This window comes from Anomalospiza imberbis, chromosome 3, assembly GCF_031753505.1.
Source record: "Anomalospiza imberbis isolate Cuckoo-Finch-1a 21T00152 chromosome 3, ASM3175350v1, whole genome shotgun sequence".
NCBI classification, from domain to species: Eukaryota; Metazoa; Chordata; class Aves; order Passeriformes; family Viduidae; genus Anomalospiza; species Anomalospiza imberbis.
In genome coordinates, this window is record NC_089683.1 from 80529271 (window position 1) to 80807136 (window position 277866).

At 39.8% G+C, this 277866-nt stretch overlaps 10 protein-coding genes and 3 long non-coding RNA genes across 21 annotated transcripts; 6 read left to right on the plus strand and 7 right to left on the minus strand.

The window, feature by feature from the left end:
• Positions 1-38003: 38003 nt before the first annotated feature.
• On the minus strand, positions 38004-44041 carry SULT6B1 (sulfotransferase family 6B member 1). Its single transcript, XM_068183004.1, is given in 11 exon segments — positions 38004-38363; positions 39201-39256; positions 39258-39352; positions 39639-39834; positions 40389-40509; positions 41495-41562; positions 41791-41860; positions 41863-41936; positions 42524-42634; positions 43018-43107; positions 43896-44041. Coding segments are annotated over 11 exon segments (1158 nt in total). The 3' UTR covers positions 38004-38232.
• A 622-nt stretch (positions 44042-44663) lies between these two features.
• On the plus strand, positions 44664-49657 carry CEBPZOS (CEBPZ opposite strand). Of its 2 annotated transcripts, none has more exons than XM_068185342.1 (4): positions 44664-44844; positions 46417-46461; positions 46723-46806; positions 49470-49657. In XM_068185342.1, exons 1-3 carry the CDS (start codon positions 44676-44678, stop codon positions 46803-46805), a joined length of 297 nt encoding a protein of 98 aa, XP_068041443.1. In that variant the 5' UTR covers positions 44664-44675; the 3' UTR covers position 46806; positions 49470-49657. The 2 variants fall into 2 exon arrangements, with proteins under 2 accessions (XP_068041443.1, XP_068041442.1); XM_068185341.1 differs by lacking the exon at positions 49470-49657 and adding an exon at positions 46923-47159.
• On the minus strand, positions 46707-61314 carry CEBPZ (CCAAT enhancer binding protein zeta). The gene is made up of 16 exons (XM_068185340.1): positions 61140-61314; positions 59236-60752; positions 57882-58113; positions 57411-57585; positions 56970-57058; positions 56456-56509; positions 55673-55775; positions 54726-54794; positions 53496-53562; positions 52102-52202; positions 50694-50751; positions 49488-49696; positions 48421-48504; positions 47905-47966; positions 47737-47818; positions 46707-47023 (listed from the first exon to the last, which is right to left on the minus strand). The coding sequence occupies exons 1-16, from the start codon at positions 61293-61295 to the stop codon at positions 46884-46886; spliced, it is 3198 nt and encodes a 1065-aa protein (XP_068041441.1). The 5' UTR covers positions 61296-61314; the 3' UTR covers positions 46707-46883.
• Positions 61315-61440: 126 nt separating this feature from the next.
• NDUFAF7 (NADH:ubiquinone oxidoreductase complex assembly factor 7) lies at positions 61441-69167 on the plus strand. The gene is made up of 10 exons (XM_068185346.1): positions 61441-61531; positions 61624-61784; positions 61867-61947; positions 63302-63412; positions 64376-64586; positions 65077-65135; positions 65848-65961; positions 66769-66912; positions 67218-67391; positions 67774-69167. The coding sequence occupies exons 1-10, from the start codon at positions 61456-61458 to the stop codon at positions 67984-67986; spliced, it is 1344 nt and encodes a 447-aa protein (XP_068041447.1). The 5' UTR covers positions 61441-61455; the 3' UTR covers positions 67987-69167.
• PRKD3 (protein kinase D3) lies at positions 68457-115540 on the minus strand. Of its 2 annotated transcripts, none has more exons than XM_068185345.1 (19): positions 115272-115540; positions 108400-109419; positions 98592-98730; positions 96802-96933; positions 95968-96125; positions 93612-93801; positions 90785-90862; positions 88642-88825; positions 86947-87070; positions 84104-84181; positions 82172-82448; positions 78861-78913; positions 78411-78483; positions 75374-75480; positions 74641-74802; positions 74077-74175; positions 73007-73274; positions 72024-72109; positions 68457-71382 (listed from the first exon to the last, which is right to left on the minus strand). In XM_068185345.1, exons 2-19 carry the CDS (start codon positions 108688-108690, stop codon positions 71209-71211), a joined length of 2673 nt encoding a protein of 890 aa, XP_068041446.1. In that variant the 5' UTR covers positions 108691-109419; positions 115272-115540; the 3' UTR covers positions 68457-71208. The 2 variants fall into 2 exon arrangements, with proteins under 2 accessions (XP_068041446.1, XP_068041445.1); XM_068185344.1 differs by lacking the exon at positions 115272-115540 and adding an exon at positions 112055-112216 and having other exon boundaries at positions 108400-109425.
• A 3097-nt stretch (positions 115541-118637) lies between these two features.
• On the plus strand, positions 118638-130956 carry QPCT (glutaminyl-peptide cyclotransferase). The gene is made up of 7 exons (XM_068185347.1): positions 118638-118824; positions 122716-122862; positions 125258-125539; positions 128059-128235; positions 129082-129181; positions 129660-129776; positions 130668-130956. The coding sequence occupies exons 1-7, from the start codon at positions 118723-118725 to the stop codon at positions 130811-130813; spliced, it is 1071 nt and encodes a 356-aa protein (XP_068041448.1). The 5' UTR covers positions 118638-118722; the 3' UTR covers positions 130814-130956.
• Positions 130957-137398: 6442 nt separating this feature from the next.
• SLC30A6 (solute carrier family 30 member 6) lies at positions 137399-152199 on the minus strand. Of its 2 annotated transcripts, XM_068185357.1 has the most exons (14): positions 152074-152199; positions 149549-149635; positions 148861-148945; positions 147768-147810; positions 145717-145782; positions 145195-145275; positions 143915-143950; positions 143022-143116; positions 142218-142266; positions 140306-140425; positions 139903-140005; positions 139556-139603; positions 138932-139000; positions 137399-137917 (listed from the first exon to the last, which is right to left on the minus strand). In XM_068185357.1, exons 1-14 carry the CDS (start codon positions 152074-152076, stop codon positions 137420-137422), a joined length of 1383 nt encoding a protein of 460 aa, XP_068041458.1. In that variant the 5' UTR covers positions 152077-152199; the 3' UTR covers positions 137399-137419. The 2 variants fall into 2 exon arrangements, with proteins under 2 accessions (XP_068041458.1, XP_068041459.1); XM_068185358.1 differs by lacking the exon at positions 145717-145782.
• Positions 152200-153215: 1016 nt separating this feature from the next.
• LOC137471221 (uncharacterized) lies at positions 153216-158243 on the plus strand. Its single transcript, XR_010997470.1, has 3 exons — positions 153216-153286; positions 153672-153733; positions 155424-158243. It is a non-coding gene; the product is annotated as an uncharacterized lncRNA (long non-coding RNA).
• Positions 158244-160111: 1868 nt separating this feature from the next.
• On the minus strand, positions 160112-193835 carry SPAST (spastin). 5 transcript variants are annotated; one of them, XM_068185349.1, is made up of 17 exons: positions 193327-193833; positions 189743-189826; positions 188381-188464; positions 182794-182889; positions 176785-176969; positions 175655-175788; positions 175258-175351; positions 171935-172009; positions 170646-170717; positions 170048-170123; positions 169415-169506; positions 167651-167730; positions 166807-166849; positions 166123-166202; positions 164509-164579; positions 162655-162695; positions 160112-161401 (listed from the first exon to the last, which is right to left on the minus strand). In XM_068185349.1, the coding sequence occupies exons 1-17, from the start codon at positions 193730-193732 to the stop codon at positions 161279-161281; spliced, it is 1836 nt and encodes a 611-aa protein (XP_068041450.1). In that variant the 5' UTR covers positions 193733-193833; the 3' UTR covers positions 160112-161278. The 5 variants fall into 5 exon arrangements, with proteins under 5 accessions (XP_068041450.1, XP_068041449.1, XP_068041453.1 ...); XM_068185348.1 differs by having other exon boundaries at positions 189743-189829; positions 193327-193832; XM_068185352.1 differs by lacking the exon at positions 182794-182889 and having other exon boundaries at positions 193327-193835.
• Positions 179621-182787, minus strand: LOC137471220 (uncharacterized). Its single transcript, XR_010997469.1, has 2 exons — positions 182207-182787; positions 179621-182162 (listed from the first exon to the last, which is right to left on the minus strand). It is a non-coding gene; the product is annotated as an uncharacterized lncRNA (long non-coding RNA).
• Positions 193836-198787: 4952 nt separating the features above from the next.
• Positions 198788-204304, plus strand: DPY30 (dpy-30 histone methyltransferase complex regulatory subunit). Of its 2 annotated transcripts, none has more exons than XM_068185355.1 (5): positions 198788-198853; positions 199302-199375; positions 199460-199507; positions 200644-200786; positions 204072-204304. In XM_068185355.1, exons 2-5 carry the CDS (start codon positions 199340-199342, stop codon positions 204142-204144), a joined length of 300 nt encoding a protein of 99 aa, XP_068041456.1. In that variant the 5' UTR covers positions 198788-198853; positions 199302-199339; the 3' UTR covers positions 204145-204304. The 2 variants fall into 2 exon arrangements, with proteins under 2 accessions (XP_068041456.1, XP_068041457.1); XM_068185356.1 differs by lacking the exon at positions 198788-198853 and adding an exon at positions 199118-199201.
• On the minus strand, positions 202074-210304 carry LOC137471224 (uncharacterized). The gene is made up of 3 exons (XR_010997471.1): positions 210242-210304; positions 207554-209509; positions 202074-207518 (listed from the first exon to the last, which is right to left on the minus strand). It is a non-coding gene; the product is annotated as an uncharacterized lncRNA (long non-coding RNA).
• A 228-nt stretch (positions 210305-210532) lies between these two features.
• MEMO1 (mediator of cell motility 1) lies at positions 210533-238186 on the plus strand. Its single transcript, XM_068185354.1, has 9 exons — positions 210533-210864; positions 222847-222928; positions 224900-224968; positions 226810-226922; positions 228224-228335; positions 229259-229401; positions 230544-230620; positions 236022-236126; positions 237490-238186. The coding sequence occupies exons 1-9, from the start codon at positions 210804-210806 to the stop codon at positions 237619-237621; spliced, it is 894 nt and encodes a 297-aa protein (XP_068041455.1). The 5' UTR covers positions 210533-210803; the 3' UTR covers positions 237622-238186.
• Positions 238187-277866: the final 39680 nt, after the last annotated feature.

The window sequence follows — 277866 nt, forward strand, 5'->3', positions numbered from 1 at the left end:
TCCAGAGGCACCACAGGAGGGAATTGCACTGCAGGCGGGTGGTTATTTACTGTAAGCATAGAGGTAAGCTAGCAGTAAATAACTACTCTGTTGCTCAGGTCCAGTAAACATCAATTGTTCTGGCTCATACTCCAGCAGAAAACACAAAGTCAAAGAATTATGCTGTAGCTGTCTTTTCCTGTCCCTGCCTTGCACCCCTGCAGGGAAAGAAAGAGTAAGCACATGCTCATTTAACTTCTCCAGTGTTCTGGGAAAACATGGAAGGCAGCACATAGCAGGGAGCCCCTGCCTTGGCATGAAGCCTTCCTTCATGTCCAGCTCCTGGAGGATACCTGGGGCTTCAATGAACCAGGCATGGGCAGTGCCTGTACTGAAACTAGGCACAAAAACCGACCCAAAAGCCCCACCTACCCCCTAATACAATCTCAGGACCACTGTAGAAAGAGATAGAGAACATTAGCAGTAAGATATCCTCTCTGTTCTTGTACTGATCTGTGAATCAGAAAGAGCAATAAAGCATTAATCTGAATAGCAAGCGTGCATTTGAGTGTCCTTCAGTGCATAGACAGACATCAGCTTTTCATCTGTAAAATATTGTCCTAGTTACCATAAAAACAGTCTCTGCATTCTACAACAGATCAATAGCCTAGTTCATTAATCTGGTCTCGTGTCCCTTCTGAAGGTCACATAAAAATATGGTGTAAGAATGGTCACTGGGCCTAGTGCAGAGCCCCTTTAATTCACCAGGAAATGTCCTTATTAAATTAATTCTCCTTATTGCTAGTACAAAGACTTATAAACTGTTCATTAACAGAGTAATATTTAGTTCCTATTAAACATTCCAACAAAATGGGGTCTGTTGTGTCAAAGCACACTATTTCAGCTCAGTGTCTGAAAGGAATACTCACTCTTAAGAACATGAACTGGCAAGCCCAAGGCAGGGCTGTATTTGGCAGTAGGATGTACCAGTAAAAAGCAAACTGGCAAATATCAAGGGCTTGAGAGGCAGATGTGTTTTGCTCACTTTCCATTGCAAAGTGCTCTCTAATTAACATTTCAGTCCTCCCTGAAAGAATGAACAGAGGGGCTGTACATAGTCCCCTCCTTAGCCAGAGCCTTCCACAAGGGCAGGAAAACCCTGCAGATTCCAGATAGAGCAGTCCAGATACAAAGGTATGCTGGATGGCAGATCAAAAACATCCACTCTTCAGCTAAAACCATAGAAAATATACAGCCATAAGAGAAGTCTGAAGAAGAAATTAAGTCCAAAGAGAATACTTTCAGAAATGGATGCCTGCTCCCAGCCTTTATTATCCATCTTGCCAGTAACTTCATACACACATCTGATTTTCAGACAAACCTTATTACTTTCCCTCTTCCTGCTGTAATTGTTTTATTTGCCAATTTACCTACTTTGGAGGTGCCCTTGCTTGTGCCCTCTATTTCCATGATGGTAACATGAAATGCTTTCCAAGGGTTTTTGTTTGGTGGGGTTTTTTTTGGTGGTTTTTTTTTTTTTTTTTTGGTTTAATTGGCACGCATCCTTTTTTCCACTAGCTTCCTCTCGGTTTCCCTGCAGTCAGTCACACCTGCAGCTCTGCTCAAGACCTGGAATACAGACATGGCTTTGTTATGTGGGCTGCCAGCATCTGCTTTGGAATGAATTATACACAAGCATGCTCCCAGCAACTGCACCTCACACATCCAGCCATAGTTTTCCAGGATGAAGAATTGACTATCGGGCTGGTAAGAGAAGATTCAAGTATATACACAGCTCTGAGGAGGCTCTCACAGCAGCTGGGCTCCAGTAGCCTCTTACAGAAAGTGCAGACAACAGCCATGACCAAGCAGACTAACTGCAGCAGTTCTGCTGGGTGTCAGAGCACCAATACCCAAGGGACAGTGAGAGAGGGTCAGTCAAGAATATTTCAGGGAAAAAAATGTCCAACTAAAAAATAGAAAAGTATGTGTGTGTTCCTGGCAGCTCACAAAAATCACTCCGTATCACCCACACACTGCAGTTCTAGCCCAGTGTTGCAAGCTTAGAAAAAGCTGTGATTCTGGCAGATCCATGCCATCCACAAAGATTAGGCAGTCAGGCATCCCTGCTGAGCATCTAAACAGCCCCCCTGCTATGCTGTAGCACCTGCTGGACAAGTATGGGTCAGCATAAAATAGAGCAAACACAGTAAAACCACTGGCCACAGGCTTCAGCCACATGAACACGATGGTTCACATGCACAGCAGCAGCCTAGCCTCAGCAAGTCATGACGTGCAGTTATCAGATGTTACCCAAGTGGATCTGAATGATGTTAAAATATGCAACCTCACCTTGATGTCCTCTTTCACGGTGCCATTTTTGCCCAAGATTTTAGAAGCTAAACAAAAAATTCTGACACTCACAGTCTGTACAGATTCAAATCCAGGTTGAGCATTCCACATAAACTTCTGCATCTCACTTTAATAGAAAGTGGTTAAAAGGAACATGCTGCTATTTAGTTTCCAATAGGCACAAGCTCTGTTTTTGTTTTTCTTTTTGTACAATGGGAAAAGAATAGATGAACACACACTTTGCTCTGCTCTTTTCCTGGATCCATGCCCAGAAATCAGAAGTGGATATACACACCAGTTCGAATGATTTACAGGAAAAATATAAATTCACATTTTCCAACTGCACAACTTCCTGTGTCTCCAACACATTCAGTTATCAAACCTTTCAGGTGCAAGCTGTGCTCCCAGACTGCATCCCTGGAGTTAACAGAAAGCAGAGTGCAGCACAGCACACTGCTGAACTGACTCCAAAGCTGGGGAGGTCAAGGAAAAAATTCTCCCTGACTTTGGTGAGATTCAAAGAGGCTCTGGAAGGCTGTGTATGAAAATAAATGGTATCACCAAAAACCAATCAAGCCTCAGCAACAGAAAAAGAAAAAGAAACCTTGCAAAAGTATTATGCAGCACACTGAACACTTTTATACTGTTTGGAGGCTGGAGATCAAGTTGCAGGGCAACACCCAGATTGCAATAGTCTCAGCAGAGAGCACCAATCTCAAATCAAATCCATATAAGCTGTTTTTTCAGTAGTTCGCCTATATGTCACCCTGAACATCTGGGAGAAGCACTTGCAAAACACTGGAAAACTCGCTGCTAACAATTGGCATCCATCCTGCACTGGGGTGAAAGGCCAGCAAGTGTCTGGGCACTACAAAACCTGCTCATCTTTTGCACTTTGTACAGTGGTCACCAGAGCTGCTGCAGCTCCCTGCTCTTGTGACCAGGTCATGGTGCTGCTCGAAGCAGAGACCCTGATCTGCTGTGTCCCAGAAGAGTGGCTGTACTACACCCAACTAGAAGTTCAGCACTGCCTGGCATAACTTGTATTCAGCAGCAGCCATAGTTAGAGAAGATCAGGGAACAAATATGCATGGCATTCTTAACTTTGTTCCAATCTCCTGTTGGTTTAGCTCAGGGACATGAACTGCTGTATTTTCTGTGTAGTTAGTAGCCCCCAACACCGACTTTCTCTTATCCAATTTCTATAAAACTAACATAAAGTGTTCAAAACACCATTTAACAAAAAGTTCCATGTCCAATACCCTCTGCAGGAAGATGTAACTTTTTTTCAAGCCTTTCTCCTATTAACTTCATTTGATGCTCAGAAGTTCTTGAATTGAAACACACAGAGAATATTCAACTTTTCATGTGCCTCTTTATCAGAGACTACTCAGCTGTCTCTTTCTAAACTGAGTCCCAGTTCAGTCACAGCCTCCTACAGAAGACTTTTTGTGCCTTTGATCACCCTTGCTGTCCTTCTCCAAAACTTTCCAGTTATATTACATTATTTTTAAATACAGAGATCAAACTTTCACACATTATTCAGAGGCATGAAAACATCATATTTACACACAATGTCATGTTTTGTTCTGTATTCCTTTCCTTATAAACGCCATCATTTGATTTGCATTTTTAACCACAAGTGAGTAAATTGACATTTTCACAGACTTATCCACTAAAGCCCCAGGTTCTCACTCCAGATACCCCAATTCTCAGTGTGAGCTCAGCTCACTACTCATCTTTAATGCAAATAGGATTGTTTGTTCCCCACATGGATCAATTTATCATTACCTAAGCTGAGTTTTAGCTAACATTTTCTTAGCCAGTCAGTCTTATGAGGTCCTTCTGCAATCCTCCAGACAGACTTCATATTTGCCACCCCTACTATGATGGCATGGTATGTCCAGAAGCTTCTCTTCAAGCCACATGTGAGCAGAGCCAAGAACACACACATTCCTGTGTCATCTCCTTCCACTCCAAGGACCCCAGACCCCACAGAGAACCCAGACCCTCCAGAGACCCCAGAGGGACCCTCCAGAGACCCCAGACCCCGTTTTCCAACTTATGGCCAAATTATCTAACCACACCAGAACTGTTCTTCTGATGTCATAACTGCTTAGCTTTCCTAAAGTCCTCTAACAAGGAAGCTGGTTTTCATTAAGGTCTCTGACCAAGGAGACTAAAAGGAGAATCTCAAAGGGAATTCTTCATTTTGCTATAGTTTTTATGCTGTATCAAGTACTTCTGTGAAACTTGCTGATCATATTTATCACTTCCTGGTGCAAAGGCATCTCCAAGCCAGCAGTCACATAGTGCTGTAAGCTGCAGTTCCTCTGAAGCTTTTGGATGAGCACACTCTAGTTGTGGTGATTTGTTACTATTCATTTTGGCTATTTCTTCTACAACCTTTTACAATCACTTCAGTTTCAGAAATACTTTCTCAATGGTACCCCACAGAAAGGTTTGTGGCATGGGAAATTTCCCCAGGTTATTCCATAGAGAACAATTCACAGAATTAATGAAATTTCCTTTCATTTGCCTTAACAAGATGGAGTATCCCTGTTACACCTTAATCACCTACACATATCCAAGCAGGTTTCATGCTCCTGATGCATTTGAAGAAACATATGATAGTTACTATAACAGTCTGGATCTCTTTTGGTAGTTGATAGGTAGAACTGAAAAATTTGAGTACATTTCTGGGCTTTATAGATAACCTAAAAGAGTAGGACTTTTTTTCATTCTTTCTTTCTTTAAACATAATTTCATCTTCTTGGTAGATTCTTCTTACTTCTGATAATCTCTGTTTTGGGCAAAAGAAATAGTAATGTCTTCCTGCAAAATCTTCTAATAGGTGTAGAGTCCTTAAATAGTCTTCATGTCAGCTTATTGATAACACTTCCTCAATTTTATACCATCATCCTTCTCCCCAATGGGGACAGCTGTGATGAATTTTTTGGCTTCCCATGCTCTAACAAGAATACTGAACCAAAGTATATTACAGTTCTTGTAACAGAGTTTGTAGGATTCAGGGCCTACACATCATTTGGCACAAAGCCACCCACCCCCTTGCAGGCCTGCTGCTCAACTGCTCCATGAACCAGTCATCAGCAAGTTCATCAACACTTGGTTTCTTCATCACATCTTACCTCCTTCAACAAGAAGGAAATCAGAAATTCCCATTACTCTTGTTTTCCTCTTGTCCCTCACTGACTTTATATTTTCCAAATGCACTGTGCTGGCTGGTATGTCCTTCACTAAAGTTTCCACCCCAGATAAAAATCTTTTTCCTTGAAGGCATTAGCAGCCACAGCACATTTCCTCTTAGAAGCTGACTAGTTCCCTAGACAATTTATTGTGTTACTGATGCATGTCATGATGGACAATGTAGTGATGGACATCTATTCACACTGTAAACAGAAACAAGGGTTACAGGACTCTATGGTAACAGTGAAAAGGCTGTTAACCAAAATGAAGGCTTTGGAGTGGCAGACACGACTATAATACCAGCCAAAGTGGATAATGGAGAAAGAATAAAGTGGGTAAAACTAATCTAGGACTAGATTTGTCCTGTTATTTGTCCTATTGCTTCATATAGTCTCCCTGTGCTTACAATTCCAGTCAGTGGAGGGATGATAATAGCATTAGGCAGAAAAACCCAAGAATTCATATGCATAGTTCTGAATAAAGGTCAGAGAGAAACCACTCCCTACACTCCATTTTGCTGTAGAGAACAACAACAAAAAACCCCACAGACACTTATTGATAGGAAAAAGACCACACACCACGAAGATCTGATGCAATGGGACACCAGCAAGTTTCAGCTCAGCAGGGTTGCTCTCCTGCTCTCTTAAGACCTTCCTGGCTTTTTCTTTTGAAGGACCAGAGCTTTAGAGAAGGTGCCATTAGGACATTGCCATACCACAAAAAATAGACTTGCCTGGAATATATAAAGAAGATACTGTAAGGTTGTTTCATGTGCTTGAATAATTTGCATCTCATTTCTGGTTTGCATGGTTCCAGGCTGCTTGAACCTGCTGCTTGTTCTTCTACAGCTGTAGTAGTGCAACATCACTTCTCAAATGGAACAAAATTCAGCTGCAAGTCAGTGGGAGCAGGATTGTCTCTAATATTTGTACTTTTTAGCAACACCACTGAAAAACACCCAGTTGTTGTATTTAATAATATAATGAAAAAAGTTCCAATTCATTTTCCTGATGCACTGGAAAGTGTTGTATTAAAATACTTCTTTTTGTACCTTGAAAGTAAGAACTACTCTCAAGTAGTTCATGTGAATTTAGGATGAATTGTAGGAATCTGATGACTCCTCTGGTTCAACCATGCTGTACAAATTCTTCCAGGGAAATCTATAAGCTTCACAGCAGGCAAACACAGGATAAGTAATGCCTTGCACTTTTGATGTCTTTAAAAACAAACTATGTCACGCAGTTCTTTATGATATGCTTCAAAATTTTGTCTCATTAGAGAGCTATGGTTTTCATGAACAGAAATCAGTTCAGAAATGTTGTGACAGTATAGCTGTGCATGCATTCACTTACTCTGTAAATATTTTTTTTATTATTTTTTACTTATTTCTTCATGTGGTTCTTGATAGTTCTTCATCTACAGTCTATTGCAAGAGGGCTAAAGAAAAAGTGAATTTGCTTTTATGCAAGTCCAATTGATGACAAGTTTTGATGTATTTTCTTTGTTTTACTGCTTTTTGAACCCTGTTGAGCAGTTCACCCTCTATGTACCCAGTAAGTATAACATCCCTAACAGACATGCTACAATAACTTCAGATAGCCATGTAGTCAGAGAAAAACAGAAGGAAAGGAAAACTAACTTTGCAGGTAATCTTTAAATAATATTCCTTAGATTCCCTATGACTTGATAATGCAAAACTTCCTCTAGAAGAGGAAAAAAACACCTGACTGCCAAGTGACCAAGACTAAGGCATGTAGCATTTCCCCACCATCTTCACAAGAATCCATGGCAGTTTTTCCAGCTCAGTCTAAAACAGCCTTCATTGTATTCCATCAATATTCTCACTAGAACAGACATGAATAAAAGACACTGTTATTACCCTATAAAATGTCTGTCCCCAAGTCAAAGCACATACACTGTTTCAGAACATGTTTCTTTTATTACTCAAAAGAATTGTTAGTACCCAACAGGTCTTGAGTTATGCCAGCTTGGCTGACCAGGCTTCAGTCACTTTACAGCAGAAAATGCTGTATAAACGAAAACATATCCTCCAACAATTACAATACCAAACTCTGCCATTTTGCAGAATTTCCATTTATCTCTTTTAGACTGAACTGTCCAATTTTACTTACAAATAAAATTAGATTAGAATTAGAGAGATCAAAGAGAACCTTGTTTCTGGACAGATGTAGGCTAATTGGCAATGCCTTGACCCTCACAGGGGTCTGCATTCAGTGCAGTACATAAAGAGCTATTACAGTTAATGGGTTAGTTCTAATTGCACCTTCTTTCCCTGAACACCACACTAAAAATATACCCCACAGAGACAGAATGTGCTGCTTCGTCATTCAGACAAGACTCAGGCACTCAGGAAAACTTACAGAGTGCTTACAGTAGGGACTAAAGCACACAACTGTGACATGACTTGTTAAAACTGAGAGATAAAAAATATAGGGAAGGGAGTACACTACAAAGGAGCTGACTTAGCTGCTTCTTATAAAGTTTCGACTTCACAGATGCTACAGATTTCTGGATGAAATGTGCCTCCATAGAGACAGTCACTTTCCTGTCCTATCTTTACTATGTTTATTAATGTTCCTATAGAATATTAATTTCTAGAAACACTACATTAACAAAGTCACCAATTCATAGGAAGATTTGAAATCCCAACATCCTTGCTTCCTGAAGTCAATCAAAACACAGAGGATGAATTAACCACTAACCACACGGGACATGAAAACCAGTGTCCTTCCCATCACAACAGTCATCACTCTAAGTAGCTCGAAACTTTCTCTGGACCATAAAATACTGATCAGTAGCAGAAACTGGATTTCATGGGATGAACCACTAGATTCCTCTTGAGGACAACTCCTTTACTCCTTATAAAAGGAGCTGAAGCACCCCAAGAGCAGAATTGAGAATCCAGATTTCACACTAACGTAGTGCGAAAGTAATAAGGCCACATCTCATAGAACTTTCAGCCTGATCAGACTACCAGTCTCCTTGCAGATTGCAGAGAAGTCTTATTTCTGTTGTGATTTTTTCTTGTACAACTTTATTTTAAGTTACCACGATCGCTGACTGCATTTCTGCCATTCTAGAGGGTAGAATGCTCTCAAACACTAGGGAATGATCAATTTGGAGTTAGGAACAAGATTTAACCTTAAAAAATGAAAATGTTCAGGTTATTGGGGAGATAGGGAAACACTTTGCACATATTGCAGGTGCTGTAGGTATTTTTGATGGCAATAAAGCAAGATAAGCACATTTTTTAAAAATGAAAATATCTAGAAACACAAAAAAATTCCCTCCACCAAGTGTATATTTTCACCTTTAGAGGATGCATACAAACTACTCAACTGGCAGAGCTGAGAGGGAGGTATTGAGATTCAAACAGATTAGCTTGTCCAGTTTGCACTAAAATACACAGGATAGGGTAGCAAGGCTTGGAGCTTGCTTCTAATCTGCTGAAGATAAAATACCACAGAACAGAGGTGTCCCTAAAAATCTGTTGGCATTCAGACGGTAATAAAAGTCCTCACGTTTGGATACCCAGCAACTGGATTTTTCCATTGACTTGCTTAAGCAAGGAAAAAAGAACTTCTATTTCACACACCCCCTCATACACTTTCAGGAGCAAAAATGCCATATATCCCTACAACCACAATTTTGAACTTCAAGCTAAAACCTGTTGTAAACAGCTCAAACCCAGAGGCAAAAATTCATACTAAACTTAGAATCTGGTGGCTAAGCTCTTGCCATGGGCCCATCAATCTTTCATGATCAAGAAATACTTTCCACCAATTTCTCTGTGGGTGTCTCTAAGATAGTATAAGATAGGGAAAAAACACACTCTTTTTTTTTCCTCAGGCTTATTTCTGTCATGATTCCAAAAGTGGAAAGCAATCAACCTGCAGGACTCTTTATTAGAGGAAAGTTGACATTTATGTCACATTGCAAATGTTTCAGGGTTTTCCCCACCCCCCTACCAAGAAAATAAGAAGAATCCCCTGAAATTCCATAATATGACTTCATAACTTTTTCACCCCATAGAAATTTTAAATGACTAGATTGCCTTCAATGAAAGAAAGGAATGATTTAAGCACATGTTCCTCTGCAGTTTAAACCTACAGGTACACTGTATACCATGGGAAGTCCAGGTTCAAAATTCAGGGCTGTTGAGTGTCTGGGACCAAAAGCGACAAGAAACTGATTCTTAAAGAGGCCACCTAGAACAGAGTCTAGACAGTGTTAAAGGAATAAAGTAGGTATTTATTAAAAAGGCCTTCAAAGGATACACCTTGGGCAGTACAAGAGACTAACCATGGCTCTACCCAAGATGGACTCCTGGTCACGAGTTTTCATGCTTTTATAAATGTTGGTCCATTTACATATCGGGGTTAATTGTCCAATTACAGTGTCAGGTTATGAAGTCCTATCCTCCCAGATTGCTCTCCTCAATTCACCATTGGTTACACTTTTTGGACCTGAAGCTGCTACGGTGTCCTTGGTTCTCAGGCTGGAAAAGGATTGTTTTGTCTAACTAAACTGTGAAAAGAACTTGCTAACACATTATATGAAGGTCATTATCTACTAATGCAGTACAGAGTCTAGAAAATAAGAAAGCTAAAACTTCAGGCATCAAAACCATTCAGGGAAGTCCCTGTGAATTTAGGTGCTATTTGCTAAGAAACATCCCTCGTTACAGTGATACCACAACTCCAGGACTCTCAGAAAACCCAGTTACTGCCCTAAACAGTAGCAAACCCCATGGTGTTTCTCCAGCACTTCTGGGAGAGCTGTGACTAATTCCAAAACCCAAGCACCACCCTTGTATACAGCACATACAAATGTTTCATTAGTACCAGGCTGAATTTGGAGGAAGAGGTCCTAAAAAACACTCTTCCCTACCACTTTATCTTTCCTTGGCTGACATTTAGAATACACTGGTTAAGTTCCTGTGTAAAGCAGACATCTGTTCAAACATCTCCCCAGGGAGGCTGCTTTTTCCCATGTAGTGCCCACTGCTAGAGATGGAAATGTGATGTTGGAATTGCTGCTGCACAGCGAGGTAGCCCCACGTACCCCAGCAGGGTCTGGGCCCTGCTTGCAGCCAACCCACAGCTCTGTGTCCCCCACCACCACACCAGGCTTCTACTGCTTGAGACACCCAACCAGCTCTTGTTCAAGTCTGTGACACTTCACAGATGGGGAAAGCCAGGTCACATGGCCAAACTGTCTGGCATGGTACCTTCAAGAGCAAAAACAACCATTTGTACATGTTACCTTTAAGCATTAAGCTGATTCCAGGCTTAGGCTCAGCATTTAATTAAGATTTTAAAAATTAGCAGTCCTCTGTCACTTTACAACTCCAGAACGAGCTTAACAGATAGGAAACATTTTATATTTAAAAAAGGTCATACATTTAGCCTGACAACCTGTATATTAAGCTTCATCACTGTGGGATTTCAAATGACTGAGGAAAAATCTTCCAAATCAGGCAACAAAGAAGCTGATGCGGCCCATCACTGACAAGCATTTAGTAGCTCCAATCCTTTCTGGAGTATAAGGGCACTGAAAGATGGCATGTTTATTGAACAATCTATTTTCTTACTCAGCATGCAAGGCTTTTCTTAACAGGTAGAAAATGAAACAGAATGAACTTAATCAGCAGAGCATCTTGCCTTCTAAAATATGTGAAATTTATAATAGCATTTGAAGACCAGAGTGCGGCAAATCCTCATGAAAAGTCATTAATTGAACTTTGGTCCTAGGCAGCCTTGCCTACTGATCTGTTAAATACAAACTGTAGTCCTTGTCAACAATATTCTATTTTGTTTACATATTTAAATCATTAATCAAACAAAAAGTGACTGAGGTGATGGTATCTCAGTAGAAAACATTTTGGCATCTTGCTCTAGCTTCTCTCCCATCTCCCTCCTTAGAATAAAAAAAATCCTAAAAGTAGCTTGTCTTTTTCTTACATATCAACTGTAATTAGTCAAAAGGATGTTCAGGGAGCTTGACACAAGACAGCTGAAAAAGCTACCTCTTTTTTATTTATTTCCTGCTTGTGGTTCCTGGGTAAGAGCCATGCATAAAAAACATATGAACTGCTGACCTCCTGGATAGATTTCACCAACATGAAAGATCCAGGGTTTTGAATTGTTTTCTGGTGCCAAACCACCCTTACAGCTGAGCTGGTGTAAGCATTTAGTGAATGTGTATCTCCTATTTAGAGCAGACTACGTGCAAAAAAAACATACAAAGATAATACAGATACACACAAGATCATCCTAACTGGGAACAAAATTCCAGAATAGTAACATCAAGGCTAAATTTAGCCTCAGAGCCTTCACATGCAGTGCAGAATCTTTCTTTCATTAGTAGTTCATTCAAACACTCCAAGGCTCTATTTCACTGCTGGTATTCAGGGTTCTAAAATCAGTTCTGAATAAGTCTTGTGAGTGGGAAGAAGTGATCAATACAAGCAAAATGTTGATCTTGTCTTCAGAGCTACTTGTAGAGGGAACAGGTTGTAGCTGGCCGTGCAGGTATTTCTCTGAGCTGAAGAAAGCCTCTCTGAGTGTCTGACTTAACAACCTTTCTCACCTTGCAGTTTCAAAGGAACTAATTTGGCACACCATAAAATGTTAATTTTCCAGGCGCTTCCTTAGAGGAAAGACATGACTTCTCTTCATTAAAAAAAAATTTCATGCTCCAAATTGTAACCTTTCTTTTTTTAATTTAAAAGCAAGCTGGGGAAGTGGGGTGTCACTTACAATTAGGTAGCAAAGGCAAAGTCACAGATGGGTGACCTTCACTACACTAAAACCCTGACACGAACACCAAGCAATAAATGATAGGGACCTTATGAACTCGGGAAAGGGTAATCAAACTGAAATACAAGAACACTTTTATCTCATAGCACCAAGGGTTACAGCACTTCCTTCTGAGCACATGGCAGCTGCAGGTTGGCAGGGATGAACTGGCTGTAGGACAGCCTGACCCTAGCTCTCTGTCCCATCTCCCTTCCCAAATGAAAAAAAAAAAAAAAATACACCTTCAAAAATTTCTTTGAAATAACCACAGAGGTTTCAAACAAACCTCTCCCAAGTGTACTTCAGTTGCCAAAATCTCACATCCCACTAACATGCTTCATGTCAAATGCCGTCCAAGGCAGAAGAGTCTGCAGAAGTAGCCTGTACTCTCAAAAACTGGAGATGGGACTTTGAGCAGTATGTCCTTGGCATGTGCAAGTCAGTAAGGGTCCTTTGGGTCTGTGCCATTTGCCTCAGTAAACAATAAGTTATGTCCAATTTCTACTGTCAGTCCTTCTCTCTAAAGAAATAATCCCCCCTCAAAAAGCTGGTCTTTAGACTTCAAGGCTGACAGGGCAGGAGATGCATGCAAAAAATTAAGTTGGAGAAAAGACAGAAATATGCAGAAGGGAGGGAAGACAAGTGAAAAAACATAAGAATCACTGCTTGATTATGCCTCTAGAGAAACTGCCCTAGTAAGCACAACAACTCAATGTTACCTATTTGTATCTTATCACATCCATGTCAGCATTACCTAATTTATTGTATACTTTAATAGCCATATTTGTATTCGTTTCTGCTCTACATTGTCAACATTGCTTGCAAAATGCAGACAACAGCATTTCCCCCATACATCAGTACCACCAATAGCCAGAAAACAAATTCTGGTCCTGGAGCATAGAGTAGGGCTAACAATTTATATACACCAGAACAAAGGCAGCTGGAGTTCATTTTTATTACATCTCAAGACAAAACTGCAGATCTGGCTTTGTTATTCACATGGACAAGATGGCAGAGATGTCGCTAAGGAAACATGACAAGAACGCTACGAGGTGCTATCTTAGCCTGTTGAGTTTTTCCAGAGGGAAACAAAATGAATCGTACTCACAAAGAGCACAAGCACTTGAAATTGCTCAAAAGGCTCAGACCCAGAGGAGCTGGTCCCCTGCTCTCTCTGCACATGGCTGGCAGGTGCTACACATGCTATGGCAAATCAGAATCAAGACTTGAAAGTAATCTCAGCACAGGTGAAAGTGAGAGACCAGGGAAGGGACAGTGAAGAGGGAAACTAAATTCATTGCCACATTAGGCATCCAGGTATTAAAGCACAGCACAAATACTATGCCATCATCACTGCTCAGCTGGCTGTGCACCACAGAAGAGGATTGGGGGGATCCTTGCTCTCACAAGGTAACAGTGCCCCAGCAAAAACTGACACCAGTGAAAACAGAAGTCCTTTATTCACCATTAAAAGAGCTAGAGTAGTCTCTGGGTAATTTCTTTTCTGTTTCATTTAGTTACTAAACAGGGATCTCTGAATCACTAATTCAACGTTTAATCCTAGTGGTTAATTTTAAAAGCTTCAATTATTGATGTCAACCATTCCCTCACTTTCTGCACAGGAATAATCTCTGGTTTTACACAGCACTGTCAGAACGAGGATCCAAGATGCACTTAACAAATACCAGGATAGCTTTTGTGACGGGAAAGGTTGCAAGTGGAGACCTGTTTCAGCAGGTCTTGATCAACTTGAGAGATAATCAAATTTTGCAACCTTTAGCAGGCTGTGCTGAGAGGAAACAGGAATGTCCTTTACCCTAAATTTGAGAAACACAAAGTAGGCTACTTCCTCACTCAGAGAAATCCCAGGCCAGCCATTTCTATAAACTTTTGATGCAAAAATCAGTCACCTTCCTTCCTTCCTCTCAAAGCCTTACAGATGTACCTGCACTCTGTTCTTGGGCTTCCAAGCACTCTTCTCTTCTAGGTGTGCAAAGGTGGAGAGCCTTCCAACCCAGTTCTGCATTTCTTAGACACTCAAAAATCTCCATAACACTGAAGCCACGAGCTCCCAAGCCCTATCTCTCTTGAAGAACAGAAAGGGATGTGGTTTTTTTCTACTAAGCTGAAAAATCTGTTTAGTATAATCCCCCCTCCAGAGGTTCACTTGCTGGTGGTCATTATCAGCTTTTACCATCGAGCCTCCTGATGTCCCCAGGCAGCTGCAGAGGCACATTAGCTTAATTCTGTGGATACAGAGCAGAGGAAAAGATGCTTAGCCTAACACAAGCAGGGAGTCCAACTGAAACAGCCAAGCCACAATACCTGTCTCTTGACACGTAGCCTCACACTGCTCCTTTCCATGACCACAACCTAATCCCTCTTCATAACAGAGCCACGGAAGAAACAAAATGTCACAATATATTTAAGCCTCCACAGAGTTAAAGGATGAAGAACCCTGTGGCTCACATTGCAATAGCAATCAGTGCCACCTTCCACGGTCCACTTGCAAGAAACCACTTCTGCAACTAATTTGATGCCTCAAATTTGCCTCTGCATTTAATAAATCACTGAAGCCCCAGATCATGCTGGGACCATCAGATGATGTTATCAATTTCACTGCTAATGAGCACAGAGGAGCAGAACAGTTTTCAGTAAGTACAAATGAAAGTGTTAGATGCTGTATGCACCACACTTAACAGAGAACAGTTGCACCAGTTGCAGAGAACTTCCCTCAGATGCAGATACCTGTGTCCAGAAATGACAACAGGTATCAGCAGGTCTTCTGAATGTTATGATTTCCTGGAGCTAGTTCAGCTGTCCTTCAAATCTAGGAGAAGTACCACTGCTAGCAGGGTAGGCACGCTGGTAGAAAAACTACATAGGCAAGATCCAAATGTGGGTACTAGAGCTGCCCCAGAATAAAAATTCTGTGAGGCGAGATGAAAATTAGGTTTGTAAGTGAAGTCAACTACCTTGGGGCATTTGATTCAGCAATGTGCAACAGCAAGATAAAAGTAAGAATTTAAGAACATGTTGGTATCCTGTTTTTGAAGTGTATTTGTGCATTCAGCTAGCAAAGGTATTGGTAGGTGATTTTTAGAAGGTTGCACTTAAATTCCTACTCACGTTCCAAATGCAATTCATTCTAAAAAAAAAAAAAATGCTGTAAATGCTTGTTCCCAGTCCTGTTGAAGTCTTGGGAAATTTTGCTAACTGTGTCAAAAGGATAGATGAAACGGAGAGGAGAAGGCACAAAGTTAGATGTCTGTAATCCTGCCACCTTCCCATGCGTTACTGCCCAAGGAAGCACACACTGCACAAGGCAACAGGACAGTGTGCTACAATACTCCCCTCACTAGGAAGGGGACTGCATCCATCAGTCAGTGGCAGAGAGCCCCAAAGCCATCACTAATAATTTTGTGACTATAATCTAAACATAATCCCTTCCCAGCTAGAACATTGAAAAAAGGTTAAGGCACCCTAGAAAATTCTCTTAGACAGCCCCTAAGTAACCACACCCTCTCATGTGAGACACTATCTGAGACCTTACCAGAGAAAGGAATCATAAACAGAAAGCAAGGAGAACTGTGCTCCTTCTAGAGAGACCTTGACAGGCTTGAGAAGTGAACCCGTGAAAACCTCATGAAGTTCAACAAGAGCAAGTGCAAGGTCCTGCACCTGGGTCAGGGTAATCCAAGCACAAATACAGGCTGGGTGGAGAATGGATTGAGTGCAGCTCTGAGGAGAAGGACTCAGGACAAGAAGCTTGACTTGAGCCATTGCAGCCCAGAAAGCAAATGGAATCCTGGGCTGCGGCCAAAGCAGTGTGGCCAGCAGGTCCAGGGGAGTGATTCTGCTCTTCTACTCCACTCTGGTGACACCCTACATGGAGTGCTGCATCCAGTTCTGGGGCCCCCAATACAAGGGCTGTTGAATCATTCTATGATTCTCCCAAAAGAAAACAAAGATACAGAGATGAAAAAAATCATCCAGTCACACAGCAAGACTATGGAAGATCACAGAGCTAAAAATATATTTCTTTTGTCCCTCCTAATACCATAACTTAAAAGAAGCTGAGTGGTATTTTTCGGGAAGGAGGGGATACAGAGAAGAAAAACAAGACCTGAAGTCCCTGTCAATTAATGCCCATTACTCTGGTTTCTGATGCTACCAGAAGGAAAATCTTGCTTGTAAGAATCTATACTGTCCACATCCTTCACAGTGTAAAAGGCTATATGCTTTCTTGCTCTAAATATGAAAATTTTCTCTATCCTTGTATGATCCCACAGACTGAAGGGAAATGCACCATTTGATGTAAATCATCAGAAGGAAACACAAATGGTCCCTGTGGAGAGATAACCCCTTCTTCTATCTGCATCTGTCAAGTTTGGCTCATGACAGAATTATGACCCCAAAATAACATTTTAATAAGTGTTTACATGCTACCACTCCCCAAGGACTACGCTGATAAAATTCTGCCTCAGAACTAATTATGCTTCAAGACAAGGCTACCCTCAGTGGATGTGGCAATAAAAAGCGGGACAGGAATAGGTCTGTCCTTGGCAAGCTCCGGGCTCCTCCTTGTGGATGTCTTTGAAAACTGTGTGCTTTGCACATATTCCTTTGAAAGGAAGGAAGAAAGCAGCACAGATCATGTTTCAACATGTCTGAACTTCCAGTGCCTATGTTAGTTATATTAAAAATATGTGAATATATATTAGCATGTGTCCCCTTCTCCTTCCACCCTTCATCCCGATGGGACAAGGAGGGACAGATCAGCTGGCTGTTCACCTTGGAATCTCTCCTTGATGTTGTGTTCAGGATCAGAGCAGTGGAAAGGTAACATCACAGCAGCCATTTGACAGCCCTACTAACCCTACCAATGCTGTGATTCTCATCTTGTGCTATACTGAGTGTGAAGTGGACAAGACTAGACATTATCATTGCAGGTGTAGAGGTGAGAAAACACACAGCAACACACACCTGAAGACCTGAGGGAGATATAACATCTTGGTGTTCCACATTCCCTCCCATACATTTCAGATCAGTTTCTATCTGCCCCAGACCAGGGGAGCATCAAGGAAACAGAACAAAAGTGAATGAAGATTTTAAATCTTCCCTTTTTCATCTTAATGCCAAAAAAAAAAAAAATAGGAGGCTTCTACTGCTAACAAAAGATATTCAGCTCAGCAGAGATAAGAGGATAAATTAAGTCCATTCCAATAACAGCAGAGGAGCAGTTCAGCTTTTGATATCCCTACATCAAGACTCACACTACTGCTACAAGTAAATATTCCCACAGTAGTCCTAAAAACAGTGGGTGTCTCAAGCACATCTTTGAGCTATTCAGCACACAGCCCTTCCCCAAAGCAGGCAGCCTGATTATTCACTGGGATAGCAAACATTTTATATGTGTGTTCAAGGAATGAAAAGAGCTGAGATGATGAGTCCTCCCACAGTCAACCAAGCCATATAATTCATTCAAGAAAAGCATCAGTTGGGTTTATCTTGGCATATTTTCCATCTAGAACTGATACCTAACGTACATACACTTGCTCTTTTGCTACCATGGTTCTTTGGCTTTTTCCTCCCCTTTTTCCCTTGTATTGTCACTCCCAGACAGCTTCTCAACCTTCATTTTGCTGGTCAAATGAGAAAAGTTGTTGAAGTCTCTTCTTCTACTTTATGGCTGAATAGATCTGGGGCTGTGCTAACACCTATCCTACCCCAAGTTTATTTTCCTTGAACATAGTGTGGCCAAAACTATCAAATCTAGGTGATACATATATATAGAGAGAGAGAGAGAGAGAAGGGGAGAGAGAGAGGGAGGGAGAGAGAGAAGATATAGAGGCATCTCAGGATCAGAGATAAACTTCTCCAGAGCACTAATTCTTCCCTGGCTTCAGTGGGAGTACTTTAACAGAAACATCCTACGCTTTTGATACTAGGATGCTATGGCTACACACTCACTGAGGTATACGTGTAGTCTTTCCCCAGACTGCAATCTCCAATATGCAAAAGAAATTCTTGCTGGAAATGGTGAATCTGGAGTCTCTGTCCTCAAGAAAGCTACTATTTTAGATTCATCTGTTACTGTATCAGCAGAAAACTGTTTCTCTTCTGCCATAAGTGAAGTTTGTTATTCTGGTTAACCTTCAATGTTCATATTGTATTTAAAGAAATATATTTCCTTAACCCACAAGTGATGAATATCACTTTAATCTGTTTTAATTAAGAAATAGTATTTCTGACTTCACTAATGATTTCTGAACTCCATCTCTCTAATAGTATATCTGTGCACTCCAAAGATATTCTAAATCTGCATCTCTGGAAACTGAGAAGCTGAAGAAATTTTAGGAAGAGAATTTTGGCCCTTTTTGCACAACCTATGATGTGCACCAGTAGCTCTGACCAAAAGCACCCAGAACTTCACGACAAAGAAATGCCAGTGTGTGCCTGGCCTCTCCCTTCTCCATCTCAACTTTCAGGAAACCCTCTGTCTTGCCTGCTCTCAGCACAAGACCTGTGCTTTAAGATGTTTACTCATTCTGGCACACGCACTATATCGCATTATCAGGTCAGTTTGAGTATCAGCCTGAGGTGCATTGCTGCTCATGCTTTACTTTTTTACCTGTACAGAACCTAGACCACACTTGGCTCTAAAACAGTCACATGAAAAACCACCTATCAGCTACAGAACGGACAAAACTGCAGCAGTGCAAAAGGTCAAATCCTTCAGTTTGGGCTTTTATTCTTTAAGGATCTTTATCCAAAATTCAAGCCACTACACTAAGGAACAGTAAGTATAGAGATGGATTAACAAGAGCTCTAAAAATAGTTATTTTCTGAGATGACTGTGCAATCTGCAATGAATTTATTTCTTCATCCTACAGGCTCATGAGACTCTACCTTGGCTACATATTCGGAACGAAAAAGACCGTTTCATCCAGTGATTAAAATAAATAAATTAAAAGCTTGCTGCAGGAAGACGAGACAGCCCTTCGGCTGTGTAACGTTGCCATCTAGTGATCGTCTCCAGATGCTACACATGAGACATCCCACCGGCTGTGCTTAAATCGTCTGGCCTTATCCTCAATCACCAGGGAATCTCATATCAGACGCTCCGTCCTGGCCGGAAAAAGTCACTTAAACTGATCTGTAACAATGTTCTAGAGCCACCTTTTCTATATATATCATAAAATTATAGAATAGTTTGGATTGGAAAGACCATTAAAGGCCCATAGGTCCAATGCCTCTGCAATGAGCAAGAGTATGTTCAACTAGATCAGTTTGCTCAGAACCCCATGTAACTTGACCTTGAATGTTTCCAGGCATGGATGAGGCATTTACCACCTCTCTGGGCAACCCGTTCCAGTGTTTCACCACTGTACTCATCATAAAAAATTTCTTTAAGCTAAATCAACTTTTAGTTTAAAACCGTTACCCCTTCTTCTATTCCAACAGACCCTGCAAAAACTTTGTCCCCATATATATATTCACTGCATACATATGTGTGTGTATATATATGTATATCTATATATCTATCTTCAGGGTAAATAGATACAAACCAAATGTTGCCTCCTAATCCACCGACCAAAACAGATTTTGTTTACCCTACTTAAGGCTCTAAGTTAATGGTGATCTATAAAGAGAGGAGTAATAGAAGAAATTGCCTGGAAGTCAACAGTGAGGCTAACCACTGGAAAAGAGCAGACTTGCACCAATGCTTATCCCATATTCAGATTTTAAAATTCACTATGATTAACCTTGGCTAGGGTGCAGTTTTCTGACAACAGGAATAATACAGATACCCAAGACATTAAAAAGGGGGACAGGGAGAGCAGTGGGTCACAATAAAAAAAAAAAATAAACACCAAGTGAAGAAATACAACCCAGAAAAAACCTTTAAGATGAAAGCACACCCAAATCCATTCAACATGGAGAGCTCTGAAATACCTGGCAGTGTCTGCAGCAGGCAGTCTGAGAGGCAATATTTTTGTGTACTGGCTGTGTACCAGCATCACAGGATATTTTAAAAGGTGGATTCTCACAATGATTTTTACCCTCAGATCTTCCTATGTCTGGCTCAGGTGGTGGTCAATGGGAAAGATCAATGGAGTTTAAGAGGCTCAAGACAGGGCATTCAAAAAACTTGATGTTAATCTAAAACTTTGCTGTGCCTGTGCAAACAGCAGATCTAAATAGCTTCACAGGAAAAAAAAACAAAAGAAATCACCAACTTACCACCCCAGGCACTGCCCAATGCCAAACCCTGGGTTGCTGGCACCATTGCACTTTCTTTCAATAAAAATAATAATAATTTTAAAATCAGGGGGGAAAAAAAAGTAATTCAAAAACAGAAGTGAAATAAAGCAGCAAGGTTTTACTTTTTTTCTCAAGACATTGTTCAAAATATGCTGGAAGGAGCCAAAATTAGAAAGGTCAAGTTCTCAAAAAAAAAAAAAATAGTTGCAAGTCCAGATCATCAAAATAAAAATTACTCAAGACAGAAAGTCATTAAGTGTACACAATAGTACAATGATAGAGATAAAACAATGAAAAGCTGGTTACCTGGTGTCTCATTCTTCTCAACTATTTGACAAGGCAATCACTGTCACATTTAGCACTCTTCTGTGTATTTCAGGAGACAAGATCTAATTTTTCATCCTTCTGAAGAAGTCTAACACAAAAATGTCATTGATAACTAATGAGTTTTCTGTAAACACTCAGCAGAAAATCCATTTAACAGGTCACTTATGTGTGCATACAGGTCCTTCTAGGAGGCTCCTAATTCACCATCCTCCCCCCTCTCATAATTTGAGCACTTACAGTGAGAGCACAAGTATTCTCAAGAAATAAATCAATACAAATCAAGAGCAAAATAACCTGTGCCAAAAAAACCCCACAACACTATCTTCCTTTTTAACAAAGAGGTACTGAAGAAATCTGTAATTATCACCTGAGAAAATGCACACTGTCCACAAAAGCCAAGTACTCTGAAGAAGACAGCACATCTGCAGATATTTATGGGTTTTTCTCTCCATTTTAAGTATATATTTCCCGGAAAAAAAATTTCCAAACGTGGATCATGAGCAGATGATTGTCCACTTCCTTGAGCTGGGAAAAATGTTTATTTAGTGCAGACTTAATGAATTAGCCTCCCTTCACATATTTTTATGCTTCTCTGATTGAATACGGCTCTGTTGATAGCATTTTTAGTTCAATTTTGATGTTGTAAGAGAAATATTCAGGAAACTAGTAAATGCTATTGGCTGAGGCCCTAAAAATACACCAGATATTGACTACAATGTTTCTTACAGCTTTCTGCTTCTGAACACAGAACTTAGTAAAACTGCTTTTCAATTGCTGTTTTTGAACTGCATTTTAATCATTATTTACTCCCATTTTTATTCTTACAGCTGAGTGGGTTCTTTCTTTCAAGCTGATTTTTCAGACAAACCAAGTCCATATTTTGGATTCAACACTCACTAAAACACAACCAGAAAATAAAGACTCGAACTGAAGCCTGCCTCCTCCCAGCTGCATATCTTAACCACTAAGCCACAAATACAGACACTCCAGACAGAACTTTAAAGCTTACATACCACATTAAGCAGCAAAATTACCCCTTCTCTAAGTGTAATTAGAAATAAATCAGTCATACAAAACTCTGTTTTGTAGGGTATCTCCTATGATAGACCAATTTCATGAACACTTGCAGAATCAAGCAGTCCACAAGCCAGGGGGAGAAGAGGACTTTAATTTCTGTGCCTGCAGACTTCAGACATCATTTAATACCTGAGGTGCTTCACTTGCCAAGAAAATGATAATTCCTAATATGTGCAGAGTGAAGACACTCGGGAACTTCACTCAAGCAAAGATGCCCCTGCATAAATTAGAAACCTCTAGGGTATAAACACTATCTAAACAAAACTGTTTGGGACATAATTTAAGAATCAAGGACCTGAGTTTATCCTAACTCAAATATCAAGCATATAAATTCCAACTTGCACTTGGTCTTGTACCTACCATCATTCCATGCAACGAGCCTTGAGCTGCAAGGGAGGTTACTAAACTCTGTGGGACCAAGAATACAGCAACCACAGTCAGAAGGTTCAGAAGGAACACACAGAGAGAGATTAAACTGGGACAGCCCTGCAGAACCAGGAAAAGAAAACCATTCACATGCATAAGGTATTAATCTACAGCCACATCTGCAAAGATGCATGCCTTGAAATTGCTTCTCTTGCACTAACAAGCCTGCTACGGAGATAGATTGACAGAAAACTTGTGAGCCATCTTATTCTGTACCTGTTGCTGTGCTTTGCAGTTTTATGGCCATCCAACCCTTTTCTTTCTGTAATTGGCTCTGCTCAATACTTCACAACCATTTTTATTCTCTGACTCTGGAAAGTTAAAAGGATTTAGACTTTCACTCAGGAGAGAAATTAAACCTCTAATTAGACCAGGTGTGCCTAGAACTGCATTCCCCAGGAAACCTAAATAATTCTACTTTCATTTCACAAATTTATAAATCGTTAGAATGCAAAACCTGTAAATAGGAATTAGTCAGGAGCTTAAAACTGTACTGAAACACCAGGAATGAGTGTATGCTTCCCACACTGAAAACATCCCATGAAGCATTAAATTCCTGCTCCAAAGCTCACTGGAATTAGTGAAAAGAGACCCACTGGGGTTTGGATCAAACCTGAACTCTGCAGGCATACAGTGTTTAACCAGATAGAGCAGCCCTGGCTTGACAGAAACAGCACAGGAGCTGCAGGTTAGCTCACCCAACGAGTTATATGAGCTTCCCAAGGCCCATGTAGAGGTTTTGCATAAAGGAAGAAAGCACAAGTAAAGCTGGACCTGTGGCGCTAAGTGCCTCTGAACAAGAATCAATCTGCCTGTGGCTCAAAGAAAATTGAAGTGCAAAAGAAACAATTTGCTTAAGGCCACACAGGAGAATCAGAATTTCCATACACATCATCTGAATCCCATTCTTGTGGCTCATCCCCTCACTCTGAGCTCTGCCTGCTGCATTGGAAGGCTGCACTTCAACCAGCCTCCCTGGATAACATTATTAGTGCTGGGAAAAGCAGGTCTTCCTGAGTTAAATAGACATCAAACTCACTCTCTGCAAGGAAGAAAAGGTTATGCTGATAGTTCTGAGCAGACAGATCTGTGGAAGAAAAGGTTATCCTGATAGCTCTTCTGAGCAAACGGATCTGTGGAGAAAGGTTACCCACGTGTATCAAAAAGTGCTCAAAGGGCAGGGCCACTCATATCTCAACGGGCATTTCTATGCTATTTACTGGACTGCCTGACTGTCAATTTTTGACAGATTGCTTGCTGTGTGGACCTTTCTTCCACACAAAGTCCAAGAAAAAACCTTGTGTGGAAATCAAATTAAAAAAAAAAAAAACCAAAAAAAACAACCACAAACCAAAAAACACCTAAAGTTCTCTTCCAAAAGGGAAATGAACTTTTCTAACATTGGTTCTAAGCATATATACTATTTTCCCCAAGACCTCTCTCTCCTCAACTTACTCATAAATCTTCCCCATGGAAAATTAGGCATAACAGCTACCAGGCATTGCAAAATACCAAAGGGAAAAAAAAAAAAAAACCACCCACACTAAAAAAGGTGACTTCAAGAACCACATGACTGTTAAGGACAAAACAAGTATGACTTACAACAACCAAAGAAATACAGTTGATTAAAATGAGACTTGGATCCTAGTATTTTGGACAGACTTCGACATGTACAAGAAAGGAAATACAAGAAAGGAAAAAACAGTTTTCAGAGTCATCCATATTTTACTACTAATTCAAACAAACAGGAAACAAATCTGTCATTGAAAACAGATTCCATATTTCAAGTCTGCAGCAGCCCCTAGCTCTTCTTCTTGCAGTAACTTTAGCTAACAATACCACATTTGCTCAATTTACTTAGTTTTTATTAAATGACACTCAGCACAGAGTCCAAGGCTGTAGCCATGACGCAATTCTGAAATTTCTTTCTTAAAAAATCTATTTCAACTGGAAATAGATTAAGGGTTGTTTATCCAGCTCAATTTAAAAAACTCCTCAAAGCAGATATTTTCATTACTATCCATCATCTTCTGTATTAGTTGCTGAGATTAGTGCAGATGAATTATAACCTCTAGCCCATCTTTCTAGCTTATTACTCACAGGAGTGATCCTATTTATGTGAAAATAATGAATTTTTAAACTTTTCATAAGATAAGAGCAGGAGCCAGGTCTAGTTGTATCTAATGATTTTTCACTCTCCAACTTACAAGATAAGATTCTGCAATTCAAGTCTATCAAGCAGATGGTGAGTGAGTGTTCTATAACATCATACAAGTCTTTGTATGACCCTGCTTTTCATGTGTAAAAGATTCCACATAAAGGGGTTCTCAAGACACTTAAAAAAAATACATATAGATACATGCACATATGTATTAAGATTTTGCTTTCTAGCAAGAATATGGTTAGAATATTCCACTTCAAATACAGATACACACATTTGGAAAGTTAAGATAAGCCGTGGGTTGCTTGGCCCCCTGAGCCAGAGGACCATGAGTGTGGGAACTGTGGCTTTCCATTTATGGAGACTGAAACTGTAAGGGACCAGCTGTATCAGCTGAATGTTCAGAGGTCCTTGGGCCTGATGGAATTCATCCCAGAGTACTGAGGAGCTAGTGAAGTTACGGCAGGACCTCTCTTCATCAGGTACCAAAGGTCTTGGGAGTCTGGGGAGGTCCTTGCTGAGTGAAGCAGGCCAGTGTTATTCCACATCCTCCTACAAAGAAGAATGTGAGGGAAGACCCAGTGAACTAGAGACTTGTTTGTCTAATCTCAGTACCTGCAACCATTATGGAGTACCAGAGTCTACTGGATACTGTTGAAAGGCATTTGAAGAATAATGCACTCATCAGGCACAGTTAGCATGGGTTCACAAAGGAAAGTCTTGTTTAACCCATTTGACACCCTCCTCTGATAAAGTCACCTGCCCAGTGGAGGAAGGGAAAAAGTGGATGCAGTTTTTCTGGATTCTAGGGAGGCTTTTGATACTGCCCCTCACAGCACCTCTCTGGGAAGCCTGTTCCAGAGTTTGGCTACCCTCTTGGTAAAGAAATGCTTTCTAATGTCCAGTCTGAAGCTCCTCTGACACAGCTTTGAATCATTTCCATGTATCCTATCAGTGGATACCAAGGAGAAGACCTCAGAACCTCCCTCTCCCCTTCTCCTCCTCAGGAAGCTGTGGAGAGCAGTGAGGTCACCCCTCAGCCTTCTTTGCTCCAAACAAGACAAGCCCAAAGCCCTCAGCTGCTCCTCATGGGACATTCCTTCTGGTCCTTTCACTGGTTTTGTTGCTGTCCTCTGGATGCACTCAGGACCTTCACGTCCCTCAATTGTGAGGCCCAGAACTGCCAAGTGTTTAAGGTGAGGCTGCACCAACGTTGGTGGGACAATCAACAATCCTGCAGTGGGAAAATCATTTTTCTTGACCAGCTGATGATGCTGTTTGACGCACTCCAGGGTTCAGTTTGCCCTCCGGGCTGCCAGGGCACACCCTGCTGACTCAGCTTGTCCACAGAAAGCTGCCAAAAAGTAAATGTATCCTCAAAATATATTCAAGAAAACATACAGGAAAAAGTGCTGCTGATTACTTGGATCAGGATCACAGCTTAACAAAGTCACAGGGCCTACAGCTTTACAAGGGCCTACTGTGGGTTCTGTGGATCTTCACCTCAGGGCAACTTTAAAAAACCTAAAAAAAACTGTCATTGTGAACTATCTAGAAATACTGGACTTTAATACGAATCCCTAAACCTTGACTATCATTTAAGAAGAAAAATAGTCCAAATTTAACCTCCTACACCTTTTCACTGTATCATAAATAGAGGTGTTACTCATTTTCTTTGAGTCAGGTATCTCTGAGAGCTCAGTCACATAATGCACTGATATAGAAGATACACCACCTGCTGCATCTTGCTCAGCATTGTACACACAGGGAAACAACTCTAAATTTGAGACCCTCCTACTGGAAGCCTTCATTGTCTTCAAATTACAGTTCACACTAGAGATAAACAGAGAGGAGGAAGACAAGGACTGACCCTGCAATCAAAATTAAGTTTACAGCCTGGCATTAGCACTCTGAAAGTTCATCATAACCCACAAAATCAATTTAAATGTATATTCATACATTCCCCATTTTTAAATGCATAATCAAAACACTTTCTAGTGCTCAATACTTCACCTAATGCCAGAAGGCAGGAGTATTTCACAAAGCAATTTGTGGCATTTTGGAGGGTTTTTTGTGCAGATCAATAAACCCTGGAGTTCAGTTACACATAATTTCAAAAGGTCAGCAAGCCTTTCACATTTTTCCAGAAAATCAACTGTTCTTAGGATCTTTATCTTATTCCAAAAAAATGTACCTCACTCCATACCTGTGACAAAACAAGTTTTTAGTAATCCTTGATATTTGGCAGTACACATGAAAGCTACATCAAAGCTACATTTGAACCCCAAGAAACAGCTGACCATTTAAGCCACAGGAACAGCAACTACTTTTACAAACTTCAAAAGCAATTGCATAAGCAATCTGAAGGGAAGAACCACCCATACTTGACTCAAGGAAGAATAATTAGAATTATATCAACTACAGAAAGAAATATAACTGAATCAGAATTTTTTTAGTGCCATACATCTTATTTTTAGATCAATAAACTTTTCAGGGTAAGACTGAAACTTTTATCAGGATGAATGCTCTCCCATGAGTCTTGTAAATTCCCCAAAACATATAGTAACCTGATGCCAGGTGTAACCACACAGGGGCAATTCCTGTATTTCCGAAAGACAACAAGAAATATCTTCTGAAGATAAAAAATAGAAACAGAAGTTTCTGTCACCATAAACATTTAGTCCCATACATTATTAGATTACAAGGAACAGAAAACTTTAAGTACTTTTAAAAAGCTATGCAAGGTCTTCAATAAAAAGATCAGTATAAGTCAAACTTATTTGATGAGTAGCTAATGCAGGGATGACTGAACATAGGGCTTACATTTTTTGTTTCTACTGTGGATATGTATGTAAGTATGAAAACCCTCAAAGAATGTGAGGAATTTTTATACAGCAGACTGGAGGAAAATGTTTTAGAATGATCCATTTGCTGAAGGAGGAGAGAATGAACTGTTTCCTCCTTTTTTAGTAACATTTTAGTTTAACCTAAAGGTCTGAGAAGAAGCCCATAGCTGCTGTGCTAAGCGCTCTGCCATTGTGGATTTACCTCAGCCTGTGGAACTGGGTTCTTCTACCCTCCATTCACCCTCATTAACATTCTGCAATGCTTCATATGAAAGATTCCCGCACTAAATTATTTTACTAAATGTATCTGTGTTTACCAGGTAAGAGAAGTTCTCAGCACTGGCAGAGCGCCTCTCAATCAACTGGTGCCTGAATCTATATCCTAACTACAAACGCGCTTTTTTTAAGTGAGTACGGTTTAAACTCTGCATCTGCATTTCTCAGCTGGTCAAGTTATTGAAAACAGGACAAACCAATCCCAGATATAAGGGTATGTACCCCTGTTTTAAGGCACTGAGCATTTGGACTCTTCCTAACTAGGGATCTGGGGGATTCTATTTCAGGTAACGTAGTGATCACTTCCATCCCGAACCTGTCAGAACAGCCACAGCCCAAAAGGACAAAGGGAGCCCGGAGCAAAGGTGAGAAGGAGAAAAGGCAGTCTCAAGCTTTCAAAGGGCAGTCTGTGCAACAATCTCCTGAAGGACTTTGGGGCTCACCCACCTTAGAACAGTCATTTGTCTGGAGGGAATATTTAACCACCATTTGAGATTAAGGAGGTTGGTAGATGAAGGGTGAGGGGGACCACGACTAATGGACCTAACCCAAACAACCTCATAATAGAAGCATTCTTATGGTGCAGAGAAAACAGCCATCAGGCCTACAGAGGACCTGCAACTAAGCCTGTTTTCACATGTTTTTCAGAATAGGGATTGATTTAAACAAGTGTTTTCCTGAAAGCAGGAGCTTAAGCAGTAGAAAAATCAATAGAAGCATTTATCAGGAAAAGACAAAAATCAGTTAGTTTTGATTCAAAATGAACACCATGGGGAAAACTAGGTTCAGAGTGCCTCCTTCTGTTCAAGCAGAATTAGAATTTTTAGTGGAAAGTCGTGTAAAATAATTGGCTAACTCTTAGCACATCTTTCAACAGCAACCTAAAATCTCCCTACAAGTAAAATGTTATCAAATTTTATTAGCAGCTACACACACACCCAAAAAAAAAAAAAAATCAGCAAACTCTGTGCTGGAGATAAATGTTATTTAGCTGGTCAATAAACAGTAACTACAGCAGTTTCAGCTTTGTTTCGAGATTAATACAGCTGATAATTAGACATTTACAAGACTGCAAAAATTGTTTTTTAACATATGTTTGTGTAAAAATAATAGTAACTACATCAGTACATTATTAGCCTTGAATACCCCATGCAGCCTTGGAACAACATGCAACTTACAGTGAGAGGAAGTCTTCTGTAGTGTGAACAGACTGGTGAAAAAATGCTGATAACCCTGAAGTTTTTTAATACATTTTTAACTCACTGATACCTCTCATTTATTTTCTTTTGCCTGCTCTCTCCTTTTTATTGTCTCCATCTTGCTAATCCCTTCAGCCATCCCTCCTGAAGTAACTGGCGTGAAGTGATTAACAAATATTCAACACCTGCAGGTTGCAGCACTGGGCTCACCTCTTCAGCATGCCTTCCCTAGAGGATCACAGGTGAGCAGGGTTTGTGCTGTGGAATAGATTCCCTGGAAAAAAATGACACTTCAGAAGCTGAGAAATGACAGATGTTCCCAGATTTCTATGTAATGCCAGCAAATCTTGGAGTTCTTTTATCTCTTCTGTCCAGGAGAGTTACAGAGATAGCACACGCTAGAAATGACGCTGAAAATTAGAGGTTAACCCATCCATTCTCCATCTGGGCACCAGTGTCAAAGTGCCATCAAAAACAAACAAACAACTTCTTGTCCACAACACAGGAAGGACATGGATCTGTTAGATAAGTCCAGAGGAGAGCCACCAAGTTCAGATCAGAGGATAGAGCACTTTCCCTATGAGGAAAGGCTGAGAGAATTGGGATTGTTCAGCCTGGAGCAGAGAAGGCTTCAGAGAAACCTAACTGCAGCTTTTTTTTTCCCTGAAGGGAACTTACAGGAAAGATGGAGCATGACTATTTACAAAAGCATGAACTGACAGGACAAGGGGGAATGAGTTCAAATTGAAAGAGAGTAGGTTTAGATTAGATATTAGGGAAAAAAATATTTACTGTGAGGGTGATGAGGCACTGGAACAGTTTCCCCAGTGAAGTTATCAATGCACCATCTCTGGCACCATTCAAGGTCAGACTGGATGGGGCTACCAACAACCTGGTCATGATGGAACTGTCCCCTGCCCATGGCAGGGGGTTTGGAACTAGATGATCTTCAAGGTCCCTTCCAACGCAAACATTCCACAATTATATTTTCATTCTCCTATACCAAAATAAGCAGAAGGACATTTTCCAGTCTCCCTGAGGACCTCTGACCTCACGTGCCTGCCTGACATGCACCCATAGGATTGCTGTCCACACCAGGCACAGCAGCAGCAGTCATTTCCACTCGAGAAATACAGCACAATGCAGAGTTCAGTGATTAATGAATGTACTGCTGCAGAGTGCAAGGGACCAGTAAATTCCTTCCCTCCTCCTCAGGTGCAGTCCTTTAGCTCCCATCTCCCAATAGCACGTATGTTTGCCCAGTCAGTCACAGCCGCTCTGTCTTGCCTGAATAATTTTGATTGTGCAATAGTTCCAACATGACAGTAGCCTCTTTATAGCACAGGAGTCCACCACTTCTATCTTGTTTTGTCTTGGGAGACGCAGGTTAGATCCCTCCATATGCAGAATAAATTAAAGTTAGGAATAAGATCTCACTATAAGGTCATTCCATAAATACAAGAAGGGGACACTGGCATCATCACTTTGGTTAAACAAACAGAGAGAATCAGTCCCTTCTGCTTTTTTGTTTTGTGAGGTGGGGAAGAGCAAAAAAGGGGATGAGTCGATGTCTGACCTCAGGGCATTGAGACACTGAAATCCCCTGGGGGTCTACCTGAAGGAACCTGAGACTGTATTTTAAGGAAAGCAGTGTAAAGAACAAAAGGAAAAGTCCAGTATGTTCCTCATATCCTGTAACCACTGCCAGTACCTAGATGCTGTGGCTTCATTCTAAGGACTATTGCCTTGAGAAAAGTGATGAAATTACATTCAACTAGAGGGACTTTGCTGTCCCTCAGGATTTTCCCCGTAATTCAATATCTCTCTCCTGCAATGCTGCAAAAATATAATGGGTTTTTTTATCTGCACAGAGAAATGGGCTGTCACAATACAAACAGTAATCTGACATTTGCAGGGCAGGATCATGCCATGTTTTGCTGAAGGGCATTTTCATGGATCTTTTCATGTACTACTCTTGACTGAACCTGGTAATCAAACAGACGGAACAAAATGAGCACTTACTGACTAAACTCAACAGTGTTCACATGGCACAAAAAACCAGCACAACATTAATTCCCTCCTGTTCCCCTCAATAGAAAGAGACTTGGAGCATCTTCCAGTATACAGGGGAGAGCACTTAAGAGGTCAAACTCATCCCCAACAGATTGATGCCAGTGCCACAGCAGCACCTGATTCTAAGGAGAGTATTTATCTGAGAAGAGAATGTGGCACTGTTCTTCTATTTAATTTCAAGTAACATTTATGGTCCACAGAAGGAAAAAATAAGGGGTTTTTTTCTGTAACAATCCCCAATATACAGCTATGCTTTCCAAAGATAAATATAGGTCCAAACTTCCTCCCCCACTCCAAATTAGTTCCCAAATAGAGCATTAATTGTATGACACTCTTATGCAAAAATCAGGAAAAGATAGGTCAAAAGATACCAGGCACATATCCCCATAGGATGGTTCACTCATGTTTAAGGGGCCAAAACAAAAATCAATTTTACTGAATACATGGACAATTATTCACAGCACCAGAATTAACATAATTAATATTATAATTGATTTCTTCAAAAAGGAACTAGTATAATAATTATACAAGGCACTCTAAATGGGAAATAAAGCCAACTACACATTTCAGAGGGTATTTTATGCAAATATTGGAGCGGCAGCATTCTGAGAATTCCATTGTAAGCTGAATTGTACACTTCTAATACAATGAATAATTGCCTACCTATTTATTTCTAATAACCTATTATTTATGTGCAATTTCTTTTATCCTTCTAAATGCTACAAACCCATTTAGAGAAACCACCTACATGACAACTTACCAATTATCCTTATAAAATGTTGCCTTGCTTTGGATTAGCTACGCATATAATTAAAGCCCAGCTAACTGTTGTGTTCATATAAGTCAGCAGAAGTCCATGAACCCCAGCAATATAACATTGCATTTAATTCTAAAGAACTATTTCTAAAAGAAGGTGATTTATATATAATCACTCCAGAATACGATAAAATTGCACTCAGTTTGGCATTAAAAAGATAAGTGAGTGCAGGTATCAATATTTAACATGCAAATAACAAGTGCCATTTTCCAGACCCATCCCCAGACAAACTCATTCACTGCTTTACTCTTCCAGAGCATCAATATTGCAGCCACTCTCCCATGTACACCCATGAACAGCTCCATGATGCCATGCATTTACTCACCCTGCTCACCTCAGGTGACACTGACATTTCACAAATTGGCTTAGAGTTGGCAAGTTGGATTGCTTACATCTATTGCATCCAAGCTGTGGAACTCTGCTTTCCTCTGGATCACACTGCTGAGCTCAGAGGGGCTGGCCCTTTTGCTGATGTGGGTCCTCAGAATGATTAGGACTCCCATAATGAAGCTGACTCCTGCCTGGCTAGTTTGCTCATGTCCATGTGCAAACCACCCAGCAAACATTCAGTGTGCTTCTTTTCAAGTTCCTTTTGTCTCTTTGAGCTCACCATAAAACTGCTGTAGCATCTCAGTAACTCCTGTGCCCAAGACACTATGCCTGGCACTGCCTCACGTGACAGCAGGGCAGCTGTGGGGTGCAGTGGGACCTGCCAGAGCAGTGATACACTGCCACAAGTGGGTTACAGAGGAAGCAAGCAGGATTCAATCCTGGAAGCCTCCATGCCTTCTGAAAGACTGCAGCAGAGCTGCACCTGAGCTATGGATTGTCTTTTCCTCCAATCCTCAATGATTTAATGCTGGACTTTGAACAGTTTTCCTTCTGAAGCAAACTCAGGCTACTTCTGTTGTCATTATTCTAGAGGGTCTATACCATGCCAACAAACAGCTTTATATTTACAGGATTTAATAATGATATTTATTCTACTCATTACATAGTCATCTTTTGATATTCATGCATTTTTCTTCTCTTTCAGTGCCCTTGGGCTTCCAGCAAACAATTCATTTGTGGACAAAGCACTTGTACAGCCCTCAAATCGTAAACCATTCAAAACATGGACAGTGAAAAAGGCAACACAAGAGAGACCTGGAGGGCCTGACCAGAAACTGTCCAGAAACTATGAAATCACCCATGTATAAAATACACTGTCTGTCTCTTGTGCTTCAAATGGCTGAGTTAAAATGGCAAGTCAGGGCATGGGGGTTGGAGAGACATAAAATAGCCTGCAAAAGCAATTAAGTGCCACAGAGACATTTGGACTTGATAAGAACAGAAGATTGTTTACAGCCCTGTTTACTCCTGACCATGAATACTGTGCTTTGTGTACAACAAGGACCTCAGCAAACCCCAGCACTCCAATACATTTGTTGCTCTGCTGAGACTCTGGAGGGCACAGACACTTCCCACTGGCACCACTGTGCAAGTGGCTTTCTGCTCCAAATTACGATCTCCAGCCATATAGGAAACACACTCATCAAACACATACAGCCTTGAAAGCTGATCTCCCTCTGTACCCTCTCGTTTTTATACGGTCCTGTTCCCCCATGTCCACAGACCATGTTTTTTCTCTCTCTGGCAAGAACACAGCCAGGCTTTACTGCTAGAAAAACCCTTAGGAATTTGGGATTCAGACAGAATGGGGAATCTACTGTGCTTTTCACACCAGGTGACCACTGCTCACCCCAGGCAGGCTGGCACCCTCAGTCACCAGGAGGGGAACTGACTCCCAGCTGTGTTTGCACCAGCTCCAAGAGCTAAGCTGCATTTTTCAAACATGGAGAACAACTTCTCTCACCTTTAAAAGCAAGCCATGTAGCACTAGACAGCCCAAGAGAGAAAGCTCCCGCAGCAGGAGAGCCCCAAGGCAGCGGGCTCCAGCAGCCATGGAGTTTTCCCACTGCTCCCAAGGCAAGGGGAGAGGGAGTTTCCCACTGCAGCCTCCTCTCAGCGTGGAGAGGGCCCTCGGTTCACACCTGGCACGACACCGCCAGGCATGAACCCACCTGGTGCTCCAGGGATGGAGGTGCACAGAAGGCCCAGCCTTCATGAAGTCTCACCACATCTGCAGAAGTTGTTTCAAAGCTGTTTGTGAGAAATAAGTGAGAAAGACAGAAGATTTTAAGTGCTCTGTTTTTTGGTTGTTAGTTGGAGGGTTTTTTAACATTTATTGGGATGTATGTCTAATGCCTAAGATTAGTATTTCATTTTTTCCTCTGAATATAAATACATTGCCTATGGATATATTAGAAATACACAATAATGCAACTATGAGTTATTTACCTGCTGGGGCAATGCTAATGAGTATTCTAGCAATGAAAATGGCTTCACTGGCTTGTAAAATATAAAACAGCAAGGAACTCACTGGGGACCCCATAAGCATATGTCAATAAACTTAAATTATTCACAAGTACACAAGCCTCCCAAGATACCAGCTTCCCAGCCCCCTTTCATTTCCTGACTGTTCCTGACTGCCTCACATTTTGAGCAAAGTCAACGACTGATTTTCTGCCTTCCTCAAGCCCATGAAGTTTTAGCAGAAGCCAAATAATTATATGAAAATCATTTAGTTCAGATACACACGATATTTTATTGGCTAATACTTCATATATCCAATTGACATGCATTGCAAAGTGCAATAGCAATACAGGACAATTGTATCTAAGACCATAAATACCTGGACATAAATGACATTTTACAGAGTGCTCTAGCAATGAGCTCAGACACAGCACTGATACAGTGCGCTCTCATTCAGAATGTTGCTGTTCTTTGTTTCTCTCCTCTACATCAATCCTGACAATATTAACATCTGCAACAATCACTAACCACTCTCATTTTGACACTTCCAGTGTCAAAGTGCCAAGCTCTGCAGGGTGTTACAAGCAAAACAGAAGGTCCTAATCCCCACCAAAGGTCCTTTAGCCAAAATTCAGATCAATGAATTTAACAAAATTCAGAACAATTCAGATCAATGACTAACCAAAAAAAAAAAAAAACCGAAAAAAAAAAAAAATAAAACACATTAGAATACAAGTCCAGGCATCTGTTGCCATGAAAAGATTGTGATTGTTGTATTTCGTGCTCCTCTTCATTATAAATCCATTTGGAACCCTTTATAACAACCTAGCCTCAGAAAAAATTATTTGATGCTGCTGTATATGTCATATGTGGCCTGTAATTTTACAGCACTTCTATTGTAATTCAACATTAATTATCTTTCCAATTAATGTACTGCATAATGCTGCAATATGAAATGCTCAGATTTTTCAAATGAGAAAATTGAGCTCAGCTCTGTCTGCTTTAATCCCATTTTACTTTTATTATAATTCATTACCAGAATTCTTCTCCTTCTTGGCTGAGTTATTGACACCCTGAACACACACAAAGAGTATGACCTTCTGCATAGAAAAGATACACTTATTATTTTCTTTTCTAAGAAAATATCTCAAATTTCTTTTTCAACACCAGATATACTTTCCTGCCTTATGATCATTACTGAATAGCTCATAAGGAAAACTGAGGTAATAGAAGTACTAATAGAACAGCATTTACCAATTACCATAAATGTAGACATCATAAATATCTACAACTGCTGGAAAATTAAGTGTGAAGCAGATTACAAATACAGAAAGAAGGTGATACCAAAACTGTGGTCGAAGAATGGAAAATACTCTCATTTAGAAGCTAAATGATCCAACATATTCCTTAAATGTTGTGTGTCAAAAATACCATTCAAAGTTTTACTGCTGAGTACCATAATAAAAAACATAACAGCTAAAATATATAGACAGCATAACATATAGAAATGGAAAATACATATACAAAATTGCTTCCTGTATTTATGATGGAAAAAATGTATGGTGAGTTTCCACAATAAGGAGCTTGATTTTACTGCTTGTTTGGTTTAGCTGCTGTCAATAGCTGCAATCTTTGTGAGCTACTGGATTTGACCTGGTGGATAATGCCACCATCTCAAAGCACCTCACTGTTCTTTTTCATCCTGAATGTGCTCAAGTGCTTGAGGAAGGTACAAATTCTGCCTTCCAGTGACATTAGGCCCAGCTTTCTTCCTGGTTACCCCACCACTTCATTTTCAACAGAACCGAACCTGTAACACACAGAAAGCTGGAAAAAAAAAAAATTAGCTGACCCTCACAAATCTTATATTCATTCTTTTATGCCCATTACTAGCTGGCAATTACTGAGTATATGAACATGCCCTGGGAAGAATGTGCAGATCAGACAGAAGGAATTTTAGAACATCACCTATAAAATATTACCCCAGATAACTAAATAGCCTCACTCTAAATAACATTGCTGGTGAAAAGGTTTATTTTTCAGAATATGTTTAAGAGCAGCCTATTTAGCATCTTGAGACAGAATTTCCTCTTGAATTGTTTTGGAATACTTCACTGATTTTAGAGTGCATAGGGTAGCTGTTACTGATCTATCAGTGATTCAGACAACCTATTTTAACAGGAAGTAGTACTCCTGCTTCAACACCATCCTTGACCAAAGCCTTTTGAACTGACTTCTACTAATTGCTTAGCCATGATCTTGACCCACTGCTGCGGCAGGTACAGATGAGGCAAATAGCCATGGAATGTTGCTGCTTTTTCCAGTGCCTACATGAAGGTTATAGGGAACCTCAGATTTATTTAAGATAGCTTTAGTGACCAGAAACTTTCATTTGTTTGGTATTAACCCACTTCATTCTAATACGGTTTGATTTCATTATTTCTATTTAGCTCTTCCATCCTTGCTGGTTCCTCACTTTTGGTTTACTTATTTTAAATTGCCATTACAGCTGTTAATTTTGAAAGAAAATTCACAGCTGCATTGATCCTCTCTTCCCACCACGTGAATGCCAGTCTTCAGGACACTGGCATCCTTTAGTCTAGTCAGCCTAAAGGACCAACAGCTGGAGTGTTTTCCACCATCAATGAGCTGTACACAGGTGACATAGCTGCAATAAACATGGCTAGAACAGGAGAAGAAAAATAAAGAGCAATATGTAAGGAAAGACAGGCAAACAAGATTTTGTGGAGACCGGAACAAAAAATGACAAGATGTTCCTAAGTATGGACTGAAGTTAAGCTGCCTTAATCACTTCCCTGTCACTGGCAGACTTTTAGAAGGGGATTCTTATTAGCATGGAATGGCTGGGAGTTTGCTGTGTTTACCATCAGCTAACAAAGTGTGCAGCAGATGCTCTCACAGAGTTCATTTGTGTCAACACCTCAAGTATCCAAAACTTGAGTTTTCTCTCTGGCCAAGGCACATCTACCACAAGCAATTATTTATCAGACAGAAGCTGAAAAACTATGAGAAAGAAGACTGTAACCTTCTCTACTGGCTAAATTAGCAACTGTGTGTCCATTACCCACATACTCTCTCTGAGCACTTTTTCCCTTGGATTCCTTTTCTTCAGAGGTAAAGAAATGTCTCTGGTGAAAAAAACAACCAGCTGCCAAAGACTGGTACTTAACCAGCCTCTCAAGGGAAAACTGCAGCCTAAAAAAGACACCTTTTTGTGATGCTGTTCAGTGTTGCACCATCTTGTGTATATTGGTCGTCTGGCTCCACCAAAGCACAGTCATTCTGTTCTGGATGGCAACAGCTCAAAGCTCTCAGACAGATATCCAGGAAAGTCCACTTCCTGGCTCTGAGATTGTATGTACTACTCTTAAGCATGAAGTAACCCAAGAAAACCAAGTAAACATAGATAACCCAGGCAAAGGCTCCATTTCCAGTGATTTCAAACTATCAAAGGAAAGAAAAGCAATATTGCTGAAAGGGAGAGAAAATTTTTACCACTGAGCCCTTGACTTTTTCCTTATATTGATCAGAACGGTGCAAATGTGCAAAGGAGCAAAATGTAACTACAAGACTTTCTGAAACTTCATTTTACACCATGAATCTAGAAATTGAAATTATATATGAATCCCATGAACTTAGAAATTAAGAATCAAAATGACACTTCAGATTGCTTTAAAACAACTCTTGGAAAATCACTTCCAACCTACTGAATATATTTCCAATTATTTCAGCAGATTTAATTACTGCATATATATTTCACATGGGATTCTACCAGAAACAAAAGACCAAAGCTAAAAATATGGGAGGCCAAAGCTCTTCAGGCTGTTTGAGAGAGCCCAGTGGCCTTCAATGATACTAAGTGCTCGAGCAAGGACTGCTTGTGTAAATTAAGCCAGCAGAAACAGGTTTGAAAATCACATGGATATTCAAAATTTTAAACTGGATGTTGTCCTGGTTTTTGTTTTATTTTCTCAAAGTGAATGAAAAACAGCCTGAACATTAGTGGGTTTTTGTCTGCAAAGGATGTTCAGGCATTGCAATACACATCATATTTAAGCTTCACTCCCAGCTTAGCTACTTCTAAGCACACTGTGAATTTAGCAGCCAATTTCTGGTTCTGAGCGTCAGCAAAAACATTCTTCCAGTCTCCAAAAACAGCTTGAATATAAAGAAAAGGAAATTATTACCCTTGACTCTAACAACCAAAGAGTATCATTTAAAACAAAATACTAACTTTTCTTTTTTATCATATTTCAGATTTTTTTTCCTGCATGAAAACATATCTGACAGAATACATTTGCTTTATGTTTGGTGTCTTCAATAGAATGTGAACATAAAGCAACCATGGGAAGTAACTGGTCTGCCTTCATAGCTCCAGCATGTACCTTGTACAGCTGCAGAAGACTCGAAAAGGTGACCAGCAGCTGTGACACCAACACAGAAAGCTCAAAAGTGCTTTTAACTGCAATAGCTTTGTTTGTTGCAACCAGACACTCCTCTAAGCTGCAGTCTACCTTTAACCTAGATTTTGGAGAGCCCACAGTTGGGGATTGTCTGAGGTTCTAGCCTGATCCATGGCTAAAAAACACAGATCAATCCATGGAGCACCTGGATTCTGTGAGTTTACTGTGGTCCATAGGCAAACCTGAGGGTTTGAAGAAAGATCTGTGGAGGCAGTCAGTCTATTGGCTAACCCCAGTGGTCACAGAAGCCAAGATAAAATTCTTCTTTGTTTTAGTGCTTAGTGCATACCACAACAGAAGGTGCACGTCTTGCAGGGCACTTCTGCTAATCATATTATATGGGACTTTACTGTATGGTGCTGGCCCTTGGGGTGAAATCAATTGAGATTCCTGAAGCACAATTGGTGTTTCTTAAACAACAGCCAGCCTTAAAAATTATACATAAATATTAACCATCTATTGATCCAAATTCCTGGCTGCCCAAGACAAAAAGCTACCATTCATCCCTCTGGCAAAATACAAACAGATTTACCTTTATGGAAAAGAATCAAGCCAACAGCACCATGAGTCTCCTGAGCTTTTTCCTGGCTGGAAAGTGTGCCTTCCTGCAATGGCCTGGATCTGCTCAGCTGTTGGTGAGAATCCAAAGAATACAGCTATCTGTTTGACACTGGCAGGCAGGTTCTGAAAGCAGTACAGTGAAAGCGAGATGTGCAATATGCTTCCTCTAAAAAAGGGAGTCACCCACTTGGGATGAGCATTGCCATCATCTACTAATTTCATTCACTGCTTTCTGTGCTGCATTTCTGTTTTCTAGAGCTCTGCTTCTGTATAGCCAGGCTCAACTTGTCGCTAAAATCAACTGGATTTTGCTTTTTCAGAAACCTGTGCCATTTCCTCTTAATTTCAGCAGATTTCAAGGAATGGGCTCAGATGTGTTTTGGCTGTCAGTAAACAGCATCTGCTGCACCCCTTTCAGGTCTTCATATATTATTACGATAATATTCTTATCGTCAATGTGTTTGTTCCAGGTGACTGCAGGATCAAAACAGGATCCCCAGCTGACAATAAAGAAGAGGAAAAAAGCATTGGTGTGATCTTTCTTTCTAACTGGGCACGTTTTGGTTTTTGTGCAACTGAAGAACTGCCTTCTGTTGCCTGTTAGTTACATCAATGCAGACAAAAAGAACAGCCTGTCCTTTCCGTGGTACTGTCTGTACAAGAGAATGGCAAGAGGCTTCCTCTGAACTTTTGTAGGTAAACAGTTTCCACACATAAACATGAATCTCACTATGTGCTTCCCTTCTGTGACTATACTGTCCTGTAAATATGTTTTAACAGACAAAGCCTGACATCTAAAATATGGGTTGCTAATGAGGTATTTGGCCTAATATGGAGAAACACTGAAGAAACAAACTGCCATTTTATTAACACTTTGAACCTGCAGCATTTCCTCCAACATTAAGGGGCAGAATGTTGACTCAATGCCGTTGTCCAGCTGCCATGTAATTCTCTCACCCTTTGCTGGAAGAACAAATACCCAGAAGCAAAGCATCTTTTGGACATTTTCCCCTTCTGGCATTCAGCTGCCTCTTTTATTGTGACATACGGCCATCAAGAAATTAATTATGGCACAGCTGTTTTCCCACTGGCCCCATGCAGATGTTTTTAATTTTTTTTCCATTGCATTTTCAGCTACAATCAGTATCTGTAAAAATACAGATCTGTCATGAATCCTGAGAAGAACTCATCCCTGGAGCTGTAATTGGGGACACTGTGCATTCCATTGTTATGGAAATGGAAAAATTAAACAGCTGTGTCTTTAGGGTTTTGAAACAACACTATTATGCAGAGTGGGAGAAAGAGGCCACAATTTTAGATCACTCATCTAACCCTGGCAACCAAAGTGGGAGTATAACCAAACGTTTTGCAACCAATAACATACAGGGAGCTATAAAATATTTTATTAATAAAGGCATGTAGAACAAAATTATAACATAATCATAATAAAGACATTATCACCACTTCTAAGGTTTGTTTATGTCATGAAGCAACTGTAGAAAGACGTAACTGGAAAGACTGTAATATTGTCATTGAATACTATCCCATAACTACCTGGGAAATATTAAGGAACCATCTGCCAACCTCCTGTCAGGAAAAGCTCCTTTAGAAAACCACAGCTTTTACAATAATCTCCCATTTTCAATAATTTTCTTGAAATCCTTAAGAGACTGTAATCCTAAGAGAAGCATAAACACACTTCTGAAAACACATTATACACATTAAATGTTTTTGCCAGACACATTTTATTTTTTCCTACCATGTGTAGGAAAAAATGACAATAATTCATGGAAAAAATCTCTATCCCTTAACTAATTATTTGTTTCCTCTATGGTGCATCTTGGAAGCGCTAAGTATCTGCCAGCATTCAGTGACCAAGTACCAGAAACACGGAAGTTTTAACCTCATGAGTCTTTGCAAGGAGACAGCCAATGTCCCAGAGACACTGCTGCCACATTCATTCCCATCATGACTGTGAACAGAAAAGAGTTGCATTAAAAAGGAAATCGTGACACTCCAGCAATTTCAGAGCACTGCAACAGCTCTACCTACGTCCCTGCTTATGTCAACTCCAACACCCCTGAGGCTACTGTAAATTGTAGGGGATGCTAAGACAGCCCAAGTATCATGAGACTCCCACTGTCTCCAAGTTGTTTTCCCTCAGTGCCACCTGCTTGGGAGCAAAAAAAGGATATGGTCCCAGAATTAGCCCTGTACACTGATACTGTCAGAGAGATTAGACTTGTTCTTGGAAAAATAAAAAACCCACTGTACCTTTTTCCTTGAAAATAGACTTCGGGAGGTGATCATAATTCAGATGTGTTATCAAAATCCTTAGAAATTAAAACTATTTTATCCTCTTCAGAAACGAACAGAAACAGAAGAGAGAACATGTTTTTTACACAGGTGCAGCAATGATTTGTGAGAGTTTCCTGTGTGAAAGAGCTCCCAATCAGAAGGCATTAGTCATCCAAAAATTATCTTTCCTATCTTGGGAGAAATGGCCTTACTTGCTGCATGACTTCATTTTAATAACTTTTGTGCAGGAGAAAGAAAAAAACAGTTTTAAATGATTTGGCAATTTCTTTTCACTATAATTATATTTACCTGGATCGCCACATTTAATAAAATTAGTTCTGTGCTTACATGTACACTCTGGACAGTTGAAAATATCAAATCATTTAAAATCTAGATAAGCCATTTCATACTTGCACCAAGAAAGCCAGAGAACAAAATAAAACATGTCAGAGGCTTAAGTAAGATATCAGAGCCTTCTCATCACAAACTTAATTCAGTATAATAGTCATCAAATGACAACACCAAAACACTCAAACATTTATAAACAAAGTAATGTTTTCCATTCATGAGAACCTCCACAGCTTTCTTACTGTGACCTTCCTGGTTCAATTCTGGAGGCAAAACTGACTCAACAATGCACTAAATGTATTTTAATATATTCATAACATAGTCAGTGGTAGAAAATGACAGGACCTTTCCTGTCTTTTACAGAGAGATACATTGGAAGATTCTGGGTAGGAGAAGGAAGGAATTATCAAGAAACTCTGCTCATTCTGCTGAGAGAAGTGTCTGCCTCTCTCTGCTGCTCTGGGTCAGGGACAAAGCAGTGTCACCTATTCAATGTCACTGTCAGTGCATGCCGTCAGCTGTGCCTGTAGCCGTGTCCGTAAAGCAGGTGCCAGAACAAGTGTGAGAAGAGCTGTTCCCCCAGACACCTGCATCCTTCCCCACCCCTGACCCTTTGGAAGGCATCTTGCGGTACAGCCTCCCCCGTACTGCATCCCGTTCCAGCATGAGCCTGTGGCCAGTTCCCGGAGCTGCGCCGCGGAGCCAGCTTCCCCAAGGCTTCTGCGACTCCCATTTGCCCCACTGCTGCTCTGCCGACTGCTGGCAGGAGAGAGCAAGGGAACAGTGTTTTCACCTTGACCCACAGCACCCTTCCCGTGTCCTTGTCGGGGAGTGCTTGGAAGGCTTCTCAAGGGACACCCCCCTGCGATGGAGCTGTCGAGCTGCCACTGCCTCCCGTGCTGAGTCCCATGTGAATACAGCTGTCAGATGCACTACCATAGAAAACACAGTGCAAACAGCTCGTGCTTTTTGTGGAAAGTAATTCCCAGAAAGGAATAAATTCCAACCTATCTTACATAAAGGGTCTCAGATGCTTGGGTGGAAGCAGCTGATACATGTCATTTATACAGTAATATATATATATATATATAAAACATGTACACATTCTACAATGTCTTATAATACATTTATCATTTACATACCAACTAATATCATTTATATAAGGCATTGTATGATGGCTATCATCTATATCCCTCTCCCATTTACGTACAAATCCACGCTCACATCTGCCACTACATGCACAAAAGCAAATCTTATTTTAACAAAAAGCTACAACTGATAAACCTAAAATTCCCAGTCTCTAAATTCCCTATTGGCTTCTCAACCGTATGAGCCATCCCTGGGAACTACTGATTCCTGAAGACCCACTGTCTTTAATCCCTACTTCATCAATAGTCCTTTGCATCAGTTTCTCTCTCTACTACACACATGTGAGTTGGGAAAAACCTTTAGTATAGTGAGACCTTGCTGTAATTCAACCTTCATATTACTTAACAAGTAAAAGGGATGAGGATAATATTACAGCTTTAAGAAACAAAGCTTTTGAATGGCCTCAATGCAAGTTCGTTCATCACACACATTCATTGCCATCTAAGCACGGCAAATGCCAAAGAGTTTGAGCCCAGCATGGAAAACACCCAAGAAGCTGGAAGAGGAAGCCAGACATCAGGGCCTCTTGGTTCAAGATGGAAAGAGACAGAGACATCCTTATCTTCTTTTGGGTCGGTGGTTTTCTTAGGTCCATGACCATGAGTTGGCGGTCACAGTCTGCCCCTGCCATAAATTACCTTTTACCCAGTCGATCTGAGTTTGCTTTATCAGTTTCTTCCTTATCTTGGGGGTTTTGCTGGATGCCTTTGTGTCCACTATCAGTAGTCCATTCTTCTCGTTTGGCATTATGAACCTCTCCCTAGATCTGAGATTACCGAAGCATATCGCGCCTTAACCTTAACAAGGCAATTCTATGGACATGTCGTTTGTATTTCTAACACCTGGCCATCACTTAGCGCTCGCCTGTTACCTGCGACCTGCCTCACAGATTGGTGTCTTTTCTGGTCGATTAGGCCGGATATCCAACAAAGCCCATCCTTTCTCGAGAAGATTTTTACACAGCTGTCCTAGGGTGACGTTATGGTGCTTGTATCCCCAGTCGTGTGTTCTGTTCATGTCTGATATTATGTTCTGTGCCTTCAGGACTGACTCTGAAAAGTGAAGGATTTTTTTGTCTTGTTATCAGCCGGCTCACCTCACCCCATGGTCTGTGTCTAGGAGAGACTAGGTTTGCTTGCTCACTTGCTGGCTTGCTTGCTTTCGCTTTTGCTTATTAGTTAGTTTAGCTAGGCAGTCCAATTTTTACCCTGGACTGGTTTTTTTCTTCCCTTTCCCTTTCCTGAATATCATCTGAACCTGCTCTGGACCGGGACCTGGGAAACACCAAAAAACACCGAGAGCATTTTGTGATCTTCAGCAGCCATCCCCAGCGCCGGAGACACAGAACTGGGCGACCACTCCCAGGAGAGACTTTCTGAACTTGTCATCTCTTCAGAGCAGTGAAAGAGTTTTGTCATCTGTTGTTTTTTTTTTTTTGTATTGGGGAGTATTTTGCTTGTTGAATAAACAGTTTTTTTCCCACTTCTCTCCACGGAAATTCTTCCCGAACCAGGTGGGGGAAGGGCCGTGAGGGGTTTGCTTTCTGGGGGCTCCTCCCGGAGGTTTTCTCCCAAATTTGCCCTAAACTAGGACAACAGCTCATGTTTTGCACCGCTTGCAGCGGGGAGGCCTCAGCGGCCCGGCCGCGGCCATGACGGGCCCTGCGGCCAAGGAGCGGCGGCGCCTGCGCAGCGCTGCGGGCGGCGGAAGGCGCCGAGCCCCGGCCATGGCGCGGCGCGTCCTGAGGGGGCTGCTGCTGCTGGAGGCGGCGGGGCTGCTCGGCGCCCTCCTGCTCTACCGCGCCATGGACCGCAGCCAAGGTGCGGCGGGGCGGACGGGGGCCGCGCCCCGACGGGGACGGAGGGGTGGGCAGGGGAGGCTCCTCCGCGCGGGGGCCGCCGGCGGTGCCCGCGGCGCAGCGCGCACCGGCCGGGCTGTGTAAGGAAATCCTGCCGGGTGGGGTCAGGAGTCGGGCTTGGGTGAGTGCCGGCGCACGGGGCTGTCTCGTTGGCCCTAGGATTTACCTCTGAAGAACAAGCTGCTGTTGCGCTTTTACAAACCCAAGCCCACGAGCAATTCGGGGGGCAGCACGCCACCACACCAGGAACAAAGAGGAATCCTGCGCGGTTTTATAGTAACAGCATCGGGCCAGATAAGGATTTAAAAGAGAGAGAGGCTGTCCGCCAATGAGGCAGGAATTGATCAGTCCTATTTCGGGCATCTGGTGCTGAGCCCCTGAAGGGATGTCCTGGCTGTGTCTGGGTCTCGCAGCCTCTGCGATTTCACATTCCCAGACTGAGGACAGACCCGGCTGGCAGGAGACGGCCAGCGTTGTCCCCGGATTATTTAGCTTCAGTCCCCTAGGTCTCTTAGACTTACCTGTGCCCAGGTAACACAGAAGGAATAAGCAAAGCAGCGGTTTGGTTACTGCAAGGAGGTTTGCTCTGCAGAGCAGTGGCCTTTGCATGCAGGGCTCTGCAGGGTGCAGCACTGGTTAGACAGATCTGTGTCCCTTCGGGACAAGAGCCTGTCCTGCTACCTGCAGGGTCAGGGCGAGCCAAAAGGCAGCTGCTGCTTTGGCTGGGAGGGCAAGAATCCACTCACTTCAGCAGAGGTGTGGTCTTCATGCCAAGTTCAAGGTGAGCTTCACCTTCAAATCCGTTTGCATTTGTTTTCCAGGATCCAGATGAGGTTGGGCTGTTAAATTTCAGCCATCTTTGTATTTTTTATTAGAAAATACATGTAACAAAAATATGGAGAACAGATGTTTTCAGTCTATTGTAACTTGATGCTGAGCATTCATTGTTGGGATTTTTTCTCCTCTTTTGCAATTCTTATATGCATTTGCATATTTTCTATAATTGCAGTTCCATAAGGCGCAGTGAGCTAATCTGACAGGTCAGTGAACTGAGTGAGGCTTTTACTGCTTTGTGTTAGTACTAGAGTGGTTAACATCCTTTTACGAGATGCTGTAAATAAGTAAAATAGCATAAACCTGTTGTGATTTTATACTGGGTTGTCAGAGCGGCCCATGGAATGATTCAGTGAACATCTAAATCTGTACAAGGACACAAAATTTTCCTGGTTTTATCTGCATGTCAGTCTATGAGAGGCATGCAGCTTCCTGTGAATCTGTAGCTTGGACTTGGTTATCACAATTGTGAGGAAGCTCAGAAAACGCTGTGATGATGGGGCTGCATGTATGAGTAACCTGAATACAGTCTCTGAAATTATTTTTAAAAAACAAATTCCTATCACATTATTTAATGGTAGCTGTAACTAAAGAGTTCGAACAAATTTTGATAAAACAACTCTAGTTATAAAAATAGTGCATTTAATTATTCATCTTAATATATGCTGGGAAAGTAACTGTGATTTATCTTGCTTGTCAGATTTCAGATACACAATGCAGAAGAGGTTTCCATCAATTCTGGAAGGTGAGTTTGTAGTCGTTGGCTTCAGAAGGATGGCTGAAGCTTCTGTTGCATCTTAATATATACAACCGAATTTAGGATGGCTTAAAACTTTGCCCAGGAGACACTGCAGAAGTTTTTATTGTTAAGGCATGGCTGGAGTGTCATAGTGTTGGATAGAGATCTCAGAGCTGGAGGGTTATACACTGAATAAAACCAGCCACAAAGGGGCTGCTCGTCAGATATGTCTCACTTAGAGCTGACACCGATTTTCCTGTTTTTCAGTTTATTACAAATCCAATGAGCGGTCTGGAATTCATGGCATAAGGGAGAATGACCAGATGACATGGTTAAGCAGCAAGAACTGAAGTAAGAAAGATGTGTGATTAAATAAAAAACTATTTAAGAATAATTATTTTTAAAATGTCCACATCAAGATGTCCCATTCATCGTCTTGATTTCTTGCTTTTGTACTTGTTTTTCAGCCCTCTGTGCCTGAACTGTTTCTTCTTTTTGATGATGCTTTTCACATCCCTGTTGTGAAGCCACTTGTCACGCTCTATTTCCCACTGGATCTGTTTGACGTCTGTAGGAGGAAAGGCAAGAAATAAGGATACGTCTGACCATGAAGTGGCATACAGATCAATCATGTAATAGTTAAAACTTGAATACTGTATTTATAAATGTTAATAAAATGCAAACTGCCTTTTTTTTTTGAGAAAGCTGTGGGTTTTTTTATTTCACAAAACAAACCCTACCATCTCAGAATTTTAGACATTGCTTTGTATTTTACTAATGCTAGACACATTTGCGTTGGGAGCGGTGTTTATTCAACCAGCATATACACATGTAATTCATTAGAATTACTTTGGGAAAACTACTTTCTGCTTCACTGATACTGCAAGGAGAGAGTCCAATAGGTAGGTAAAGACAGCAGTACCTTATGCCTTCCCTTCCCAAGGAATCAAGGACACTTTACCTGAGCAGAATTCACACAAATGCTTGACAAAGAGCATCCTGCCTTTCCCTGTTTACAGTGTGAAAGGGCCAACGACAGCTTCTCCCTTTTCTGAAGCCTTATTCACTCCATTACTCCCACTTAATTATTTAGCGCTGGGCATCTCTCGTCACTGGAGAAAACTGTCACGTTTTACTGTTGTTGAGCTACTGTCCCTGCTGTGTGTGGTTTCTGACCCTGTACTCCAGTTAAAGGTGGTTCATGTTTTCATGTACAGAACCTGAAGGGAAAGAAGTGAATTTCAGCATTACAACTGCCTGCTACTTGCAGCATGTACTTACTCGCATTATCTCTGTTGGCCATGGCATTCATTCCTATATTGTCAAACTTGGAGCCAGCATTTTCATCCAGCAGATAGCCAAACTTTAAAGAGAGAAATTTTAGTATTCTGTTACAAAGCAACAGGTGAAATGCTTGATCATTTTTTGTTAAGCACTGATCAAACTCACCTCTTCTGCAGATGCCAGTATACCAGCATCTTGGAATTTTCTCTTCTTTCCTCGGCTGGATCCTTCAAACAAAGAGTATTACTCTTATGAGACACAACTTCAAGTTCCCAAAGACAGTAAAACAAAGTTTTACCGTGTTTTAAATGTTTAGAACTTTTTCTTAATGAGATCATCTGAATTAGCAATTGTTGGAAATCTTTGTTCCCCACCTCCCCTAAAAGTTAAGGGGAAAAAGAGTTTCCAACCAAGAATTAAATAGCACAAATCTGTGCATCAGGTGTAACAGATGCACAAGCCACCAGTAGCCGTCATCCTTCTTCAAAATTCTTCCTTCAACTCTTGTCTCCTCAACAGCAGGAGGATGTTGCAGGCTGGGGACAACCTCCTTTTAATTACAGTTTATTCAAATCTGAATCTAGATCCAAAATGTGATAATCTACTGTAGTAAATCCCTCTATTCCAAAGATTTTTGGACTATTTTATTTCTATTAAGTTTTCATGTCAGTGTTTTCTTACCTTCCAATGATCCCGCAAAATTCATATCTTTCTTTTTCTTGCCCTTTTTGCTGATGGATTTCAGTTGCTTGTTATTGTTTGAGTCTGACAGGAAAAAAACCCAAATACATCAGTCTCCAATTTTTCACACCATGTACATGTATTTAAAGTGCAGCAGAGACTAAAATTCCTTTCTAGGCATACTTGTCATAATGGTCCAAGTCTTTAAAAGGCAGTGCACACAAGCAAATCTAGTATTTCCTCAAGCTGGACCATTAAAAATTGGTCTTTGGTGTGCTGTTCTTTATGTTGTTTCCATAGCACTAGAAGGGAATGATATATGATACATAAAACACAAAAGCTAAAAGCAGGCGTTAGGTAAACCTCGAATGTCTGCATGGTTAGTTTGGTGAAATAATAATCTCATGAAATATTTTGTTAACAACTGTATGAACAGTTTACTTCCTCTACCCTCAGTCATCTTCCTGTGACCTTTAATTATTCATTGAAATACTCCAGAGTATTTATCTCTGCTTTTCCAGCCACATGCACTGTATTCTGTGTAAACTGTATTTCTCAGGTGAAAACATCAAACCATGCAGGTACAAGAATCAGTTACTACTCCAGTGGTATTAAAAACTTGAGTGCATAGCTATATTACAAGAGTAAGCTGTTACTTGTAAGACAGCCATTTCAATAAAAGTTACTTCAGCTTAAAAAAAATCAGCATTAACTATGTCTAAAGCAATACAAAAATTATCAATTACCAGATTTTTTTTTCTCCTTGAGCTCTTTTAATATTTCTGCCTCCTGAAGCCAGTTATTTGTGTATAAATTTTCAGAATGAAAGAAACATGTCTCATTTGGAAGTTTTTGATGTCTAATTCCCCCTCTCATCTAGGTGATTGTGCCTGGAAATGCTTCTCCTAAATACTTCATTGTACAGAGAAGGACTTGTCATTTCTTTGCTTAAAAGCCAAACTTCCCACCTAGATAACTAAATTGGAATTTGCATATGTAGTTACATATTAGGTAACCTGTTTTTAAAGCTTTTTCTTCTTGTTTTTTGGTAACAAATGGCACTTTACCTAGGTCATCATCATCTTCAGACACATCCATAAATACACCTCCCTCTTCATCCATATCCTCTTCAAAGTCTTCCTCCATACTTCCTAAGGAGACTTCCTCATCATCCAGATCGTTGAAGTCATCTTCATCATCAGAATCCTCCCAGTCAGCACCAGATCCCTCACCAGCTTGGCCTTTCTTGCCGCCTTTGGGATTTTTTTTTATATTACTAAAAGAAGATGCAACAAGCTTAGCACTTCATCTGGAAAAATACTGTTTGCATCGAGATGACATCTATCTACTGCCAAACACTGTGTTAGGAAAGTTCAACATCATTGCAAACTACTGCAAATGTAGGCTGTCACCTAAAATATCCGTATTATACACTCAGGTATGTTTTCAACATTAGTAAAGGCAGTTGTGTTATAAAAGTCAACCCTTTTAAGAAGTTCTGGAGAGAATCCTATTCTGAAATTAGCAGAAATGACAGCTTATTTGATCTCCTCTCTGTGTTTGCTCCTTTTCAGAAACTCTTTTATGTAAAACACAAACTGCTCTATTAAACACCAGTCAAGATCACAAAAATGTTTCAGGTTTCACTAGGAGTTCAGACTTTAGTCTGCTCTTGCCTCAAGGGAAGCGTCAGTGCAAATTCAAACGCTGCATTACAGATACTTTGAGTAAAATAGAAGCTGCTTAATCATTTACAATTGGAGTCGATGAACCTAAAGGTCCTTTCCCACCTAAATGATGCTATGATTAATGGAAGTGTTGACTTAGGAGACCTGAGCTCTGTGACTCTGGATCTCACAAAGTTTATTAACTGTGTTAGGTTCAGTTACAGCCAGTACTTATGGCAGCAGTGCCATTATGCCTCATTCTACTTCCTTTTGTGCTTGGTAAATATCAAATAGAAACCTGAGACAATGAAAAACAAGACTTTACACTGCTTACTGGGTCACTCCATTGTATAAAATAAACAATTAATTAATTAATTAAGACAATCCAATACTACAGGTCTCATTTAAGGACTATAAGCATCCCAAAGTCATCATGAACTATTTTGGGACATGCAGAAAATCTGCATTACTCAGTGTAGATCTGATACTGCCTTTTTTGCACGATGATATTCTAAACCATTCTGAAAAAGATCTATCTAGTTTCACAGAGTAAAACTCTATACAGACATTAAAACAAGAGGAGTAAGAAGTAATCTAAAGTCTCACCTAGCAAAATCAAGGTCATCCTGGCCAACAACAGCATTATCAGCAGCTTCAAAAGTATCTAGGGAGAAAAAAAAATGTTATTACTACAAAGAAATTTGCAAGTCATTGCATCCAGCAAGTACATGGAGTTGTTGGAGCAAGTCCAGAGGAGGGATAAAAAGATGACCAGAGAGCTGGAGCACCTGTCCTAGCATTAAGGCTGTTCAGCCTGGAGAAGAGGAGGCTTCAGGGTGACCTTGCTGTGGCCTTCCAGTACCTAAAGGATGCTACAAGAGAGCTGGAGAGGGACTTTTCCCAAGGGCATGTAGTGACAGGACAAGGGGGAATGGCTTCAAACTGAAAGAGTTTAGATTAGGTATGAGGAAAAATTCTTTACTGTGAGGGTAGTAAGGCACTAGACCAGGCTGCCCAGAGAAGCTGTGGTTGTCCCATCCCTGAAAGTGTTCAAGGCCAGGTTGGATGGAGCTCTCAGCAATCTGTGGAAGGTGTCCCTGCCCATGGCAGGAGGGATAGAATGAGATGATGTTTAAGATCCCTTCCAACCCAAGCTATTCTATGATTCTAGCATTGCAAAATATCTAATTTTCAGATATAGGGTCATTATTTTAAGCTTCTGAATTTATGAAGCAAATTCTCATTAGAGATACTAATAATAAAAGACAAATGCTATTAGTAACAGATTCTTGTCGTAACTAAAACCAAATTAATTGAGTCACTAAGAACACTGATAAAAGAATGCAGAATTCTCTCAAAATACTGTACAAAACAGTTATGGAGAGTTAACTGGATTTTTTTTAATACATATAAATAAAATTTGAAATGGACATTGAAATGGACATTTTCTGGTATACTAACAAATTTAAATTCTAGAACAAATCACACACTAATTCTAAAGTAAAGTACATGCTATAGGAAGAGCTAAGACTACTGCAGAATTTTGCAAATGACCTTCCTAAACTCATAACCTCATGAAGGATGTTAGAAACTATGAGAGAAATTGTAAGCAAGACTGAAAAAGGCCCAGCAGTAAAGAAAAAGTAGAGGCAAATGTTACATGCTGTTAGAAAAGGTTACTCAGACTACATTAGGAAAAGAACAAAAGGGCATGAACTGTCACTTGTGAGTGTCAGTTCAAAATCAGACAATTTCCAGCCACTCAAACAAGCTGACTACTGTAGTGGTGGGAGCAAGGCCTTTTCCAAACAGCCACACACGTGGCTCACACAGCACATAGCAGGAACTGCTGTCTGCAGCAGCACAAAGAGCAACTGGAAAGCCAGTTTTCTTGCACTCTCATATTCCTCTATCTGGTTCTTTTACACAATATGAACTATTAAAAGGATAATTTAGTAATTTGAAAAATCTGGGAATACTGGGATAGTTACTACAAGGAAGAACACAGCCTTACCCAATGCTCTTTCAAATTCATCATCATCCACATCTTCCACACTCTCTTCATCATCCAGACGCTTTTGTTTCTCTCTCTTCTTATCAAACTTTGAATAAAATCTGAAATAATATATTGCACTCAGACACAAAATTACAGAGGATCATCTTTATGACTTCTTAATTTAAAAATCTGCAAATTGTTTCCCATGTATGTTACCAGTTGAAAACCATCATGGTTTCAAACATATCTAAAATCAAGAGACTTGTACTTCCTTTGTTTTTCAAAGAATCAGTCACTACTGTATTATTTAAAACAATGAAATTTCACAGGCCAAAGGTGGCAGAAGTTATTTTTAACATAATGAATTTATAAAAGAGCACAACAAAGATGTAAAAATCTGCCTTAGACTGAGAAGGAAGAAAGGATCAAATTCAACTTGAAAGTAATTGGGAAAAAATAAAGAAGACATTTACCCATTAAGTTATACGAAATTTTCTCACATAGCCCTCTTCTTTTGAGTCTTAGTTTTATCTTCTGTCAGCTATTTTCACCTTCGTTTCATGTTAAAGAACCACCAAACACGGAAGGCAATTTTGACCATATACAAAAGAGTACTTTGTACAGAAGACTTTGAATGTGTAATCTCAGTTTCAGCCATCTCCAATGTAACAATACCGTTAACTTTTCAGATGGGCATGTTTTTAAGATGCTTTTCTTTAAGCACAAAACTAACAGCACTATTTTATTTATTTATTAGTAGTATATTCCTCAATATTATAGTATCAATTAATTTAAAATAAATGAAGTTAATTCAAATAATATTTTCCTAAGGAGATACAAGTAATCAGTATTTTGATCCAATAAAAACAAATCTTTGCCAAATGCATATCACTTCAATTTTAGTAGTAGAAGTGCATTTTTATATCATAATCTCAAAGGAAAATCAAAGAAACAGAAAGAACTATAAGCAATACAAACCTAAATACTCTGAAAAGTAGCTCCTCTGACTTTCTTTTGCTTTGTTCCATTCTAATAAGCTTTGATGCTAATAACATAAACAAGCTATAGTCCAGCTTTTATTATATATACCTCTAATGCACAAGAATTACAACTCACAAGATATTCATCATTACCCATTACTTAAGGCTTCTCTATTGGAATGTCAGCTTACTTAATATACTTTAACTACAAGCCCCAATTGCCTTCATTCATAGGTGATACTCTTTCCTAAGCATTTTTGACAAATGTTAAAACTATGTCCAAGAAAAGCACTATTATCTTAAGTCATTCAAATTAATAAAAATTTGCTAATACTTGAAATACCTCAGAATACTTACAAAATTCAGTGGGTTTTAATGGCACTGCATTAAAAAAACAACATTTAAAATGAACATTCATAAGTATTCCATTACCTGTGAAAGAACACTTCATCCACTGGGATTTTGCTTTCATCTTTGGCCCGGAATTCCTTACTGTTGACTGCAAAAAGGAAAAATGAACTGATTTTACCTCAAGTTGAAATGCTGGTTATTCTTTCCAGAGGTTAAGCAGCACACACAGACAGAAGCAGACACACAGTGACATCCATTCATTAAGGGGAGCTTATCTGAAAACCTCTTCAAACTAACACGGAAGGCAATTTTGACCATATACAAAAGAGTACTTTGTACAGAAGACTTTGAATGTGTAATCTCAGTTTCAGCCATCTCCAATGTAACAACACTGTTAACTTTTCAGACAGGGGCAGGTTGTTAAGATGCTTTTCTTTAATCTCGAAACTTACACCACTATTTTATTTATTTATTAGTAGTATATTCCTCAAGACAGAATTGCTCCTAAATTGCTCCTTCAACTGAGAATAAACTAAAAAAATGTGACAAAGTGTACAGGCTAAAATTTCTATTTTCAGCTTTAACAGCCATAAAACCAGCCATAAAAGTACATCAGTACTTACTAATCTGAATAACTAACACCTCTTTGCAACGCAACAGACCCAAAGCTGGTGGAAAAGCACATCCCTGGGAATGCTACAGAGACACTGCCACAGAAGATGGTACATCTTCTGTCCTCAAAGCAGCATGTTTTACTGATAGTTTGCTCTGGTTTTTTAACTGCTGGTTCTTAAACTTAATCCTACTCTCGATTGTTGGAAACAGTGGGACTGGACAAAAGGCAGCTTATTTCTGGAGGCAGGAAGACTCTTCGCAAAATAACAATGCCAAAGACACCTTACACTCATCCTAACAACAGCTGCAGCTGTGGTATTGTATAGAGTAATCCATATCATTTAATTAAGTAACTTAATGTGATTTAAATAATTATAAAGATCATTTTTTCTGGTATCTTAAGCCATTTTTCAATCATAACAAACAGAATAAAAATGGCTATAGAATAACTGACTTTCCCTACATAATTTTTTCTTCAAATGATTCAATATCCAAAGTTCCAACTGTGAAGATTCCATACATCCTTACAAGAAGATAAGGTCTGATCCCAAACTCCAGGCATGACCACTGCACTCCTGATGGATGGCACTTTCTTTTATTGCTAAGAAAAACACTATAGACAGTGCAGATGACACATCTACATCAACCAGCCAGGGATTTTTTAGTCATCATAACTGATTTAAGGGGCTGACTTACCTGCAAGATTTTGCATATCCTTCATAAACTGCTTCTTCTTTGGCTGCATTACCACACTGCTGGTGTTTTCTGTATTAGAATACAAATCAGAGAGAATTTTTATTTTATGACTATGGATACAGAACTGTTAGGAGCAGCTGATAGACCAGTGGGTTGTGCTGCCATCCATATTGACCTCAAGAGACTGGAGAAATGGGCTGACAGAAACCTCTTGTAGTTTAACAAGGGGAAGGGCAAAGTCCTGCTCTGAAGGAGGAACAACCCCAGGTACCAGTATACACTGGGGGCTGCCCAGCTGGAAAGCAGCTTGGCTAAGGACACCCTGGTAGTCCTGTGGACACCCAGTTGACTGTGAGCCAACACTGTGTTCCTGCAGCAAAGAAGGCTGATGGTTTTCCTAGCATTTGTTAGACCACACTTGGAGCGCTGTGCCCAGGTCTGGGCTCTCCAGTATAAGGCAGATATGGCCATGCTGGAGAGAATCAAGTGATGGGTCACTAAGTTGATGAAGGAGACTCCACCTGAACACTTGGAAACAGTTTTTCAATGTGAGCAAAATTGTGCACTGGCACAGGTTGCAGAGAGAGGCAGTGGAGTCTCCACTCTTGGAGACATTCAAAAGCCATCTGGAGAGTCTGCTCTAGGTGTCTCTGCTTGAGCCCATGACTTCGGAGGTCCCTTCTAGTCCCAACCATTCTGCAGTGTTTATATCTCCCTATCCCTTGCTTATTCCTGCTAAGTGAGCAGTTCTGCACTGCGGGTGTGAGGGGCAGCAGGATGTGGCTGTCAGCTGGTTCTGGGCTGCAGACATCTCTCTTGCAGCCCTGAAGACTGATGCCACTCTGTTCCACCACATGCACCCCAAATACTTGACAAGGCCAATGTGAGACAATGACAATTCAGACAGCACCTACAACCAAGATCACATGGTACAGAGAAGTGCCTACCTTTGCCTTTGCTGAGCTTGGGATTTCTGTACACAAAACGATCCAAGAATCTCATTAACGTGAAATCCTGCAAAGGGTCACCAGAGTACTGAATGTGATTTCCCTGAAAGAAGAAAAAAGCCAAAAACCATTAAGGTATTCATTTTTGAAAGACACCATTTAAACACAGAGGACTGCAATCAGTTCAAGAACAACACTGAAACACACTTTAAAAAGATAAAGACTTGGGAATACTATACGACATAACCCTGACCAGGTTCTTCTTTTTGCAATTTCACTATTTGCTTAACTAAACCACACCTCCTTTGTTTTGTTTCAGTGATAAACAACCTTGCAATGGACTGTGTTAACAGCAGGTAATACTTACCATCATTTCAATACCATATATTCAAATGAAAAATAAATATTTTCAATACATATTTGTGAAAGTTGGAGTGGTCTTGGCATGGTACCACAACAGCATTTAAAAAATAATTTGTTCCTGTAGTAGGGTTCCCCATATTAAAAAAACCCCAAAAATATATTAAAAAACTCTAATAAAGCTTTAAGAATCATATAATACCTACATTTCTACAAAACTAAAACTTTAGTAAGCAGTCTCCTTTACACATAGCATTGTAATTCCATGAAAAGCTTGGCATTTGAGAGTATGATAAGAGTTCTGCAGAGCTTCTAGTTACCCATGAAGTGCACGGAGACTTTATAATGTATTTTTTCAAATGGCAAAAGACATCTAACATAAAATATCAAACTTCAAAGCAACAAGCTAGCAAAAGCACTTACTTGTAGAATTGTTTTTGCAAACAGGGCCACAGATGGATGAAAATGTTCAGAAAGCTGAAAAACATGAGTCATTAATTTATTTCTAATTAAAAAAAATATGTTGTAAGACCACTCTGTGACTTACCACACAACAGACATACATATAGTAGTGCAAGGCTGATGAAGTACTTTAACAACTGAAGAACTTCAAGTTCTAATCTTTTAGTTGCATTAAATATATTTTCACTTACAATTTTATTTAAGTCAACATTAAAAAGCTCTGATGATCAAAGCTAATATCCAATAGTCAAAAAATATTATTATTGTCCAAATCTCCACTTAAAAATTTCCTGTTCCCTACTCAACAATATCAGTATTGTATGGAACATATACAAGCTTAAAGCTGAACAATGCGTCAGCTTTAACCTTGCTGTTACTCAAGCAGCTAGTTCAAGAATGACCAAGTTCTTTTTTCTCTCTTCATACAAGGGCCACACTTTTAAACTCAACAACAGCAATTCAAGAAATGCCCTACCTTCTTCAGTTCCCAAAGGCTTGTACTTTCAGCACCACAGTATAAAGGACTTCGGTGCATAGGATCATAGGAAGCTTCACTCTTCCTGCCTGTGGGATGGAGGGGAGCAAAACAAATTTTCTCAGGCAACTTTACAAAAGTATTATTCTCATTTCCCCATAACAGTAATGCTGCCTATCACTCCCAGTTGGACAGGCCAGGGGTTCACCTGGCAGCAGGAAAAAGCTCTATTCAGCTGCCCTTCACAGTGAAATGCACGAGTCAGGAGTTTTTTCATCACTGCTGAGGTAACAGATAAATTGCTCTGACTGGTTGCTTTCAACCAAATTTCAATTAAACTAAAATATTGTTTTAATCACTTAATCTTACAACAACTCTTGACTAACATGTCCCTGTTATGGACTCTTAGCTGTTAAATTATGTATTTTCTTGCTGATTTACCTCTCATATTCAGATGATGCACCCACGAGGCTGATGAATTTGAATTGTTTGTTTTAGCAGAACTTTCCACTGTACTTCTCTTTTCATCTTCTACTTCTTTATCAGCATCCACAAATTTTTCCTCATTCTCTTCAGCCTCTTCTTGATCCTTAAAGCACTCTTCATCATCTGACCCCTAAAAAACAAAAAACATTAGCAAACAGCTTTTCCTTTCTAGATTTACTCTTGATTTTTTAGAAAAACGCACATAAAGTTTTTGAGCTACTTATAAAAATTTAAACAAATGATGGTTGATGTTTAAGATATAGTACTTAAAATTGAACTTTATTGCTTAGAACACATAACTATAATGGTCCCTCCCCATGTCAAGAATCATCTTAGCAAATGGTTACTAATGAACAGGTTAGGAAAAGGTGCTTATGAAAACAGCTCTTATTGAAAAAGCAATGAGATAAAGAAATCATCTTATACCATGTGATCCTGTAACTGGACCCTTAACTCTGGTTTTACTTTCAGAAGCTCAGATAGAAGGTACAGGGTTCCACAAATGAAGGGTGGCATTTGTCCACAAGTGACTTGAAGTAGCCTCTTCACAAAGGCCTTCACACGCCGCAACACGACATCTGCCTTCAGAGACTTATAGACAAGATTTAGAAACATGGATGGCTTTGAGCACGTTGCTAAAGCAGGATCCAGAAGCTTCCTGTAGGACACACAGGAGAAATTTTGCTGATTGTCACAATGCACACAGGAGAACAACTGCTATTAACAAGAATTACCTACATTTTTCTGAGTGCTAGCTAAAAAACTAGTGGCAGCTTGCTCCTCAGTACTCAAAATCATTAAGATCAATCCTGAACTGTCAAGAGCTGTGTAATATTTCTGGATATATTTGAGACACTGAAGATTAAAAAAAAAAAAAACTCCCTTGGTAAACAAAATATTGCAAGAAAATAAAAAGAAACTGAGTTCAACTGAAAACAGTTTCAAATTTTGAGATATACAGTGTTAAGAAACTAATCTGATTTGTTCATTTGTTTAAAAAAAGAAAGCAAATAGTTAAAAATCAGCACACTTCACAATCAGATCAGACATTTGTACTGGCAAGTTAATTTTCTATTCCATTTTTTTTCCAGGCTGCCAAGCAGAGTAAGGCCCTTAAACTGTGCACATTCTCAGGGAACCTGAATTCCCTTTTTAAAAAATCGGTAACTTCCCCTTGGTCATTTAATCAGAAGCCTGTAAGGATCCTCTAAAGAGTCTAAGCAATCAGCTGGGACAAGAAAAAAAGCAATATTTTTATAACAGAAGGCTTTCCAGCTGCACAAATTAAATAATCTAAAAAATTTAAGATAATATTCCTCCTCCTCAAAATCAGGACAAAAAGAAACAAGATTTTAGGCTATTTACAGGCCAAATTTACAGGCTAGTACCTGTAAAAGTGATTTCAGAAGAAAAAGTTATCAATTAGTTTCAAATAACATCTGGAAGTAAAGCAAGCCACCAGAAGAGTGGCAAAGGATGAAATGCACATGTGCTCTCAGGACCTATCACTGTCTTTGTTTTTCTCCTCATGTGAAATCAAAGAAATAACATGCATTTTCTTCCAGCTCCTACAAAACATCAGAAATTTTTAGCCAACGAAACACAAAACCATCAAGATCTTAAAAACAAAGTAAGTGTTTCTACAACTTTAAATTAAAATTTTTTAAATTTTCGATTTATTTTTTTCATTAATTTCAATTTATTTTTTTATTTTCATTTTAAGAAGTTTCTACAACTTCTTAGAATGAAATTTATTTAAAAATGCAAACCTGCCACTTACTTGTACAGCGCTGCATAGTACCTGTCCGATACAGTCTGCTGAGAGTCCATCACTTGAAACAGCAACATCAGGGCCTGGACACTGGTACTGAAGTTCACAAGATGCAGAACTTTGAACAAGGTGTTCATTTGCTCTTTCACTTTCTCATCACCAGTCTCAGCGTAAGGGTAAGCTCTGTTTACCCCGCAAAGAAGAGCACTGAGCATTTTGGATTCAACGTCTTTTTTCTTTATACAGTTCCGGAAAAAGCAGAAGTACAAAGTTATCAGCTTGTTAGCCAGTGCACTTTCTTCATGACTGAGGACTATCTGATTTAGAAAGCAGACAGCATAATACTGAGTTTTCACACTGATGTTTGAGCGGTACAAAAGCCTCTCCACCTCACTGCACACTACTCCCTTCATATTTGGATGCTTGTGAAGTAACGTCTCTAAAAGATAAGAGGCTTTGGTGGCAACCTTGTTCTGAGGATCACCCAGTTTATTCACCAGCAGAACCAGCAGAGCTTTCTCCTGCTCGGGCTTGTTACAGAGCAGCTCATGGGAAACTGCCAGCGCTCGGGATTTCGTGGCTGTCAGACAGTCGTGGCTCAGTGCTTCCAAGGCCTGCACGAACTCTGCTATCTGCAGCTTCAGGTGATGCTCAAAGTACCAAAGTATCAACCGCCTGTCTCTCGAATCCTTGTTGCCACTCGACATCTGCACTATGTTGTTAAGCGGTCGCTGCGAGAAAGACCACAATTTTCGATTGTCTGGTAAGATATCTGTAATGAGAAGCTCCTTGAAAGTATCTAAAGCCATAAGGCTCTGCTGCCTGCTGCCCTTTTTCTTTATGAGGTTTATTAAGTTCTCAACAAATTGGAGACTGTGGACAGCACTGTCCTGGATGAGAAGGGTCATTGCTGCCATCCTGTCAGCCAAGGTACCCGAGGACACCACAGTTTTAATCCATGCCGAAGAGGCCCCCTTCTGATAGTCTGTCTTATTCTTAAACAGGTCTGTCTCATGTTCATACAGCTTTTGGGCCAGGGCCTTATACTTGGACAAAAGTGTCTGATTCTGTGGCTCTGGAGAGAACTCGTTGGTGTATTCCAGATCATACCACTTGCCCCCCGGTTTGATCAGGATTGCTTGCCTAGCATGAAATTCAAAATCTTCTTCCAGCCTTTCTTTCTTTGTGGAAGGCTGCTGGCGCTGATCACCACCAGCCTGCTTCTTTTTGCTGTCTTTCACACTGCTTGCCTTTTCCTTTCCTTTTTTTTCTTTTTTCCCCTCTAGTGAAGAACAATCTGTTTCTTTCTTGGTTTTCTCTTTCTTTGGAGGCTTCTCTTTCTCCCTGCTGCCACCATCATCCTCATCCTCCTCCACCACCAGGCAACTCTTTGCATACTTGTTGAGCCCCAGGGAGCTGACAAACGCCTCCAGCTCCCCTTCCTTCAGGTCATCGATCGTGTCCTTCTTGCCGCCGTCCACCATCTCGCTCTCCTCGTCCACGGCACACAGCATAAGGTAATCTTGCTGCGGAGACAGGGCACAGCTGTCATGGCCAGATCCGGTGCAAGGTTTGCCAAGACTCCCAAGGCTTCCCCACAGAATCCTTAAATGATTTGCGTTGGAAGGGACCCTAAAGTCCATCTAGTTCCAAGCCCCCTGCCATGGGCAGGGACATCTTCCCCTAGACCAGGCTGCTCAGAGTCCCATGCAGCCTGGCCTTAGGCACCTCCAGGGATGGGGCATCCACAAGTTGTCTGGACAACCTGTCCCAGTGCCTCACCAGCCCCTGAGCAAAGAACTTGTTCCCAACATCCGCGTGGGACCCCGCACACCTCGCGCCCCGCAAGGGCCCGTCCCGGGATGGGCGGATCGGCCGCCACGTGCTCCCGCTCCCTCCCCCCGCTCCCTTACCTTGGTGCCGCCGAGGCGCAGCACCTCGTCCAGCGTGAACTCTCCCGCATCTCCCCCTTCTGCTTCTTCATCACCGTCGTCGTCGCCCTCCTCCTCGCTGTCGCCGCCCGCCTTCCTCCGCTCCCCCACGCCGAAGTCCCAGAGCGCGGCCGCCATCGCCGCCCGCCGGAAGCGCTGCCGCGCACACGCGTGACGCGCGTCCGGCCCGTGCCACGGCCGCGCGCTGCCGCCCGGGCGGAGAGCAGGAGGAGGAGGAGGAGCAGGAGCGGGAGCGGGAGGAGCGGGAGGAGCGGGAGGCGCAGCGGGAGCCGCTGCCATGGTGCTGCCGCTCGCGCGCCGCGCGCTGCTGGCGGGCCGCCGGCGGCTCCCCCGTCCCGCCGCCGCTCCCCACGGTGAGCGCCGCCTCTCCCCGCTCTCCTTCCCGCTCGCCGTGGGGCCGTGGACCCGCTGAGCCCCCCTCTCCTCTCCCCTCCTCTCCCCGCAGCTCCGGCGGCGGCGGCGCGGCTCTGCTCGGGCGCGGGGGGCGAGGCGGAGGCGGCCGGCGGGGACGGGGCGATGCTGCGGCACCTGACGCGCAAGCTGCGGGCCAGCGGGCCGGTCACGGTGGCCGAGTACATGCGGGAGGCGCTCACCAACCCCGGCCAGGTGCGGCGGGGCCGGGCCGGGCCGGGGGGGCTGTGCCTCGGGCCCCGCTCACCGCGGCCCCTGTGCCGCTTCCCCCTCGCAGGGTTACTACACACGCCGCGGCGGCGTCGGCGAGAGCGGGGACTTCGTCACCTCGCCTGAAATAAGCCAGGTGTTCGGAGAGGTAACGCAGTTCCTTGTGTTAAGTTACCTGTTGTACTTTAACCACGCGGGCCTGGCTGGAATCCTGGTGGACAACCAGCCATCCATGAGCCAGCAGTGTGTCCTTGTGGCCAAGAAGGCCAATGGAATCCTGGGTGCATGAGGAAGGGCACTGCCAGCAGGTCAAGGGGGGTGAGCCTGCCCCTCTGCCCAGCCCTGGTGAGGCACATCTGGAGTGCTGAGTCCAGTCCTGGCCTCCTCAGGACAAGAGAGACATGGAACCCCTGGAGTGGCTCCAGTGGAGGGTAACAGAGATGATTGAGGCACTGGAGCATCTCTCTAATGAGGAAAGGCTGAGGGAGCTGGGCCTGTTCAGCCTCGAGAAGAGGCACTGAGAGGGGAACTCATCAGTGTCTGTGAGTATCGGGAGGGAGGTGCCAGGAGGATGGAGCCAGGCTCTGCTCAGTGGTGCCAAGCAATAGGACAGGAGGCAATGGGCAGAAACTGATGCATAGAAGTTCCACCTGAACATGAGGAAGAACTTTTCTGTGTACTGGCACTCAGATTGCCCAGAGAGGTTGTGGAGTTTCCCTCACTGGAGACATTCAGGAACTATCTGCACACAATCCTGTGCTATGTGCTCCAGGATGACCCTACTTGAACAGGGAGGGTGGTCCAGATGGCCCAATGTGGTCTCTTCCAATTTCCATCCCAACTGATTTCCAAGCCAGTTTTCCAAGCCACCTTATCTATGTCAAAATACTGGAGTAGCAATGATAAGGTTCAAGTTATTTCCCAAGAGAAAATTTGGTTTTTAGGGAGGAGAGGGGGTTTTGTTTTTCTGAAAGCCCTTTGTCTGAAACACCATCTGTGCTTAGTAACACTTTACTTTCATATAGAACTTGCTTATAAATAAAGAGTTTGGTGATTTTGCAGTGTGAAAACTTTCCTCAAAAATAATCTCCAGAGTTTAGTCTGGCTCACTCTGGTTTGTGTATTGTTTCCAGAAGTGAAGATCGGCTAAATCCTGTTCTCAGTGATGCTTTGGTAAATGCATTGTCAGGAAGAACAGTCCCAAAGGCACCTGGGAACTGACCTGCATTTGAGCCTTAGGTGAAAGTTCTTGTTCTAGCCAGAACAGACTTTCCACATTTACTGATGGAGAGTTGCTTCTGCTGGGCTGACAGCAATCAATGACCAATTTTAATACATAAAGACAAGAATGTGATGCTATGTATCATAAGTCTTCTTAACTTCAAAATATCAAGACAGAATGTTGCCATGTTATCTCAGTTACTATCAGACAAAGGCAGGTATGATTTTCCACAAGTGCTGAAGTTATTACTGTAACCCTTTGTGTTGTTTCTCACTGACAGTTAATAGGAATATGGTACATTAGTGAATGGATGGCCATGGGCAAACCGACTGCCTTCCAGCTGGTGGAGCTGGGCCCAGGGAAGGGCACCCTCACCGAGGATATATTGCGGGTAGGTGAAAACCATTTGTGTTCTTTGTTTCTGGCTGTATTCCATAGCTACAGTGAAATCTGAAGGGAAGATGTTTTGCTGTCAGGGTTTACCCTTCCCTCCAGTCAGTTTGGCAGCTCAGACTCTGATTGGAGTGGATGAGTTTCTGGGACCAGGGCTCTCAGGTGGAAGCAGACTGGGGGCCAGCATGTGCACACTGCACGGACACGCCTGTGACCTTCCAAACACCACTGGAGAGAAGGGGAGGGCAGGAATATTCCATTGTAAATTATTTCTGTGCAGTAAAACATCCAAACTGAAAAACAATCTAGGAAGGTGTTGCTGTGTGTAATTGAGATGGAGACCTTAGTGCAAGGAACAGAATGGGGGATTACAATAACACAGAACAAATTTGTGTTAATTCCTTTGGGCATTTAAAAGCCTTATTTCTTTTGAGTTAGTGCTTTGTGTTCAGTCGTGCCTTCACAGCTGTCTTTATTAAAATGCTGCTGATTCATAAACAGATTGCTAATGGGACTTAGCACCACATAAGAACTTCTGTTCTATTTACATATGTTAATAAAAATAGTGAAATGTGGGATATCAAACACTTGTTTAAAGTGGCAGGGAAAACGGAACCATTTTTCTCCTAATGCTAGACCTTCCACAGGTCTTGGAGGAGCTGCTGCTACTCTTCCAAATTAGCATTTCATATTTTTGTCCTTAAAGCCCTGTAATGTATAGCCAACTTTTCTGAAGTGTAGCAGCTTCTATTAAGATTTATGAAGAAACTCACACTTCCTACTGAGAGAGAAAAAATGCAGTCTCTCTCACTGAGATTGTTTTGTTAGTGAAAGCTAACTAAAATCTTCTACCTTGAATAGTTAATAGTGAACAGTAAATAGTGAGAAGAAAGGTTAATACTTAAACCATTAAGGGACACAGCACAAGACTGCAGCTAATAGAATTCATCTGCCTTTATAGGTCTTCAAGCAGCTCGCCTCTGTTCTTAGTACATGTGATGTCTCTGTTCATCTGGTAGAAGTGAGCCCCAAACTCAGCGAGATCCAAGCAGAGATGCTGGCAGGAGGGAAGGTGCAGCCAAGCCTTGAGGATGAGTCTGCTTACATGAAAGGCATTAGCAAGACTGGAATTCCCATTTTTTGGTACAGAGACATTCAAGATGTGCCACCAGGTAAGAAGTTTGAATGCCTTGTTAAAGGGATGGTGCCCTTCCTTCACTGACAGCTTTTCATAGCAGAGGGCATCTCTGCTAGACTTCACACTGGACAGAAAAGTAGTTATATAAATATTTGTTCTTACTTGTATGACTGAGGCAGAATCTTGGTTCATTTTCATCACTGCTACCTATTCTGTCTACCTTCATTTGGCGACAGCTACCCAATTTTCTATATTCTTTTTCTTTCCATAGGAAAAAAACCCAAAACTTTACTGGCTTTGCCTGAATCTCCTTTCACGAGATAGTGATCTAAAATTCATGGACTGGTACCTAGAACTAACTGTAGAAATAGTATCTTTAATATGTGCAAGCTGGAAGTAATTATAATTTTTTCACAACCACATTACCTAGCTTAATTCATTAAAAATCATAAAACTGTTTTCAACTGGAAGCTGCTCTAGAAGTGTTAATAATTTAATGCATTCTTTTTTTTACCTTCCCACAGGTTACAGCTTTTATCTAGCACATGAGTTCTTTGATGCCCTGCCAATACATAAGTTTCAGGTATAAAAAAATTATTACTTTAATTGTGACCATCTGCTTAAACACTTTTTCTCTTTGAGGAGGAACAGAATTGAAGTGCCAAACTAGTCACGTTTCTCTGGTGATGAAATAATTCTAATTGTATTGGACAAATAAAGCTTAATTCAGCTGAAAACTATAAAATTAGTAATTATTTTTGAATGGATAAACTTGAAGAAAGGTAAGGATTTCTTTCTGCTGAGATAATGCTCAACGTTTTGGGTTTTTTTTTATTTCTTCTGCTACATCAACACAGATTTTAATTTCCACATGATTTTCTGTAATACTACTAACAAAAGACTGAAGGGCTTTCACTTGAATAGTAATGAGAGCAGCCAAATAGAGGCTAGTTACAATTCAGAAGTAGCTAATTGATGAAAATCACCAGTAGAACAAAGTCTTTTATTTTGATAAGTTAAATGTTGCACTGTCAACAGAAGAGGCAGAATGTTTCTTCAGAGCATCATTCATTCCTTTCAAGTATAATTAAACCTGTATTTGTTGGCTCTGCAGATGAGACTCCACCACAAGCTTTTTCTAAGGCAGTTACTGGAATTAAATGAGTAATAGTTGTTAGCAATGTATTGCTCCTAAAACCTTTGTGAAAAGGCTTGACATATTAGTTCAATCAAATGAACAAGATACTGTGGTACCTGTTGGAGTGTAACGTGAGTACTTTGGGATCGTTGAACAGCGAACAGAGAAGGGCTGGCGTGAGGTGTTGGTTGATATTGACCCAGAAGTTCCTGGCCAGCTGCGGTTTGTCCTGTCACCATCCAGGACCCCTGCGACGCAAAACTTTATTCAGGTGAGGTTATGCCTACCAGAGCTCATCCTTACGCCTTTATTGACTCTTTCAAGTACATTTAGTGCTTCTCAGTTACTCTGACTGCAAGAAGAGGGCTCTCAGTCTATAAATGAATAGAGCTTAAAATTTCCACAAGCATTTAGCTTTGTATGCTGTGAAGCTGCAGCACAAAAGTTACCACGTGTATCAAACTTTGCCAAATAGGAGCTTGCACACACAAAATGTCTCAGAGAGCAAACCAAGGCACCAAATGATGGGCAGAGTTTTCCACTGTGTGTGTAGCATCACCATCTCAAGAATGGCCCTGCCCCAGCCAGGCTCTCAGCCTGCTGCAGGGTACTCAGGGCAGCTGCCTGCTCAGTGCCAGGCTGACCTTTAATGGAGAGTGGCTGTGGTTTCTTCCTGAATGCACTGGATACTCAAAGCTACAAAATTAAGTAGTGGAGATTAAATGGAGCTACGAAGTCTCGCACAGGAAGGCCTCTTAGAAGGGTGTGCACAGCTGAAGCACTATTTTCCTCAAGTACTACAGTAAGGAAATTTCACCTGATACAGATACTCTTGGTAGAAAAATTTGCATTTGACTACAAGTTATTGAAGAGAGCACTGAAATCCAGCACTCAGAAAATACTAATTGAGAATGAGTGATAGCAAAAACTAGCTCAAGCCAGTATAGGTAGCCTAGAATGCACCTCCTGTACCTGCATGTCCCAGCAAAGCAGCAGCCCCAAGACACCAAGTGTGAGGGATACTTGCCTTGTGCTTTTCTGCTAATACAGGTGTTCTGGTCTTTGAACTCTGCACTAGCCAGAAGAAACAAGAGACCACGTGGAAGTGTGTCCTGAGGCTGGTGTCATTGTGCAGAGGCTGGCCTCTCGGATAGAGAAGGATGGTGGAGCTGCTCTGGTCGCAGATTACGGCCACGACGGAACCAAAACTGACACTTTCCGGGTAAGGCATTTGCCCTGTAGCAATAAGTCAAAAGACTCTGTTATCCTGTTTGTTAGGTTCTTGTAAGTTAAAGTTCGTAGGTGGGCGTAATAGCAAAAACTGCATAAAACTGAGTAATTCCTGTTTAATCAGTACCCAGAAGGGTTTCTGTCAGTTGGAAAGGGTAATCTGAGCTCTTCCTATGTTTATCTCAAACTTTCCATGTATAATTTGCTATTGTCACCAAAGGCACAGCTTAATTTTTGCCAGCCCCGGCTATGATGGTTGGATTACAGCTGAGTGTAATCTTCCAATTTCATTTTCAGGGTTTTCGGAATCACAGACTTCACGATGTGCTGAGTGCTCCAGGTACAGCAGACCTGACAGCAGATGTTGATTTCAGCTACCTTCGAAAGATGGCACAGGGAAAAACAGCTACATTAGGCCCTATAAAACAGAGGAAGTTTTTAAAGAACATGGGCATTGACCTCCGACTGCAGGTACGAGTGTTCACATCTGCAGAACTCTCCCAGTCCACAGGCAATACTCAAGCAGTACGAGAGCTGTAGTAAAAATCTTTGGTTTTAAAATGAAGTTGTTAAAAATAACATGTAGGTCTGAGATCAGAAAGTTGCTTCTGCTAGATGTAAGTTACTCCAGATCCCTGAAAGTAAGTTGATCATATTATATTTAGGAGCATTTAATGCAAAACTTGCATCAGTGTGTGGGCTGTGGACCACCACGAGTGATCTCACCAGTTCTACCAACCATCACAGTGTTGTGATGGTTCACATTAAGTGAAAAGGATGCAAGAAGGGATTGCAGGTATGCAGGAATTTATACGAATGCAGGAAGGGCTCTAACCTGCATTTTTCTTTCCAGGTGCTCTTGCAGAATTCAGGTGACACAGCAACTCGTGAGCAATTACTTCACAGCTATGATATGCTGATGAATCCTGAGAAGATGGGAGACTGCTTTAATTTTTTTGCCCTGCTGCCTCACCACAGACTTGTACATCCTGACAAGAAAGATAAGCCAGAATCAAAGTCTCCCCTACCACCTGTTGCTGGATTTAATGAACTGTTACTAAAGTAATTTCAAATACTATGGCAAAATGCGTGATGGCTGTTTCAGAATAAGTCTGGTGCAGTACACCAAACCTTTGGACTGACCTATTCAAAGCAGTATGAGTGGAAATAAAACACTGCACATACAGAAACCAGCACACACAGACCAGAGAATTAACAACGTTTTGGGAGTCTTATGAGTGAACAGAGTGAAATATTTACTAACGGAATCCAAACTTGTCAGTGACAAACATGCACTTACGGAGTCTTTAAATGTATTCAAGCTTTGGTACTTGAATAAAATCAAGATGCCTTGACATCTCTGAAGGTATTTTTATAAAGACAATAGTGGCAGGATGCATGTAAAAGGAGTTCCTGCTGGCTGAATTTCCACAGCAGGACATATTTTATAAATCCACAAACAAGAGAGTATAAGACCATTTACTCTAATGAACATTTGATAGGAGAGATAATTCATGTAAATAAAAATAACTAGTCTGATAGGGAAATAAATTTTATTTTCAAGCTTACCAGAGGATATTTACAAACAATGGGGAGTATAAAAATATAAAAGTACTTGACAGTGTCATTTTGAGGCTATAAATTTTACATGAGCTTTTTTCTAGCATCACCATAGCACTATTGCTTGTATGAACGCAACTTAATTCATCTATGGGTAAGGGTATTAAACACTGTAACCTACTGCTGTCAAAGTCTGCAGTAAAAGTAGAAGAAAGGGAATAAAACCCAGCTATTTTTACTACTCTAGGAATTTTACTTATAATGTAAGCCTGATTTTTTGTTTTCTTGACTACTAGCTACTTGTGGCTTCTCTTGTCTGGCTCCATAAGTCTGCATATGATCAGGCAATCTCTTCCAAAGGCCAACAGCATTATTTTTATTTTAATACAACTCGAAGAATAAATAGCTCATATAATATTTTGAAGCAGAGCAGACTTCATGGGGACAGACAAAAGCTAGGCCTTCTACTTCATTATTGTCCCCTCCTTCCTCTATTCCTGTTGTGCTTTTTCAAGTGAGTGAGCTGCTTTATTTCCTCCCTTACAACAACATAAACAACAAACCCACAGGTAAACCGGGAGTAACAGCTCAAGTAAAAAATCTGAAGTTTAAAACCAAACTGTATCTACGTATTACAGTTAGGATGGAATATAGCAATGGCTTCACTGAAATTTGGTCACTTGAGCACTGGAAGTTGACAAACAGCACTGCTTTGCTTTGCCCATAGCGGGCAAATACCAAACTACCAATGTCAGAGGTGATTGCTCTGGTTGCAGAGATATAAAGCAGTGTCTCTTTGAACAATCAGTCCTGAAACCCTCTCTAAACAATGTTAAGCATCCAGAGCTCAGCCTTTGGCAACATAGACACCTACAAAATGCAGTGCCAGATAGATAAAGGACAGTGGGAAAAGAAAGAGTGAGTTAAAGACCCAGACCTACCTGTGGGCACATCCTTCTGCAGCTGCTACTGACCACTGTCAGGTCACTGCTACTGCAAGCAGCTGCCAGCTCTGAACTAACCATGTAACATTTTAGGTATATCTAACAACTTATAAATCTGCTCACCTGTTTCCTTACCTGAATAAAAACAGTATAAAAATACTTATCTACACACAAACAAAAAAAAAAAAGAAAAATCTTTGTAGGAGAGAGGAGATACCCCAAAGCCTCTCACTGCCTTTGCAGTTCAAGTCTGTATCAGTATTTTAGAAAAATTTCCAACTAAGCTCCAGTTAAGCAGCTTGGCACATCAGGGATGCCTGCAGCCATCCAGCACCCTCCAGGAGCACAACACCGTTACCCCACAAAAACAGGATTTCACCCTTCTCATTTTTTAAAATAAGACCAAAAAACCCTCTTCCATTTGCATTTAGCATTATGGCCTCAAACTTCTTTGAAATACCATTAACTTGAACTGTCCAAGGGAATAATTTCCAAAGAACACTACTGTTTCCCCTCTACTGTGCCACAAGTAGAATCAGTGGTTGGGAATCCTTCAGTTGAGGCATGTGCACAGAAAAAACTGAGCAGTTGCTTTTGAACATTCAGCTCAAACAGTTCTGAGCAAAGTAAAGAGGAGAGGAGGGCTGCAGATTAAGGTGGCAAGGCAAAGTCCTTTCTCCTACAATCCAGCTGCCCTGGCAGAAGCAACAACTGATGTAGTATCCACTGTTACTTCTAGGTTTTGAGCAGGGTTAACACAACAAGCTAGCAGGCTACAAACTACTCCTGATGTAAGTCCAGGGAACCTTAAAAAATTAGAAAAATATTAGAAAAATTTAAAAATCTTATTACTCGAAATGACAGAAGAAAGCTGCATGTATTTTTCCCTATTTTTCCACATCCTTCTGCTAGAAGCTGATCTTCCAGAGTGAAAGGATATGCTACATCAAGTCGTGTGCTCTCTGTGCATTATTTGTGTAGTTTTAAGGCAAAATGCCTTTGGTGTGTATCAATGATGTGCCAGCCTTGCAGAGCAGCGCACTGTTGTGGCTTATTGCTTTTTTTAACAGACAAAATAAAAGCGTAGCACAGCTTTGATTGTCATCTCCTTAGACTGTGAGCCAGCATTTCAAGAGGAATGTAAGAAGTTAAGGGATTTTCCTTTTTTTTTTTTTTTTTTGTTTTGGTTGCTATCTGTAAAAAGTTCAATTAGGGCCAAGACACACATATTTAACTGTCTAAACAGCAGCAAATTATTCCTTCATCTATGAAGCTGTATTCAACTAAACCACCATGTTTTCCTTTAGCCAAGGTATTCTGTACTGATTTCTTTATAGAGTCTCTTCACCATCCACAGTTTGAGAAACAGGAGATGTATCTAAGTAGCAGAAAACAGTCCTCTATGGCCTAGTAAATAGGGATTAGAAAACTATTACAAAACTCTTACTGCGTAGGCTATGAAAAAACAAAAAACGTTGAAAAACACAAACCATTCAGTCTGTACACACTACACCTCGGTAATGGCTTTGTAGCCACCCAGCTCAGTGAAATGTTACCCAACAGGGCTTTGTATCCCACTGTCCAGTAACTACTCAGAGTTAAAGTCAGGGATGGAGAAAAGTTTGCAAACGACAGTCTATTCCCATGGCAATGCAGGATCCTCTGGGGCTTTACACGCCAAACTATGTGTACAGCCTTTGGAAAGAGCAATAGCTGTTCCAAAACTTATCTTCAATTTCTGCCTGGAGTATCCTTCTTTGCTGCAATTTAGAATAATGAACAAATCAAGGGTCTTCTTCCATGTCATCTGGATTGGGAGCCATAATGAAGTGCTGGGGGTACTCAAGGTTGTGTTCATAAGCGTGTTCTTTCCAGCGTGCGTCGTCACTCTCATGGGTAATGTAACGCTCTCCAATGCGTGTTTCAAATTCTCTGAGGTCAAGCCAAGTCTGATAATCCTACAGAGTAAAAGAGATTTAAGGAAGCAGTTTTAAGAAACAGCACCACTACATTCCCACAGATAAATCCTGCAGTTTGTGTCCATTTTTAGTGTAAAGAGCCAGAAGATATAACCAACAAGATCTGTTAAAAAAAAACAAAGCCCCAACACTGTCCACAAAGAATAGTTCAAAATTAAATAGGCTAGTATGTAAGGTTGTAAAAGCAGCAGATAAAACATTCCATGCCAAACAAATCTTTTCTAAATGGAGTACAAGTTACAGCACACACCAGGCTATGTGTCCACTTCAGCACTGAACTAACAATGTTTGTCTCCATGCTGATTTCACAAGGCTCCATGCACTCCTCATTCCCCACACTCATGGGGGGAAGCCAGAAGAGTAAACCCATGTTGTTGTCAGACAGAAAGGAAAAGGTGGGAGAGATAGTATGACAAATTTCCCTTGAGGAAAGAAGCCATTCACAAATGGTCAGAACCCTGGAGTGCATCAAATGTAAAGCTAAAACCAGAAATGCTCAAGCCTTCATAAATGCTTGTTAACAGAACAGGACACTTGCAGTTTTCATAAGCCTCTGAAGAATTTCAGTCAAAAAATTATTCACCCATTGTAAACATAGTGAAAAAGGCAGATGGGTTTACCTGTAACCATGGGTGACTAAGGGATTTGTCAACACTGAAACGTTTTCTCATCTTCACTTGAAGTAAATTGTTTATTAAATCAATGGCTGGCAAAGAAGAACAAAAATTATATTGTTTAAATACTAATCACCTCCATCATCATTCACATGCTGCAGTAGAAATTATTTTATGTGTGAGTGCATCCTACAATGAATTCCTTTAAATCTAACCAAACTCTTGAATTTTATATTTAGCTTTGCTTATGTTAAATGTGGCTACAAAAACAAGTATGGGGTAAGTTCCCCCTACTTTTGCTGGAAACACTGAAAGCTTTACTGTGTTATTAATTTATCTTTTTCCCTACTGATTTTAGTGATTTTCAGATATGTCTAAAAAGCTTGAGCATAATCCTGTGTTCCACAATTATACAGGCACTTCCACTAATGTATATGTCCTTCCACATCTACCTGTGTCTTAATCATGCATTAACCAAACATGGTAACATATAACCAAAGCTGGCACTGGAAAGCTCTAGAGACCAGCCTTGTAAACATCTAGGTTGTTCAGACCTCATAAATCCATACTTCCTAATGTACAAACTAAAATTCCAGATTCAACTTTCAGCCGTTTCTGTGATTATAGTTCAGATAAATTATACCATCATTCAGCACATACCCACACATGAATTAACTTTCCTTTTTGACTTTTGGGAAGTATCAGATTACTCATTCCACTCATCATGCAGGAAATTCATTTTTCTTGCTAAATCTCCTGATTCCCCTGCCCTGAAAATTATCTAAAACATATTTTACAATTTATCTTTCACAAATATATTTACCTCATATTTACTTACTTTGGCATAGTCTACTAAACTCAAACTATCAACAATTTTCTCACTCCTTCCTAAATGAACCTTGACATTTAAGCATTTGAATGTGTTACCTACATACACAAATGTGCTTGCCACACACAAACATTCTAATAGAGAAAGTCAATTTCTTTACCTTCACTAGAAATCTCCTTCCAAGGATTTGGTGGGTACATAAATGCTGCATTTTGAATCTGATCATTGATATCCTCATCTTCATTAAATGGGAACGTGCCACTGAGGCTCACATAGACTATAACTCCTACTGACCACATGTCTAGGGAGCGGTTGTAGCCTTTGCTCCTGAGCACTTCAGGGGCGAGGTACGCAGGAGTGCCCACCACAGAGCGCCGGAAAGACTTCTCACCAATGATGCGTGCAAAGCCAAAATCACAGAGCTTCACCTGCAAAAGCAGCACATTTTAAACGGAGAAATCTCTGCTTGACTTCACACCCTTTCTGCCATCACTTAAACATTGTATGCAAACAGAACAAAACCCCATGTAAACCAGTCCATTAAGGTTACTGGGTTTGCAGCACACAGATCCGCCACACTTCAGATCAAGACCTGAACTGGCCCTGCACAGATTCGGGTCTGAGGCAGTTTTGTGTATTACATGGCCACAAGTGTGCAAATAAGGAAGAAGTATCTTGATTCCAAACCCAGCTCATTTTCAGAGGTGAATCCTCACTCTTGAAAGGCACAGAACCAGAGTTAAAAACACACACAACTCCCAGCCAAATCACATTCCTCTTAATCGCATTCCTGAAGCTGGAGGCTTTGGCTACATGGAAATCAAACAATGAGTTTTAACATGAACTCAGAGCCAGACAGCTCTTGACAGAACATCCCAGTAAAATGCACAGCTGGTACATGCACTGATGCTCAAATCTTCATGATCCTGCAACAGTTCCTTAACTTGAACACAGCAGGCACTTGTGAAGATAAAAGGATCCGGATCAAGTTCAACATATAACACCATGTCAATAAGCCCTCCTCAGAGTATAAAAAAGAGCAATGCACTAATGGCACTTAGTGAGACAAGGGAAAAAAAAAAGAGACAACTACAATAACAGGCAGTTCAAGTAATTCTAGAAGTCAGTTGAAAATCCCACAAGAGATTGCTTTTTAAGCAGCAGTGTCGATATTGCTTTTAAAAAAACCCAATGAATAGTAATGAAAAGTATTGTTTAATCTTCACTCACTTGAGGGAATGGTTCTGCTGATGCTAGTAGCACATTTTCTGGTTTTAAATCACAGTGCACAATATTCTTGAAGTGTAAATTCCTCAAAGCAACAAGTATCTACAAAATGAAAGAACACTTTCAGAACATATTCAAGCAGACCACAAGTGTCAAAAGACACAGAGACTAAGCAATACAGCAATTTGTATCAACATAGTCCTCAAGAACTAACCCATATATACTGTGCAAGTACTGTTTTTTCCAGCCTACCAGGACTTGAAAACAAGCGGGTTTATTTTCCCCAACCTTTTTCCCCCCTGCCTCCTCCTGTTTTTTTTGAATGCTTACTGTTTTGACATTCATCTTTAGCTGTCCATAATGTTATGTCTTGGGAAAGAAGGGCTGAAAAAATTAATGCAATTAACATTCAAAGCTCTTTTCTTGTTTATTCAACTTTCATTAGATGTGTAGCTCTCTATGCCCTTTTTTAAATAACAGTACAGAAAACTTCTCCAAATTCTCATCTTATAATTACAAAACCCAAATCTAGCCTTTTCTCTCAAAGCAGAGGAACTGACTGCTCACCTGAGTGACCATGAACTTAGTTATTCGTTCTGGAAGTCGACTTTTCTCACTGGAAAGAATCATCTCTAGCATATCCCCATGCAGCTTTTCCATCACAACAAAGACTCGTTCTGGTGTTTCAAACATACATTCCAGGTTCACTATCCCAGGGTGGTGCAAATTCTGAAACAAAGTAGCATAGGTACATCACTAAAATAAACCAGTATGAAATATCCTTAATTACACAGAAATGCTGACCACAAATAAAAAAAAATCCAGTTAAATAGATACAGGTGAAAAAAATATCTGAGGAAAAAAACTAGTTTGAAACAAATGTCAACCCATGAAACATGCCAACTACTAAGGATAACTTGTTTAATACAATTTAGCTGCAATAATTAATTTTACAGTTGATGCATGTTCTGTATCAAGTTACTGAGTGTAAGAATAATACTCAAAGATTGAGGAGTCAGTTGTGGAAAACAGCAGAAAATAATACTGAGGGAGTCAACATGCAGCCAAAGTACATGGCTTCAGTGGGATCCCTTACAGTGGGGTAGATATCACCCCCAAGTTATCAACTCCACCAAGTACTCAAGAGTTCCTGCTTTTATAAGATTCCATCTTCCAAAAGTACTCAGAAATCACAGATGTAAAATTAAAAATCAATTCAGAACACTTAGACACAATATAAAATCTCATTAATGGTCTATTTAAGACAAAACTCCAACATGATTCCAAAACACTTTTATACCTGAAGAATGGCTACTTCATTACGAAGCTGACTTTCCTGTTTAGTTGGAAACCTCATCTTGTCAATGACTTTGATAGCCACATCTCTTCCAGTCTTCCTATGTTTTCCTAAACAGAAAGTCAGTGTTATCCATCAAGAGGTAGAAGCAATTCATAGCTATTAAACATTACAGCAGAAATCCCTTTTTGGGGAAACAAGTATATTCTGTCAATTGCACAACATTACCATATTTATATTTAGAATTGCAAATGGTATATGAGTAAAAAGAAGTGATCAACCTCCACAGGAATTCTGTAGTTTAAACCTAAACCAGTTACCACTCTGCTGTCAGGTACACACACACTGACATTAGATATATTGGGTGAAGTTTTTGCTTGTGCAAGGGACTTGCACATGAGCAAGTAATACCTACTCCACAGAATATTGCCTCTCCTGTAAAAACAACAACAATTCAAGGCCAAAGTGAAGACAGACCTACAAACCCATTCCAGTGGTTTCATACTTTCATGGGCTCCATGTGCACAGGAAATTACACACCTAATACTCTATGTGAACATGAGAGCAATTAGGTGCACCAAAGAACAGCAACACATTTAACACCCGGGGCAGTCTGCTGTGATCAAAAAGTTCTAAAAGGTTGTGGTAAAAAAAGGTGGTAAGAAAAACACCATGCTGACAGCACAACGTATTATTCCTTGCTGCAACCTGCATCTGCTGCATGAGAAAAATTCTGCAATACACAGGGAGACTGTGTCCAGGGCTAAGTGAGGAGCTGTTCATGCTTCCCCAGCTTCTTCACAGCTGCTGAACTGGTTTCTTTCAGTCACATCAGAGAGGTTAATAGGATCACACACTGCAAGGCCTTGGAAATCTGAGACATTTAATACTAAACTACGACAGAACAAGTCTGCACCAAAGAAAAGTGTCATTATCCACTCAGTGAAGGGTTTGGAAGCTATTTTAGGAGAAGGGACAACACACACAGCTACAGTGTAAGTGCCACAGAAGGTTCTACCAGCACTGCTGTGGGAAGCCCAGCTACGCCTCAGCAGCCACCAGCCAGCCTCCCCTGCTGCTCCCTGGTCAGCACTTGTGGCCAGGGCTTAGGCAGGACACAGAACTGCTTCACAGGCCGCTCTGCCAAGCAACTATTGCACCTGCCTTTAACATGATGAATAAAGGGTTTATCTGCACCAGATAAAAGAAATTATATTGCAATGTAGCACAAATACAATCAAATACAAACTAGATGCAAAACACAGAAGGCAAGTGCTAGATTGCTGAAGAATGTAAAGCAAACCAACTCATCTAATGAAACACCTAACTACATAAACTAGACTACAGCTAAAACTTGCCCTTGAAGAGTAACAGAAAAGCAGCTTGAAAATTCCTTTTGTTAAACAAAACACAACCAGCCAGTTTTCAGTACAAGTTTTACATCAGTAAGAAGATGTCAAGAGTACTTTTTTTCTGTCTCCCTTTTTCAGATCTTTCAAACTAATTGAAGTTTGAAAGGAAAAGCAGAGGGAAACTGTTCTTACTGATGCAGAAATTGGATATCTATACCCTATAACTTTTGATTTGCAATTTTGAAAACATTTGTCAAGATTAGGGGCCACAAAAAATACAACAAAAAATAAAAACTCAATCCAAACCCCACACCAATGAAAACAATTTTTCCATTAATTGTTACCATTATTTCAGTATATACACAGGTGTGGATAAGCCAGTATCAGAAGTTACCAGATCTAGCATCCCCAAATACCAGCAACAATTAAGCAGTGTGTAGAGCCAGCAAAACTATAGTCTTTTATATTGTCTTTTCATACTCTTTCGGCTTGTGATATTAAGAATTAAGGTCATCCTATATATTTTAAGCCTTATTCATTTAAAAAAAAACTTAATGAAAGCTTTTTATAAGTGTTCATTACACTTACAAGCACTTGTAAACACTGAATCATGCAAAACATCAAGCTGAGATTTATCTACAAGGCAATTTAGGAAAAATAAAATCCAATCATTAAAACAAGTGTCTGCATTTGTTAATTTCAATTCATAGGAGAGGGAGGACATTTTGATTCACACTACACTTTAGGAAATACAGAGGGGGCAAAAAACCTAACCTCTTTCAAAAGTGATGTAAAACTAGACAAAACTGTATTTCCACCAAGCAGTTTAGAAGTAGTAAAGTATCTAACTACACAATTGGCACACAGAAAAATCAAAGCCACAATACTTCCTGATTAGAAAGAAAACATGACAGAAGCAGAAAGATTACCACTTGTAAATCTTTACTTATGACTTGTTCTTTCTTTCTTTCCAGATTTATGGTCTGTGGTTTTCTCAATACTTGAGATATAACATGAGATTAAAAAAAAGAGAGAGATAGAAATAGAATTCATATGCACTTCTAGTATTTCTTCTTTTTTTGTGATTACATACTAAAACAAGTTATATGCTGCAACAGAACATTTTAAAAACTAGGTGATAATACTAGACTTGAAACCTAGGACTAACACTCTTGGCAAAGAATACCACTTTCTACTTTACCCTGCTGACAGAAATTTGTTCGCATCAAGTATGTCAATAATATGTTTGCATCCATACTGTCAAACCATAAACGATGGGTTTTTCTAATTGCTTTTGGCCACCTCTCAGGTGTCATTCAAAACAGGTATAACTGCCAGCAAATATATGACTTCTAATACTGTAAAACACAGTGCTAGAATTTGCAATTTAAAAAAATCATTAAACATGGCCAAATTGGATTGCTTTGTATTTAACTGCGGCCAAAATGCAATACATATTCTAAACAGATTAGGATGCCAATGCAAAACTGTAAATGCAGGAATTTAATTGTAAGAAATACTGTACATAAAACTGCAGAGACACGCAGCAAAGTAATCCAAACACAACTTTTAACAAGATTAACTTCACCTAGACATTCTAGATACAGCTAAGTAAGTATGAAAAGGATAATTTTATCAAGCAGACATTCTACCTTAATAAATACATAATGGAACAAAATGCAATTTACCTCCATATACAATACCAAACTGACCAGAACCCAGCACTTCATCAGCAAATATTTGGTACACAGAGCTGATATCCTAATGCATGAAAAAAAGAAATCACAAATACCAGGAGTCATTAAAATGTTCAGAACCACATTAGTTATTACTGGCTAGGCTGTAATTATATTTGACATTAATCAAAATCTGTAAAAAGTACCATCATTACACTGAGGAGTGGGAAAACACAACAAACTTTTCCTGAAGAGGATCCACTGAGCTGCACCAAAAGCAAGGACATACATTCATAAAAACTAACAGCCATGGCAGGTAAGTAGGTTACTTCCTGCATATAACATGGACTTCTTTACCTACAGTGCTCTGGTGTTGCTTTCTCATCCAGACACTGCTACTACCAATTACTTCGTAATACTCAGATAAATAAATATTACTGTAATACAGTGTACATGACTCACCACATTCTCCTGGACCTGGCAATTTGAAACAGAGATGCTTAGAGACAATTCTTCTGCAATAAAGAAGACAAAGCCAAGTAAGTAAATAAAAAGGCAGACTTTTTCTAAAATTAGTGGAAAAATTAAATTCAACAAAAACCCTTGACTGACTTCTAACCCACTATCAGTGAAATGATTTTTAGTGTTGTTTTGCAGAAACTTCATACTCTGGAACTCATTAGATAAAAGTTTTGCTGGGATTATGTCTTTTTTGTCCTATTCCTGATTACAAAAATAGTAGAACAATACAAGTGTGTACACAATAGACAGCTGGAGAACCAAAAGCAATAGCAATTGTTATCATAGTCCATTAAATGAATAATAATTTCTGGCAGCAATAAAGAAAAACACGGGCAAGAGGAGCAGGTAGATCCCACAAGGTCAAATGAATGTGGATTCTTATCTTCTATGGCACAAAGATATACTGAATTAATGCATAAGAAAAGTAAACAAATCAAAGGAACCAAGTAACAGAATAACTGATAATTAAAAAAAGCAATAAAGCCCGTAAGATTAAAAAAAAAAATCTTTGTTTCATGGATAAACTACAAAAGTGTATCAATCCTTGGAACATAAGGGCAAGTTCAGGAAGTGTAATTTCCAAGTAAACGTATCAGTTAAAGAATTCTTTGGTCTGCAGCAGATATTGACAGGAATTTTTCATTACAGGAATAACACTGATGCATGGGCAAGAAGAGATATACCAAGGAAGGCAGGAAATACCCTTATCTTTTGACCTCCACAGCCAAAGTAAAGCATCTCAGACTAACAGACATCTACCACTTGGAGTCTGTCTGTCTGAAGACATTCCAGACCCAACTGGCCGTGTTTGTGTGCAACCTGGACCCTGACTTGTCAGTGGGGTTGGAGTGGATGATCTCCAGAGGTCCCTTCCAACACTAACAATTCTGTGGTATTATGTTAACTTAAAGAAAAAAAAGATTGAATTCATCTACAAGGTAGACAGAAAACACACTATACACTTACTAGCACTTGGAACAGAGCCATTATCATCCTAGAGAGAATTTAGAGAAAAAAGATGTCTGATTTTTGCCACCTGAGCTTTATCTCAAAGAAAAAATTTACAGAGAGAAGACAAGAACAATTACTAATTCTCAAAGACACCCTGAAGTCTGCATCTGAAATACGAACTCCGAGTCTTGCAGATGCCTACCGATTATTGACTATAGTCAAGTCAGTACTGAGGTAACCGTACAGAACACAAGGGAAAACAAAGAATTCAGACAAAAACATTCCTAAGGTCAACAAAAACTGCTTCAAGGTAACTAGAAAATAAAGATACAGTTTTTGAAAGTGTTTAACAGACACACTGGACACTTGTCCATAGATGGCTACAGAATACAAAATAACTCGGAGGTAGAGTGAGTTATTCCTTCCAAATAAATCCATTTTTCTAGTGTCTGAAATGTGCAATAGTAAGGGCTAAGAAGCAGTCACTTCTAAAGAAATTAGTAATGCCACAACTCCACACGTAATCTACAGCAGGTAGTTTCTGTCTACAGCAGGCAGGTTTCTCTCTCATTTTAGCTCAGAATCAGACCACAAAGAAACACTCCACCCCAAAAACAAGGTACGTGGTTACAAAGGATTCTTCGCCGTGGGTCAGACTGGAAGAATATCCTCATTTCTACCTACCTCTGGCCACAATGTGGTATATAATAACTAGATAGTAACTTGTGGACACTTTGATGCTACAAATTCCCTGTTGCTGCAAGTATTTCAAGTGCCAGCAATGTCTCCCTCCTCCTTTTGGTCTTTTCATTAAAAAGCCTGTATTTGAGACTTTTTTTTAATTAATATCTAATTATCTTAAGGGCTCTTGAGATACATTTCATGATTCACAAAGTGTAGGAAGAAGAGGGATGAACAGACATTTTGTGGCCTTCTCAGAGTTTAAAAACCAACCTGAGTTGTCTAAAAATATGTAAATACCACTCCCCAACACACAGTACTTTCTTATATTTCTACAATCCTAAACATATTAAAATACTTCCTCTCAGCATCTACCACTGCAGCTCTATTCCCTACCAATGTCAATGAAATGTACTATTTATATCTGAAAAACTATTTGCTTTGGAAAAATCAAGTGTCTTTGCAAGTCTGTTAGCAACAGTAAGCTTTAGGTGCTAGAAAACAAAGAGAATTTTGGTGTTTATATATAGATATATATATATATGTATGTATGTATGTGTGTATATATATATATATGAGAAACTAAAAATACCATATCAAATATGGTAAAAATACCATATCAAAAGTGGCATTTTATATTTGTATAAAGCCAAGTATGAGGCACCATCTCACAGGCATGTTTCTTCACTGTAATTAAATACCAATGCATTTCATAGTTTACTATTTTAGACCATTGCTGCAATCGCAGGAAGTGCCTTTACCTCAGACTACCATTTACATATTCTTAACTGTTGCTGATGCAGAGTAGCCAGATATCAGAGAAAGAGAAACTGATCTCAATCTACTGCAAAATGAAATTTTACTGCAAAGAGATTAAAGACTAGCTGGAATTCAAAAGGAAAATAAAAAGTGAAAGCATAAATCTCAGTATAGAATGAGAATGAATGTTGTTGCAAGGAACAAGATGTCTTAAAAGAAAGAAACAATATATAAGTTTAGTGGAGCCTTGATAATGAATATAATCCTATGCCAGATGAAAAAGGGGAGGGAAGGTGCATAAAAAGAATAACAGGGTACTTTTTATAACTACCCACACCTCAGAAAGTTTTTTACATCACTGATGGCATTTATGTCACAACACTAACTCCTTTTCTTCTCCTTAGCTACTGACATATCACAGAATTTAAAAACTATACATGTATATAGGTGCTAACATGAAAAAAAAATCCAAAAAAGAAAGAATAAAAAAAATTTAATTCTTTCAAAGTGTACGCATATAATCTGAATATTTTTATTTAGTTATGTATATTAGAAATATCTAATCTGTGCTCCCTTTTTACATCTGTGCGTGTTTTTAGTGGTCCCACAATAAAACTCTGCATTCTGCATTCATATTGTAGATCTGACTCTTTACTACTTTCTGCTACAACAGATTAAAGGATTTGCCCACCCTCCACAAACCTGAGGGTCACTTTTTAGAGACTCGTGGAAAATGATGAACCGAATTCAGCAGATAACCAACAGACAATACTTCGCTCTAAATAAGCACTGTTCCCAAAGGAATTACTACCATCAGCAGCTTCAGCATATGAACAAGAGCGCCTTGTCTGCCTGCTTACTGTGATCTTTTCCTTGTCCTGCAGCAGTGCAAATGCTAGGTTGAGGAGTGACTGGCATCAAGGCCTGGCGAATGGCTTTCTCCCAGCCCTGAGCTACATCAAGTCCAACTCCAGAGGCAGCAAGAACGGGACTGTGATGAGTGCTGCCATTGTTCTCGCCAACAAAGTACACCATCGTGTCAGTGATGATCTCAAAACAGTAGGGGTTGCTGCCCTGCATCACGTGTGAAAAATCTCGAGGCTGAGTCACCTGGAGAATTTCTGAAAGTGGAATCTCCTGAAGAAAGATATTAGAAATTAAAAAATGAAAATGCACATAATATTTAATATACTAATATCCATTAACTGCAAGCATTGCAAAGAAACAAAATCAAATATATCAAAAAAAACCAAAACCTAAACACCAAGTTTCATAAATAAATTCAAATTGCACATGACCATTGAACAGCCGGTGCTCTGAATTCCTATATACAAGCCTAGAGAGACTTTCAGGCCCACCACAGTTCTCGCTATACAACTACTATTTTCTACTCAAACTACATTTATGTTCATCATGAGACACACCCCCACTACATGGGTAAGTGATGCACAACTAGAGAATGACCATTTTCCCCTTCCAGGTTATAAAGCTTAGGCAGAGAAGAGCAGGAGGGGGAAAAAGTGAAACAGTAACATTAAGGAGAGGATGCAGCTATACACACTTAACCAATAGTGTGCATCGGAATCAACTGCTTTGTGCATCGGAATAATTTTGGGTAAAGATTTTCATACAGATATTAGCAGATATAATCTGCATACAGATACTATCCTCTGCCTGGTCAGTTTAAGATCATGGTACAAGAGTATTACAGAACAGGTCTCAAGGAAGAAATAATTTCACATTCACACTAGGTAGAGGAGGACATTCCACATCCATGGGAAGGTGCAGGTACATGTCACTTGCAAGAGTAGTGAACAAGCAGATGAACACCAGGCAGGCATTAGGAGGATAAGAGACAGCAGCTGATCGAGATGAAGATCAAATAAATGTAAAGGCAAAAACTGTGAGTTACTCTAACAGCACACACAAACAATCAGACCTAAGCAGTTAAAACAAGGGGTGCAAAGGGGCAAGTGAAATGACTAAATGCAGTGACGTAATGGAGCAACAAGCAAGGAACATATTTTACCAGCTGTGTTTTGAATGCACAGGGCAATACAAGTATCAGAGAGGTCTGAGAAGAGACTGCTTTGGTCAAGATAGGGATGAAAAGGATCTGGGCAAGTTTAGCTGGGTGTACAGAGAAAAGGCTTGATCTTAGAGATGTTACAAAGGAAGAAGCTGCAAGATTTGGACCCCCACCTAAAGGTATAAGACAAGAAAGGGAAAAGTCCTGTTTACACATTCAAATGCATTTTCTGAATATTCCACCACCAAACACAGTCCTACATTGACAATACACTAAGCTTCATTTACATAAACATAAGGCTATTCAGTAAATTTTCCTGTAAGTCTTGCTTGAAACTTTTAGTTGTACAGTAGGGAATAATTTAATTTGAGGAATGTCGAAATAAAACACATAAGCATGCAAACTTTCAGTCACTACTCAGAGAACACAAAAATCCAAGCCTTCATTCAACTGGTGGCCAAAGAAATTCTCTGCTAATTGAGAGGAAAGCTTAATATGCCAGGTAATTCAGGAGAACAGTACATGCAAAAATGTAAGGAGAGACATACTCAAGGGAATTAGAGCAGGAGCTGCAAGCAACTTCTCAGAGTTAGTCTTGGTCCTTCTCACTTACAGGCTTTGGGCAACAATTAACCTGGTCACAGTTTTGATTCAAAAAGAGATGGGAAATGGAGATAATACATAAACTGCTCACAGTAGACTTCATATCTATAAAGCACTGAATAAATCAAGGGAAACATAATTATTACTCATCATTAATTACCTTGTAATATTTTGTTCCAGATTCATTTTGAAATAATGTGAGGCATTTGCTGTCCAGTCTCCAGTAATGTCTTTTTCTCTACAAAATGCACAGTACAATTACGAATAAACCTATGGCTTTTACTATCACATTATTTAAATAAAGAAATTCTTTAAATTACTGTGATAAACATTCAAAATTAATCTACAGTTTCATCTTGCACTACAGAAATGAAAAAATAAACTTTGGTAATAAATACTTTGTCATAATCAAAGAAGAAGCTCAAAAATTATTTCCAAAATCTAGCAAAAATATCACTTACCTTACAGCAAAAGCAGTGACAACAGGAGTTACCTCATATAGGAAAAAACAGTTACTAGACAGGTTTTATTCCAGGTGCATATTCTCACAAAATCTGAATCATTTAAATTTAGTGACAACTGTGGGAGTCATGCTTTCTCCCTCTATGCCATCATACCAACATTGCAAGGGTTCAAGCACTGAGCAACCCTAACAAGTCCTCAATTCTTCTGCCAATACAGAGACAAAACAGACACATTATGAGATTCAAATGAAAAAAATACTTTATGGGGATTAAAAAAAAACCCCAAGACAGACTAAATAGCCACTTGCTAGAAGTATCCACCAATAAGAAATCTCCCTCACCAAAAAGTAATGTGGATTAACTGTTGTATATAACTGTCTCATAATTTAAACAGACTAATATTCCTCAAAATAAAGAAGCTTTTAGAAAGCTAATATGGTTGTATGAATCTAACATACTTTGCTTGCACAATGCTCATACAGTTAGAAAACCACTTCCATTTTTCTGGGACAAAAACCCAAGACCCTTCACCCTAACTTAGGATGACAAAGTTTGAAATATTATTTTATTATATTTTATAAACTTTTTCCTATTAAAAACAAAGCACTTTTTTTGGCCATATTTAAGCAGAGCTTAAATCACTTCAGTCAAGGAAAAGTTAAGTCAATCTATAGGAGTTTGACAAAGAAAACTATATCAAAAATGGATTTAACTAAAAGGAGTTCCCAGACAGCACCAGGACAATGGGTGAAACCAAAGGTGTAAACCCCTCCTTTTGACATATATGCTCTTTTCTTCAATTGTGAATCAGGAAAGACTTTGGAGGAGAGGAATTAAGAAAAAGGCTGGTAACTTACTCAGGGGTTCAAAATCTGCCCCATACCTTACTCTGAGAAAGATGGGACCAGGGTCAGAAAAAGAGTAAAGATGATGACATAGAAACTTCTCATTTTAAAGAGTGAAACATCTTGTTATCAGGGAGCACAAGAAGCACACAGATCCCACTGTTAAAATGAACCTGTGTGGAACTGATAGGAAGCCCAGTTGTTTCAGGAATAGGAAACAGTCTGACATTGCTGAGAACGGAATGGTCAAGGGAAATAGCCGATGTTGTAATGCCCAATACGGAAGTCTCCTCCCATTAGGAAGCTCTGTGAGATCTTGTTTGGCTGACTATCCTTTGGGTCAGGATACTTCATTTCACTGGCCTTTTTCAGTTGATGTCATCAAGATAGCAGCCAGACTGACAGATGAAGAAAATCAAACTAAACTAAGGTGTTTCATCAGATCATTGTTCTAAGGAGTTGTTAAAAAAAAAAAAAAAAAAAAAAAAAAGTCCATGGGAAAACATACTGGTTGTACTGAAAGTTTAAATCAGAGCTGAATACCAGGTCTGCTCTGAACAGTTCTGCTAGAACAATTCACCTTAGTCTGCTACCTGACCTTATTTTTATCACAGCCAGCTGATGATAATTGTGGCTTTTATGTAGTCTTAGCTGTAACCACATCTAAAATACGCTGGATACTTATTTTGGACTGTGATAAATATGTCTAGGTGTTAGAAAACTGTACCTTAAAGAAATGGTTTTTAAGGTAGTTTCATAAAGATCATTTACAGCAGTTTAGCTGACAATCACAAAAAGTGTAAACATTAAAGTAACCTGAGCTGCCTATTATCAGCCTTCAAATTGATTCCATCAGAACTTAAATAACCTTGCTTCTCTAAATTCTCTAAGCCCCTTTCTATCAAATGCCACAGAGATAAAGAATGCAAAAGTATTTCTGCTGCCTTTCATGAATGGTCTCAATATGCCATAATATTCTCCATGAGGCCTGGGAACTTCTTAAATTCATCCATTTCATTCACCTATCAAAAAACAAGAGGATTGATTCACTTCCTCACATCAGAAAATACTAAGGAACCCTGTTATTTTGCTTTGTCTTCCTCCTCAATACACAAAATCAAGTAGCTTGCCTACTCAATTAAGGTAGCATTATTGGTAGCATTGGCAACAAACAACACAGGCTTTTTGGGGGATGCTTGCATACCCAAGGACATAAAGTCAAGCTACAACTCTTAGAGTGAATTGCTGGAGGAATTAAGGGCTCCTATCTACACATAACTATTTACAAACACCTGGATCATTAGAATAATACTCTCAACCATTTCAGTACACATAATATTCTTATGATTTCCACCTTTTTACACAGTAGAATAGAAAAAGAGACAAGTATTTAGTTCAACTACTAAAAAGAAAGAAGACACAAAATAATTATTCTAAGTTACTTTCTCATGAAAGCTGAAATACTACATATGCAATTCATTTGAGACCATGTAGAGATGCTTCTCCTTCTTAAGGGAAAAGTACTGCTCAGTCACCACATGAAGAATTTTGAATAAATTACAGTTTCTCCCTGGAACCAGATTTCTTTACAATGAACATCACAGCTAAATTCTTTCAACTGATACTCCAGATCAGAAATAAAATACATTAGTTTCGCGAAAAACTTAGTTTAGGAAGAAACTGAAGTAACTGACCAGGTTGTCTCTACTAGTGTAGTGGACCATCCATCCTTCTTTCACCATTGTACTGCTCTTCCTCTTTGTGTGTTTGATTGACTGTACAACTCGCATGAGAGGAATATTATTGCTTGTTGAAGGACTAAAAAGAAGATACAACAGTTTAACATGTAACAAGTTAAAATACAACAGTTCTGCAATTATACTCGTTTTACACATTTAGTCCATAATTTTCAGGAACAGACACCTTTTCTTCCCATACAGATTTAGTTGATGGATGAATTTTAGAAGGCATCTGAGCTTCTACTAGGTCTCCTAGGGCAAGTATTGCAGTACTGAAGGAACAGAGAAGAAACACACTGGAGTCAGGACACCTATAGAAATGATCCTCTTTCAAAACAATCTGCTGACACTGCTGGTCTTTTATGCCATTTTACACCACAGAAATATAATTAACATCAGCATAACTATCCTTTCTTCTTGTCCATGTAAGTTGATTATGCTGCTCCATAACGTTGTTAATGAAGGTCCCTATCAAAGCAAACCTTCAGCTTCTGAAAACATAAACTGGGATGTGTTAACTCATATCACAACTGCACTAGAAAATTCTATCAATGCTAAGGTATATTAACTGTCCTGCAGACAAAGGTTTAATAATCTCTAATATTCTGAGAGAGCCATTAATTAAACATACAAGTTTTAATAGCACTGAAAATGAAGCTAACCACCGAGGTGCCTGCCTAACGCCAGAGCTCTACATGTGGCACTAACAGACACATCTGTAAACACACATCGTGAGGTAGTTTCAAAACAAAAAATATAAGGATACTTTAACACGGCATGGAGGTACACTACAGAATTAGCTACAGGATGCTGTCATACCAAAAACCTGAATTGCTTCAAATCTGATTAGAAATAAATGGAAAAATCCTACTTAGAGGTAGATGTTACCTCCCACTCAGGAGATTTGTGAGCTATAAATCACTGAAAGTTGAGAGGTATCATTATATGCTCTCCCTCACACATTTGCTATTAAGCCCTGAGCTACAGTGACGTTTAGTTTGACCGAATACAACTGCACTCATCTTATTAAGAATGACTAAGAAAATCAGGATGACACTACTCAGAATAATAGAGAAATAAAAAGATCAAATATGATTTAAGGAACTATGTTAACAGTTATTGGATAAAAGACTTCGGAGAAATCACTTTCAAGATAAATAAAGCAAACTATACATAGTCTATGCATAGACTATGATGCCAATATTAAAATATATTAATATATTAAAATAAAATATTAAATATTTTTAAATTAATAAATAAAAATATTAAAATATTCCACATCCCATGTGTTTAAATCCACACATATATAACAGTAATTAATTAGGCTCCAGTCACAGAGACCTTTACCACACATTAGCTTTGTTAAGCCATAAGTTTTATCCTGCTTTAATAATCTAGTTGTATTTCTTCCATAATTGTCATAGCATAACGCTTTTTCCAATTAGAAGAAGCTATAGTCTTTCAGTCTATTTTTGTTTCAGATCTTCTTGATATAGGAGACCTTTACAAAGTATTTTCAAGCTAAAAAAAAGAAATCCCACACAAAGGGAAAATACACTTTCAGCAATAAAACTGGGCTAATTGGAAACACTTTGCTCACAATATTCAGCAACACATATCCTCAGCAAAGAAATCCATCCCATAATTTACCTGATTGTTTTGACAGCTTCCTCATCTTTGTCTGCATCGAGGTCAGATGGATCCATAAAAAAGATTTTGTCCTCTGGAGGAGAGGGCTCCTCAACATCATCTAGAACTCGACTACCATCACTGTTCATTTCACTGCTATCAACTTCCATCGGCATATCCAAGTCCTGGCCTGGGCTAGCAGGTTCTGGAAACAACACAAGTGAGACATTATTTCAAACACACAACTAAAAAAATAATAAAATCCTCCAAAACTCACCTTTTTTTTTCAGTTTACACCTATAGAAATAAACATAAAACTACCATCACAATATACAAAATCTTCACACTTTTGCTGTAAGATGCAGAGTATGCTAATGAACATTATCAATTTCGTTTTGCTAAATGCCACGGCAAGAGAGACCCAACTAAAATACAAACCATACTGAAAGAAACGGAGTGAAAAGCTTAAAGTCTAAACCTACATCTCATTAAATAATTCTGTTCCACAAGTAATGAGGACAAAGTAACTTTTCAGTCGCTAGAGATGACTCAGAGAATTATTCCTGTGCAAATGAAATTCTCCATTAACAGCAACCCAGCTCTGCTCTCCCTGCTCTTGTAGTCCATAATAAGAAAAATAAGAAAGAAAAGGGGGGCTGTGGAATTGCAGGAAAAGAGAAAAGCAGAACAGATCTTATTCACCTCTGATTTTCTGCAGGCAGAAATTTAATGTTTTCAAAAGCTGTACAACTGGTACTGTGGAAAACTAAGAATTAAGACATAAAAATATCTTAATCTGTAGCCTTTTTATGGTTGTTTTTTGTTTGTTTGTTGGTTTGTGGGGAGTTGTTTTTGTGTTTGCTTTTACCTGGAGTGAGTTCAATTAAGAGCGGGAGAAAGAACAAAAAAAAAAAAAAAAATTGCTCTTTACATCTTCAGAAGAATTACATGAAACCGTAGTTCCCAAACTATGGGGCCTTTAGCACCTTAGCATCACAAGGGCAGTAAAACCAGGCTGCAGCAACATTATGTTGCACACTGCTGTTCACAGCCAACCACCTCAAGATCCAGGAAAGAGCCTGGGAGCTGGAGAATTTTGGCATGAATGGATGGGATACATTGCGCAATAGCAACAGACCCACAAGCTAACAGAGCTGTTGCCCAAGCCTCTGAATCAAGTTGTACAGTTTGATGTGACCTGCTCCACGTCACCAATTTTGTTTCACTAAAAAAATGTGTGACAAGGCAACATAGCCACAAAATGGCTGAAGTTGGAGGAGATTTTTAAAGGTCACCTGGTCCAACAACCCCCCGAGTTCATTTCTCCAGTCTGCTGAAGTTCCTCAGGATAGCAGCACAAACCCTCTGTCGTATCAGCCAGTCCTTCCAGTCACCTGCAAACCTGCTGAGGGTATATACTCTGCCCCATCAAGATCCTTAATGAAGATGTTGAATAGGACTGGACCCTTTGTTGGTCCCTGGGGTACACCATGAGTTACGTGCCATTGATAATCTCTCTCTAGGCCCACCCATTCAATCGGTTTTCAATCCCTATCTGCTCATCTATCCTACATTTCATCACCTTAACACTGGTTTAAAACTTACAAAAATACTCTAAACATTCTTCCACAAAGTGTTCCACACGTTCCTCTTTCAATTCTGCAAGGTCTATTCAGAAAGCAGTCCTACTTCATTGAGGTTTCCAGAAATTAGAGGGCAATTCTTTCTTTTGGTTTGGCTTGGGGTTTTTCTCCTTTCTCTTTTATCTCAAACACCTCAGCTAACTCTGGCCAGTAAAAATCATGGATATGAGAAAGTCATAAAAAATGGTATGTGTCTTCAGATATTAACATTTTAAAGCATGTATTTCATGGTGAACAATGAGCAGACTGATCACAACAGATCTTCACATTGCGGTGGCTTCTGGATTTTTCATTTCCATTGAGCAATCCCAAGCACAGCATAGAGAACTTGTCAAGATTGATAAGTAAAATTTAAGTCCCCAGAGTGTAAGTTTTACAGTGAATCTTTTTCATTTTAACTGAAAAAACTGGCAAGATAAATAAAAATGTCAAATATTCAGAGATGAGGGAACTAAATACTAAAGCATCTTATTCAGCCTCAAAAGATCTCTTGCTATTTGAAAGGATGTTTCTCATCTTACCTCCATTGAAAATAACCTCTCCAAGACAGTCTCGAGGTACTTTAGGTGCACAGCGTTTGTGACAGTTGAACCTGCAATCTAAAACAGCAGATAAATAAGCCCATGATATCAGAACTCACTCCCATCCAGACACTAAAATTTCCCATTCACTTCCTCCAACACTAACTTCAGTTCAGATGCATAGATTTGCATGTAACTGAAGACAGCACCAATGAGGTCACCACCAGGAGGAAATTAGCAATCTTGTCCTTATGTCACATGTTGATTTGTCCCACCATTATTTATTATGTCAGTACTTCCCCTTCCAGTACAAAATGGTTTGCTAATTCTGTAGCTTCTTCTGCAGCTATTTTTTCCCTCATGATGTAATTTCTCCCATTCTTTCATTTGTTCCACATCCTTTTTTCTATTGCTATATGATTTAACTGTCTCATCTCTAACATTTTTCCCCACCTGCCAACTAAGAGTTGCAGACATCAGAGGTCTGATCACACAACATCTATGATCACACAACTACATCAGAGCAAATATGTTCTGCAGCAAATCCCCAAGTCCAGTTCCCCTCTCATTCAGGTTACAGATTTGCCTGACTAATCAAGCTCCATTTCTTGCTGACACAGGGCAGACAGAATAACATTATGTCCAGATTTGGCCTGATGTGGAGATGGAATCTCACCTGGATGTGTGCCATTTCTGCACCCGAGGTAACAGACACAGCCTACTGAACCAAGTCCAGCATACAACATTACTGGTAGTAACAGGAATTTCCTTTATTAGTTGCATCCCTGTGATTTTCAACTCCATCAACACCACGAATTTCAAAACTCCCTACTGCCCCCACAACTGTTTTCATATTGATAGTTAAACCTCTTTTTGCTATCCAAAACAAGCTCAGTGTGTTTTTCTTTTAAGCCTAGACAAGAGAAAAACCATTATCTCTCCATTTTTAGTAGCAGAGGAGCCAAATTCTAGAGCCGAATACAATATTGCTCAGCTTCTGAGTGCCTAAAAAGATGCATCCTAGGAGACCCATTAACAGTATTTTACAGCCATGGCTTCAGTCCATATTATGAAATACAATTACTTCACTACTTTAAAGAATGCTGGAAGAAAGAGACATTTCAAATCCTGTCACGAAACTCAAAGACTGAGTCTATCCTAAAAAATTAAACCATATTCAGAAACATTCCTGGATACTGCAATGCAATTCTCTAGTCTAGTAAATAGCTACAAACATCCCCAAGCATGCTTTTGGCCCACAGCATTAGCATAATCTCAAACAGTTCCAAGGTCTAGCTCATAAACCAGAGAATCCTATGAAATTGCTCCAGGCAGTTTGCATAGAGCCACCCAGGCTGGGATGCTAAGAAAACTTGTTCACGAACACGGGTCATTCTGTCCCAGCTGACCTCAGTGTCCAGGAATGTTTCTGGGCACATTTCATTTATCATTACCACAAATACAGCCTTAGCATCCTCACAGTCCAAATAGCAACCTGAATTAAATCAAGAAATCCAGGGCTCTTACAGGTAATCAGAGACATAAAACTACTAAAAGACCCCAAGCTTTTTGAACGTGCACAAGGAAGTTAGTGGGAAATCTTAAAAATCTGTAGGAAAAGTCAGTATGAAAATATTTGAACTGCTTGATATCAATTCCTGATATATTAAAAATAAGTATAGGATCTTACTGCATAAATGGAGGCCTACTAAGACATTTATTTCTGTCCTGCACATATACATGGCATTTCTCTAGGCTCGTTTTCCATGCATAAATGCTTACAACATGCATACAAATAGTATTTTTATCCAGTGCCATTCAATTCCCTGAAACTGATGTGGTAGCGCCATTTGTTCAGCTGGATACAGTCATAGCAATTGTATATGGCCAGCAGCATCTGTATGTTAAAACTACAAGGCATCTTTTTCAAGCTTCATTATTTTTGTATCATGGGTATTTAAGAGACACACTGACTGGAAAAAAAATCAAAACCAGTTCAGGATGCAGACTTCAAATAGACTAGAAAGACTGCAAATAACAACAGAAATTAAAGATAAAACTACATCCATACATGAGACAGCAGCATTACTAGTCCAAAAAATGGTTAAAACAGCTGTAAGCTTACAATTTTTTCTGTCCTCTAATAAAGCAAACTGAAAATGTATTAAGTAACCTCTCTCAAAAAGCTGACCTTTGATACTCCCATTTGACAATCTCACATGAGAGAAATGGAAACTCCTTTCCATATTAATGTTTATGATTCATCACTACACTTTTGTTTCCTGCAATAAAGCCAACAGATCTGCACTAACTTGCAATAAAAAGCCAGAAGGAGATCACATTAGTTATGCTCTAGGAACCACATGGAATAGCCTGAGAACTGAAGCCATGCATGTTAACATATGCTACATAAAAACCATGCAAGTTCAGCACGGGCACCTACCTCCAAAAGGTAACAATCAGTATCCTGTACTAGAATAATACAATGAAAACTCACAGAATAATACAATGAAAACTCACAGCGGTCAGTCTAGATTACAGATACTGAACAAAAGGAAGCATTTCCCATTTTTATTAATTCATAATTATCCTTCTAGAATTACAGTGTTTTTAATCTACACAAGTAAATCTTATTTTTAATAAAAATGTACAATGCATAGCATACTACAAAGAAAATGAGGGCTGCTTGTGATCTTCTGAAAATTATGCAATTTTTCAAAACTCACATGTCCTTATTTTCCAGTATACAGCCACCTAAGTTGCAATCAGTTTTAAATACAAGACCTTTACTGAAATGTACTGCTACAGCAGAAAATTAAACATTTACCTTTACACTGCATTCCTTGGCGGAAAAGGCCCTTAAGCAGCCGTTTGCAATACTGGCAGATGGTGGGACGAGTGTAAGAGTGAACAGCAAAGGTGTGTGGGACCTTCACTCTGCAAAGCACCATCTTATCCATCCAGATGGGGCGGCCACTCCAAGAGGGAATCCTCTTACTAGGTTCTGGGCAGCAACGCTGAAATAAAGGAGGAATACATAATTTGTACCAGAACAGTTCTACTGCCATGACTGCTTTGAAAAGTCACAGCAGTCAGGTGAACTGGAAAAAGGCAAAAACTGCACCCATTTTTAAAAAGGACAGAATGGACAACCCTGGGAACCACTGACCTTTCAGCCTCCCCTCTGTACCTGGGAAGACCACAGAGATCCTACTAGAAGCTGTGCTAAAGCACATGAAAAGCACACAGGGGAGTGATTTGGGACAGCCAGCAGCTTTCCATGATGGAGTGACTCCATCAGTGGGCAAGAAAAGGGCTACAGATGTCATTTCTCTGGAATTCTGTAAAGCCTTTGACATGGTCACCATAACATCCTTCACTCTAAAGTGGAGAGATGGATTCAATGGGCAGACTTTTAGGAGAATAAGGAATTGTCTGGATGGTCACATCCAGAGGGTCAATGGCTCAGTGTCCTGATAGACATCAGTGACAAGTGGTGTCCCTCAGGGTTGATACTGGGACCAGAGCTATTAAATGTCTTTACCAATGACTGACAGCGGGAGCAAGTGCACCCTCAGCAAGTTTGTGGATGTCACCCAGCTGAGTGGTGCAGCTGGCACACTGGAGGGACATGATGCCATCCAGCAGGACCTGGATAAGCTTGAGAAGTGGGTCCATGTGAAACTTCTGCAGCTCAACAAAGCCAAGTGCTGGCGCTGCACTTGGATTGGGGCACTTCCCTGTATCAACACAGGCTGGGGAATTGGTGTCAGCCCTGCTGGGAAGGATTTGGGGGGTCCCGGTGGATAAAAAGAAAAAGCCAGTGGGGCTGTAAGGGAGGTGTTGGCTCCAAAAGTGACCAGACAAGAAAGTAACCTGGCCAAGAAGCTTTAAGAGGACTTTCTGGTATTGTAAAATAAAACCATGAAAATACCAGATGAAAAAGCCTTACAGAAAGCAGGAAGTTATGTATGAACTTTATTTCCACAGAAGATAAAATGCTAGAAATTCACTTATGACATTCATTTTTGAGCAACCTGACAAGGTGCAGACAGCACATACAAACCTCCATATAGAAGGTAAAATGGAAAACACTGGAGAGGCAGGCAAACCAAATTCCAATCACCACCTCAAACTATCAGTTTTTAAAAGCAAGGTATAGCATGCTGGATAGCTTACTAAATTAGGCAAAAATATTTAGAAAAATCAAAAATTATTTAGAAAATTAAACCCCCTCAAAAATTATTTGAAATGAAAAGAAAAACATTAGCAATTAAAATAGAAGAGGCATTGACTAAAATGAAGAGGTATCAAAAAAGTCCTAAACATGCACACAGAAATCATGAAGTTAAATTCTGTGATAAATGCTTACAATTCTGTGTTCACTGAATAAACCTTACCAGTGGTCATAAACATCAAAATAAATATTTTTCATAACTCAAGACTAAGCTTTTATAGCCTCTAGCTAAAAAAATCATGTTCTTGAACTAGACTATATGCTTTGTATTTTAAATTGTGTTAAGAAAAGTTATAGTGTAAAGTAACAGATTATTAGAAAAGCCTAAGGCAGAAACAAATGTATCTAATCCCTGCCTGTCCTGTTTTATGACTCCAGTATAGTTAGGATATACTTGATAATTGATATTTGTTATGTAATTGATAACCTCTCAGCAATCATCACAACAAGGAACTACTATGGATGTCTATTTTTATTGTAAGCCCTTCATCTCCTACACCCTCCTTGATAGGGTTTGGGGTTTTTTGGATTAACTCTGTGAAAAGCTTAACAGCAGATCAGGACCACTTCCCCAGTATTAAAGCTTACAATTTGTACAGCTTTGGCCAAGTAACTAATCTATGCTGATACAATAATTACAGAACTAATCTGTATTACTAAGAAGGCAAGATGTTTTATCATTCTGAAGCCAAAGTTCTCAGGATTTCATATAACCATGAGTGAAAGGCTAATAACAAAATTATATATAAAACTTATATTTATTTCCTGTTGCACCTCTCACAGTAATAATAAGCAGTAAGTGTCCTATTTTAAAATTCATTAAAACCAACCATAATGGAACAGCTTGACTCCCACATACTTATTGTGAGCCACTTAAAACACTATCTAGTTCTCCAGAGGTTAAAGAATTTAAAACAGAAATTGTTTCTCCTTTCACATTACATACTTCTTCAGAGGCAGAGGATGTGTGTTCAGCTTGTGCTGGTCTTGGAACTGAAAGCCCTGCTCCTGGTAAAGACACGTTAGACAGGCGCCTCTTCCTCACTCCACTGCAGTTGTTTGGAATCTTGAAGGCACATCGCTTATGGTAGTTTAACCCACAACCTGAAGAGGAGTTTGTTTATTAAAAAAACCTCCCAAGATTCAAAGTAACAAAAACAGTACCAATATTTTGATAAGACAGTTTTAAAAAGATGACCCAGGAAAATGGTAAAGGCAGAAATAGACTGTTGTGTCAAATTCTCTTATTTTAGTGTTCATGATGCGATTCACAAAAACAGCTTTTTCTCCAGCAAGCCCAGTTCTAGTAACAAGGTCTAACACTTGGAAGCAGCTGATCTCCCACCACCAGGAGGCTTTCATCACTCCCTCACTTTGGAGCACAAGAACCAAGAAGAATTCTGTGAGAAGGCAGTGTTAGTACCTGACAGGCTGCAGAGTGCTCCACAGCCAGCTGGATGAAAGCCATTAGGAAAGGGATTCCCCTTTGGGAGTCTCTCCAAACTATGTGTTCCTTGTGCAAAGAACACAAGGTTGTAAGCTAGCTATTTTTTTTCAAAGTGGGAAACAACAACACTTCTTAAGTCATTAGCCCAAGGTCACGCAGTTTGCATTAATGCCAAGATCAGAACTTCGGTTTTCCAATGCACAAACCCTTCTAGCTAGGAAATACTGTATTTATCACTTGCTAACTTACCAAACACGATACAACTTCTTCTTACTCATCTCATATAGATATACACACACACACAAATACACTAAATATCATAGATTTACTTACCCTCACATTTTAATCCTTGTCGTACCAAACCCCAAAGCATCTCTCCACAGTAGTCACAAAAAGTAGGAGCCTTGTAGGAATGCACATAAAGTGCATGAGGACGAATCTGGAAATCTTCAACTGTAGCCAAAGCTTTTAAAAAATTGCAGTAAGTTATAGCTTCTGCCACAGGATCAACAAGGATTTATGGAAAGAACATGTTTTTAAAATGGCTAATTTAAAGAATGCTGACAAGCTATTTAGAAATCAGCATTTTACTCTATGTCATTTAAATATGCATTTAGGAGACTACATAGTTCTCAGTAAACATTTTTATTGAGGAAAAATCTGCAGACTAATGGTCCCAACTAATCAGCAGAACGAATCACTCTGTTGAAAACCTCACTAAATTGAAGGCAGGTACAAGTTTTGCTAAATGCAACACTAAATGTTTGAAAGAGCAACTTAATTTTCAAGCTGTTTTGTAACCTACGAAATTTTCAAAAAAACACAGTTCTACAAAATAGGACTTTTGCAAAATAGGACTTCTAAAAGCTTATTAAATTAAACTCAGTGTATCAAAACAGAACTGTGGATAAAGTTTCCACAGAACACTGAAATATTCTTTTCCTTAAGCAAGCGTAGATATATTTCAGTTATTTTTGTCCTGTTTCTTTGAGGGAAAGGGAAAAAAAAAGGTATTTTACATCAAGATTGCCTTGCCCTGATGGCTACTGGTTTTTGATCAGATATGTACTAACACTCCCTATTCAGATTCTTATTTTAAAAATTCTACTTAAAGAGATTTATGCGTCTTCAAAAATGCCTCAGTTTTGGGTGGTCGGTCTGTCTGTCTGTAAGGAAACTGTCAGAGATTGCCAAGAGTCCAACAAATTTTCCAAATACGCTATTCACTAGAAGCAATGAAAAGTTCAAAATAAGATGATCGATTACTGAACACCTTAGACATGCCCTGGAATGTGGCCGAGGACTCAGCCTTACACCTATCAAATTCATACTTTATTGACCAGGTTTACAAATCTAAGCTCGTGACAGTCAAGAGGTCTCTCCTCCTAATATATAGTCACAGTTTGTCACTTTATCCTCAAAGACTTTAAGAACTCCTCAATACTACTACAGCTTTTATTTGTAGTTTAACTACAGTTGACTTTTGACTGAATTTGACAAAGTATTGAACAAACATATACAATGACAATAAGGGCTGGGGTTATTTTGTCCTCATTATTGGCTAATAACCACCACTCTAAGGACTATATTGTTCAAAGAACCCATTTTTAAGAACTACAATAACCCATAAGAGTCTGTTTTTATAGGTACGACTCAGCAACATTTATATGAAGTCTTATGACAGCACTTAAGCCATCAATAGCAAAAGCTACAGAAAAAAAAGCCAAATATAAGCAAAAGAAAACCCACAACAGTTGAAAGAACAAATTCTAAATCCTACCTGCAATTCACCTTAAACAATTATAAAAATTAAAAACTGATATTATTATACTTATAAATTTGTATAATTCAGATTTGTAGAATTAAAAAATAATAAATTTGTATAATTCAGATTTATTTATAATAATAAACATGAAGAAAATTAAAACAGAACAATGAAAAAATAACAAAACTAAGTACTAAAGCATCAGTGACACTTGGACTTTCTTGGAAACCTCTACCCCAAAGTATATGAGACTTAAGTGCAAAAGCTCAAGGCAGGCATGAAAATCATGCTCCATGAAGCACTATTTTCTTTTAATCTACTGAACAAAGAGTTGTTCCACTGTTACAATAATACCTACCAGAGAGTACAACCTCAACAAGATCTCCCTCATGTATTTCTTCTGCTGATGTAATTCGTTGCAAAATATTATCTGAGTTCAGGTCATGACGGAACAGGAGAATTTTGTCATACATGCCAAAGAAACCACACTCTGGGAACTGCAACAGAAATCAAACTCTAAATTAATACATGCTCCATGATAATCCTATACATCAATGTTTTTAATAACAGCTACAGAACTTAAGAGTTGTAAATGTTTCATGGTAACAAAAGTAATCTGCTTATTTTTTTGGAAACAAAGCATTTTCTGAAAATTCCTTTTTTTTTTTACCTGGAAAAAAGAAGTGTTAAGGTTTTTGTTTCTTTGGGTTTTTAATCTCTCAGACCTGCATAATCAGTCTGGCAAGTAAAAGCCAATGCAAGCCTTTAACTTGGATATCACCACCTAGAACCCTTTTTTCATGGGTATTCTAGTCAGGCAGGTATTTAGCTTGAGACACTGCAGCAGCACCTGCCACACTTTTCTTGAGAAGTAAGCCAGTAAGAGGCTCCAAATCATTGTACTACAACAGTTTAGATCTACAGATATGAGAAATCTCAAGTAACATGCTCCAGAGAACACTGCTTCAGCAGGAAAGTTGAACTCTATGACCTCAAGTGATCCCTTCCAACATCACCCATTTTCCATGATTCTGTGAAAAGAAAAACTCAAATCGCCACAAGGAGAGAAAAAAAAAAATCCATACAGGAAATAGATACACTAAATAACATGCCACTTTTCCATGACACGTCACTGAAAAAAAGCTTTCTCATTCTCTATTTTCCCTACTCATTGAAGGTTTTCTCATTTGGTATTTTTCCTAATCTTCAAAATACTGTCAAGTGCAAGTAAAATTTCTTAAAATGAAAACTTCTTAAAATGAAAAGCTTAAAAGTAAACAGTTCATGGGGAAAAAGAGCAGGAACAGACCCTGGAGAGGAATGAGCAGCACTCAAGCAGCTCCCTTGACCTTTTGGTTTAAACCAGAATTCAAACTTGAGGTGGGATCACATACACAGAACAAAACAGGAAAAGTGTGGGGAAAAAATATGGAAAAGCTCAGAAGAAACTTTTAATTAACGTGGTAACAATTTAGTAGTTTACATGCCACACAGTCAATAGTATCTAAACTGCATGAAGCTGGTGGTATATTAATTGCTCTTAACTAAAATCAAAGATTTGTTCTACCAAATCAAAAACATAATGAAGGTATCGTATCCATTGTGCCCATTGTTTCCATGCTGTCTCCTCATTCAGAGAAAAAAATAATGTCCTCTTTACAGCAGCAATTTTATCTGAAATTGGTCAGATTAAGTTGGTCTTCTCTGTTTTGGTGTGTACACACTACATAATTACATGACACACAATACTGAAGAAGTCCATGGTCCAGAAAGCATGCTATCTACCTTGGACAGTCACAAAGAGAGGCAGAACTTGTACAACTTACCCCTTGCAAAAGCAAAAGACAGAGCTGACAAATCTATACTGACACATAGGTATTCAGTCCACAACAAGAAGAAACTGATTTACTGGGCTGAGGTCAAAGCAGCCAGCTGCTTCCTCTGTCTCTCAACTCACTCTCAGGTTTCCTACATAAAATAGCAAATATCCAAGAATATTCTGAAAATTACATTTTTCCAATTGCCCAAAGATAATTTGTAATAGGAAAGAAAATGTAAAGCTTAAGAATTAGCTGCGCTACCCTAACATGCATCTCAGTATCTCTGCAAGTATGCAAAGGACTTGACTTTATATTCTGAACATGCAAAGATACAGCCACTAGTAATTCCTCCAAGGGAACTGACATTTCTTCATAACTGAAACCACATCATAAACTTACTTTAAACTCTAACCCAAAATCCCACTGTGCCTTGATTGACAAGAAAACAAGATATATTTACATTATTAAAATAAGTGCTGTGAGGTTTATTCCTTGACACACTGTTAACTTCTGTTAATTGCATTATACTGCTGAGGAACTTAATTTTAACAGAAGGAATATAAAATTAACATTACAACAGTATATATCTGCCTGCAGATACACATGACACTTTTTAAGAACACCAATATTAATTTCAGCTGCCAGGAGGGACAACCCATGACTCAGGGAATCACATGAACTATTGTCTCTTCATAATTAAGTTCACAGAACTACCTAAAACCACAGATTTTAAGGGAGCCTCTAAGATATTTCACAGGTTTGAGTCTCCTTTTAATAAAGATATGTCTTTCTCTTTTATTTTTTTTTTCACTCTTTAAGACCATAACCCTGTCATGCAGCGGCTAGAACATCCCTGCATATAATCCCCCACCTCAGTAACCAGAGGTCACATAATCACCTGCCAAGCAGCACTTATCTTAATTGCTATGACAAAATATATTCTATGCACCATTTACCCATTCCCATATACAAATCTTGGATTTATTAAAATGTTTTAAACATACCACATTAATTTTCATTACTAAAAAGCATTAGCTAGCAAAATAAAGTTACAGTTGAACACTCAAGTCCTCTTTGTGATAGCAACCATAATCGCTAAAAATATGAGACATTACATCCCTTAGAAAGCAGCATCTACATTAATTCAAAAGTTTGCAAATAACATTATAATACCTATAATTAAGATTTTGGTTTTCAAATAAATTCCAGACAAAGGCAAAATTCATTTCTATGGAGTAGAAATATTGTGAAAAAAGCAAAATCATCTATCACAGATTGTCAGAACATTGATATCAACATCCTCATCTGGTTCTCCATTACTTAAATTGACCTTTTAAGCTATGTCTCATGAATGCTTCTCATATCGTCGTGATATGCTTTATTGTCCCGTTCCTCCAAAACAAATATACATAGACATAAAAGAAGTGACAGTGAAAGACTGTCTGGTTTTATAACTAACATTTAACCTCCTTAAAAGGTATTTCTTCCACTTCCAAATTTTATCAGTGGCTTCTAGACTAAGATGCAGAATCACAAGCTCACGACTAACAAGGGAATAATCAATACTAGTATGGAGTACAAGAATTCTCTCACTAAACACAGACTCTGCATACAGTTTCTATAGTATGTGACAAGACTGCATCAGGACACATCTTTCTAGGCATTGTGCATACCTGATCTCCATTTCTGAAATTCCAAAAGCTAAAAGGATGAGAAGAGACTTAGCCTGTTCATTAGCATGGAGAACTTCAGTTGCTAGGAGGTTTTCCTGAATCCTTAAGTGGGACAGGCAGTAGCTGAGGAACGTCACAGCAGCTCCTTTACCTGCTCTGCTTGTGAGGTGCTTGTCTGCACATCCACAAAGCAGCACAGAGGAAAAGTGCAGGTGGGGGAAGCCCATCAACACCCTGCCCAGGACCTCCCAGGCCTTTCACAGGAGCCATCAGGCCACCCAAGGCCCATTTCCAGAAGCCAGGGGAAGCACAGAGAAAGAAGGACAGGTAGGAACCCAAATAAAGAACTCCAGGGAAAAGATACCCCAGCATTCACAGGACATCCTTAGACCCAGTTTCCACACATACACTGATCAGGTAAGTCAACATTAGAACACCTTTTGGCCTGAGAGGGGTTGCAGTCCAATGGTATGGCACAGATTATAAAATGCTGGGAAATTAGGATTGTACAATACCTATGGAATGTTTACGGAAGGCAACAAAGGCAAGGAAAGAGGTGATTCAGGAAGGAATAAACGTGGGAAAAAAATCGAGGGATAAGAAGATAAAAGAGGCTGGTCACCTGTAAACAGGGGTTGGTCAGAACAACTGTCTGATCATGCCCTGTGCATCATCAGCACCACCCATCCTCTGTTCTCATTAAATTCAATTTCTAGCTATTTTCCTGAATGATTTTCTCTCATTCTGAGCCCATGTGTGTGTATTGGGTGGGGGGTTCTAACTGCCAGCAATCAGAGCAAGAGGACCCTGTAATGTCAGTGACTAGAGAGACCAGAGTTAAGTGAAAGCAAGAGCTTGAATATCCAGGCATCAGCAACTGAAAAGACCAAGATCCAGCAGCTGCTTCTGAAGTAGCAGAGAGTGCTTGAAGCCGGCTGCTGGAGATACCCATCTTTTATTGTTGCTATTTTTTTACTGGTGGGTGAGCGGGTACATGTCTGTACATTTTTTTCCCCACTACCAGACCTCCATCCTGAACCACCAGAGACTGATACAGCATGGGACCGCTGGTGCTGTTTGTGCTCATGTGAGTGCTCACAGACAGACACACTGTTGATCTGTTCAGATCTGTGCATATACATGTATGTGTTGCACACTCATATCCAAATGCTAGTGTCTATCAGGAATACGTGGTCAGTCTTGCTGTCCATAGCTGCACATAAGGACAGAGCTACAGCAGCCTCCAAATTCAATCATACCTAATAAAATTTTTCAAGTTAGATGAAATAATCCTGCTCTTTCTTTGCACACTTCTCCCCCACCCGCACAAAAAAAAAATCCCAGTTATAAAAGAACAGACCCTACCGGGAAGATGCCTGCCTCCCAACTCCTTTGCTCACGCTCTGGCTCAGATTCCTCTCCTCTGCCCCCACTCCAGCCTCGTGCACCCAAGCCATGGAAGCACTGGCTGGCTGCCCTCCCCACGGCCGGCTCTGATGAGCTGCAGGTGGCCCAGCAGAGCCCTGTCTAAGGCACTTGGCCGGGCCTCGATGCAGGGAGCAATCAGCTCCAACCAAGCAGCTTGGCTCCTTACAGGCATGCGGCGCCCTGCTCTCTCTTCCGCTCCCCAGTCCATTCGGGAATACAGCATTCCTTGCTAGCACCTTGGCCAGAAGGCTATGTGCAGACTGCTGGCCAAGAATAACCTCATCGATTAACAGGGGTTCTATTTCAAGTGGTATCTTTTAACAGAATTTTTACGCAAAGCCTAAACTATGTTCAATAGTTGAACTATATTCAAGTTGTACACTACCAAATTCTTCTCTCTTGTACTGCAGCAAAGTACAACTTTTATAGCTTTCCTTATGCTCAGTTACACGAAGCTGTTAAGGAAGAACATTATCCAGTTCCTTTGAAGTGTTAAGAGCTCATAATGTAAACTTGAAAACAAAACTCAAAGCAGAATTTTTTAAAGCCTGTTTTATCTTATGGGATTATACAGCTATTACTTTCCTGCATAAAAGCCTAATGTATCTACACAGTTACTCAGAACATATAAACTGCTAATCCCAGTATTACTGAGTTTCCTAAAAGCAAAAACATGACTGTTCCCAGTCTTGACAGTTCCAAAAGAGCATCTAGTGACAGGAAATCACTTGTGGGAAGTCTACATATGCACTAGACTGTGCCAAAATTAATCTCTGGTACAACAATATCATCAACTTATATCAAGAATATATGTAATTCTTAATACTTGGGTAGCAGTAGCACAAATAACACAACTATTGTTGTGTTATAAAATAACACAGCACTATTGCAGTTACACTGAGGAAAAATCATTGGTGTTATCTAGCATGCTCATACTGTAAGTATTACAGCGTAGCTAGCTTTAATTGAGAGTACATTACATGGTCTTTTTTATCCAGAAGAACTCAACCAACATGCAGCAGTCAGTACTGCTGAGTGAAACACAACTGAGGCTTCTTTCTATCTTAGCAGTAACTGAAAAATCCCTTTACTTCAAGTTCCAGGAGTTACTTTACAAAGTTCTGGAGTAGTTGCCAAAAATTCACACTAGGGAAAAGCGTAGGCGGATATTGTTTCAAGGTCCAATATCTCATGACCCGTCATAACTCAAAACAAATGCTTCAAACCACTGAAAGTTAATTCCAAAGTCTAATGGTCCAAAACACCATTGGAAAGTCTCTCCGTTCACTGAAGTCATCCATTCTATTATCCTGCATCCCTACCCCACTCTTTAGAATCATGTGCCAAATCACATTATCACACAGACGATTAGCTTCAAACGTGTTGCAGGAGGTCTTTCCCTCATCAGATGCCTCACTACAGACATACTTAGACAACTGCTTGGCTAGGTTTTCCAGCATACAAACCTATTATCATGCTGGAAATGCTGATCTGCCCCCCATGTAACACTTCTGTACCCTCAGTAACTCCCCCAGCTCCCACCTTCTCACAAGCATGTTTGCTCCTCATGCCTCAATTCTTGCTAAGGCTCTGCATTACTTAGCTCACATGAAGAAAGGAGTTGACAAGTCAAGAAGGCAGAGCAGTAGGAGGAAAACAGATTTGAGCACATCTGGACAGAAGAGATGATTTGCATTCATTTTAGAGCCTTTCAAAAACAAACACCGGGAACTATCACAGGCTTAACCTGGAGAAAAACCCAGAACACTGGTTGCAGTTCTGTTACTTAGTTATTACACTTAAGTTGTAACTGCAAGAGTTGTAGAGATCCATCTGCAATATGGATGCATTATGATCCTTGTAATGCAATGAAAATACAGAAGTGGAATCTTATCAGCAAGACATAAGAAATACCTCTTTGATTTTGCTAAATGGTGACTTTGGGTGGGTTCAGTCAAAAAAACTGTTCTAGAAAAACTAGGCGGGAAGAGTAGGAAACAGATTGCACAGGTAAAGTATCAGTACTCAATCAAAAAGAATGCAACAGTTAAATGATCATGAGAAATTCAGGAGAACATTCTAAGGCAGGAGAGCAATTGGTCTGTTTCAGAGCAAAATATAACAAAGCCATCAGAGGAAATATATACAGAGAAGGAGAATGTTGAGTATGACTGAAAGTGAAAACTATGAAGGACAGGTCTGTGGATCAAAAAAGATAGAGAAGTTGCAGAAACATGAAAGTAAAGACTTATAAATTTACTGAAAAAGTTACAACAAATCTTGCAGGTACTGACACTACACAAGTAATAGTTTAAGTTAAACTTTTAGCTAGAGTAATCAAATGTTTTTCATTTATAGCTCTACCCAGAATAAAATTAGGTAAATTAAAATACAGCATTTAGAGCATGCTGTCCAACACAACTCTCAGTTCGCAGGCAGTGGAACATCACCACAGGCAAGTTTCTACTTTAAAGTCAGTAATCCCTTTGCTCTACTTCATGTGAGGAGACAGTATTCCAACACAGAACAGGATTAAGAACTGCCTCTGTAATATCTGAATATTGTGCAAAGACACACACTGTCTACCTGCTACAAGTTTTTCTGCTTCTAAACACTGTCCCTCTGTTCCAGCAGTCATATGTGTCCAGTTTATGTTCCTCTTCAGACTGCCCCTGAGAACTGTACGTCTGATACTTTAATACACAGCAACCTAGATAAGGAATTAAGACCGTGAATGTACTCGAGACCATAAACGAGAATTTTTTTTAAGCATCCCTATAAAGTCAAAAGTTTGGATTTTCTGAGGACTTCTATTAACCATTCCAGTACACAACAACCCTAACACAGTAAACCCCAAACTTAACTTTATAATTGAAAAAAATTGAAGAAAAACACTTAAAAAGAAAAAAACATCTCCTAATGTTAAGAACATCTGTATGAGAGCTAAGAGACACACCAAATATTTGCATTACTCATCTCACTGTCTTTGTAGACACATGTCTCTTTAGTTTCAGTTCTGCTGATGCTGCTTCTGATTACTCTTCTGCAAAACCTGAACAAGCTACACTGAACACCAGTGTCTGAAGCAGGAAACACAGAAAAGAGAGCCTTAACCAACATTTTTGACACTGTAATTGTAACCTCAAATACAGTAAGGCAGGTGGTTCAAGCTCCCAAGTAAACGAAGAAGGACTCCTCAGAGTTTTAGTTTGTTCCAGATGACATAGAGGAATACTAACTTGAAATGTTACTGTTAAGTAAGGAAACATCTGTTTAACTCTGGTAAAGATAGCACTCAAATAAGAAGAAAAGCTATCAATTATTATTCCAAGTAAAAAAAAGGGATTTCTCCTTATTCATTAAAGAAATGCAACAGTAACTAGATACTGGTAAGCAGAACCATCAAAACAACAAACCACACAGTACCCTGCAGTCAAGACAGTTTAAGCAGGCTGTGGAATACCAGAGGAAAGAGGAGCTTTAACACTGTTGAATCTCAACAGCATACCCAGCAGCTTCAAAGCTTTTAACTGGAAAAAAAAAGCAACCATTCGCATGACTACCGACAAGAACGCAGTTCGTAATTTTCACATTAGGTATCCACTAATCCTAGAACATTCAACAGTCTTGAAATAGTCACCAGATCTAAGAGAAAAAGAGTCAAGGCAGGACATACTGCTGTCAAATTGAGCATCCAGGGAGAATACTGCCACTCATGCACTAGCTGCAAAACTACTTATGAAAGATGAATCCACCACCCATGAGGTTGTTTCCTAATCAGTTTGCTGCCTGCAACATGTTTTCACTGAGCAGTCACTTTCTGGTAGTGTCAGCCGCAGGAGAGCAGAAACTGCAGCAAAGCCAAACAAAAAGGAAAACCGATCATGAAAACCTCATCAGTTTTGCAGTAGATTAGGCTTAGCATGTAAGAACTTGGAGCTACAAGAAGACCTCATGTTACACTTTTAGCTGAGCCTGCCGAAAAAACAGAAAGGAAAAAAGAAAAGTAACTGTGAATGTACTTGTTTTCATCTTTCTTTAAGATACAAGACAGGAAATATACAGATGTAAAGAGAGGGAGCTGATATAGAAAGAAAAAGCAGCCCCTAAAATGGCTGCGTAAAGGTACACCTAACATGCATGGTACATGAAAAAGAAAAAAGTTGACCCAAATAACTCATCTCTTCAGAAAGGAACTAACATGCTGAATTATATTTTGGAAGTTATCATGAAATTGGCTTGTTTGACAACTAGTTTGTAAAAATACAAAAGATATTAAATATCTTATATGAAAAATATGCAGTAAGTTATGAGATGGGGAAAAAAGATACACAAGCATACGCAAATAACATATAATGCGCTTATGTTTTTTCAGGCTATTAGGTGAAAAAGAATTATATAATAAAACTAACCAATTATAAATATCACAATTATTGCAACAATGAAAGACATGGAGAAAATTCCCTGACCTTGACAGAAAATAGCCATTATTTCTTACTTTATGAAATACTGTTAACTTCTTTCAGGCTGCTTCCTGGGATCTAACCTTCCTAACCTAAAGATAAAAACTGGATGCAAAACCAGCATGATCAGTGTTACTTCCTTCCTAGATAGACACCATTTGCAACAGGGCAGCCAAGACACCATGGGGAAGTGTGCAAAGGTTCTCTTATTTCTCAGTCAACCCTCTCCTAACAGAAACTACATTGACATATAGGAGTAACACATGTATTCAGTATACAGAAAAACAGTACTAGGACATTATTAGCTGTTTGGTGGGACCTTTAGTTATTAACTAGAAACAAAAAGAACAGCTAGTATCAAGTCTGTGGCCCTGCAACGCACGTCTGTAGCCGCAATTGGTCCTGTCACTGTGGCTGGCTATACAGATCCAAGAACATTCCTCAACAGTAGTAAGCATAAGCTAGTAAAAACCTAAGGTATCATTGGCAATTGTTGAAAGGAAAAAAAACTGCTTATATTGTGAAAAGTCATTCTTGCAGGAAATTCTACATCTTCTTTTACTAGATTTCACAAGTGAGAAAGTAAGAGGAAGGTTTACTCCTTTTGAATTAAAAGGTTCTCCCTTGAGAGTTACCAAAATTTCTTTCTCCATAATTGCAAATACCTAGCATAGATCCTTGTCACCATACCAAACTCTTGACATATCTCAGGTGCTATTACTAAACAGCCTGTTAGCAAACAACTGTTGCCATCAGCAGAACACGGCAGCATTATACCATACCTTCTGGTAAACTATTGAGCACACGAGGTCTTTAACAGCAGAGAGGGACAGGTCCTGAGCTTCAATGGTGACCGTCTCTCGAGTGAGACCAATCTGCAGAAGGAAGGAGATCCCATGCATAGAGCCTCGGGAGTTGGTGAGGCTCTGGGTACTGAAACTGCCATTGGAGAGTCGACTGGAGAGGCCCGACTGGGGACTTGAAGACAAAGTTGGGGTCTGTGATGCAGCAGCATGAGACGTAGGTGGGGAAAACTTCTGTAAGGATGGGGGAGAAGAGTCGTTTGCTGACATCTGACTTGCTTTACTCTGCCGAGATCTCCCTAGTAGTCAAATTCTAAGTGAAAAATGCTATCAGTTCTTTGTTTGAAATGAAAACAAGGATAATGTAAGTTTCCCTTTCTTAGTTCAGTAAAATGCTCCTGACCAGTAAAACTTAAATTTCCCTTTCATTCGATGCAAGCCAAAGAGTAAAATAATTACAGCTGCAAGTTACTTTAAATTAAAGGTTCTCTTCCTGCAGTTACAATCAGCTGATCAAAAGCAGATTGCCTGTCCTTTAGCACCACATCCAGACACAGAGGCTTACAAAAAGGCCTCACAGAAACACATCAGCTCTCCTGTTTTATACTTGTTCTTCATTTTTTATTAAAAAACAAAAGCTGGAGAAACAGATTGAAATAGATGTTGATAATTCATTAAAAGTATCCTTGTTCACCTAGTTACAAAGATCATATCTCAAATGAAGACTCATCTTCACGCAGATCGCCTTTCACAACGAAAAAAAAAGTGTATCCTTGAGCAACAGAAGTCCATGAATGTGATGAATCTATTCCTCCTTCAGAAAGTCTTCTCTGGATTCACAGGACACGGTGAACTTGAAGATCAATGAAGATACCCAATTCCATTGTTATAAAATATTTTAGCTCATGAAATAGAGGAGCAAAATGTCTGAAGACACAATCATATTAAACGTAATCTCTAGCATCACCCAGATAATCTCCAGCGTTTTGAAACATTGTACTCTGCCTGTAGGGGAAAAGATAAAGTTGTTATTTCACGTGAAAGGCATGAAAGTCACAGACCCATGTCACAACCACTCCACTTTTACGCAGCAGGATACCAATTCCTTTTACTCAAATGTGTTACATTAGAGGCATTTTGTATTTGTAAATTAAACTTAACTGCTTTCCCACTGTATGATACACTAAAAAAATCAGATCTAGCACTCACCAGTCTGCTACTACAACTTCTAATTAATGACAGCTTAGCAGAGCAAAGCCCTTAGCACTTAAGAGGAAAACAACAAAAAAGGTAGGGGAGCAGTAGAACACAGCTCTGCTCTGTACATCTGTATTGAGAAGCTGGTGGGTAGGGAAGGAAATTCATTAAATGCATAGAAATGTCAAAAAAAATACAAGATAAAAACTCAAACTCTATGTGGCAGCATGTACTCAGGGTATCATTTTAATAGCGTTATTCAAGAAAACTGAAGAATGACTTGCACAAACTAACTATACGAAATATGCAGAGCCTACAATTGAGCATCAGTTGGTTCCTTTGGGGAAAAAATTATTCAATAATACTCACACGTCTGATTAAAAAAGCAAGTCTGCTATAACCTTTGAAAATAAATAATTTCATGAGCTTGAGATACTTGTTACAAGATGCTATGCTACTTGATTCAATATTTCAAGCATTTCATGAGCAGCTGAAATGCTTGAAAAGAATAATTTCAAGATTCCCCATGCAACTGCTGCCACAGGAAAAGTTTTCCATGGATGCAAAAGTGGTCCAAATACATAGATACTACATATTGCTAACAGTTTTTAAGGAGCGTTGATCCATACAGGATACCAAAATCAGTAAACTCACACATTTCTTCCTTCCCTTTACTAAAAAACAAAACCAAAACAAACAAACAAAAATCTCAGAAAGTGTATTACTGTTGCAATAAAATTTCAGAAGAGAAATGCCACATCTTATTGCACATAGCAGATGTTGTCCTTCCCAGAAATAAGGCTGAGAATTGCTAACAGTCCAATTAATACACTATGCACTCCTGGTGTTTACCAGTGTAATAACTCAAAACCCCACTGTCATTCCATTCTGAAAGGCAGATAAGGAAACACAGATACACAGTTTGCAGTACTGGAAGGAAAAAGAGCTCGTTACTGTGACAAAAATTCCTAACAGAGGCTCTGTAAGAGAGAACAAATTGATACATTTGGATTTTCAGCAGAGTTATCTAGCAACTCTTGCCTTCAAATACAGAAGACTTGTTGGACATACAGCAACCACATCCGAAAAGAAACTTCAGCCTTAAAGAACAGGCTAAACACGACACAGATGAAAGCAAAAAATAGGAAGAGTAAGGACAGCAGCAGTAACATTTAAGGACCTTTCTCAAGAAATCAGCTTCACAGCGCCTTCAAGTTTGTTTGAAGATGACTTGTTCTTGTTTTCTACTTACTGCTTTCCTCTCCCTCACCTCTCACAGATACCAGAGACAGCAAATACAAAGCCTTAGGGGTGGATTTGAATTACAAAAAACGATGCCTAACCAACATAATAGAGAACAGAAAAGCCTTATGATGTGAAAGAATTAATGAGTCTGCTAGGCAAGTTTAAATTAAATGGTGAAAATACCCTGTGGAAGCTCACCTACAACTGCCTAATTAGAACGTTAATTATATTTATCAAAGGCACGATGCATTTGCATTGACAAAACCTTTTGATATCACGTGTATTTGCATACACGCCTTTGAAGAAGTTTATTTTTGTTACTTGGTAGGAAAGAATGGTATGAAAGGAAAGCCATAGAAACTGTTCGCTTTGTAGTGAGAATATAGTTCTTCCGAACATCAAATCAAATAAGTGTATGCTGAAACTGACATGCAGTCTACAACGCTGCAATTTTATTTATGCAAGGAAAACCCTGTACCTCAAAAAGCAGAGAGGAACAGGGGCAATGAAGGAGTCCCTCTGCCTCCTTCCCCTGCAGCCCAGCTCGCAGCCTGCGCTCGCCCAGAAGCGCTGTCCCTCCCGTTTCCGCTGCCCCCAAACCAAGCGTCTCCCGGGCAGCTTCTCCAACACCTAGCCCTTAACGCGCCCTTCCGTCCCGATGCGAGGCGAGTGGCGGACGTCGAGCCCCGCTCCAGGCGCCTCCATTCGCAGTTCTTACCCCCGCAGGGGCCGTTCCCACCGGGAGGGACGGCAGCTCCCCGCCACGGATGCCGGGCGGGACCGGCGGGTCGCGTCCTGCCTGCCGCGGGTCACGCAGCCCCGTCCGGGCTGGCGCTGGCAGCCGCCCGTCCCTCCCAGGTTTAAATCCCCGCTGCGCGACCCGCCCCCGCCGGCACCATCTCCGGAGATGATGTGGCCTCGGCCCGTCACCCCCACCCCGGGGCTCCCAGGGCGGAGCTGCCGCCGCGGCGCTCTCCCCCCGCGGGGGCCGGCGGGCGCTCCCCCGGGGCACGGCCCGTGCCGGGCTCGGCGGCCGCTCACGCCGCCGCGGCAGGAACTTTTCGAGTCCGCCCCCGCCCTTCCCCGGCGCGGTGGCGGCGGCGGCCCCGACCCTCGAACCCACACACCGCGGCCCCGCGGCGGTTCCCGCCCACAGCGGCGGCGGCGGCGCCCCCGGTCCCGCCGCACTCACCTGCGGCCCCGCTGCCCCGGGCCGGAGCGGCCACTCGCGCATCTCCAGCCCCGCGGCTCCCCACACACACACCAGAGCCGCCCGGGATGGGACGGGACGGGACGGGGCTGCGCCGTGTGGGGGCTGCCGGGAGCTGTAGTCCCGCCAGCGCGTTCTGCCGCGGGCCGCCCCGCCTGTGCGAACCACGAGCCCCGACGTGCTCCGCGCGGGCGGGGGGCTCAGCGCGCGCGGCGGCGCACGCGCAGGGCTCCCTGAAAGAGTTTCCGTTAGTTTTCCTTGGCCGTGGCGGGCGCTGCCCCGAGCCGCTACAGAGGCACGGCACGGCACGGCACGGCCCCGGCTGCGGGGCCCTGCGCTCCGAGCGGCAGCTGCCGCCCCGGCCTCGCCTCTCCAGCCGTGCCAAAGCCTGGCTCCGCGCCAGCTCGCACCCGCGGCTGCGGTGCCAGCGGCGGCCGCGGGTTCGGGCAGCCCCCCGCCCTGCCCGCCGTACCTCGCAGTACCGCGGCTCCTCCCCGCTCCGCCCGGCCGGGGCAAGGCACGGCCCATGTCTCCATCCGCGCCGCTCCCGGTTCACCTTGCCGGGACGGGGGTGGCGCAGCCCCGCGGGGATGTCCCCTGGGCCGGGCAGGCCCTCCATCGCTGCACAGGAAATACTTGACCTAGTGTGTCACAGCACCGCGCTGGTCTTTTCCGTGGCCGCGCTGACCTGGGAGCTGGAAGTGGCTTTCGGCGTCTCCCGCTAGCCCCCACGGATGTGCGTGCAAGAGCTCAGAAGTTCTCCAGGCCCTTTTCTCTGTCCGTCTCCTGCTGCGTTTCAGCCCCCCCGCTTCTAATACTCTGATTCACCCAAATCCCATTTTCTGCCCTGCGTTAATGATGCCATTCTTGGCATCAGCAGCAAATTTCTGCACGCAGGATAGTTGGGAAAAACAGGGAGCTGAAGTACCAAATAAAACTGGTGCAAGGCAAAACTGCCTCTGTAACCTCGCTTCAGCCCGACAGCTCCCTGTTGAGAGACAACCTGTAATCCTCCTTCTTGAATTTGGATTCAATTTCTGGGTACAAGTCTTAAAATAATATCCACTACCATAGGGAGTTGCTGAAGTTTAAGTTATATACCAGACCGAAAACGCCTTGAAAAGGCAAACTGTCAAATTCAAAGGCTTCTAATCCTCAGCTCAGCGAGACACAGATGGAGAAGCAGATTAGTGACTTGTCATTTATAGCTCTGTTTGCAACAGAGCTATAAATGTTTCTCATTTCCTTCACCTTGCGCTCCTGAGGCCTGGCCCAAAACCCACTGAAGCTGAGGGGAGCCTTTCCGCTTTCTGCACCCTATTTTGCATCAGACCTTTACACAGTGCAGCTGATAGAGAGTGTAACCAGCTCTCTGCCCTGACTGGCGCCATTTTATTTGATAAATAATATGCCTGCAGCTTCTTGTCACAATCTGGAAGTACTTTAAACTAAATACATAGCAGTTAATGGTTGATTCTGCTTTTAACTGGTTTTGAATGCCAAAAACCACCCTGGGATTTTTTAATGAAGGCTATTCCATGAATAGAGGATGTTCTTGCCAAAGCTCTGCACCAGATAGCTGAGCAATCTTCGTTTCCTTTTTCCTCTAAAGTGGGACTCCCACACGCCACCACTGTAAACACAGAGCTTGCCTCCATAAACATGATTTCTGATGCTTAGCACAGCGAGGAGTCACACTCTGCTGTATTTAAAGTGCAGCAAGCTTCTCACGTTTTAAGTAGCAGCCCTAAAAATAGCTGTTTATGGACAACACCAGATGGATATTAGGTATTACCGCAGTCACTGGGCAACGATTGTATTTCTTTGTAAAGAAGCTCAGCTTTATTCCATCCAATAGGGTTGGTGCCATTTAATTTGCTGCCCTAAGCTGTAATAGCTGCTTTTTCATAAATCAGAAGATGGATTAGTTAAAATCAATTTATTACAGAACACAGGACAGCATCAGCCAAAATAAACCAAACTGCTGTAAGTACTTTTTTGGTGTTACTTTCTATTAAACAAATACTGCTGAAGCATCCAAACCCTGTTCTGCTTGTAAAGATCTCTGTTGTAAAGATGTGTAAAACACATCTGAAAGCAGCTCTGTATTCAGTATCTGTGTATGGAGCAGCACATCCATCTGTGCACATGCACAGCTGACTCTGTGATTGCAGCATCATGACAGCATTAGCCCTGGCTGCAGTAATTGACAGGGCAAGCATTCTGGTTTGTTATTTTTATGACTACCATAATAAGTGATTTCCTGTGGATTTCATCAGTGTTGTTAATTTCTTTTCTGAGCCTACATCATTCCCTCAGATGGTCAGCTTGCTTTCACAATTCAGCTTTCCCTGCTGAAGCCAGCTGCACTTTACAAATCACTCTCTCTTTCATCTACAAGATACTAGGAAATGGGTAACTTTCATTGTATTTATTTGCTTTTATAAACAAAAAGCTGTTTTTCTGTATGGACCACAAGGGCTATATGAACAAACTTCATTTGGAACAGTTTTGTAACTCTAAAAATGCATCAAGTTTTTCTAGTTTGAAAATAATATGTCTAGCATTTGGAGAGTTCATATCTGAAAATGGATACATATGTATTCATTTCTATTCACCAATCTAATGTTTTTAATATTTTCAAATCCAAGGAAACATCTTGGGAGTGTTTACTGGTGCATTTGCCTGAGAAATTCCATAAGCACATGCTGCCATGATTATTTTTCACTGCTTTTGACCGTGGTGTTGCATAGCAAAGGCCCTCATTTAGGATCTGCAAGATCTGCAACAAATATCTGCAAAAAGAAGAAGTAATATCTCTATAGACAAAATATAGAAATGCTTTTCCTTTTTTTTTCTTTTTTCTGTTCATTGTCTCTTTTCTCTCTCACTCTCTCAACTCAACCTCTCCCATAAGGGAACTGAAAAAAAAAAGAAGTTCAGGTTTGGTTTGGATAAAATCCTGAAACGTGGGTATGTCTATGAATTACCTCATCGTCCTGGTTTGAGCTCTTAGTTGAACTTTGTCCCAAAATCTACCTCCCAACAAACCAGTGAAAAGTTTAGTATAGACTTAAAAAACATAGAATCAAAATTTACCTTGGTATAAACATACATTCTTGACATGTTTTTTTTAAATTAAACAAAATGCATATTCGTATTTAAAATTCTAGCTAATTGAGTTTTGGAATTCACTTACCCCCCCCCCTCCAGCTTAAGGAATGACCTCATAGATCTTCTCATCTGCTAGATGGGTAGCTTCATTCATATTATATATATAATTCTACTGTATTGGCTCCAAAATAAAGTTAATTTCCTAAATAAGTGTTTCGGGTAAACCTAACACATTTCACACTTTCCACTTATTAAAGCTTTGTCTGAGAAGGCATCAGCCCATGGAAACAGGGTCTCTTTAACCTGAATCACCAAGTAGGTTGCTTCCACAGCCTGGTAAAGGCTGCTCCAAACCCCATGGAGACGAGCAGTGGATGAGTTAACCAGGATGAACAGCAGCAGCTCAAGCCCACAAAATGCATGTGAGCACCAGGCACCTGCAGGCCCTTGTGCTCCTCTGTGAGCATCAGCCCCACCATCCTTTTCCTCTGGAAAGGAAGAGCTGCCTATGGATTTCTGAGTCTGCAGCAGCCCAGGCTGTTGAGCACTGGAAATCTCAGACTGTTTCTGCTGCCTAACTGCTGTTGGCAAATCAGCCCTAGCTGAGGCTCAAAATTATGGAACCATAGAGTGGCTTGGGTTGCAAGGGACCTTAAAGACCATCTGGTTCCAACCCCCCTGCTTCCACTAGACTGCGTTGCTTGGAGCGCCATCCAGCCTTTTGGATTGGAAATGACCTTTTATTATGTGGATTCAAACCACAGCAAACCACACTTCCTCTGCTCCCTTTGCCACAGACCTGCCAGTCGGGAGAGCCAAGCATTAAAACTGTATTTGTAATGGTGGAAGTTGCAGGAGTTTCCCCCCGGGAGAAAACTGGCGTGCATCAAACCCGCATTAAACCCGCAGCGCCGGGCAGTGCATTTCTCCAGAGCTGATAGCCAAGGCAGTGACGGAGCCCGCGGCCTCAGCTTCCCTGGGGCGGTTTGGCTGAAATGCTGACCATGTAGCAGGGTCAGCAGAAGGAAAAGGCTTTGACAGAGGTGCCTGCATCGACTGTCCGTCGGGACTTCAGTAGATGGCACTGTCACACCAGCTGTCACTTCCTGGGCACAGGAAGGGACAATGTACAGATCATACTGTCACAGGTTGCCTATGCTTTTCTTCAAATAAACTACCCTTTGTTTGCCCTCTAGATGACACCTGAGTGCATCTATTTGATTTTTCAGAGTAATAATCCAACTATTTAAAATGTATATAATAGAACAGCTGACCACTGAGAAATTTGTTGACACATTTTCTATTAGGTGGTATGGCACAGGACTAAAAATACATTTTTTCCTTTATGAATCCCTGGAAAAGCTAAATGTCTGTCACTTCTGATTATCGTTTTTAAAGTTTGCATATTTAAAATAGTTATGTAATTCTGTTTTCAACTGTGAAGCATTCTGATTTCTGTTACATGAATTCTTTTGTTGTTGTTTTGTTGTTCTGTAGACACAGAACTTCATGAGGTGGTTATGAGAGGGGACATCTCCACTCCAAATTTTGAAAGTAATGCCCTTAAAAATCCTGTTTGATCTCTCTACTCATCTGGTCCAGCACTTACATTTTTATGTGTGTTTCCCATGTAGGTGATATTAACACTGCCTTAAACTGACTTTACACTTGCCAAATTTGTAATCTAACAAATAATTGTAACCCTCAGAGCAACCACAATCCCTTAGGGAAAAGCAGTGTTAGCTGGTCCTGACTCATATTCTTGTCAGATTTCTCCTGTAGCTCTAATATTTATTTTCTTTTCTGCTAAATTGTATGAGAACCCTGGCACATCACCCAGAAATTCTGTCCAGCATCTGGATTGTATAGTCAACCACAGGAAATCTCATGGAGGGGCAACAGATTTTTGTTCTGTTGTGTAGTTCTGCTGGGGTCACCATCATCTTGGTAGTGGGATTTAGACTAATTGCCCTTGACTTGATCTCTGACATGCTGAGGCTTTTGTCTAAAAATCTGTCAACCATGCTGATTTTTATTGGTAATCGAAAGATTGCCCATTTCTTTCTGTTAACCAGTGATTCAGCTGTGAATTTGGAACAATTTCCTAACAAAGCACTGTATGGACTTTCTCGACTGAAAAAAAAGGCACCAATTTAAATTAACTCTTTGTTTTCCCATATATGAAAAATTGGATACAGCCACATTCTGAGTATCAGCTAGAAGGATGCTGTATCTGTAGTAAAACTGTCACCACCAGAGATGTCATCTATATGCTGGGTGGCAGATCCACCAGCTTTTCTAGGAAACCTATGAAATCTGGGTCAACAATCTGCAAATCACGAATCACTGCATTTCTCCAACATCTCCCTTACTTGCAAAGCTATAGTTACTAGGATGAGGCTTTCCAGTACACGGCTGACAAGCAGCAAAATTATTATTCCTGCTGCTTCCCTCCTTCACTTTTTTTTTTTCCTTCTATTTTGTTTTGAGATTAAGCCTGAACTTTAAGAAATATGTAAAAGTCAAAGACTTTAAATATAGTATCTGTGATGCAGAATGTCAGATGTTTTCTACAACATCATAGAGCAAGAACAGTGATGTCAAATCGCCTAAAGAAGAGAACAAGAGCTCAGAAACTTGTATATTTGGTTAATTAATTTTAATTAGTGTACTGCAAAATACCACTTCACTACAGATTTTGCTTCATTCTTAGTTGTTAATATAAGTACAGAAATTAAAACGCCTGAAGACTGGGTTTTCACTTTAGCAAGTATTGTTGTTGCTTTAGGCCTAAAAAAGATCAAAAGAAGAACTTATAAACTAATAAATTAAACCCCTTCTCAATCCTGTAGGTCTCTGCTGTCACACCCTTCAGGAATACCTGCTCCGAGCTTCCAGCAGCCACGAGCGCTGCTCCCGGCCGGCTCCCAGCGGGAGAGCGCCGCAGAGCCCTCCTTCATCCCAGCGCCCGCAGCTCCCACCGGTGCTCGAAGGCCGAGAGATCACGAGCTGCCCCTCGGAACACAAAACCAGCTTTCAGGGGAAAGCCGCAGGCTCCGGCTTTTCCCACGGTGGGAATCACGAGTGCCTGCCCGCCCTCGCTGCCCGGCGACCGGGGGAGGAGGGAGCGGGAGGGGGCCGGGGGCGCAGGCAGCCCCTGGCACTGCTGACGTGCTGCCGGGGACGGGCTGGGCTCCTGGGAACGCGGGCTGCCAGAGACACTGGCAGGGCTGCGGCTCCAGCAGCCAGCGCCGCTCCTGCCGCAGCCTCCATCCCCCGTGCCTCCCTCCGTGCCTCCTCCGTGCTTCCTCCCTGCCTCCTCCGTGTCTTCTCTGTGCCTCCTCCGTGCGTCCCTCCCTGCCTCCTCCGTGTCTCCTCTGTGCCTCCTCCGTGCTTCCTCCCTGCCTCCTCCGTGTCTCCTCTGTGCCTCCTCCGTGCGTCCCTCCCTGCCTCCTCCGTGCCGCCTCCGCCTCCGCCGGCACAGCCGCGGCTCTCTTCCTTTGCTCCCCCGGCACTCGGCGAGGCGGAGGGAGGGGATGGCGGGGGTCGCTGCCCGCCTGCTCGGGGCACTGTGCCTCGCCGCCTGCCTGCCCCCGACGCTCGGGAGGGATGCCGGAGCGCAGTGGACCCTGGAGAAGGTGGGTCGCGTTTGCCTTTCCCAGGCGCTTCTTGACTCTCCCTTGGTAGTGCGGGCAGCGCCTTCCCGGCTGGCAGGGATCAGCGGCTGGGCGCGGGGTCGGCCCCATCCATCCTCCCCTGGCCTCCAACGTGAATTCGGGCTGGGGTCACTCCTGGCGCCGTCCCGCAGGTGAGGGTTGGTAGCATGGCTTCCCTCTTAAGCCGGAGCTCGGTGGCTGCAGAGAGCAGATCTTATTCACACGTTTGGCTTTGTCATCTCGCACAGCCTGGGACCGGGCAGCAAGAGTGATAAGCTTTGTCAGGGGCAGTTACTGAATTTAAGGGGAAACCCAAACAGGGCAAAACAGATCAAAATCTGAAATTGTATTCCTTATAACATTCTACTATACTCCAACTTTCATTGTGATTATGGTGAGTCAGAGGACAGTGACTTAGTTTGAGAAGACAAATAGCTCTTTCATCAGCGATGCACGTGTATTTAGGAAAAACAAGTAGGCACGGTGCTGATAGCCAGTACAAAATGGTTTTGAAAAGATATAATGCTCTAATATATTGTAGACTCATATTGTGTCTAATTTAGAGTGGTGTGTGAACTAGTGAAAAAAGGAATCTTGAGATAAGGTTTAATTAAACAGTGGTAAGCTTTAAACCACAGATTTCTCAATGTAGCAGCTCTTAGTGTTTCATTATGAAATATTAACATAGTTTTCTTCAAAAAGAATTAAACCACGTGAAACATAGGAGAGCATAAAACTGCAAACCACATTCAACTAAACACTTGAGGAATTTCCAAACAGAAAATATACTTCTAGGGCCCTTCCTCAAGTGTTTGTAGAAGAGATTAAGTCAAAGTTCAGCAAGAAGCAACTGAATTCCACAAATCCAGTGCACCATTCTCATCACCAATAGATCAGAGTCCAGGACAGGCTGGTAAAACAAAGCTTCCCTCACACTCTTCCATGCTTCCGCTTAGTAATTAATTCCCTTTCTCCTTGATTTTATTTACCACCCCCCCCACCATTTCAAGGAAATGTTGGCTTGTTTCTTTGTTAATGAGATACTGTTTCATTTTGTTCTATTAATTGTATCTTACACTACATACATATATATGTGTATAGCTCTATATATATAATATATATAGCTCATGTATAGACTCTATATCTGTAACATAATACATCTGTAATTATGCACAATACATATATATGTACATATATAGTATATACATGTGGGGCTAAATCTTTAGTCACACTGGTCAATGAACAGTCACATAGCCCCAGTGCTCCTTTTTTCAGCCCCCTTGAGCCCCAGCACTTCTCCCACACTTTGGCTGGTTCCATTCTGACCAGTCAGTCTCCTCGCCAGTGCTGTCAGTAGTGCCATCCAGCCACAGAACCATGGCATCTGAGCTCCTCTGCCTGTGCACACACTAAGCAAGAACAACTTCCTCTTTCTCATCAAATTCTTGTCCTTCAACAACTTTTGTTCTTTCTCCCTGGAGGGACATGTGAGCCAGAAATTCAAAGTCCTACAGGTAAGCCTGGGCAACTTGTAGAACTCGAAGTTTTGCAGTTTTATACAGCTTAGTACAACATGTTTAGTGATAGCCCTGGCATGAATATACTGTTCTGCCTCCCTGTTGTGGCAAAATAGGGATTGACCAACGCTGTAAAGAATGAGTCACTTACAAATCTTATTTTGCTTCTCTTTTATTTCATAACCACTTTTGTAATTCCTCTCACTTCCCAAATTTGAAGGTATCTCCATTATTAGAAGTGGAAATAGATTCCTCTCTTCTGAAGTATTTTCATGCAATAGTACTTTAATAATGTTTCTTTGCAAAGTGATTTGATGACCCCAATTACTAGGCATGCTCTTCTGTTGTTCAACTGCAGACAGATTTTCTGAACTTCCTTAATTAAATTGTCCTCCTACACTCTTCTGAAGTACATAGCTTTAGCTTTTCACTCTCCCCTTACAGCCTGCTCCTCCTAAACCCAACAGCTCCCTGACATTTTCTCTTCTCTGTGCCTCTTCTACACTGGTCTAAGTTCCACCTTATTAAACTTCTAGTATTTCAAAAGACTGTTTTACATCTTCCATAGTATAATTTCCAAACTTTCAAAAGTTCCTATTTATATCAGATGAAATAATATAATTTTTCTTTTTCTTTAATCTATGTCTAAATTTTCTAGCATTAGAAATGTTAACTGCCCATCCTAAATTTTGGTGTCCTTATATTCTTAAAATTCAGCTTTAAACACTATATTAAAATTGGCACAACGAGATTTAGTGTCTTTGTGTCACCCCTCTGCTTAATTTCCCTGGTAAACCTAAGTAGAACTAGAGGAAAGGTTCACATGGAGATAAACAGTTATGAAACAAGAGAAGGGTAGAATTAAATGTTTGCAGTAAAGTCTAGAAAAAACTTCTGCTCATACTTGCTTGTAGAAACACAAATGAAGTAGCAAAGAGTCAAATAGTGAGGCAACCCCAGTTTTTAAACAATATTCATCACCTAGGATAATAAGATAACTGATAATAAAATACCTGACTTTTCAGGTCAGTTCACATTCTGGCCAAGTAATGGGTTTTGCTGTTATTTCAGATAAATGTGAAATGACACACAAGAGTAGAAAAGGAGAATGAATTAGTTTTTGTTAACACATATAATGATGGGTTAGACTACAGATATTTATAAAATTGTCCTTTTGATGCAGGAGTAGCCCAAAAGCAAGTCAGCTGTTAAACAGTTTGAAGAAAGAAAAACAACAAAAAATATACCATTGTCCTACAGTATAAACTATGATGCACTCATGTTCCAGTTTCTCTCCTTTTGCTCATCTGAGAAAGGATGACATAGACAAGGTGCACTGAAGGACAGCAAGTCTGATCAATCATGAAGGGAATTCTGATCAAAGAAGAAATAAACAAAGCAGTATTTTACTTTAGGAGAAAGACAGGAGTAGAGGGAAGACCCTGTGATATAAATGAGGAATGTATATGATAGTGCCTGAAATAGGAATCTGTAAAAACAGTAGTGGCACAGGAAGTTTCTGAGGAGACAATTGCTAGAGATTGGATAGGTTCAAACCTGGTGTATAAAGGGGCATTTGAGATGTCCTTGGGAATCCCACCTGGCATTCAGCTACCATTCCAGAGCACTGTGGAGCTCTTGCACATCTAAATGTGCATTTGTCAGCTACATAAGGATGTCTCAAGCATTCTGGGTCACCTGATACAGTCCCAAAGGCCTGTGCTTGGGCAACAGAAAGGAAGTCACTTGGGAGGTAGGGAGGTAGGTCACATACTAGTGGCTGTCACAGGAGACGAGCTGTCTGATCTGAGGTTAACCCATGTGTCACCAAGCTGATGAATGCCCCAGCTAGCCCCACATTCTGCACATTCTGTGCAGTCACACTCATTCTGCCACTGTGGGTAGAGACCACAATGACACAGCTTGCTTCCTCTGGGAGTGAGTTACCTTAGGCATTTCTTTGCAGTACACAGCATAAAGCTAAATATTATTACTACTGGAAACAAAGCTTCTGGTGTTTGTCTCAATAGAAACCTCAGTTGAAGGTGGCGTGGTTGCAGACATGACATGTATAATTAAGACATTAGGAAACAGAGAACCCATTCATAGGTTCAGATTTTACAGCTAGCTGGTAGGCAGAACTTTCTCCCATACTATAAATACTAGTATATTTTGCGTGGAAATGAAAGATAGAGAAACCAATAATTTCTGAGTGAAAAGGGTTTTTTAATTAATTTTTGTTGGGAATTAGTCAAAGTAGCACAATATACCATTTTTATTGTAATTCTGAAGAAAACTATGGTTAAAAAGGTCTAGTAATAGTTATAGCGCTCTTTCTTTTCTCTACCTTCTACAGTATTCTCACCAACCAAGAATTTTAGGTTCTGACGCTATTCGAAAAGTTGTGGCCAAAACAGATATTTCTGAAATGTGGGAGAATGATTTGCACCCTATCCTGATAGAAAGATACCCGGGATCACAAGGAAGTTACATTGTGCGACAGGTAAGACAACACTTCCCGACAACCTCTAAGAACATCTTTACTATACGTTATATTATTATTATTATTATTCCTTATATTCTGGTAACACCTTTGGTGACCCTCACCAAAGAGACAGTCGCACAGAAGTGACAGTCATATTCCTTTCATTCAATATGATGAACTCTATCATAGTTCAAGTCTAGACCATATAGTGCTTACCTGACACAGCTTGTACATCAGCTGTACATTATTTCCCAGGGCTGCATAACATGATGAAAAATAAGTTTTTTTTTTTTGAAAAATCGTGGTTTAAATTAAAAAGTTTGCCCCAGGTTTGGTACCCAAAGTACAACACAGTGGTTGTCCTTTCCCTCACATGAGCAGATTTTTGGTCACTAGTTCAAACCAAAGACCATGCATGGGATGAAATAAATTACACCCCTGCCACTTCTGGAGAGGCCCTGTCCTGTGCTGTTACAGTGCCCTGGAGTGTTGCTTCAGATGGGTGTATCAACACAAGAAGGGATCAGAGGCGCCCAAAGGGGCAGGCAGATGAAATGGTCAGCACAACAAAGTGCAGCCCTGGTCCAGAAATCACACCAGCTCCGCCGGCCCAAGGACAGCAGTATCCTGGTGCTGGACTAACAAACCCAGGCTGCAGCTGGCCCCAAGGCAGTAAAGACTCCAGCACAGTGTCTTTGGGCCACAAGAAGTTACCACATGACCAGGTTGCTGCTCTCTCGGCACCTCTGCTCTGCACTCACAGAGTGGGAATCTTCAGAATAGTGTCCATGCTGGCTCTGGATCCCATTAGCCAAGCGGGAGACAGACAATGGTACAGCTGAGTTTACTAAAGACATTCATATCATATCACTAGCCTTCATCTACCCTTCAGGCACTGACTCACAGCTCTAAGACAGCCCCAACTACAAGAAATTTATTTGCTACTCTGCAATTGGTAGAATGGAAAAATGCAGCCTTTTTATGCATTGTGTGCGTGTGTGTGCACATCTCTGTAGATTTAGTTTTGTGGTTTCTTTAGCAGTACTCTGGAAGGCAGCCAAGTGAAAGAGGGAAAAGGAAGAAAAACAAAAAAACAGCTGAGCCTAGGCTAGAAAACCACAGATCATGTACAAAATAGGATCATCCTGTTACAAGGTAGCAGCATATATTAAATTAGACTCTGCACCAAAGGAAAAAAATAAGAGTCCTCTATTGTCAAAACACAATAATGGAGATTGAAATGGATTTCTTTGTTGAAACACAAAATCATCAGACTCCTTTAAGGGAAAAAGGCTATATGAAATCCATCCAGGCTTATACAATCTCCTCAATCCTTAACAGACATCCTTCACTCTGCCTACTGATAGCTGATAGACCACACCATATTGTAAAAGCTTTCAGAGGGTGACCACGAACAAAATGGAAGTTTGTTCTAGCACTAAAATCTATGGCAATATTGTTGTTTTTTATCATTCCTACTGACTTCCCTAAGAGCAGAACAAGTCTTCAAAGTCTATTTTCCCCTCAGAGGCTTTTCCTAATGTTTACTTAAAGAGAGAGGAATCTGCCTTGAAGAAGCTCTCTAGGGACCCATAAAAATAAGTTGCTCAACAGAGAAAGAGAGATGTTCCTCTAATATGAGTTAGCCAGAAGTCTGGTTGAAGTATAGCTGGGGTTGTTAGAGGTATTATCTTCAGGCAGGAAGACAGCTAAAATTAATGATTTGCCTTATAGATTGTCTCAATTCTTATCTTTACATGAGCTACACTTACAGAATTTCAGTTTTAAAATTGCTGTTCTGAAATGTTTCATTCTTTCTTTAATTAAAGGAATCTACCTATCTGTTATGGCCTTGTAAACAATTTATATCATTTGAAAGGCAGATTTCTCACAGAAGCTTAAAAGCCCAACCACCTCACACCAACCAAGCAACCCAGCTTTTTTTTTTTTTTTTTTTCCTTATACTACTGTGGCATCTCTGTGTGGTAATTGTCCAAACAGCCAAAACAAGGTCTGTGCAGCCAATTCTGAATTTCAATTTAAGGGCATATCTGAGTTAAGCTTTGAAAAATATTAACATTGAATCTGCTCTAGTTACACCTGAAAAAGACATTGGCCTGAAAACTTTGGAGATCAAGACCTTAATGTATCATAACAATTGACAATAATTAAAAACATCTTCACACTCCAAAGATAAAGGTCAAAAGGAAGAAATAAAAAGCAAATGAGGCAAAGGTTTAGGTAGCAAAGTTATACAGTGATATTACATTTTTTGCTATAAAGTTTGTCATTTAAAACACCATGAACTTACAGAAATAAGCTTAGGAGCCACTATTAATTAGCTAATAACCATTTGCCTGCAACATCTTTCTGAAGCAAGAAATATTAATCTGATTGTTTTTTATAATTGCAGCATATCAAGCACCGTCTTCAAACATTAAAGGCAGGTTGGGAAATTGAAGAAGATACATTTCAGAGATACACACCATATGGCTATAAAACATTTTCAAATATTATTGGCACTCTTGAGCCCTCTGCAAAACGCCATCTCGTACTTGCTTGCCACTATGACTCAAAATTCTTTGGACAACAATGGCAGGGCAGAGTGTTTGTGGGAGCAACTGATTCAGCTGTGCCTTGTGCTATGATGTTGGAGCTGGCACGGGCCCTGGATAATGAGCTTCAGTTAATCAAGGTAGTATTTTTGTTGCATTTTCATTTGCCTTTCCAACAGCAACAGGCCTCAGGGCATTTCCACATTCTTTTCTATGGCCTGCATGCTGGGTTCTCTGATCACTGTGCTTGTAATAAATCTCCCATTGACTCCAAGAACAAACAGAGATCAGTATCTACTACTCTAAAGTACATTATCACATTAAAATTTCTTATAAAAAGGGTGTATATCTAAAAGTTATCTATATAAACATATACCATATAAAAATTAAAAATGCTATATGAATAATAGATGTTTCATAGTCTTGGAAAGATATAATGTTACTTTCTATATAAAAGACACAGAGCCTGATTCAGAAGTTCCTATCATATCCAGTAACATCTAGGGTCATTGAAAAGTTTTGTTGCATTCTGAATCCTGCAGAAATCTCTCAGTAGTATTCTGCTTTGAGACACAGAAGAACTAACTGTTGTGCAGAAGAGTCACACTCCAGTCTCCCTGTCCCACAAGGATTTCAAGTTTTTCTTTTTTTTTTTTTACAAATTTGAACAGTTTATTTATGAAAGAAGTATAATGTCATCAGTCTGTGTTACCTATGCTACAAAAATCTGCTTCAAAGGGGCCTGCAATTGCTAGGCACAAAAATCTGTTGAGCCTACAAACTCTTAAAGCTTGTAGGATTACAAATTTGTAGGATTACGGATTCACGAGTGCCATCTACTGGTTCAGTATTCACTATTTACAGAAAAATAATTCTCATACGTTTACAGAGCTGTTACAGGAAAAGGTCTCTCAAATGTGAGAGACACTCTACAAAGTGTCAGGAGTACACTCAGCCTAGGTATTAGGATTACTTGTAGACATCAGTTTCCCGAAACTGATTTGGTGCCTTCTGATTTGTGAATATTTAAGAATGAGAAGATTAAGAATATGCCAGTATTTTTAATCACAAAACAAAACATACCTGTAATACATAGACTTTCATTCAAAGGCTTCATTTATAATAAATTTGCCTGGTGATTATTTATGAAACAACCTGCACTGACGTTAAAGTCTGGCATTTTTCACAATGAATACACTATTTTACAATGAAAATTATTTTTTATTGTCAAAGATGACAGCATCTGACAAAAAGGCAACTAATTACTTTGCACAGGCCACCACTTTTACAGTCTGTTAACAAAATATACTTTGGGATCCATCTGCTTAATACATTAGTTATCATGTTTTTGCTCTGCTTATGGTAGCACAACAGACTTTGCTATGTTTTCAGCCAAATCTATTTATACTTTGACTTGAAGCTGTGATTTTTATCTTGATGCTTCTCCAGTTATAATTTACTTCTCCAGAGTAAATTTAAAATTAATGGGCAAGGACATCTCTCTACATTATTAAAACGTGTTAAGCAGTAATAGTAACACAAGTACTACTTTCTAAAACTCAAATAGCACTGATTCAGTTTCCTCCAGAATGTAATTCAAAATGAATGCTGCCCACAGAGCTCTGTCATGTGCAAAGGACAAAGGGCAGCAAACCATTGCCATTAGAGAAATCAATGTACCACTGTGAGCATAATCAATACCATCTTGCCTGCATGACCAACATTTTATAGAAGCTTCTGTTTATATTGCATCAGCCCCAGCTATTTGGGAGTTGTAGCCCATGCAGGACATGACTGCTGCCAGTGACCCCGCCTTTTTTAACCACAACATACAATTTTAGTTGAAGTAGTGTTAATTCATAGAGGGCCTAAATATTTATAGCAACTGTCAAGACTACAGTTCCCAAAACTATTCATTTAGTGGAACCAGACTGGGATTCGCTGTGCTGTGGATTCTTAGGAAATTCTGACAGTTCAAACAAGGCTTCAGATAGTAGACTCCCTCTACATTGGGAAGAAATTTTATACAAATGTCTTTTTTGTGACATGAAATACATTTATCATATATATTCTAAGATTTTAGTGCTGATATATTTTGGTTGATGAAAGGGAAAGACATATCTGACATACCCCCTTCTCTTTGCTTTGGTTTAGCGCAAAACTGCCTCAAGTGATTGCAAATTCCCCTGAATGAAAAGAAAGGGGCTCAAAGAACCATCAACTTGTCAAATACATAATTCACCTCCACTGATGCACAGCTGTAGCAATTATATTAATCTTTGTGATGCAATCAAATAATAATATTTGCACTCCCATCAGGTGTTGTTACTGACACATCTCCTCATTATTTGAGATAATGTTGCTGCTACCTGGATTTGCAGGTCTCAATGCTCAGGTCATGTCCTCCAAAGTCAGAAATGAAACTTTTATCCAGAACCAAAATTATGAGACTGGAGAATGTGTCACTGTGATAGATAAATAACGATTACCTTAACTGATCACTACCACTATTACACCATAATAACAGCCAAAGGAAGGTTTGCATAGGGAACCTTGAAAATACATCCTTATTTGTGTTACTTACATGCCTACAGTATTTGCCCTTTATTTCATGTTCTGGCCAGAATCAGTTTGTTTTACTTTTAACTTCCTCCAACAGGCCAGCTCAACATCAAGACCAGACCTTTCCCTTCAGCTCATTTTTTTTGATGGTGAAGAAGCCTTTGTTCGGTGGTCCCCTTCCGATTCCCTCTATGGATCTCAACACTTAGCTCAAAAAATGGCATCAACTCCACACCCACCTGGTTCAACAACCACAAACCAGCTGCAGGGCATAGTAAGTGGCTTTCCACTTTTTAAGGACTTTCCTCCTTAATGAACAATAGTAAATGGCATTTTAAAAAATATTTAATTAGTAGGTAACTGGCCAAATTCCCAAGAAACCACAACCCTATTAAGGTTAAAGGAAGAAGCAGGCTTCTGGAAACATTATGAATATGATAGAGAATTGGCAAGAGATTTTCAGGTGATTAGACCTGCTGCTTGCAAGTACAAGGAGGAGTCATAGAAGTATCAAAATACACTATTTATTAGAATATAAACTAGGATACCCACCTTCAGGAAAAGATAATTCAAAGTGATAAGGAAAGAGCACAAACAGCATTGGCTTATGAACAAATCTCCCTTAGCTCAGTACTAAGCTACAGCAAGCTCTGTTTTCCTTTGATTCCTACTAACATTCTGGTTGTCTGTTCCCTTCTACATTCCCTGTTTACTGCTGAAGCACTTCTTTTCTGTCACTGCTTCTTGTGACTCATAAAATGTCTTTCCCTTGACAGACTTTGTTGTTCTCAGGGGAAAAAGCAATTTCCTCTTCTTTCTCCCCACCTACCGTCGTTTTTCTTTTAAAGAGATATAACACACAAACTGCAGGCTAACTGCCTGCTTCAGCTCGAGGAACGGAGGAATAGCCTAGCTTTGCCCTTCTCAGGAAGCCAGCAAAATGTAACAGATTGGAATCAGGTTCTGCTAGTGAATTCTTCTCAGGCACCATGGTTAAAGGCAGATCTTTGGCCAGGGCTAGCAAAGACCTGCTCATGACCTATACAGGAAACCAAGAGTTCCATTGCTGCTGCTGAGGTTATAGGAAAGCATTCTGTACTAAAGATTCTTTCTTGTCTAGGACCTGTTTGTACTACTGGATTTAATTGGTGCACCAAACCCAGTCTTTCCCAATTACTTTCCAAACACTCTTCGATGGTTTCAAAGGCTTCAAGTAATTGGTAAGCAGAAGGATATGGGTTTTGAACGAATTTCAAAACCTAGTGAGTAGTTTCTGAATGTAATGTAATCTCTTAAATAAGATTTTTAGATTCATTTTTCTGGTTTACAATAATGATCTTTGATAATGTAAATGTGAAATCTTAAACCTATATGAAGATTTTGATACTTAGTTAATAAAACAACAGAGGAAGACTCTCAGACATTTGGAAGCAACAAAACAGATTCTGTTACTGATTGTCACTCTGTGACACTTGGCAACTGCTTCACTTCTGTATTTTTGTTCTCACTTCTGTAAAATTATGGTAATAGCACCAATCCTGAGGTCTTCCAAGTATTAAACGAATGCAAGAGACAGTCACCACTGCCTATTTATTTTCTGAAGGAAAAAGTTTCCTTGTGAGAGGAAAAATAATTCAAACGTGCTAACATGCCTCATTGTCCAAAGATTATAATAATCACTTTCATTGTGCATTTCAGAGCAAAAGCTACACAACATGAATCTGCTGAAGAATCACCCTGTTGAAAGTCAGTATTTCCACAGTACTTTACATCGAGGCTTGGTTGAAGATGATCACGTTCCATTTTTGTTAAGAGGTGCCAGAAATTCTTGCATTTTGAATTACATGTTCATTAAGAAATGCATCATTTAGTAAATAAGCAAGTGCATTTGCTCCTGTTTTTCAATCTTATTTGCCCCAACTTGAGGCTTCTGAATCCAACTTTAGAACTTTGGTGTAACACCTAATGAAAAATGGATTCCTTAGTGGTATGCAGCTGAAAAATCAGAGAGAAAAAGAAGTCAAACAGGAAAGAGGCTGAGGAAAAAAATGCTCCCCCCCAAAAGCAATCGGGAAGCAGAAGACTGATTTAATTCCTCTTTTACCTACAAGCTGCAGTACATATAGGTGGCTTAATGTGCATGTGTATATATAAATGTATACACACACACACATACATATGCAGTGATTCAGTTCCTTTATCTGAGGGCAACACTGTCTCTATTTTACAGAGTAAAAATAAGACACCCTATTTTAACATTTATGCAGAGAACTAAAAAAATGCTTCAAAATAATCAGTCTTAACACTTCCATAAAAACAAGGTAATCAGTTTTCATTCTGAGGAGCTGCAGTGCTTTCTCTGTCCTTCAGCAGCTCCTAAACACGCAATGCAAAGAATCTAAAAAAAAAAAAAACAAAACCCCCCAATAACTAGTAGCTACAGATTACTCAAAAAAAAAAAAAAAAGAGGGAACAGTTCTCAAATGAAAGGAAGGTGGCAGCTTTACACAACACACTCTTTAATGATGGGATGCAGTCACAAGCAACAAAACAAGAGAAGGTAAAAGGAAGCTGCAGGGACACACCCTATAAAGCAAGCTTATTGAGTAGTTACCTGACTCTCTTGCTAAATGGTGAAGTAGCAGTTGGCTTAACAGAACTTCTAAAATATTTCTTCTGCTCCAAATTTCACTTTCCTTTTTATAGGGGTTCCAGTCCTGCATCTGATTCCATCCCCCTTTCCTGCAGTATGGCATACCATGAAGGACACAGAAGAAAACCTTGACAAAGCCACTATTGACAATCTCAACAAAATCCTGCAAGTGTTTGTATTGGAATATCTCAACCTTTGACAGACAAAACATCAACAAATTGTACTCCATTCACACTACTCTTTGCCCACCTTCACATTTGCTATTTAATTGCACTGGAGAGTACCACAGTGAAGAAAAATGTGATAGCTCTTGCTAGACTGATTATTGATTGAGCTGTTCATGGCCCATTGATCCAGTCGCCAAATAAGATACCATTAAATAAGACCTAGTTTAGCCTGGAAAGAATTTTATCTTTCCATGTTTTGTCTCTGAATAAAAAAAACCTCCAGAATCTTTCCAAATTGTTAGCGTTGTTTTTAATCATGTATTATGATTCCAGGAGGGAATGCCTCACGACTTAATTATATGATACAGTTTTTACAAGGTGTGACCAACTTTTGCAGTATTCAACTATGGAAATTTACGCCATGTTATCAAAAGAGGCAAAAATCACACCATAGCAGACTTCTAGTTTGGGCTGAACTAAACCACCTCATGCTGATATGGGCTGCTAGAACTCCTGACACACAGATGTGATTTTTAATCCTCTCTGGTCCCTCCCCCCCTTCCCCTAGAAAGGCGACTGCAAGGGTTTTCTCTGCAGACAGCTGACCACCAGAAAACAGAACAATAACCCAAATTCAATTTTGCCCTATCATTTGCTGGATACTTGTTGATGGATACTTGGTGGTAGGGAGTGATGCTAACAGGAAGGCATGTAGGGGTTTCCCTGTGCTCTGACTGCAACACAGGAGATACAAACAAAAGATCAGGTGGTGTGTGGGAGCAATGACCCAGTACACACCATTCAGTCACATGAGAATCATTTGCAATTTGACCCAAAAAAACCTCCCAACCACCACCCACCTGCTGTTTTTAATACAGACTACAACAAAAATAATCATACAAGGAAAGTGTTCACTTTAGAAACTATAGTTTATCTAAATACAATTTTAAAGGCAAAGTGGTATCAAAAATAAAATGTTACTAAAAGCAAGGCAACCGTTTAGGCACCAAAACTATAGCAATTTAAAAATCCTGTGCTTTTACATTCCTTACTGGAATTATTCAATAGATTTAATGTAACACTGGCAAAAAGAAAGCCTGGAATGAGATTAATGAAAGACAGAAAAAACAATATTCAAAAGCTACTGACAGAAATATGGTTTCCACTGGTGTGAAAAGGATGAGAGCATTTTAAAGAAAAAAAAAAAATCAAGCTGATAGGAGATGAATTGACAGAAAAAAAGTATTTTACTGCTCCAAACTTATTCCCTGCAAAGTTCTACCCTGAGCAAAGAGATTTAAAAAGGAGGTAAGCAATGGAGTTTTAGGCATGTCAGATTTGGTCTGTATTTTACCATTTTCCTAAAGCAAATATTTTGGAGCCTAAGACAATATTTATATCCATATTATGACATTGTTACAGAAATAGGTATTTACAGCAATGAAAATTTGTAAAATTTTACTTTTACAGGACAGCCTGAAAATTAAATATAATCTGATTTTAAATTTAATTCTGATTTGGTAGCTCAAGATGAAACAAAAGCATTTTGTGTTTTCCTATCACTTTAACATTGGCGAGAAACGTTTGTCTTACCTGCTACTTCTGAAATAGAATAATATGAAAATAAAAAAAATAGACAGATGTCTTTATTTTCAGGTATTACTGTATATCTGTGTAAATATATCAAAGCTTCTTGAACTTTTTGCAATCATATTCTCTTCTACTTCAGCCCATGAGAAAATAGTCTAGAAAATTACATTAAATCTTCTGAATCTACATTAAATCTTTGAGCAGTATAAGGCGCCTTCACACCCTCCTAAGTGGTGAAGAAAGGTAACAGAAAGGCTAAATATAGAACTATTAAACAGGCATTCATGTGGCTGATTTGTTTTGGTGAACTCTTGTGGTATTTCATATTTTGCAGGACCTCTGAAAAATGCAGTACATGTTTGCAGTGTGGACTGCTGCTCTGCCTCTTCGAGAATTTGAAAGTTAACTTAAAACATGCTTCATTGTGAAATGGTGGATCAGAGGGTTGTTGTAACTGGGAAAAGCCTGTTTTTTAAAAATCTCCATGTAGACTTAGTTGAAACCATAATTTAACCATGTAGTACACCAAATCATGTCAATTTTGTCACTAAATTTTTACTGACTGAGCATGCAGTTGCTGAGTCATGTTTATTCAGTCAAAGGAAATGAGATACTGGTTACTGTAATATGATTCAATATTCCTCAAAATGTGAAAAAAAAAAAAACCATGAAAAGGCTTACTTTTTACTTTTTTTTTCTTCCCTCCCTGGGTTTTGTGTTTTGGGTTTTTTTTTTTTTTTTGGTACAGGAAATAACGGCCATCTAACTGGATGCTAGCCCTGGAAAAGTTTACTTAAAGAGGGAAGGGTCATCATCTTAGCATTTTATATGATCCATCATTCATTTAAAAAATAATTGCTGGAAGGAAAACTTACATCAACCCAGTAACCATGTGAATCCAAGAATCTAAGCTCTCAAAAGCACAAGAAGTAGTCAGTAAGGCAGACCTGGCACAAGGGGGGTTTTCATTGCTACTAAGGCAGGGGAGAACAAGCAGTGTAGAGAGCGCGGGACTCCAGGACGGTTTGGATGGATGAGAGATCTCGGAAGTCAGGTCTTAGAAGATGTGGTTTATTAAAAGGGGGAAAAGGCCCTGCTTGGAGTTGCCAGGTGCAACTCGTGGCAGGCCCAGGGAGATAGGGAGAGGGAGAGAGAGGGAGCGAGGGTTCCAGGTGAGGGTCCCAGGGGAAGGTCCAAGAGAGCGTCCGGTCCCTCGGGCACACCTTATCAGGGGGCTTCAAGGTGGGCTGGAACAGGACTTGGGCCAATGGGGTCACAGATACCTGATACTTCAGGGGAGGGTTACAGGTGTGGGATGAACCATACATTGGGGGTGAGACAGAGCATTCCATTTGACCTTTGGACCTATCTGCAGGTAAAGGGCATTGTTTAATCAGAAGGAGGGATTGCTTTCAGCCTGGCTATACTATTGTTTTCTAGTTATTCAGTAGTCAAGGTTTGTTATTTCAAATCTAGTTCTCATCTCAACGTCTGTATTTTCCAAATCTTTTGCCAGGCAATCATATTTATAAGGTTTTCCTATTTCATCTTCCCCAACAAAGCAGGTAGGACAAAGTCAAAGCTATTTCATAAAATGCCCAGAAAACAAAAAGTACAAGAGACCAGGACTGGTAGCTCTTCTACTCTCAGTTTCAACACTGAATATGACTAAATATCCAGATGCATTTGGTCTGGACAAGCACAGGACAGATAATCACTTCAGAATTCAGAGAGAGGCTTTGTGTTGAAAAACCCCTGGCCAGATAGTTTCTCCTTCCCTGTTGGATGGTGGCAGCAAGGGTTAGAAATCAACAGAGGACTTCAGTTAATCTAATCAGTGGAATTGCTGCACAGGTTCTCTCCTTGAAAAGGATTTGTCACATCTCAGTCAAGGGGAAGGGGATAAAAACCAGTTTATCAGCCACAAAAGGCTGTCACTGGATTTGTGTGCCAAAGGTGTCTGTGGTTACCACCTGGGTTAAGGGAATGCAGAACAGAATGAACTCAAGAGTCACCGCTCAACATGTAAAGCTGAAAAAAACCCATATTATGGTAGTTATTTGTCTTTTAATAGGAGGTCTGGCTCCTTCTGTACCAGGACAAGGCAGTTTCTCACAAGAATCTGAAGCCCCTCAAACTCTCTAAAGCTGGATGCATTTACCTACAAGTGATGTGATCCTGTGCGATCACAGCTGGAACAACTTAAGGGGGTAACAATGCCAAATCCTCTGGCAGATGGAAATGACAGCAAGTACCAGTCCTCTCTTCTCTCTAGCTGAGACAACATTCCTAGCATTAGGAATTGAAAAATTCTCAATTCTTATTCACTATGTATCAAATAAACATTTAGATTGTAACCACCTAACAGCAAAACACAGTTAGAAAAGGCAAAATGTACAAAAAAACATGCTCTACAGAATTATTCCAAGGACCCAGTCTACACTCGTAGTAGGTAGTAGACCCAGCAAAACAGTTCTGAAGTTTGACATACCTGCTCATTGAGACTGAAGTATCACCTGAGAGCATCACTTAAACAATATATATAGAAAGATAACTATAAAATCTTGTACACAAATTACCACTTTTTCCTTATCATGTATGAATGACACTGATTTTATTTTCCTCATATAAAAGGAGACATTTGACTCTGTGCTGATTTAACAAATGTTCTAATATATTCATAACAATAAAGCAGCTAAAAAGCTGTTCTAATATCTAAAGGAATCTGCACATATCATATATACTGTAAACAATCACTCATAAACGTATTTTTGTTAAAGTGATTATATTGCACTCAGAATTCCTGGATTCTCACCCTCCCTTCTCATTTTAAATCAGAGAACAGCTTCATTTTTTAATAAAATGGAGATTTAATTTTCTACTGAAAACAAGTAAGCATGCATTCCATATAATACAATGTATTGAAAATATCAGAAAAAGGGCATGTGATTATGAAACTAGAGTAAGGAACAATTCTTAACCAGGCCACACAAGAGTAGTGTATTGTAAACATTCCACTGGCTCTAAGGTGTTGCAGATGCTGTGGAAGGTGCAGTCTAGTTCAGCACCCAAGAGGTACAGAGAATCTCTTCAAGTGTTCTGTACTTCAGTGAATTTCCATGCAGCAATGGTACATGTAATAGACTCACAGAAAGACAGGATAATGGACCACAGGTGATTAACTCTGAGTTAATACTGACCTCATAGAAACAGAGCCAATCATTGTAACTTCACTGCAATCTTTAAATGGAAGTTTGCCAGGTCATTACATTTTTCTAACAGAGCAATTAAATTTCCACTCTCGCTGCAAATGAAGTTCAGAACTAGATTCTCTAATTGTAGCTTACATGGACAGCGTCCCAGTGGCAGTCTGGGCACTACCCTCAGCCTGAAACATCCCCAAAAGATATGTTTCCATCATGCAGAATGCCACCTTGCTTCTGCAAGAATGACTCCCTCCTCCAAGCACTGGCTCAAGAAACATAGGTCATGGAGAGAGGGGAAAAACAGAAAAAAGAGGAATGCAATATTCTTACACAGAAAAAGAAAAATAAATCCTCAGCCAGTGAAGAGGCCACAGATCTTTAAAATTCAAATGAAGGCTGTTTTCTCCACTCAGATCTACATAAGAAAGATTTCTTCATCAAAGCAATTATCTTCAGGTAACATAGTATCTTTGGAATCCCTGAGATACTACAGCTCCATGTAACCACCTCATGGAAGTGGAGTGACTGACTTAGCACACAGATAAACAAGGAGGAAGCCAATATATAGCACCCTGAGTTGCAAGTGGAACAACACAAATAGGCAACCTGTTCCTAGACAGCCAAGAGATGCAGAAGAATGTGCAAAGGAGCAATTGTAACGTAGATACTGCACAGGGGGACAGAAAAAAAACTGAAGTATTTCTAAAAGGCCTTTCCCTGTTGTCAGATCAGAGAAGGAAAAGACAGCAACGAGAGGGAAGAGCTCTCTGAGAAAGGCCCTGGAGAAATGTGGACAGCTCAATGTATAGTAGGACAGTAATGTAAAAGCAGAGACAAGTTAAGTGGTCTCGTTCCAAGTGTGCCCCAAAGGTTAAGCACTCCAGCAGTGACTATGAACTCTCAGCGATCTGTACTCTGATCTGTACTCTGGATATAAACCAGGAATATAAATAAATTACTCTTCCCCCGGGAACTATAAAAAAAATAAAAAGAAGAAAATACAAAGTCACAATCAAATCACAGAATACTCCCCATAATCAAAAATGAAATACTGGCTTCAGAAACAACAGTCATCTGTTCTGTATCCTTAATAGGGTTAATCGTAAAAAAGAGGTGCTTGTAAAATCTTAAGTTTTAAGTATTTTATTTCCCAATATATTGCTAAATAATTTTGCAGTTAAAGCAAAACGTAAGAAATACCAGATATGAGTATGGAATACTTACAACTAGAAAATGGTTGCTGAACCATCTGAATTTCTATAAAAGCATCAATAAAAATGTAAAAACACACTCTCGCAAAATCAGTTACAATCTGAAATGCCAGATCGTCTTCACAATGGCCACAACATGAATATTGATGGATTTTTGCAACCAAAAACTAACTGTGATTTGGCCCAAGCATGGCTTAATACAGCAATCACACATGTCTGAAAATTGGGACTTGTATTTCTGCCATTTCCTATTCTCTCAGCTATTCAGCATCCAGTAATTCTCATTAGGAAAAAAAAAATGCTACCTGGTCACAATTTTATTCTCTTATGGAGTTGTGCTGCATCTCAATACACTCTTGGATAAATCAAGAAAAGTGGATAAAAAAGATGAGTAGAAATAGACACCCTATAAAAATTACTTGTAAAGTATTGTAAATCTGCAAAATGTCTGTGGCATTACACAGGCTACTGCTGATGCAAAGGAAAAAACTGCTATTTAACCACTTCATGAATATGAACAATGCACTTGTTCCAAGCCATTCAGAATGATGCGACATTCCAAATGTTTATAAAAATTGGGTAATAAAAGAATTAAGTCAATACCCTTAAGTATAATAAATAATGGTGTTTATTACGGTCGGGGCTGACCACGAGCGTTTGTTCCATATCTGCCTGGGACATTTGCAAAACCAGTTCTGAATCCTTGAGCTGCTCCCATTCCTGGTATTCCAAGTCCTTGATTGAGTACACTGCTGTAGGGTGCAGATCCATGACTAAAGCCCAATCCATAGGGCTTTGTCTGAGTGTTTAAAAGGATGACTGGATTCACATTTTTGCCTGGTGTGTTAAAAGAAAATTCTGGTGGTGGGCTGCTGGGCTTAGCTGGAGTGGAGGTAACAGGGTTCAAACTGTCAGCAGCTTTCAAAGATGGCATTGGAATAATATGATGATCCGAAAGGTTCAGAATATTGTTTGCAATAGGCACAGATGATAAGGTAGGTCTGATCCAGTCATCTTTGAAAATCTGAACAGTCAAGGTAGAGACCAATGTGTATAATCTGTTAGTAACATGGGCAAGTACCATTTGCTCATTTGCATCTCTCCGAATTCGGACATGGACTGATCCAGCCTAGAAAGTGATAAAAACAAGTTGGCTGTTAATTGTTACTCCAATAAAGACTCCCCACATGGATTCAAGAAGAGGCAAATTACCCTGCAGAGAATTACACAAAGACCTTTTGCAGTGGAAACTACTGACTAAATTAAGAACCTTATTACAGGTTCTTATTACATTCTGATCTTTCCTAATGTGCTGCTCTCTTATGAACACATCAAGATCATTATTCAGGAAAAGTGAGTCTAAGAACCAAACTATACAACACAACATGTGTTGGCAAGAAAGGCAACAACTGGAGAAAAATGGCTCAAAAGAACAAAGTGCAAATTTAAGTGTAAGTGGCAGAACAGTAAGCTGAAAGCTATTTTTACATCAGAAAAAGAGAACAGATGCCTTTTTTTCTGTTTTAAGAAGGGTAGCGTACTGGAAGAAACCAGCAAAGAAATATTCTAAGTCTTAATTTTCCAGCTGTCACAAAATACCTGCATCAACTTAGGAATAACCAAGTTCTGTGTGATCATTCTGTATCACAAAAAATACCCCTTCATTTCTTTCAGCTTACAGAATTATTGGTACACAACTGTAATTATTCAGTTCTATCTTCTCCCCTAGAAATGCTGAAAATATGACTCTACTGTCTAATGTAGGCCTTAGGTGCTTGAAGGGCTACAGTTATTTCTCTCTTCCTAGATAATTTACACTAACACCCCATTTTGAAAAATATTTTTTCCATTGTTTGTCATTTTCTTTACTCCAAAATATGAAAGAAATTCTACAGTTGCAAAAATGCATGCTTTAAGCCAGAACTGCAGTATACATTAATAATATTAACCAACAACAAAGCTTTAAAAAATGTAAAGGACAGAGGAAGAAAAGTTTTGTAATAAAGCACACAGACTGAGTACTGACTCCATCAAAATTTTTTATAGTTAATATTTCAGAAGAAAAATCTTACTTTATGTAAATTTAAAAACTAAAGTAGTATCTGACAACAAAGCCTAGAAAGATAATAAAGACATAACTTACCAAAGTGCCAAAACCTAATGTCCAGAAGTGCTCATTTCGAACTTCCAACACACCATCCAAAGTTGAAACCTAGTTTTACACAAACATCCACAAATATGAAAATAAATTAGAAGTTTCAAATCCCTTTAGAATGTATTTTTGTACATAACTGAATAACAAATAGTTTTCAGTAGTGAAATAAAAGCTCCATACAGAGAAGAGATGATGTCTGTTAATGTCACTAATGCTTATCTAACACACTTGTGCTACCCTTAAACATCCAAATCCATCAAAAAAGTTTTAAGAAACATATTTCAAGTAACTCTTGCTGCCAAACTGAAGTATGTTCTCAACTTGACATGCTGTAATTCAACAACTGCCTGTACTCCTTTTCCTCCTTCAACACACATTTGTAAACCACTTCAATAGTAGCTCAATTTTAAATAAAAAAAGCCTGCACTACTTAAATAGATTTGTTCCAGATACCTAAAAGACACTATTCATCTTGGAAAGCAAGATTCCTATTTTCTATATGCAGCTAAAAAATAATTTTAGCAAACTTCTTGGACTGGTCAGAAAAATTCTTCACATTCCTGAATGCTTATTAGCTGTACACACTGTGCAATGTATTATACACTGACTTACCTCTCTAAGAAGTTTATCTAACTGGCCAATCACATGAGGTGGGGTTGTCTTCAGAAAGAAGAAGTAAAGAAAATACAAGTTATAATAAAGATTAACTGGTCCTGTTGAAGTAAGAGAGCCTTTAAGTCTGGTCTACCCACACAAGAGACCAATGGCATTTTCATTAAATTCTTATGACTTCATGATGCATATTTGCACAACCTTTAACATTCTTGTAGCACATCACAAATTCCCATAGGAATATTTCCAATTTGCAAGCTTAAAACAGATTTCAAGTTTTTTTTTTTTTTTTTAATGAGGCCATTTAAAAAAACCACAAAATCTGCTGATCTGTAAGGCTGCCTTACCTGGAGTAGTACTTTCCCGCTGTAGACACTCATGGGATACATGGTACCAAATGTCATCAAAGCAATTGCTATAGCAGAGGCTGTGTCCACAGCAAAATAATTGCTAGGGAGAAAGAGCAATTTTAAAGAAACACTGGTATATACATTTTTGAAAGGCAGAACAACATACTTATGATTCTTTTCGCATTCTTTTAAATTACATAAACTTACAGAATTTTACACATACTAATCTCATTTGAACTCTCATTCATCTTGGACAATAGACAGATGCATCCACAGAGTTGCAATGCCATTCATATAAAATGCAGCTCTACATCAGAGCATTGCTTTAATGTAAAAAATACATTTTCCCACAGACTGGATAAAAAAAGAGCTACTGTTTTAAAACAACAACTGCACATACTTGATTTCAATGAGCATATATGTAATGCAAAGAGCCAGAGCTCCAGCAATATCAATCAAGACAAAAGGGTTCATCCGTGGCAGAAAGATGCTACTCAGTCCTGGGATAATTCCACAAATACTGCAACAAAACAGAAAAAGCAGTTGTCAGCAAGTTTTCATCACTACTTTGAAATTCCAAAATTACACACATCATTTAGCATTTGACTTCTAACACACCTTGCTGCCATAGCATATGATGAGCACTGTAAAGGCCCCACTAGTTCTGCTCAAAGGCTGCTGTCAGCAAAAATTAATCAGGTGTTTTTTTCTGGGAACACAGCTCTATGATATAGCTGTATCAGCTGTCCACAACACAAGTGCTTCATGGGTTCAATACTGATATTACAGAGATGTACACAGTGAGAGATATGTGTATCACCTGTCTTCAATCCATCTGCCACCTTGGTGTGCAAAAGTGTCCTAAAGTCAAAGCTAACTAATTCATGGAGTCTGAAAGGAGGAAGCAGACCAGCTAGTTGCATATGAGGAGACCAAAAAATGCATTAGGGAATGCTGGGAAAATTACTTATTTATAGTTATTTCCTGTCAATGAGAGTATGAAGAGCGAAAGGAGTTTCTGTACTTCCCACTGTGCATGTCATGTCCTGGAAATTTTCAAGGCAAAGACAACATGAAATGTTTTGTTGCTATGGTTAAAGCCAACATCTGTTTAGACATCATGTGCTGGTCTGCTTCTGTAAGAATTTTAATCAGTGTAATTATATACAGGTGCAGATATTTTTAATCAGCATTGCTTCACATAACACATCTGAAATAGCTCCATACATACTAATACAATTTTTTTTCTTACTGGTTTAACTGTATACAGGCTATCTCAAAACCCAGTAGAAATTATATTATTCTTGATCTGGGACCCCTTCAAGTTATCTATCAGTGTCCTTCCCCTTAAAACTGTGTTTCTAGACCAGTAAGAGGAAAGCTGTGCTACTGTCTGTGATTGGTATCCACCTTTTTTTTTTTTTTTTTTGCTTTTACAGTAAAATTTGGGCAAGCTAATTATTAGTCTTGCAATATTATGTCACAGATTTTGGTTCTGATGATGTAACATCTTATACCCATATAAAATCAATTCTTCTGTTATCAAGTCAGCATTCTCTGCTTTCCTTAACTGTAAAAAAGATCACAAGATGCAGAAACAGATTGATTTTGAAGCATACTTAACATGTTTTACAACTTGGTTTAACATTTTTCTTTTGATACTGACAGATAGCTGGAAGAACGTGTATGGATTAAAATAAACTTCCCCAACATCTGACAAAACTATTTGCAAACAATGTTATCTTGCATTCAGATATCCAATACAAGCAAGACAGTTAACAGACAAGATGAATGAGCAACACTGCTTATATCCCTGGAAGACATGGACTTTCCAGTTTCCTGCTGGACAGGTGAGGAGTTTCCATAGCTATGGTTCAGTGAGTAACCTGTTTCATGTATCACATTTAAACTCAACCATCTGAATCATTTGTTCAGCCCACAAAGTAAGTAAACATGAATTACAAAATATATCACTCAATAATGCATGTTGTGAAATGCAGTTCATGTATGTACAGAATAATGCTAGTTTTCCTATTCTCACCCAAAGAGAGTTACATACAATGTACTGAACATATATACTCAAAAGAAAAGCTATCCAGAAAGATGTATTTCTGTTAGATTGATGTATCTGGGAAATATGGGGGACAATGTTTGTTCCAGAGTTCATACATGAGACCTACAGTAGGTAAAGCTATTTTAAAAGCTCTAATACAAGTTGATGCCTCAATACCCCTCCAAAATGTTATTATACACACAAAACCAACACTGCGTTCCAGAAGCTAATGATTTTGAAAAACAATATAAAGCTTCACCTTCTACTAAGATCTGCAACATGTTCCTGAAGCCAACTTGTGCTGGCAGCTGCAAAAGAAATAAGGTAATAAAGTTACCACAATTGTAAATACCATTTTAAAGTTACTACATTTTAAAGCACACGTAAGTTTTATTTTAAGGGAAGAATTCAATAAATACAGTGTGACTGAATAAATATATCTCAACAGATACCCTGGCACTTGAAAAAAGCCACAGGTCTGTCTTTTCCAGGCAGCAAATACAACATCCATCTTTCATAATAATCTGAACTGATTAAATATAAATGTAACTGCAGGGTATAACCATTATATTTTATATAATATAGTGTAAAATAGATATTTATAACTATGGACAATTTACAGGACAATTACAACAGGACAATTTACAATTAAAGGAATGACTGCAAACTACTTCACAATGAAAAAGGTAAAAGAGCTTTTAAAAATAACTATTGTATTAACTTATTTCTGAATCCATTAATACATCCATAAAATGTGTTGAAAGTTCTGGTATCTGCCACATGACCTTCACTGGCTGAATTTTAAAGACTGAAAATAAAGGATACTGCAGCACTAAAATAATACTTGGTTTATCATACTACCGACCTCAGACTACTCAGAGCCTTATAAGCAAACTGGAGTTGAAAATCAGATGGCAATTCTACTGCACAAAGTTACATTAACAGAGGTAACAGTAATATACACCCAATAGTTAAGAAAATTACCAGACAAGTTATACCTTGCTAAAATAGGAACATTATCATTTTTTTCTCAATTCTTGTTACAGTCTAATTTATCACATACCTTCAGAGACATAAGCAAAAGGCTTATTCTTAATGGAAAGCATTGTAAATAAGTTGAAAAAGAGAGCCACGAAAGTACCAACCAGCAGTCGTCCCCTAGGGAGGGGAAAAAAGGTGTCTTAATTTCCCATCATTACAGAACATGTCATCAAGCTGTAACTACCAGTAACAGTATCCAGATATTTTGCTTGGTTTCCTTCGCTGAGGCTGAAAACCAGTAGGATAAACTAGTGTAATACTTAATAACCAGCAGCGTATTATCGTTGTAAGGGTTATACGAGATCACTGAACTTCGTACATTATTGTTATCACATAACGCTCATAACACTGAGTAACAGCTCTTAGCTAACTGCATACATCCACACACATATATATTTGCCCTTTGAAGATAAAAACACATTGTCCCCTCAGCAGCACAGCTATGAAGCTTAGCATTCAATGGAATTATGCCATATACCCCAGCCTTCTTCTAGAACTACTTCAACATACGTCCCTTGTCCCATTCCTTTGCCCCATAACACCTTCTTTTCCTCTCCCCATGGTCTTTATAGTCTGAACCCTCTTATGAACTGAACCTTCAGGTCCCTGTTGACCACAGCATCCTTCCACCCCACATACCAGGCCTTCCAAGAGGCCACAAGAAACAAAAGGAACTGAACTAGGAAAAGCAGTAATGTGTAGTTAGATCACTATTTGAGATAACACGAGCATTAAATTTCAATTGTACCTTGAAAAGAACCATTTGCAGTATAGCTTGCACATGGTTTAAAACAAATACCAAGGCACCAAAAGCAATTTGGAACTGAAAGTACTTGCATAACTAATATATGCTAGATAACAATTAGAAACATAAATGGACAACAACATATTTTATACATCAAAATAATTTCTTACGTGTGTATCTCAGGCTGTTCCAGAAACCGCTCCGCACTACAAGAACAATTGAAAATTTGAGTTATATTCATACAGTAAAGCCTTGATACCTGCAGCATGTTTTTACAGTTCCTTAGCATTAGCTATTAGCCATTCATAAACAAAAACTGATAAAGTACTGCAAAAAATGGATTGCTTAAATAAACACAAAAACTTTTATAAGCAATGAAGGCATTTAACACTGAATCAAAGCAGATGTGATTTAGATTTCCCAAATATTTCCAAACTGTGCCATATATGTGGTAGCTACCATGAATGCTGCCTACATGATAAAAATATGCTTGTAAATGAACATGCAAAATAATACTGTTACTGGCACCACCACCAGTGCTGGTGACCACAACAAACTAAATGTGAAATTCCTGACTTACAGCCTCACACTAAGCAAGGTCAAATAAAGCAGACACTGGATACTGTGGTGGAGATAGAGATATTTTTTCACCCACCAGTGAGTTAACAAATGAGTTTCAGCTGTAACAGAAAAACCTGCTAAGTTTGTGGAATTTCCTAAAATTGATGTTGGAAAATTTGGAGGTTTTCACAGAGGGTGATTCATTCCAGTGGACTGTCACTTCAATATATTGACCTTATAGTATAAAGTTACTAAGTTGTTAATACAGCCCTTTACACAGAAAATAGAGCACTTGAATAAAATAAGGGAAGGTATACTGCTGCAGTTTTAAATTCCAGATGTTAACAAAAGCTTCTTCATCTTTAAAAACTAAAATAATATTGTAGGCTAACCTCCTGAAATACAAATGCTTCCAAGTATAGATGGTATGGCAAATTAATACTGGAGCAAACTTTGAGGGAGTGAAGAAGTTGATGCTTTAAACATTCAGCTCCTTCATAAATTATGAAGCTGCTTTGACTTCAAAAAGTAACAGAAGTGAAACCAAAATACTTTTATTTGTTAATGAGCTTAAAAAAGTCAAGATGTATAATGAAATGCATTAAATTAATTACGCAACCTTTTGGAAAATGTGTTCTTAAAATCATTAAATCTTTCCCTAGAGAGCTTTTTAAGAACATTTATCAATTCCCATCTTTACATCTAAAGCCTACATGTAGTGTAATAAATGTAAGCAAGCAGTAAGGTTTAGCTATATTTTTTTTTAATCTTTGAGTTTTTCCTAAAGTATCTCTTTACATACAGGACTCGTAGAATGTATGTGCTTTTGGTTGATCTGGACTATATCTTCATACGTTAAAAAATGAAAGAAAACAGTACATAACCCTACCTTTCTTTCAGTATAAAAAGAGCACCAAGCTGTGCCAGAACTGTAGATGCAAATACAGCTAGAACTTCAAACCTTTCAAACCTGAAATTTGAGAATTATGTTTAGAAACATTGCACATTGAACAAAGCATTCAACAAAATCTTTTCTGTGCAAGAACCAGCAGGATACACCGACTTTTTCTAATTCATTCAACAGCAGACTGATGGGAAGGAAGTTTTATGGAATAGTCAATATTTTTGGTTTCTTTTAACACTCCACTTATCAGAGACACCTTAAAATTAAGCATTTCTTAATTCTTCTTGCTGTCAGAGACACCTTAAAATTAGCATTTCTTAGTTATTCTTCCTGTTCATCCCCTTCTCCATAATTGTTCTTTATTATATAAAGTCTTGGCCCTCCTCACTTTTAGGCTCTTTCACATACAGAGTATTACTGATGGCTGTTTGGGGATCCAGGCAATGACAGTGAGCAATATATGAAATGCTGTATTATCAAACATTACATCTTATTATTAGTACTTACCCAAATGAATAGACTGGGCTGGGTTTCTTCATCATTACCCAGTAGCTTATTAGACATGTCACCAAACTGAAAAAAGGGGGAGAATTAGACTGTGATAAATAACAGCAGCCTTTACAAACTGCATAATCTACAAATGCACACTTGAGCCACCAGAACTCAACAAACGAATACAGCCACATCTTGCCCTGAACTCAACCTCCATCACTGTCACAGTGACGTTCGAAATGTTCCTCATGTGCTTTCTGAACTTGCCTAGAAATGCTGTAACCTGAGAAATGCTGCTTAAATGAGAAGGAAGCTGACAAGCAAGACAGAAGAATGAAAGAAAAGGCAAAGAAATCACTCCATTAAAGCCTTCTTTTAGAGATATACCATGAATTAGATTTGGTACTCTAGAGTAAGTCTCAGGCCACACCAAGTATTGCCTTTCTTTTTCACAGTGTAATTTCGCTATGTATACGGCCAAAACAGATTAACTTTCTTTGGCTGCACACAAGCTCTAATCTAACTGGCCATTCACTGGTCCCTCTTGCTATCTTCTGTCCAAATTTTTCTCTCCTACTGAACATCTAGAATTCCAATTATTTTAGAATCTCCACGGTAATAGTCAGAATGTTTCAAGGATGAGTATAGTTTTCTCTGACTATTCTTCCTCTGTTGAACAATTTTTTCAACTGGAGCCCACATAGATTCAGTGCCATCTGTGCTTTCATGCAGTCCTTTTGTAATTAAAATAACAATGCTAAATCAGACTGGATCAAGAACTCATCTCTACAACTGATGAACAATCACATCCGCACAACTTGATTCTCAGCTGCGTAGAATAAAAGTAAAAGCACAGGAAGTAATACTGCTTATCTACAAAGCCGTGAACTCATATTCTCAGTAAGACTATTATATGCAACCAGGCAATGACAAAAAGAAAAGAAGCAGAAATTGATTTTTGCAGCAGAATTACTGAGCACTGTTCTCCCTTACAGCAAATCAAAATTCTTGAAAGAGATTGCTGTGAGTTAGAATAATCTTCTAGTCCAACCCCTAATTAACCTAAGACAGGAGCGCCAGGGGTGTCCTACCTCCTCCTAAAACTAAAAGAAAAAAAACATTTCCATACAAATGGGAAGTACAACATCAACACTTTCCCCAGTTTCCCCAAGGTATTCTCAAAAAAGGTATTTTGAGACAAGACAACAAAAATTCAGTAGATACAAAATCCTAAGAGAAAGACAAGATTCATTAGAGTTAAATCTTAATTCTAATGCAGTCACAGATCAATTTTTTGTGCCTATCCCAACAAGTAATTTTTGTTTCTGCATGTTTGCTGATGTTATTTATCAATGTTTTACTGTAAGTCAGATAAGTTTTAGTATGTAGTGGACATACGTATGACTCAGAAAGCTGATCTATACCTTTTATAAGACAGTGAGATAGCAAGGAAGATAATGTAGGCTAATATTTTAAAAATACATACATTTTATTTCCCAACCACTGCTACCATTTTGTATTTTGGATAAGAACTGAATATATTTCATGTCTGTATTATCACTAGTACCAAAAGTGTTCAGAACTATCATATTAGAAGTGTAATTTTATTAGAACACAAGAAAAATGCTGAAAATATCTAATGACCTTATGTACAGAGGGCTTGGTATCTAGCTTGCGAAATATTTTTGAAATAGAATTACATGCTTCTTGTTTCCTGATGTTAAAACTGAGCGTTACTTCACAATCAGTGACTATGGCATTAGGAAAATGTTCTGAGAGAACAACCAGACAACAGTTTTGTGCCATATTGTTTTATGTTGTCACACATCTGCACAGAGACATCTATGACTAAACTGATCAGTTACTAGTCATTCTCAATATAGCTATGATGGGGCTTACAATCTACTTATTGTGTGCAATTTTATACTCATTTAAGCTATATTTAAACCAATTACTGTTTCTATATTGCTGACTAAGTTACATGACTTTGAACCTGTAAGTAAATTTTAAATGTATAGAAATATACTGACAAAATGAACAGTAAGACAAAATGGGGAAAAACTCACCTGAAAAGGTCAAAGATTGTCAAATATGTGTAAGCAGTTAAAGCTGTAAAGAAAAGTAAGTATTAAAATTTAATACTTAATTTTTCAATGCAAATGTATTCCAAGTCCCTCTTGTGCAGCTCTTTCCAGTCTTCTAACTACACACACTGTCTTTGCTGATAGAACAAGTTTCTGTTATTCTAAAGATACCAATATATTTAATGTCATAAGCAGGCTGATTATGGCAATCTTAATTCAACTAAAGCATGTAATAAAGCCCAGATACAAAAGGTATCACATTTGTGACTAAGTTGTGACTTGGAATTTAAGTACTAGAAAGTCAGGAGATCTTCCAGAAACACATCACTTACCAAAGTAAGAGATCTCTTATGTGTGTTATTGCAGTGAAAAGTAGGTTGAATGGAATATTTTACTTGTTTTGCATGTCTAACCTATCTTGAAACTGTAAGAAAACCTGCACCAAAAATTAAAAACTAAAATAGCATTCTATTCTCAGTGCAGGTGATGGGAAGCACATTGAAGCCCCTATCCAAAAGCAGAAAGCAAACAAAACTGCACTGGGTCTGGCTGATCTGGAGCTCATTTCCCCACGGCAGCCCTCACAGTGCTGTGCTTTGCAGTGGCAGCTACAGAGGTGTTGAGAACACTGCAGTGTTTTGGCTACTGCTGAACATTCCTTGGAAGCAAAGAAGTCTTAAGCCTTTTCCACGCTACAAACATCCTCATTCAACTGCAAGTGAGGGTCTCTGCATGTCACTGGTGCTACTTATACAAGGAACAGTTTTGAGGACTAATAACTCAAAAGTCTACTGGTTTTCTGAGAGAAAGATGAGGAAGCTACTGCAGGAAACAAACGACCAGCAGGACTGAAAAACTGTGCAAACTTTGAAGGACTTCCACCCATCTAAACTTGTCTGTGAAAATTGCTTCTAAGCTGACTGTGGCAAATCAAAAGGAAGCACTTTCTGCACCTGGCTGTGCAAACCCCTAACTCCATTAAGTACTGGATTTGGCTTTTTCAGTCAGCTGGAACTCCACAAGCTAAGAAACACATGGTAGATTGCTGTAGTTTCAGTACACGAGAGCCACCTACCTATGCTGTTTGTAGAGCTGCACCACATGAGCAGGAAGCCAATACATATTAAATTTATAGCACCAAACAGTAAAATCTTCCAGGACTGTTGATGAGAATAAATATGTATTTTACACCTTCCAAAATTTACAAGACAGAAATATATCTTTCTGGTCTTAAAAAACAATATTGCAGTACTTGGTCATGCAAACAGAACTGGCTTCTCTTCCCTCCCAAAAATTCACCACTCATTTCAGAACAGCAAGCCCTTAGTCTATTTTAAACTTTACAGGTTATTTTAAAACTCATTTATGAATGCCACCATGCTTAAAATACCTTTTTGGTCTAAAAAAACTCCACCCATCTATAATATTTGCATTTTATTACAGCACACAGCATCTGACTTTTGAAGACCAACTTGTGCAACTTTACATTAATGTGTTCCTTTATTTGTGCTGAAACTTTGGTCCCAGAAACATCTGAACACATTCAGTTTACATTTCCACTGAACCCATCAGACTTAAGTATAATTCTGGAGAACACTAATTCACAGGGACAATGCACAGAAGCAATACAGCTTCAAAGAGATTTTTTTTAAGCACAGCTAAAAAATTCAAAGAAAAAAATTCATAATATATTAATAGTGTATCTTAACTTACTACAGCTAATGTATTTTATTATAATTATGATTTTTTAAAGCAACACTTACCCTTCTGTCTGCTGCAACCAACCTAAATTCATGTGTTAACTTTCCAACCAGTGATCTCTGTGATTTGCGGAACAGGTGTATTGTCCCCTTAAAAAAAATCAACAGTTTAATTAAAAAATTTACTTAAACCATAGTTTAAATTAGCAAAAAGGAAATCTTCATTGATGAACTATTTTCACAATTAAATCAAAGACTCAGGTGAACTTTTTGTTAACCAGAAACTTTATCATAAACTTTAAACTCAGCCATATTTTGGTAACCATTTCACATGGTCTATTATATTAGAAAGTTACAAATAACTTAGAATCAAGTTTCATTTAGACATAATCCAGAACTCAGGTTTACTGGAAAAGACACTACAGTATCACTTAAAGAGTGGGTTTTAACTTTTATTTAGATGAAACTACTACAAGACAGTCTGAAAACACAAATATTTTTCTTCATCAAAGCACACTTCCCACCCAAAGGCAATGGATTTATTAAACAGGAAAATACTATTCATAGATCTATAAAGGAGAACCCACCACAGAAGTAAAAACAATGCTGTGATGTGATGAACACAAAGCCAGTAACAAAATGAGACATACCAACAATCTTGGCTCTGAGTTAACCTAAAGGGCTGCTACATGGCTCTCCTGCAAGCGTGACAGGGAGCGGACTACCAGAGAAATTCATCTGCCATGACACTTGTCTCCCTTTCCTCAGAGGGTCCAAGCTTCTGGTTGTCCTCTGTTCTGCTCTCCCCACAAAGAAGTAAGCTTTCCACATGAAAAGCCCTTCTGATTTGCAGAAGAAATTTGTGGACTTTTAATGGATGGTCAGTCATCTGTAGCAGTTTGGGGCCAGATTAAATAAGGCTTGATTTTAAGCTATCACACCTTAGCTGCCAGCAGAAGGCAAAAAGACATACTAATGGGCTCTTCACTAAAATACATTCAATTTCAGAGATTTTGTCAACACAGCTGCATTTCATATTATCTGAGAAATACTAGTGTGCCATGAATTAAACTTTAAGCACTACTACAGATCGCAAATTTAGCTCATCTGGGACAAAACACTGGCACCTACTCTTTTCTTTATTAGCAAATCATTACATGATTATTTTAATTCTTAATAGACACATGCAGGATGCCAGAACACCTCGGAAAGCTTTTCTAACAGGCAGTGGGCAGCCTGCTTACGAAAGCTGCTGTGTTACAGAATCACAAAGAATCACAGAATATCCTGAGTTGGAAGGGACCCACAAAGATCATAGAAATCCAACTCCTGGCCCTGCACAGGACACCCTAAGAGTCACACCATGTACCTGACAGTGTTGTCCAAACACTTCTTGAGCTCTGTCAGGCTGATGCTGTGACCACTTCCCTGGAGAGCCCAGCCACTCTCTGGGTGAAGAACCTTTTCCTGATACCCACCCTAAACCTCCCTGACACAACTCCAGGCCACTCTCTCAGGTCCTGTCACTGGTCACCACAGAGCAGAGATCAGTGCCTGCCCCTCCTCTTCCCCTCACAAGGAAGGTGTGACTGCAGAGAGGTCTGCCATCAGTCTCCTGAGGCTGAGCAGACCAAGTGACCTCAGCCACTTCTCACAGGGCTTCCCCTGCAGACCCGTCACATCTCTGCCGCTCTCCCTGTCGCCTTTGCACCCACTGCTCTCCCGCGCCGTTGGCACTGTGTCCATTGCCCAGCCACACCTCCCTGTTCACAAAGGATGCCGTGCATCAGAGCTGGGTACTCTGTGCCACAGGGGACTTTTGCAAACTCACGCAGGCCACAGCCCACCCCTGGAAGCAAGCTCCAACTCAGCACGTGCTGCACCTTGGCATTAAGGCACCCCTAGATCCTACAGCTCTGCCGAGAGCTCGGTGCTGGGCAGGGCGGCTGCCCCACACCTCAGCCAGCCCCTGAGGCGCTCTAAGAGCTCCGCAAGACGTGTTTCTGCAGCCAGCGGCACTGTCTGCTCCAACAGGTGACAGCACCTGTTATGGATACCGATGTCACTCAGCACGACAAGGGAACACTTCGCCTCCCAGATGAACACGCACACGCGGCGGTCGTTCCCAACAGATCGGGTTTTCGTCTTTGAGAAGCGAGCCACGGAGCGACAGCCCCGACACCGCGGACCCGTTTGTCCTGCGGCGAGTCCGAGCTCCCTGACCGATGTGCCGCTGAAGGAGAACTCCGAGGCTCAGACCGCAGCCCGGCGACCCCGTTCGAGAGGCAGCTCCGGCACAGGAGCCCCCCGCGGCCCCGGCACCCAGCCGGGCCCCGCCCGCGGTGCCGGCCGGCCGCGGCCCGGTGATGGCGCTCGAGGGGCGGGCGGAGAGCCCCGAGGCGGAAACACCGCACGGGCAGCGACGCCCCGCGCTGCCCCCGGGCCCGTTACGGGCCGCGCCGGCCCGGACGCCCCGCGGCGCCGCCGCCACGGCGAGGGAGCGGGCGCTTCCAGCAGCCTCCGCAGGACGTGTGCCACGCACGACTTTCCTTCCCCTTCCCTCCTTGCCCCCAGCAGGGGCCACTCACCATATTACTCCCCGCAGCGGAAGAGACGGCGCCATGCGAGGCCGGAAGGGGCGGGAGAGGTTCCCGTCGCCGCGGCAACCAGCGGGCCCGGCGGGACACGTGGCGGAAACGGCGCCCGCCGGGAGCCGGCTGCGGCTCCGTCCCGATCCCGCGGGATGTGCGGCCCGAGGCGCCCTTCCCTCGCTCCTCCCCAGCCGCCGGCAGGCTGAGGTGGAGGCCCGCCGTGGGATTTAAAGGTCTTGTCTGCCGCCTCACCGCACTTCTGCTGTTCATCTGCCCGCTGCTTTCGAGAGCTCAAGGAAAGGGCTCCCACGGCTGGTACCATCACAGACTCAGAGCCCAGCTTGTGACAAACACCACCATGTCAACTAGACCATAGCACTGCCTGCCACTTCCAGTCTTTCCTTTAAACACCTCCAGGGCTGGCGACTCCGCAACTTCCCGGGCAGCCTTTCCTATATCTAACCACCCTCCCTTTCTGTGAAGAAATTCTTCCTAGTATTCAAGCTAAACCTCCCATGGCACAGCTTAAGAGTGTCGTAGTCGGCCTATCACAGTCTCTCAGGATACTCCAGCAATTCCACAAGGATGGGTTTGCTTCCCAGTACGAGCGTTCATTCCTCAGTCCCCACCGCCAGCCCTCGCCCTGCCGCGGTACCCGGCGTTAAGGGCACTCAGGACACAGCCTGCAAAAGGCATTTCTTTTCCCCAGCAAAACCCCCAAAGGACAGCAGCTCTCCAAACTACAGGAATTATGTTGAAAATTTAGTCACTTTGTTGTGTGCTGAGATTCGTGGAAGTGCTCCCGTTGCTCTGAATATGATGGACAATAGAAGCATCACAGTCCAGAGGAGGGATCCGCACGCAGTCCAGCTCCATCCCAGAGCCAGCTGCTATCCAAAGCAGACTTTGGAGAGGATTCTGCAACTGACTACTGCTACCGAGGCTCTGGAACGCCGGGACACAAGGTGACAGCGATCCCCCGGGCTAGGTGGCCAGCAGATGGCTTCACTGTGCCCAGAAGCTCCCGTCGGAAGGAATGTGTACGGCAGGACCGCTTTGCATGGAAAGTACAACGAAATCCAGAACAGAAGTCATCTTGGAAGTTCGGATAGCTCTGAAAAATTGTGTTGCAAAGCACCTGCATGGGATTGAATATACTGAAAGATTTAGTCACAAAAGAGATTATTTATTATTTATTATTATTTGCAAAGTAAGAGGAAAAGAGAGGAATAAAAATTGAAGTGAGATATTTTATTAAGACAGGTTATTGTGCCTAGGAAGAAACTTGAAACAACCTTCTGTAACACTGCCTTAATCTTTGTTCTTTTAAAGAGTCTATTCAGTTCTCCAGTACCTATAGTTAAAAATGTTATTTGCACCTCACCTGTTCTGTACAACATATCAAAATATTTACCTGACTGTGCGTGAGAGAGAGGCCTGTACATCAAATTAAACCAGGAACAAGCCAGTCTTTAATCTGCTTCACAGTTGGTGTGCTTACAATTAAGTTGTGTGTAGTCTCCTGTTCCCGTGCATTTGCAGAGGGTGTGATTTTATTATTGATAAAAAAAGATAAAATAATTTTTATTTTCCAGATTTTGAGTGTATCTGGTCCTTAGAGGTATCATTAATTAAGAACAACTATCACACTTATCAGGTAATTGTACTCCTTAAGATATATTTAATGTCTCAGACCTCATTCTAAGCTCTTGGCTGTAATCAGTAAGCTTTTTTTCCAGTGTATGGAAGAAGTTTTGGAAACTTTTTGCAGAAAATAGATTTGTGCTTTATAGAATCTGGATGACAGGCAAGAAATTCGAACTGCAGCTGCTGCCTCCATTCAAATTTAATGCAGAAATCAGAACTCTGATAAACCACTGTATAATTTGCTCCACAAAGTTGTTTGGTTACTTCATTATTGACATAGTATTGGGCTTTTTGATTTATTTGATGTCACGGGGTATTTTTTCCCAGAAGAGGCCAGTAGTTAGTTATTAGAAACTGCACTTGAGGAAGTGTCTTCACAGAAGAAAAATTCTACAATAGCACAGCTGATACTAGCATTCTGCATATAACAAAACTAAGTCTTCAAAGATGTCGTACTTAGGCCTTTTAGAAATTACTAAAATGAGATTTGAAAATAACAGAAGTTACAGACTTAGAAAGAACATATTGTTCTTACAGTATACACTTGCCAAAAAGTGGAATTTTCAAAACTATGTGGTAAAAACATCACAATTTGCTCAATAGGTTGTTTGTAGGCTGATATTCTGAAAAACGTGTGGGTTTTTTTAATATAGCTGCAAATAGCCCCTAGAATAACCCCACAAGTGTTGAGAGATGATGGACTTGAATTAAATTCTATTTTTCTGCCTTCACCACTACATGTACTTTCTGGTTTATCATGATACATAGAATAAAAAACAACTTAGAGAAAGTTGCATAACTGTCTTCTCCAGAGCCATATGAACCCTTGTAGGAAATAGGCTGTATTTCACAAGTTCACAACATATTTTGAACTTTGCAGAAAGATGGCATGATTGGGGAAAAAAAACCCAACAACAAAAAAACCCAAAACAAAACAAACCCCACCCACCCAAATAAACTAACAAAAGAAATAAACAAAAAAACCCCACAACAAACCCAAAACAAACAAAAAAACCCACCACCCAACAAATTTTAGCTTACTTTTTATTCCCTCTTCTCTAGCAAACTTAAGAGCACTAAAATACAGAAACAAACAGATCTCCATCTGAGATACACCAGCACCTAACACTAGGCATGCAGCCTCATCCCCCCTCCTTAGCAGGAATGGGAACAATTTAATGAGTCCAAGATAAACTGCAATCCAGGGTATGCTGCCAAAACCAAAATCTCGGTAGATTTCAAAATAGCAAATGGTGGGACATGTTTTGTCACGCTCTTCTTTCTTCAATGATTTTAATTTATCTGATTATCTCCTCTACAAGAATAAAATATTTGAATGTCTGCAACCTATACACAAAAATACCAATAGAAATCATTTTAGTGGTTCAAAATCTACCTCCAAGCAGTAGTACTTCAGCCAAAGAGAGAGAACTTGGATAGACACCAGTGATGTCTTTCTGTCCTAAGGAATTATTCCTTCCCAGAGGCGGGACTAGCTCACATGCTTCAGTCCAAAACACTGGGGTTTTTTCTTCCTTACTGTATTGATTTTTATTGGGTTGATTTCTTTTAGCAGTGATTGGCATGATGATGTGAGGAAGGCAGTGGTCATGCTGGTTTTTGGGAGACCCCTAATGCTGCCAGATATGTAATACTAAAATTAGTCTTAAAAAACAAAGTTTGATTAATTTTATCTTCAGGATGTAACTGTAATAACAGAGATAGCTGTAAGAAGTCCAGATGCAGCCTCAAGACAGAGAATTACAAACAGTAAGGCAATGGGGATAAGTGACGAAATTATAGTTAACAGAAATAATAGCAGTACTCTCCCCAAAGCAAAAGAAAAGCCATTTTGAGGCCAAGCAAATGTTGCTCCAAATTTTTCAGGACTTCCCCATGACCACCAGAATTAGTTATATGAAACCTCCTGGTTTTCACCATGATCTAGCAAGACTAGGATAAACACACACTTTCAGTTTAAGCACATTTATTTAGGAAGTAGCACTTCTGTTTACATTAGTTTTAAGAACTTGAGTTATGTTCATTAGAAACGGATTTATTTACATATTTATTGTTCCATCATCTGGTATACAACACCTGATGTTTTTAATTTTTTTTTTAACCAGCAGCAATTTCATAGGCTTCAAGTTTAATGAAAAGGCTTTTAGTTTTGGACATTTTATCTGATAAACAGACAAGAAAACAGTAATAACAGGACAAACAAAACATTTTATTGTAAGCTAAAGCTATGTGTCTGCTTGTCATGCTTTTTTACATTGCTTATTATTAGTCAAATGGTGTTTTGACATTTCATAAAACATTATTAAAAGAACAATGAAACAAAAGTGCTTCTAAACAACAAAATACAAAAATTAATCCCATCCCAGACTGGAGTTGTCCAATATATTTTATGGGGGTGGGGTATGGTGTTTTGTCTCCACCTTTGGTTTGCATCGCTTTAATACAGATTTCTGAAAAATACTGACTAGCCCTTCACACAACTAAAAATGGGAATCATGTGGCAAAAACCGTTTCTGTATTTCTAGTCCCTTTGAAAGGTGTGCGACTATTAGACAAAGTACTTTCTTCCCCACTTCTAATGGGAGAGAACCCTGCATAACTGAGAGGCCACACCCCGGCATCTTTGACGACTACGCCTATATTAACCAACTACAAGGAGCACCGACCTTTAATCCTCAAAGCCACTTCTCTGAAGAAAGGAGTTTTTAAGAATTGTTATCTTATGAAGGCAAGGAAAGTCTTACAGCAGAACAAGGTTCATCACCACAGTTTCCAGAAGTAATGTCAAACATTTTCAAATCAAAACATCGGACTCTGAAGAACCTGCAGTGTTGAGCCAGTATATTGAATCCACCGGAGGAGTGTGTACCTTGCCAATTATTGCTGAACTCAGGAGGTAGTTATTGACAAGGTAAGAAGTTTCCACTCTAAGACAGTTAATGATTTACACAAGAAGCAGGAAAAACAGAATACACATTTCCCCATATTTTAAAAGATGATTTTGTATTTGTAGGAAGTCACAGCTTAACTTCCTCATCCTGTGGAATTATAATTACCATAATTAAAAGAAAATATAATGAAAATTATAATTAAATAAGAAATTCTAAAAGAAAATAGCTGATCAACTGGTAATCTCTTAAGCTGTCTGCAGATCATCCTAAGCATGAAAATTCACATAGGTCAGTAAAACAACATTCTTCAACACTAAACAGCAGCTCAAGAGAAACTAATAATAAAACTGCCTCTAATTAGCACAATGACTGACATAACTAGTTGCATTGACTATCTGCTTGCTACTCTTCATTCTATTTTTGATATCTGGTAGAAACCCCAACAACTTAAAGCATCACAAAAGCTTGAGGGCACCACAGAAAATGAATGAAAATCTGGTCAGGTACAGTAGCACTGGCCCCCTCCCAAAGCTGCCACATGCAGAAGCACCACTAAAGCGCTGGAGAAGCTATAGAAGCACGTCCTAGACACAACTATGCATCATCCATGTCTTGGGTAGGAAAGCACTATGGAAACCCAGGGCACAAAGTCTCACCATAGGTCATTTAAGGAAACCCCAAAGAGAACGCTGCTTTCCAGTTGCAGAACAGATGCCTCAGTTCCATTTGCCAGCACATCTGACTTCAGTAGTCCCAGTACAAAGTACTTAAATTTCACAAGAGGGACCTGACAGCAGTGCCAAGCAGTGCTAAACTCCACTTGTCTAGAACAGAAAAAATACTACTTATCCTATACCAGAAGGTAAGGTTAATTGAGTTGTATGTATAAAAACTGTCATTTTAAAAACACTTGAGAGAACGGAACAGAAAAACCAGCAATAGCCTCTAATTAGTGCAGTGACAACATACCTTCTCAGTTCAGAGATCCCATTCTTACTCATTTTGAAGTGTTACTATCTCATTTGTTACCTACATAAGGTTGCAGGGCCATGTTCAACAGAACTGTACTAGCAACTGGCTTTGAGTCAGCAAGATATCTCAGGGGCACAATGCCTATTTCTGATACACTAAACACTTTAAAGTCTAAGAAATTAACAGGACAGAGAAACTTAATTTGTGCATAAATATCCTAGTTTAAGGCTTATCTTTAGTATTCTGTGTTGATTTTGTCTTTGCATACGCAGAGAACCTGTACAGGTTTGCTGTAATCCACAGAAAAGTCAACATTAGTAGAGGGAGCATCATAACACACAACGAATTCTCAGTTTAAGGAGAAAAAGCAATCTACATACTATTCTTCCAGTATGTGGAAAGACAAAGTGCAGCTCCTGCTTAATAAAAGCAGAAAAATGTATGAAGAAGATTGTTAGAAAAACACAAGGGGTTTGGGTTGGTTTTATTTTCTCCCTCCAGTAACTGCTACACTTGAAAGTCAGTAGAACACACTGGCAGAGAGCCAGACAAGCTGCTAACTAATCATGTCAAAAAAGTGGGTCAAGTTGCTCATTCACTAGTAGTGGCCAGATTAACAGAAAATAAAAGGCGGGGGGGAGAGTGGAAAGAAAGGAAAAAATCAGTCCAGAGAGCTAATGGAATGGTAGTCTTCACAAAGGTTAAAAGCACCCAAGCTGCTGTCCTGTTTATCCTGATTCGAGACCTGGTATTAGTACACAACCTGATTTTGTGGAAAATGCAGTTGGTAAAGCTCTGCGTGAGTACTACAGACTTGAGAAATATGGGTAATTGGAGGTTGTTCGGGGTGTTGTTGGTTTTTGTTTTTAGGAAGGTGGGGGGGAAGGGAAGGTTTGGTGTTTTTTTCCCATTGCGGTTGTTTTTCCCCAGATCTGCTCTTATACACAGCTAATCCGACATATAGATGGAATGACTGAGCTGGGACTTAGTACATGTAAAATGAGGAGTAAGATGGAAGCTAATGCCTTAAGTGGAACAGAATTACTCTTAAAACACACTATTCAGAAAATAATATAAGACACAACATTTAAAGGAGATTTATGAATCTAACAGCACGTGGCCATGGGCCAAGAATCCAGCAGCTGTGGGGCAAACTGATGTTGTAGAACAAAATTTTCTTTTTTTTTTTTTTTTTTTTTTTTACTGTGTTCCAGCTTTAATTTATGGGGCTGTAGTTCATCCACTAAGCAGAAAACAATCAGGTATAATAGAAGACCAAAATGCAGCCGTACCAGTCACACAGATTCTCTTGACCCGAAATGGTTGCACAAACTAGTGAAAGGGCTAGTCCCTTTTCTTTTTCTGTAGCAGCTGGTGATTCTGACTCTCTGTGCTGCATACTGGCACTCTACTTGAGGAGATGGGGATTTCTATCTCAACGTTTCAGGTGCCTATCCCATGCCAATGAGTATGTATTTGAAATAAGTAACTAGTATGTTCCTCAAAATTAAGTGGACAAAACCAACAGTTTTGCAACAATCACTTAGAAACACTCAAAACAAGAAGCATTATCTTCGAAGTTCTCATTTGCAAAGGATCTCAAGCAATGTTTACCAAAGCTTTATGAATAAAACCAAGGCCCTTTCTTAGCTGTAGCTATTTAGCAGATGCTAATACAACAGTAACATTCATTCTTAGTACTATGAAGAGTATGACAAATATGGATCAAGTCAGCCAGGAATCTCTAAGAACAGAGATGGGCTACTGCAGGCAGAACTAAGGCAAACAAGATGTGAGATTTAAGAATGTGAAATCTTTTAACATTTCTTCAGAAAAGTGAATCACAGGAACTAAAGTCATGTTTAATTTACATAAGACATACATTTGAGAGTATCTATCCTTAGAAGGCTAGAAGTCGTTTGGTTAGACTATTTCGAAAGGCATAGTAGCAGAACACAATCTTCTCTTATTTGATTGCTTTTAATCTTAAGATCAGTTAAAAGCATCTCTGGTTGAAAAAAAAAAAAAAATCACGAACGTATTGCATATGTGCACCTCAAAGGTCTGACAGAGTTTCTGCTATTTAGTACTCAATACCACACAGTGAACACAGTCCTCTCAGAGTATTACTATGCCTACAGCTGCATCTATCAGCTAGGGTTGGGGTTTTTTTCATATATACATTTAATATATTATTTATAGTCAACTTTCAGGTAAGTAGTTAAAAAAAAATAAGTTAAATGAAAAATTAAAAACAAATTTTCTGTTAAGACCAAAAGCAAACAACACTTATAACTCATTTTCATGAAACCAACAGTAAACAATAGGCATTTTCGCAGTATCACTAAGTTGGAAGAGGTGTAAAAAAAACCCCAAACCAACCAAAAAAACAAAGAACCCAACAACCCACAAACCTGCTTTAACAAGGAACTAGTGTTCTGCCTTGCAAACATCTGTGTTTAATCTGTGTAGAATTTGTAAACAAGATGTGGGGCCTTCAGAAGTAAAGGCAAAAACGCTTTCCTTTATTATGGTACTTAAAGGCTATCATTTAAGAGTTTGTTTTTTTAATAGCTTGTCATTTATACAATAAAAACAAGTATTTGTACAAAGATGCAGTTTCTTTTTAAAAAAGCAGATCAGTTGAGTGTTTCATACTTCAATATATAAACCAAAACACATGAAAGCTATAAAAACATTAATGTGTGCCACGTATTAAACATGTAACCTCATATTTTAATGCTTACATGTGGAAATTTAAAAAATTATCCCAATGGAAATTTTACTTTCAATTATCATAAACAGACCAAAATACAGCGTAGAAACACGTCATTTCTGAAACTCAACAAGTAGCATCACTTACTTCCTCAAATATCAGCTGGGCTCAAGTTGTACATTGTAAGCATATAGCTAACATTCTACCAATGAAAGCGTTACAAAATGCATTAAGAGAAAATACTGCCAGTAAATGAGTATCTCAGTCTATTCTTTTATTTAGTAATGTTTCTTTTAAAAGGCAGTTTGAATTGGTTTTATAAGGTTGGGGTTTTTTGCTGTTCTGCTATCAAAGGTCTTCTTCAAATCTGTCCTGTGAACAACTCAGTCACATTACAATGAAACAAAAAGACAAATAATAACAGATCAGCTACTTTTAACATTTTAATAATCATAATTCCCCCATGCTGTTCTTCCACTCTGCACAGGGAAATTGTTTTATTTGGCACATTAAGGATAAAAAAGTCAAAAAAATGAACTGCAGTTTACAAACCTCAAACTGAACATCATTGTTCCAAGTTCATTGTTCACCAATGTCATGGCAAAATTAAAAACAAAAAAACACACACACAACATAGGGAAAGATCCTCCAATGATCAGTATCATCAGAGCCTTGTCGCAGAAACAATATACATATATTAATGTTCAAACCAGAATCGGATTGCTAGGAATCTTACTCATCTCAAGTCCAGTTGTGCTCTTACTTACAGTGTGTAAATCCTCACTAAATGGCAAGGAGGCTTTGATGAACACATTTCACATTGTATAATTTTCTCTTAATCTCAAGTTTTAATGCAGATACTTAAATATCTGTAAAGTCCTGTAAACTCTGGGAGCATCCCAGTTGTCTGCACCAAGTGCTCCCCAGGCAGCAGTGTTTCACTTCAAGTAGTGTCTCACACTGTGGTATCTCCAAAGTCCTTGTTCCAGCGAATGTACGCTTCCAGGGTCTGAGGGCTCAAACTGCGCTTGATCTTCTTCAAAGATTCTGTGAAATCTGACAGTTTGATATTTCTCATCTAAACAGAAAATGAAAGACATCAGGGTCACAAGTGGTTTATGTACTTTGGTTTATTCAAGAAGTATTTGAGTATTCACTTTTAACAAAACAAATTCTACAAGTGCTGCATCTTGATGTAAGAACAAATTTTTTTTGCAGAGTAGACACTCACTGCAACAACCCCCCCCCAAGAATGTGGTAAAGTCTCCACTGACGGAGGTTTTGAAGATATGACTGGGCAAGGTGCTAAATAATCTCATCTAAGGTACCTTTCCCACAAAAGGATGGACCAGGTGATCTTTCAAGGTCCCTTCCAAACCGGAGTGGTCTGTTACTCTATGACCTGATACAAGAGTCTCATAATTTAAAGGCTACCAGTATGTACCATTTTTAATAAACTAACACTTGCTAATAGTAAAATCTGCCTTGTTACTTCATAGCTCATTAGACTGTGTCATTACTTCCTGTTTCAGTAGGTGGTGTGAGCTGGTGCATATGAGGACATCACAACAAATAATCACGGATGCTGTCATCCTCCTGCAACAAATCCTTCCAGCTTATAGTTTTGGCCACAAGCTCAGGCTAAACACAAAAAGCAACTCAGAAATTATGTTTTGCTTCTTTTTCCCCTGTGTAACCGTGGTTTGCACACACACCTGAACAGAAACTTTTTTTACACAGGACCAATTGCTTCCCTTTTTTTTCCTTTCACGTTTACAGCTGCAGTTTGTGGTCAGAAGCTTAATCTTCTTCTTTATGATGGTCCGTGTCAATGAATGCAAGCATTACACATATACCTGCACAAAACTGTTCTAGGTTGTCCCTAAGTTAACCTGCTTTATGTAAAGATGGGGTGGAGGGGGTAGAAGTAATTTCACGCAATACTTCTGGAATGTCCTTGGGAACTAACACTGTGAGTAAATAAAAGCCAGGCCTCTGACATCATCAGCTAGGTAACAAATATTGCAGTTCAGTGTGAAGGAAAAGACAGAACAGTCAGCTGAAATGAAGAACAGACTTACTAACAGAAAAAGAAGTGCTCTGAAGCCTGAAAGCCAACAAACTACCCATGAACCTCTGACATCTGAGGACAGATCTTCTTAATCTCCATTTCTAAAGAATTTTCTTTAATGAAGAAGTGATTAAAAAGCATAATACTCCCAAAAGTTATCCTATTTTGTATGATACCACACATTAAAAAGGGACCTTAAAAGTTTCTAGTGAGAAAATATTCTATTCAAAGGGGAAAATACAGCTGCTAGAACAGCTTACCTCACTGGCAGACATGTTCTTCACCTGTTCTGGTTTTAATTCTGTAAAAATAAAGAGAGATGGGTGAATTTTGTAAGAAAACTTCCATTGCTTCTGACAAACAGAACATGTTAAAAGCGCTTCTATTCTGGAAAAAACCCCTGCAGCTAAAAATTATACCTTTCTGACTCAACACAGACTCCTGTACAGAAAGGTACATAGTGGTTTTGTCTCCTTCTTCCCCATTTATCAGCTCCTCAACCAGGCTGCTCCCACACTCAGTTACTGCAGATGCAGCACAAAGTGACAGCAGAATTATTCCTTCTTCCTAAAGAAGGGAAAACAGCACACAGGCCAACAGAGCTACCTCCCACATATTAATCGTGGTATCCACAACCTCCCTACTGAATTTCAGGAAAAAGAAGGTACAGTCAGCCAAGAACACTGAAATAAAATCAGGCAGGGCACATCACAGTGCTTCTTGCCCTATGCTGCACTCATGGGATCTAAACAATCTTGTATCATTCACCATATGGTTTTTTTGTAACTTGCAATGCTTTCATGGTATCAACATGTAACAGCAAACATTTTGCTATGAGAGCACAAGAAAAAGAATCTAGGCAGGATTGGCAAGGATAGTATCACAAAACATTTTCAAAAATATATTGTTTTATATGGAATACAGGAGCAAGTGAAAAATGTGTGGCACAATGTTACACGGTCTCTTCTTGAAATGGACTTGTGTGTGAAGTGAGTTGTCAGCAAAGTAAAGCATGCATACGTTATTAATTCCACCACTCTAAATAAATATATTCAAATTCTTAGGAGACACGATGCCTCTTATGAGAGCCATTTAATGCAGTTCTGTTTCCCAGTTATTATGCAGTATTGTGAAAGATCTGCTTTACAAATTCAGCAGCTGAAAGAAAATGGGTAAAAAACATTACATTCCAACAGCTGCTTTCAAAAGACATAGTGCACTGGCAAAAATGCATGCTTAGGATTTAAAAAATAATAACACAAACATACCTACAAAACATGAACAGACCTCTCCTCCCCATAAATAATTTAAGAGAGTTGCAACAATTTTTATTTACACATAATAGGCTGGTACTACAGAACACTTCTGCACTGCCTGCCTTTAGTACCTCTCTGTAAAGTAGGATAATATGTCTACAAACAGAAAACTAACACCAAATCTTCACAATCTTTTCTACATAAAAATCCTTCTACTGATCTCCACTAAACAAGATCAGTTCCTTTAGATGTGGTTACTGGACACATAACTAGCTAGTTAAATGGAACAAATAGAGGAGGTGTTGGAAAAAAGTATTCACATTAGAACTGTGAGTTTTTCCTAGATGGACATGTCAGAGAAAGAACAAGCATAACTCTAGTTCATTCACAGTTGTCATTTGGATCACAATTCAACATTAAGAGTTAAAAATATAAAAAGCTATGCCATTCAAACTGTATCTAGAAAAAACCCAAAAAATATCTTGTAACAGTTTTCCTTCCCTTAGACTTGAAAGAGATTTGACCCATTTATAAAGACAAGTAATGCAATCAGCAATTGTTATTCAAGTAATAATTTAGCTTCAACATAACTGACACCAGCCTCAAAAAGACACTAGTTAAAAACCCTTCAAATCAGTGAGAAACACTTCACACTGCTTTTCTCCTAGGACAAAAATTTTCTGTTTCACATGGTGAGATGCTGAAGGGTTTTGTGTAAGTAATCTTATAAAGATGCTGTTATGACGAACAGACTAAAATCCAATGTAAAAAGTTAAATTTCAGAGGTTTGAGAATTATAAAGATGCAAGAAAACATAACTCTAATGTCAATACCTCAATAAAAATCTCTGCAGCTTACCTCGAATGGGGCCAAGTGCTGCATCCTTCGCTAATGCAGTTAGGTCACTTCCAGAGTATCCATCTGTCATTCTTTAGCAAAGGAAAAAGTGGGGTCAAGGAGGAATGGGAAAAAACCAAAAACCTGCTTCAAATCACATCAATTTAATTGCAGATAATCAAAGTGTTACATAATCAGAAGAAATATTTCTTTGATGTTATTTTTCAAGTTTAATAAACCAGAAGTGTGTTCACTATAAGTGATCTTTCACAGATTAAATTTAAATTACAGATATTCAAGTCCCAATTAACATTCTAGGGAAAAAAAAAAAGGCAGCAACTAGTATTTTTAGATGAAAACTGATCCCAAGCACACTATTTCTCTTAATAGTATTCTGTAGCAGTAGTTTATCAACATTTGTCAATTACCGTAAAACCAAAACCTCAATTGTCCTGTACACTCTGCAGGAGCTGTTCAAGAATTAGACTTAATATTCAAGTTAATCAATGAAATACTTTGGAGAATAAAGGCCTGCACTGAACCAGGAAGCCACCAATACAAAATGCCAATATAAGTGAAAATTAGTAGCACAGGTTGCCTAAAGGAAAATTTAAAAACAAAACCAGCACCCTTGTAAGAACAGTGGCTAGCTGCAGAAACAAGAGCGTAGTCTTCTGGAGATCATAAAGTCTATTACAGTTTATAGAAAAAGTTGCAGAGAAAAATCACAATGGACGTTAACTAATTCTCTCTTTCAAAACAAAGAAAAATGGAAAAAGAAGCAGTTAGGATGCTCAACTTTTACATTTTCTCTAAACCCTTTGAGAAAAGTGTACTCAAGTTGCATTTGTAATTTGGTTCTTATATTTGCAGTCAGAATACTGATACTGTGTTTTTCCTCCAGTTAGCTATTATTGCAGCCTAAATGTGGCCTGAGCTAACAACCTTCAAGCACAGAGGGAATATTCAGTTGGATTACACATCCACTTCTGCAACATTAAGAGACTGACAAATGCTACATCCAAGACTGTACTAACCTCTGCTGTCCTACCACAAAGAGAAACAGACTGAAGTACATCCACCTGCCTCTCTTTGCTGTCTCACGCTCTGTCTTCACTCCTTCCTGCCCTGCTTTTTAGTCTGATCTCCTTCACACAAATTATTAGATTTAGATGACTAACAGTAGTGCTGTGTCAATCTCAATGACGAAAAACATAGAACAACTCCGTTTCATAACACGAGGGAAAAATTAACCCACATTTTACCAATAAAATTTGAAAGTGAAAAGAATCTGAAATTATCTAGTGCTTGCTCTGCTATCTTGGTAATACATTCAGCAAGCCTAGCATGGCACCAGCAAAGAGATCTTGCCTTTTATGTGCATTCTCCTCCTTCCTCCTCAAAGTAAAGAGCTGATGAGCATGTTTCAACAACAGAAACCTGACTGGGTGTATCCTCATATGCATATATAAAAACACTTTCATACAGCCTGACAGAGAACCATCTTCCCCAAATGCATGCAATTCATGTTATCGCTGTCAGATGATTTACATTAGTTACATTTTGAATGAATTAAACACCTGAATGAATGCAGTAGAAGAATATATTTATTTAGTATGGTTACAAAATACTTACCTAGCTAGTTGAGCCAACTCTTTTTGGGTTAATGGACTTCCTTGCTTGCTTAGTAGATTTTTTAGCAAAATCAATCTTGTCTGAAAAGAAGATAAAATTATCAGATGTAAAATTTGTTTTCATGGAACACTTAAAATTATGTTGCAAGAACAGAACTACGCTTTTGTCAGTTTTGTTTTCGTGCTTCACCAGTTTAAACTTGCCTATAGTGCTTGTGCAATTAGACTGCACATATCATCTCTTCAGAAGCAGAGACAAGGACTAGGTAAAAACAAGATCAAGAGCCTAACTACTAGTATCAAGAATAATTAGCATCTTCATCAGAAGTCCTGATCTCCTGTTGAACTGAAAAACATTAGGAAAATTACTTCCGTCTTTTGCAGTAAAACACTCTCCTTCAGCCAAATAAACATGCTCCTGTAAGTCCTACTTCAGACTTGCCCATGTCTGCCAGTCTGTAAGCAACACATCACTACTCAAGAAACACGGAGTAGCTACCACCAGATTTGCTATTAGTATGAGTGAAAAAAAATAGGCAAAAATTAAAATAGCTCCCAGAATTAAGCACAGTGCATATGGTCAGGGTGAGCTAGGAGTTAGTTCACGGAACTGTAATTATCCACGAGGGCAAGTTAAGAATTGCCTATAAGTGTCTTAAAAATGTGAGTGGAAAACAATACTTACTTCCTCGTTTGGTAAAGACACGTACACCCGTTTGGTGAACCGTCTGAAAAAAACCCAAACACGTACACATTGTTCACACTATTCTATAACTATTTAGCACATACTAATCTAACATGTGTTTTGGTTAAGGGACAAAATTCACTTTCATCATCAAATTCTAGAAAGTACAACTGGAGATTTTGAAAAAACTACCAACAACCAAACAAAAAATGTACAAGCCACTGGTGCCACCTTACACTTATCTGAAGTTATAAGACTCCTCCCAGAGGGGAAACACTCTTAAGACAGAAATACCACTGACTACCGGCAATGAAACGAAGCACCTCTTAATTTTGACACAAAAAAGTCTTTGGAATAATTTCTTCAGGCAGTGCTGACATATCTATTTTCCTCAACCAAGAATGAAAAGAGAATAAAGTATGAGTACTTTTAACAAAAAAAGTCCTAAGGCAAATCTACAGCAAGATCTGTAATTGCATGGGATGTCAGAAGACAATATTCACAGAGGAGAAATATTGGATCTGGTCAATCTGGAATACTGATCAAACTTTTTCCTTTATTTTGCCATTAAGATCCAAACAACAAAAAAGCAAAATACTAAATCCAAGAAATTTAAAAAGCACTGCCTTGATCTGTACTACTGTTTCAGACAATTCTAAGACAATCATGACTGTGCAGATACCTCTCAAAAGAAAAGAGTAAAGCCCCTCTTTGAGAGGTCAAATAATTTAGCCTTGCTGAATAGCTTTCACTTATTACAAAACTTCACCAAGATACTAAGCAAAGCTCGTTTTTCATAATGAATATCATCTTAGTGTATATTCAGAAAAAGCTGTTTTGATACCTGAGAACAGCATCATCAAGCTCCTGAGGCCTGTTTGTTGCTCCCATCACAAGTATTCTATCCTCTCCAGAAGACTGCACCTATATAATGTGAGAAGGCAAGCCAGCTCTCAGTTTACACAGTCTACATTAAGCAAAAATGCAACAAAACCAGTTAGAAACTTGCCATGGATTCACACTGATGGGATCTTTAATATATATATGCTTGGGGGTTTTTTCCATTAAGGTAGGTTTAAAATATTCCTGATAAATGTAAAGTCAAACCAGGAAAAGGTAGGAAAATCCTCCCCCCACCAAAAAAAAAAAATCTTTCTGGAAAAACCTGAGACTATAAAACTATAAAAGGCACTAGTCAGTTTAGCTGCCAGGAGATAATTATGGTAAAAAAGACTTTCTGCTGTTCTGGGGTTTTAACACCAAACACTGTTTTGCAGCCTATAGGGCGAGAATCAAAACTTTAAAGTGTAGCCAGAACCACAAATTCAAAACAGAGATCCATCGAACCCATGCCTTGCAGAAATCCAGTAATCAAAATAGGGTACAAAATAACCATAATAGCAAAAAGACACAGCAATTTCCTTCCTAATTCACCTCAGACCCAACTTTAGAGAAAACATTAGGCTATCAGAGACATTATTATTTGCTTAGTGTTCAATTCTTCATAGATTTAGGTTCACTGCTAGCATACCATGTTCAAAAGGTTCCCCAGAAATACTGTAGGACATAGTTACCCCCTAAATATTAAGTCAGCAAACTTTGCATTACGTTTTTTTTTCCATTTTTATTTTAAGGAAAATCTCTCCATGTGTGTGTAAACAGCCTCTCCATATCACTCTCACATTGCATTATTTGTCCTGATTTATTAATTTTGGAGTTTTCCCCAACCCTGCTGCCTCTCCATGTTGTCATCTGCTCCTCCTGTACCTCATTACTATTGCTTCACCACTGTAGCAACATTCCATCGTGCTAATGAAACACAAACTAAAATTATTCACTACAAGAACAGTGCTGTGACAGAAAAACACACTGATCTCATTTGTGCGCCCCACTACGAAATCCAGTTCCTCTTCCTGGGTATTGCATTCATGCCATTAAATACTTCTTACTGGATTCTGTCTTGTCTAGCTTATCATACCAAGAAAAACATTATAGCTCAATAAAAGGTGTACTAACACAGAAATGGACTTTTCTGATGTGTCAGAACTGTGTATACATGAGATACCTATATATATAAAATCTGAACTAGTCTTGGAAATCCTCATCCCTCAAGTTTCACCCATTGAGAGTGCATGCTTGTGACACATATTCCTTTGAAACCAAAAACCATTTAAAAGCCATTTAATCTTGTTTTGCTTTGCCAGAATAAAGAAAAGTGATTCATAAAGCCACGCAATTGCAATTGGATTCTACTCTCCGTGACACTCAAATGTCCCTCCTGCCCTGTAAGAACAGTTATCCTCACAGCTCCTTTACTACTGCCATCTGTTATCCTTCTTTCTTCTCTGTCCATAATCTTCCAAGACATTATTACAGCTCATCTCCAGATCACTATCTTTCAGTCCAGACTGCATCTTCCAGAATACCACAGTAAGCAGGTAGAAAATTAAGAACAAAAAAATCCCGTTTATCAATTATGGTGAGGTGGAAGGGAAGCTGAGCTAAGCCCCAGTAGCCAAACCCTTTGTAATTCACCTACAGGTTATACAAGCACCCACTACATTAGCCAGTTTAGCTAAATCAAACAATACCAAGACTAAATACTTACACCATCAAATTCTATTAAAAATTCTGTTTTTAGACGCCTGCTAGCATCATGTTCACCTTCTCGTCTTTCACACAAAAGGCTATCAACTTCATCTAAAAAACAAAGAAATATGTCTTAATTAAGCATACAACATCCAAGTGTTTGTATTTGCCTAAGCTCCTTTGCTAATATAAGGCTCCATTAAGGAAGACCAGATTTTTATTCTTTAGGAGACAGACAGATCTTAGCAAAGTTTAAAAACTTGCAGGATGTGTTGGCCTTTGAATAAGTAATGCCAAGCACAAATGAGAGGTGAAAAAAATAAAATCTTTCAGATGATAAACTGCTACTCAGGACAAGCAGAACATATTTTTAAGTTAGAAATTTAATGGACTTACTCGGTAAAGGCAGTACAGTATTTTTCTTTTAGAGACCACCTCTTCGCACTATTACCACCAACTAAATAACATAAGAGTAATCTAACATGCTTAATATGTACTATTGATTGGCCAGCAGGTCATATCAGAGACAGCTGTCCTGAGCTGCAGAATTACCCAAAAGAAGTTTACCCAACTATTCCAATAGTTAATTACTAATCTTTGGTAAGTAAGATTATTTAAGAAAGTAAATGCAAGTTAACATTTAAAGTCTTACCAATAAAAATTATAGAAGGTTGAAGTTCTCTGGCTACTGCAAACAGAGCACGCACCAGTTTCTCCCCTTCACCCACCTAAAATAACAAGAACCTGGTTCTGTAGGGGGTTAAAATTTTTACTACAAGACAGCTAACAAAAGGACCTACAGGAAATCTTGCTGGTAACTAACCACACTCAGTCCATTTATACATATTCAGAATATCACTGGTTCAGTACATACAATGGTATTGTTTACATCTTACAAGAAACACTACAACGTCTCTTATGATCACATCTGAATTAACCATCAAGAGATTTTGGTGTCTAAATTACGAGAGTGAAAGAGACTTGGGACCCAACTACTTCACTTTCTAAGGATGAAAAACCCGACAACCACTCATCAGCAATACTGCCATTGCTGAGCTGAAAAAACCTTTGACATTGCTTTATCACAAGCACAAAACAAAACTTTTTTTACTTCACAAGTCACTTTTTAAAAACTATGTTCATTATAGGCTAACAGTTCACCAAGGACTCATCACAAGACTCTGGCTTTCTTAAGCCCCAGTTAAAGCATGGGTGTTTTCAACTCAATGTAATTTACAGCCACTACTTACATATTTTGAAGTCAGACTTGCTGCACTGATGTTAAAGAAAGTAGCATTTGATTCTGCAGCAACTGCTTTAGCCTGGTAAAAGAGGGAAAAACAAAAGTACTTTTAAAAACTATCATATTGAAGATACTTCTCTGCATCTGTAGTGACCACTCATGTCCTGATGGACAGTTTTGAAAACTCCTATTTCTTCAAAGGGAGTACCTTGTAAATGGTACAGAAAACTTCTGTCCAGGTCACTTAAAAATGAGAATGGCTATGCAGCCAAATTAATAATTTCCGGACTCCCACAGACTGTTCTAATCCCATTAGCTCCATAGCTAACTACAATTTGCTATGGAAGAATAAAAGTCTCCATTTCCTTTCAATTTATCCTGAATAGACATGTAAGCCAGTTTTAACTAATTTAGGGTGGTAATTAATACATTGGTTGGATCAAGTCACATAAAAAAATTACAGTGCTTTTTCCCCTTCTTTATCTTTGCAAAAGCTGTTTTCAGAGGAAAGCTAGGGAAAATAATCAGTTGGAATGCTCATTCAGACTACCCTCTTCTTTAACAGTTTCACATATTCAAGAAATTATGATTCCCTGCTTAGAGAGTCTAATTTTAGTGATTAGCAATCATATTGCAGTATGTCAAACATAACAGATGAGCCTACATGAGCTGCTCTACGTTCACATTCCTGCACTTGAGAGCTGATCCAGCTCCAGTGTCAGCAGAGAGTGCAGCTGCAGCCACACCATGTGATGAGGACGACGACACTCGATGCTCCCTGGCTGATGCACAGCCACAGAGCTCCAGTTCCTTGGATCTAGCACATCAGGCTGAGAAAAAAAGCTCTGGCTAGGCAGTTCCACAGCTCTTACATTCTTTGCACAGCACCGTGCAAGTGAGACAATCCCTTTTTTTGCTACTGTGCTCCCTTCCTCATTTCCAAAATGTACTTCTAGTATGTTTCAGTGGAGAGCAGACAATTTCTGATTAATCACTGCTGTACAAAACAATTAACCCACTTCCTTTTGTGCTCTCTGAAAATGAAACCTGGACTTGCTGGTTTTAAGTTCTAAAATATTACATGTCGTAATGAAAATAATTGAAGAGAGATCAGTTTTGAGATTCCCTCTGCAAAATCCAGAGTTAAGAACAATTTTGCCCTTTTATATATAAAATGACACCGTAATACATATTCTGTAAGAATGTACAGTTTCTTAGTCCAAGCCCCAAACTGAAAGCCACCCCTTGTGGTTACATTTTAAGCCCAGGAACACATGCATGAATTAATTTTCTCACCAACATTGTCTTCCCATTTCCTGGTGGGCCAAACAGCAATAAACCACGTGCAGGAGCTCTCAGACCTGTAAATAACTGAAAAGGACATCATCTTAGTTATCATCAAAGACTTGAAAAAAATGTTGCTTTACCTTTGTAAGAGAATGGTTTAAGTCTGAGGACACTGGCTAGCACTGAAAATAACAGTAGCAGTGAGTGCCACAACAGTACAGGCTTTGAGAGAACTACACTCTGCTACTAACTTGACCCAATGCACACCACTATTGTTTCCCACGCAGCAGCTAAATTATGTTGTAATTGTTCTGTGCCTGGATGCACTGTGCAAGCAGTTTAAAACACTTTCCACATGACAGACTAGCCTATCAAGTTTAAAGCATCAATTCCAGTTAAAAAGGGAGCAATGCAGGTGTACAACAGGAGAGCTAAAGTAGTGTTCTTACTAATTCCAGATGGAAGAACTCCTTCATCTTTCCTTATTAAATGAAACTTGAGAAGACAAGCTTTCAACAAAATTACTTAAAATATTATTTAACCACCTACTTTCTCTGTGCTACTGACAGTCATCTCCTCTCACTTTGCACCAGATTCATCCTTCCTACCCTATAAAATTGCTCCCACCACACCTAGTGCAAGCAAGTCTACAAATTCTCACAGAACACATAACTTTTAGTTATTACTCTTGCCGGTTTTCTCTAGCACTTCCTCTTTACCCCTTCCCTCAAAAGTTTCAGAGTTTCTCTTTTGGTCTCACACTCACCCCTCCCTTCCAGCTTCCAATAATTCCAATAAACAAGCAAAAGCCATAGGAGGGTATCTCATATACATCCAGCACTGCCTGCAGGCATTTCTTTCCACAATATCCATGACAACAAGTAGCTCCATTTCCCGTGTTGTATTTCTGTCATGACTGTCCAACACTTGTTTTCTCTCTTATTTCATCATCCACAGCATTTTGTTTGTGCTTGACTCTAATCCCTAAAAGTAGTTACCCAGCTATCTACTAAGTGAACACTCCAGTGTTTCTGCTGTCCATGCTGCTTACCACCATGTGCATTTTTTGACTTCTTTTGTTTGATATAATTCTTGGGGAGTTCCACCAATTTTACACAGCCCAGATCAAATCTGTAACTCTTCCTCACCTTGATCATCACCTACAGTTCAGCTGCACTGACATATATTACTGAGATACACAAAACTTTTCAAGTTTTTGTTAACAGGCTAATTATACTGAACATGGTCTGAATTAACTGCTAGCATTTCATTAGCATCCTACCACTGAAATGGTTTCAGCCAATGTTTCCTGCTTATGTACCTCAACTTTTGCTCTCCTACAAAAATACCATTGGCTTGTTAAAAAAGATCTTGATCTCAAAACTCATTAAGATCAAAACTGAGCTAGTGTTAATTTACGAAGTATCCCTCTATAGTTGCCACATCTATTGTGTTCATTTATAAGGAATAAAACCAACCCTCTCTACTTCCAAGGAAAGTTTAAAAATTCATGGGATTCTCTGTCCTTATTACATCTCAGCCTACACCGAAGTCAGGCCCAATGCTAGCTACAGTAATATGAAAGAACCACATTGAAGGTACCACGTTACTGGAAAAGCTACTCCAAGCATCCTACCCAACTCTCACTGTTGGTGTCACTGAACAACACACTTGACATACTGTTGCACTGTAGTAACAGAGATGCCATAATGACATCTTCCTTCTGCATAACAACATCTGAGCACACACATTTGTTGCCAAAGCTTTTTTCTCCTTACAGCTTGTATTTCTGTGATGCTATGCCAGGTTTAAGGTTTCTTCCATATATGCTGCTTCAAAACCAGTAGCTGCATTAAGGGGAAGACCGCAGGGCAACTCCAGTCACCTGCCCATGTAACAAATGAGACCCACAAGCAAACAAAAAGTATAAATGGCAATTTTTCTTCAATAATCATAGAATCATAAAGTGGGGCTGGGTTGGAAGAGACTTTGAATATTATCTACTTCCAGCTTCCTTATCATGGGCAGAAACATTTTCCACTCCCCTTCTAATCTGGCTTTGGACAACTCCAGGATGGGGCATCCACAACTCGTCTGAGCAACCAGTTCTAGTGTCTCATCATCCTCAGAGTGAATAATTTCTTCATAATATCAAAATCTAAACCTATTTCAGTTTGAAGCCACTTTCCCTTGTTCTGTTACTACCTGCCCTTGTAAACAGTTCCTCACCAGTCTTCTTTTAGGTCTCCTTCAGGCATTGAAATAATGTAATAATGTCAGCCTGGAGCCCTCTCTTCGCCAAGTTTAACAACCCCAAATCTCAGCCTTTCCTTACAGGAGAGGTGTTCCAGCCCTCTGATCATCTAGCTGTTCCTCCTCTGGACTTGCTCCGACAGGTCCATGCCCTTCCCGTGCTGGGGACCCCAGAACTGGACACAGCACTCCAGCTGGGATCTCATGATAGCACTGCAGGAAATCATTGCATGCAATTTCTTCAAAAGTACTGCAACTTTTAGTAAGTCCAGCTTAAGAAAATGACCAATTTAATTTCTTCTTAAAAGTAGCTGAGAAAATTCCAGTAGTATGGAGACTAGGCCTGAATTTAGGCAGTCACAGTAGTTGAGGTACCATCTATGATAGGTAAAAGCCTAAATTATCAACTTCCATGCAGCCAAGTACTGCCCTCAAGTGTTATATATCTCAGTGTATTTGATTGTTCACTACACTTCTTTGCATCCTTTCCATCTGTGAATAAACTATTCAGTGTTTGACCAACATCCTGGCAGAGAGGATGATGGTCAAAAACAATAACGTTTTTCCAAACAGATAGTGCCACAACCTAATTTACCTACACAAATCTCTCCCATTTCACCCTTCCAGTTGTGGGCTTTGTCCCTTACATGGCCACATAGGGTTGGACACACAGCTTTAGCTATCTGGAACAGTCAGCCTGACAAACAGTGGGAAATTTTGTTTGTTTGCTTTTGTTGTTTGTTTGTTTTATGGGGTTGTGGGGGTATTATGGTTATGTTTTTGTTTGGGTTTTTTTTAGGGGTTTGTGGTTTGCTGATTTGATTTGGGCTTGAGTTTTTGGGGAGTTTCTTTTTTTTCTTGCTCCAGTCACTTTCAGCAACATTGATTAAGCAGAAGACAAGGAATTTCATGGTACTATTTTAACACATAAATCCTTTTCCAAGATGGCTAGGACCCCACAGCTACTCGTAGCAATCATAATCAGTAAAAACAGGATTCAAGAATCATAATTTCTTGTGTGAAGCACAGTACATTTCTTTAATCCTGCCACAGACTGATAACAATACCCAGTTGCTTACCTCAGGTCTAAGAGAAGGAAGGATAACAATTTCTTGCAAAGCTTGTTTAGCCAGTTCCTGCCCTGCAATATCATCAAATTTGACAGCTGGCCCACTAACAAAGAAATGGAATACTAATTAGTCTAACAATGAGATACTCTTTTTCAGCTGCAGCTGACTAATTTAATGCATTTCACTATTTATACAGAACCCTTTTGAGAAAAATCTACAACTTATATTGTTAAGTATTTTAAAACATTCTTTTGCCAAAGCAACAATAATAAAAACCCAACCAAAAAAATCCTCAAAAAAAAACCCAACAAAGTAGAAGTACTTATTTCATTCCAAGTGGACCAAGACTGCACTGAATGCAAAACTGATTTATTGGATTGAAAAGCCTAGTTTTCTTCATACTTACCTATCAACAACTTCATTTAGGATAAGATTAGCAAGATTGCTGTCCACATTTCTAAATATCTTTGTGTCTTTCTTTTTTCGAGGAGCAGTGGTAGGAGTAGAAGGCTTATTTGTTCTACTGTTTTTAGGAGCAGCCTGGAGAGGGGGGAGGAAAAAAAAAACCAAAACCAAAAACCCCAGATTAATACTTAGAAAGCACAGTGTTAAACAAAGTAAGATCTACATTTCATTTGCTCCAGTAAAACAGCATGTTAACAAACACCCAATATTCTACTGCTGTATTTTGCTACAAATCATACTATCATTAGTCAGCCACGAGTAGGATACCTTAGGCTCCAGTGGTGAAGGGTCTTTGGTTTGAGTTTTTTTGTTTGATAATTCATTTATTTAACTACAGTATTTTCCCCCAGCATACTCTGGCAATAAGCATCACAAACCATCTCAGGTTCTCAATACCTATAAGCAAGAACTCCTACTGCTGTAATACTTTTTAACAGGCCACTTAAAAGTCTTCATATTATATTACAGCAGCAATAATGTTTTAACAGAACAATTATGTTCAGTCCATTCTGCTCTTTATTCTACTTTACTGGGTGATAAGGATGAAAGGGAAAAAGATGGGTCAACAGAAATGCTGTAATTTTCTGTATTCTCACTATTGGACTTCTGTGTTTTAGTCCCAGCCTAACTATGATTTGCTTTTCAATGTGGTTGCAAAACAACCTCTGCATGCATGCCTGCTTTGAATGAGAAGAACATCTAGGGGGGAAAACCTTGTAGCTCTGGAATAAGAGGTTTTTCCTTCCATCTTTTACATACTATAAGTAACACTTATTTTTCTGCTAGGTAACTTTCACTCAACTTCCCATGCAATTTTAAAAACAAGTAGTATTTATTACTGTGATTATACTTAAAATCCTTTTGCCCATGCACCCACCTGATGTCCTCCAATTTCTAAAATCCACTCTGCAGCATACCTCAAGAGGCCTGGCTAAAAATGTGGAGTTTCCGTTTTTTCAAAAAAGCTTTCTGCTGCTACAATACTGCAATTAAAGCATTAAATCCAAAGCTTCTTCTGGAATTTACACTTGATTTTTCCAGTGTATACTTCCATATTTATCCTCACTATACCTTGTGAGCTGAAGGTGTAGGATTAGGTGCTGGTCTAGACACAGATGATGATACCCCACTGTAGCTGGGCGTTCTGTGGTGACCTGAAAGGCCTGTGGATCCAGTTTTTGCAACAGTCTTTGAACGAGGAAGGGAATTACTCGTGTGTGTTAAGGGGTCCTTCTTTTTTGGAACTGCTCCACTTTCTATAAAGAAAACCAGTGTTGTAAGAACATTTGCAGCAGTCGTATTCTTACCATCAACTGAAGTAGAAGACAGAATTGTTTAAATATATAATACTGCATTACAGAAGAATAACACATATTTCTAAAGACGTCTGGTGCTTTTAAGGGGATATTGACTGCTGCTTTCACCTACAGATACAATTCTAATTTTTAGCTCTCAAAATGAACCCTAGTTAGCCATCTTAGAAAAGCCAGAGATAACTTAGTCCTGTTATCGAGGGAAGAACACCATCTATTCCTTATGATGCAAAGTCTTCTGCCGTCTTCTTTCCCAAGAACTCTTAAAAATAATCATTACAATAACCCCCAAATTTCAAGCCTTTAGATTCTGAATATTGATTATTTAAGTGATGTTAGCAGGCTAGTTAATTGGATGCCAGTTAACATTATCTAGCACCTTCCACATGGAAGCTTCACCAAGCATTTTAATCCGGATAAATTACAGTAGTAGTTATACTTGCAAGTGACTGTCAGTTGTTTTTTCTTTCAATTTTCTTTCACTTTAGGAATCTCGAGATGGAAGTAAATTCTGAATGGACAACTCTGAAGCAGCTTACCTTCCTACATTAAAAATTAAGTCTTAAAATATATTTAAATATCACCAGACATTCCACTCACATGACTTATTCACCTCCATGATGAAGCAGGAAAGTCTCAAATTAGGTGACAGATAAACATGAAATATTGGCCACAGACCATCAAACTACAAAAAGCCATTTTGGTCCAGAGTAAACCAAATAGCACTTGATGTCTATGTTCTCCATATGGGATATACGATAAAATAAAGTTCCTTGGCACAGAGATGGCAAGTGTAAAACATCAAATCAGATTAAGAGGTAAGAAGGTGATAGAGCAAGCAGGCAGGTTGGTCAGGCTGGTTAACAATTAGAGCATAGCTTTAGATTACAGTATTTTTTGTGGTGAGAATACACTACTAGAAACTGTCTAGTACAGTACTGTTGTCTGCGATGGAAACTATAAATACTGTCTTATTTTACAGCCTTTTAAAAGGATTAAGGAGTCTTTTGATTAGGTAAGAGAAATAGGGCATCAGAGGTAAGGAAGCTCAAAATAGATTTCAGCTACACGTATCTTCACTAGGATTGTAGAAACTTGCAACTCAATTTGACCTGCTAGTCTTAAGAACAGGCCAAAGAACTCTGATTTTTAAGGAAGTTAGTGGCTCTATGACAAATTTTTAATTTATAACATTGCAGTTCAATGAAAAATACTTTAAAAATCCTTTTAATTTTAAATGTTGTGTTTAAAAAACTCAAATAATACTTCAGTCAAACAGTATCATGGAAGGATCAGCTAATTACTACTATGTTCTCAGACTCTTTAAACATACTACCAGGACCTAATCTCTACACAGCCTCCAGGCAGCCTTAACAATTCAGTGAAAAAGTTTCTAAAGCCCTTCTTCAGTCACAAATCTACCCCTTTTTAGAGTTACAGAAACTCTGCTGGGGTCACAGTGCAGATGCATCAATGTGCAAGAAACAAGGCAACTTTACTAATATAATTAAGTATATTTACTTAATTAAGTATATTTACTTAATTGTAATATGTTTCTTCTTAAAAACAAATGAACAAACAAAAAACAAGAAAAACCACCAAAACTGGCTACTGACTAAACCACACACAGCTCCAGAGCTGGATACATTTACTTAGTCATTCCTTCACAGGAATTTCCAAGTCAAAAACTCTTAAAAATTAAGCATACTTAGTAACTTTCAAGTTATAAAAGCAGTATATGAATCTACTAATACATCCAGCTACTCAGCACTTTGACTGGTCCAATTTAATCAAAAGGTGGCACTCAGTTTGGTCGGGTTTTTTTTAGTCCACCTCAACCTCATTTGCAGACCTGGCTTGAAGTCAACATGGGAAGGCTTCAAAAACCTACATTAGTTTTTCTCCATGTCCTTCACCCTAACATGCTGCTCCATTACCTCACTCCCAGAACTACTCCAACACACTGAGAACAATACACAGATACTGCAATTTTGAGGGTCATAAAATTGCACAGGTAAGGAATATTTTAGGAAGCTGGAAACAGAAGGGAGGAAAGTAGGAAAAAATAATACAAATAGTACAAATTATTATTTACTCTAACTGCACCTCCAGGACTCAAGACCCATAAGTTTATGTGTTTTGTTGTCAGTCCTGATGGGTAGCACATAAAGAAGCAGTGATGAACAGCTCCTCAACGTAGCTGCTGAATGTCAATTCTAGAGGGAAGCTTCATTTTATGTACAAATTTTCATTGAAGCAACAAATAAAAATGTTATCAAATTGTTCAGAATTACAGTTTATCTAAAGCCTATCCATTTCTAAAGCATGAGGTGTTTCAGTGTACAACACACGTCAGACAGCTCCTACTGTTCCATTATGCAAAATCCGTATTTTGCCATAACAAATGCAAAACCCCCCAAACACATTTCTTACCCATTTTTATTTGTTATCTACTGAAAGACTGGAAATACATAGCAAGTGACTTTGAAGCCTCCATAGTATCTCCAGCAGCCTTTTGCCAAATGTTTCACTGTTCTGCCAAAAACAGTAAGGAAGTACCTAAAACATGTTTTAATCACAAAGAGACACCATGCAATTTTCTCAAGTGTATTTGAAACCCTGAACGGTTCAACTGTCTACTTCATACATACTCAGAGAACAGTAATAGATGGTTAATCAGTTTGATTTTACTCTCTAATTCTGGACAAAATAATTTACATTTTAGCTCCAGGCTAAAAACCACTGGATTACACAGACATAATAGCTGTCTGGTCCTGAAAGCATCCCTGCAATTTTAATCTGCCATCCAAATACACACACAACACAAATTACAAACAAGCAAGTAGCAAAATTTTGTCTGAGGTTTTCTATTGGCTAAACAGTGGTAAGATGCAGACACAGGTGCCCAATTTCAGACTCCCTTACAGACAAAAATGTTAAAAGTTATTATATAATATAGATACTTATTATATTAAACTGGTTTTAAAGATAAAGTACAAATATGTTTGAACAAATCTAAGAGAAGCTTGATTATATTAAATACCTAGAAATGCAAAAACAATCTTAAAATTATGCAGTTGTAGCTCATTTATTTAATATAGCATCCTTTATATTTCTAAAAAGCAAACCCACTATATTTTCTTTTCTGCACTTAAACCAGATTTAAGCATGTGTCAATAAAGAAGCTTCTACTAATCTCTAACTTCTAAAGCATCCAAAAGAAAGTTTAAATTCAAATTAACAGCAGCTTCCAGTACTGCAGAACAATTTCCAGCCTTCAGTTGTCACATCTTAAAAATCGTCAGGGAATATTCCTCAGAAATTCCCTACATATGCCTATTGAGAAGCAAGATAAAGGGGCCAAAAAAAGTTATTGTACATGGTCTGTGGACACCAAGTTGGAAGAAAAATCCACCAGTCTAAAATTATTTGTAACTTTATGTTTCTAATTTCATTTAGAAAAACCAACAAAACAAAAAAACTTTAAACTGCTGCTTTAAACTTGCAGCAATTGCAAGACCGATCATTATTCAAGATCAGCATTCACAACAACCCCCAAAATTGTAATTCTTCAAAAATTCAATTCAGATTTTTCAAATAGGTAGATGCAAGCAATAAAAGCTACTTAACAGAAAGCTCCAGCAACTAAGGACATGCTGCTTGTTTTCAATGGTAGCACAACTACACAAGCCAGGAATTACAGCTGCTTTCCTTTTTGAACTGGCAGATCCACATCAGTCAAAGATTTGCTTTTGTTAAATTATGCTGTTAAAAACAATCTTATTGCTACTTGTTCTTCTACTCAGGGAACTCCTCTGAAAACTTCAGTATTAAAAATAGAACTTCTGCAACATGACAAACACTGCCAGTATATATCTACTATTAAAGACAGGCCAGCAACTCCTTCCATGTGACAAATGAGATAAAATACTAGCTAGCTGCACAGTATTCATGTTGAGGTAATAGAAATGTAATGCTCTCTCTGGCCATCCATCATGCTGGGATTCACACATAGAATGGTATACACTGGAATTACTGTAACACTCTAAGTACTGTATGACTAGTAAATGAGTTCATAAAACTCAAACTCTGCCTTTGGCAAGACTGGCATAATCTCCTCCCCTAGCCTGTTTAAAAAAAAAACAAAACAACAATCCACAATGCAAAGGAAAACAAAGATATTTGAGGGAGAAAAATATCTAATGTAAGACTGCTATGAGAAGAATGATGAATATTAATATTATTTCCAAGTAAAGGCTGGGATCAAGGCTACTTGCTATTACTTTTAAGACAAGTTACTGCATAGCCCTCTGCAACTGAAGGGCAGGTGATACTACTGCTACGAGGTCTTGAAAAACCTCAGTATAAATTTGGAAGATAAACTTCCAAGAAAAATCTCTAGCTATTCATATAAGTTTGGAAACCACAAATGCTGAAGACAGGGACAGGTAGTCATTTATGTTAGAATCAAGTAAATTGGGCAGGAAGGCTGACACAAATAGTATCTTGAGAGAACGAAGAATCTCCTATCAGTAACACTTTAGAAATATAAAAAATGCGCAACCTAGCTGTGAGAACAGAATCTTACACAAAATTAGGAAGCAAAAACATCTGTAAAGACTTTGGCCTTTAAAGGCAAATAAAAGAAAGCAATCTAATTTTAGACCAAATAATGGGCAAAAAATGGCAGTTAATACTTTCCACAGATAGAAAACAAAGGTTATGCCAGAGCCCTGTGGCTCAATACCTCTGAAGTACCTCTACCTCCTCAGGTAGAGACAACAGTCCTCTTATCTGAAGTAGCCTGCAAACTGATTTTGTAGTTTTGTAAGAAACTTGGTCATCTACTTTGTGGTTTTAAATTATTAGAGCTGTCCATATGAATATACTGTTTTACACATATAAAGGAAGAACAACAGCAAGATGATTAGCAGATTGAAGCATACACCTTTTTACCCTGCTTTTAAGAAAAAAAAAGTGTATTACTATTATGTTCTTACAAAAAAAACACTTCTTCACCCCACACCCCAGAAAGATAGACAAAGCAAGCACAAGAGCATAAGCACCAACCATTTAAGAAATCCAGATGCCTGCTAATAGCCTGACTTTCATGGTACTATATCAGGGATCCCACAACTGGGATCCCACAACTGGCAAACATTCAGTACTTTGGGTAACACTTCCACTTCCACAACTTTATACCTTGTTTATGGACAAAAAAAGTTCATTTCTGCTATATTAATAAGTTTGGTTCAGTCTTCTGGGCAAGGATTAAAACAATGTTACATGACAAAATGCAAGAGCTACTGTCATTCTCCCCTCATTTCAATTGCATATCACTTTCCTGATGTAAAAACCCCCTGAATTTTAAAGTTGCTTAATGTATATTCACAATATCATAAAAGAAGAGCTAATTAATGTAGGCACAACATATAACCTATATATCAGACACTGACACTTTCTAAAACAGGTTTAATGTAATTCCTTGAAGAATATTACATGAGAAATATTTTATAAAATGCTGCCTTATTTAATAATTTGAATTCTAGGACAGTCAGAGAAAACTGAATACTACAAAATAAAACAGTGTTGTCAAAGCCATGGAAAGGATGGAATGTATTTCATACAAAGGCTTTAAAAACAGAAATATAAATAATTTTATTTTAAAGCTGGTGGGGCCAGAATATAGCATTGCATTATTGTGCCTTATAACACACCAGGAACTGAGAGACATCCCCTCAATAGGTGCTGGTAAAACCAAACCCACCTGACTGGAGATGTCCATTGCGGCATGCCAGGTTAGTACTGTCATTATAGACCTCCATTTGCGGCTTGGAAATTTGCAAAACCGCCTGCAGCTTCTCTACATAGTAGAACAGAGGGGGAGGGAGGAAAAAGGACAAAATAAACAAACAAAAACCAAAAATGAACCAAGAAAATTTATGTATGTTGAACATAGAAATGTCAAGGTTGGCTTTGTTATAGTTAAAGATAAAAGGAATATTTCTATCTATTCTACACATTCAGCAAATGTGTAAGAAAATTCTGTTAGTATAAGCATGACTGAAAACATCTTTAAAACTCACCCTCTATGGCTGAGTTAATTACAACAATCTTTCCAGTCTAGGGATTGCAGTTACTTCTCAAAAACAATATTCAGGATTAAGTCAATTAATTTAATAAGTATTTATGTTGATAACACATTTCTGAAAGTCCTACTAAAGGTGTTACTTTTGGCCAGGTGCAAGGAGTCCTCACTTCTCTGCATAATAAGTGTTCCACTTAAGTATTAACAGCCAGTCAACATTTTACAGAAACCTTCAAACTTCAAGCAGAACACCATATACACATTACAGTGATGTCTTTTGACATCTCTATTTAGGTATTCAATTGCTTTGAAATTAGGTCAATAAAGTTATCATGCAAATTGTTTTCTTTAGGAAGATTAACTTCAAAAACACCCAAATACAATATTTATAAAGCTAAAGATTAAGGAGAAGGAAATTAACTCTAAGAAGTAAGGAAAAACAGCCAAACCATAAGTCAAAGAGGTGTAAGGCTGCAAACGCAAAAGTTAAGGACCACTTGTTCCCTGCAGCCCAGCTACTTTTCCCACTGCAGTTAAAAACCTCTAGGCCATACTTTTGGGGCCCTTTACTGCCTCTCCCATCTTTATTTCACGCACACCCCTCTTGTTTTAAAAACCAACCACTGTCTGTAAAGATATAAGCTGTTACGCTCTCTCATTCCCTCCTGTTTTTTTTTCTTTCCTTCTCCCCACCACAAGAGATAACACTACCAAGAAGCAGCAAGAAAAGAGATGCCAAGTAGAAAACCAATGTTCTCTGGTAATATGAAAGCATATATTGCAAAAGCAGACTAATTCTACTGAAAATGCACACAATTAAGATCATAAATAACCTGGCTGGAGGAAGAAGTGACATTCAGAGCCTGTAGATGGTACAGCCATGAGCACTTCCTTCCTTAGGCTTCTTTGCCTGTTACACATCTTTGTCTAATCTTTCTGCTTCATTCGTTTCTTCTTCTTCCTGCTCCTCATCTTTCATCACCTAGCTTTCCTGAATAGTATCCTTATACCTCAGAGTTAAAGTGGTGGCTTAATAACATTTAGGTTGAACAAGATGTGGTTTAGAATGAAACTTTGGTAATCACAGGCAAATATGAAAAGTTCAAGATTCGTATGTGTACACAAGGTTTACTTAATTTTTAAATTTAAGTTTTGAAGAGTCAAACAAAAAAATGTCAGTCACACAAGAACAGCCTACAAACAGCCATCAGCTCTGCAACTTCCAAGAAGTTACCCTCATAAGCTTTCATCTCCAGAAGGGTAAGGAAAATCGTTTTAGTAGGACTGACTGCAGACAGTGTACTACTTTAGTGGACATAGCACTACCAAAGGAGGCAGCAGAATGGTCTACTCCCTGCCCAGTGCATGCAACCCACGTGGCAAGAACATACAGGAAGCTCAGGAAACAAAATTAGTATTAATAGACTTTTAAGATATTAGATAATCAGCTGAGTTTGCAGAACACTTCTGAGCTTAATTTAAAAAAACCTTCTAGTGAGCGACCATAATAACATCAATTGGCTTGTGCAGGAATTCAGGAAATGCTACTTGCTTCAATGCTACAATCTGACACTAGAGTTCTACTACAATTATCAATGCTTAGCTAGTTCCACAAATTCAGGCACTCCACAACTCAAACCAAAGAAAAAACGTAATTCAACTGTTGTCCAGTTTCAGTTCAGAGTCCTCTCATCACATTACCTATTAACATGTCATTTTAGTATTGCACATAAAATTTCAAAAGGCAAATAGATCACCTTTCTTTAGGGACAGTATAGCTGTAGGTTCCTCTGGAATATTAAAAATAAATTGAGCTTTTAAATATTATTCCAGGGAATTATAGGATCTTCCCTTTAAATACTTTCTCCCTATTTTTCCAGACACTGACAGAAAGTTCACAGATTCTCGTTCATTATTTCACCTTCATGATACAACACTGACATTAACCTTCCAAACAAACAGCACTGCAGCCACTGCTTTATTTAGGCAACACTGGAGCTTGAGTTCAAGGAAACTAATTTCTACTAAAAATTGCTACCCTGTAACATAAGCCTGAAGCAAGAAGCACCATCTCCTCCAAGAAAGTAAAATATTCCAAAATGTGTCAATTGAAGAGTGCTATCTACACAGGCAGAATAGAGGAATATTAATACCCTCCAAAGAGGATACTGATGACAGATATCTGAATTATGTGTCAATCAAAATACTGAAGCTACACTAAATACACAGGAAGGCACTTGTCGTGACAGAAATCTGTGCCCCTACAGAAAGTCTCTCTGAAATGAGAGAACACAGGTAAGTAAAAACACAAACAGAATTGAATAGCGTTGCACTGGTCATTACAGCCATCTATCTTTAGGAACAACAAGCTGCCAAGTTCTGTGTATCTATAGAAAACATATACCCTCCTGTCATTCTAAAGACATCAAATTTAATGACTCTAACATGGGTGATCAGTTATCCAGGAGAGATCAGGTGTGTGAAGACCATCAAAGCAAGATTTAACCACACAACTAACATACCCTAAACCATGTCAAAAATGGGGGGCCACCACCAAATCAAATGGAAGAACTTCCAAGTCCCCTGACAGCCAGCACAACCCAATATTGTCAATGGACTGTCAAAGCCATCAAGTCCACTTGAGGTGACCTGAAACACACCAGCAGTCACTTCAGCTTTCAGACTGTGTCACAGGACAGCTTTAAACAGAGTAAGATACATCATTTAGACTCAGGATGAAAACAGGGCTCAAAAGAGAAAACTCATCATCCCCAGTGGGTAGTTCCATCCTCTTCCAACATTGAAAGGCATCAGTGGTGTGATGACATTCTGGTAACACATGGGTGTGATCAGACATCACACTCTCACCAGTGGTGTTGAACACCCCCATCAGTGGGGTCATACAACTTAAAGTTACACTGATGTACCAGCACTTAAAAAAAAAAAAAAAAAAAAAAAAACCAAAAAAAAAAACCAAAAAAAAACCACAAAAAAAAAACCACAAAAAAAAAACCACAAAAACACTGAGCACTTTCAAGGGACAGCTGTAATCAGCCCGATTTAATTTTCACTTTCTATCTACTACCAATGTAACCTGCCTGACTGGATGGCATTTGAGTTAGGGAGTCTGCAATCACGTCCCTCTAGCAAGCAGGATGAAATATTTGGCATTATTGTCTGGTTTGCTTGATCCTTTCAGCTAATGCAATAAAGGACTTGCCTATTCTGACTTAAAGGGAGAAATTCCACAAAGTTAGCAGACAACATTCTTATGAGTTCAATTCACAGGAAAAATCACTTCATTAAACTAATAGCTTCAAGAGCCTCATGCTTAGTTCAACTACAAAAGGATCTTTACACCACTCAAAAACTTCCAAATATCTGTTACTATAAGTAACAGGCTAAAAGTGTGTTTAGAATGGCACATGCAATTCAACTCTAGATTACCTCTTATTTCTACAAAATCCATGTAAGATGACAGACAAAAATAGTAAAAAATATGCTGCCAACACTTCAAAATTGGTTAGATGGCATAACATATTACTCAAATAGAATTCTAATGGTCAAACTTGTAGGGACTGAAAATCATTGAAATATCCCTCCAAAGCACATCTTTTGTCTTCCTAAAGGGTACATGACTTCACTTGCTCCTTTTTATCCAAATTTTGCTTTTAGGTACAATGTATGAAGCACATCATCAGTAAAAATTAACAACAACCTAGGAAAAACAAAGTGTTAAACTGATAATTTAAAAATAAAATAAAACACTACTTTACATCAACTAATGTAATAAACACTATCTGCACTTCGAATGAAGCAAACAAGTAGCATGCATCACACATTCTGGTAGTAGAGATGAACATACTTCAACTTCAGGGTCTTTTGTGAATTTTACCCTTTGTTTCTTTTCCAGCAGATCACAGCAAGTAAGCAACTCAAAAATACTGCAAGCGCTACTAATGTAATACTAGCAAGGATGAAGCACTATCCACAAAACACAAACACCATTACCTCAAGCCATACCTTATCAAAGATTGTTAGCATGTAATCACTTTCACTCCATTGTTCCCTAGTTCATATTACCTCTAGAAGTCAGCCTTTAACCCTAGTAAGTGGAAAATATCTTTTCTCCATATACTAAAACTGTATCAAGAAACACTCATATTAAAGCACAGAAGACAGATGTCTCTTTCACCTCCTGTCCCCTTCAATTTTTTTCAAAAAATATTTAAGACATTAGGAACTCAACGGAAACAAAAGGGGCTGCCTTCCTGGGGGTTGTCACAACTCCCCTGTCAATCACCAGTTAGGACCACAGAACCATGAAGTGTAAAAGGAGAAAAGAGCTCAAGTTTTCCCACCTGCTCTATATGCTCCTAGGAGAATGAGTTAGTAAAACTCCACACAAGAGAGGGTTATGATTAAAGCTGAGATATGCCAGTTAAAATCAAGTACAATTGTTAGTGTACTCTTAAAGAGCAATTAAAAAAAATATCCCTTGTTTTACTTTTACAGACTAAACTGAAAGCATTTTCAAAGTTTTAAATTTAGAAGATGCACTACACAGAGCCATGAGTCTGTTGTTTGATGGGAGGATCTTTACTTTGTTAAGAGCTTATATACAACATTTAATTTTAATAAAGCTAAAGCTATACAACACTATGCTTCTGAAAAACACGACCTCACCTTCTAATTTAAAAATAGAACACTACTAGAAAATAATCAAGAATATTAGAATTTCACAACCTTATGGTCTACATGATGTTTTAGAATTACTATTATCATCATCATCATCATTATTATTATTATTTACCAATAGTAAGGAAAATTGTTAACACAAGTGTCAGCAAAATCAACAGAACATGAAGTAGTTACACTTACAGGAAGCACACTTGGCACTCATCATCAGCAATATATCATAAATTTCACTATAGTACTAACTTAGAAAAACCCTGAGCAAACTTCATCAGGAGTTAATCAAGACTCCCTCATTTTATATGTACTCAAGACTTCCTCATTTTATATGTAAAGTGCGCTATGATATAAAAGACTTCTCAGTTACTTTTATACCCGAAAGTGGGTAATGAAATTCCATTTTCAAAACCGATCAACAACACTTACTCTCAACTAAAAATTAAATTAAAGAGACCCTACAAAGATAATGACTCCTTCACTTTAAAAATCAAAGTAATATTTTAGAAGAAACATTAAATGAAGTTGTGCAAATAATTACAAATGTTCCAAAGTCATGAATTGTAACTGGTACCTAAAAGCTGCAACCGATCCTTGGCCATTGCCAAATTTGTCATCATTTTAGATTGGAGACGTCGAGCCCGTTCACACTGATCACCTTACAAAGAAAAATCCATGTTAAAACACTATTTGGTAAATTAACTTTTAAGTGTTAATTTGGTAAATTAACTTTAACTAAAATACTGATACCCAGCCTTCCCTCCTCCTCCTCCCACCCTTTATCTATCCCCTCCATTAAGGAACTTCATTACAAAACTAATGAAAAAAACTCTAAAGCTTCCTAATTAATCAAGCATTTAAAGTTAGTTGACACTCTCTGCTTTACAACAGTGCTTATAGAGTGATGGGAACCCATACACTGCTTTGCATATTGTCTAACATTTCATGCTGACCTAATATGTCCCTTGTCTCTGTGTTTCTCTGAACAGCAACCAAGTGAAAAGAAAAAGGTTTTTAAAAAGCTTGAAAAGTGACTGAGAGGCAAGTACAATTTGAAAGAATTCATTCTGGCAAAATTAACAGATTTAAATTCAGTTGACTGTGTCCCTTTATATTTCAAAACAAACAGAATTAGACATTAACACCACTTTCTAAGAAACACAGTTCAAGTCAAGTTTTTTTTAAATTGTGCAATTTATACAGGTTATATCAAATGCCACTTGTATTGCCCCCTAAGTAAGATCATTACATACTTCTAAACACATGTGAGGGAATAAATACAAATCTGCCAACACACTTACAGGTTTAGGTTTGGAGCAGGTGATTTGGGTTGTTATTATTATAATATTATTTTGAGGACAGAAATTTTCAGCAAGTCCTTCACTACACCTGTATGTCTATGGTACATACCTGCTTCTACACTAAAGGTTAAAATGTTTCCACATACAGAGATGGCTTTCTTCCTTTGTTGGAAATGTTCAGTTATTTTGGCCTAAGTTATTCAGAAATACAATGTCAGGCCATTCCAAACTGGGGTGTTTCTTTTTAGATTATACTGAAGGGAATATAAAATTCTGCATAAGTGAGAACATGAACTGTCAACTTCAGCAAATCAAATCAAAACTCAGTATTTTGGCACTCCCATTATATAAGAAATCACATGTTTTACTTAACAGTGTTCATGAACTCCTTATGATTTTGCAGAGTCTGAAAATATTTGGAGCAAGATTTGCATGTGATAAAGACCAGAATTTTAAGGCAGAACAGAGAAAAGGACCAGTGTTCACCTACAGCTAAAACAGGAATAAGAAAATCCTCATGAAATAATTAATACAGCAGCCTGCTCCTAGCTCCTATCATATTTAGTAATATTGATTTCTCACTTCAAAGAAGCCATAAACTCAAATCAGTTCCACAAAACTCAAAACTGGCTTACCTTGACCAATTACTAAGACAGCTATTCCTTTTTCCAGTTCTTCAATTCCTTTCTTATACCATTCAACAGCTTGTTCCTTTTGTCCTGCTTAAAAAGGAAGTGAGCCCATTATTTTCTTGTACGAATTAAGCTTAGGAATGGTTCTACATAATGCTGCATAAAACAAGAGAGAGGAAGAGATATTTTAACAAAATCCTGTGATTTAAAGGAAGTCTTAAAGGGACACTATCAACTTTATATCTATTTAAATATCAAATTAGCTTTTCTATTAAAAACAGGTACTACACCAGCCTCAAATCACTTTTGCCTCTTTAAAGAATAACTCTTCATCTGCCTTAAAGAAATTAATCCCCCTCCCCAGCCCTGAAAAAAAAAAATTATAAAACACATAATATTCACTCCCAACAGAAACAGTGAAATTAACAGCTTTTGCCTCTGGAACCCAACATGTACCAACCATGTCCTGAGTGGATATTGCAGTAAACACAACCATGAACATGCCTGTGCCTGACCTAAGCTATGTGACACCATGACTGCAAGTCAACCACTGAAGACCTATTAATACCTACTTCATATTGCTCCCTTTCTATAATTACTCTGCATTAAAAATGAATATGCCTGCATATGGAAAAATACTCTTGCAACATAATTATAATCACACTAAGCATGCATTTCCACAGAGGAATATAACAGATTAGGTATTAGAACTTAAAACCTGATCAGCATTAACAAGCTACTAGTGGTAGAAAAAATTAAAAATGCCTACAATGAAACTTCAGCTACCATTACTCTAGTTTCAGATGACAGTGTTTCACAAAAGTATTCCTAGGTGCTAGTTACCAGTGGTTGTGTGCTTATACACTCAAATCTTTTGATAACTTCAGTCACAAACCTATTTTCTAGCAAAGTTCAGTGTTAGCAAAAATATTTCAATACATTTCTAGAATCATCTTCATGGTTTTCTCTTGCTCCTCTTCAGATTAATTAAAAAAAAATCTCTTAACAACACTTGGCAAGTTCCCCAGTGCAGGTAATTTCATGCTTTGCTCTTCTTAGCATCACAAACCACAGACTACCTGGCTATAGTCATGAACACCACACACCTTGGGAGTTACTTCATTACTGCCCTTTCTTCACCAGCCTCATATATCCTGACTGTTAAGGACAAAGCTAGATAAATTAAATCACCTGAGGTGAGTGACTTCAATCCTCTCTAGACTTTTCTTTAAGCTTCTTCTCTCCACCACCCACAGAAACAGTTTCAACTGCATCATAAATCTAATACTGATTATAGCTAAATAAAATCCTGATTTGAGATGATTCCAGCCACCTCTGCTAACAGAGCCTGAATGGCTTTGTTATTCTTAGGGGCAAACATTACAAGGTCATCATTAAAATTTCACTTCCAGCTTTTAACTGGAGGAAGTTTTCACAACACAATACCACACCAAGCTGTCTGCAAAGGTTGTGCTCCACTGCCACACAGAATGGTTGACTAGTTCTCAATGATTATGACATTAAAAATAAAATAAATGTCACATTCCTTCGAAGTTGCTGATTTGCTATATTGGCTCTGGCAGAACGGAGCTCATTTTCCTTAAACAGCCTGACTGGCACTGTGTTTTGGATTTGTGACTAAAACAGCTGATAACACAGAAATGTTTTGGATATTGCTGAACAGCACAACCTCAAGGTTTTCTTTTTCCCATCTAGATCCCCAGTGAGGAGGCTGAGGGTGCACAGGAAGTTGGGAGAGAACACTAGCAGGATGACTGACCCAAACTGGCCAACAGAAAATTCTGCATCATACAATATAATGCTCATAAGTAAAAACCTGTGTAGATGAATAACTGAATGAGGGCTGTCTTCCAAGGCAATCATCACTTGGAAAGATTTCTCACCTTTCTTTTTTATTCTTCACTTTTGCTTCTCCTATGCTCTCCCCTGTCCCACTGAGAAGAGTAAACAAGCAGCTCTGTGGATGCTTAACTGCTTGCAGGGGTCAACACACCATATGTGTCTTCTTAAGAAAAAATATTAAGCTTACTTGTGAAAGTGCCAAAACAAGAATAACTGCCCCACTCATTCAGAAAAAAATTACAAAGACAAGACAAGTATTCTGGTAAAATCAGATAAGCAAATAACAAATCTATGTATTAAAGGGACTTCTTTCTCAATGGGATGTTTATTGCAGTTGCAGGGCTGTAACAGTTGTGCAACTGCTCATATTAGCAGCAAAGATCATCTTACTAAATGCATGGCCTGTGCAGTTCATTCATGTATGATCACCCTAAAGATACCTACAGAACAAGTCCATTATTAAAATTCCTATTTAAGGGCTTACCCACCAAACCTCCAACAGTTAAAGGTCACAGCAGTGGAACAGGTGCTTGATAAGGTAAGACTTTGCTACTCCTCACAGAGCAATCATCAGCAACACCGAAGCTTTCAGCTACCTCACCTTCTTTCATGCTTTGCTCCTATGACCCTCAGTGCTCTCTCGCTGTACATCTGTGCTGAACTAACCCTGCTGCACATGGTGCACGTTTTTTTTCTCTCCCAGAGCACATACCAGTGCCACTCCCAAACTGTCAAGGCAAAGGAGGACACATCCCATGCTTTTATGGTGCTCTCAGCGTGCAGCTTCTATTGAAAGCCTACTCCTATATTTTTAATCTCCTCTTCTAGGATAGCAGTTTCATTAAAGCTCAACTGAAAGTTTAGAATAAAGCATTCTGACTTTTCCAGAGAATTTTGAACACCAGCACTGCATGCCCCCCAGGCCTACCTTTTGCATGCTGACAGAATCATGCTGCTGCATTTAGAATAAATTATTAAATTTAATTCAGTATCAAGTGTTTTGTTTGATTGGGTTTTTTTTAATGCTCTACCAAAAAAAAAAAAAAAAGTCTCACTCCTCTGTTTTATTTCATTGAACCCTAAACATTCTCCTTAAGGTCTTCTCATCACATAGCAGTAGGCTTTTAGGTTTTTTAAGAGTATGCATGGCAAATTTAAGAAAAACATGTTTTAAGAAACTGCCAAAATACTTAGAGTAAGTATTTATTTCCTTAACAGTCACACCACTCCAAATGGGCATTCTGAAGGCCAAGTAACCTGCAGCCTCGCTTGCGCACTCACACCATTTGTCAGGCAGTGCATTACAGGAGCATCCTTATTTTTGTCCTTGGTGCTTTTGTTGTCCGGCTGGCTTGGTGGAGGCTAGTTACAGTCACACACCCGCCCGCAATTTTTTACCGCCTCACCCAGACCCCCGCGGCAAAAATTAAATTTTTGGGGAGATATACAAGCACTTGTATTGCAAGGGGAACGAGCCCGAGCCGCAGCTTTGCGATCCGACCCGCACCTGCGGGCTGCGGCAGGGACGGACCCGGCCGGGGACCAAAGCACCGCCACGGCATGCGGGCACGGCGCGGCTCAACCCCCGCACACACCGTCCGCGGCCCCCCGCATTTCTCTCGCGAGCGGGTTTTGTTTGCTCTTAGCTGAAAGCGGTTCTACGGCACAGGGCCTTCCCGGCCTCCCCCCGCACCCCGGGGCGGCCGCGGGTGCTCCCTGCCTACCTGTCTCGTCCTCGTCGATGCGCAGAGCCATGGAGATGCACTCGAAGGCCCGCTTGTGGCACGCCCGCACCGTCTCGGGCGCCCCGCCGGGCTCGGGCGCGTCGCCGGCCCCGGCCCTGCTGCCCTTGGCGGCCATGAGGGCGCCGCGGGAGAGGCGCTCGCAGAGCCAGGCGAAGAGCAGCCCGAGCTGGAAGGCGACGAAGCGGAGCAGGGCGAAGGCGGCGAAGAGCGGGTACGAGAAGTAGTACAGGTTCCGCTTGTGCGGGGACGCCGCCGCCGCCGCCCCCGCCGGCGGCACGGGGGGCGCCGGCCCGGGCGGCGAGGAAGGAGAGACGCCGGCGGTCGGAGGCGCGGAACTGGAGCCGGCTGAGCCCTTCTTCTTCCCTCGGCCGCCCGGAGAATTCATTCACCGCCGTCGCCATAACCCGCTGCCAGGGACTGACAACAACCGGCCATGGCGATGGCGGCGGCGGCGACGCCCCTTTCGGCCGGCCCAGGGGGAGGGACGGAGGGCGGGACGCGGGCGGCCCCGGCCGGGGGCGGGGAGAGGTGGCCCCGCCCCTGCCACCATGGGAGGTGAGGGCATGGCGCCTAGAGCGCCCGGCCTGCCCCGCTCCCACGGCCCGAGGGGCGGGCTCTCGGGGGCGCTCGGCGCTGGGCCTGGGAAGCAGAGAGTCACAGAATCAATGCAGTTGGAGAAGACCTGTGAGATCATCGAGTCTAGCCTTTGACCGATGTAAAACTGGACCATAGCACCGAGTACCGCGTCCGGACGCGTCTTGAACTTGATTAGGGACGGTGACTGCACCTCCTGGGGCAGTCCATTCCCTTGTTAAACAACCCTTTCTGTGAAGAAATTCCTCCTAGTGTCCAACCTGGACCACCGCTGGCACAGCCTGAGGAAATGTCCCCTTGTCCTGTCGCTGGTTGCCCGGGAGAAGAGGCCGCCTGCCACCTGGCTGCAGCCTCCTTTCGGGGAGCTGCAGGGGCGCGACTCGACAGTGAAAGCACCAGCCCGCTCCAGCCCTGGCCGAGGCCCTTCAGTGTCGGCCCATGGGACGCACCGAGTGGACGGGCGATGAATAATTTAACAGGATTAGTTATTCTGACTGGCTGTGAGCCGCCCCGCAGGCACAATGCAGCGCAGGTCCCTGGCGCCGATCCCGCCGGGAGTCACTGCTAGTGGCACATAGGCAGAGCCCGGGGAATTCCCTCGCACGGAGAGGCGTGGAGCAGCCAGTCCTCGACGGCGGCCCTGCTCCCGCCGCCAATGGAGCTGCCCGCGGGAGTGTGCTCCGGTGCTTTGTCTGCTCCGCAGCTCTGTAATGGTAATGACAGGCTGTCTGCTCACATGCAGGGAGTTAATGGAATGCACTATACATTATAGATACACCGCTCTGGAAGGAAAAAAAAAAAAAATCTTCACTCTACTTACAAAAGTGAACTCGCAGTTGTCCAAGCCCTTGTCAATTATTTGCCCAGCCATAATATTTATTTGTGTTTCACCAAAGAGATAGATCCTCCACCTCACTACTCCTTTGGTTATTTCAAACCTTAAACATGCTTTGGTACCTTTAGTCTAGTCCCTCTCTGCTTCAACCTTCCCACCTTTGTGGGTGCGTTGTCTGTTGACTAATCTTTTTCACCATTGTTTTGCTTTGTCACACACTCTCTGTTCTACAAATAATGATATTAGATTATGAAAAATCATCTCCCTGCTGCAGCCCTGAACTGCACACAGGAGCTGAGACAGTCCCAAAACTGTAGACAGATAATTCAGTGCACAATCAAGTCTCCCCTGGCTCATAGCAAGAAGTAGCAGTTGGTGGCGCATGTTAATTAAAAGTATATGCCAAACTAAAATCACTACTGTCTGCAATATTTTATTAGTTCTTCCAAAATTACTATAAAACTACTGGGTTTTTTTTTTTCTTGTTTGTTTATGCACCATAAAGTTACCTCCAGATTCCCCTGGTAATGTGTATTTATTTTCTTAAATTACAGAGTGGAGTGGTTTTCTTTTAATGACAGAACAGCACAGAGTATACAGATTTCTTACTGTAGAAAATACAGAATTTTATCACATATAAAGTAACATACAAATATATAACAATTATTCATGACCTAGACCATTATTAGACAGTGAACCTATCAGTGCTGAAAAAATGCAGTAATGTACACCAAGTAGTCTTCTTTTGTATTTTGCAAGAAGGATTATGTACTTCTATTATGAAAATACTATCAAGTATGTTCCACTCACTCATGAGTAGAGAAATTTTTTTTAGTATATGTAACTGTCCTTTAAAAAATCTCTTATTTACTGATATAAAGGTTTAACAGATGTTGTAATACCAAAGAAATTCCAGAAGCTTCAAGCAGCGTTAACACTAAGCAGCATTCAAAAATGTGAAATAAGCTTCTAACAACAGATTATCGATCTATTGTCTTTACTATCCCACTACTATCTAAAGTATCATCCTATTCCTGAGCAAAACAGAAAAGCCAGTGAAGGAATAAGTTTATTAACAAGGACAGATTGAATGACAATAGAAGACAAGGTATCTCAATCAATCCTGACTAGTCAGTTTATTCAGTTATTTTTACTTTTTCAAAACATGTAGAATGACACCTTTGTGAATCATGTGACTGTATCATGACAATAAGAGAGTGCACTTTTTAGGGGTGTAATAACACGTTAAACCAAAACACAGCTTCAAAAGCAGAAATCAGTGCGAAATTATGAGAAAGTCTTAATGCTTTTAGGGAAAACCTACAGAGCTAGTTCACTATTGTGGCTATTAAATATTTTATTGCTCTGCAAGTTTAATTTCCCTACCCTCTTCTATTAAGATCACACTAGCAGTCATTGGACTTGTCAGTGAAACATTCTGATTAATAATCTGGTAAAGATTAATGCTACTTTGAAAAAAAAAAAAAAACAAAAACAAAAAACCCCAACAAAACCCAACAAAACCCACAAACCCTTAAACCACATCAGAGCAGTGGGTGGCTTTCTGCTGGTTAGTGACATATCCTGCCTCAGCAAGGATTCTGACTAACACCAGCAAGGGGTGGAAGAAGTGAAGGCTCCTACTCTGGAGCGGGCAAGTTTCATTCTACTCTAAAGATTGAGGACTTGTGAAATACAGGAGATACAATCTGGTGTCTCAGCAAAAGATTTGGTAATCTGAGCAGACCAGCATTACAGTCATGGGAATTAGAAAGGTGCAACTACCCTGACACCACGATTTACCAGTGCACAAAAGGGTAATTTGGAAAACCTTTTTTCTTTCCCAACATGACCTCTAAATGCAATTCTCTAAAATGTCATGACTAGAACATGATGAAAAATTCAGAGAGAGGCTCAAAACTGACTGGAAAGCTTATACATCTTCACATTAAGAATTTGTTTGTATTCCTTTTCTAAGTTTCAGTAAAGAAATCTCAGTGTTTTCACCTCACCTGTTCGGCATCAGGTAAGTTTGCCAGCACTAGGTACTAAAATAGATATAAACACAGGACACAGTTCTGCTCTAATTCCAAGTTCTTCAGTTGAGTATCAAATCTGTGACTAACTGCACTAAATTTTGAGCCTGCTTATCACACTGGTAACATTGTCAGTTTGGCAAACATTATTTCAAATTCATTTATGTACACACACTTCATTATTACCACTACTAGATAATTATATCAGAGCAGAATCTATTGAAAACATAGCATTTTCTGTTATTTCTCCCTTTCACTAATCTTTTAGGAGCATCAACTAGATTATTCATATACATCGTCATCACTGCAGCAAGAAGACAGAAAAAGAAGTAGACCTATTTTTGTAAAACAACAAAACAAAGTTTATTTTCTAAAAAAAAAACTAAAAAAAAAAAAAAGCCCAATCAAACCAGAACATCCCAAAACTCCAAACCTACAGAAATGAAACAACTTTGTCAGTTTGAACCCAAAAATATTCTTAAGGTATTTTAATTCTCTAGCACAAATCACATTTCCAGACAAAGCATTCACATAATCATTAGGGTTGGAAGGAACCTCTGGAGATCATCTGGCCAAGGCAGGGTTATCAAAAGCAGGTGACACAGGAATGCATCCAGGCAGCTTTTGAATCAGGTAGTCTCCTCTAGAGTAGGAGACTTCATGACCTCCCTGGTGTTATAAACGCCAATCACTTGGTTTTTAAAATTTTAAAAGTTTAATAATAATAAAATGGTTATAAAAATAGTAATACAATTAGAGTAATGAAAATTTAGAGTGAGGACAATTACAAGACAATAAAAAGCAAAGAATTACGGACGTCCAGATGCTCTCGGGCACTTAAGCCCAATAAGCATGCCTTGTGAACAAAGGAATAATCTTTAAAAGCAGTAGCCTGTTGCATATTCATACATCTCATACATGATGCATAAATTCCTTGCAAATTAAGAACTTTTCTGGTTTTTGTCAACTTCTTCCCCTTAATCCTGGTGGTTCCATAAAGACGGAGAGAAGGTGGAAGAATGTTTGTCTTTTCCGATAAGGAGGCAGTAATTCTTTATGGGCCCCCATCATTGTCATCTCTGTGTGAAGAGTTTCTTCATTATCTCATCTCTTGCTTGAGCTAGTAAAAAAAAAAAACCCACATACATAGGCTATATTTTAACTACAAAACTACATATACCATACTATTAAAATGTTAATACAGCACTTCTAATCAATATAACAATATACGTATAGTATTCAATTTAATATTTGCGAAAAGCCAATCATAAAATATGCATTTTTCACACTGGGCAGCCTGTGCTCCAGTGCTCTGCCACCTTCAGCGTCAAGAAGTTCTTCCTCAAATTTAATTCCTAATGAAAAGAAAACAAAGCAATCAGGTACAGATGTTCAAACACCAGTACAGTTTGTCACAGCACAACAGCTACAGAAGCAGCAGACTCTTCCATTTCCTGACCGCTTCAAGTCAGGACAGGATGACTGGAGCTGATCCCTGCTGAAAGCTGAGCAGCTGCGATTTTATTAACAGAGGGGAAATTCACGGCCAGCGCTCACCTTTGCGCAAACCACACTACGCAGCTCTGGTAGGTTATTTCACTAACAAAACCCCAACGCAGCTCTGGTAGGTTATTTCACTAACAAAACCCCATTTTCACACCCAAATTAGCTTCAGCAATGTTATTTTTCGTGAACGCCACAGCGACCTCCTCAGAAAGCTAGCCGCATTAATTACGAGCACATTTCCGTACCCCAAAACCCCAGGCTGATTCGGAAGCGAGCGCATCCCGCGGGTTTCATTGCCGACGGCGCGCCCCGAGAGGAACACACTCCACCCCCGCTCCCGGCCCGCGCCCCGCCCCGCCCCGCCCCGCCCCGCCCTCCCCGCGGCCGGCGCCGGGGCTGGGTGGGGCCGGCGCAGGCGCAGTGCGCCGGGGGCCGATCGCGCGGCCGCTTCGCTGACGTCACAACAGTTCGCGACGGCGGCCGCGGCTGTCGCGGAGCGGCTCCCGGTGTCCCGCCCATCCCGGACCGGCCGGCGGTGAGAGCCCTGCGGCGGGGCTGCCTCTCCCCCGCGGGGTGCCCGGGGCACGGCCGGGGCGGTGCCCGCACGTGGCCCGCGGTTGCGGCGCGGCCCCAGCCCGGCCCTGCCCGCGGGGGCTCTGTGGGCGCTGTGGCGGGCACGGGAGGGACGGACGGAGGGAAGGAGGGAGGGAAAGGGATGTCTCCGGCTTCCCGGGGGGATGAGTGCTGTGTTTCCTAATCATAGTACTGCTCTCTTCAGCGGACTTAACGCAAAACTTAAAGGCGCATCTCGGTTCTGCGTGCGGGAGAAACCAGTTCAAGTTTGGCGCGGGGGGGAGCACGGAGCAACTCCCTCCGCTTTCTAGTAATTGTGCCTTGGAAACCATTAGTAACGAGTGATGCAATATCAGTTCACATGGGCTTCATCTCAGCCGACTGATCAGATTTTTTTATTGCTTTCCAAGATCTTCTTGGACGTCCATCAAATTTCACTTTTCGAATCATGGAGGGAGAACAGATTATGGAGGGACAGCCACAGGTATTACAAGAAATGTTTTAAGAGCATTACGTTATATGTGTAAAAGGAGAATTTTAGCTTTGCTAACCATGTGTTATTTTACAGGTTCCGGAAAATCCTCATTCTGAATACGGCCTCACTGAAAATGTAGAGGTAACAAAGATTTTGTTGCAGTGGAAGTCACATTTGTGATTAGGGGAAAAAAGTTGACACCTGAGTCTAACTTCAGAAAAATGTAATAATCTCAATGGAGCTAAGCAATACCTGTCCCTGGGGAAAATGGCTGTAAATATATTTTCTGTTTTGCTACTTCCATTGTTCTAAATGGTACTGAAGTAAATAATGAGCCTTTTAATAAGTTGGGACTTTTTTAGAAGTATCTTATGATTATTATCTGTTCTCTTGGTATCTGTGAGAGATATATAGTATGGCACCAAAAAAACCATCCACATTAGGCTCAACCTGTGCTGAGTAGACTGGGAGAATCACTTCCTAACTCTATGGCATTTATTTACTCTCTTTATTAAAGAAAAGCCTTCAGTCTCCCTTTATTATAAGTTCCTACTCTGTGCTAAGCTTTTGCAGAAGCTATTTTAAAACATCTTTTGGGACTCATCTCTCTGATAACTGCTTGTCTCTATGCCTCAGCTTCCGTGGTTCCTATAGAATCATAACACATTGGTCCCGTGCCAGTAGATTCATGTATGTTACTGTTGGGTTACTGGCAGCGGGAGGGTATCACTTTTCAGCTACAGTTAATGGTGTAAGATGATTCAGCACTTTTTCATCAAAAAGTACCTGGAAGCATTTTGCATGTGTTTTCTTTGAAGTGTCCATGTATACTTGAGTAGAGCACACTTACAAAGTACTTGACTTTAGCAGAGTCCCCTTTGTCAGGCTTCACCTGAATTCCTTGTGCTTTTACCATTTTGTGTTAGAAGCACACGTGTACAGGAACCATCTGAGACTCTCGTTGGTAGTCATTCCTGGTCTATAGTTCAAATCAGTGAATGAAAAAGCTGAAATAAAAATTACTGGGATTGGATGTCTTCTCTTGTAGAAAACTTACAACTTCTAAACAGTGTTTCCCCAAAACACAGGAATTTAACAGAAGGTTCCTCTGGATTAGGCTTTTGTGCAAGGAGAAACATGCACTTAAATACTCTTAAAAGTTGTAAAGAAATTATTGCCATCAAATTGCAGAGATTGGTACTTTGCACACAAACTTCATAGTAGATGTGGCTGCTATTACCAATGTTTATTCACTTTTTTTTTTTTTTTTACTTCAGAGGATAGTAGAAAATGAGAAACTAAATGCCGAGAAAACATCAAAGCAGAAGGTGGATCTCCAGTCATTACCCACACGTGCCTACTTGGATCAGACAGTTGTACCTATCTTGCTACAGGGACTTGCTGTTCTTGCAAAAGAGAGGTAAGATGCTTCCGTGATCCTTCTGTTCCCAGGAGAATGTAGATCTCAAACTTGGGCAGTGCAGCACCTTTCAGGCCTCGCACACCGAATATGGTTTTGCTCTTTGTAAGGTCCTCATTATATAACAGGTTTATGAACCCATGAATTACTGTGATTAGCCATGCAAGATGGGTTCCTCCCTTAGGCACACATGGCACGACAGGAGTTATTTGTTGAATTCATGATCTCCCAATGAGGTACACTATTGCAAAAGTTTTTAGAGGGAAAAATGGGAGGGGTTTTGTTATTAATTTTATCACATAATTCACCTTAGAGAAGCAAGGCAAGAGAATGTTCTAGTTCTGAAGATTTTTTGTAGTGTGGAATTATAAACAGTTCTGCTTGACATTTAAGAGAAGGAAAGACTAAGGCATGATGTGCATCTTTGTCAGAGATTAAAATACTTTCTAAAAGGTGTGGCTGAGCCTGCACTGTCAACAGAGTAAGAAGCAGACTAATGGTTTATCCTCTGAGTAAAGATGATGCTGTTGAGATGCCCCAGCTATCTTTACCAGTCAGTGTAGAAAGGTATCCTTCAATAACAGCAAACAGGTGTCATTCTTAACAAAACTAATTTCTAGCCTTTTGGTGTGTCCTCGCTAGTGGCAAATCATACTGCATGTAACCATCTCTCAAATTGAAATAATACAATCAAAAGCTGGTATAGATGACCATAATTGCATCATGGCACCTACAGTCAGAAAAACCATCAACAGCGTATGAAGTTCAAAAGGAGTTGGGAATTTAAGCTGCAATGTACAGACAGCTAATTAAGCAAAATTAGGCACCTAGGAAGGTCCACCAATGTGCACACCTGAGGGATGTGCAGATCTTCAGCTGATATCTGTGGGGATTCTGCTGCAGACTTAATGTAAAACACAGCCCAAGGTTAATACCCCACCCTTACACTCTGAATATCTGTGTGACAGGCAAACGTTTTCCTTCCCTTCCCTTCCCTTCCCTTTCTCTTTCCCATCCCCTTGCCTTGCTTTGTCTTGCCTTGCCTTTTTTCCATTTTCTTTATGGGGGCTCATCACAGAAGTGAAATTGGATCATTGATAGGAGGAGTTGAGGAACAGGTAAAATATGAATAGTATGAACCTGCCAGGGCAAACTGTCTGTTCAGCTGAGAATAATAAACCCTCAAGAGTGAGAAAGCTGAACTATCAGCTCTGCTGTATAATCTACTGCTTAAAGTTGAACAGGAAAATAACTAGTGGATGCTAAGTTCTTTTTCAAAGGAATATGGAAATGTTCAGTGAACACCTTAGTACATCTGATGATCATGCCTGGAATTCAGTAGAAATTACCATCCAGGATAGTGAGCATATGGATAAATGACATATCTGGCAGGAGGTCAACACAATTTTTGTCAGGTCTTTTAAGTGCCTTGCAGTTTATTGAAGGAGTCAGCAGGCATACATAAAGAGGAATGCAGATGATGCAGTCTGACTGTTTAAATTCCCAAAAAGTTTTTCACATAGTTATTCACTAACAGCTTTTAAAGAGAGTTAGTTGCTGTTGGGATTAAAGGAAACACCTTTATATGGATAAGGAACTGATGGGAAGATATGAGATAGGGGTAGAAGTAAATGTTGAATTTTTATGGTGAAACAAGCTCAACACCAGAAAAATGCAAAAGATCATTTATAAGAATTTGAAGAAGTGGCTGAAAAAAGTTGTTAATGAGACTGAGTTTTACAAAATAGATTAGGGAGTTTTATGTTTCAGTTTCTGTTGGTTTTTTAAGTTGATCAATTGTAAATAATTGCACTGGAACTTCATAAAACTGTGAAGACTGCCATGAAAAATTTAAACTGACAGAAAGTGACATTGAATCCAAATAAACATAAAATTGTGGACCTCGGAGGGTAGTGAAAAACACTGCTGACAAAATGTTAGATTCTGAGCTGAAAATTACCCTTGTGGAAAAATATCATTAAACTGTTACATGTATATGTCAATGCACTGCTTTAATCAAAAATAAATTCTGAATGGTAGGACTTGGAAATTGAAGGGGGAAAACCAACTTAAAATTAAAGTGGTAAAAAATAAGCATAATGCCACTATTTAAATTTGTGATGTTCTTGTATTTTTAAAATTATGTGCAAGTCCCCTGTATTCTGGTAGAATGTGAAAAAGTGAGAGTGACAAGGTGGTCATAAGTATGGAATGCTATGTGTATATGGAGTGACTGAATTGATGATGTCCAGAAAAGAGGCTTCTGTGAACGAACATATTAGAGCCTGTTAAATTACAACAGCACAGAGATGATTAATTGGGATGGACTGTTTACTATCTCTTCTGATACAGTAATCAAATTAAATGAAGCAGGTGGCAAATTCATAATGAACAAAAGGGCTGATCTTCATAGGTCCCATAATTAAGCTATTTTTTTGCTTTCAGTTGAGGACATTAACATTTTATTTGTGCTCAAGAAGCAACTGGTCAAAGCTGTAGAGGAATCCACCCAGGACTATTGAGGTTGCTAGCTCAGGAATTGGTACATGCTTGGAAACCAAAAGGATGGTCCTGAGAAGTATCTCTGCATATTTTTGTTGTTGTTGTTTCTGTGCTCTTTATAGGCATATTTGCTCGCTGCCAGACCTTTGGTTTGACCTACTATGGAATAAGTATGTCATTTATTCTGTGGACAGAATACAGATTAGCAGGATTCACATGGTATAGCTGGAGGAATTCTTTTTAAAAAAACTACAGACTAAGGCCAGTGATCAAAAGTGTTTATTATTGACTACTTGCAAGTTACAGCACTTCTCAAACTTGAAGATTTGTTGTGTTTCAGTTGCCAGGAACCATGAAAAAACTCTTAATATACGAAGCTACACAATAACCACTCAAAAAAAAAAAAAAAAAAGGAAAACCAGCAGAAATTGAGTTTTACTTTAAATAGCATGAGTTAAAGAAAGAGGCAAATGCATGTCATATCCAATGATATCTGTACAGTATTTATGCTTACAGACTGTGGTTTTAGGTATGTAACTATTCTAGCAATTTAGTAACATTGAACCCACACTGACTGAGACCTCTTTTTAAAAACTTTCTCATTAGACATAAACTGGAAATTTACAGAGTCACTCTAGGTAGTTGGTCATCCCTAAATCAATGCTTAGAAGTGTTTGGGAGGAGCTGCGTTGCTTTTAAGGGAAGGTGATTGGTCCTTCAGCTACCATATTTCATATAATAAAAAAGAATTGCTTTTGATTTACTTTTTTTTTTTTTTTGCAGACCACCCAATCCCATTGAATTTCTAGCAGCCTATCTTTTAAAAAACAAGTCACAATTTGAGGACCGAAATTAACTCCATAAAAATGAGGACAGTTTGGCTGCTAGACTGAAATGCTCATTTGCCACAATTTGTTTTCTGCTGTAAAAATCCTTTGGCCACGTTGTTGTCTTTCTTAACTGCACAATTTGCTTTATCTTTTGAGTTTATTTAATAAAGAACACTTTACATTTAATTGTTCTCTTGTTTTAAACTAGCTATTAAGAGACTTTCAAAATAAAGTACTGAAACTGCACTACTGGATGAAAGTCTGAATAATTCCATGGTGCTATGTCCTCTGAATGCGTGACATAAAGGGGAACAATTCATTACAAGAATCACATGGCTGATAATTTATATAACTTTTAGTTGGGTTTTATATAGCACCCTCCAGTGTAACATGCCTAAACAGAAAGCAAACAAATGCAGAACAATTAAAATTTATTTATTAAGTAGTGAGAACTTGCTTCAGAACACCCAGAAATGGATTTAGTTAAAACAAACAGTGACATCCAGCAGCTGAACAGACCACCCTACAGACAGCATCCAGTGTCTCACATAGGTACATTAATGAGGTGTGCTGTTCAGCATTTGTCATTGATCTCCTATGACTGGATTCAGTGGAAACACAGAATGAATTTGGACGTGATGTATAAGAGTTCTCTAATTCAGCTCTCTGTACTGCTACCCTTAGTTGTCTAAAAACTTGCAGGGACTGAGATATTGCTGTTAGTCTTAGTAGGAAGGTTCCCACTATTTTACATACATCTTAGTATCTTAAAATAGAAACATTGAATTAGTACAGTCTAAGAGCAGTAAGAGTGGAGAATAAAAATTGAAAGAAACCTGCAAACCCCAAATCAAGCCTAAAAGCTGTCTTTTGGAAAATGTACCAAAATTTGGAAGGAGATTACTAATTCTACTGCATTGTGGTGAACACAGTCTCCATCAAACAGCGACACTAAAAAGATACCGAAAGGATTTTAACAACAGTGTTTTGACTTTCTGGAATGAGTCCCCAGTGTCTATGTTGAAAATTTGCAAGACCAAAGAAAAAGAAGCAGTTTCACTCGTAATCCTCCCCAGACAAAGCAATTGTCTTAGATTTTTGTACCTGAATTCAGAATACAATCAGATTTCTTATCTCACATTAACACTTGTCAAGCAGCTGCACAAAACTTGAAACACTCTGGCTTTCTGCACAGCTCTTGCATTAACCTGGAATCTCAAAGCATCAGTTCCAGTACTTAGGGAAGCTGTCCCTGCCAGCAGTGTGCTGTCTACTCAGCCACTGGTGTCACTGGTATGTGGTGTCATCTGCTATTATTTTCCCATCTAGGCTAGAGATTTAATTCAAAAGAATGAAAAAGCCATGTTCACACAGTGATGGTGTTAGAAGATTTAGTATGGCAGCTTTTCTGGGCAGCCTCTTCTAAGAAATAAATTGTAATGTGACTAGCAGCAGTGAACTCACCACTCTAAGAAATAAATCTTAGTGATTCTTGTGAAGGTATGACAAGTCAACAAGATAAACAACCATTTTCCTTTACTTGTTAAATTGGTTTCATCCATTGAGCTCTTCTGCATAGAAGATATTCTGTAACAGGAATAAGTAGCAAGTTAATACCTGTATTAGCTAGTTCTCAGTTACAAAAGTAATGATAAAGCCTGAATTTTAAAAGCATTTACTTGTTTTAAACTCTTCACTACAAAACAATGAAAATTCTGTGAAGAGACTTGACAGATGCTTGCTACCCAATTTAAACTGGAAAGTGGTACTGTTTTTCCACAGGAAATAGCAGTTCTGAAAGCTTTAAGATAAATTGTATTTAATTTTGAAATACAAATACACTTAGAGTAAAGCTTGAAGAAGTACTTGAAATGGCAACTTCAGATATATGACAGGCCACTGCTAAGTAGCTGAAAGCCATTATATTTTTTAAATTATTTTTTTAGTGTTCACTACCCCAGGTAGCTGAGTATATGCTCCAAATGGCAGTAAAATTGAGTAGATAATAAAATTGAATACCTAATTTACTTGACAACATGCCTTTCAAGATTACTATTTTAGATCTCCAATATCCAGAAGTTACTATTCAGTAACTGTGAAAGAATTATATATGTGTCATATGTAGTATTTTGAAGTGTGCCTTTTTAACTGCTTCTACTGAGAACATTGTCATTTACCTGGAAGGGAACAATGATAGAAGAAAGGATTTCCCACTAAAAGCAGTTCTGATCAAAGGATTCTACATCCTTCTATTCTGAAGCCTGTTACCACCTAAAATTACAGTTTGACTTGTGAAATCCTTTTTTTTTTTTTTTTGCTTCTGTGATTTATCAAGGACTTTCTCCAAAATCAGTACGTCTTTGAGCAATCCATTTTATTTTCTGAGGTGCTATCACCATTGTAAAAGCAGTCTGATCAAAGAAACTTTTCTCTCCCCATCAGACTTTCCAGAAATAAAAGACCTGCTTTCAAACAAGTGAAAAATCTGAAAAATTCTGAAAGATACAAGCAGTTGAAACCCGTAGGTTGGAAAGGAAACATGAGAAAAATTCCTATGCCTACCACGCTTCATAGAGTGGAGGTTTTGATATAGTCTTATCATTGTACTAATTACATAACAAATTATTCTTAGCCAAGCCTTAGCTTGTGTTCCCTATGCCATTTCATAGTCAGGATTCATTTTAAGAGTGACTACATAGCATAGATCACAGAAATACAGAATGCTGGCTGTTACAGAAGGAGGCATTTTACCATGATGAAAAGTCTATCGGCACCGTTTCTGCCAATGTTCCCATTCAAATAGTTTTAAGCAAGGACTTCAAATGTAAATGTACCATGAATAATTATGGAGCAGTTTACATCGGTGCTAGTGCAACACTGACTAGGAATGTGTCATATTCCTATTCCAAATGTGCTTTTAGCTCTCTTCTTGAAGTTTGCTTTGCAACTGTGTGTAACAGACCTGTTTTCCAAGAGGAGCCTAAATTGATAAAAGACTGCTGGGTGGTTAAGAAGTATTTACAAGATGGATAATTAGCCACTGATATTATCTCAGATGCTCTTATGTTGCACAGGAAGTGGAGATATTTCCCTTGTAAGGACTGTGAAGCTGGGAGTGAGGCGGGGGTGTCTGATTTTAACAGTAGAAGGAAGGACTGGTAGGAACAGCAGGTTCCTCAGATGCAGAACAACAGTTTGTAAATAGAAAAACCTAAAGTAACAGTGAACAGCTTCCTGAGAAGGGAGGGGACAGGAAGCGATCACTGTGAAAAACACCATAGGAAAAAACCACGTGCAAGAGGACAATGAAAGCAAAAACCAAGAAAGCAACAGACCATGAAAGCTGGGCCAGCTGAAAACCTCCCATCCCAGCTGGTCACAGGGTGTTACTGAAGGAAAACTCTGCATGCTGAGGACACTTGCCAGTGCCTTCACGCTTTTCTTCCAGGTAAGGAACAATCTGCCAACAGACACACATGTGCAGCAGAGGTCTGTGCTTTAAGGGTGGGCAAACTTGGGGGATTGTCCATGCATTTTGTCAGCTCTCTCCTGCATATCAGAGAAAAATGACTGGAATAACAGCTCAGAACTGTTAAGTGCTCCCGTTACTGTTCCCCATACAAACAGTGCTTGGAAGAATTTTAGATGAAGTAGGAGTATCTCCCAACTTAACCCATGCTTCACATCATTCCACTGAAAGCTCAGCCTAGTTTCTCAGTTTGTGGCTAGAACATTTCCATACTCCGTGTCCTGAGCACCAAGAAGCCCAGCACTGCCATCGGTGGGATCCCACCCTGTGGAAAGGGACCCACAAGGATCAAGTCCAACTCCTGGCCTTGCACAGGACACCCCAAGACTCACACCATGTGCTTGACAGCGTTTTGCAAACACTTCTTGGAAGAGCTGACTGCTTTTCTGTTTCTGCCTCTTCCATTTACAGGTGGTACTGAGGGAGCACACCACCGGCCCTTACACAGACAATTGACGATCAGGAGAGTACAGTTACCAACAGGAATCCACAACTCACTAAACACTGCTCAGTGGTATTAGGACCACTTATGATAGGGTACAAATTAATATCCTGCTGTCACCCTTAGCAGTGGAAATGGCAGAAGTTGCTTTTGTAGTATTATGACTGACAAACTTTGTCAGGAGCAAGCAAAAACTAGAGGGTGTTCTTCAGCTTCCATGGGCTCTGGACTGACAGTGCTAATTGATAACAGAGAAGGGCAGAGATTCACCTGGCTGTCACAGTGTTTGTGGCACATACCACAATTTTAGAATTAGCAAAAAGAAAGCCTGTGCTTTCTGCTAACACTGAGCTGTAGTGTTCCTCTGCATCTACATGGATGCTGTGTTCATGTTACACCCAGTAAAAACTTCATCCTAGTCTAGGAGAGATACAACTACACACAAGGAAAGAAAGGGTGATGAGGAAAGCAAGGGAGAAGGAAGCTTAAAAAAGAAGCATCAGGAGAAAAGGAATCCAGCCTGTTATATAGCAACAAGAAGAAATATATGTAAGGAATTTTAAAATACAAGCTGAAGAAGAAGAAAACACTGTTGAAGAAAGGTAGTACACCCAGAAGAAAATACCTATAAAATGTTTTTACTTATTAAACCATCTGGGTTACTGCTCAGAAGTTCTTATCTTTTAATTTAATTGAAAGGGAAATGCTTAGAGAAAATAAAAGCTTTTTCTCTAAGTGATAGAAAATAATACCAGATAATGAAAAATTATGTTTTATAATAAAATGTTCCTCCTAGCAGCCTCTTCTAACTGTGGGTGATGGACTGTGGGACAATGGTGTATCAATAAGTTGAATATACTCTGATGTGACCCGTTTCTAAAGTATATAATTACATGTATTTTTTCCCATGCAGTAAAATTTATCCTCTGCTGCATTTGTTAACTTTATTGAAGGATTAGTTTATTGAAGGATCACTTCAGGAACTACTCTTACTACTGAAGTTTGTGTAAGCTATTTGAGTGGTACAAATGGGTATCACAACTACCAATATGGTTTTATGTTAAAACAGTCAGATAGGGTACTTGTTTCGGTCTAGGTAGCAGTTATAATCTGCATTAACCTTTTTGAAGACACTATTTGTAAAATAACAATAGAATACTGTAAGGATATGTGGAGCAGTGAAGGCTGCATAAAAGATTGGACATTTGCTGGGATAATCAGGGCCCATTTCCTCATGGCTTCCCATTAGAAATTGGAGACCCCAGTCCTTCCTGGCCCTCGGGTGCATTGGCAAGGTCATGGGTGCAGAGGAGGATCCTCACTGATAAAAAGGAGACCAGCCATGCCTGCAGCATGAGCCTTTCTGATCTCTGAGACTTACTGAGAATAATGCCTGTGTCCCCTCACTTCCTTTGTTTTACTGTAACAAAATTCAAAACCAAAGCAATCCCCCAAACCTCCGTATTTTGCACGCATTTATAACTGCCTGGAGGACTTTTCGAAGAATTAGATGACAAAGGGGGAGGAGGAGACTGTGTTTCCTGACCTGGCCCACACGTGCTCCAACTCACAAAGGCCCAGTCTGCTTTTAAGGCCTTAATGGCTGCAGCCCTTCATCTCTCCTGTTGTGGTTTCCTCTCTGCTGGTTGCATCTCTCACGTCAGCGGTTTAAATTGCTTTTTCCCTTCCCCCTTTTGTACTGGCCATACTCCCCCTTTCAGTTCTGCCTCCTTAGCTATTTTGAGCCACGCTTGATGTCTCCATGGCAGCAGTCCATTCACCAGATAATAAAAAAAAAAAAAAAAAAAACCACCAAAAAAACTTAAAGGGGTGGGGAAATATTAAGCTGAGAAGAACCGGAGACTTCCACACAGCTACACTCCCATGGCCCTCGCTCCGTGCCACGCTGCCACGGGCGTCACGGCATGGGCAGCGAGGCGTAGGGAAGGATCCTAGTTCGGAAACGCGGAGGCCCGGCGCAGCAAAATCCATGTTCCCAAAGATGCCTTTGGGAAACGGTGCCCCGTCCCACGAGCCCTCAGCATCGCACGAGCTCGCAGCGGCCGTGCCGGGCGCGGCAAGCGGCGGAGGACGGGACGCTGCCGCGGGTCCCCCCGGGGGGCTGCCGGCCCCCCCGCCCCGCTCCCCTCACCTGACCCGCGCCCGGAATCTGCCCCGCCACCACGGAGACACGGCCCGGCCAATCAGCGCGCACGGCACCCATCACCATGGCAACGCGCCGGCCAATCAGCGACGGTCTCCCCCACGTGGCCCCGCCCCTACCCCGCCTCCGCGGGGCGGTGCCACACTTGTCAAAGGAGTGGGCGGAGCCGGCGGCGAGCGAGCGGCCAATCACGGTGAGGCTTTTGCTTTGGTGCCCAATGGGGGCGCGGCGCCCGCTCGGTCCTTAGTCCACGGGAGCCGAGCGGGGCCAAACCCAGCTGCGGCCGCGGCCTCGTTCTCTCCGCGCCCCCCCACCCGCCGGCGCGGAGTTGGCGGCGGCGGCCTCGGGCTCTGTCCCCGCGTCCCCCCTCCGCGACCCCGCCCGGCCCCGCGCCCCCGGCCCGCGCCGCCCCGGCAGCGCCGCCTCCGCCCGCGGGGCCCGGGCCGTGCCGGGGGAGGAGGGGGAGCAGCGCCGCCGCCGCCGCCGCCGCCGCGGGCGGGCCCGTCCCCCAGCGCCCCCCCCGAACACCATAGGCGGTTCCGGCTCCAAGATGTCCAACCGGGTGCTCTGCCGGGAGGCCAGCCACGCCGGCAGCTGGTACACGGCCTCAGGTACCGCCGCCGGGAGAGGGGAGCGGGCGGCGCGGGCTGAATCAGCACTTTGGGGCCGGCGGGCCGGTACCGGGCGCGGGGAGCGGCCGCCGGCTCCGCCCCCGCCGGCACATGGCGGGCGGGGGGTTGGGGGCTGCCGGGCCCGGCCGCCGGCGGGGAGCGGGCAGAGCTGGGGAGGGGGTGCCGCGGAGCACCCCGAACGCACCTGCCGGCCGCCGCCGTCCCTCTCCTCCGGCCCGGGTACCTGCAGCGGCGCCTCTCGGCGGAAACCGGCGTTTTGTCGGCGCCGGGGATGGATCGGGCCCCCGGGCTGCGCCTCGTGTGCCTGCCCGGCCCGGCAGCCGCGCCTCGCCGCAGCTCCGTGTGTCACGGCGGCGGGGCTGGAGCCAGCCCGGGGCTGTGCTTCGTGCCGAGTGCTGCTCTCCGTCGGAGCACACGGACGGGTTTCCCTATTTTCAACTGCTCCTGGGGTTTATTTGTTTTGTTTTGTTAATTCTGTGAGAAAATACCGCCCGTCTGGGGTTAGATGGCAAGGGGAAAGGTGTGAAAATAGGGAGGTTTATTTTACTTCTTGTCGAGGTGTGAAAATAGGGAGATTTATTTTTCTTTATGTAGTCTAAGAAAACCTTCTATTTTTCCTTCCCTAGTGCCTTCTTTAGTAGGAGTGAAAAGTTACTAAGCCATAGCGCAGAGCGGCTCTGTCCATTTAAACATGCGGTACTTGCAGAAGGAGAATAGAAGAAAAACGTGGTGTATTGGAGGGCGAGCTACTGCTCTCCCCTCGCCCACGCCGAAAAAAAGGCAGACACACATAATGATAGCTTGATAGCACATATGCTTGGAGATAAGTTTTGTTTGGTTTTGGGGCAGAACCGTTTTTGTGAAAAGGATGCACATTTGTCTTTTCAGAGCTGTTAATAAGATTTGTAAGGGATGTTCTTTTACTTGCCCCGGGAGTAAAGATGATTACAAAACTGCAGGTGAACGAGCTTAGATGAATAAGAAGCTGTTGTAATTAGCAGTTCAGAGGAATAGGGGGTACAATTGAAAATAAATCAAACCAAACAATGAAGTGTTGCATTCAGGATCCTAAATTAACATCTGAGAAGGATTGGATGTGAAAAGTAATATGCTTCTCTTGGCTAAAATAGATGTGGTTTCCCCTCTTCTCCATAAATTGATGAACAAGGTACAAGGCACAAATTGAAAGAGAATAAAAGAAGTACAGGGAAGAGGGTAACACAGGAAGAGGTGGATTGTGTGATAAGTAGCTGGGCTTCAAATGGTTGGGTAGGCATTTTGAAACAACAATAGAGGATGATTGTTTTCCTTCTGAGCTTAATATTCTAAACATAATTCTTGTGTCCGTTACAAAACTGGCCTCAAGTCTTTGTGCGGCTCGCAACTACATTTATTTCCAATGATCTAGAAAGGTCAGTAGTACTCCATTTACAGAAAATATGCAAAATCATGTCAAAGGTATAGATTTAACCGTGTGCAAAGACATCAAGACATCGGAGCTTTGTGGTAATCACCTTGGTCTTGCAATTTATATTTTCGTTTATGAGTAAGGCAGAAAACTGATCTGCGATATGGAATGGCTACATGACGTTACACACAGATTTTGTAGTTTGTTTGGTATTGGACTTCATATCTGGATACTTGAAATAAGAATTTTCATTTTTTAAAAATAATTTAAGAGGCATGGATACTGTCTGTTTCTTTTCTGTGAAAATTCAGTGCGTAATTTAGTTAGACTACACTCTGATAAGTGTGTGTGACTAGTTTGGCCAGTACTAGTTGTTTGTAGTAGGACATTCAAAAGCATGTTGCTCCCATTGCTTTTGGGCAGCCCTCTGGCAGTTGCTTATTGAGGAGATGTGGGATGGTTGCCCAGACACACTGCATGAAAAAAAACCCAAACTGAATCATGTTGTAATAATGAATTATGACAGCTGTGCTTGTGACAAGTTAAATTGTTACAGTGTGTATGGTGGGGGTAAGTGGTTGATGTTGCATAATCTGGGGATTTTGGAAATGTTTTTCCTTAAATGAGCAAGGAGTATTATGTGTCTTGCTATAGAGCTCTCTTCTGCTGTTTGCACTGGTATGTGAGAGCAGGAATTTTGCCTGTTCAGCAAGGACTACCTATAATTTATTGCTTGAAAGCTCATTTCGTGTGCCATTTAGGAAGGTCCATCAAAACTCGAGAGAAAACAAATGGAGACCAAGAGGCTATGTGTTCATCGTAGATTTAACTTAAAATCTTCCTGTATTTCAGGCCATAATCACATGTCAGCTGCTACCTCAAACTTGTAACATAGTTTCCTCAATTGTACTACTTGAAGAAAGTGGATTTTACCATGTGTTTTCAGCCTGCATAGCTTCAAGACTGGAGCTGAGGCAGGGATTAGTTTGAATTGTGATAGCTCTTCAGTGTGTTCCCATGGTTCTCCGGGGATTGTCTTTTCAAGTCCTCCTACGTCCTCTGTTCTTCGCGCTACTGTCTCGGCCCAGAAGCGATTTGCTGTGTTATATATAAACTGGTTAGCGTTTAAGCTTCCCATTTCCTCCAAAATGCTCTCTTTCTACAGAGCTGAGTTTGACTACACAGGGTAAATGGTTGCCCTGGCTACCCTCATCGCTCTGTAGTTTAGATGACCCATCTGAAAGAGTAATGAGAAATGATTTTTTTTTTTTTTTTACAGACACATTCAAAATCTTTACATCTGAAAGCATTTTTAAAAGGGTTGAGTGAGGGTAAGGTTTTTGAGTGGTAGTTTATCCTGAGGTGCCTAGTACCTAGGGCTAAAACATCAACATACCATCCAGGATGATGCATGGCATCCTGAACTTTGGAGGGGGTTTACTGCATAAGTGAAGTACACATTGCTATTTTTTAAAAAAAATTGTTCTTGAAAATCTGACTGTAGAAGTCAGCTCTGGGAATGAAGGGCCAGAGCCGGCTGGGGATGGGGGGAAGACAAAGGATGGATCCAGAATGCAGTCCTTTTTTTTTTTTTTTTTTTTTCGTCAGAGGATATTCTTAAACTGGGTTAGCTGTCTCCTGCACTCCAGGAGTGGAAGCAATATCAGAAGTGAAGCGCCAACCAAGAGGGAGCTACTACTCTTCATGAATGGTCAATGCAACATGTGTAAGAGGTTTTGGAAGAAATGCCACTTGTCTTTAGAGGCTGCTCATTTCCATGGGGCAGCAATTGCCTCAGCTGAAAACAGACCATTGCTTCATCATTTTCTCCAGCCATAGGATGTGCACTGCTTAGGTTCTGTGTTGGAAAATATAAACATGCACTCCATTCTAGTATGGATACACCACCTACTTGTATGATGCTAATGAATGCTGTAGAGCAGGTCAGACTGGCTGGGCAATTATGCGCATCCAGATGTGTTCACATATTAGAATGTTTCATCTAAGAAAACAACTTTGTATTAGAGGGAAAGTTAGGTCCCAGGGAGAAAGCTTGCTGCTTCCTACTCAGTAAAGCTGAGAAGGGGGCAAGAAGTTGAAGATGAACTTCACCATGATGTTATAGCACTTGACTTCCCATGTATTCTTCATTGTGTGCTGTTGTAACAAAAAAAAATTCTAAAAATTAATGTCTTTAAGAAGTTTCAGCAGATGAGTTCAGTATGACAGTTTTAACTTGTTTAATTAAAAAATGGTTATCTCTTTCACCACACTAGAGGAAAGTTAACGCTCATTCCACATCAGTCAATGGAGCATCTTGATGAACTTGAGGTGTATACCTCTGGAGCATTTGGTTGGCAGCAAACAGATCAGTGAAGTCTGGTTAGTGGTTTCTCCTGCTACTTAGCAGCACCACTGAGCATGGAAAGCTTTACAGCCAAGCGTCCAAACTGAAACTGTGCTGTGCCCATTGCTGATAGGAGGCCACTGGTCTAAACAACCTTGTTCTTTACTTGCAGAGCTTGATCTGCATGTCTGCTTTTAAAAAAAGTTAGTGGTATGTGACATGCAATTGCTTTTGTGGACTAGCAGCTTGGTGTATGCTGGTCACTGAAAACATCTGCAAAATTTAGATAAAAGCATACAGTGTAAATAAAAATTTCACAAAGCACTGCTGTCATGTAGATGGTTTTAAAAAAAAGAAAATATCATTCTCGTGTGGTGAAAAGTAGTACACTCACATTTATTTTTGGAAGAAAGTCCCAGTCCTGCTGTGTTAATTCAACCACCTAGTATCCAGATGTCTTGAGAAATTGACTTTTAACCAGCAGGTGGAAGAGGAAGATTAAGGCAACTTGAAACAAAAATGGCATAATTTTCAATATCTTTTAATGCAGGTAGACACATTCCTAGATAGAAAAGAGCAATGGAAGTGACATGCTATCCTGAGCATGGACTGTATGCAGGATAGGGGTGTTTATTCTTCGATATGAGTAGGTTCAGTAAGTGCTGGGCAGTTACTACTGTGGGAAATCAATCCATATGCTTCTGAAATGGGAATAAACATTAGCTAAGTGTGTCTTTTTTTTTTTCCTCTGTAGCATGTCATGACAAGTGGGATGTCACATTATGGTGTGGAACTTGGCTTATGGGCTCACAGCTGGCCTCCCTTGTCTGGCCCCTGGAAGTGCTAACTGAATACTGTGCTGCTCATTAATGTGTGTGATAGAGTTCTTGTTTCAGCTTTTCCCCAGTCAGTGGCATGGTGATACAAGTAAAACATGAAGGTTTTTAGTAGGCTCTTCTAGGTCACAGGAGTAAAATTCAAATTGAGAGTGTGTGTGAATAACAATACTACATGATGTGAAACTTGCTGTGCAAAACAAGTTTGTTGTTGTATTAGTTAGGGCTTATTTCTCTGCTTTCCCTGACCAAACTATAGTGGCCAGAGGTGTGCTGTTAGCCTGTGCCAACTTGTTTGATCTAAGAGAACCTTAATTTCCATAAGCTTATTAATGCAAATGTGAGTTGGCAGAGTAATTGCTGTGTCGAGGACTTGAAACACCATTGTGCTCATTGTCTAGAATGCTCTTTTTTATGATGAGCCAAGTAAATGGCCAGTAAATATTTGAGGAGACTTTAAGCATAATGGTGCACTTGTGTTTAGAGTTTTCTGCTGCCCTAGCTTGTCAGCAAAAGAAACCCAAAGGAGGTAGGCACTGACATCTTCTTGCTGCCATTTCTAAAGATTAAGCTTCTAATTTGTTTGGACAAGAAATGCCAGAACTCTTTAATAACTGGCTGTTGTACAGCCAGCGATGTTTCAGCCTTGTCTTTTGGGCAGAAGTCTGCATGATGGTGTGTAGATCAGCAGGAAAGTAAAGTGCTTTGAAGAACTTCAGCAGATCAGGAAATAAATGAAAAGGCAATTGTGTGCCATGTATGATCAGTTTAGAAGTTGCATTTGCCTCAAAGTTGGCCACTATTTTCACACATTTGCAGTCCCTTCTATTCCTTTGTAATCCCCAGTAAGATTGGCATTAATGCTTTTTTAATGCCTTTGTACCAAATACTGTTTTTTTCTGATGTCAAAACCCTCTTACTCTTTTAGTAGCTCTGTGAGGTAGGCACCTTCAAGGTGCAATAGCAGGGTGATTCTGAGATAGTAAAACTGTTCTCATTTGTGCCTTCTGCGGCTTGGGTGCCCTGAGGAGTGATGTGAGAATGACCGTTCATTTCAACGAATAGTGCTGTAATCCCAGCATTTGTATGCTTGCTGGCATGAGCTGGAACGTCTCATCAGCGCTGGAGAAATTGTGTACATCAGTTCCAGCTGTTTCTGCTTTGCCATGATGTTGCTGAATGCATGTAATCCATTCCCCAGGCCTGCTGCCCACAGTTCCTGAGGGCAGATGCTGCTGCTGGGTTTACTGACCCTGAATGGCTGCATCCCACCTTAATTTAGAGCAGAATCTCTTCTCTGTAGTGTGTTGGATATGGTTCTCTGTAGTGGCTGAACTGGTCAGAAGAGAATCACATGTGACTCTGTGTGGTTCAGACTAGGAATGCAGACAAGGAGTTGAGAAAGATGTTCTCTATGCCATAGAAGAGTCTATAAAAGTGGTTTACTGTGGCATGCCAAGAAGCCTGGCATACTCCCCAAAACTGAAATAACTCATCACAGTTTGTTATAAATGTAGTGTAGAAGTAGTAAATCATCGTGTTGTTTGTAGATGGTCATAGACAAATGGATCCAGGAAAATATAGAAGAAGCATGTGGGGGTCTATGAAATGAGATGTGGTTTAGTGGTGGACTTGACGGTGTTAGGCTTAAGGATGGACTCTATGATCTTAAAGGTCTTTTCCAGCTTGAATAATTCTATTACGTCTTGTAATGAAAGGAGCTTTCTGCTGTAGCAGGATAATTAATGTACTGATCATGAAATCTTAATGTTGTGACATTAGCTGAAGCATTACAAATACAGCTGTTAACTTAAGTTCTTACCTTGCAATCTGTGAACAACTAATCAGTGCCTTACAAATTCATCAAGTATTTGCTTTGCAATGTTAAATAGCAAATGTAATATCTCTCTCCCTTTGGTCGTTTATCTTTTTTAGGGGGACTCTGGATGTGTCATTACTGACTCTTTTATGAATTAAACATGGAACACAGCATTAATATGCAGACTGTATTAGTTAGCATTGTATACTGAAAAAGCATACTGGAATAATTTGAAATACAATTTCTAGGCTATTATTTCTAGCTGAATCACTTAAATACTGTCAAAATTAACATACTTCAAGAAAAGAATGTAGAATCAACTTTCACTCTACAGTTGGAATTGAAAAAACAGTTTTATATTTGGTATGGTTCTGGTATCATTAAAATAGGCCTGCAAGTATCACTTAGTGAACACTGTCACAAATTTCATTTACATTTTTAGTGTGTGTTAAAGCCAAAATCATTCTCAGAGGTATGGAACAGAATGTCATTTGTTTGAATCTCTGAATGACCTAGGTGCTAAGGTTTTTTTATGAAGCTATGTAGGTACATGTTGGTTGATATTCTTAATGAGGAGCATTATAGTTTGATTTTTTTTTTTAATTCCTGCCAACTTTCAGTAAAGGAAAATCAATAACTAGTGGCGTACTGGAGAACGGGGGCATGCAAGTAAGAACTGCCACTAAAGCAGATTTTGATATCTCTTTCAGTGTTTCTGTTGTGACTTCAGTTTTATTTTCCCCTGTTCAAGCACTACTTGCAGTTTTAGTTCCATCTTACAATGTGTATAAATAGTAATTAATGTGGCATTGGTGTAATCCCTATTTTGTGTCTTAATTTTCCCCCAGGTTCTTGTTTGCATTGGTAAATTTCTGCGTTGCCTATAGTCTGATTTCGCCGTTTTATCAATATTGGAGGAGAGTATATGCTAGCAGTGGAAAATGTGCCCATAAACATGAGTTGTTGGAAATCACCTTCTATTCCTGACAATTACTAGTCTTTGCATAGCTAAAACTTGTTCTTTATTCAAGGATTTGGCTTTTGTTGCATTGAGAAACAGATTTTGGTTTTTTGTTTTTTTTTTTTTTCCAGTGTGGTCTGTGTTTTTTGAAAAATCTTTACACTGTATGCAATTTTAACTGCTGGTCCTCTGTCACGTTTCAGATTTCAGTTTGCCTAACAATTTGTGTTTCAGATTCACCTTCAGAATTGTGAAGAAAGGCATTCCCTTAGTTCCAGTTACTAAACTAATTGTATGCCAGCCCCCAGGGTTTTTTATTTGATTTTTCTAACACTCTGCAGGAGTAAAGACTTACTCAGTTCTTACCACACATTGTAATATTTATTAGGAGCATTTTTAAGGTGTAGACTTTTCTCATCAATGGGAAAAGGTAGTTAAAAAGTGGAAGACTCAAAGAAGGGTGGTGGCTCCTATAGGTAGGGGACATTCTTGGACAAGTAAAAGCTGTCAAGGCTGGGGACTGCAGTGTTACTGTCATTGTGCTCCAGCATTACTTGACTTGGGGTGAGTGCTATACACACGCAGTCAAGGGGGACGTGAGCTGTTTTCCCTGGTGCTGCTCTAAATTTTGATTGAGGTTTATGCTTTTCCAGTAAAAAAAAGTATTCACTGAGACTGAGGATTCAGAACAAACACTGAGTCTTCCCTACCAGTCTGAAGAAATATGTTTTGTATGTGTAATGTTTGCTGCAGGAAAAAGAGCAAAATGCCATTACATTGTCTTGATACTTGGCATATAAGCACTTCAGCCTCACCAAGGTGAGGTTGGCTGTGGAAAGAATGTGCTGGTTTGGTTTAAACTATTAAGTCTGGACTGTGACAGCTATAAATTGGGATGTTGAACTTGTCTGAGTCACTACCAGATGTCTTTGTGTTATTATTCCCTGGATGACAATGGCATGCAAGTAATGTGGAAGGATTCTTTCTTACTTACTCTAGAGCTTTGTGATGGGATAATTTTATTGTTAAAATAAGCTGTCGTTTTAGGCAAGATAATTGAATAAATGCTGCCTGTAGTTGTTTCCATGAATTTGCCTAGTGGAGACTTGGTCTGTGCTTGCAATTACTTTAAACCTTGGCATAACTTCTGCTGGTTTTCAAAACAAAACAGGATGTGAAATATCCACAGATAATGTCAGAAATCTTTAGTTACACACCTGTGTTTATACCTGACTTCATAGGCTTGAAATGCAGATCCTAATGTTACATACTTCAGTGAAGCTCATATTTTGCTGCTTAACCTTCTTTTGATCAATGAAAGGTCTGATCTTACAGTATCTCACTGCTAAAGTATATTGATTGTTGCATCCAGAAATTGCATCCATAAGGTTTTCTGTCCTTCTGTCTGGGTTAGCCTTAAAATCCCTGTTGCTCTCATCCTGCCAGCTTTCTCAAGATGAGCTTTCCACCTGAGGCTCAAGGAACTGGGACCTGTTTTACTTCCTGCCACAACAGCAAGAGGATACATGGGTGGCAGTGCTGTTCACTGTCCATGCTGGTCAGCTGAGGAGATACATATTCACTGGATTGTCTTGATGACTCTTTTTCCAGTTAAGCTTCATTTAAATATGAACAAAACTTAATTCTTTATGAAGAAGTTACTCATGTACTATAATACAATTCCATATGGCAGAGCACAGGTACTGTGATAGTGTGGGTTTATTTATATTTTGTATAACCAATTCAAGTATTTTTACTTTAGTCTTAAGAATTCTCATGTTTGAGAAGTTGGGAGAAAAACTTCTCTCAACAGTTCAAGAAAAAATTGGTGCTAATTTGGTAACAAGAAAATTAGTTCTAGAGTATCCCCCTTAAAGTATTTGTAAGCACAGGAAGCTGCAGGTAGGCTATACTTTTGTGAATTCATGTGGGTGCTGTTTGATTAGTTTTTTTTCTTTAGCTAAAAGGTCATGGATATGTTGTACTCTCCATTCTCTTTCTGTTAGTCCTCTGGAGAGAGAAATTTGATTGCATATTTTATTAAAGTAGTGCAGATAAGTATAAGTTAAAATGAAAGTTTACATTAGATCAAAATTAATTATTTAAACAGGCACCTTATACTTGGCATTAAAGGGAAAAAGTCTGAAAGCAGATGTGTTACTTGGTCCTTAAGTAAACACTGACAGAAGTTTCATCCCTTGGGTCATACAGATCAGTTATTTTACTGCCTCTAGGAAGAAAATGTTACTTTGTTAGAGTATGTGTCTGTAATAGCAGACTAAGCAAACCTGGGCTTCTTAATCTGCTACTACACTCTAAGATCAGAAATTTTAGTCAGATTCGACCAATCGTGAAATTTTAGAATATTACCAAATGTTCTGACCTTTGTCTTTAAAGTGTTCAGCAGGTTACCTAATTTATCTCAACCAAGGGCAAATTGCCTTAACCACATCCCTAGTGAAAAATCCTTGCCAAAGAAGGGATGGAGGAGGGCTAAGCACAGTGTCTTGCAGGGGAAGAGTTCCCCTTGGCTTAACAAATTCTGTGACTTTTGCAGTTGTGTTGCCTATGGATCCTCTTCTTTGAGGAGAATGGGTCAGGTGAGGCAAAGTCATGTTTAAGTCTGGTAAGTCAGTGTTGGGGAAAAAAAGAGTGTCCTCTTAGTGAGCTTCATTCAGTACGTATTTTATCTTTCTACATATTTTGGGAGAATTAGGAAGTAAAAACATTTTTAGGTGACTTGTTTCTTCACTGAAGTATTTAACAAATAAAAGTGGTAATACTGTAGAAGAGTACTGTTTTGTTAGTCTCCTATTATCTTAGGAGGAGGGTGAAAATAGAGACATTTATTTTTATTTAGCTTCTCCAATAGCCTCCATTTTCTAAGATGTCATTATGCTTATCTCTGTTGCATGTCAGCTGTTTGTAATTTCCCCAAGCAACAGAAGCAGCAGAACAAAATTGGTATGTAGTGGAGTTTTTATAACAATTTCATCATTTCACAAAGTCACTGTATTACATGAGTGACAGCAGCTGCTCTGTCACTCTTTCACCTTGTTAGAGTTGTAGACAGTAACTAAGGCTTTCAAGGTGTAATAGAAGGCTTAGGAAAATGATGCTGCACTTGTTCACTTCGTTCATGTAAGAAGGTAGGGCTCTTCAGAACTACAGAAGTTGTCCCTTTTTCAATGAGACATGGATTTAAGTTTTGTATAAAAACTAGTGGCTTCAACACCTCTATCCTTCACACCTGCATTTTCTAGGGAAAGCTTTTTGACTATCCCTGGTCAGGGACTGATTGGATTCTGCAAAAGCTGACATCTTTTCTCTTGTTCTCTGTGCTTCTTGTCAGCCTTTTGGAGAGCTGTCAGCCCTTGTCAGGGCTGTTTGGAACGTATCTGTGAAATGGCTTCAGGTAGTTAATTTGATTTTGACTTGCACTGCCAGCTGGTAGTTCAACACCTGCGTGGGGAAGATACAAAGATCTACAATGTGCACGGAAGAGGAAAAGCAGCTTGCTGCACCATACTTTACAGATAAACTCTGCTGGCATAGGGTTCTATCAAAAGCATAGTATCAGCTGAAAAAAGTGCATCTATTTTCTTTGTTAATGCTATGTTACTTGTAACAATAGCAGCTGAATGAGTTTTTCTTGAAAGCTTGTTTAGTGTTCATTAATAAGAAAGAATATTGTACTGTATTTGCCAGACTTGCTTCCTGAAGGATAGCTTAACATCAGATAGTTTTCTTGTGATGCGAAATAATCAAAATGTGGTTTGTTTGGTTTTGGGTTTTTAATATTGTTTTTCTAGAAAGCTTTTTTCTCATCTGTCAGGTGATTGAATTAAGAATATTTGCTACTTGTTGAGGTACAGAACTTAGTTTAAAAAAATTTAAATTCTGGATTGGCCAGTTATCAAAGTGAATGTCGACTAAGTGATCGTATACTTGTAGTATATGTTGATTGACCAGAAGTTAAGGTGTTAGGATAAGCATAATGTCTTCTCACTTTTAGCTTTTTCCTGTGCATTTACACATTTTCCAGATTACAGTGTTTTGTAGTATGCTCTTGTACTTGCTTAATAAAGGATTTATTACCATAGTCATTGGCTATCATGCAAGTGTCAGGCCTTTGTATTATATCATCTTCTCATATTGGGCTCTCTTGATAAAGATCATAACTTTTTACTTCTGAGTTGTGCAGTTTTGGTTATGAGAGGAAACAGTCATCTGTTAGCGACTCTTGAAATCAGCAGCCATTCTTTCAAATGGTGAAGTGGTGTATTCCTTAGTCCCCACAGAGCAGGAAATAATAAGTGTGTGTTTGGATGTGCAGTAAATGAACTTCCCAGACCAGGAGGTTGAAACTTTCCTACTGTAACCTTCAACTTTACAGGGTTGGGGTTTCTTTTTGTTGTTGCATTGGGTATTTTGGGGGAATGATTTTTTGTTGGTTTGTTTTTTGATTTGAACCCAGCTTTGAATGTTTAAGATAACTTTTAAATCTGCTGGACTTTCAAGCTTTATTTGTGAATTTTTGAGATGTATTAAGTTCTTTCATGGCTTCAGTATTTCCATGTCTCTTCACAGGACCCCAGCTGAACGCACAGCTAGAAGGTTGGCTTTCTCAAGTACAGTCCACAAAAAGACCTGCAAGAGCCATTATTGCACCGTAAGTTTGAAACAGAAGTTTAGTGTATCTAATACTTGTTTAAATGCTCTTTTTTTTTCCCTGGTGATTTTGAAAACTGTTTAAAGCTAGTATTTAGCTGAAAGAAGTGCTGTATGGTTTCTAAATAAGTATTTTGGATATAGCATAGAATGGCAGAAATCTGTGCGCATTTGGGTGTATGATTAGCTTGCTTTTGGTGATGGACTGCACACATAGTATTTGTTTGTGATCCAATAAGATGGGTAAGAGTTATATTAATGAGAAAAACAAAACCCCTCCAATAACAGAAAAAAAACCCAACCCCAAAACAAAATAAGCAAAACAGGTGCGTCCCTCACAGCCACTAAAAAAAATTTAGCAGAGCTTAAAAACAAAAAGCAATTAAACACTATTCAACTATCTAAAATGGTTTACTTTTGTTATTTTAGTTTGGTTTTGTTTGAAGTATTTGTCCACAGGTAAAATAGGGATCATCTGAACTATTTAGGGAGAATTATTGCCATAATGTTTGAAGTATTGTGTAATAGTATTGGGTGTGCAGAAGAAATTGTCCCACATCTGCCTTACTCTTTCTTGCAGGAATGCCAGGAAAGAGACCTTTCAGCTGCAGATTATCTAGTTTGGTTCTTTTTCCAGAATTGCTGGGGTCTTCCTGTGGTCTCACCACATTTTTTTTGTTAACTGTGCCCTTTTTTTACCACCTGTGAAATGGGGTATTCTTAATATTTTTGTGGAAGATGGAAGAAGCCTGTAGCAGAGGGAACATTTTAGCAGGCTCTTCTGACATTGTCTAGTAACATACCTTGCCCATTTGCGAGGTCTTGGTTTCCTGTTTCTCCCCTTAGCATGTATGTTAATACTTTCCTGAGCTCTTTAGAATGAGTGAGCTAAGTGATGAAGTAAAATCCCAGGGTCATTTTGAAGGTAACTTGCTCCAGATATCAGTTTGTGGATGAATATAGATGTATCTGAGGATACGTACATATAAATATATATAAAATCTTTCAGTGCTGTCAACGGGAACTTGTATCTTCAAACATCCTGTATACCTCAGGGCTTGCAGCATGCATCATTCTCAGAGTCATTGTGTAAAGCTGTGGTGTGGGCACACTGCTGAGTGACCAGGAGCCATTTTCTGCCACTTGACCTGCGACTCTAGGAATGAATGTTCTATGAAATTAATGCTTTTAGCAGTGTAACGTGAATTTTCACTCATTTTAATGGGCTTGAAGAGACTAGTTCTTCAGATTTGAAAGCAGTATTTGAAACAACTAGTCAAAATAACTGTAAATTGTTTTGGACAACACACAGGAAAAGAGGCTGAGAAAGGACTAGACTGATAGGAAATGCCAGACTGATAGGAAATGGTGAAGCATGTAGCTTATTTGCTGCAGTAAAAGCTAGCATGCTGCCTTCCACTCCTTTCCATGTGCTTGTTCATTCTGTTGCTAAGTTATTCTTTAATGACGGAGCATTTTTATTCTCTTTATCTGCTGTGACATGTAGTTTTCTCTTTGCCAAGACCCCTCTACTGTCATTATATCCAGTTACTGGAGTGTGGTTAGAAGAGCTTTCTCCAGTAGTTTGCCAGTTTGCCACTCCCTTGTTCACTGGCTGCACTGTTAGCATTACCATGAGCTTTGGATAACAGGCAGTTGTGCAGTCTGCATACATCCTTTGAAGATAAGGAAAGGTTCTTTGATATGGGGGTCTCCTGACTGTTCAATGGTCACTGATAATTTTTTAACTGGTTGGTAAATAGTCACTGCCAGTTCTTCAACAAATACGTGTCTTGTGTGAGCAATACTGCAGCAGCGCTTTCCTGCTCTTTCAGGAATTCTGGATCACTCTTACAATTTCTAGTTCACTGGGGACAAAAAATGAATCCTGAGAGATTAACACTGAATATCAACATATTTAAGATGTTAAGCAATATTTAAATCATAACGTTTTGTACATTTTTGTTTGCAGCCATGCAGGATATACCTATTGTGGATCTTGTGCAGCCCATGCTTACAAACAAGTGGATCCCAATATCACGTGAGTATTACCGCTTTCTTTACAAAGCCTGAGACCCTGAGGATGCAGTACTCTAAGTGGAATGTTCTTGTTACATTCTCACATCTTGAAGTACTCACATATAAATTTTGTATTTTTTTTTAGCCTTCTATGCATCACTTCTGTTTTAAATCATAAATGTTCAAATTGGATGTAACAAAAAGATGGGAAAAAGGAATACTGTTTAAAAAATTGGTAACTAACTTTTTACAAGGGAGGGATTAAAGACTTGACAGTTTATTACTGATGTTCCACTGTTTTTATAAAAGCCCAAGCTGGTTTTGTTGGGTTTTTTGGATTTTGTTTTGGGATTTTTTTTTTTATTGTTGGGAGGTTTTGTTTGTTTTATTAAGTCTATTAAAATACTTAATATACTTCACCATGATTCTACATTGTTTTTTTAGTGCAGGATTATGGGCTGAATACTGCCAGGATTCTCTTTTGCTGTGAAGGAAGCAACCAGTGTGTTTATGAAAGTTAACTGTTCCAGTAATTTTAAATGGACTTTTGTATCTAACAAGTTTAAAAAAAGGAACAATTTTAAAAAAAACCCAACATGCTGTTGTAGTCTGTGTCTGCCTCTGAAAACTTGAATCCAGTTATTTTTGGATAAAGGAATATAATTTTTGTTATGTTCTGCTGACTGCAACATTTTTTTTAATGACAAAAATTTAAAACGTCTGCAGTGTTTACTCAAAGTTTGTACTTTGCAATGCTAAATAAAATCTGGCTAGGCTTACCAGTTGTTCATAAGATAACACGCTGTATTGCTCTTCAAAGACAATGGTTTTAGTTCTTCCTAAGCTATTGCAAATGATGTGAAAATAGCTTATGGTATAACAGATACCTAGTTTCTCTAAAATTTCTGGAAATAGCTGCATTCCCTAAGTTCCCTGATAAGGAGTTGGTTGAACTTGCTGGATCATTTGCTTTGTACTGTGTGGGATGTTTAGAACTCATCTTTGGGCTAAACTGTTGCATATTTAAATATTTGTTTTTATTAGCTTTGCAGGGAGTTTGTGATTTAGTATACCTTGTTATAGTACTCCCCGTGTAAGGGATTAAGAAAACCAAACTCTCAGAACTTTACATGTCTCCCACCCCTTTAATACAGTTCCAGAAACAAGACAGTATAATCCTGAATCTGAAAAGCTGAATTTCCTATTTTTTTTTTCTTTTAAGTCCTGTGGCAGGAGACCCTTAACATCTAATCAAGAGCCAGGAACTGAGGACTTGATGAAATAATGATGTCATGACATGTAAAAGGTTGCAGTATCAGCTAAAGCTTTGAATGTGCCGGTCCAAGTCTCTGTTGTTGATGCAACAGCAAAAAAGCCATAACATGTAACAGCATAAACCCAGCATTTGAGAAGGACTTAAAATTTAATTTAGTGAAACCTAAGTAAGGCTAATCAAGTAAATAAGTGAAAAACGCTGAATAGATGATAAACCCATAATTGTTATTTGATCCTGTATTTATTGAAGGTGCTGAGTAGCTGAAGGTTGTGTTGATTCAAGGAGAGAATTCAAAAAATCTGTTCTAAATGGCTGTAACACATCATTCAGCCTCCAAATGAGAGAAGTCAGACAAATTTCTAGCTGATGAGTGCCCTCTAATATATAATCTGGTATGATAATTCCTGAGATACCAAGCAAGGTTGGGCCATGGATTGATGTGGGGTCTTACTGACAACAGAGTAAAACTGTTGCAGCCATGAGAAAGTATCACTTTGTTGTATGCTCTTATTAAACTTGTTACTCTAAGCTGAATTGCTGTACAATTGCAGTTGTCTAATTGTGGCCTTCTGTGTTAATTATTGTAGCCGAAAAATTTTCATTCTTGGGCCTTCCCATCACGTGCCCCTCTCCCGATGTGCACTTTCCAGTGTGGACATTTACAGAACACCTCTGTATGATCTTCGAATTGACCAAAAGAGTAAGTGCATTGTAGAGCTTGGACATCACTGAGGCTTGGGTGTTGACTGTGGTACTGCAGTGCTGAAGACTTTCTTCTTGTTGGGCACTTCCTTGCTGTAAGTGGCATACAAGTGCAAATCTGGTTTTAGTGCAAAAAAAAAAGAACTTCTGAATGATCCTGGTTATTTCAGACATGGTCACATTATAACCATAGTGTCTCTCTTCCTTCTGGCAAGAATTCTAAATTTTTGCTTATCTTTTCAATTTTGAGTGTGTGCTACAGGGTTTTAAAACTAAAAATTGTTATTTCAAATAATAACTCACTGAACATCTTTTCCATTCTCCTGTTAAGTGTTCTGGCTGGAAATAAAGGTTCTTTAGTTGGTTTGAGTTTGATTTCTGATAAAGGAATAACAGAGAAACAAAAAGTTGTTTTTATTTGGCTTGCATGTGACTTTCTAACTTGCAAACTTAGAAACTGTTAGTCCATGAAATGCCAGTCTTTTGAACTAAGTACAATGAAGATTAATTTGATATTTTGGCTTTTGTGTATTTGGAGGTATACCTAAGTAATATGGTATCTTTTTCAGAAGGGCTAATTAGCACAGATGTGTTGTGTTTCATTGTAACTGTGATTAAGCAAGCTAATTCCGGCTTTTTACATGGTGCCTGCAGAATTTTCTTAGGTGAGAAATGTTTTGCTTTCTGTCGAACTCCTTTATGGAGGTGAGAAGGAGGCACAGCCGTACATCAAATTCATCATCCAGTGGAGAATTTTCAGAATATGGAGATGACTTTGTATACTCTCAAGTATGCTTGAGAGTAGAAAAGATAACTTACAAGTGTGGATTACTTAATCAGTTGTGGTTGTCTTTATATTTCATGATTCAGACAATAATCAATTAAATAGTAACAAATTGAACAATAGTTCATCTGATTTTTTTTTTTAACATATAATGGGCAGTTCATGAAAATAAAAACTCGTTGACTGGGCAAATTCATGTATATTTTCAAATGTGTTTTATTTGTGTAAATAAATTTTGTGTCATGACTGAAAATCTTTTTCAATATACTAGTAAGGTCACTGATTTAACCCATTTTGTAGACGAAATCAATTAGGCTTATATTTTAATGATTTGAACATAATTTTATTTCTGAATTTATTTAGAAACAAGTGGTTCATGATAGCCCTTGGAGGCAAGTAATTTTTTATAGTGGGTATGTTCTGGTAAAGGTACACTGTAGCTTGCTTTTTGCACTTGAAGTAGTTTTCAAAAATAAGGAAAAAAAAGGTAAAAACTCATCTTTAATTCTTTTCAGTTTATGGAGAATTATGGAAGACTGGAATGTTTGAGCGCATGTCCCTACAGACAGATGAAGATGAGCACAGTATTGAAATGCATTTGCCTTATACTGCTAAAGCCATGGAAAGGTACTAGGCTACTTACTTCTACAAGAATGAACATTATGTGCATTAAATATTTGAGCTACTGTCAAGTACAGTAGGAAATAATAATACATATTATGCCATAGAAGACCATATGGTGTATATAATGCTCATACTCCCCCATCCCCCAATAAAAATTCTGGTAAGGAGAGGGTGAGAGACTAGGATAAGTTGCTGTAGTTAAAACTGTGAGCAAAGCAAACAGGTAAATAATGAAGTTATAACACCTTTTATAAGCAGGTTTACTTAAGAGAGTTAATATTAGATATGCTTTCATCAACTTTTTTTCAATAGCTGATTTTTCCCCTACTTTTCAAGGCATCTCTGAAAGAAGTTCAACTAGTTTTCTGTGGGATTTTAAGTTGTTTGGAGCCAAACTCAATAATTTTGAAATGAGGGGTGTGTTTATAGCTGCTGTTTCAGATGTTTACTTTAAATAAAAATTGTCAATCTATGTTGGGCTTTCTTCCCTAAGATGTGCCCCCTCCCCTCTTTTTATCTTTTAATTGCCATTGTGTTTTGAATTTTCCTTAGAGTATCAGTATATACTTGGGTACTTTGTTGAGCATTTTCATATACGTTTCATTTACTTTGGAGAATTACCCAACATGCAGCATCTGTACAGGGAAAATTTAATTCTTACTTCATTGCTGATTTCACTGTGTCTTTTCTTTTTGTGTGCCTGGTATTTTTACTTCGCAGCAGAAAGAAATACTGGTTTTGGGGGGGTGTGTTTTCTGAAATTGAAGTACTTTGAGTTCCTAAAACAACATCCTGGTATAACCTTACCAAATTGCTATACTCAAATAAATACCAATGTTTTAAACCATTCTACAGTTTCAGTTAGCAAGCCCTGAAAAATCTTCAGATGTTACTTGAATTACAACCTTTTTTCTTTTACTTATAAGCCATAAGGATGAGTTTACTATTATTCCTGTGTTGGTCGGAGCACTGAGTGAGTCAAAAGAGCAGGAATTTGGAAAACTCTTCAGTAAATACCTAGCTGATCCTAGTAATCTCTTTGTGGTTTCTTCTGACTTTTGCCATTGGGGTAAGTTTCTTAATTATAAGAGTATATTGAATATTTTGCAGCTATTTTCAAATAATGTATTCTATTAAATATTGAACATTTTAACTTCTGGTAAATTCATTTTTGCAACTTAAATGCCTTCATAAAGATAAAAAAGTCTTTAAAATCTGGAATAATAGATAAAAATATTGTGATAATGTGTTTTCAGTATAGTGGAGGAAAGAAATGGTGAAGGTGTGTGAATTTATATGCATCTCTTTACTGTTGCAATGAAGTAATTGTCTGAAGTTGCTTGCTCTTTTTGCTCTTCTTTTTAAGCACCTCAAAACAACTTTCAGAACTAATTAGCTAAAAATTCACTGGGCATGGCCACATTCCTCTGGCAGAAATAAGTTTTATATGTTTTACTGCTGGGTGAGATAGCAGATGGATTATTTTTGCCAATTCACCAGTGCTACCCCAGTTCATCTTGGTGACAGAGCTACAAAGACTCCAGAAGCCTTGACTTCTGCCCTGCTTTATAATTTTATTTTAAGTGCAGTAATAGCTGGGAAAGTGACTGCTTCAGAAAGATATGTGACACAAGAGACCCTCTTCCTTTTTTTTTTCCATTGTCATCTTTGGTCAACTTAATTAAGTGCATGTTTCACTCATCTTTGAATTGTGGAGTAGGTGGAAGGTGTATATAAGAATGACTGGTTCTGTTGTGGCTAATGACCCATCTAGAACTGCTCATTGAATTATCATTAATTTTTTCTTTTAACCTTCATTTACTGTGGGTATTGTTGTGCAAGCAGAAGTAGCCTGACTCCTTGGCTGACTTTGTCAAGAGGGATAGCAAAATGAAATGTTGCTTTACTTCTTAATTTACAGAATTAGATTCTAAGGCAATAAGAGGTAATTAGTGAGTGATACTTCTGTGTCAGTTCTGCATAGTAGATTTCTCTTTAGGAATATAGCCACCCATCATGTATTTTTTTTTTTTACTTCTGGGCTGCTACTTTATGATTGCCCTAGAATTTCCTCACTGGAGCTAAAAAGTATAAAATAAATGAAGATTACTACTTTATAAGTATTATACTTTCAAATATTTAGTAAGTATTAGGGAGTGGTTTAGCTACAATTTTTCCCTTTTTTATTTTATACATGATTTTTGTTTCAAGGTCAGAGGTTCCGTTACAGTTACTATGATGAATCCCAAGGAGAAATTTATAGATCCATTGAGCACCTAGATAAAATGGTAAGTTTTCAGATTTGGTGGAACTAACTAACAAATTTCTCCTGTATATTCCATTTCTTTGAACACTTGAGAAATTTTTCTAACAAGAGATTATAGATTAGCTATTTTATTGAATGTATAATTTTCCTTTGTTTACCACAATAAGAATTTAGCTGATGCTTTTAGCTAGTATCCTCCCTTTTACTGACTGCACACAATTATATTGTGGGTATAAACTAGTAAGCATAATTAATGAGAAAAAAATGCATGTTCACCATCCTAAAAATGCCCTAATGTATTTTCTGTCTACATACCCTCTTATGTTTTTGAAAAGCAATAGAAATTATGCATGGAAAATTGTGGTAGTTGCAGCTTGATAGCTGTGATACCTGCATATGGAAACAGCATTGTGATTATGCAAAGGTTTCAGCAACATCCATTTGGAGGAGAGGCTGTAGGGCATTGCAGTGGTCAGGAAAGTGAAAGCCACTGTTTCCTTGGGAGTGGCCTTCCCCCTGCCCCTTACTCTGTAGTAGGTGGTGGGGAAAAAGCAGTACACCATGCTTCATTTTGGTTTGGCAAAAGGCTGAAAGGAATGTTAAATACATAGAGGTCCAATGCCAATTATGTTGCATTTTCTTTGCAGTCAGAGGAGCCAAGGATTTCTTTTTAACATAAGAAAACCCCAACAACTTAATGTTCAAGACTATACTTAAGGCACAGATTAGAAGTAATTCTTCTGGAAATACGTAACCTTAAAATTTGTTTTGCAACTGTTTGCATCATTTATGTAACTTATGTAGAATCTGTTAGAACAGAGAGCTGTTCTTATTCATGGCATGGTAATTTTTTCCTTGTCTTGAAGGAATAAATCCTATCTGCTGGAGACATCTCTAGACTTTGTTGCCTTGTGAATACATATTAACCTCTTTGTTTTTCTACTATTCATCACTGGAATAGAAATAATAACAGTAAATAATTTGCCTTCCTTCTGTTTATCCCACTTTTAATAATTCTTGTAGTCAGTTAAGAGGCTTCTCTATCAAGAAAAGCATTTTTCTACAGAATCCCAGCATCAGTAGCTTTGAATGTTTTTGCAGGAGAGCAGATTGTGGTGCATTAGCAAACATTAGTTTCCCCTTGTTAATTTCTGTGGTGAAAGCTTGAAGAAAGACTGGACTTTGGCATGTAATTACTTTTAGGGAATACATTGCTGCACCAGCTCTTCCTTTTGGTAATTATTCAGCTAAATGGAAGTGGCATTTTTTGTAACGTGGAAAATCATGTCTACTGTTGAATAATTATGAAAATACTTTTTCAATCTGAAGTTTAACTGAAAAACTAAACATGCTGTATAGCAGCATACTGTGGTTATTTTTTGCTTGTTTGTATCATGGCATATCTGAACACATGACTCCATATTCAGACGCTATATGGAGGAGGTTTTGTTTTGGGTGATTTTTCAAAGATTTCTTGTTAGCAATATCACAGAGATCTTCCTGTCACATTATTCCAGTTTTTGGAAGTTTGTTCAAATTTATGTCCCACTTCGTTACTTCTCATTTCCTTAGAAAAGTATTAGATTTTTTTTATGTGATTTGACGTGCTAAATTAACTTGTACTTTGGTAACCAGTAGGCCTCTACACAGACAAAATAGCATTAAGATAGAGACAAAACTGTACTAAAACTGGCTTCATTTTATTGGCCCTAACTAGGAAAGCAGTCAACTGAGCACATTGTAAGCAGGAAGGTATTCTGGTGCAAGATGAAATCAATTTTCCTTAGAAAAGCCTTTGTGGGAGATTGATGGCCTCTTCCTTAATTGGACTGGACCTTACATATAAATGTAGGTGTGTAAATATAAATCTAGTGTGTAAAAACTGCTGAACACTTTGGGCATTGAAGTTTAGAGCTGTTAGACTCCAGCATAAAACAAATACATAAATATTTGTTTAATCAATAACAGAGTAATAAATATTGCTGGGCAGACCTCAGTTTCTCCATGGTAATTGTTAATCTGACCCCTGTGACTACAGCACACTTTGTGACATAATGGCAAAAGGAGGAAATAACCTCATGGTTAGAAGGGGTACCTTAGGGGAGAACCCTCAAATGAAGAGTTGTAACTGAGCAGCTGATGTGCAATAGTTTGTGTATCGTAACCTGAAACACTATCATTTTACATAAAAGTGGTGAAAGTATTTTGTAAGACATTGTTGACGAGTAATGGTTTTTGATTAGACAGAAAATGCAGATTGCTCACTTCAGTCTTCACTGCATTGCTCATTTTATATGAGCATACATTTGGTATGGGATGCTTTACGCCTCACTTGAGTCAATGGGAGGATTGTGTTACCCTGAATGCTGATCAGGCACTGAGGAGTGCTGTGCAGGAATAGCCAGTACTTGGTCCAGGAAAAATGCTCAGCACCCATGGCTTCTCAGGTACCTCTAATGACCTGCGGAATTGTGCTGGCTTCTGCAGTGCTGCTGCAGTGTGCCAGGACCTTCCACAGTGTTCCAGCCTGGGCAGGCTTCTTAGGCTGGGCATAATGTAAGATTATGAATCTCTGCCTGGACGCCCAGGTCCCTGTTCTCTGTGCCCAGACAGTAATTTTCCTGGTGGTTATTTGTCGTGTAGTCTGAGTGACTCACACATGCAAAGATAGTTGAGCTGGATAGTACTAAGACCAAGTTTGTTTCCATTTCTGTTAGAGTCCTGTTAGTTTAGATCTTGAAATGTGAAGAAACAGCTGAAATAACTGATAACAAACTTTACCATGACTAGCCAAATGATTATTGGCATATAGTATAAAATGAGCCTATAGGTTGTTTGAGGGGGTTTTTGTTTGTTTGTTTGTTTTAATATATGTGTGTGGGGTTATTACTTTTTAAAGTTTATTTGTAGGCTTGTAAATACTTGATCCTATTAAGGGATGATATTTGAAAATGTAACTTTCTAATCATGTTAAGTGCACTGTGCTAGGATATTGTAGATGCCATTAACAGTATTTGGGTAACTGAAGTATGTAATTTCTACATGATGCCATAATGACCATGTGATAAACTGTGTAACTGTGCTTACACTTTTATCATGTGGGTTTGTTATGTGTTTTAACTCTGTTCTAAGCCATGCCTAGCTGAGTTGTTTCAAATACTGAAAAGTATTAGCTTCATATACCTCTGCTTTTTATAAAACACAACCTGGCAAAAATGTTTCCTTTGTTCCTCAACACCATTTGAGAAACAAGGTTGATAGTCTTTGTTCTTCTGCCACAATGATTTTTAAATCCAAAAGATTGAAAAGTTCAGTGCAACCTAATGCTTGTAGGACATCTGTTCATACCAATTCCCTATAGATTTTCTCCATCTCTGTATGGAACTCTCTTAGCATTTTCTGGTATGAACTGCATAGCTGTAAATGTTTTGCAGTGCTGAACTGTGCATTGATATAAGCTTACTAGGCATTCTCATAAATCCATGTCCATTCATTTGAGACAAATGCTCAAATGCCTCTGCCCAGTATGTTCCAGAGACTTACAGCTGTAAAATGAGTCTCTCGATTGAGCAGCCATTTCCATGTTTTTGAAAGGTCATGAAAGGGTTTTACAAACAGATAAAATATATTCTCATGAACTGTTTAGTATCTGAGTAAGTGCCTTATGCACCTTTAGTTTCACTCGAGTATGTAGTCAAGTTTAGTTCTGCTTTATTTAGCTGTATATTGACATGTACAATCTACAAGTAAATGGATGGTTGAAATATATGCTTTGGAAATGCAATGGTATCTATATAGTCACTGCTAGTCAGAAAATAGCTACCATTATTTTTTTTTTTTGGCACTGATTTAGGCTCTGTAGAGATTAACAGCTGTAATTACTGGCCAGGGGTCCAAACACTCTCTCCATGAATCCAGAACTGAGCTCTTACCACCAACTGACGGGCTTAGCTTGGTTTTGTTTTTCCATAAAACGTATTTCTTTATGAATTAATCATATGTCTGTTTCTACTCAAAAGTGCACAAGGGTAGTAATTATCATTGCTGTTTGTAATTCTCCCAGCTATCCTGGGAATCTTCTGCTCCTCCATTGCAAGCAGTGATCCAGCCTAAGTAATTAGCTGATATCTGCCAGATCAGCCAATGCCCTTGCAGAGTGTTGTGGAAAATTCACTCTTGAGGTGGAGACGTCAGACTGACTGCTTCCTGCATTGTGGCTTTTATCACCCAAAAGTAGGGGAAAGAGCTGGGACAAATGCAGAAATCTTAAAAGAAATTGTCTCCTTTTCTAGTATCAACCTCCAGTTATTCCCATGCAAAGTAAATGTTTTTTCCTCGTCTCTAAGGAAGAATTTACTGTTTCACCAACAGAAGCAGCATAACTATGTATTTTATTGAGTTAGTGAGTGTCTGGAGCTCATTTCTCTGGTGAAGGGAATTAATAATTTTCTGAGGAAGGCAAAAAAGAAGTGCATGGAGTCTAATACAGGCAAAAGAGCAAACCCATGATGAAACCAAGACAATAATTGATCTACACTTATTTTTAAACTACTTTCATGGTGTTTGATTTGCTTTATGGGATGGGGTAAGAGTAGATTGTATCTGGAGTTGTAGGATTCTTTTTGCTTTTAAGAATGCAAATGTTTGTATATGTGTAAGGTTTGGTTTTGCGCATGTGTGCTGGTATCCTTAGCATGACTCCATGGGATCATGGGTCTCGCTCTCAGTGGAGTAAAGTATGTATACATGTGACTATCTCATGTAAAATAGAAACACCATCTCCCGGTTCTTACATTTTTGTTGTGCACCAACTTGATAGTGCTTTAGAGATTTTCTGGATCTGATTTTTATGCTCTGAGCAAATGGCCAGGCCATGCCTAGATCAACTGCCCTGCATGCCTGATGTGTCCAGGATACATCGCACTTGTTATGTATGTGAATTGCATGTGTATAGTGTTGGTTTTATCTAGGGTTTTTGGACATCTGGAAGTCCCAGATAAGTGCTTGGCCCTGAACTTTGTTACCAGGGAGAGCAGATGGAGTCACAACTTCTTCCTGCTTTGCCTTTCTAGTAAATTTGCCTGGTTGTAAGCTGTACCAAATCTTATGGAAGTAGGGCAGTCTTGGATGGTGGGGATCAACTAGTCTTCAAAGCTTTTTTAACGTGAGCTTCACTTGTATTTGCAAAGATAAGTTCACAGATCTGTGGATTAATGACAGCTTTGGAAGAGCTCCTGCACTTTTAGTTTGGCAAGGAATGGAAACAAGATGACTACAAGCTAGAGCTCACGTGCTGAGATTTCCTTGATATCCTTGGTACCAAGTAGAGGGTTTTTCCTCTTGCTCTGTTGTAACAAATAGATGATGTATAAACACCTGCTTGTGAATGTGTAATGTAATTATTGCTATCATTTCTTTTTCAGGGTATGAGCATTATAGAGCAGCTAGATCCTGTATCTTTTAGCAATTACTTGAAGAAATACCATAACACAATATGTGGAAGACATCCTATTGGAGTGCTATTAAATGTAAGTAACTGTTGATTTGTTGAAGAATGTAACTTCTGGGAAAATATTTGCATTTGTAAAACACAACATTGCTGCAGTATTACTTTGTTCTAAAATGTCATACCTTGAATTTTTTTTTTAAGTGTTCTCAATTTGGTCTCTGATTTTTTGTGTCTTGCATATAGACAAATGTAAGATCTTGAAAGGGCTGAGGGTTTTCAGTTCCCTAAGGGAGGTGAGATACCACATTCCATTTGAATTTCAATTAAATGCAATCATTCACTTTCTCTTGGCCCTAAATAAATGAACAAATAAACCCATCTCCCTGAAGAAGTACATACTTACTCTTTTGATATTGTTATTAGCTAGCTATTGTGAGTGCCTTGTGATGTCCGGCAGTGTTGAGTTTTGATACTGTGGTGTGAGATGACTTCTGTAACTATTAGTGTGGAGCACCATTAACTCATAAATTAACAGCAATTAGAATTCAGATTACTTTCTGGTTACCATATTCTGCTTTGGTGATGCAGTGCAGACATAAACCTGGCTTAACTTAATTGTCTAAATTTGGTTGCAGCTGCTTTATAGCACTGGTGGAGTGCTGCAGATTTGTCATACTGCTTGAGTGAATCTCACTGTGTTTTTACTGTAATTCAAATCTGAAACAGGATGCATGTTATTTTTTTTAAAAGGGAAAACTTGATTCACTGGAAATGTAGTCTGAATGGAGAACATAGAAAGGAACCTTTTAAAGTGGAGTCCATAAAAGTTTGTATGAGCATTATCAATATTGGGGATGCATGTAGCAAAGTTCAGTACTATGACAACTCTGCAAATATACCCAACTCCTACCCTCAGATAATTATTAGTTTTGCAGTGAATCACAGCTAAATTCTGTTAATTCACTTTTGCCAGTTGTCATGCTTTAATAAATTACCTTTGTACCTTCTTTCTCCTTGATGGAAGAAATAGAATCTCAAAAGTGTTTTAGTGTTGGGTTCTTTTCTGTTGCATCTGTGTTTCTGTATAAAATCCCCTTGGAACTGGAAGGATTGTTTCTAAAGGAGGTATCATGAAAGGTTCATTGTTGCTTTAGAGAACTGCATGGATGTACACAGTGCAGTGGGGGAAGTGTCAGCACAGAAATGGGCTAGATCTACTAGTTATATAATGAGCTTTTTTTATATATATATATATATATATATTTTATATATATATATATTTTAAAATATATATATATATAATATATATGTATAATATATATATAATATATAATCTACTAGTTATATAATGAGCTTTTGAGAGATGGTGCAAGGACTTTTGAGACCTAGGAAATATAATTTCACTGATACCTTTCTTTAAACAGCTCTTTTTCCCTCCTCAGGCTATCAACGAGCTCCAGAAGAACGGAATGAATATGAGCTTTTCATTTTTGAATTACGCTCAGTCAAGCCAGTGTCGAAACTGGCAAGACAGCTCAGTGAGTTATGCAGCTGGAGCACTTATGGTCCACTGAACTGCTGAATGCTCAGGGATGGCACCTGCACACACTCTGTATTCGGGGTCCCAGCCTAGCCCTTACAAAGATACAGTCCCTGGTCTTTGGGTATACTGAAACCTCAAACTAATAGAACTCTGTTCTTTTCTAGTAGGTGTAGTCCTTCCTTAGTTTCAACTCATTTAAAAATGCTTTCTTGTTCAGGACAATGGAAGGAAGACTGGTATCAGCTTTTTGTGAGAATTGTTTTTTTCTTTGGAAAAGATAATGGCTATGAAGGCATGGTGGTAGATTGTCCTTAAAAATACAACATGTAAAGCATTTACCATATCCTAAATTTGCACTCTTTGCAGACCTGTGCACATATACTCAGCTTTCAGAATAGTTTTGCAAGTTGTAAACAGAAAAAGGGGGGAAAAGGGGGGTGGAAGCTTTTTAATAAAAGAAAAAAAAGGAAAACAACGCATTTATAAATGATTCTGTATTAGAATATAATAAACCTCCAGTATAGTCAGTTACTACCCGTGATGTACAACAGATACCTTCTATTTTAGTTGCTAATAAAGGGCTACACAAACCAAAATAGTCTGATTTAAACTTATTGCTTTGTGTTCCGTATGTGGCTGCTTGTCATTAACATTCTTTATCCACAGTTCTTATGCTTGATAATTCAGCCATTCTGTAAAATACTTCAGAATGTATTTTGTATTCAGCATCTTTTGACTACATCATTTACAGATTTTTTTATCTTAAACTTGCACTATGAGTTCAGCTGTGCAAAAGAATTTGGAAAACTTTTTGTATAGTCAATCTGTTTTGTTCACAATTAATCTATGAAGTTGTATGTTTTAGTATGTGATACAAATTTGTATCAGCAATACACTTTTAATGATTTTTATGCTCAGTTTGATTATTCAAGTGAAATAGGCAAAGTATTTTTGTTTGAAGTTACTAAAAATTGAAAACAAGCAGTAGCTTGAAAATTATAATTCTTACAATATCTATCTGGCATTCATAGGCCACAGAAGCCATACAATGCTAATCTCAAGCAATTATTCCTCAAAGGTTATTTGGAAGGGGAAGGTAAGGCTTCTCTTTTTTTTCCTCATTTTTATTTTTTATTCTTTGACTGTGGGTAGAATTGTTTCATGTTTTTTAAACATCCCATGTTAAAAGTTCTTGAACTTCCTTGCAGCCAAAATAATGATGTAATTATTTCAGTTTTCATTCCCAAATACTTCCTTTTTGTTCTAATAAGAAATGCAAAGTAGGATGCAGTATTGGCTCATTATCTAAATGGAGATTTCATTCCTTGATATTTCACCTGCTATCAAGAAACTTCCTGGTACATTCAGCTTTTCTAAATGGCAGAGGGGAATTTCAGAATTAAATTTAGATTATCTCTGAAAGTTGTGGAAATTGCTGCATGCAAAGTCTTAGCTGAAAGCATACCAGACATCTTGTTAATTCCTATTAAAATACCCTCTGCTTGCATCATTTCTATTTATCTTATTGCAGTTGGCCACCATTTTAATAATAGCAGGTGAATGCTCCATTTATAAAATGAACTACTTTGCAGATGTTCAAAATCCATCCCAAATATCAAACTCCTGTGCATGCCTGTTCTTTAAGTTGCCTTACTGCTCTGCCTTGTTCTTGGAAAGTCTCAGCAGCAGACAGGGAAAACAGCTTTCAGTTTACTGTTGACAGACCAGCAAGAAGGCTGTGCAGGTAAAACTGAATTGGTAGCCAGTCTTTGTAAATACTTGTCTGACTGTGCCTTATTAACAAAGTAGTTTGATCATGAAGTTTTTGTTAAAAATCCTTGGTGAATACAAGTTTATTTAGGGCTTGGGTTTCTTTCAGTTTTATGCCAAATGCTTAACATCATTATTGAAACATACAGTTAATTGGAACAGTTAAGTATATACTTTCTCCCTAAGGTAAACATAGTAATTAGCTTCTGAATACAAATGCCTAAGTTGCATTTTAGTTCTGTAAGATAGTTTTAGTGAAAAAAGCCCATAACTGGAAGAGCTTTGAGGAAATTGGTCAGCCATTTTGCTCAGCGTAATGTTATTAAATATCTTATATTGAAAACACTTCACATGTAAATTGTACAACGTATTTCAAAATAAAGTTTCTAATTAAAATGGGAATTTCTGTGCCTACTAGTAATAACCAGCAATGACAGTTCAGAAACCCACTCAGAGAAATTTCAAGTTTCATGAAAACTGTTGTAACTTAAAATGCCCTTGTAAAAGCTTTTTTTTTTTAAGCAGGAATTACCTGATTTCAAAAGAAGTCAGATTTTTTTTTTTCCTTTTGGTGGGCTTGGAAGGAGTTGATTCCAGTGCTCTGTTTTCTGGTGTGTTTAAGATGTGTCAGGAGGAAAAGCAGAATCTTCTGAAAAATCTTCATTGAAGACTGTTAATTCATTATTTTAGCTTTACCACACATTTTATTCTAATTTAAATATACATTTGTATATAGCATGTTAGGACAAAAAGTGTCTGGTTTAGACAATACTGACTATTAAGTCCTGTTAACTACTCTGGAGGTTTCTTCTATGCATAGGATGCCTGAGCTTTCACCACTCTTTCGGTGTGGGAAATCCAGTTAGGGACATGATTCACATTTAAAAATTTCGGCATTTTAGAGAAATGTTTATTGTATGAAAATGTTGATTAAAGTACTCCTCTGTTTTTCTGTTCTCATGCTCACAAAGGAACTTTATGTGTTTTGTTTCCCTTAAATACTGCCTAAAAAGTTTTTTTCAATACTATCTACTGAGTTCATAGTTCTTCAGTTCAATGTTTTTCACATTTCACAAGTGGCATAATAGGTTTTCCACTGCTTTGTGTTTAGATCAGCAGAAATAGGAGGAAGCAGAGGCAGAAACAGCATCATTCTGTGGGGCAGTGAAAGCCTCTGTGGACATTGGGAGCCACCTGCTGCTTTGAAACCCTTGTGGCATGGAGTGAGTTGGATGTAGCTGCTCCAACTCTCAGCCTTTGTCAAGTTACAATGATGGTTTGGCTGTATTTTCTTACTTTATAGGTCACTACTCGAGTGGCTTTGATCCAGTGTTCTCATTTAAGCTGGACTTCTACTCCAGTGCAGTTCTCCTTTCTCAGTGCCCTCAGAAATATTGTGTTTGTCCTCACTTTTTTAGACAGCTCTTGCTCTCACTGGTTCCCAGTCAGGGGCTTGTTGCAGTGTCTGAGGAGTCTTGCATATTCCTTTAGGCTTTACTTGGGAATTTTGGATTGACATGTCAAGTAGTGAAATGGGGGGAGGGAGAGGAGAGTGTTTGACACTTGCACACAGTTCCACAGTACTTCAGCCTGTTTCTGTACCTGTAGGGTTTTTCCACTTCCTGTTTCTAATTTTCCCTTTATTCCCTCAGGAAAAACAAAAAGCTCTGCATCAAAGGAAGCTTGGCTCTGAAGTGGTCACCATGATTTGCAGTTGCTATTTCCTCAGGCTGAGTTGTGCTAACTAACATCTGATCCACTCTCAAAAAATTGCCAGAACTATTGTGTTTCTGGAGAAATGTTTAAAATCCCTTTGCCTTCCTACATCAGTGGCAAAACTTCCTGAAAGTTAGCCTTGAAAAGATCTTTAGTGTGATGAAGTACAAATTTGGGGGTCCAGTGCATGTCAAAGCTCTGTGAGATGTTTTGGGTTAGGATCCAGTGTAGCCAGATGGCCTTTTCAATAGATGGCTGCAAAACATGACTTGGAATTAGTCTGTAGGGGTGAAATGACTCTCTAGTCTCTCAGTAATGCACAGTCTATTGTCTCTAAAGTTTATTTCTTTTTTTTTTTTCTTATTTGATTTTGCCTAATTCTGAAAACAGCTTGTCTCTACAGACAACTTCTAGGTAGCTGATGTTATTTGGGGGTTATCTTATGCCAGGATTAGCTGAAATCTCAATGTTTGTTTCTTCTTGTCTTTTCTACTGCTTATTTAGTGTGTGCATTCCCTGCTGCCGGGGTCTGAGGCATCTCTCCCATTGCTTATGCCCAAGAAATGAAAATGCTGTGGTACTGATATATCCAAATTAAGAAAGCAATTACATGAGTTTGTTTTCTTGCAGGTTGCAGGAGGGTGTGTTGGTTAGAGGCTTGGATCTCTTTGGAAGGGGCACAGAAATGAGAAGATGGGGAAGAAAACAGTTGCTTTTCAAGTTTGATGAAAGCAACTATCCTGCTATCTGCTATCCTGTTTAGGAGCTGAGATGCTGCCAAGCACCGTGCAGTGCAGCTGTCAGGTGCAGTGGTGGGCAGCCTGTTACTGCTACTTTAAAGAGAGGACTTGCTGGAGGTATCTTGTCAAGTGGAGCTCAGTTTGTTGAAATTCAGGAGTGAGAATCCTATGCTTTAGGATTAATCCTAAATCTCTAAGTTATAAAGGTAAATAGAGGCATCTCTGCCTTTTCACAAAGGTGACAGATAGACTTCCATACCCCCCAGGTTTCTAAGGTGATGTGTTTGGTTCTTGGTGTAAATCTCATTAATAGAATTAGCCAGGACCTCAGATTCTGCAGTGAGTGAAGCCAGTAATGAAACTTTAGACTTGAGTGATCCTGTATCTCTTCTGTATATGACAAAGACCTAAATGACAGAAAGAATAAAACATTTTGTTAACATCAAACTAAGAACTCTACAAACCTAAACGTCTCAGACTTCTTTTTTCCTCTAGTGAGTTTTTAAAAAGTGAGAAACTACTTTCCTGAGCCTGTGACTGTAACTTCATGAGACTAAAAACTGCAGTGCAATGAAGTCCCTTTTTTGATAAAAGGTGTTTATTTTTCTGCTGAACTCTTGCAGCAGAAAGTGGAATATTGGCATCTTAGTGCCTGGGCTGCAGAACCTTGTCTGGGCTCCTGATCTGTGTGGGCATGTAGGGAAAACCATCCCCTGGGATTTGTCGGCTGAGACTTAAACTACTTTTCATTTGTCTCCAGAGCTGTTACAACGATTTAAAGAGTGAGCCCTTAAGCTCAGCGACGATGAATAAGTATTGAACTCATGCATATGTTTTACTGGTAAAATTTGTTTTTCTTCATGATCACAGTCCAAAGAGTTGGTGTTCCAAAGAATCTGTCAGTAAGATATTTGCTGTAAATGGGTGGTCTGGAAATGCAGTCTGGCCTCACAGCTGCTTTCAGGGAGAAAGCACATTTCTCCATTGTAAGGAATGGTTTTCTGTTTGGAGAGCTGCAATGTAACCAAATGCTTTTAAGTCATTGTGAAATAAACTGACTTGGTTGTTGTATGTAAGCACATAGCTCTGGAATGGGCTCAGCGTTGCATCCATCAGATGGGCAGCAGGGCAACGGGATCCATTACTGGCAAGTGCCTCAAATATTTCCAAGTCAACTTCAAAGCACTGGGCTGATGAGGGAAAATAATTCCGTTTAAGTGGAAAACAGGTATGTTGCGGCAGGTGTAAATCTACTTTATGGAGACTATGCAAGTAGTCTCATGTTCATTTACAGAAAAAAAAAAAACAAACTAATCCAAACCGCAGGAACCCAAACAACTCCCCAAGACTTGGAAAAAAGAGAGGAAGCCCCCAAGTGTGTGTGAGAGTGCGAGGAGCAGACGGCGCGGCGGGCAGGGCCGGGCAGGGCTGCCTGGCGCTAGGTGTCAGTGTGGGAGCGCGGCCGCCCGGCGCCGACCGCAGCCACGGCCCCGGCGGCAGCGGGAGTAGCTGCTGTGATGTGCGAAACGTCAGATGCAGCCTTGCCTCTTCTAGGTTGTCCTGAGCTTCTGGCCCATATCCAAAACCCCCTTTTCCAACAGCCTCTGTGTTTTAAATGCAAATCCTTAGTTACCTGTGTCACAAACTGCAGGAAAAATGGTAACAGCATCTGTGTACAATTGTTATGTACAGATGTCCATTGTTATGTACAAATGTTTCAGTTGGCAAAGCTCAAAACCAAACACTCCAAGAGAAGCGATGCCACTGTGCCGCTGCTGTAACCAATGCAGGTTTTGTGAGTCCTGCATAAATTGCAGCACTTGGTCTGTGGGGTGTTTCAGGAAGGGTGTTTTTCTGTTCAAGACAACGTGGCAGCCTGTGTGAGGAAGGAATCCTTCCTGTGTGAGGAAGGATTTCTCCCAAGCGCTGCTGTAAGTGGCACTGCAGTTGGGAAGTGTTCAACACGTGCTCCTGCTGCTGTAAAAGGTGGTGGCCAAGGTCCGATGGATCTTGGCAACATGGGCTCACGGGGACGGCTGGAGCTGTTGCCCTGCCCGTGCTGGGGGCAGCAGGAGGGATGTGTGTCCTCTGGCATCTCCCACCTTTGCACCCCAAGACCTTGGTCCGTGTGTTTGGTGTAGCCTGGCAAGTGGAGGGTTCCCCCCATGGAGATGAGGGACACCCACTGAGCTGTGTATCTTGGAGCATCCTACCTCAGCACAGATACTTATTTTTTCAAAGCTTGAAAAAATACCTCTGCATCTGACCAAGCTCTCACTGAAGTCAATGAGAGATGGATCAAACTTCACATTCTTCAGGAGATTTGGAACTGCTCAAGAAAGTGGTGAGGGGGGCAGGTCTCAGCTGTTGTAAGCTGGGGAGGGACTGTGGGAGTAGGATACTGGCAGCCCATGCAGTGGAACAAAAGCAGAGATGAAGATGCACTCAAATTGTATCTGGAGATAAATGTCCATGCTCTCTAACCCTAAGCAGAAGTTTTGTTTATCTGATCTTTAGTTAATTTTATAAGATTATTCTGTTCACTAAAAAAAAAGGAATAGGAGTTAAGCTGCTGGGGTTTATTAAAATTTTTAGAACACATCTTGATTTTCTTGACATATGAGTTTTTCCATGACTAGAGTTTCTTTTAGCTAACCTTATCTTTATCTGAGAGTGAAATCTCAGGCCAGATCCAGCTTAATTTATACCTAAGCAGCATTCCAGAATGAAGTCAGAAGGTGAGGGTCTAAAAAGTCCCGCTGGAAAAGACAAAAATAGAAAATACAAAAGAGAACATCCACTTCTTTTTCCCCCATCTGTCTCTGACTGGAACTGAGTTGGCCCAGTGAAGAAATTTTGAAATTTATATTTTTCCCTTTCCATGCTGGATTGTTTTTATCACTGGAGAGCATCTGGGTCCTGGCAGCTCCTGATGAGCTGGAGTGTGCCATCACTAGTCCTTACCAAGGAATGCATACCTAGCACTGGTGTTGCTGTCTGTCCAGGAGCAGGAAGGTGTGTGCTGAAAGGGGCACTGCAGCTACTGTGTGTTTATATTGTTTTTGCATGGGTGTAGCTGACAGGGTGCTAAAGATAGCCTTTTGATGCTGGCTATTGCTAGTGCAGAGCTGTACCCTCATAGGAGGAAAGGTAAAACAGAGCTAAGAGACAGTGTGTCTTGGACTCTCCAGCATCTTGCTATACTGAGAGAAACAAAAACTGAGGGGAGAAGCCCAGACTGACCAGGGCCAGAAAGTGTGGTTGGACCTGTGTGAGTTGGAAGCAGGGCCTTAGGTGATCTAGGGCATTGCAAACAAAGCCCTGCATGTTCCATCAAGGACAATGCCACCACACCTCCAGACAGCCTGTCTCAGCCTTTTGCTGGTCTCACTGGAGAAGTTTGTTTTGTGCCTGGAGAGAAAATTTGCCATCACTGTGAATTCTTGTGAAGAGAGTGCCTTCATCATCTCTCAATATCTAACACTGGAAGGCAGGAATGGAATCCCCCTGAGCCCTCACTTCACCAGGCTGAATGGCCAATCCCTTTGGCCTTTCTTCATGTGTCAAGGACTCCAATCCTATAACCATCTTGGGGCACTTAACCCTCCCCACTTCCAAACCTGATGGACTGCCCCCAGTTTTTTAATGTCCTTCTTGACTGTGGGAGTAATACTGGGCACAATGTCCAGATATGATGTGGGATAATTGTAACCCTTGGTATGCTGGGTTCAGTGTCACTGATACAGCACAGTCAGGTACTGGTACAGTCACTACCATGGGGTATTTTTCAACATGAGCTTTCAAAATGCTTTGTAAGGATGTTTTAGGAGTAGCTCTCTTGTTTTGGCCCTCCTGAGATTTTTCAGAGTATGCCAAAACTTCTTCAGCCCTCCCATCTATAGATCAGAAGAATTAAGTCTTATTTTAGCTGCCCTCTTCCTTTTGGCATTAATACCAAATACCTCACCTTCTGAAACGTGTAACTGGGATGAAATGTACCGGGGGGGAAAGACCCCCTTAAAGAGTAAGAGGGGTGCATCAATTTTACTTGTAAATGAAAGGCGATGAAATCTTCCAAGTTTCTCTCAAGTCTACACCTCATGAAAGGAATTAAACTTTTTCCAAAGTGTTCTATAAACACAACTCCATGTTTTTCTTTAATATTTCCCAAGCAACATGACATTGACACAAAAATAAGCTCTGATTCTAATATTGATAAATTTATCCAAAGCTGGGCAATTGCTCTTCCAGATCCCTGGTGGTGGGGTTGCATATTCTGTGTGAGAGTGCACTAGCCTTCTTGCCCAGCTCTGTGCTTGATGTTGAACTTTAATCTAAGCAAGGATCTATGCCTGAGATTCCTCATCTTTATAGCAGAAACCATGGTACTTGGCTTCCTTTTGATAGCAAAAAGACATTAGTGACCTCTACTCTATCTGTCTGGGTCTTTACACAGAATCACAGAATTAACTAGGTTGGAAAAGACCTTTGAGATCATCAAGTCCAACCTAAGACCTAACACCACTTTGTCCAGTAAACCATGGCACTGAGTGCCACATCCAGTCTTTTTTTAAACATCTACAGAGATGGGGACTCCACCACCTCCCTGAGCAGCCCATTCCAGTGCCCAATCACTCTTTATTTCAGTGAAGAATTTTTTCTGATGTCTGGAGTAAACCTCCCCTGGTACAGCTTAAGACTGTGTCCTCTCATTCTGTCTCTGGATGCCTGGGAGAAGAGACTGACCCCCACCTGAGTACAACCTCTTGTCAGGCAGCTGTGGAGAGTGATAAGGTCCCACCGATCATCCTTTTTTCCAGACTAAACAACATTAGCTCCCTCAGCTGTTCTTCACAGGATTTGTGTTCCAGACTCTCCACCAGCCTTGCTGCCCTTGCAGGCATTTGGCAAGATAACAGTGTTACATGATGTGACATTTGGGAGGTCCACCACTCATCTCTCATTCAGGATGCCCTGAATTACACTTAAATTGCCTGTGGCAGATGTTTCCCCACTGTGCTAGTGGAAAACCTTTGGTGTGGTGATCCCCAGCCCCCAGTATGGTCCTGCCAGGGCTTTGCTGCCATTTCTGAGAGACATTTGGATTGAGCTGTCTTCTCTGCAATTTAATCCTATTTGCTTTCCTATCCCAGCAGATTTACTAAACTCTTCCACCTCCTTTCCAGCTGCTGGTTTTGATTGTAAAGACCTTATTGTATCTAATCTCACTTTTCTCTTCCCTGTCAGGAACAGCCCCAATTCTCCCCATCCTTTTCTACACCATGACTAGTTGCTCTTGCTGCTTTCCTCCAGGCTGCTGGTCAACACTTCCTCAAACTGGAGCATCCAAAATGACTCATTTGTTCTGAGACCAGACTGGTGCCAAGTGTGGGGGAGTATAACTTCATATTTTCACATATGTCACCGCTGCATGGTGTGACCCAGGATGATGCTCCCCCTTCCTTAGCAACAAGTCACTGTGACACACACTGACACCCAAATTCAACAGAACAACTGTATATCAAGTGTTGCCTTGTTAAATGTCTGCTCTTCTAGAAAGCCATGTCAGGTTTGCACTTTTTCTTGTCCTTATCAAACTGCCTCCTGTTTTTCAGATACTTTCTCCAGTTTGGCTAGATCACTTTGAATTCCTAGGTTGTCTCCTGTATACTAGAAGTCCTTCTACTCTATCCATCATCTTCAGATTTATCAATAGTATTTCAGGAGCTCTGTATCTGTTAATGAAGATAGAGTGTAGTACCATAGACTGGCTTCAGTGAAATCCATAATTAATGCATCCTTCTAGTTTGACAAGAAATTTACTGGCAGTTACTCTTGGAGGCAAGCTTTCTAACCAGCTCTGAACTGTCCTTATAATGGTGTCATGCAGACTCAAGTCACCTCCCCTATAACACCCCATGTAAGAAAATGCTAAAGCTTTACTGTAGTCAAAGCACATCTATTGCTTATGTAGAATGACAGTTTCCATTTTTATCCTCTCACAGAAGGAACCTGCAAAGGTTTGAAATGTTAGTTCCTCATTAATCTCTATTTGCTATCACTCATCTGCTTGGCACCTTTCATGTATGTGCAAGTAGCCTGGTTTGTTCTTACAGTGTTTTTATGGGTTCTAAAGTTCAGCCAACTGGTCTGCAGTTGTCTTGCTTCTCTGTCCCTCCTTTATTGAGCTAGTCTCTCCATTTGCCCTTGATCAGTTTTGTGAGATCTTGGTCACCCACCTCAAATTCTCAGGTAGTTTCTGCCAGTGATGGAAATACCTATGGGGACTTTCATTAGATGCAGCAAGTTTGAAAATGTTTTATTTATGGAAATGTTCTTTTAAAATAAGTTTAGATAGCTTTCTCTTTTTTTAAGCACCCTGTAATCTCAGTCTTTTGATGGCAGATCTGTCAGCTGTCCAATGACAGCTTGATCCCTCCAGTGGAAACAGAAAAATAAAATTAGACAAATTTGACATTGATAGATTTAAGTGATAGAGATGTGGGAAGGAGAGGATGACCTGGTCCCATCTCCAGTGCCCATAAAGTGTTACACCATGCAGAGACTACACAAGTCCCTGCACCTAACAAGCCAAACCTCTTCAGCATGTTGGTGCCAGGAAGATCTTACCCTGGGCAGCTAACACTGAAAAGGCAGGCTGAGCTTTTGGAAAGCTGGGGATTTACCTTCTGCCTTTCCCCTCCACAGAGGATAATGTTCCTACTGCTGGCTGCAGCACCAGCACACCTGTGGCTGCTGCCTTGCTGGGTGAGCAGCTTCTGCAAGGCTCCAGGCACCACTGCAGGGCTGGCAAAGTGGGCTGAGGCTGGAAGGGGAGCCCTGGGGGAGCAGTCCCCAAGGTGGGAGGAGGCTGCAGTGGCCCAAGGAGTGTGGCCCCAGAGTGGGCTGTGACAGCCAAAGGGCCTCTCCCTCAGCCCTTTGTGCCAAGGGGGATCGGTGCAAGGCTTGGACTTGTGATCCCTCTGTGCAAAGCTTTGGCTGGTGGTGGAACAGCGAGGAGAAAAAATACAAGCAAGAACTCCAGAAGGGAGCCTGGGGTAATGGCAATGCCCATCATTTAAACAATGCTTTTGCTAACTTTTATCCAGGTTCTTCTTCTCAATTCAAAGGAAAAGACACTTCATTCAGGGCTTCACTCTTTCCTGCAGCAATCCATGACTTGTCGATGGCTGTATGGTTTCTAGTTCTCCAATTTTTTTATGCAGCATCACCCCAGATCTGATACCCTCAGAAATGTACCCAAGCTGTAAAAATGGGTTAATCATTCAACAATCTTGTGTTTCAAACTCAGTGAAGTACTATACAAGCATTCACAAATTATGTTCTTTAAAAATAAGAGCAGCTTCGCATGCAATTGTTTGTTCAACCAATGCACAAAGCAAAAATTTTTTAAATGTTACATTATTGTTATTTTTTTAATACTAGCTGTCCTTTAGTGAATTTTAATCTCTGACAGATGGCTTTGTCCATCTGGCACTACTGAAGAATGTAAAAATCTAATTTATGTGGAAAATTTATTTAAAATTGTGTATTAATTAGAAACAACTAAAACAACTGATCATTTCATCCTGGGAGAGCGTGATGGTGCAAAAGCACCACTAATAAATTCCACTGTCAAGAAGTGGGAGAGAGTTTGCAGACAGAGCTCACGGCAGGGATACTTTTTCTTTTTTCTTAGTTGTGAAATATTTCTAAGGACAAAACAACCTGTGAAAGAAGTGCAGTGTCCCTCACAGACAAATTCACACAGGCTCTGGCTCGTGCTGAAGGACGGTGTGATATCAGCTTGTTCCTCATTCTCTAGTATGAGGAAGGGCATCCTGCGTGGAAAGGCAGATGTGGAGATTCTGGATCCAAGTGTGCCTGTCTCAGTACAACACCTGAAGGGATGTTGATGGACAACATTTCTGCTTCTCCCACCAGACAAACAACTTTATCCTCACCCTGCTTGCTGAAAAGCCTGGAGCTCTTGCTGGCTGCCCCAGCGGTTTAGGGTGCTGAGGGCATTGCCAGGAGAAGGCAGTGGGGGAGAGCTGAGCACAAAGTCTGCAGCATGGGAGAAGAGAAGGAGGAGGAGGAGATGGGGGTCCTCTAGAGAGTTTGCAGCATGGCTCAAGTAGGGAGGTGGATCCACGTGGAACCAGGCTTTGTCAGTCTGGCTGATCATGGAGCGGTGTTTCTTGGGCAGGCATCAGCTTCAGAAAAATTAAAAAAGCAGGAGAGGCCCTGCAATTAACAGCTGCACAGAAATTTATAATAAAACATAGATTTTACCATGTTCACAGCATGATCCCAGTCCCATAGTGACCTGTTTGGTGAATACACTTGAATTTTTTGGAACCTTGACTGGCTTGCTGCATTGCTCAGGGAATCTGCAAAGGTATTTAGATGTGATGTCATACTCAGAGAATAAAGCACACTTAGATTATGACAAGATAACCATTCATCTGTTATATTTTGTTCTTTTAACATCATCAAGTACTCAATCTAAAGAGAAACATGATTCTTAAATTTTTCCTGAAATAAAACCCCCAATTTTTCTAATGTTAGTTTAGAAAACTTCTTTCTGTCTGCAATGGGCAAGATGGTTATCTTATCTTGGACCATGAAAGGGTTGAGTGTTGTTTTGTGCTGAAGTAAAAATACTATTTCATCCTGAAGATCAGAACAGATTACTCAGTATTCCTCCAGAAAGCAGATTTATATTTAGCATGACAATACATAAGGTTTCCTTAGCAATAGTACTTTTTTTTTCCTACAAAAACAGTGTTCTGAAAGTAAATCCTTAGACAAGACTGCTTTGCATTAAAAACATGCTTTCTCTTTCATGACTGCCAGGTCAGGTTAGCCTCTTCAATCTGTGTGGAAAATTCTTGGGTGAATTATTAAAAAGGAAACTAATTAGAATTTTGCTATGCAATAGCATCTATTAAAATGCATAATTTCATTAAACATGTATTTTTCTGGTGGTGTTATAATCATGAAGTATCTGGCACCAGAAGCATAATTTCTATTAAATTTCAATTGTGTAATTTTGCTCTTTATTTTCTTTTAAATGCTCTATTATACTTCTCTCGCAGCAAGAGGTAATATTTCCAAAGTTCAAAGCCAAGCTTTATTCTGCATTGGATGCTGGGGGGAAGCCATCAGGGTGCTGCTCCGTGAAGCTGAAAGCGGATTCTTGTATGGTCCACCATACAACCTGAGAAGCTGAAAGTGGACCCTTGGTCCACCCTACCCTGCCCGCACAACTGTCTCTGAAGTTCTGGGTGTGCTGTGCACTGCAAGGCTCAGCAGTCAGTCGGGGCTACTGACATGCAAACCAGAACCTGAAGCTCATGCTTTTGATACAGGAGACAGATGAGGTTCGGCACCCTTTAAAGAGGATCAGAAACCAGGCATGCTATGGGTTAGGGTACCTCTACAATTTACCTTCAAGAGACATATTGAGAAAGGCCAAGACCTAGACCCTTCCTCCAGACTGTGGTCACACAAACCTGGGTCCTCTTTTGAGGCTTAGTGCTAACATGCTGCCTTTCAGAACCAAACAAGTTTTTTGCATCCTTCAAAAGAAGAAAAATAAAAAAGGGCATTGGTGGTAATGCTTAAATTTTATATTAGTGGTTTGAACACGTGCTCAGGAAATGTGACACGTGCCTTTTAAGCTTTTCTCAGCTGGAGGATGTTCAAACCCACATCAGAGAATATCAGCAAGAAAGAGCCTGTAGCTGAGGGTTGAGAGAGCTTTCAGGGCAGAGGGCAGCTTTGCTTACACATTGCACTCTAGTCTTTGGATGAAAATCAAGAATAATTCTGGGAGGACAGACTGGAGCTCTGCTGGCATTCTGAGTTATACTTCCTCTATCCTGGTCTCTTCTTCTGTGCTCTGGAGAGCTGCATTTGTACTGCCTCTGCCCAAGGGTCCTGTCCATGTGAAAGATACTTAAAATTATTACCTTGGAATAAAACTGCCCTGATAGAAACCTCACAGAGGCAGGACACTGGTGCTTTGTAACTGGGTGCTGGTTTTTGAGGTTGGCCACATGCTCACATTTTACCTTTATCAGCATTATGATAAAAATTACCAGCACTTCACCTCCATGAAACCTGTCTTGAGCTCAGTGTCTTGATGCAAAAACACACATGGTGGTCACAGCATTGGCAGGCTTTCATTCTCCACACACTGAATTAAAAGCTGACTTGCAGTTCTTGTCTCTGCAAATGCCAGCTCAAAAGTGCTCCAAAGCACCCAGATGCTTTAGAAGAGTGTGGCCCCATCAGAAAAGATCCCATGTGAAAGCTGCACTGTCAGATTTATGCACCTTCCCAAGTGTAAAGACAACAAAAATCTTGTGTTGTAGTGGGGCCAAACCCTTCTCAGGGTTTCCCATGGCCTTTGCTGGTCAGGCTGAAAGCCAGATTATCTGTGCTGGTGGGAGAGGCTTGAGCCCATCCCTGGAGAGGCACACATTGCCTGAATGTAAATAACTGAAGCAGAAGAGAATTTAATCCAACAGCTATTTAGGATGAAATTCACAAACAGATCTGCCCTTCCACTGCCAAGGGTGTGCTCCATGTAACCAAGGCATTTTATTGTAATTATCATGCTACCAGAGGGTCTCTTAGAGCCCTGACTCCCACAGCCCAGCAAACACAGGACAATCCCAGAATTAATTAAAAGTAGTAATTCAGATTCTAGCTGTCATGAGCTAGAGAGAAGCTTGAAATTGTTACTTGTTTTCTATTAAAGGGTTCAAACAAGCAAAAAAAGCCATGGGTATTTTTAAATGGAATTGTTTTAAAACCAATGCCTTTATATAAAGAAAGAGCCTGATGTGTGATTTTTGTATGGCAAAATCGGCAATTATGTGACCACCCTACATTTACTAGGTCACTTTCCATGTGCTCCACCATATGCACATATTAGAAATTAGGACCCTGATGTCCATTTGCCAGCAAATACAGATACCTGGCTGTTTGGATCTGTTCTGGAGATGATGCCCAACATTAGCCAGTATTTGCATTGCATCATCTGGTGCTGTCTGTGGTGTCTCTGTAGAAAGAAACACTTTTCCAGGGCAGCATTCACAGCTGGGCTTGTCACCAGGGTCTTGACATCCATAGCACCACAGGGTAGTTTTGAGCTCCGTTCTTTCCTGTAGCTAAAGCCTTTTGAAATCTTTGGAAGATCTGCTCAGAATAAAGTATAGGTAAAGAAGGGCTGCCCAAGAAACTGCTGAACTTCTGCTTTAATTGTTCTGCTATGGCAGGAGCTATTTCAGATAGGCTGAGATAGATAAGCAGCAGATAAGTAGCACCATATGGAAATAATGCTTCTCCCATGAGAGTGGGATTTTTGTGCTATCACTCAGCTTTGCAAGACTTGACGTAAAGACATGGGAAAGCAGTGGGAAAGCTGCAGAGCAACCAGAGCCCTCCATCTATACTACACTTGTTCCTTTTACCCCTAATCATAAAAGGAGTAGGCAAGACTTGTTTTCTCCTTCCTCCCCGTTTCTTCCTTTTTGCAGAGAAAGCAAGTTAACTGAGCCAGTCTGATCAGGGAGCAGTTGAAAAAAAAAAAAAAAAGAAAAAGAAAACAAAGTTGGGAAAGTTTATAAAAACAGAATGCATGCTTCTTTCCTGAAAGAAAAGAAATGGATTTTGAGAAGATAACCAGCTCTTGACATGGGAAGCTTATTCCCCAAAGCTGGTACTCAAGCCAAGAGGTCAGGTCTTGTATCTTGGTGTTTGCTATTATGTTTGCATGTTACTAGGCTGGAAGGTTTGTGGTTTATGCCGTGACTATGAGGGAGTGCAAACTTTCAGCCATACAAACAAATCCTGAGGCTTTAGCGCAAGCTCAGTTTGTCAGTACAAAGTAACATTTAATTAACCTAGAAACTGTTGCCCACGAGTTTGTCTGAGCAACAAATGATCAAAGATGTCTCTCCCCCATTTCATTGGTCTGGCTTGACTCCCTACAAAGGGATGTTTTGCACTCTGAGCGTGGAGGGGGGATGTTCTTCTTTGAAGTTGTTTTCAAGTGCTTTTGGCAAAGGTGGTAAGAAGCGTGATGTTTTTAATGTCCTTCTCTTTGCAAAAAAATTACCAGCTGTGGAGGCCAAAACCTTTCCCCTAGAACTGTGGAAGAGTGCAAAAGGCTGCTCCTCCAACAGGTGGTGAACTTCTTCCTGATAAACCTCCTCTACTTTTATACTGGCTTTTTCAGGAGCCAAGTAAAGGCCCTCTTGCTCAAGCATGGCAAGTGACAAATCAAAGGACATGTCTCCCAATGGGTCTGCAGTAAGTCAAGACAAGAAACTGGATGAGAGCTGAGCCCAAGACAAATTGTTAAAGTTTTGCTCTTGGCAGCACTTTCAGCCCCAGCCAAACCTGAGCTTTACTCAGCTCAACTCCCTCCTTCACATGCTGTTCCCAAAGTGGAAGGCAGCAGGCTTCAAATGGAACTTTTATGTGTCAAATAGTTTTATTGAATTCTGTTTCCTGATCCAGAGGGGAAGGAGCAGTAGCAGGGAGAAGAGGGGAGACCATCCTCTTCAGTGGTGTCACAAACTAATTAAAGTGATTAAAGTCATGCTGTATCCATGACCTTAGAGAACCTGCAGCAAAGACACAGCAGGGCATGCGGCTCAGTGGGCAACTATTTACACAGAACCCCATACAAGGGCTCATAATGTATTAAATCCAGCCTTCTGGCAGAAACAAAAAAGACAAACACATACACAAACCCCACAAAATTTACTTATTTTGTATTTTTAGAAGAGATTTATGAAAAAATGAAGATGCTGTTTGATAAGGAATTAAAAAGGAACTGGGGATAATATGCATATTGGAATCCCAGAGGTTCTTTAAGGACACCATTTTAGAAATTGGGAGTAAATGCATCTCTCAAATGAATAAAAACTCTGAAAGATCCCTGATAAGGCAAATAAGTCAGTTTGGTTAACCAGCAGAACCTAACAGAAGTTTACCAAAAAAAAAAAAAAAAAGGGGGTGGGGTGGGGAAGGGGTTACTTCAAGCAAGGGATAAAGATGATTTCTGTCAAGGTAAACGTGAAAACATAAAAACCAGATAAAAGATTTTCAAGAGCAAGTCACCAGAGGCACAGAGGCAAAAGCTAATATTAAATGTTTTTAAACACATTAGAAGCAGGAAATGGTTCAGTTGTGTAATGAAAGCTCATTTGCACACCCAAAGAGGAGCACAGAGGGTGGGGGGTGTAGAACACACCCTGCCCAGGTCCTCCCAGGCCCATCACAGGGACCATCAGACCAGCAAAGGTCCATCTCCAGAAACCTGAGGATCACAGAAGCCCAAGGGCAAGTGGGAATACAAATCAAGGATCCCCAAGGAATGAGGGAGGAACTTCTTCAGGCTCCTCCCGGAGCTGTCCCCAGAGGACTTCAGCCCCCGTGTCCAGACTTAAAACCCATCACAGAGCATCATTGGGAGCAGCTCTCCAGACCTCCTTTTGGTCTATAGGGGTCACTATCTTAAGCTCTAGGGCACGTTATGGAAAAAGCAGTTTGGAATTATTCAAACCTTATCACAAGATGCCTAGAGGAGGAACCAAAGGAGGGTAAAGGCAGGGATTTCAGTGACTTGGAGTGCTTTGTGTGTCCGTACCTACTGGGGATGCATCTCCAGTCTCACTACTGCCTTGATCTGGGGTATGGAGCTGTGGCAGACTCGGCTCTCTTGAGCTGTCAGACCCAGCATGATGTATTTTACCCTAACAAACCAGCCAGAAGTCTGTGGGAGTAACATGATATTGAGGTGTAAAATGAGCGAGCAAGACAGTTAGTGGGCCCTGGCAATAAGGTTAGCAGGAAATTTTGGTGTTCATTGTGTTGGACTTTAGCCTTCCTTTATGGCAAAAAAACTTCCTAAAACTAAAGAATGAGTAAATGAGACTTCAGAAGTGCTGATATGAATAATGTCTGGTTAGCAGGGCCAGAAGCTACTCAGACCAGGTTTCTGAATATAGCTGTAACTCAGATATTGAGTCATGAAGCTACTGCTTGGATATATAATCCATCTAGGAATAATACCTCAGCTGTGATGCCACAGGAATGGAAGATGATAGATGTGACAACAATTTTTAATCCAGGAAACAGATCAGCAATCCTGACTTCCACTCAGGGTCATGGCACAGACTAAGACTAGTGGTCGCAGAGACAAATATGGTATGTTGGGAAAGGTGTCATACCATGTAGAGAAAAGTCACAATGCGTGTTGGATTCCTTTGAAGCTTTTCGAAAAGAATTAAATTGCCAGGGGTTTAGAATGAAGATAATTTGTGTATCAATAATGAGTTGAATAATGGAAAACAAAATTTTCTCAATGGAGAAAGGACTTTAATGGAATCCCTAGGGAATCAGTGGTGGACTCTGTGCTTTTCAGCATGCACATAAACAATCAGACATGTGTGAACAGCAGGGCAACAAAGTTTGTTGACTAAAATATCTACTCAGATGTACTATGCTTATTTGAGTTCAGTCAAGGTTTTCAAGTCACATAAGGATTTACAAGCAGATCTTTTATGGTAAAAATGGACAAAGTTACAAAAAGTCTAAGACATAACTGAAATTTAACCCAGGTGCAAATAAAATAGCAGCTACAATCTGGATTTATAGTCTCATCTATGTAGTTTTCAAATAAAATAGTACTACAAATCAGTATTATAAAAAACTGCTCATTGTAAATTATCCTGTCTCTTTAACTGGAGATACCTGGCCAAAAGGACTGGCTGAAGTCTGCTATCAGATATTAGCTTAAGCTGAACAGCTTTACAGGCTCCTAGAAATAAAGACTGTAAAGAGACTTCTGAGAGCAGTCAATCCATTGGTGTCCAGTCAATTGGATTGACCAGACAATCCATCACCTGAATGATGTGTACTTTTTGCTTTCCTGATAGATTCATGTTTCAACAAGCTGCAGCCTTAGGGAAAACAAAAGCTCCACCTTGCAACCCTCAATATTATAATGTTTTCCTTAATGTTTATGATCGGTGTCCTTTGCAGTAAATTAGGCCTACTATTTTTCATTGTGAATATGAAAAATAGCTTATTTATTTTCTTTATAAAGCAACATTATACATATTTAAAGACATAAAAGAACTTCCTGACTTTTAAAATATTATTTTCCTTCAGTATGAGAACCCAGTTCCTTCAATCTTCCTTCACAAGTCGTATATTCTAGATCACTAGTCATTGTGCTGTTTTTTCCTTGCCTTTCTCCATCTGCAGGGATGAAAGCCAAACCACCACAAGAAATATTCCAGATGAGCTGTTACCAAGCACTGAGTAGAGCAGAATGGTCATTTCTTATGTCTTGGAGTCTGTAGTCTTTTATAAGAATGCTTTTATAAGGATGCTTTTATAAGAATGATATTTACTTTATTGTCAGCAGACAAACACCGTTGATACGAGTTCAGCTTCTTCAGTTAGTTAATTGATTCCCCTTGGATCATTCCCAGCTATGTTTTATGACTCCAGGGGCCTCTGTGCTTTTGGCTCGTTACCTACAGACAGAGCAGAGATGAGGTTCTGTAGAAACCACCTCTAGATGTTTTGCATTGAGCAGTGGGCCACCAGGGGCTACTCTGTAGTCATATGTGTTTTGTACTGGGCCTGTGGCAGTTTTGTGTGAAGCACTGATTGGGAAAATATTGTCTTTAGGCTTTGGATGTGCTACCTCTAAGGGGTTTTGAAATGTAGCAAACAGAAATAGGCATGTTTTCAGTAAACAGAATTTACTATGGAGCGCTGTGAGCTTCCTCATGGTTCTACATTAGAAAAGACAGAGAATCAACCATCCAAACTGTGCTTCCCTAAATTGTAGTATAAAATGAAATAGTGCTGGGGAAGGCCTGGCTAGAATCATGGGATGTGGAAACTCTTGCTTTTGCCTTTTCCACAAGACATGTTATTCCTGCTGCAGAAGGAAAACAAACCAGTTCAATATTATTTCTGCTTGACAAACCTATCTTAGCTAATACTTACCTTCTTTGTCTTCCATATATAGTTTGTTCATTTTTTTCCACCAATATCTTTTCAATGGAAATTTCCCTTAATCAACTGATAATTTCCCATGTCCATTCTACACCTTTTAAAATTATCCCCTGTGGTTTTGATTTTGTCATCTTCAGGCCACCTTGTTTGCCCTTTGTGGGTTTGCTGAGATTGCATCATTCTGAGGTTACTTTCACCTAGCCTTCAGGATGTCAGGCTGAGGTTTTTTTGTTCTAGTCCCCTTGAAAACTTCCAAATGATCTGAATAATTTCTATGTCAGGTTTTGCATATTTTTGAGTGAAAACTTTAATTTGCATCTGATTCCAATTTTTTCAGATACCTGCTTCAAATACTTTTGCTCACTCAGATGCAGCCAAGAGCAAGTAAAATCGAAAGGCCACAAAAGCAATTTCACAATATTCTTTACTAAGCCTCAGTTAAAAAGAGACTCAGTGAGAGCCAAGCCCTGTCTCATTTTCTTGGTACTTTACAATAACTGAACAGAGCAGAAAAATGCAGATATTACTCCAAAAACACCTAGAATACAGACGGAGAACCCTTGATGCTCATAATCAAAAGACATCCACCATTAACAGAAATCAAACTGGTGGAAGAACCTAATGTATTTTAGGCAAAATTTGAATGCTCCAAAGACAAAACCCTAGTGAGAACAAAGGAGGAATGATGAGGGTTCGCAGCCAAACCACAAAGTTTGCAGTCTATTTGCCAGATCCTTGGCCTAACCAAAGAATAGACAAAACTCTGCACTGCCTCATTCCCTGGAGCTTTGTCCATCTCTCCTCAAGCCTCAGGGTAAAGGCCTGAGGTGATAACTAAGTGGCAAAACTTTTTCCCAAGTGTCTTTTACATGGCCTGAAAAAAGAGGCTAACTAACAGAGCTTGTGAATCTCAAGCTCAAACCATTAGTGCTGGGTGCCACCCCAGGCACACAGCTGCTTGAGTCACGGGTCAGTGTGGAGAGAAGTAGCTCCAGTCCAACCCATGCAGGTCCAAAGCTGAGATACTGCCAGGATCTTAATGAGATCTGATGAGTCACCACTGGACACATGTTCTGCAAAATGTAAGTGTTGGGAGGATAGGGTTAAAACCGGAGGATTTGGTGAGCCCAGAATGGTTTTTGCTTGAAGTTGGGAATTGGAACCTTGCAGCTGGGAATGCTAAGAAAGTCAGTGTGGGAAAACTCTATTTATTATGCCTAGTGTCATTCATCCTCTGCCTACTTTGAGAAGTAGAATTCCTGTGTAGAGATAACACTCTAACAGACATGCTTCAGCCTCCTGCTGGGAGATAGAGAGATCATAAGAACACAGCCTTGTGATAAACTGTGTGTGCACAAAGCCTTTTAGACGGACTGAGCCTAATGCAGCCTGTGCCCCTGTGTGCCTTTGGTCTCTAGGATGAGCTGAGCCTAACACAGCCTGTGTTCCCGTGTGTCTCAGCTGCCCAGTGTTGCTAGTGAGATAATGCAATAAATCCACTCTTTGCGTTTGCTCTGCATTTTGGTGGTTGCCATGGTTTCCTCTGTGTGTCAATTCACATGGTGGGTCAAAGAAGAGCTGGTCCTCCCTGGCTCTTGACACTGTCACTTGCCTTCTGTGTCCCACACTTTAGCCTAGGGCAAAGCAGAAGGGAGCTGGTGCAAAAATTTGGGAGCTCAAGCCCAGACCACTTAGCCCAAACATTGTCATACCACACCTCCTATAAGACTGATTTTGCTATTTTGTACTCTTGCTAGTGCCTAAGGTTCATCAAAAGACTGATAGTGTTAGTTCTATGCATCCCAGAACTTCCATGTGCTGCTTACAGAAAATTATTATTCACTTTCATATTTCCCAATACTGCCCAAATGGAGAAGAAGCCATCCCTCAAAAGAAATCCATCTCTTTAGGAGAAATTCCAACAGTACCACAACTACATGCTTTATATAGGGTGAGTCATAGAAAGTCATGGGAGCAAAATGTTTTAAATAAAACATGAGCTATGAAACATCAGTTCAAATTCTAATCTACAGCTTTGTTAGAGACAATAAAGATGGAGAATAAATTGTCTGCCATTGTAATAAAACCTGTCAAATGGCCCACAAAGAGTGTGGCACCAAAATGCCATAAGTTATACTGTCTTTCCTCGGAAAGGAAATGTTATCCAACATCAGCCAAAGACTAAATTACTGATCAGAGAGGATGCAGTTCCAAATGTTTTCCATGTAGCATCTAGCTAAGAGTGTTTCAAATCACTCCCCCAGAGTAAAAGGTCAGGCATTAAACAGTTTGCCAAAAGAACAGATAATGTCTATGGAAGAAACATAAAAATTAAAGAGATTACATTGATCAAAAGAGGCACTCAAAACACCAATAAACAACCTGGAATTACTTCCTGAACAGAAATAGAATCAAGACAAAGCTGAAAGTTCTACAACACGACTCAGGAAAGCTTCCCTTCCTTACTTAGTAAAACAGTCAGTGTAACTGTGTCGGCCCAACTGCACCTCTGGCAAAACATAAATCTGTCAGCCCTTGGAACATGCACTATATAAAGAAGAGACCGACACCTTGAATAGTTCACAAAACACTTTTTACAGAAACTGAAAAGGAGCCAATTGCTGAGCCTCAGACAAACTACAGAATCTAAAATGGTCGATAGTCACTAATCCCCAGCACCATCACTGGTCCAACACACACAGCAGTTTTCATTTTTTAGCTTGTATCATTTCCAGTTGCCAGGCTTTAGGTATAGAGACATGCACCTCAATACATTGATCGGGTATGCAAAACAAGGCAAAATCCAGAAAAAAATCACAACTGTACGATCTTCAGATCATCCATAAAACCAACTGAGCATATCCTTCTCAGGGTGTGGTGAGAGAAAAACCATCCCTGATTTCCTGCTCCCAAGCTCAGAACTGTAACCCAAGATGGTTGTCACTCAGACCAAAAAACTCACAACTCATACACAGAGTAGACACATATGAAGAACAGTTCCTTAACATTAACCACAAGAGAAGTTAAAGCAGCAACCTTAGGGCTTGCCATTAGACTTCTCACAACTCGTCTCAAGAGAAGCCCCATGTAAGTGGCAAGAGTGCCAATTGCAGGTTTCTCTGATGCACTCAGAATCAGATGCTGTTGAGGGACATTCTTTTATGTAGCAATTCCTTCCCTCCTAAATAACATGATGGAAATTTGCCTTGGAGATTGAGGTAAGACATGGCGCCAGCTTTTGGCTAAAACATAATGCTGACACATTGGTACAAAGATGTGCTTGAGCAAATTAATTTAAAACCTTGTCTTTTCAGCATCAAGTAAATTTATAGCATCTAAACTAATGCTTAGTGCAACTGTTTTTCTGAAATAGGCTCGAGAATAACCACATGCATTGAGATAGGCACTCAGGAAACACTGAGGTGATTCGGAAAGAGAGAAATACAAGTTGTGTCGCCAAATACCATGCTTTGTTCCAGCCATGACCTCTGTCATTTGGATGATGACCCTTAGCAGACAAACTGTGAAGTGGAATGTTTTGATCACACACAGGCAGGGAGAATATTGATGAGCACCTGATCTGGTGCACAAGGAGAACATTGCCACTGATGCTGTGAAAGTGTGACAGATGGCATGTGGCTGGACTTTGATGCAGATGGATTAAAGCCAAGTGAGATAGACAAGGCATGTTAGAGGAGGAGAGACATAAATATGGTGTGTAAAATGGCAGTAGACACCTGTGTTTAGGAACCTGCCTCCTGTCCTTCCTGTACTTCCTAGGTTCCTCTAACTGCAGTGGTATCCTGACTTGAAGGCAAGGCAAAAGGCTATGAGATATTGACACTTGTGTTACTCTGCCTCTGGGCATGGGTGGCCCTTCCAGCAACCCAGTGTCACTCTGGCTGCACACTGTGGCAGCCCCTATTGTATTTTCATCAGTATTTATGGAGGCTGCCTTATTTAAGGCTGCAGCTGTCAAGACAGCTAACAAGGTGAGTGTCACAGTACCGCTTTCATGAGACTTTACAAGGTGTTGTTAAGACTTGTTTGCTCTCACAAAGCACAGCATCTGAACAAGATGTAAACTCTTTTTTGGAAACCCAGCACAAACTGCTGAGACCCTGAGATGCCAGTTAAAGAAGATGTCAGGACATGATCAGACCCTGAGGGTGCAAGCATGCCCCGCAGAACTGTGTTTACTTTCCAGCGAGCATGTGCGTGTCCACAGGGCACATCAGTGGGGATTACAGTGCAGCAAGGTCTCCACCACAGCTCTTGCTGTGTCTGCTGCCTCAGACTCACAGACAGGGATGAGACTGGCTGTGTGCACATCACAGCTCAGGGTACTTTTGTGTATAATTTCCTAGGAAATTAAAGTGGCCTTGCATTCTTTTTTGCACTTTTTACCTGGAGGAAATAAGCAATGAGATGAGATTTCCCAAGCATGGGCAAAGCTCCAAGAAGTGAGACTAGCCAAGAAGAGCACTGAGTGACCTCTGCCACTAGTTTCAGTACCTGGAAGAGCTTGGATATGGCGTAAGGAAAGGCTGGCAGAAGGTACTCTAGAGCTGAAATCAGTGACCTGCACGTTACCTGCCTAGAGGCAAGTGAGGTCCCAGTAAAATTCCTCAGTATGGGGCAGATGGGTACTAACCATGTTCAAACAGCCTGGGGTGGAGATAGCACATCTGTCTGCAGATAAACTGCAGTCAGTTCTCTGGAATCTGATATGAGATGCAAGACCTGTTACAGAGATGATTCAGCTGTGATCAGATTCTGAGCTGGTGAAAAAATAAATTAAATCCCAAGGAAAATTCTTACATTTTGAATCTTGTAGACATAGAAACAGCAACACAGACATAGACAGGTGTAGAGAGCAACATTTCTGACGTTAAAAATTGCAATGCAACAGTGAAAGGGAAATGGGAAGGATGAAAATAAACTGAGGGAGTTGGACTGTAATCTCTCATTTTAAGTCATTCAAGGATTATTATTTTGATTTTTTTTTTTTTTTAGAATTGATACAAATGAATGACATTTCAGGGAAATTGGTTGTCCATCTGTTTTTAAAATAGTGGAGGAAAACAACATTTAGTTGGTAGTAAGTGATAACACAGAGTCCTTACTAATCTTCAAACTTGCATTTAAAAATGTTGCATGGATGAAACAAACTCTTTAGGAGGAACTGATTTTCATTGAGTAAATTCCTGTTCATGCCAGCTGAAGCCCTAATTTGGGTCAGATGTCTCAGCAATTCACAGCTTGTAATAGATGAAGAATTGTTGTGATTCACTTTGAAACACACGATGGGGTCAATTTCAATTGTCAAAATTCTTGTAAAATTGAAGCAGGGTAGGTTCCTGCTGACCAGAGATATTAATGAAAAATAGCTAGCAGCAAAAGAATGGAAAAAATGAGTGGCAAAATGCAAACCAGGGAAAATAGCAAAAGCTTGAACAGGAAGCCCAGTCCTTGGGAAATATTTTGACACCCAGAGTACGAACCTATCTTCAGTGGGATCTGTTGTCCCCATATGCCAGGCCATGGGTGCTTTCAGAGCAGCAAGGGTTTTACATTGTCATGCACCAGGAACGTGTCGTTGGTCCTTGAAGCAGCACTGTTCCCACGCTGAAAAGAGAGACAGTCTGGAGCCTGCAAATGAGAGACAGCCTCTGCTGGAACGTGTAAGGACAGCTGAGAGCTCCTTGATTTCATAAGTGTCTGGGATCTTCCAAGGCACCTTGGGTGCTTAGGTACCCATTTCTCACTGGCAGCCATTGGCGTGCAGCCTTCCCACATTCCTTACAACGCCTTTAATAGTGATGGCTGGGAAGAGGCCATTTATTTTTGAGGGTAACCTGTTTGCTTCTCACATGGAAAGGAATATCAGCTTAAAAATATTCTCATCAAGGAAGGACAAAGCTACATGGGCCTAGCAGAGCTCAGCTGCCAGGGAGCCCCAGATCCATGAATACCCAGTGTCCAATGCTTAGCATTAGTGTCTGTGGCATTATCCCATATCTGTCCCTGCACCTCAGGTCTGAGCATCCCTTTGGCAAGACCATCCAGGGAGATGCTCACAGGAAGGGAGTCAGCAGGGTTTCCACGGGAGCCAGCATGTTGTAGGTACACGTACTTCATGAGTCACTGCTCCAGGTGACGGGAATACAAAGCAGAAGTACACCAAGGCCTCCTCCCACACAGGTATCCCTGCTGGATGCAGGTCAGACTTTCTCAGACTTTCCTAAGAATCCAAAAGAAAATACTTCTAAAAGCACTGTAATTTCAGAAAATTACAGTGCAAACAAAAGCTGCAAAGTCGTCCGGTGCTTAACATCTACTAGAACTGGGAAATCTCCAACCTCACTCAGCATCCTACCATACACACCAATTAGAAAAATTAGGCTTCTCTGTGGTGGCAAAGTTTGCATTGACTTGTAACAGTGACTGCTAGATGCCAGTCTCTCAACAAATGATAATTTCTTTGATGCCTTTCAACTGAGCAAAGAGCATGGAAAAATACAAAAGGAAACCCTATTCAGTCCAAAGTGACAGTGCTATGGTGAGGAAAAAGACTTTACAAACCCAAAGAAAACTCGTGTTGATGTTCCCAAAATAAATCTCATTATTGCTAGCCACTGTTGCATAAAGCAAAGAAATGTTGCCCTGAAATTGCAGTTAAACTTAAAGCACATTTTAAATTTAAAATAAAACCAAGTTAGATTACTTTTTTTGCTACAATGGTAGTCTTGGTTTTCATCCAGCACTTATCTTGTGAACCTTTCTGCTGCAATATTCCTTCACTGCCAAATCTGTTTTACTTTCTTCCACAAAGAAAAATGCAAGAATGCGGCAATGTTTGTCAATTGTACAACAGACAGAAGTGGAAGTTCAGTGACACCATGGCTGAAGGTATGTATAACTTGTCCTTTAGGAAATGAAGACACGTCTTTAAATGTAATTGTGCTAACCAACAAATGTTAAGCAAGTGCTTAGATCTAATACAATTTGTTCTTACTAAGTTTTGCATGTAGAAAGATGAAAAGGTAATTGGCCAACTGATCCACGTTTCTAAATTAATAGATCAGTGGTAATATATTTGTCTCTAATACGCTTAGTGTACTTTTGTCACCTTCCAAAGTTTGTAACATAAAATTAAAAGCCCATACTGGCTGAAGTTATACACCACAATAACTTATTGTAGAATAGGCTGCTGTGCTTTTAAAACTTGGTTTTGGTAACATATAATTAATTTTCAATAACAACTTTTATGTTGCTTTTTACCCAAATTCTCAGTTGGGAACTGTTGTTAAAGAACATAGCTGAGAATGTTATCTCTGCTGCTCAAACAAACAAACTGGCACATTGATATAAAATATCTTCTTCTCATCACCTTTCACTATTAGATTCAGAGGAACTAAAAAAATGGGTACTTCTAATCTAAAAGGAATGGTGTAGAATGAGATAGAGAGAGTAAGAGGGAGTGTAAGTGCAAAAAAGGAATTAAAACTGAAAGAGAACAAAAAATGCCATATAGCAGGCAGCCTCAGGTAGAGATAAACAAATAATTCTTCAGTGGCTTTTCTTTTTCAACAAAATAGAAACTATGTATAATATGATATTTAAAAAATTTTGAATGATTTGTTAATTAATGCTTTATAGATTTAAGCAGCTTCAGGATTTTTCACGTTTTAAATCAAAACATCCTTTTGAAATGCATTATTGACTTATACTGACTAATTATTTTTTTCTTTATTTGCTTCTCTTCTGTTGAAATATTGAACTAAACCTGAAAACACGTTTCCATATTTCTGTCCCTGAATTGCTTTAGGCTACATGGTCTACAAAGCACTGGGATAGCTTCTCATGCCAAGATGTTTCAAATGTCATTTGGTTGCATATATATTGCATCTCCCTCACTTTCCACAGCCTCACATTGCAGACATTAAATGGTCTGTTAGTACTACTGTTATTGTGATTTTATCTGCTTTCAGGGTAACAGGCTTCTCAGTGGAAGTCTGAGAAAGATCTCTTCTGAGCTACAGACCCATTTTTTAATAACATGCATGGATTCTGGAAGAGGAAAAGAAAAATGGAAACATGTCAGGACATGGCTTGAAGCGTTTGAGGAATTTCTGTCTTCTGTTACCAATGCATATTGTGTTTTAGAATCTTCTAAAGGCAAATGCCTACTCGGTGGGTGGTGGGACAGCAGAAAGCTCCTCTTAGCAGGGCAGAGAAGGAGAGAAGGAGAGAAGGAGAGGTGACTGCTCAGTGCTTCTGTCAGCTGGAAAAGTGCATGGAGGCACTTCTATCTTCAAAACCAGAGTGCAGAGGCATCAGGTGTGACCCAGTGCTTCTTCATGCACCGATTCACAAAAAGCCCCCAACCCTTTTAATCAGCTCATTATGGCACATTGTCGATGTTAAAGCTGCTGTACACGTATTGTTAGCATGCTATGGTATTTGTAATTGAATACGACTTTCTGTGACATTGAAAATTTTCCTGTCTGTCCCAAAAGGCATCCACATGTTTTAAGAAGGACAAGTGTGCTTCAATAAACCTTTTAATTAAGTACATATGCTCAAGAAACAAGAAAGCTTTTATTGATTTCATAAATAGCAAGACAATGTCAACCCTGTGTTAAGCAAACTTGCACAACTTACTGAAGTCTGTGGTACGTGTGTAATGGAGAATGGTAGTTGTGTGCCAGAGGGACCATTAGTGGTCTCCTTGTCTTGGGGTTGGGACCAGTGAGACAACTCTCTTCCTTCAGCTCTCTGTGGGGTTGTCATGGACTCCCTGCACTCAGGCAGCAGCTCTGGAGGACAACAGGAGCAAAGGATACTGTGATCATGCTCTGCATCTCTCCTTCATGCCCATTTCCTTACACTGTCTCTCTATAGTTAATCTCTTGACTGCTTTTTAAACACCCTCCAGTTCTTTTGGTTTTCATCCTGTAACATGTGTCTTGTATTCCAGTCTTTTAGTCATGTTTGCCATCTCCTGGGAATGATTCATGAGATCAACACAGATTTCTCTGCAGGCCATGTTCAGGCAGGGCTTACCAGAACAGAGAAACCACACAGCTACATGGCATAAAAATGTTAGCCAACTGCCAGCAGCACTGCCAGAGTAAATGGTTTTTTTTCCCACAATCTCTTTTTCCGTTTTTGAATGTAATTTCTTTTTGCGCTTGCCATTGTGGGGAGTGCCTGAAAATGGAAAGGCATTTTTCCAGTTAAATCTCCTGGCAAATTTCTGGTACCATTGTTATGTGTCCTAATGTAACACTCCTTTGTCAGATGAGTTCCACTGGAGATGTTTTGATGATTATGAATAGATGATATTATCCTTACATTTTTTTGTACAGTCCTAATGCAGTTCACTGTTTTTGTCACAATACGGGGCGTATTTCAGGAGTGGCTGTTTTCCCACTACTCTTGATATATTTTAGCATTCTGTGATTGCTGGGAAGAAGCCAGTGGGAAGGCATGTCTCCATGGCAAGACCCCTCAAGGCTGTTAGGATAGAGTTTGATCCTCCATCAGGCCTTCCACAAGCTCTTTGGCATATGTTAATAACTTTCAGAGAAAAGTGGGGCTTTCAGCCCAGGATGTGACAGAACAATATATGTACATCAGCAGGACATTTTTACATATTTTACTTTCAACTCCTAACAAAAGAGAAAAATTCTTTTCAATTATTTTGAGAGAAAAAAAAAGTGTTAAGTTGGGAAAAAAATACAATATCAGTAAAAGTCTTTTTTCCCCATTTAAAAAAAATCCTCAGTTATGACTGTGTTCTTTTGTAGTTGCCTCTAACATTTCCGTAGCATAAATTTTCTGTTCAAATGATCATATTATAACATAGATGAAGAAAATTAAATTGCCTAAGTAAAATAAAAAAAAACATAATGAAAAAGGGCATAATAAACCCAGCTTGTTTTTATTATTCCAGAAGATATTACAAGCACTAACAATAATCATGCCTCTGCCTAATGTTACTGGTTCTACTTACTTGTAGAAACACATATTTACAATTTCATACATGCTGAATTGCCTAGGTATTTGTAAAAGTACATGCCACTTTGACATGTAATACATGAATTCAGAATGTTTCCTAAGAGGCCCCAAATTTTATTTTGAGTTGTTCCTAGGTGTGCACTAATTTAAATACTCATTCTAGTTTTAGAAATTTAGTTTGAGCTCATTTGAATTCATATTCCACTTGCTATCACAATTAGACATTTTTAGAAATTCTATAAAATTGAAAGTAGACATTTGCTAAGTTTTAAAAGTGTATGAGTTCTGTATGCTTGCCAATATGTAGAACTTAAGTTATGGGACTTGGCATATGGCTTAATGCAGGCAAAGTTGTTTCTTTCCTGCCATTGATGCCAAGTCAAAATGTTCTGAGTTTGTTCTTTTTCTTTATGTAGGTCAACACTTAGCTAGAGTTATCCTCTAATTCTGCCAAAATCATGTTGATCTTACTCTAATTATCTTAATAAAAGCCATAAATTTTAATTTTAGCTCTAGGTAATGATTACAATACTTCTAACTTGAACAAATGTACGTGGGTCTTCAAGAGACTGGCAAATGGAACATTTCTGAAACAGAGCCTAGATTCCAGTACTCTCAACAGCCATGGAGAAGGCAAAACCTAGAGAAAATGTCAGAATATCACCACAAAGAGGTTATTCCCCTACTCTTCCCCCAGCCCATGCCAAGTCTCAGCATGCTGTGTTGAGCTGTGTTGGCTTCAGACCAGTCCTGTAAGCTCCCTGTGAGAGGAAAGCGTAGCTGATAGAGAAATGATCGAGGAAAGCCACATCTTCTGCCACTGAGGAGACTTGGCAGGAAGGACCTCTCTGCTCTGCTTAAGTGTCCAAGCTGAGCCGAGCCTCTGGAGAGGGCTGCTGGCAGCCCTGCTTTACATGGGAGGACATCTGCTTACAGGGGACAATATGACTTTAGAGCTACTACTCCAGAGATGCAGTTGTTGGTTCACATGCTTACACCCTCCTGTTCCTTTCCACTCATTCCACCTTTGCTCCAACTCCTCAGATGTTCCCAAATGGACAGCGGGATGGATGGTGTCACTGGATACCCTCAAGAGACACAAAAGGACCACAATAAACAAAATAGCAATCTAAACCAGTGAGTGTAAGCTTGACACATCTCTTGGTACAGCCAATCCCTTAGGAAGGCAGGCTCAGCAGCTCCAGAAAGGAAGCAAACAAAAGCCTGAAGTACTGAACATAGAGATTTTGACTTCCTGTAGGATGGTCAGAGCAGCCTGGCAAAACAGAAATAAAGAGTATCATGGCTTCTCCCTTATTACTAGTGGTATACCAGGCTTGCAAGTACACAAAAAAGGAAATAGAAGAACAACCAAAGATGCTTGTAACTTAAGCAAGAAGAATGACAAACTATTCCTTAAAGAATACCGCCATGAGTAAATTAAAAGAAGTATGTTTCAACAGCAGAGTCACAAAGCCAGCGTGGCCCGTGGTGTTTAAGGTCAGGCCAGGAGTGTGCCAGCCTCACAGGCTGTGCAGTCAGCAGTGCTCCATCACAGGCACAGCTCGCCTTGCCCCAAGCATGCGCGGGCTCTGCGCGAAGCGCTGCTGCCAGCGAGGGTCTCGCAGGGCTGGTGATGCACGCTCCCCTCACTTGGGCTCCTTGGGGCTATTTTAAACTCGCAGCTCGTGGTACTGTAGTGCTGAGGGAAGTGACAGTCCCCAGCATGCCAGCCTGCTCACCAGCCAGGGAATCGTGACTGCATGCAGTGCTATAATTGCCGTTTGACTAAACAGGCACACAGGGAGTAACTGATTAGCTTGCTCAAAACTACCTGGGGAGTTTCTGGCAGATCTGAGAAGTGAACATAGATCTCTTGAGCGCTGAGTAAAATATTAAAACAGTCTTTCTCTTGCTAAACTTCTGTTCCCTCCCCAGGCGTATACTTCAGAGAAGCAAAATCTGAAGAAACAATATGAGAAAACACACATCCCCAGGATCTCCTCTTGCATGATACTGATGAAATCTGACACAAAATGGTAGCTGATTAATATTCTCTTGAAATCTAAGAAAAGGTTGTATTCAACTCTTCTTAAGTCAAGAGGAGTCTTGTCAAGTCATCTCAATGCATTTATGATGAATTTAGATGGTGGGGAGGAGGCATGTAGCAAACAGAAAATAAGTGTATGTTAATCAGATGCTATGCTGGTTAAACTATGAAAACCAGAGATGTGTACATAAAAAACCCCACAAGACATCGCATTTGGTGTTAGCTTACAGTTTAGAGAACAGTCTTTTTTGCTGCACCCTGTCATCTGATAACTACACTGAGCACATCATACTTGGGGTAGTTCAAGCATTCTGCTTTAATCCACAAACATATTTAATCATATGTTCAGTTCACATGCTCTGCCCCACGTTACACACCTGTCCTTTCTCACATTTACCCCTTGCAGATCTAGCAGCCACCAGTCTCTGCTCAATTCATGACCAACCCTCCTTGTGTCTCCTCTCCAATTCCTGCTGGCTCTTCAGGTGCTGGATTTCAGATCTTTAGCTGTAATGACAAATATAAATTCTGTGTGCCTTTCATTATCCAGATGGCATTACCCTGATTCTTACTGTAACTGCCAGACACAACTCATTCTCATTCTGCACAATACTTTCATAAGGGTCTATCCACTGCTTATTATATTGTTAGAAGTGGAAGTTAGTAGACATTGGCAAATAGTGACCATGCAGCCAGGCCTTCAGCAGTTACAACACAGCAACGTGTGGTTCACTGTTACTAGTTCAGTGCCAAAGAATAACAGATCCAAAAATGAAAACAAACTGTGAAGATAAAAAAATACACTAAGAACCAGTTGGAGATATAATCAAGAATATGAACTTTTAGCAGACCAACTCTAAGGAGGCTGGTTTTTCAACTTCTACATTGTGCAGTCTTTATTGTCACCATTTTCCTATTTAAGATGAACGCATTGAATGATTTACAAGAAGGTGTATAAACATCAGCAACAAATTCAACAATCCAACTCACTAACTAATCAAATAAAATTTCTTCATTCATCTAATACCATATTAATTTTACTGTTGCTGCAAATCTAATCAAACCATTCAGTTCAGTACATGAAAAGCTGAACTCTAAAGGCTGGGCTGGTAAGTCTGTGTGTCTGTAGTTGTGTTGGTAGCTTTGTACTTCTATTTATTTTCTCTGGTTTCTGTTGGAGAAGCTCACCCATGCTCCATATGACAGGTGGAAGTGGCTGGGTTATTGTGTCACACCGTTCTGGAGAGCTCTTTATTTCTAGCCTCTTTGCTGACTTCCTGAATGGTAAAAGAAGGGAAGAGTATTTCTGGTATGAGCAGCACAGCTTCATAATCTCATGCTTATAACCTGAACAGAAGTGGATTTAATAGATCCAGTAATGATTTCCTCTTGCTTCTCATAGACTCGCACTTTTCAGGGCCAGAAAGTACCTAATTCATCTTCTCTAAGTACCCAACAGAGGCCACTTCATTTTATTTGGCTACTCATGTACTGCAGTCAGTAATTATGCTCACCTGAAGTACACTTCCTGGAAACGCAGACAGTATTACTTGGAAATCACATTAAGCAATAGAGAATCAGCTACTGCTCTTTGAAAGTTCATTCTATGATAGTAATTTCCAGCTTTAAAAAGAATGATTTTTGATTGTCATTGTCTGTTTTTTAGCTCCACATACTGGGTTTTGTTACACATTTTTCTGGTAAGCTAGAAAGTCAGCATCAAGTATTTTACCCCATGAAGGTACTTTCACATGTATAAAGTCACCTCTCAATTTTTATAAGTAAGTAATCTTAAATTATTGATGAATTAGTTTTTTTTCACTCCTGGAGTATTTTATAGCTAATTTCAGAACTTTCAGAAACATTCTTTATAATAATATTAATGGCAAATTTGGAAAAAGAATTACTCTTGCAAGCAGCACTGTAACTTGTATGGATTTAAAAGAACCTGAAGTAACAGGGGAAGGTGGAGACAATTGAGAAGAAGAAAACACAATTCTGCCCTGTTTCATGTGAGGTCAGGAAATGAAGGTCCTCATCTTACAAGTCATCCCATTAGGTCCCACCTAAGTATGTTTATTTGAGACAGTGGTATGTATGTGCTTTAGAGACATAAATGAAGGGCTAATCTCTTGTAGTTTGTGAAGACCAAACTTGCAAAAGATGATGAGTAAAAAATAAGCAAGGAGTTGTCCTGTCAGGAGGGAGGATATCCAGGTTCCAGGAGTCAGTTTAACAGATGGCACATCAGTGGCTCTGCAGATATTGAGAATGGAATGACAGACACCCATAATTACTCCTCTTGCTCAGATGTATGGTTCAAGGAAAAACTTCTCTTTCACTATTTGCACTCTGCTGGTCGACTTACAAAATTGCAATTTGTAGAGCCACTTTAAAATCATAACAAAAAAATGTTGATTTATGACTACGGAATTTATTTTAGAAGCTGGTAATAGCTTCAGACAGATGTAGTGGAATAAAATAAAGTTAAAAATAAGTATGTTCTGACAAACTTTGGCTGTATCTACAGTGCTGACTTGGATGATGCTGTGAACGGCACTAGAGGGCAACTGTTAAATTGCTAGAATGATCCTTGGCACAGTTTTGGCCTAAACCAAACAACCTTCTGTTGGGATTACAATGCATGCTCTGGCAGTTACTGTTGGCAAGGGCCTGTTCCCTGTAAACATCTTACATGCAAAATGTGGCCATGAGTCTACAGACTGCCTGGAGTATTGTCACTGAAAACACGACCTGCTCCGTTCCTCTCACCGGGACAGGTCACAGTCCAAGATGCACTTGCAATTCACATGCCAGTTATTCTCAGCTGTGTCACCAATGCTTGCTTTGGTCCTGGCTCGGATGAGGCTTATGCACTTGCCCAAACTATAGTTATATCCATGATACAGCATCATCATTTTAATATTATTATGTTGAGTTTTGCCATAAAGCCCTAAATATGGGGATCAAGAGTTTACATGAAGACATTCGATCCATTAAGTTCTTGTAATTCTGGAAGAGTAAGCAACTGGAAATGAAAAACAGAGTACCACATAGGACTAGCAATCTTAAATATAAATGTGATTATTATATGTGATGATAACCACAAAATCTGTGATAAAATCAAAAAGCACTAAAAGCACAAATAAATACATCCAGTTACTGAAAGAAATGTGTTTCTAGCATTCAAATGGTCACTTGGTAACTTCCCTACCCCAATTTAAAAGGAGCTGCCACAGAATTTAACAGAATCACAGAGCAGCTGAGGTTGGAAGGAGCTCGTGGATGTCATCTGGTTCAACATGCATGTTCAAGCAGGGTCACTTACAGCAGACTGCCCAGGATCATGTCCAGACAGCTTTTGGAGATCTATCTTCAAGGACAGATATCTCCACAACCTTTCTGGACAGCCTGTGCCAATGCTCAGTCACCGTAACTGTGAAAAAGTCTTTACTGACATTCTGAATGAGCCTCCTGTGTTTCAGTGTGTACCCATCGCCTCTGTTTCTGTCACTGGGCACCACTGGAATGTTCCTGGCTCCATTTTCTTTACACCCTCCTTTCAGGTATTTGTGTGCATTGATGAGACCTGCCCTAAGCCTTCTCTTCTCGGGGCTGAGCAGCGCCAGCCTCTCGGCCTTTGCTGACGCGGGACAGGTGCTGCAGGCTGTGAACCAGAGCGGCCCTTGCTGGCGTCTCTCCAGCAGCGCCATCTCCCCGTCACAGCTGGAGCGCACAGCCCGCGCCCCAGCTGCGGCCTCGCCGCTGGCCGCGCAGAGGGGCGGGACCACCTCCCTCCTCCGGCTGGCAGTGCTCCTCCTAATGCAGCTGGCACAGCTCCGACAGTTTGTGCTGTACAGCACAAACAGCTGATCGTACAGAAATTTTCATGTCAATGGGTCGCGCTGAATTATCCCAAATATCCCATTCTGTCTTTTTTTTTTTTTTTTTTTTTTTTTTTTTTTTTTTTTTGTATATTTTTTCTCTTTTGGTAAGGGTTTGGGCTACCCTGGTTTGTTGCACGATACCGAGAGTTTGCTAGCTTCTGGGGATTGCTGCAGGTACGGCTTCACCTGTGGAGTCTCCCTTTAGGAGATAATTTGGGTACTGGAGTGCTTAAAGGAGCCCAAGGTGCCTGGTGTCTGGTGCCTCAGGGCAGAGCAAACAGGCAGAACAAAGCAGCACAGCCAGCCAGGAAGGTGCGTGCTTGTTGTTGAGAAAACTTTCCACACCTCCCTGTTACAGAAAACAATTGCTAGAAGTTTAGCAAACCACAGACCTAAAGTATTTAACAAACTTCCTGTTCCTGAATTTGCTAACCACCACTAGAGCTCAGAACCAATAGGCTCTCTGATTTACATGGTTGAAGACAGATCCTACACAGGCAAATGAGGTATAAAAATGTGTCTGTAGAACCTGGATGCTCAGAAGTTGTTACCCAGTCAACTCTGTATAAGGACACCAGACCTAATCTGTCCATGTCCTGCTCTCTTCCCGGATTCTCCATTTCCAGGAGGAGAAACCCAGCAGCATCATCTGGAAGTTATGGCACAGCTCCAGGCAGGTCTCTAATTTTAACTGGAAAGAGATGAGGTTCTCCAGGGAAGGCATCTGGCCTGCAATCCATCATAGCCAGGGCTTCCACAGGGAGCATGCACTGCTGGCCCAGACCACACGTGCCACCAGCCACAGGCTGGGCAGGCAGCAGCAGTGGTGCAGTGGCAAACCTTGCTGCTGGGTTTCAGCCAGGGAAACATGGCAGCATAGGGGCTGCTCCACCTCATTTGTTACTTCCATACATGGCAGGTAAGGGAAGAAATACCAAAAATCATTATGGATGCCTGGCATTTCCCATAGTTTGGCTCTGTCTTATGATGTTTTTAAATTTTCCAGTTCTAACCATACAGTCTACCATTTTTCAAGCTTGGTGCCTGCTCAAAGTTTTGGAAAAGGTCAGCCAACCATTCAACTGTTTCTGAAAAGAAAATAACTAACCGAGCTAAAAAAAAGTGGTGGCATTTTCTTTGAGCTGCTCTAGAACCTCCAAGCTTTGGAGCATTCACATGAAATCTGTCAGGAGGTGGTCTCCCCATCTGGGACACGCCAAGAAAGAAGTCTTTGAAAATATGTGGTTTATAATGATCAGGAGAAACATATTGCAGTTTATAACTAATTTCCCCTGAGAAACTGTCTGAAACAACAATGTCCCAGCTTCTGGCGAGCAGAGAAACTGCAGTTCTGTGCTGTGTGGGCTCTGTGCTTTACACCAGACACCAGATGAGGAAAATTCTCTTGTGCTCCTCAAGCTCCCCCTGCTTTTCATTCTGTGATTCTCTGGCTCAGCTTCAGTGAGTTCAGACTTAACCTGAATGTGTTTCCTCATCTTGTAATATTGAGTGGGTAGGATGTTTTAGTGCTAACAAACTGGAATAGGTGGGGCAGTGTGGGTGTAAAGGTACTGTCCTTCTCTGCTGAAAGAACTGTGCAGAGATCAGAACGTGGAAACCATAAATCATAGCAAGAGTGAGCACCATATTAAAGAAGGTTAATTAAAGGAGGTGGTGTCTAACTAGGGTGTCAGATTCTGATCTCATGGCTTTTCTATATAGATACTGTTCAAGAAAATCTGAAGTAAAAGAAAAGCCTTTAAAAGCTCTAAAATATTAAGCCTCCACCTATCCTTTGTGGGCTTTTGTCATAGCTTTTCTATTTTTATGTTCATTCCAGTAATGAGGTGAACACACTATTAAAAATATCTTGCTGCAAAAATCTGTGTGCACTAGGTTAAAGTTAATTCTGTAAAAGATTTATTCCTCCTTCTTCACACACACTGAACTAATCTGCCCTGTCTTCCTCAAAACCTATTCTCACACTTTCATCAGTGTTAGGAGTACAAGTAACAGTTGCTTATTAAATTTCACAAACAAAGTTAATGCCCACTTCTCCTGTTTTATTTGCTTCTTTACAGTTGCTTGCACAACTCAAAGGAGAGGCCTTTAAAAGAGTTATACTAACCACATGTTGTTTGGTTCCTGCTCTTCCTATGCAAAAACACCTTTGACTGAAGGAAAATGAAAATAATTTTCTCTTTTCACCTGCTGGATCTAACATGCAACACAAAGTGAAATCATGCAGCTTCTTATATCAGTGGATAAAAAATCCCTGCTAAGTAGCAAAAGACTACTTGTGACTGAGAGGGAAATGTCTATATTGGATTGGAACTCAGTGCTCTTGTGGAATGAAAATTTTTATGAAAATAGCACAATAGCAAATGGACCAAGAGGAAATTGAGAGTTCCTTATTCAGCACAGGATATGTATGATGCAAACGAAACAGTACATGGCAGTTGATGGTTCCCAGTGTTTCCTAAATTCAGTCTAGCTACATTCATGCTGGAGAGAGATTTGTTCAAAATTGCACCAGTACACATGGAGATCTGAGGGACTACCTTACACAACTGCTCTCCTTATTGAGCATTCTCATTTGAAACTTAATCCTGAGCCCTTCCTAAAGATTATACCTGTGCAACTGCATTGTGGTTTAACCCCAGCCAGCCACCAAGTACCGTGCAGCCGCTCACTCATGGAGTGACACCCCTGGTGGTACCCCCTACACTCAATTTCCAGGTCCTTTTGGTGAAAGGGACAGACCACTTTACTTCCTAGTGCTCTGATCCTAGTTTACAGGAGCTCTCCCAGATGAGTTTCCCTGGGCCCCAGGAAGGCGCTCAAACAGAACCAGTCTGTTCTCACCCAGAGCTGCAGGAGCACAGACGCACCATGGGGTCCAAAGAGGCACGGGCGTGTCAGAAGGTGACAGGCTGAGCTTGGGGAGTGCTACACCCCACCCATTCTGGGATTCTACAGTGGGCCACAAGGATTCTTGTCTACCTCCTGAACTTAGGGAAAGAGACCCACAGTAGCACAAAATTACCTTGATTTTAATCTGTAATTTTCTTCTGAAAAACCTCTATAGACCTCTAGGTATATAAATGACCCCAGTTTTTCTCCAGATGACTCATATGTATAAATATATACCTATGACATACGTAATTTTGTACCTCCCACACATTTTGAGCAATTCAATTCTTTGGAAGGGTTGGATTTTTCTTTTTTAAGATAAAACAAGCCAAGAGTTCTGATGTCCTATCAGACATGCCAACAGGGTATTGCCTTTAAATTCTCCTCCTCTCCCTTCAAATTCAGCAGGCCTAAAAACACTTTATTGTTGAAGTACATTTTTAACAAATACTCCCACTGAATTATTCACTGTTGAGACAATAAAAGCATTCAGAATATCTTTAATTTACTGGAGGGGAAAAGAGTCTGAATTAAATGGTCTGTGTTTTGTAGCTTGATCATACTGACTTGTGATAGTTTCAGGGCAGGATTTATTACTACCTTGTGTTCCTTTGGGCTGGTGAAACAAATATCCAAATATGCTTCAATGGAAAAAATAAAGCTTGGTTTAAAATAAATTTTTGGTAACCCTATACAATCCACTTTTTTTTTCAACACTGGACCTTGCCACTTTCTTCAAACCCATGATGAATACAAAGATTTTGCAATACTGCTTTCACCTTTCTCATCACAATCCCTCACAAGGTACTTAGGCAAGAAGAAGGAATTCTCAGGAGAAGATTTGTGCAGTGGTTGAATATGATGAATAATCATGCAGTGTATGTTTCCAGCAATGAACATAAATTCCATGGTACTTAGAGGAGTGTCTCTTCTGAAACTTAACTTACAGAGCAAGAGTGGGATTTAGTTCTCCTGACACAGTTGTCTGGACATCTTTCGGAGCCAGTGGAGAGAAACAAGCTTTTCTACATTGCGATTCATTGATCATACCTCTCATTCATTACCTCTTCGGATGAGCGGAATCTCACCTTAAAGGTTCTTTCTCTCCATGGACT

What these genes read in the sequence shown, in the direction of transcription:
- CEBPZOS (XM_068185342.1), top strand. Translation starts at nt 44,676, where the DNA reads ATGACGGGCCCTGCGGCCAAGGAGCGGCGGCGCCTGCGCAGCGCTGCG. An exon ending in CGCCATGGACCGCAGCCAAG is followed by an intron (nt 44,845 to 46,416) that starts GTGCGGCGGGGC and finishes CTTGCTTGTCAG; the next exon opens with ATTTCAGATACACAATGCAG. An exon ending in GTTTCCATCAATTCTGGAAG is followed by an intron (nt 46,462 to 46,722) that starts GTGAGTTTGTAG and finishes CCTGTTTTTCAG; the next exon opens with TTTATTACAAATCCAATGAG.
- CEBPZ (XM_068185340.1), bottom strand. Translation starts at nt 61,295, where the DNA reads ATGGCGGCCGCGCTCTGGGACTTCGGCGTGGGGGAGCGGAGGAAGGCG. An exon ending in TGAATTTGAAAGAGCATTGG is followed by an intron (nt 50,752 to 52,101) that starts GTAAGGCTGTGT and finishes TTTTCTCCCTAG; the next exon opens with ATACTTTTGAAGCTGCTGAT. An exon ending in TGAAGATGATGATGACCTAG is followed by an intron (nt 48,505 to 49,487) that starts GTAAAGTGCCAT and finishes TTTTCCTGTCAG; the next exon opens with ACTCAAACAATAACAAGCAA.
- NDUFAF7 (XM_068185346.1), top strand. Translation starts at nt 61,456, where the DNA reads ATGGTGCTGCCGCTCGCGCGCCGCGCGCTGCTGGCGGGCCGCCGGCGG. An exon ending in CATTCAAGATGTGCCACCAG is followed by an intron (nt 64,587 to 65,076) that starts GTAAGAAGTTTG and finishes ACCTTCCCACAG; the next exon opens with GTTACAGCTTTTATCTAGCA. An exon ending in GCATTGACCTCCGACTGCAG is followed by an intron (nt 67,392 to 67,773) that starts GTACGAGTGTTC and finishes TTTTCTTTCCAG; the next exon opens with GTGCTCTTGCAGAATTCAGG.
- PRKD3 (XM_068185345.1), bottom strand. Translation starts at nt 108,690, where the DNA reads ATGTCAGCAAACGACTCTTCTCCCCCATCCTTACAGAAGTTTTCCCCA. An exon ending in TGTTGAGGTTGTACTCTCTG is followed by an intron (nt 96,934 to 98,591) that starts GTAGGTATTATT and finishes ATTTTTTAAAAG; the next exon opens with CTTTGGCTACAGTTGAAGAT. An exon ending in ATGAAGTAGCCATTCTTCAG is followed by an intron (nt 74,803 to 75,373) that starts GTATAAAAGTGT and finishes ACTTTGTTTCAG; the next exon opens with AATTTGCACCACCCTGGGAT.
- QPCT (XM_068185347.1), top strand. Translation starts at nt 118,723, where the DNA reads ATGGCGGGGGTCGCTGCCCGCCTGCTCGGGGCACTGTGCCTCGCCGCC. An exon ending in ATGAGCTTCAGTTAATCAAG is followed by an intron (nt 125,540 to 128,058) that starts GTAGTATTTTTG and finishes TTCCTCCAACAG; the next exon opens with GCCAGCTCAACATCAAGACC. An exon ending in CAAACCAGCTGCAGGGCATA is followed by an intron (nt 128,236 to 129,081) that starts GTAAGTGGCTTT and finishes TTTCTTGTCTAG; the next exon opens with GACCTGTTTGTACTACTGGA.
- SLC30A6 (XM_068185357.1), bottom strand. An exon ending in GAACAGCCTGAGATACACAC is followed by an intron (nt 143,117 to 143,914) that starts GTAAGAAATTAT and finishes TCCCCTCCCTAG; the next exon opens with GGGACGACTGCTGGTTGGTA. An exon ending in GTTGCAGATCTTAGTAGAAG is followed by an intron (nt 140,426 to 142,217) that starts GTGAAGCTTTAT and finishes GTTTTGTTGCAG; the next exon opens with TATTTGTGGAATTATCCCAG.
- SPAST (XM_068185348.1), bottom strand. Translation starts at nt 193,732, where the DNA reads ATGAATTCTCCGGGCGGCCGAGGGAAGAAGAAGGGCTCAGCCGGCTCC. An exon ending in TGTCTTAGTAATTGGTCAAG is followed by an intron (nt 188,465 to 189,742) that starts GTAAGCCAGTTT and finishes TTTCTTTGTAAG; the next exon opens with GTGATCAGTGTGAACGGGCT. An exon ending in GAAATGGGAAGACAATGTTG is followed by an intron (nt 170,718 to 171,934) that starts GTGAGAAAATTA and finishes CTCTTTTACCAG; the next exon opens with GCTAAAGCAGTTGCTGCAGA.
- DPY30 (XM_068185355.1), top strand. Translation starts at nt 199,340, where the DNA reads ATGGAGGGAGAACAGATTATGGAGGGACAGCCACAG. An exon ending in TTATGGAGGGACAGCCACAG is followed by an intron (nt 199,376 to 199,459) that starts GTATTACAAGAA and finishes GTTATTTTACAG; the next exon opens with GTTCCGGAAAATCCTCATTC. An exon ending in GCCTCACTGAAAATGTAGAG is followed by an intron (nt 199,508 to 200,643) that starts GTAACAAAGATT and finishes TTTTTACTTCAG; the next exon opens with AGGATAGTAGAAAATGAGAA.
- MEMO1 (XM_068185354.1), top strand. Translation starts at nt 210,804, where the DNA reads ATGTCCAACCGGGTGCTCTGCCGGGAGGCCAGCCACGCCGGCAGCTGG. An exon ending in CAGCTGGTACACGGCCTCAG is followed by an intron (nt 210,865 to 222,846) that starts GTACCGCCGCCG and finishes GTCTCTTCACAG; the next exon opens with GACCCCAGCTGAACGCACAG. An exon ending in TTCTGACTTTTGCCATTGGG is followed by an intron (nt 229,402 to 230,543) that starts GTAAGTTTCTTA and finishes TTTTGTTTCAAG; the next exon opens with GTCAGAGGTTCCGTTACAGT.